Genomic DNA, 273,013 nt, shown 5'->3' with positions numbered 1-273,013 from the left:
GTTAGGCTCTGCCTTATTCTCCATTATTTCTGCAATGCCTGGAACAGGCCTGGTGCTGGGACGCCAGGCAGGAAGACATAACCCCCTGTCTCCCCTAGGTGGTCCCCTCAGCGCCCCCACTGCCCCCTCGCCTGGACCTGCCTCCTGAGCATCCCAGAAGTAAAGGCCAGCTGAAGGTGGTGAGTGAGGCACTGGTCGGAGGTGGGCAGCTGGGGTCTCCTTCAACCACAGGGTCCCTAGTCCAGCCAGGCCCTCAGGGGTGCCAGGCACTCACTCTCGGCCCCCGTTGACAAGGTGCTGTGTAATTTGGCATCCATCCCTCTAAGGCCTCTTCTCTTGTGCTCATCCTCCCTCGTCCCCCATCACCGGCTTCCTGGCTCTCCTTCCAGCATCCCGGGCAGGTCCTGCCCCAGGGCCTTTGCACAAGTGGTTCCTTCTGCCTGGATCTCCTATATCCAGGCTCACTTTCTCATCCTCTCCTTCTGTGCCCACCCTATTGACCACAGAGCCCCAGTCCTGCCAAGCCCCTGCCCGCTGCGTTCTCATACTGCTCCTCATCACCTGGCAGAGGGGACAGTTCCTGTTGTCTGTAACCATCAGCGGGTTATCACTCTCCTGAAGATGAGGACTTTGCCTTATTCTCCTGACACTGCCCGAGACTAGAACAGTGCCTGACACCTAGTAGGTGCTCAGTAAATAGATGTCGAGCCCGGCCGGTGTGGCGCAGTGGTTGAGCGTCAACCTATGAAACAGGCATTCCCAGTCAGAGCACAAGCCCAGGTTGCAGGCTTGATCCCTCGTAGGGGGCGTGCAGGAGGCAGCCGATCAGTGATTCTTATCATTGATGTTCCCCCTTCTCGTTCCCTCTCCCTTCCTCTCTGAAATCAATAGAAATGTATTTAATAAATAAATCAGTAGATGTTGAATGAGCAAGTGGAACTGAGTCTTCCCAACAGCCCTATGCCTTCGAGAATGTTCCTCTCCTCGCTCTTCAGGGGAACAAAGCCCAGAGAGGCGACTGCGGCTGCCCAAACCCACACGGCCCAGAAGATGAAAAGCCAGTGTCGGGGCCTTAAAATCACCCGCTTATCTTCCAAGGGAGCCCAGCCTCCCTTCTCCCCCTGACCCTGTACCTCCCACCCCAGGGTTTTCCGAGACCCTGGCCCACAGGAGAGGGGCAGGTCTCTGAGAGCATCTCAGGCTGAGTACACAGAGATTCAATCGATACCGGCTGACTTCAAACAAACAACTCAGGAAGTCCGGGAACATTATTCTACCACAGCAAACAAGAGAGCCAGCAGGAAGGGGGGGGCGGGGGGGGGCGAGGGAGTGTGACCAGCCAGGGAAGCTAAAAACAGATCCCAACCTGCAGCCAAAAGCAAATGGAAACATTAGGAGCCACTCAGCCGGCTCCCCGAGGACAGAGCCAGAACGGCAGGCTGAGGGGTACTGCTGGCCACATGGCCACATGGCCACCCCTTTGCCTAGGCTGTGCCCTCCGCCCGGCATGCCCTTTCCTCTTCTCCCCAAGCCCTGCCTGATTCCGAGGGCAGGCAACTCCTACTCCTTTCATTCTTCAAAACACGGCAGGCCAGGCGGCCCCGGTTTCCCAGCAAGGTGACTGTCATAGTGAGAACAGTTCATGTGTGACTCCCTTTTCCCGAACAATGACTGGCACTGCTTTGTGAAAAAATATTTCTAATTAGAGTTGGCATTACAACATAGTGGTTCAAGTCTAGTAACCATCTGTCACTGTGCAAACTTATTACACTATTATTTTTTAAATATATTTTTATTGATTTCAGAGAGGAAGGGATAGGGAGAGAGAGATAGAAACATCGATGATAAGAGAGAATCATTGATCAGCCGTCTCCTGCACGCCCCACTCTGGGGATCGAGCCGGCAACCCGAGCATGTGCCACGACCGGGTTAATTGAACCGTGACCTCTTGGTTCACAGGTCGACGCTCAGCCGCTGAGCCACACCAGCCGGGCACGGTATTATTGACCCTATTCCCTGAGGGGCACCTGGCACTGCTGTTTCATGTATTCACTTAATTGTCCTGGAAACTCAATGAGATGGGTACTGTTATGATCCCTATTGTGCAGGGGCAACACTGACGCTCAGAGGGCTCAAGGTCACCCCACTCGAAGGTGACGGTCAGGACTGAAACCAAGGCCCCTGACTCTAGATTCCAGAGCCCATCCTCTTCTGTGAGCCTCAGTTCCCTTGTCTGTAAAATGGGTGTGATGCCAGTTCCCGCCCGCCCGCCCCACGGCTGCGGGCCCTGGGTGTGTGGAGCTGTGTTAACCCTTTGTACGCCATAAGCGTCTATAGATGCTTTAAAATCTTTTTTTGTGTGTGAGAATTTTCAACTGAAAATATTCAAGAGCACCCAAATTGTGAGTAATATTTATTTATTTTTATTGATTTCAGAGAGGAAGGGACAGGGAGAGAGAGACAGAAACATCAATGATGAGAGAGTCTCATTGATCCGCTGCCTCCTGCACACCCCGCACTGGGGATTGAGCCCGCAACCTGCGCATGTGCCCTTGACTGAAATCGAACCCGGGACCCTTGAGTCCGCAGGTTGATGCTCTATCCACTGAGCCAAACCGGCTAGGGCATAATATGTTTATTTTTATAATATTCATTGCAGCCCTAGCCAGTTTGGCTCAGTGGATAGAGCGTCGACCTGCGGACTGAGGGGTCCCAGGTTCGATTCCAGTCAAGGGCAGGTACCTGGGTTGCAGGCTCAATCCCCAGCCACAGTTTGAATGGATGGGTGTGTGGGTGGGTGGATGGATGGGTAGGTGGGTGTGTGTGTTTGGGGCGGGGGGAGTAGATGGATGGACAAACAAAGTAAAACTTCTTCCTACTCAAGCCAGAGGTCTTAGGGGGAAAACAGCATGTTCTGGGAACAAGGCCCTATCCCCACCCCCAGCTCCCCTCCACCACTGTTACCCTGTCCCGCCTGTGACATGAAGCACAGAGCAGCTCAGCTGTAAAATTTCTTCATCTCCTTCCCTCCAGGGGCCTCCGGCCTTCCCCAAACTTCGGGCCCCTCTTATTTTGCCAAAAATTAGGACCTCGGCCTCAGCCTCAGCCCCACGGGACATCACCTCCAGGCCCCGGGCCAGGGAGGGAGCCGCAAAGTAAGTGAAGAGGGTAGCCGGGGTCCCCAACTCCCGGGTCTGAGGGAAGAGGGTGTGGGAGCGGAAGGGAAATGTTGGTTCTAAAAAATCAACAGCCCCCCTCAAACTCCCCACTACAGAAACTCTTAAAGGGAAGGTCACCCCTCCAGCTGCTCCTGTGGGGCCCATGATCGCTGCCCAGGCCTGGAGGCCAGGTGAGCCCCCCACCCTGCCCCGGTGCCCTCCCATGGCCCTCCCACCCCACTCCACCGGGATATGATATTATTTCTCTAAGTCACCTCTCTCTCCGCCTCACAGGGCACAAGATCTGCTGCTAAAGGGGCCCCGGTGGCTTCCCGGCTGGAGGGGTTTATGTTTATGAAGCGGAAATAAACTGCCACTGCCCAGCCTGGTCTGTCCTCCGGTGTGTGGAGAGCGCGCAGCGGCCACTAGGGGGCAGCTTGGCATCGGGAACGCGTGGGCCCTGAGCCCTGAGCCCCACCTGGTTACCCCAGGGCTCTGAGATCAGAAAGCCCCAAATGGGGGACCCAGCTCCTCCTCCCCGCTGGCCAGGAGTCCAGGCTCCCAGCCCCTCCTCCCTCAGACCCAGGAATCTGCACCTCCCTAGCCTCCTCCCTCAGACCCAGGAGTCCAGGCCCCCAGCCCCTCCTCCCTCAGACCCAGGAATCTGCACCTCCCTAGCCTCCTCCCTCAGACCTGGGAGTCCAGGCCTCCAGCCCCTCCTCCCTCAGACCCAGGAGTCCAGGCCCCCAGCCCCTCCTCCCTCAGACCCAGGAATCTGCACCTCCCTAGCCTCCTCCCTCAGACCCAGGAGTCCAGGCTCCCAGCCCTCCTCCCTCAGACCCAGGAATTCAAACTCCCAAGTTCTCAGAGAGAGAGCCTACCCCCTTTCCCCGTCATGGCAAAAAATCCCCGAAGTCAGACCCAGGCACCCAAGTTCTAAGTCCCTTCGTCAAAAAGAGCACACATTCCCCTTAGAGCTATGTCCCCAGTCTTGCCACATCTGTTCTCATCTCTCTCTGTTTTGTTTTGTTAATCCTCACCTGAGGATGTTTTTCCCGTTGCTTTTTAGATAGAGGGAGACAGAGAGAGAAACGTCCATGTGTCATCGAATAATTGCCTCCCGCATGTCCCCCAAGATCAAGCCTGCAACCAAGGCATGTGCCCTTGACTGGGATCGAACCCAGGACCCTTCAGTACGAGGGCCGACGGTCTGTCCAATGAACCAAACAGGCTAGGGCTCATCCCTCTCTCTTTATTCCTCTCTGGGAGCCTTCTCCCAGAGTAACAGTGACTTCTGGTCTAAATCAAGCTGAGCAAGTTTAAGGCAGGCCCCTACCCTGAGCCCGTACCCTGAGCCCAGCCCTGGCTGGACAACGCTGAGCATGAAGCAGTAATCACTGCCCCCTGGGCTTTCAATCCAATGGGAGAGACAGACCCATCCCTGACAGTGGGGATCCAGAGTGGGCAGGGCTAGGATGGGGGAGCCCAGAGTGGGCAGCTGACCCAGCCTTGGAGGTCAAGGAGGGCTTCCAGGAGGAAGGGATGTCCAAGCTGAAACTGAAGGGATGAGCAGAAGGTATTCCAGCGTAAATGGAGCTGGAACTGTGCACCACAGATTTCGTTTCAAAGCAACAGAAGCCGCCTCTGGGGCAGAAAGGAAATTGATTGAGAGGAGTTGAGATCGATCGCTCACAGAATCCTGGAAGTGATTAGAGAACCCGAATTGGAAAGTGAGCAGCAACACCGGCCGCTGGCCTCAAACCATAGCCACAGTCACGCCACAGAACCGGTCTGATGAGGATATACTGGTGACTACTAGACACTTGTCACCTCACCTCTGCTGCCCCAGAAGCAGGCTGTGTCTGCTAGTTGTTGCTCAGAAAAAATGACACCAAAATTTATTGGCAAACAATAACCATTATTACCTCTCACTAGAGGCCCAGTGCACAAAAATCTGTGCACTCGGGGGGTCCCTCAGCCCGGCCTGTGCCCTCTCTCAGTCTGGGAACCCTCAGGGGGTGTCCACCTGCTGGCTTATGCCCGCTCCCTGGGGATCGGGCCTAAGCTGGCAGTCAGACATCCCTCTGGCAGCCCGGGAGCCCTTGGGGGATGTCCACTTGCCAGCGGGGAGCGGGCCTAAGCTGCAGTCCGACAGCCTTACCACTGCTGAGGAGGCGGGAGAGGCTCCCACCACCACTGCTGTACTGGCAGCCATCAGCCTGGCTTGTGGCTGAGCAGAGCTCCCCCTGTGGGAGCGCACTGACCACCAGGGGGCAGCTCCTGCATTGAGCATCTGCCTCCTGGTGGTCAGTGTGTGTCATAGTGACCAGTCATTCCCAGTCATTCTGCTGTTAGGGTCAATTTGCATATTATCCTTTTATTATATAGGGTAGAGGCCTGGTGCATGGGTAGGGGCCGGCTGGTTTGCCCTGAAGGGTGTCCTGGATCAGGGTGGGGGTCCCGCTGGGGTGCCTGGTGAGCCTGGGTGAGGGGCTGAGGGCTGTTTTCAGGCTGGCCAAGCCCCCCAGCGGGGACCTTCACCCCATGGGGGTGTGGCCAGCCTGGGTGAGGGGCTGAGGGCCGTTTTCAGGTTTTCCAAGCCCCCCCCTCCCCGCAACCTAAGCTCCCAGCCTCTCCTTTTTTTCTTTTTTTCTTTTTTCTGGGATTTATTTATCTTCTATAATTGAAACTTTGTAGCCTTGAGTGGAGCCCAGGTCTGGCCAGGGCAGGCGGGAAGCTTGGCTTCCTCCATCACCGGGGGCAACCCAAGCCTCCTTCCGCTCCAGCTCCATGGCCAAGCCATCTTAGTTGGGTTAGTTTGCATACTTGCTCCTAATTGGCTTGTGGGCATGGCTTGAGCATAGCAGAGGGATGGTTAATTTGCATGTTTCTCTTTTATTAGATAGGATGGGTGCTGTGGGCCAGGGTTTGAGTGGTTCTGGCTCAGGATGCAATCAAGTGGCGCTTGGGGCAGGGCAGTGGGGGGCTGCACAGGCCTCCCTCTGCGGTCTCAGACCTTTCCATGTGCTCTCACACTTGCTAGCTTGGGCTTCCCCACAACATGGCTGCCTCCAGGTAGTCAGACTGCTCATACGGTGGCTGAAGGCGTCTTGGACAGTATTTCAGTGATGTTGACTACATGGCTTTTCTACCTAATCTTGGGAGTCCTGTAGTGTGGTTTCTGCCATATTCTATTGATTACATGTGAGTCACACAACTGCACAAATGTAAGAGGAGGGGACATAGACCCCACTTCTTGGTGGGAAGAGCATCAAGGTCAGATGTTGGAAGAGCAGGTAGGGTGAGCGATGTTGTCGCAGCCATCTTTGGAAAATGGAATGTGTCCCAGCTGCCCTGGTGAGAGTAGAGTTCCCCAGTCCCTACTTCTTTGATGTGATTAGCTCCCGATTCCCAAGCAGAGTCGGGTTTGTCAAGGTCACCTGCACGCCAACAGACACAGAAAGGCAAACGTGTCCTTGTCGGCTTCAACAGAGGGCAACTGGCTCTCCGGCAGCAGACAATTTTTCTCACTGTGGAAAGAGGGTGCAGAGGCTAGCTAGGTAACCCCCAAGTCCTCCACAGTCCACCCCTTGGAACACTCACTCTCGATATGTACCCTTTGCTCTGTACTTCCGTTCTATTATCTAAACTCCCCGCACAGCTAACTCTTGTCCAACCAAAAATGCATTCACACTGCCTCCCCCCAGACAACGCACATTCTCAGTAGTTACCTTTTCCAGGTGCCAGTCTGGAATCATTGGGGAACAGCGCTTGTCCTTGAAATGTGTCTTCACCCCGTATTCCACGAGCTGTGAGCTCATTTTAAAGTTAACTGTCGTGCCCGGCTGACGTGGCTCAGTGGCTGAGTGTCAACCTATGAACCAGGAAGTCACGGTTGAATATCCTCAGTCAGGGCACATGATCCCCAGTGGGGGGCATGCAGGAGAAGCCGATCAATGATTCTCATCATTGGTGTTTCTATCTCTGCCTCTCCCTTCCTCTCAGAAATCAATAAAAATATTTATTTTTTAAAAAGTTAACCATCGCCCTAGCTGGTTTGACTCAGTGGATAGAGTGTCCGCCTGCGGACTGAAGGGTCCCAGGTTTGATTCCTGTCAAGGGCATATGCCTGTGTTGCAGGCTCAATCCCCAGTAGGGGGCGTGCAGGAGGCAGCGGATCAATGAGACTCTCTCATCATTGATGTTTCTATCTCTCCCTCTCCCTTTCTCTCTAAAATCAATTTAAAAATATTTTTTTAAAAAGAAAGTTAAGTCCTGGCTGCTTTGGCTGAGTGGATAGAGTGTTGGCCTAAGGACTAAAGGGTCCCAGGTTCAATTCTGGTCAAGGGCACATGCCTGGGTTGCAGGGTGCGCAGGCAGCCGATCAATGTTTCTCATCATTGATGTTTCAATCTCTCCCTCTCCCTTCTTCTCTGAAATCAATAAAAATATATTTTAAAAAAAAAAGTTTAACCGTCGTCACACATTGCATGTAAAAGAATGGATAAAGGTGGAGAAAAGATAAGGCTTGATCATTAAAATATATATGTGTGTGCACATGAAAGCACGGATGGAATTGGAAAATTAATTCACTGAATTTTTACTCAGCTTCTCACGCCAAGCACGTCCTGGGTGCTGTAAAAACTGAATAAAACCACTTACATAGATATGTGTCCGTGATACGTGGTCCAGAGATAAGAGAAATGAGGCTGGGAAGGCAGGAATGGCTATTTTAGGGAGGAGGGTCAGGGAAGCTCTGTGACTAGAGATCTGAAGCAAGTATGTGGGGAAAGAATGTCCCAGCGGCGGGGAAAGCATGTGCCAAGGCCCTGGGGCTGGAACGTGCCCGGTAGTGTGATCTGCGTCCAAGCCAAGAGAACAATACAGACGGTCCTCGGGTTACGTCGGACTCCACGTATGTCGTTCCGTGGTTATGTCACCATCTCCCATTTATTTATAAAAAGGGAAAAAAAAGTTCCGTCATTTCGACGTACGTACTTTATGTTTTTTATTATTTATTTACTGCAAGTAAAGGTCAGGAACTGTTATCTTTCTTTAAAAAATTTTTTTTATTGTTTCACTTCATTGCTGCTGTGTATATGCTCCATGTGAGTGACATATGTAGGTGCTTATGTAGGTAGGTTCCGACTTACGGAGAAAATCGCGTTATGTAGCGCCGTGGGAACAGATTTCCAATGTAACCCGAGGGCCTACTGTATGGCAAAAGCAGCGCTACTAGTAGCGATGGAAAAGAGAGAGGAGGAGTGAGTCAGGGAGGTAACAAGGACCTGTGAGCCAAGGAGTCAGCTCCTGCTTTTACTCAGTGAAAGGAGCCAGGGGAGGGTTCTGAGCTCGACTTACGTAAGTTGACTCACGTTTTAATGGCTGTTTTGTGGGAATAAATTGTAGGGGACAAGGACAGATGAGGTTATAGTACTAGTTTCTGCAAGTCTGTGGCTGGTATCATAAGTAACTTTGCTCCTTCAAACACAACCCATAGGAGCCCTTCCTCACCTAGGAACTCAGCTGGCTGGGCTCTTGAGGAAAGTGGAAGGGGGTGGCTGATGAGAGGCGCCTACCAGGGCCCAGCCCAAGCAGCAGGTGCCGGAGCCAGGGGGAGGAGCCGGGGAGGGGGTGCCTGGGGTCACACGGTGTGAGCTTGTCTGGGAGTGCGCCTGCGTTTGTCCATGAGCGCATTTGTAATGTCCGGCCTGGGTGGGGTCTGCACGTGAGCCTGTGTGCTCTGGAGTGTAAGCCTTGCAAACCTTCCCTGAGCGTCTGTTGTGCTTCTGGCCTTGTGTTGGGGACACAAAAGTGCCCACACAGCTCCGGGTCTTACTCTCATGGACTCATAGTCCAGTGGGGGAGACAGGCCTGTCCCAGACAGGGGCGACCCAGAGTGTGCAGGACTGCAGTTGGGGAGGCCCGGGGTGGGGGGGTGAGGGAGCTCAGAGGGGGGCCCTGACCCAGCGGGGTGGGGGGAGGAGGCAGGGAGGGCCTCCTGGAGGAGGGAATGGTGCGGCTGATACTGAAAGGTCACCTCTCCTGGTTTAACAATTGCTCTCCTGTATCGCGGATGGATAAAGGAGCTTTGCCCAGTCTGACTCCCAGGTGGACCTGTAACCTGAGCCTTCCCTCTGTGCCAGATGGGCAAAACCCAGTCTTCCTAGTGACCCCCCATTCTGACCAGTATCCAGGGCTCCATTTCTCCCTGGTAACCAGTGACCTCTCCTGACCGCTGACCCCTCAGCCAGCAGTCTGACCGGGCCCCGGGGGGAGCCTGGGCCCTCTGATCTGTGATCCTCAGTGTGACCTGTGACCCTTCCCTGGACCCATGGACATACTCCTCCCCCACCCTGCAGGTGCCCTGTCCTCCTCCCCTCTCCCACTCACCTGCTGCTGCCAGCCCGCTTCTCCTCCCCTCCCCCCTAGGTAGGGAGTGAAGGGAAGCAGGAGGCAGGAAGGGGGGTGGCATTCCTGGGATTCCCTGGATGGGGGAAGAGAGAGACGGCCCTACCGGGTTAGCTTAAGAGAGAGCACCTCACACACACACCCTGGGCAGACCTGCAGCTTGGAGACCATTAGTATGAGATTAAACTGAAAGGTTCCAGACCAGTGGGCAGACAGGAAAGCAGCCCAGAGCGCCGGCTCCAGGAGGGGCCTCCCAGGGCAAACTGGGAGAAGCAGTTCTAGGCCACTGGTCAGGCTGGGCGCCGCTGGTTGTGCTGAAAGCGGCCAGGGAGGGCCCCTGGTTGTGCTGGGTGACATGCACAGGCCCCTGGTCGGAGGGGGAGAGGGTCCGCGCTTGTGTGCGAAGGTCCCAGCACCGGCTGGACTGGTCTGGCAAGCCGCCCGCCGCGGGTCTGGGCTGCTGGTCCGCGTGAGCCGCAGCCTGGGGCTAGAGACAGAGGGAGCACCGCTCTGGGCAGAGCGCTGGGAGGTCCTCCCGGGGCAGTGGGAGGTCCTGGCCTGGCGCCCAGGTTTGGGGGGAACAGGGGGGCCGGGAGGGCGTGGCGTGGCTTGGGGCGGGGCCTCCTCCTCCCAGCCCGGCGGCGCCCGCCGCAGCTGGGGCTTAATCGCTGCTGCCTCCGCTGTGGACATGGAGCCCCCGGACGCCTGGGCCGAGATGCGCGGGGCCCCGCGGCTGCTGGTGCTCGCGCTCCTGCTGGGGGCGCACCCAGGTAGGCTGGGGCTGGGGCTGGTGGCAGGGTGCGATGGGGGCCCCCGGGGACTGAAGGGGAAAGGGACTTTTACCCACCCCAGGAAGCCAAACCTGGGGACCCCAGGAAGGAGGGGTATGGAGCATGGGGGGCGTCCGAGCAATGAGAGATCTGGGGGCAGCCGGGCAGAGGAGCTGGGGACCCCACAGCCCTGGTCAGAGACCACCCGGGAAGTCAGAGCCCCTCCCACTCCACCGCAGGAGCTGGGACCCCCCCCCCCCCCCCGCCCGCTGCGCCTGGATCTGGGTCCCGGGCCCCCTGCTCCCTCAGACCCAGGGGTCCAGCCCCTGGTGGCTGGCATGGCTTCCTCCCAGGGCCCAGGAGACCACAGCCCGGGGCGCCCCTCCTGAGCGTCTCAAGTTTTGAGAGGAGCGGAGTCCCATAGCTAGAGCCCAGGGATCAGGGCATCGGAGGGGTTCAGAGCCCAGACTCTGAAGAGCCCGCCTCCCTCGGGGAAGGGCCGGAGGCCAGCCCTGGACAGTGACAGTGAGCAAAGTGTTTCCTAGTGGCACTGCCCCTTCCTGGGCCCCAGTTTAGTCCGCACACCTGTGGGGAAGTGGGAGGGGAGCGGGCCCGCGGCTGGCAGCAGCGGGAGAGGAACTGGGGAAGAGAGGCGGTCCTGCCTTCCGCCCTCGCTCTCCGCTGCTCAGCCCCAGCCCAGGCAGCAGGCTGGCCCCGTGCCCCCTCCCCTGGGACAGGCCTGGGCCAGAGGTGGGTGCCTGGGAATCCAGGCCCCTGGCACAAGCATAGCAAAATAGTGGGTCTCCAGGGGCAGGGATGGGCCAGGCTGGGGGGGGGGGGGAAGTTCTAAGAAATGAGAGCTGATGCCAGGATGCCAGCCCAGAGGGTGAGAGAGCGTGGTTTCCTGATGAGAGCAGCTCTATCTGCCAGGATCTTGGGACAAGAGTCCAGGCCCAGCCACCTCCTCCCCTCAGACCCAGGAGTCCAGGCCCCCAGCCACCTCCTCCCCTCAGACCCAGGAGTCCAGGCCCCCAGCCCTCCTCCCTCAGACCCAGGAGTCCAGGCCCCCAGCCCCTCCTCCCTCAGACCCAGGAGTCCAGCCCCCCAGCCCCTCCCTCCTCCTGCAGGCCCCGAGATGTGGGGCCTCAATCCTATCCTGTTGTGAGGTGATGCACCTTACCCCTTCCCTGCTCTACCAAAGAGGCAGGGGGGCCACGGGCGAGTAGGGGGCTCTGGCGCCAGGCCGGGCATGTCTGAGCCAGCCTGTCCCTCCCACATTCCTGAAACCTGCCCAGCCCTGTCCCCCCCTCACCACCCCCACACACCCATCCGCCTCAGCTCCAGGCCCAGCCACAGCCCACACCCCACCTCAGCCCCCCACTTGGGAGGGAGAGGCCCCGAGGCTGAGAGAGACAGAGGCAGGGACGGCGGAACCAAGAGATGGAGCCCCAGGAGGAGAGACACAACACAGGCAGAGATGGAGACACTCCGCTCCCGTCACCGCGAGCCAGGCCCTGCGCAGGCTGTGCAGGCAACGGGATGAGCTGGCCCTGCCCTGGCCCTGCCCTGGCCCTGGCCCTGCCCTGGAAGGGTGTTTCGTGTAGAGCAGTGGCTCTCAACCTTCCTAATGCCACGACCCTTTAATACAGTTCCTCATGTTGTGGTGACCCCCAACCATAACATTATTTTCGTTGCTACTTCATAACTGTAATTTTGCTACTGTTATGAATCGTCATGTAAATATCTGATAGGCAGGATGTATTTTCACTGTTACAAAGTGAACATAATGAAAGCATAGTGATTAATCACAAAAACAATATGTAATTATATACGTGTTTTCCGATGGTCTTAGGCGACCCCTGTGAAAGGGTCGTTCGAGCCCCAAAGGGGCCGCGGCCCACAGGTTGAGAACCGCTGGCATGGTGGTAAAAGCAGGGACAGGTGCAGCGACACCCCAGGAGGACTGAATGGAGGCCACGGAGGCCTGTGTGGCCAGGGGAGGAGCCCTTAGCTCTGCAAGTGAAGGGAGAGCTGGAGGGAAATGCTGATGGGGTCTGAGCTCAGAGACACAGAGATGAGAGATGGAGGGAGGCTGGAGCAGCTGATCCTGGGGGGGAAGGGGGGGAGGGCTCTGTCCAGAGGGCTCTCCCGTCAGTGGCGGTGGCCAGAGCCCAGTCGCTGTCCCGCAGGCGTCCAGGCGGGAATGCAGGTGTCCGTGGCCCCGCTGGTGGAGGTGATGCGGGGGGAGACAGTCACCCTGGACTGCACCCCTTTGGGGGACCATAACCCATTCCTGCTGAAGTGGTTCCTGGTGAGTGCCTGGGGCTGGGGGCCGTGGGGGCCGTGGACGGGGACCTGAAAGTCAGCCCAGGGGGCTGCACCCATTCCTTCCTTCATCGGAATCCGAAGGGCCCTAAGAACACCACCTCGCTGCCTTTCCATTCGACCGCTGGGGAAACTGAGGCCCAGCAAGGAAAGGCATTCTTCAGGTTCAGCTGGTGCCGGGGCCCAGCTGAGACCAGTCCCCCCTTCAAAGTGCTGGCAAGAGAGAGAGAGAGAGAGAGAGAGAGAATCCAGAGACTGACACCAAGCACGCAGGACTGGGGGTGGGACTAACGAGAGAGAAAGAGGAGAGAAAATAAAAAGCAGGCAGAGGGTGGTAGCGGGAGAGAAGTGGGAACAGAGTGAGACGGAGAAAGAGAGAGGAAAAGGTGACAACAGATAGAGAACAGGGGCGGGAGGGCTGGAGAGAGAGAGAGAGGGACCGAGAGAGGTAACAACAGGAGGAGAGCCACCGAGCAGCAGAGAGGAAGGGACCTGGAGAGAGACAGACGCGGAAACGGGCAGCGGGCAGCCCTGAGCGGAGGCCCTCCCTGCCCACAGGTCGAACGCTCCGGGGCCCGCCACCTCCTCGCCGAGGCCCAGGTGCAGGGCCCCGAGGTGAAGCCCAGGGTGCACACCTCCCGGGGCCGCAGTCCCCAGTACCAGCTGCAAGGCCAGGGCCACCTGGTGCTGGTGGAGGCCCAGGTGACAGACGAGCATGACTACGTGTGCGTGGTGACGGCGGCAGCGGGCACTGCCGAGGCCACCTCCAAGCTCCAGGTGTTTGGTGAGTGTCTGTGGGCACTGGGCGGGGCAGGGTGTGGGGCAGGGGAGGGCCCGGGAAGGGGTTTCTGACAGTAACATCTCCCCCACAGTCAAGCCAGAGACCACCAAAGTCTTCCCCAACAAAGGGATACTGTCTGTGATGGACGACTCTGCCCAGGAGGTACCGTGGGGCGGCTTTGATTCCAGGGTCCTAGGGGAAGGCAGGCTGGGGGCGCCTAGAATCCTGGGTCGCAAGGTTGGAGGGGCGGGGCTGCCAGACCCCTGCATCCTGGGGGCGGGGGGTTGGAGGGGGAATGGGGGCCCAGAACCCTGGATCCGAGGGGGGAGAACTTCTAAGGGAACAGGGGACCCAGCGATCTGAGTCCTGGCTCAGACCCCGGGCCATGCCTGTGTCCGCCTCAGATCGCCACCTGCCACAGCCAAAATGGGAACCCGGCCCCCCAGATCAAGTGGTACCGGAACGGGCAGCCCCTGCAGGTGCCCATGGAGAGGAACTCAAGTGAGCGGGGCAGGAGCCTGGCTGGTGGTGGGTGGGTGGGTGGGTGGGTGGGGTGGGACCGGGGCTGGCTGACGCCCCTCCCTCCCTCCCTCCCTCCCTCCCACCCAGATAGCTACATGACCACCCGCACCGTGCGCGAGGCCTCCAACCTGCAGTCTCTCACCAGCACCCTGTACCTGCGGGTCCACAAGGAGGACCGGGAGGCTAGCTTCCACTGCTCCGCGTACTACAGCCTGCCCCGGGCCCAGCACGGCCACCTGGACAGCCCGCCCTTCAGCCTCACCCTGCACTGTGAGTCCACCCTGGCCCACCTCCCCGACCTTGGACTCCACACCTCACGGAGGCCGGACCCTCCAGCCAACCTTGACCGACACTCTGGCCCCCCCATTCCCCACCTTAGGCTGCAATACGACCTCAAGGAGTCACACGAGCTCCACCTGACCTCTGACCCCCACCCCATAGCACTCTGAACCCCTGGGAGTTTAACGACTAAACTCTGTACTGCATCCCCCTTTACCGAACTGGGGCCCCAAGTCTCATACTGACCTGTCCGCCCTGCCTTCCCCTCAGACCCCACGGAGCACGTGCAGTTCTGGGTGAGCCCGTCCACCACGGAGGGCTGGGTCCGCGAGGGCGACTCCGTCCAGCTGATCTGCCAGGGGGACGGCAACCCCACGCCCGAGTACATGTTCTATCGCCTGCAGGTGACTGACCCCGTTGCTCCTTTGGACCCTGACCTCTGTGACATACTGACCCGCACCGATTTCTAACCTTTCACCGGGTGGCCCTGGCGTAGCCAGGAGCCTGGCCAGTGACCCAAGAGCTAACCCGACCTCTGCCCCCTGACTTGAGGGGCTCTGACCTAACATGACCCTCACCTGGAGACCCGACCTACCGGGATGCCTGGCTCTGGCCTGGGGGACCCCTGACGTCGCAGGACCCCGCGGCACCGGGTGGCTCCTGAGCCGGTTCCTCATCCCTTGTCACCCAGGACAGGGAGGAGAAAGTGCTGAACACGAATCTTCACGGGAACTTTACCCTGGAGAGCGTGCAGCGGAACCAGAACGGGATCTACGGCTGCCGGGTGTTAGACTATGACGCTGCTGATGAGGCTGAGCTCTCCAAGACGCTGGAGCTGCGCGTGGCCTGTGAGAGCCCTGGAAGAACCTGGGGGGCGGTGGGGGGGGCCCTGGCACTGGCAGCCTCCTCCCCTTCACACCCCAGACCTGCCTCCAAACGCCTCCCTGCTTTGAGCCCAAACGCCTCCCTCCTCCCGGGGACCCAGCCCCAGTCCCCTCCAAACTCCCACACCGTCAGGCAGAGAGCCCTTTCCAAAGCACACACCTGGCCTGCCCCTGCTCCAGAACCTGCCATGGCTCCCCAGTGCCCTCTGGGAAAGCCCAGGTGTCTCACCGGGTCTTCAAGGCCCACCTGCTTGGTTTCACCTGTGGCCGACCCTTCTCCCCACCAAGGCATTTTCCTCCTCATACCCAAGCGTCTCTCATGCCCATGGTCACTCCTCATGCTTCTACCACCCATTTCTGACCCGTCTCTTGGGTCCGTCTTCTAAGAAGCCTCCTCAGACCCCTTGCCCCCCAGCCCTGTGCAAAGGCGCTGTTCCTCCTGGGCACTCCTTATGTCTCCTTTTCTGGAGCTAGACCCTGGGCCAGATGTTGGTGACACATCTGTGAACAAGTCCGCCCAGTCCCCACCTTCACAGAGCTCCTGGCCCAATAGGGGAGACGCAGGGCAAATGCTAAATAAGACGTTTTGGGGTAGCAATCCTACATCTGCAGGGACTCGCGCAGAATGATGGGGTAAGGAATTGGCTGGGCGAGCAAGGCATAGTTTGGGGGTGGGTGTTGGCAGGCTGCATCCCCAGGAAGCAGATTTTGCCGTGGAGATCTGAAGGCAGGAAGTTTATGAGGAGCGCCTTGGCACCCACGTCTACGAGGGGCGGGGAGGGGAAGGAAGCAGGACTGGGCAGAGGGAAAAGTTGGGCTGAAGTCTAAGAAGGCCTTGGTTGGCCCCACAGGGCACTTGGAAGCGGGGATGTTCCAAGTTGGGGCGAAGGGGCCTGGCTTTTGTACCCCCACATCAACTAGCCATTGACTATCGGGCTGCCTGAGGAAGGGGCATGACCTTGAGCAAGGGGCTCCGTGCAGCTGAGGCAGTTCCCGGAAAGGGCTGACAGCTGAGGGCTGACAGCTGACGTCCCTCTCAACAGCTGAAGGAGAGAGTGGAGTGGCCACACCAGGGGCTTCCAGCAGCCTCTCTGAGAAGGGGACGTTTGAGTAAGAAACCAGAGAGTGGAATCAGAAATGCCTGGAGGCCGAGGACGAGCACTCCAGGGAGAGGGAGCAGCAAGTGCAAAGGTCCTGAGGCCGGACCCAGCTTGGTGTGCTGGAGCAAAACAGGAAGAGAGCAGGGTAGCTGGCGCTGGGGGGGGGGGGGGGGGGCCAAGAAAGGAGGGTGGGAAATGAGGTCAAAGACGAGGGCAGGGGCCACACCGGGCGGACTTTCTGGCTTTGTCAGGGAACTTGGCCTCTAGGTCAAGGGTCCGGGGGAACCACTGCGGGATTTTAAGCAGAGGGAAGGGCTGGCCGGTGTGTTTTGAAAAGATCCTTCTAGCTGCTCAGGGGCCCAGAGTCCAGCCCAGCAGGGAGGCCAGTGAGGAGGTGACTGCAGTGGTCAAGGCAGTTGGACCTGGAGTTCAGAGATGCACAGAAGTAGGAAGATCCATTTCGGGGGGCAGAGCAGAGAAAGACTTGGTGAATGAACGGGCAGTGGGGAGGGGAAGGCAAGGGTTTGGGCGGAAAGTCAGAGAAGAAACACCTTGCGAGGTTGTCCGTTCTCCTTGGGCCCAAACGTCCGCTCTAGGGAAAGGGGCCCAGGTTAGACTCCTAGATTTGGGCTCGGGGTTTGGCCTGATGGCGGAGTGGAGAGTTCACAGAGATGGGGGATCAACGAGGAGCGCTTGGCATTCTCAGCTGACTATTGTGCATTCACGTCTGTACCCACAAAAGCCCTTGAGCGCCCCTAACCAACTTGGTGAGGGTCCCGGAAGGTGACCGTCTATACCCCCTCCAGACCTGGACCCCATTGAGCTCAGCCAGGAGGAGGAGCTTTCCTTACCGCTGGACAGCAACGTAGACATTACCTGCTCCGTGCAAGGCCTGCCCACCCCTGCTCTACGCTGGACCAAGGTGAGAGGGAAAGGAGACCCCAACTGTGGGACCCCCTCCCTCCCAACACCGCCTCCCCTTCTCTCACGGTCCACTGGCCTCTTCTCCCTCCCCCACCCTACAGGACGCAGTCCGCCTGGTGGATGGCCCCACGCTCTCACTCAGCTCCATCACCTTCAATTCTGCTGGCACCTACATATGCGAGGCCTATACGCCCACGGTCCCCCTCCTGAGTCGCACCCGGGTCCTCAAGCTGCTGGTTGAAGGTTTGGGGGTAGGGGCAGGCTGGGATGGGGACGATGGGGGTGCGCGGCCAGGACCACTGGGAAGGGACCATGGCTGGTCCTCTGTCTTCTACTCTATTCCTCTCCCCTCTCCCCTTCTCTCACTCGCTCTCCTCTTTCTCCACGGTGCCTCCTGCTCACGCCCTTCCTCCCCACCACCCACAGGGCAACCCGAGCTACAGCCGGAGGAGATTTCCCCCCAGGCAGAGGGCAGCAGGAGAGAAGGAGAAGAAGTCAGGCTGACCTGCTCTGCCCGCGGCTACCCAGAGCCCAAACTCACGTGGAGCGAAAAGGGCGACAGTGTAAGGGACCCTCGTCTCCACCCTCCGGGCCACAGGCACCCTCCCCAAGTTCCCAGGGGACACTGATGCAAGCATTATGTCCCCTCTCCTACTTCCTGAGGGACTGGACATCACCTCTGCCCTCACCCCAGCCCTGACCCAAGTCTCCACAGTCCACAGAGCCAGTCCCCGGCAGGCAGGGCTGGGTGAGCAGCTCCCTGACCCTGAAGTTGACCAACACCATGAGCCAACACGGCGTCTCCTGTGAGGCCTCCAACCCGCTTGGGAGCACCCGGCATGTCTTCCACTTCGGCCCTCGTGAGTGACCGCGGGGGTGGGACAGGACATGGGGCAGGCGGAGAGCTGCTGGCCGAACGCCCCTCTGTCTTGCCCCCCAGTGGCCCCCCAGACCTCGCAGGCCGGAGTCGCTGTCATGGCGGTGGCTGTCAGCGTAGGCCTCCTGCTCCTCGTCGTCGCTGCCTTCTATTGCATGAGACGCAAGGGGCGCCCCGGCTGCTGCCGAAAGGGGGAAAAGGCGGCTCCGTGAGTGACCTCGCAACCTCAGAACTGACCTCTGTAACCCAACCCCATCCCCAGGTCTAACTCTGACCTCAGCCCCAAACCCCACCCATACCCAACCTTAATAGCATCCTATCCTCAACTCCAAACCCAAATACAATGCCATCCCATCTCTAACCTCAAACCTCCTCCCTAGCCATCCCCTCCCCCATCTTCATCCCCAGCTACAACAGCCTCACCCAACCCACCATCATCCTCAAGGCCACCCTCAAGCCCCACTTAACACCGTCCCTAATCTCTCCAACCCCAAGCTCATCCCCACCTCCAATTCCAACCCGAATATAACCATCACCAAACCCAACGTAACCCCATGTGAATCCCAGTCTCCTCTCCAATCCTGATCTCATCCTCATCCCCACATCCAACCCCACCTCCTGTCCCAATCCCCCCTCATCCCCAAACCCATCCCATCTAACCTCCTCTCCAACCCCGACTATATCCCCATCTTCAACCTCAACATAACCATCCCATCTCCAACCTCCATCCCAACCACACCCCTAACTCCCTGAACTCTGTGAGCTCCGACTTCTTCCCCAATCCCAACCACATCCCAGCTCCAACCCACAACCAGCCCCAAACCCAGCTTCAACCACATCCCCATCCCCAAGGCCCCTCCACCCCACCTCATTCCCATTCCTAACACCAAACCCATCCCTGCTTCACCTCCTCTCCAACCCCAATCACATGGCCACCCTCAACTCCAATCCATAGCCATCCCCGAGCCTGCCCCAGGGCTGACCCCAACTACAACACCATCTCCACCCCCAGCAGCATCTTTGACCCTCGCCCCAACTCATCCCTCACCCCAATGCATTATCATCCCCAACCCATTCCCACCCACCCTCCGAGTCCTTCTCCATCCAATACAACCCCATCCCCACTGCCTTCCCAGCTGGGACGACCTCCAACATGTTGCCTCTTCTCCCCAGGCCGCCTGGGGAGCCAGAGCTGAGCCGTTCAGGGTCCCAGCGGCCTGAGCAGACAGGCCTTCTCATGGGAGGTGCCTCTGGAGGAGCCAGGCGTGTCAGTGGGGGCTTTGGAGATGAGGTGGGTGAGGGCCTGGGCACCCTGGTGAGGAGGGACCGGCTGGGGGTGGGGCAGCCTCCCTGGGCACCGGCTGACCTTTCCACTTTCTCCCCAGTGCTAAGCCTGAGGGCCTCCGAGAGGCAGTCATCGGACACAACCTGGAGTTGCAGGCATCAGAGAACCAGCCCTGCTCACGCTCTGCCCTCCCCCGCCTTCCCGGCCTGCCCTCTTCCCTCTCCGGCCCTCCCTTCCTTCCTCTGCAGGCTGGGCAGGGACCTACAGACACTGCTGGGAGGGAGGGAGGGTGCGCTCGCTCGCTCTCTCTCGTGGGTGGGAGGGGACCTTCCTCCAGGGAGTATGACTCTCCCAGGCCCCAGAATAGCTTCTGGACCCAAGCCCGGGGCCCGGCCTGGGACGAGGCTCCGAGGGTCGGCTAGCTGAGGCTATTTTTACCTCCTGCCTCCATTGCTCGTCCCCCACCTGACGTCCTGCTGTATAGTCTGACACTGGATCCCCACCCCTGCTCCGCCCCCTCATCATGGACACTGGAGTCTGGAATAAATGCTGTCTGTCACCTCGACACCATCCTGTGGCCAGAGCCTGCTCTGGGGGATGAGAGGGGAAGGGGCGCAGGTGATGCTCCCCTCCCCATGGCCCCGCAGCCCCCTCGCAAGACCTGGGAGAGATCTGACGTCATGGAGAAAGAAATGAGAGAGAGAGAGAGAGAGAGAGAGAGAGAGAGAGAGAGAGCAGAGGGTGACTCAGCTGGCCGAGGATGGAAGAAAGAGATGCCGGGGGTCTAGAGGGCACTGAGCTTGGCCCCTGAGGACCCGTGCCTGCTTGGCGGGTGGGGCGCTGTCCCCTTAATAAAAGTTCCCAGACTCTCTTGCCAGCGCCCCCGGAGGGAATTAAAGCTGGGAGAGGAAAACCTCTCTGAGCTGTAGACTGGATGGAATTCGAGATGGAACTGCCTCCTCTGGGTATGGCATCATTCCTGCAGCTGCAGGAGGAGGGGTGGCTTGGAGGGACCCAGACCGAGGGGCCTGGGGCAGAGAGAAGACACAGCAGGAGCAGAGAGGTTGAAGCCGGCTAGAGAGACTTACTGAGGAAGAGGGATTTGAAAGAGGGGTGGAAAGACCTGGGGGTGTGGGGGGGCGCAAAGGAGGGACAGGCTGGGGCAGCTCAGAGATGAGAGCCCTAGAGTCAGACAGATAGATTTCAGGAGAGGGAGGCAGAGACAGTCAAGTAGAGACAAAGAGAAACACAGAATGGGCTCTGGGGCCCAGCGAGGGCTGCCATGAGGAGGGGGCGTGGCCACCCCTGTGCGGCACATGCACAGAGGAATCCGCACTCAGAAGCCTCTCATCTCAGCAAGGGACTCCCCCTCGCTGTCCTCAGTTTGCTCAGCCACAAAATGGACAAAATGGGATCTCGTGGCCGTGGCCGTGGCCGTGGCCGTGGCCGTGGCCGTGGGACCGTCACGGGAGGCTATGGAAACCTGGCGGGTGATGGAGCAGCCCGAGCCGAGGAGCTCACCTGTCTGACTCAGGCGCTCCAGTTCCATGGTTGGTTGAATCCCTTTAAAACAAACGCAAGGAACAAAAAGAGATGGGCCAGGTTAACACACTTAGTTCGGGGCACGAGCGATCAGAGGTCCCCGACACCTGCATTCTGGGGTGCGCCTGGCTCCGTGCCCATGCGCGCCAGGTGTGATTTCAACCCCCAGTGGCAGGTAAGCCAGAGGGCTCTGCGCCTGGGAGGTGCCAGGGTCACGCATGACTTGGGCGCAGGACTCATGGAACAGAGCCGGAGTCGCCAACGGGGAGGCGCCTCAGGACGCGTGGAACTTGGAGCTACTGGGTCCTTACACCCCCCCCCCACCCGTGTTCAGCTCACATTCTTAACACGTCTCACAGGCCTCATGAGTTGCTTCTTAACATCCGACCTTCGTTTCGTCTGTCTCCTTATCCGTGTGGCTTTATTGTTTTCTCTATAACAGAATTGAATATTTAAAAAAAAATACAGCAGACACACGCACACACACAGGGTCACCGTGTGATTGGGAGACGTTGATGAGACAACAGTGGGAAGTGTTTAGTGCAAAGCCTGGCACAGAGGATGTGCTCAGGACATGGTGACTAAATAGTATTCTTATCCAAGGGAAATGGAGGAATGGAGAGAAAAGCGAAATGCAGTCCATTGTCCCAGGGAAGGAAGGAACCAGGTGGAGAGAGATCCCATTCTAAGAGCAGACATTGGTGAGAGGAGATTTGAGGAGCTTGGGGGGCGGGGGGGGGGGGGCGGGTAGTGAGCAGATGTCTGGAGAAAGGGGAGAAAGGAGACTCCAGGGAGGAAGGGGTTCTCCCACCAACACCTGGTCCCCAAGTTAATGAGGGGAACGTCCTGGCCCACCTCCCAGGAGGGCATACATTTGCATAGGATCCCTCATCTGCATAGCATCCCAGCAACTTTGCATGCAGATGGCAGCCTGAGCCCTCCTCAGTCTGACCCCTCCTCCCACTTTGGCTGAGGGCCTGGGGGGAGGGGGGAGGGGGGAGGTAAACTACAGGATCTGGGGCTCCAGGAAGTGAAGGCAAGTTTAGAGTAGACTCCCCTTGCTCATCTGCCTTCTGTGGCTCCCTATTGCTCTCAGGAGCATGCGCCACCCTTCACCTGACATCCAGGACCCTCACACCAATCCATTACTCGCTCTCACAGGTGTCCCCACCTCCTGCCTTTGTGACTTTACTATTCCCCTCACCTGGAAGGTCCCCCACTCTGACAAAGCTTGCACATCTTGAAGGATTCAGAAAAGTGCTCACTCCCTTCCCCTGCCCTTGGGACTCTGCAAGAATCTGTGCCTCTTCTGAACCTGTATAGACTTTATTAGTAAGGGTATGTTTGGTTGCAAATGACCCCAAACAATGTGTAAGTGAAAAGGAAAAGTTATTCCCTCATAAGATCAAAGGCTGACTACCTTCAGGCATAGCTGGACCCAGGGGCTCACACAGTCTTCATCAGAAAGCTGCCCTTTTCCATTTCTCAGTTCTGCTGTCCTCCGTGCCCAGGCAGCGTCTTTTGTCTCCAGTGCCGGGCATTACCGGATTTCTGCCCGACCAACTTAGCACCTCTCCCCTACCCCGCCCCCCCCCATTCCTACTAGTTCTAGCAAAAGCCTCAGGGCTAATTCTCATTGATCAGGAATGGGTCCCCACACCCTCATCCCTGAACCAGCCAAATGATCTAATTGGCCAGACTGGATCAGGCTCACTCTGAACCATTAAGGATTCAGTAGGGATTTCCCATAAGAAAACGGGTGGGCCCTAGCTGGTTTGGCTCAATGGATAGAGCATCAGCCTGTGGACTGAAGGGTCCCAGGTTTGATTCCTGTCAAGGGCACATGCCTGCGTTGTGGGCTCGATCCCCAGTGGGGGGCCTGGGGAAGGCAGCCGATCATTGATTCTCTCTCATCATCGATGTTTCTATCTCTCCCTCTCCCTTCCTCTCTGAAATCAATAAGAAATGTATTTTTAAAAGAAAGAAAACTGGGGTGGGGTGTGGTGGGGTGGGGTGTGGTGGGGGAGAAGGGAGCTAAAGGAGGGAAAGAGGCTGCTGGGCAGGTAAAAGACAACCTGAGGTTATGGGCGCTGACTCCTGCGCAGCAGGAAATCTGCAATATTTACAACTTGGCACCAACCCCACGGCTCCTTCAAGACGCCTTTGGCCCCGGGCCCTACCTCCTCCTGGTTATGACTCTTCAGCAAGAAGTGCCATCTCTGGGACTTGTTGACACTGGAAGTTGGCTCCCCAGGCATGGGACCCACCTAGTCCTTTGTCAATAAAACCGCAGTGCTCAGCCTTACACGTGCTACTGGGGGTGGGGGGAGGTGAAACTCCAGCCTATACCCCTGGGGTTTGCCTCCTGGGCTCACCTGTGCCCATAAAGAACAGCATGGAGAGCTGAGCCTGGAGGAGAGCTGTACGCAGGAGCCTCCCAGGAAGAAATCTCCTGGAGACTAGTTATTTTGCTCGAGGGAGAAATGGGGGCCCGGAGTTTTACAAAGCAAGTTAGTAGCAAAGCGGCCGATAAAACTCAGAGATCCTGTGGTAGGCAGTTAGACAGACGTGAGCAGGAGCAGGGCAAGGCCAGATATGGAAGGTCACCAGGGCGGAGAGCCCCAGACCCCTGCAGGGGAAACAAGGACCTCGCCTGCCCTCAGGATAACCTTGCCTCCCCTTCCATATCACTGGTCATTCGGTTTGGACCCCCTGACTTTCCTCCCTGTTGTAGTAAAATATAGAAATGTTTTAAAAAGTTTAAAAATGTCTAAAAAATGTTAAAAAGATTTTAAAATGTTTGAGTTAACTTTCCTGCAACTTAAAGTGTGATATTAAGGACACATTCCCCACTGCCCTGAAGCTTGTGTACCCCATAGATGAGGATTTGAACTTCAATTACCGACTCAGAGTGACTTGCTAAGATAATCATATGTGTGAGTGATGTATTCTCCCTAGATAACCACAGGTAGCCCCTCGCCCTGTTTATGGTTAACATGTGTGCATTGATGTAATTCACTGATAGCCGCCTGAACTGCTGCGGGTACCAAACAGGCTTTAAAAATGGGTCCTGACCAGCCAACAGTGCTCGCCTGTGAAGACCGCCACAAAGGCACGTCCTTTTGCTAGTCCGGCAAGCGACACCGCTCCACGCTCCTCTCTCTGACGACAGAAAAACGGCTAGTACCTCTCGATCGATCGAGATGCGACGGAGCTCTGGGGTGAGGAACACCGGCCCCCTGCATCCGGACTGGACCAGCCCAGCTGCCGGACCCCAGAGGACAGCACCACTGGGGATCCCGTTAAGCCTGTACCCACAGCATTAGGAACTTCTGTGAGTAATAAAGTGCTGTGTGATTTGCAATTGCATATGTTTCATGTGGTGTAATTCCTCCGGCAGTTAATTGAATTATTTTGTGTACGCTTAAAACTGACATTAAAGTTTCTGGTCTTTTTGGCCCTTGGTCCTGCTTGCCTCGAGCAGCCTCTTTGCTAGCAACTACTTGAATGTCCCAACACCTGCCCGGTTAAAGTTTTTTTCAAGGGAGACACCTTAGATACCCCCACCCCCCAGATCCTTTCCCAGGATCTACTTGGGACTCTCCCAAAAGACAACATCTAGGCCTCAGTTGTATTTCAGCTCCAGGCTCAGAAAAGAAGCAACACCAGACAAGCAAGGGCTGCCTCAGGATGGGCTGCATTGACTAATGACCCTTACCCTGGCACCCACCCATCAGGGGAGACCAGGACCCGGAAGAGCACACCTGGAAAACTGATGCATATTCTGCTGACACCCTCTCTGAGACCTATCCCAAGATTCCCACCTGCAAGAGAGAAATAACAACTCTCAAGACAAAAGCTCCAGCAGTTTCTCTCCCTCTGGGGAGCATACCCCCCGGCCATTCCCTTCCCCTCTTCTTCCTCAGCAGGTACCTGTCTTCTAAACTCTAAGAGACCCCGTGAGTCTTGCAACCAGGGGAGCAATGGGCAGCGGCAGCTGGTCCCGGGCTTACCCCAGGGACCTGTCTCCAAGACCCCCTTCCCTCTGGCTTCCCAGTGAGCCCAACAGCCCCACCAACGAGGCCCTCCTGCTGCCGCTTCTATGCTAAGCCCTTCCCGGTGTCACTGAACTGCGTGTGCTTTTGCTGCGGCCAATACATTCTTGCTTGCTTTGCTGCACTTGGTCTCTGACTGGATTTTTTCCTGCATGCAGACAAGAACCGAGGCCTCACAGCCTTGCCGGTAACAGCGCCGGCCCTCTGGTCTGGCCCCAGATTGGGGAGGACACAAAGATCTAGAGCACATTTATTATGCACTTACTTGCCCAGCCAACCTCATTCCAGGCGGTGCCAAGCCTGAGGTACACATCATCTAGAGGCCGCCGCCTGCACTTCCTTGCTGGGGAGCCTGGAGAAATCTACTCAGCGCTCAGTGTCCTTTTCAGCGAAACGGGGATCGTGAGAGTGTCCCCTCCGTGGGGTTCTGATGAGAAATGAACTAAGAGAAGGCAGTCAGTCCTGGATCTGCCAGCTGGTAACTCTGTGACTTTGGATCAAGTCCCTTGGTTTCTCTGTGCGGCGAATTTCTTATCGCTTAGGGTGCTGTGTGGGTTATACCCGACAATAGCGCACACAAGCCTGTGGCTGGCACATAGTAAGTGCCAAATACATTTATTGACAGTATTATTACCAAGACATGAATGCCGCTCAGTACCAGTCTCCACTACCTGAGCTTCCGGGAGGAAAGTTCAGGGGCATGGCGGAGGGGGCGGGAGGGAAGTCTAAGGGGTCCTCCTTGCTGGGAAGCCCCCAAGCAACTGCCCCCAGCTGATCAGCTCAGCGCCTCCTTGCCTTAGAGGCCCTGGAACGGAGGGATTACAGGCTCATGGCATCCCCTCCCTCGGCCTCCTGGCTTCCCGCCCTCACCCAGACGAGCTAGGCGGCCTCGCCAGCTCCCCCGGGGCAGCCCAAGGAATGTGAAGAGGTAGGTGGGGTTGGGGAGGAGCGGGAGCCGCGAGGGAGAGACAAGGGGGCAGAGTCAGAGCGAGAGACGCGAAAAGGCGCGGAGAGACGCGAGGAGGCTGGGAAGATAGGGAAGTGGGACAAGGACACGGGGAGTGGCGGGCGGCGCCGGAGGCCCGACCCTAGCTCAGCCCCGCGCTCAGAAAGCGGAGCGCGGGGGTCGGTCTGTGCTGCCCCCTGGCGGCGGGCGCGGGAAGGAGGCGGCGCGGACCAGACGGAGGAGGCCGTGGGGATGCACCAGGAACAGAAGACAGAGACCAGGGCAGAGACATCGAGAGAAACACAGAGAGAAGACACTGAAAGAGAGACACACAGAGAGACAGGGGCAGGGGCAGACACAGAAAGAGACAGACATAGAGACAGAGGTAGAGGCACAGAGTCGAAGGGATAGAGACACACAGGACCAAGTGAAGCATCAACAGTGACAGGAAGACAGAGAGTCCAGAAACACATTAGAAATGAAAGACTCAAGCCGAACCGGTTTGGCTCAGTGGATAGAGCGTCGGCCTGCAGACTGAAGGGTCCCAGGTTCGATTCCGGTCAAGCGCATGTACCTTGGTTGCGGGCACATCCCCAGTAGGGGGCGTGCAGGAGGCAGCTGATCGATCTCTCTCATCGATGTTTCTAGCTCTCTATCCCTCTCCCTTCTTCTCTGTAAAAAATCAGTAAAATATATTTTAAAAAAAGATGGTTATGATCACAAAGTAGGATTTTTTAAAAAAAGAAATGAAAGACTCAAGAGATGGAGAAATACAGAGACGCAAAGATAGTGAGAGACACAAAGACGGAGGCACTAAGAAAAACAGAGACATCTAGAAGGAAACGATGCAGCGACTCCCGGAGTCCGAGGGAGAGGGAGACATTAGGGAGAGAAGAGGCTACTCTGAGAAGCTTCCCCAAACGCGAGACAGACACACAGCGAGGGGCGAGAGCAGAAGTCGAAAGGCGGGGACGGGGATGGGGGTCCTGGCGCCAGGGCGGGGCTCCAGGGGGGGCGAGCCTATGAGAGCCCGCCAGCCTCCCGCAGGTGTGGCAGGAGGGCCAGGACCTTCGCTGGGTGCGCGGGGTTCGGGGCTAAGACCAGGCATCGGGCTCTGGGGAAGGAGAAGCTACAACCCAGAGAGAGGAGGGGCGGGGCCTTACGCGGCGGAGGCGGGGCCTCACGGAGGGGGGCGGGGCCTCACGGAGGGGGGCGGGGCGGAGACGGCCGGGAGCTCCGATTGGCTGGACTCCCCCCCAGTGGACGGAGAGTGAAGCTCCTGGGGAGGAGGGGCGTGGTTGGAACACTAGGGGCGAGGTTCGAGCACCCGAAAGCGTTAGAGAATTCGGGGGGTGGGCCGATCATCGACTCCGGGAGGGGCGACCGTGGAATCCCGAGGGGCGGCAGGTGTGGAATCGTGGGCGGGGCCGGTGCAGAATGCGGGGCGGGAAGTGTAGGATTATGGGAAGCGGAGGGTCAGTGAACTAGGGGGCGGGGCGCCCATCCCGGAGAGGGACTATTTGGAATCCCAGGCGGGGGCGGAGCCGGAGCCGAAGCTTGGCCCGGCTGGGCTGGGCAGGGAAGGGGGTGGGTCCTGTGACGTCAGCGAGCTCTAAGCCAGAAAGAAGCTAGCGGCCGGGGGGCACGGAGCCGGGAGAGCCGGGACCGCGATCGAAGCCGGGAGACGGGAACGCAGCGGGAACCGGCCGGGAGCCGGAGCCCCCCAGGCACCTGCCCGTCCGCCCAGGCGATTGGTGCGCGCACAGCGGTCCGCAGGCCCCCGCCGGTCCCCAGCCCCTCCCCGGGCCCCCCATGGCCCGGGCCGCAGCCCTCCGGCCGTCGAGACCGTCCCCTGCTCTGCCGCTGCTGCCGCTGCTGCTGCTGCTGCTCCGAGAAGCCGGTGAGCGACCGTAGACGCGCCCCTCCCGCGCGGACCCAGCCCCTCCCCACCTTCCGAGGGGGGAGCCTGAGCACCTCCCCACCCCTCCCCCAATTCACCGAGCCCCCGTCTGCGCGCCCCTTTCCGGACCGGCCCCACCGACTCAGACCGCACCCCCCACCCCACCCCCCCGCGTCTGAGTGAACCTCCGACCCGACCCTCTCTGCCTCCCTCTCATCTGAATCCCAGCTCCCCAACCTCCGCCGGACTCCGCGTCCCCCCGACCCCTTCCTGGGGCTCCGAGGCCGAAAGGGTTAAACCCGAGGCCTCTCGCCCCCTCCCCACCCCGCGCCGTTCCGTTCCCCTGGATCTGGGCATCCGTCTCCGCTTCCTCCCTCAGGAATGTCTCCCACTCCCCCCGAGACGAGGCGCGATCAGCCCCCCTGTTTTCTGTTTTCCCGGGGTTGGGCCTCCGAGGCCCTGGGAGGGTTGAGGGCACGGGCCTCGGGAGGGGCGGGGAGCTGGACTTTCGGCCCCTTGGAGAGACGGGGCTGGGAGTTGGGGCGACCTGGGGTGGGGTGGGGGCATCAGGGAGCTGAAGCGTGACTCATGGGCTCGGGGGCAGTTAGGGGCTGGGAGCTGCCCTCTGGGCCCCAGGCAGAATGAAGGCTGGGGGCTCTGCCTCCTGGGGTTCCGGCAGAATTGTGGGCAGGGGCCTCTGCCCCTGGGTCCTCGGTCGAATGGGGGGGCGTGCCAGAGGCCCCCGTCTTGGGCTTCAGGTTTCCTTGTGGGCTTTAGAGAGTCTCCTGGGGTCCAAAGGCGAGTGTGGCCGGTCCCTGCCATTTGGGTTCTGCATGGAATCGGGGGCCCGGGGGCTCGGTCGGGAGGCGGGACGGGGACTGGGCGGTGGAGGAGGAGGCGAGTCCCGTCTGGAAACTTCCCTGGCCCTCGCCGGCGGCAGGGACATCCCTGGGGAAGTTTTTCCCGTTTCACTTTCATTTCACCTAAGCCCGAGCCGATACCGGCGGGCGCTGTCCGGGCTCCCGGTTCCGGACTCCCGAGTTTCGGGACTTGATCGGCCTCCAGCCGCGCCTTTGTCCTCGGAGCCGCCGCGGGAGGTGGAAGCCGGGAGACGCCGCCCTAATCCCCCGCCCCTCCCTCTGCGGAGCCTGGAAGCCCCTCCGGGTTCCCACCCCCAGCCCGGGGGGAGGGGCGCGGGCCCCGGGGAGGGAGGGGCTGCGAGAAAACAGGTGAAACTGGCTGGGGCCCCGCCCCTTGCAGGTGACCTGGCTTTTCGCTCCCAGCCGGAAGCTCAGGACCCTGGCTTCCCGAGGGTTTTCGCCCGAGGGGATCTGGAGGGAACCGGGGGCCACCTCCCTGGTTTCCCCAGCTTTTCCCCGGCCTGTCTCTGAGAGCCCCCCAGCCTCGACCCAGAGCGGAGCCCTGCCTTGTCCGCCCCCGGCCTCTCCTTCCCGGCAATGCTCGGACTTCACCCCCCTTTGAGCCAGGCCTGGGCTTGGTGCTGGAGCTCGCGGGATGCTCTAGGTGGGCCCAGGAGACAGGTCTTGTTCCCGTTCCCATGTTGCGGACGGGGAGACAGGCTCGGAAAGGGCCAGCGCTCGCCCAGGATCAGCCTGGGAAGCCAGACTTCAGACATGACCGCAGACCTCTCTCGGCCCTGCTCTCGGGGGTGGGCTCCAGGAAGCCCCTCCATGCCTGCATTTCCTCCTTCCTCGAAGGGTTCCCAGCCCCTTCCTGGCAGGGCCACTGGGAGGACTCGGAAGCCCTGCTGAGCCCATGTGAAAGCTCTTAGCGCCCGGGAGGGAGCCTTCCCCCTCTTGACCCTTTATCCTTGTGCCTTTGCTCTCTGCTGTCTCTCTCTCTCTTTGCCTTTCCCTCCCTCCCCTTCTCTCTCTCTGTCTCTCTCCTTCCTTCCTTCCTTCTCCCTCGTTCCCTCACTTTCTCTCCCCCTCTTCCTGTCTTCATTTCTCTCTCCTTATCTGTCCCTCATTTCTCCATCTCTGAGCTCTTTCTCTCTTCCCTTCTCTCCATCTCTCTCTCTCTCTCTCTCTCTCTCTCTCTCTCTCTCTCTCTCTCTCTCTCTCTCTCTCCTCTCCCCCTTTCTTCCATATCTGTTTGCCTGTCTCTCCACTTCCTTCTCCTTGGCCTGACTAATGAGGGTGCACCACCAGCGCCTCCCCAGCTTTCACTGCCCACCCATGTCAGCCAGGCCTCCCCATGGTAGCGGAGGGGGGTGGGAGCAGAGGGGAGTACAGGCCTGCTGTCTCTTCTCATTAGGGAAGGGTTCCTGGCCAAGGGGTGCGTCTGCTCACATACTGGGGAGAGGCGAGGGGGAGGGGATGATACATGGAAAGGAGAGAGATAGAGGGATGGGGACAGGAGCCAATAGAGGGAAGGCAACAGACGCAGATTTAAGGATGGGGTTAGAGACACAGGAGTGGAGCCAAGAGATTAGGGAAAAGATGGCACAGAAAAACACTGGTTGGGACCCAGACCCCAGGATAAAGGAAATAGCCCACGGAGAGAGACTTCGGAGTTCGGTGACAGGCAGGGAGGAGCCCAACAGAACCCCTTGGTGACGGGTAGAGACGTTAGGACACGGGGAGGTCAGGGCACAGGCTCCTCGAGGCCAGCATTGTGTGTGAGCCACAGGGAGTGGGCGACATGGGAGGGACAGGGAGCTGGGCACGCCGGCCAGCTCCCCCGCCCCGCCCGAGACGCTGTTACATTTTTAATGTCCCCGAGATACAGAGACATGAAGCAGGGGGAGGAGAAAAAGGGACCCAGTGAGGTGGCCCCGGCAGAGAGAAAGTATGTCAGGGATGAGGAGAGACACAGGGGGACGCAGGAGGCAGAGAGACAGACCCTGAGAGATGTGGACCAGGAAACCCTGTGATTACAGACCCAGGGAATCCATTCAGAGAGCCGGATTCCAGGGACTGGAAGACAGGACCCAGAAACACCAAGACCACAGACGGCAGAGGTGCAGAGGAGAGAGTAGGGGACAGCTAAGGCATGTGGGTACCTTCCTGGGCTAGTGAAACTGTCCTGAAGTTGGTGGTGCCGATGGATGCACAAATCGATGAACATACTAAAACTGGACACTTTCAATGGGCAAATTGTACCGCCTGGGAATATATCTCACTAAAGCTGTTAGAGAATATGAGAGACACGGTGCAGAGACAGGCAGAGACCAGAGACACAGGAGGCAAAGTCAGACCCTAAAAACCAGATGCAGAGCGAGAAACAAGATCAGAGAAACAGAAACATGTACAGCAGCGTCTGAGGGGTTCTCTCTGAGGGGCTCAGCCGGGAAGAGCAGCCTAGATAGAGGTTCACCCCCAGCAATGGGAGGCCCCAGAGGGGAGGCCTTGGGGGTACCAGGCCCCTGCGGAAAGGGAAGGCAGGTGCAGAATCCAGGCCAAGGCAGGCAGTCTCATATCCTCCCAGACTGCCTCCCGGATGTCCGCTGTGAGGGTGGGCACTGTGATTAATGCAATTAATTAATTAACGAGGTGGCTGAGGCAGCAGCTGAGGCCAGCGCCGGGAGCACACTGGCCTTCAAGGGCCTGTGGAGTCTGGCCGCACCCTGTGGGAGAGGGCGGGTCACACTGGGGCTTTATAGGTTTTGAGTGGGTGAGCCAAGCCCTGAGGAGCCAGCCAGGTGGAGCCCAGTCTCAGACCCTGAAGGCCAGACCCTAGCCCCTCCCTCCTCCAGGGTTTCCATAAGGCACTGTGTCCCCTCATCTCTGCCTGGACGCCCCCTCCCCTGGGCTTACACGATGTGCACCACTCTGCCACCACAGGAAGCCTGCAGGCCCGGGCCACAGGGAAAGGAAGCGTGTCTGAGGACCCAGCTGACACCTCATGAAGCTGTCACCAGTCTGACCTCCTGAGGGAAGCCGGTGTTCCCAAGGCCACTCTCCCCCATTGTGGGCCTGGCCGTGTCCCGGCCAAGGTCAGAGCGTGGGCACCCACCCAGCAGCATGCTGGGTCCTAGGGCCCTAACTCCAGGCTAGCCATCTTCCTGGCTTTATTCCCCCCCTACTCTACCCGAAACTCAAAACATCAGGGCATCGGCCCACACCCCACCCCCCTCACTCCCACAGCCTGTCAGCACCCCTGTCTTCCTAACCATTCTAACACCCGAATGTGTTCCAGTCCAGTTTGTCCTCCATCTCCATCACTCCTACCCAGGTCCAGGTGCCTTTTCCCCTGGGTCGCAGCCCCACTCCATTCTGAGGGCTTTTTTGTAAAGCACAAACCTAACCCTGTCTCCTCCCCCCCCCCGCCCCCCCCCCTTCTATAACGCTCTATGGCTCCCCAGTGCCCTCAGGAAAAAGTCCAAGCTTGTACTCAACCTCAGCCTGTGTGATCCAGTATACTGTTGATTTCCCATCCTCATCTCATTCATTCAACACATTTATGAAACTCCTACAGTGTGCCAGGCACTGTGCTAGGCTCTGGGGATGTGGCAGGAAACTAGACACAGAGGACGAAAATCCCTGCCCCTCCCATCTCCCCCTCCCCCGCTCTGATAGTCTAGTGGAGAAGATACATCAGGAGCTAGAGGGAAAAGATTAGGGTGGGAAAGACCTGAGGGAAGCGAGGGAGGGAGCTGTGGAGACACATCCAGAGTCAGGGAACAGCGAGTGCAGAGACCCTAAGGTGGGACTTTCCTGGCATGTTTGAGGAGCAGTGAGGCCAGTGTGGCTGGAACAGGGTGAGCCAGGGGGAAAGGGTGGGAGACAGGTCAGAAAGAGGACGAGCACAGACCATGCGGGACCTGTGACCTTGGTAAAGACTGGAGCTCTTTTCTGAGTGAAGAGAGAGCCGTGGGAGAACTCAGAGCAGGGAAGAGGGGTTGGATCTGCCATAGCTTCTAACACGACCCCTCTGGCTGCTTGTGGCAGCAGACTGAGAGGCAACTGCCATCCTCCATGGGGAATGACCCAGGAGGTAGGTGACAGTTGCTTGTAGATTTTTTTTTTCTAAGGGAGAGACTTTTAATTGATTTTAGAAAGGAAGGAAGAGGGAGAGATAGAAACATCGATGATGAGAGAGTCTCATTGATTGGCTGCCTCTTGCACACCCCCTCCTGGGGATCGAGCCCACAACCTGGGCATGTGCCCTTGACCGGAACCGAACCCAGGACCCTTCAGTCCGCAGGCCGATGCTCTATCCACTGAGCCAAACCGGCCAGGGCTGTAGATGTAGATGTGTTTTGACAGGTTTCCTGATGGACTGCATATGGGGTGAGAAAGAGGGGGGACTCAGGGGTGACTCCAAACCTTTTACTGAAGTGGAAATGCCTAAAAAACGGGCTATCAATGCACAGGGACAGAGCCATCCTGGTCATTCATTCAGAATTAGAAACGTAGAATGGGAGCCTTACAGCTGCAGGATCTTAGAACCTAGTCAGAGCGTGTAGCCATCTGGGCCAGGGTGCCGGGGATGAAAATGACCTGAGGAGTTTGCAGCAACCGAAGCTCAAAGTGGATTGGTTTGTTTTTTAATGTGAAGCCAACTGCCGAGACACCACCCTAGATGTGCAAGGGCAGCCTCCCTTAGAAGAGAGATGGAAGCGTCTCGCAATCACAAGGACCCAGAGAGGGGTGTGGGGCTCTGTGGGCCTGGAGCTCAGTTTCCCTTGGAAAGGAATCAGGTCTTTTCCTCCAGGAAGCCCTCCCAGCTTCCCTCAGATGGGTTAGCTCCTGCTCTGGGTTCTTCCCCACTCCCACCCCTTCAGTCTTAACCACATCCTTGGTTTTGACTGTGCAATATTTGTCTTCCCACTGGAATGCCAACTCCTGGAGGACAAGTGCCTGATTTGTCCTGGCACTTCTGTGGCACCGGCCCTGCTCACGGTCAACAGTATTTATTGAGCACCTGCTACTTGGGGGCCCCTGGTGTAGGCTGTGGGGATACAGGAGGGAACCAGACAGACACGCCCCTGTCCTCAGGGCCTGACTCTAACACCCAGGGCCTGTTTGTTGAGCCACTATTTGGGTTTGCACAGAAGGGGAAAGAATGGCCGGAGAGAAGATTCTTCCAGGCCGGGTCCTCTCTCCTTCACTCAATCCCTTCAAGTTCTGCACCAAGTCTCAGGCTTAACTTCTGGGTCTTTTTATCCAGCCCTTTCCGAGGCCCTTTTACTATCTGATGATCCATTTCCGTCCAGCTCCCCCCCAAACCAAGCCATTCTCCAATGGAGGGACCCTCAGCGCCTCCCACTTGCCTCAAGGAGAAAGCCCACCTCTTGGTCCCACCTACTTTGCTCTCTGTAGCTCACTGGCCTGGGTGTTTTTTCCTGACCCAGCTAGAAAGGGGCGGAGCCTTTGGGGCCCCCTGTCCCATATCCTGCCTTTGGGGGCCAGGTGGGTGAAGGGTCCTGGCACCTGAGGGAATGTCCTGAGGGAAGGGGCGGTCCCACCTTAGCTCCACCCAGCTGTCCTCCCACCACGTCCGTTTTAGTCCGGATTTTGTCCGGATTTTGACGTTTAATCTCCTGACCCATTGTGCTGAGAGTGCAGTTGGAAACAGTGCTGTGAGGGCCGCGGGAGTGGCAGCTGACCGCCTGTGCTTGGCTCAGCCGCGCCCGGCCCTGCGAAGACTTAGGGGAGAAAATCATTTCGTGGAACTTCACAGGGGGCCCTGCAGGGCAGCTTACCCCCCGCCCCCCATTTTATAGATGGAGGAACTTAGGCTCAGGAACAAGGTCACCCGCCGGGAAGCAGCCAGAGGGAAGCCCCAGTGATCTGCTGGAGTCCCACGCGCCTGGGTCTATAGTGCTGCCCCTTGGAGGGGAGCACCCCCGCCCCCCCCAAGGTGGCACCCTTGGGTGTGAGTTCTGGATGTGTGTGTCTCACACAGTGGCCTTCACTGATGGAGGGCTTCTTTCCAAAAGTCCCTGGGACGCCCCACCCACAGGCTGCCTTTTGCTGGGCACCCTCTCATTAGGGTCACCTGTTCCTGTGCTTGGTGTGTTGAGGTCAAGGCTGGTCAGGGAGAGCTGGGCGGCAGTTGCCCCTTGAGAGCTGGGCGTGTGCCCTTGGCTGGCTTTGCCTGGAGGCTGAGTGTCAAGGGCCTCTTGAAAGTATACTGAGCTGGCTGCGTTTATTTAACAAGCAGTGGTGGTGTATTTCCTGCGGCCTCGCGCGAGTGCTCCACAAATATTCCTTAAAGTTTATAACAGCCCCTAGGAAGTGGACGCGGTTATTATCCTTGTTTGACAGCTGAGGAGACTGAGGCACAGAGAGGTTCAATGACTTGCCCAAGGTCACACAGCCAGCAAGTAGGTAGTCTTTACCCTCAGTTGCCATAGAAACATTCAACGTTTCTCTCCTCCTTTTCTCTCTCTCTCAAATAAATTTAAAAAAAATATTTTTTTTTAAGTGAGAAAACTTCCTGGCCAGGGTGGCTCAGTGGTTGAGTGTCGACCCATGAACTAAGAGGTCACCGGTTAGATTCCCAGTCAGGGCACATGCCCGGGTTGCAGGCTCAATCCCCAGCAGGGGGCGTGCAGGAGGCAGCTGATCAATGTTTCTATCTATCCCTTCCCGCCCTCTCTAAAATCAATCAAAATATTTTCTTTCTTTTTTTAAATATATTTTTATTGATTTCAGGGAGGAAGGGCGAGGGAGAGAGAGATAGAAACCTCAATGATGAGAGAGAATCATTGATCGGCTGCCTCCTGCACACCTCCTACTGGAGATTGAGCCCACAACCCAGGCATGTGCCCTTGACTGGAATCGAACCCGGGACCTCTCAGTCCACAGGCCGACGCTCTATCCACTGAGCCAAACCAGTTAGGGCTCAAAATATTTTCTAAGTGAGAAAACAAAAATAAGCTGAGAAATAAAAAACATACATTCACACAAAAACTTGTACTCAAATGTTCAGAGCAGCTTTGATCATAACTGCCCCAAAGTGGAAACAACACAGATGTCCATCAACTGAACAGATAAACAAAATGCAGTCTCTCCAAACCATAGTATTTGGCCATGAAAAAGGAAGCAAGTACTGACCACCGGTACTACAGTGGATGAGCCTTGAAAACATTATTCTGGGTGAAATAAGCCAGTCACAGAAGGCTGTATATTCACATGAAATGTGCAGAATAGGGCAATCTATGGAGACAGAAAGTACATTAGTGATTGCTCGGGGTTGAGGGCAGGGGTGAAACAGGGAGTGACTGTTTAGTGGCTCCAGCAGTTTCTTTGGGGGATTATAAAAATGTCCCAGCCCTGGCTAGTGCACCAGTGGTTCGAGCGAAGGCCTGAAATCAATTCCCAGTCACAGGCACATGCCTGGGTTGCAGGTTCAGTCCCCAAGCCTAGCCAGAGTACATGCGGGAGGCAACCAATCGAAGTGTCTCTCTCACATCAATGTCCCTCTCCCTCCCTCCTTCCCCCTTCTCTTCCTACTCTCTCTAAAAATCAATGGAAAAAATGTTCTTGGGTGAGGATCAACAACAAAAAGTCCTAAATTGATTATAGTGATGGATCCACAACTCTTGTGAAGACAGGAAACACCATTGAATTGTACGCTTTTAACGGATAGATAGGAATTACATCTCAATAAGCCTAGGTTAAGAAATAAGATAAGTTGCCTGGCTAAGTGGTTGAGTGTCCACCTATGAACCAGGAAGTCACGGTTCCATTCTCAGTCAGGGCACCTGCCCAGGTTTTGGGGTCAATCCCCAGAGGGTAGCATGCAGGCGGCAGCCGATCAATGATTCTGTCTCATCATTGATGTTTCTATCTCTCTCACCCTCTCCCTTCCTCTCTGAAATCAATAAAAATATATTAAAGAAAAATAAGATAGGCAGAGAGAGCTGTAGGTTTTATAGAAAGGCGAAGGAAAGTACATTACTGTGCAGAAAAAGGTGATGACAGTCCTCGCACTTCAATTTATTTACTTATTTTTAATCCTCACCCAAGGATATTTTCCTTTTCTTTTTAAAATATTTGTATTGATTTCAGAGAGGAAGGGAGAGGGAGAGAGAGATGGAAACATCAATGAAAAGAGAGTCTCATTGACCGGTTGCCTCCTGCACGCCCCCTACTGGAGATCGAGCCCACAACCCGGGCATGTGCCCTTGACCGGAATCAAACCCGGGACCCTTCAGTCAGCAGGCCAACGCTCTATCCACTGAGCCAGACCAGCCAGGGCCCAAGGATATTTTTCCATTGGTTTTTAGAGAGAGTGGAAGGGAGGGGAGGAGACAAAGAGGGAGAAACATCGATGTGAGAGAGACACATTGATTGGTCGCCTCCCACACAGGCCTAACTGGGGCCGGGGGTGGAGCCCCGAGGTGTGTGCCCTTGACCGGAATCGAAGAACCTGAGATCCTTCGGTCTGAGGGCCTACGCTCTTCACTGAGCCAAACTGGCTAGGGCTCAAAACTTGTTTTTGTTTCTTTATTTTTTCTTGTTTTTTTTGGGGGGGGAGGGGGAGTGAGGGGGTGCTCAAAGTTTTTTAGAAATTTATTTTGGAGCCCGGCCGGTGTGGCTCAGTGGTTGAGCATCAACCTATGAACCTGGAGGTCACGGGTTCAATTCCTGGTCGGGGCATATGCCTGGGTTGCAGGCTCTATCCCCAGTATGGGGTGTGCAGGAGGCAGCCAATCAATCATTCTCTCTCATCATTGATGTTTCTATCTCTCTCTCCCTCTCCCTTCCTCTCTGAAATAAATAAACTCAAAAATATTTTTAAAAATTTATTTTGGAATAGGCTATTTTTTTAAAATCAGTTTTGTTTCAGAGGATTTTTTTAAAAATATATTTTATTGATTTTTTTACAGAGAGGAAGGGAGAGAGATAGAGAGTTAGAAACATCGATGAGAGAGAAACATCGATCAGCTGTCTCCTGCACATCTCCTACTGGGGATGTGCCCGCAACCCAGGTACATGCCCTTGACCGGAATCGAACCTGGGACCCTTCAGTCCGCAGGCCGACGCTCCATCCACTGAGCCAAACCGGTTTCGGCGTTTCAGAGGATTTTTTTCCCCCCCACATTTGATACTGGAAAATTTCAAACATACATGTATGAGTTGGAAGAACAGCCCCTCCCACTACACCTGACAGTATGTAACATTTTACCACATTTGTTTCACCACTTTTTTTTTTTTTAATATATATTTTATTGATTTTTACAGAGAGGAAGGGAGAGGGATAGACAGTTAGAAACATCAATCAGCTGCCTCCTGCACACCTCCTACTGGGGATGTGCCCGCAACCAAGGTACATGCCCTTGACCGGAATCGAACCTGGGACCTTTCAGTCCACAGGCTGACGCTCTATCCTCTGAGCCAAACCGGTGCTGGCCGTTTCACCACTTTTTATGGTTTTTGCTGAAAAAACATTTGAGAGTATATTGCAGACATGACATTTAATCCTATATTTTCTAAGAAAAAGGAATACCATATAACCCTCATTTGTTCAAACCATCTAAGAATATTAACAGTAACTCCATAATAATATGTCATATAGTCCGGACTCAGATGTTCCTTGTTTTTCACAAAACGTCTCTGGCTGGCCTTTTTGGAATCGTAACTTCCAGAAAGCTGAGCATGGTGTTTTCCCATGCGGCCCCCTCCGTGCTGGCCCCGCCCTGCCTGGAGGTCTGGGTGCTCCCCCCACCCACTTCTCTCTCTGCTCTCTCCCTAGGAGCCCAGAATGGGCGAGTTAGCATGCCGCCCGAGGTGCGGGGCCTCCTGGGGGACACAGTGGAGCTGCCGTGCCACCTGCTGTCGCCAGGGCCTAAAGGCAACGTCTCACAGGTGACATGGCAACGTCTGGACCCGTTCGGAAACCCTCAGAGTGTGGCCGCCTTCCACCCTTCCCACGGTCTCAGCTTCCCCAGCCCGCAGTTTGGCAAGGACCGGCTGTCCTTCCGCACCATGGGGCAGAGCCCTGGTGCCCGGCAAGGCTCCGAGATGCGGGACGCCACGCTGGTCCTCCAGGGCCTGAGAGTGGAGGATGAGGGCAACTTCTCCTGCGAGTTTGCTACCTTCCCCCTGGGCACCAGTCGTGGAGTGACCTGGCTCAGAACCATAGGTGAGCAGGGGCGGGGATGGGGGGGATTGGGGGAGCAGGGAAGTGGGAGAGCCCCTTGTTGGTCTATTTCTGTCTGCTTTCTCTGCGGTCTTCAGTCAGTTGGCAAGTGTTAAGCAAGTACTGTTTGCAGATGCTGTTCTGCAATTTGGGAATATAGCAGCCAACAAGGCATTCAACAAACATAGTATATTGAATACCTACTGTGTGCCGGGCGCTATTCTAGGCTCTAGGGATAAAGTCCTCCTGGAGCTTATACTCCAGTAAAGGGGTGCCAGAGGGTAAGAAGAAGAAGAGTGAGTCAGGTGGCTGTAGGTGCTGTAGAGGTTGGGGGGGTGGGGGGAGGTTACGAGTTTAGGGAGGTCTGGCAATATTTGAACAAAAACTGGAATGAGGTGACGGAGCCGTGTAGGTCTATGTAAGGGAAGAGAGTTCAGGCGGGGGGAGTAAGTGCAAAGGCCCTGAGGTAGGGTGCACCTGGAATATCTAAGGAAGAGCAAAGAAGTCTGTGTGGCTGGAGATGCATGAATGGGGGAAAGTAGGCAGGGACAAGGTCAAGAAGGTAATGGGTCATAGACGGCCTTGTAGACAACATGAAGACTCTGCCTTTTGATCTAGGAGAACAAGAGCTATGGAAAGTCTGAGCAGGGAAAGGTGTGACCTGACTTGGGTTTTCACAGGCTTCTTCCCGCTGCATGTGGGAGGCGAAAGTGGAAGCTGGGAGACCTCAGAGGAGGTGACTGCATAAGTCTGGGTAGGAAGTGATGGCGACTAAACCAAGGGCGAGGCAGTGGAGGGGGTGGGAAGTATTTTATTTATTTTTTTAAAATATATTTTATTGAATTACAGAGAGGAAGGGAGAGGGATAGAGAGTTAGAAACATCAATGAGAGAGAAACATTGATCAGCTGCCTCCTGCACACCCCCTACTGGGGATGTGCCCCCAACCAAGGTACAGGCCCTTGACTGGGATCAAACCTGGGACCCTTCAGTCCGCAGGCCGATGCTCTATCCACTGAGTCAAACCAGTTAGGGCGGTGGGAAGTATTTTAGAGGTAGTCAGTGGATAATCAACTAGTGAACAAGAGAAACGCCAGAATGTTGTAATACTCACTCGGCGTAAGAGATCCAGTGGCCTTATTTAGAGAGAACAGCCAGGGAACGCTGAAGGCTGCCCATGGGCTGCAGCCGCAAGCAGAGGAACGGAGGCACAAGCAGAGGGAACAGCATATGCAAAAGCTGGGGCGTGAGAGCGAGCTTGACATGTTCCAGGAACAGAAAGAAGGCTGATGGCAAGGGCTTGAGTGACCCTCAAGGCAGGAAAACCAACAGGACCAGACTGCGTGGGCCTCACAGGCCGCGGCGGCCAGGAGGCTGGAGCCGTCGGAGGGGGTTAGACCACAAAAGCACCCTGATCAGATGGTTAAAGTTATGAAAAGATAAAACGGGGGGAGGGGACATTAAAGGCGGAGACAAAGGCAGGAGACCAGACGGGAGAAGCATTGGCTTCGAAGAGGAGGAAGCGGTGACGCGGGTGGAGAGAAGTGGGTGGAATGTGGGTACTTTTCGGAGGTGGTAGGTGCTTGTCCCTGAATTGGAGGAGGACCGGGAAGGACTCCCGGCCTCTGGCTCCAGCAGGAGGGCGACTGGCCCCGCCCCTCAGTGAGCGGAATGGGCAGAATCAGGGAGGGCACTTTTTCCCCAAAGGATGCTATTTCTTGCTAAATCTTGGCATTCCCCTGGAATCTCACCTTTTCCCAGCAGCTTCCCAGAAGCCATGTCACCCTGGCCGTGTATTTTCCCCTCCCAGCCCCACAGCGTTCCGGAGGACTCCGCCGTACAGTCCCGAGTGTTTACTTCTCTTTTTAAGGAGCTGAAACCAGTCGTTTCACTCAACTCAAAGCACAGCTCTCCTCTCCCCGCCCTTCCCAAAGGTCTCTCTTGTGCAATCATTTGTTCTGTTCGAGAGACACACTGAGGGCACCTGCTGCGGGAGGAGCGCGGGACAGCCCCGCTGTGCTTCCTTGGAGGGAGCAGGTGGCGTGAGTGAGCCTCACTATCGAGAGTCAGATGTCAGGAAAGCTCCGTGAGGAAGTGAGGCTGGGAGCTGGAGGAGGAGGAAGAGCAAGCCAAGGAGAAGGGAGGCCAGACCCCCACGGTGGGAAGGAGCAGGGGCGGGCGTTCCTCGAGCGGTCAGAGGACAGATGTGGGGGTGACCAGGGAAGATGTGGGGAGGCCCATCGGAGGCTGTGCTGGTCAGGGAGAAGGGGAAGAGGAGGAACGGAGAGGAGGACTGTCCCGCATTCAGAAGCTCAGGGGACACCCCGATGAGGTCCCGAAGGCAGCGAGCGCTGTGAGTCAGAACTCGGGGGCCAGTTCTGATTATGGACACGCATCCAGACCTACGGGTTGGCATTGTTCCTCCTGGAGGTTTTATTCCTCCAAATGTTTTCCAAGAGGATGGGTGAAAAGGGCAAAAAAAAAAAAAATGATGAGCTTTGGGTTTCTTCACTGCCTTTATCCCACTTCTGCCACCACAATTATGGTGATTATCGGAGAAGAAGTCGGCCTTCAGCTGGACCTCTGGGCCACGTTGTTCTGCGCTGGCTTTTCTTTTTAAATCCCAGGCTCTTGGACACTCCGCTTGTCTAGCAGAGCAGGGAGCGGACAGTGGCTGCAGGACATAATGGCTAGCGCTTAGGTTGAGCCGTGCATGCCAGGCACCCGTCAGTGTATTTGGGTATCCATGTATTTAGTCCACACAACCATCCTATGGAGTGGGTGCTTTTATTGTCCCCACTTTACAGAAGAGGGAACCGAGGTACCGAGCTGGGAAATCACTTGTGTCCAAAGCCGCGCAGCTGCTAAGCAGCAGGGCCGGGGTTTGAACACGGGCGTCGGGGCTGCACTGCTCGGCTCCGTTGTGACCACCACCCCCTTCGTTCTTCTCCCAGCCCGGCCCCAGAACCGCGCTGAGGCCCAGGAGGTCACCCTCCGCTCGGAGCCGGTGCCCGTGGCCCTCTGTGTCTCCTCGGGGGGCCGCCCACCCGCCAAAATCTCCTGGCTCTCGCCCCTGCGTGGGGAGCCCAAGGAGAGCGAGACGGCAGGGCCCCTGGCCGGCACAGTCACCGTCACCAGCCGCTACGCCGTGGTGCCCTCAAGCCAAGTAGATGGTGTCCAGATCACCTGCAAGGTGGAGCACGAGGCCCTGGAGGAGCCGGCCCTGCTGCCCGTGATCCTCTCTGTGCGCTGTGAGTGCATCGCCCGTGACCGCACCTCTCCTGCTGTCTACGCTGGCTTCCCCGGGCACTGTCTACACTGCCCCTCAGTGTTGTCCACCTTGGCTCTGGGCCACGTTCTGCCCTGCCTACCTTCCTCAGACCCAGGAGTCCAGGCCTCCTCCCTCAGACCCAGGAGTCCATTCTGCCCTTCGCCTGTACTTCCCCCCCGGCTCCCCGACCACATCCACACACTGTCCCTGTGTCGTCTACCTGGCTCCACGCGGCCACCGTCAGTGTAAACACTGCCCCCACTGTCTGTATCAACCACTCCGTGTCTGCACTGCCTGCACCAACACTGTCTACACACACACGCTCATCCACCCCACTGGGCCCTGACAGTACTGACCCCTTCCAGGATGTTCTATGCTAGCTCTTCCCAACACTGCGCACACGCACAGCCCCTCATACGGCCCGAGAGGCTCCCCTGGCACTGTGCCCACCAGCCCTGTCCTTCAGTCACCCACAGCAACATGCTCACACTCCTCCCAACAATGCCTTCCTAATGCCGCGACCCTTTAATACAGTTCCTCATGTTGTGGTGACCCCCAATTTCATTGTTACAAATTGAACACAATTAAAGCATAGTGATTCATCACAAAAACAGTATGTAATTATATATGTGTTTTCCGATGGTCTTAGGCGACCCCTGTGAAAGGGTCATTTGACTCCCAAAGGGGACGCGACCCCCAGGTTGAGAACCGCTGGCTTAGACCAAGGATCAGCCAGATTCCCTTATCTACACTGTGGAGAAAATAGCACAGTCGGTAGCAGCCCCCAGGGTACTGCCTGCGCTGAGAAAAACTTCCCCCAAGTGGTGGAAGCGGGGTCCCTGTACTGGCCTCCGCAGACACACCAGAGGGATTCGCCCCTGACGGTTCCCACGGTTCACCTCCTGCCAACCTATTCCATTTCTATAGGATTCCGTCTGTCTGCCTGCCTGTCATCCCCTTTGGGATTCTCCCCTCTCTGAGCCAATCCCCCCATTTCCTCCAGACCCCCCCGAGGTCTCCATCTCTGGCTATGACGACAACTGGTACCTCGGCCGTAGTGAGGCCACTCTGAACTGTGATGTCCGCAGCAACCCAGAGCCCACAGGCTATGTCTGGACCACGTGAGTCCTGGGTGGGCCTGGACCCCTGGGTCTGAGGGAGGAGGGCTGGGGCCTGGACTCCTGGTTCTGAGGGAGGAGGGGCTGGGGGCCTGGACTCCTGGGTCTGAGGGAGGAGGGGCTGGGGGCCTGGACTCCTGGGTCTGAGGGAGGAGGGGCTGGGGGCCTGGACTCCTGGGTCTGAGGGAGGAGGGGCTGGGGGCCTGGACTCCTGGGTCTGAGGGAGGAGGGGCTGGGAGCCTGGACTCCTGGGTGTGAGGGAGGAGGGGCTGGGGGCCTGGACCCCTGGGTCTGAGGGAGGAGGGGCTGGGGGCTGGACCCCTGGGTCTGAGGGAGGAGGGGCTGGGGCCTGGACCCCTGGGTCTGAGGGAGGAGGGGCTGGGGCCTGGACCCCTGGGTCTGAGGGAGGAGGGGCTGTGGCCTGAACTGGGAATCCTCCAAAAGGAGGGAGCGGACAGCGCAGGGTCCCTGGAGCCTGGCTCCTGAGGGCTGTGTCATCAAGGATCTGCCCTGTGCTCTGTGGACCCTGCTGTCCCCCTCATGTGACCTCCACATTCTCCAGGACCTCAGGCTCCTTACCAGCCTCAGCAAAAGAACAGGGCCCCCAGCTGATGGTCCACCTGGTGGATAGGCTGGTCAACACCACCTTCATCTGCACCGTCAGCAACGCCGAGGGCACGGGCCGGGCCGAGCAGGTGGTCCTCGTTCGAGGTGAGCGGGTCTCGGGGGCGGCGTTTGATGACTGGGCCTGTCCCCACGCTCCTCTCTCTTGGTTCTGGGCTGCGCTGGGGAGGCTGTGCCGCCGGCTGGGGAGGGGTCCTGACCCGCCTGGCTGATGGGAGAGGAGGGTGCTGTGGTTTTTCTCTCTTGCCCCCAGGGGGGACCTGGGTTGGGCTGATAGAGGGTAGGTGTTGGCACAGGAGTTTTGGAGGTGGAGGCCTGTGCTGGGCGCTTCCTGGAGGGGAGAAACGGGCAGGGTCTTCAGGAAGAGACCAGTGACCTTGCCTGGGATCCAGCCAGTGAGACGCCCACCGACTCACACCACTAACCCATGGAGAGACACAAATGAGGCAGACAGGCGGAAACAAACCTGAATTTCTTTTCTTTTTTTAAAAATATTTTTATTGATATCAGAGAGGAAGGGAAAGGGAGAGAGAGATAGAAACATCAGTGATGAGAGAGAATCATTGATCGGCTGCCTCCTGCACGCCCCCTACTGGGGATCAAGCCTGCAACCCAGGCATGTGCCCTTGGCCGGAATCGAACCCGGGACCCTTCAGTCCACAGGCCGACGCTCTATCCACTGAGCCAAACCAGCTAGGGCCAGACCCGAATTTCTTAAGGTGAATACTGATCGTTTCCGTCTGGAGCCACTGGCAGTGCATGTCGGGGCGTTTGTGTTTCTGGAGTTGATACTTTGGAAACGGTGACTGATGATGAAATGGGCCTGTGGGTGGAAAGCTCTCCCAGTCCCCTTGATGCGAACTCAGAAACACAGGCCCCAAGACACACAGCCAGAGAGGAAAAGAGCGAAGGCAGACTCAGCCTGTGCAGTGGGGTTGGGATCTCAGCCATGCACGCACACACCCGGGGCGAGGCAGGGACTGTCACAGGGCTGTGCACCCCGACACTCAGACACAGACGGACCCCATGGCTGGGAGAGTCCTCTTCATGTCAGAGCCACAGCCAGCAGGACCGGTGTCTACAGACACACCCTGTGCTTGGAGATGCATTGGAATCAAAACAACCTCGCCCATAATGTAGCCCACACACTGTTGTCACCACGACACCCCCCCCGCAAGCGGGCAGGGGTACAGCCAAGACACTGAACAAAACCAGATAACAGCCAGCCGGAGCCCGAGAAACACCCCACGTACTGGGATGAGCCATTCTGGAAACTCCCTCCAGCGTGGCTCTCTGTGACACATACCTGTGTGGACACACGACACGGGAACAATGGCCTGGCCCCCTCCCAAGCACGACCACAGACCGGTGTGAAGATAGACACAAAAGACGGCTGGAGGCAGACCCCCCCAGACTATCTGACATCACACGCATCTAGAAAGACACCTGATGACAACAGACCTCTCTTGGGGAACGCAGACACTCGCCAGGAGATATGATGGGCCCCCTCAGAAACACGGTCACAGACAACACACTCAGCTGGCCAGCTCTCCACCTGATGTCCCGCTCGGACACACACACACACACACATACACACACACACACCTGAAGGGGGACACGGCCACCGATGTGCTGGGGGAGGGGAAAGGGTCACGGGAATCTGCAGTTCACATGCCGTTACATCACCGCTCATATCAATGTGGAGAAACTCCACGGCAGACTCGGGGTGCACACCCTCAGAAACTCCCAAAACCCGTTAGAGAGGGTCTCTTTCAACCAATTGTCATCTGACGAATACTAGTCGAGGTTTCCTCTTGGCCAGGCTTTCTCCTTGATGCTTTCTCCTTTGCCAACAAGTAGCCTCGCCCCGGAAGAAACTCCCCGCTCCTGGCAGGAGGGTTCAGGGAACACAGTAGTGAATGAGACACACCCAGAGAAGTCGGCTCCACCCACCCAGCAAGGCACCCAACGGGAACCTCTACCCCAGAAACACCTGAGAAACGGGTTCCCACCCACTCAGAAGGCACCTCCAAGGGCTGCAGCCTGCAGAACACAGACGCAGGCACACTTAAGGGCCATCGGAGGAATACACAGCCATGAACACATCCCGCCCCCCCCCCCCCCCCACACACACACACGCAGAAACCCCAGGGTTCGTCCACTGCTGGGCGCACACCAGCTCCAGAGTTCAGCCCTTTGGCCGTGTCCGCCCAGTGAACGTACCCCCAGGCCTGTCGGGGACCGGGGACCAGGGATGCACACAGAATCACAGCCCCGGAAAGACCGAGCCGTAAGGAAAGACGGCCCCACCCCTGGACTATCCAGAGGTAGCCACAGACCGAGGGGCAGTCAAAAACACCGTAAAGCCACACCCACAGGTAGATGCCAACAGAAACACGGACAGAAATCCTGACCCTGGCAGTGAGTTTGCCAAGTAGCCTCGCCCCAGAAGAAACGCCCCGCTCCTGGCAGGAGGGTTCAGGACACACCACATTCCCCCACGCACCCAGACCCAGACATGCTGTCATCGCCTCGTGTGGGGTTCACGCCGGTGCAGACGTGGGTACACAGGCCACACCACAGGCTAGACGTCCCTTCGGGGAGACTTGGGGGAACTTTCAGCCCCGGGCCCATGAACACGCGCTGCTGGCTCAGTGCCGCTCCAGGAGCAGGCATCCCTCCGCACTGCAGCCTGTTCCAGACCCACCTAGTGCTCAGGGAGAGACATATATTTTCCCCAAAAAAGGTTCACAAAGTAGTACTTACCCTTCATACTTGAGGCACATTCCTGCTCTTTTTTTACTGCTGCTTGCGAGTCACTAACTGCTTTGATAGCCCTTTTTTAAAACACCCATCAAGTCGCCCTCAGGGCCCTGTGCGCAGAAGCTGGGGAGGGGAGGGTCTGTGTAAGTGGGCCCCTCCTGGTCTCCCCCTGCACAGGGAGTGGGGGAAGAGCACGTGTGATCAGGTTCCCATTGTATCATGTCTGTCCCTGGTGTGGAGCCCAGCCCTCCCTGGCTTCCTTGTCACCTCTCTCCTCCTCCAACAGGCCTCCCCCTGCAGTTCAGCCAGTGCAGGGGGCACTAGAGGGCAAGGGACAGTGGGCTTCATGAGCCCCATTTTCTGCACTGGGGATGGGTGGCCCAGGCAGGAGGCAGGTGGCCCAGGCAGGAGGCAGGTGGCCCAGGCAGGAGGCAGGTGGCACTGGGGATGGGTGGCCCAGGCAGGAGGCAGGTGGCCCAGGCAAGAGGCGGGTGGCCCAGGCAGGAGGCAGGTGGCCCAGGCAGGAGGCAGGTGGCACTGGGGATGGGTGGCCCAGGCAGGAGGGAGGTGGCACTGGGGATGGGTGGCCCAGGCAGGAGGCAGGTGGCCCAGGCAGGAGACGGGTGGCCCAGGCAGGAGGCAGGTGGCTCAGGCAGGAGGGAGGTGGCCCAGGCAGGAGGCGGGTGGCACAGGCAGGAGGGAGGTGGCCCAGGCAGGAGTGAGGTGGCCCAGGCAGGAGGCAGGTGGCTCAGGCAGGAGGGAGGTGGCCCAGGCAGGAGGGGGGTGGCCCAGGCAGGAGGGAGGTGGCTCAGGCAGGAGGGAGGTAGGCAGGAGGCAGGTGGCCCAGGCAGGAGGCAGGTGGCTCAGGCAGGAGGGAGGTAGGCAGGAGGGAGGCGGCCCAGGCAGGAGGCGGGTGGCCCAGGCAGGAGGGAGGCGGCCCAGGCAGGAGGGAGGCGGCCCAGGCAGGAGGCGCGTGGCTCAGGCAGGAGGCAAGTGGCACTGGGGATGGGTTGTTCAGGCAGTAGGCGGGTGGCTCAGGCAGGAGGCAGGAGGCAGGTGGCTCAGGCAGGAGGGAGGTGGCACTGGGGATGGGTGGCCCAGGCAGGAGGCGGGTGGCTCAGGCAGGAGGCAGGTGGCCCAGGCAGGAGGCAAGTGGCACTGGGGATGGGTTGTCCAGGCAGGAGGTAGGCCATTCGGCCCAGACCAGGCGCTCCCAGCGCTTCAAGGGAGGAATTCTCAGAAGGTCCCTTCTCTCAAGTACAAAGAGGTTTGGAGTCAGACAGCCTCCCGCTCAAATCCACCTCTCCCTCTTCCTGGCTGGATCCACCCCAAGATTTTGTGACCGTGACCTCAGCTCGTCCTCAAGGGGTCACATGCCTCCTGGGTCCTGGGGTGTGACCTGGTGGCCGGGTGTGGAACTCTGTTCCCTGCCCAGTCACAGCCTTCACTCCGCTACAGCCCATCACCAGGTGGAGGGCATGAGACTGATGTTGCCAGATCTGACCCCCACCCCAAATGGAATTTTCAGTGAAATCACCTGGTTTCTGAAACGTTGGCTAGAAAGTTTAATAATACTGTGCGGGTATACGGATATCTGAGGCCACCCGCTGGCAACCCCTCCGCATACAGAGCACTCAGCCTGTAGCAAAGAGTGAATGGGCTCCCCCCCCCCCCCCATTTTGCCCAGTCAGAGTCACCTCCCTGTTCCTGTCACTCCCCTGCCGTGTCCTCCCCAGATGTATCCTCTTGACCTTGTGTCTCCCTTTCTCTCTCTCACCCCTCCTTCTCTCTCCTCAGACGGCCCCCGGGCCTCTTCCCGAGACGAGGGTCCAATGGTGTGGGGGGCCGTGGGGGGGACACTGCTGGTGCTGCTGCTTCTGGCTGGGGGGGCCTTGGCCTTCATCCTGCTGAGGGTGAGGAGGAGGAGGAAGAGCCCTGGAGCAGCAGGAGGAGGACCAGAGAGCGGCCAGGGATCCTATGATCCGAAAACTCAAGTGTTTGAGAACGGAGGCCCCGTCTTCTGGACCACCACGGCCCCTGGTCCCCCGAGGCCGGACGGCAAGGACACGGAGGAGGACTACGAGGAAGAGGAGGAGAAGGCAGAGAAAGGCCTCATGCTGCCTCCATCCCCGGCACTCGAGGATGACATGGAGTCCCAGCTGGACGGCTCCCTCATCTCCCGGCGGGCGGTTTACGTGTGACCCCCAGACAGGAGACAGAGACGGGCCTGCGGGGGCCGCGGGTGACAGACTGGTTGGACTCGTTTGTCTGGATGACACTGGAGCGCAAATGCTACCTCCCACTTTCCTGGGATTCAGAGGGAGGTGGAATATCACACACTGGACTTACAGCTCCAGGGCTGCATGGGGAGGGGAAGGGGGACCCACAGCGGACCCCCCCCAGAGACTTGGTTTTGGCTCTGGCCTGCCCCAGCCCTGCCCTGTGACACTCAGGAGTTAATAAACTTGGAGGAAAAATCGGGGGTGTCTTGTAATACACTGGATCCCCTCCTTGGGGTGTCGGAAAGCTGAACTGGGCTCCATGGAGTGGGAGGCTGGGGGTCCTTGAAGGACACCTTGGGCGCTGAGACCCCGAGCCAGTGGGATGGGATCTGGGCGTAGAGACTGGAGGGCTTGGACTTGAAGGTTCCAGCACTGAGGCTGCCTTCCCCGAGGCCAAGGGATCCCGGACCCCTGGGCGCTTGCAGAGGGTGCTATGGTCAGATTATCCGGGAGCAGCACAGACCCAACGCCCCAAGGTTGCTGAGACCTGGGGAGGGAGTGCTGCCCCGACGGGGCCCCCAGGAGGCAAGGCAGGCGTGGGTACTGAGAAACCAGGAAAGTCCCCCCCTCTCCACCCCGAGTGGCCTTTCCCAGCTTCCTTCCTCTTCCTTTTCCCCTGGGGCCCAGCTAGAGGGAATTTTCAGTGATTCAGAGGTAGGGGCTGCGTCCCGCCTAATTCCCCTCAACCAGAACCTCTCCCAACCCCAGGCTGGGGACTGAGGTGGGGGAATGGGAGGGGCAGGGGTAAATCCCGCCACCTCCGCTCCCTGGCCCCAGGGCCACTGCCACGGCCTTGTCTCTGCTCCCGAGACTGTCACTGGACTCTACTCAGTAGGCTCAGCTCCTCCGCCCAGTGGGGCTGGGGGCCGGGAAGGGCTTGGTGAGTTTACTTCTACCAGTTTTGACTTCCACTTAATTGCTGGGGATGAAGCCGTGACGCGGGCAGACCTCACACGCAGTCAGGACGCCTGGAATAACAGTGATTTGAGGGTGGCTGGTGTGGACTGAGCAGCAATTACTCTGTTATCCTCCCACACGCAAGCCCTCCTGAGAAAGCCCAGCTGTGGAACAGGCTGTGGAAAAAGGCAGTCCTGGTTCCTCTGGGGGCTGGATCTCCTCATCTGTGGAGTGGGCTTCCTGGAAGGGGTGGGGCTTTTGCATTCTGGTTGCTTATCGTCTAACACCCCCTTCCAACCCCCCCTTCCCACCTAGAGGGCAGGGGCGGGGATTTTGTCAGTCTGGCTATAGTAGGTCCCGAGCGCCCATGCCCACCCACCCTTACACATCTCGCAAGACCAGCCCGTCCCTCGGAACTCACAGCCTAGGGTAGAACTTGGCAATCACACAAGCAATTACTCCAATAACAGCTTTAGGAAGTGTGAAGCGTGTTGCACAGGAAAGGCCCATGAGGCCATGAGTTTCTCTCTCGGCATTTCCTGTGGGGTCGGAGGAGCTCTGATCCTCGGACCGGGATGACTGCATTCCCTGTAATGACTGGTTGTGATCCTAACCCCAGGATCCCCCAGTTCTCTGCCTTGTAGCTCTACTTCCCTTCCCACCAGGTCCCTTCCCTCATCTCCCCGTGCACCCCCTCCTTCACTCTGCTCCTTGCTGTTCCTTAAAAACAGCACAAAGCTTCCTGCTCAGGGCCTTTGCACTGGCTGCCATTTCTGCCAGGATGTTCTCACCCCTCCCCCCCGCATCACTCACCCCACTACAGCTCCTTCAGATCTTTGCTCAAGTGTCACCTTGCAGTACGACTCTCTCTGACTACCTGCTCTATCACTTCCCATCACCTTCCCCACTTTGCAGTTTTGTTTGTTTGTTTTTTAAAGATTCTTTATTTCTTTTTAGAGAGAGGAACAGGGAGAGAGAGAAATATTGATATAAAAACCAAACATTGGCCCTACCCGGTTTGGCTCAGTGGATAGAGCATCCGCCTGCGGACTGAAGGGTCCCGGGTTCCATTCCAGTCAAGGGCACATGCCCAGGCTGTGGGCTCGATCCCCAGTAGGGGGCATGCAGGAGGCAGCTGATCAACGATTCTCTCTAATCATTGATGTTTCTATCTCTCCCTTTCCCACTCTGAAATCAATAAAAATATGTATTTTTTTTAATGTGAAGCTTTTCCAAAAACAAAACATTGATCGGCTGCCTCCTGCAGGGCCCCTATTGGAGGGTTGAGCCCACAACATTTTGGTACATGGGACTATGCCCAACCAACTGAGCCATACCAGCCAGACCCACTATAGTTTTATCCTACATCACTTACGGGCATATTGTAGTTGTTTCTGTACCGTTGGTCTCCCTGCCCAACTGGAACATAAATTCTCTCGGGGTGGGGGCTTTTGTATGTTTTATTCACCACTTTCCACAAAAATTGCTTGGTAAGGATAAGTTGAATGAAAGAATGTCCCCTGCCTTTGAGCTAGGCAGGTGAGTGATGACTTGGGCTGGGAGTAAGGAGCTGTGGCTTCCTCCTGGAGACCCCCTTACGCTGTCCCTCTTCTTGCAGAGTCCCCCAACACAGCAGGTGCAGGAGCCACCGGTGGCATCATTGGGGGCATCATCGCTGCCATCATTGCTACCGCTGTGGTCGCCACAGGCATCCTCATCTGCCGGCAGCAGCGGAAGGAACAGAGGCTGCAGGTGGCAGAGGAGGAAGACGAGTAAGTGACACATCCTAAGCAGCGGATGAGGGAAGGGTCCCAGAACTGGGGATCCTGAGGTGGGGGTAAAGGTGGGAGAAAACCATCCGTAATGGCTCTGTGCAACAAAGACACCCCAAATAACTATAACTTAAGTAGGATAGAGAGGAGAGCTAGCTTCTGTCTCATAAATCATAGATATGACAGCTCTGCTATGTGAAGTCATCAGAGCCCAGGCTCCTGCTAGCTTGTTGCTCCACCTTTCTTCACATTTCAAAGGCTCCCCACTCTTCTGTCATTATCTACATTCTTCACAACCAGACATGGCTATCCTGGCCTCAAAGCCCCCGTTCCTGCCAGTGGGGAAAGGAAACGTAAATACAGGGTATTCAAGCCTGACGGGCATGGCTCAGTTGTTGAGTGTCAACCTATGAACCAGGAGGTCACCGTTTGATTCCCGGTCAGGCCACATGCCTGGGTTTCGGGCTCGATCCCCAGTGGAGGGTGTGCAGGAGGCAGTCGATCAATGCCCTGTAACACACAGCATCGATGTTTCTATCTCTCCTTCTCCCTTCCTCTCTAAAATCAATAAAAATATATTGTTTTTAAAAAGGAAAGAAATACAGGGTATTTAGTCACCCTTTAAGGAAACGCATCACTTCTCACTTCCATTGACCTGAACCTGTCACATGGCTGTCCCCAGCAGCAGGGCAAGCTAGGAAATGTAGTCTTTATTCTGGGTTGCCCCGACCCGCGGGACAACAACGGGGGAACGAAGAGACACCCTAGGAGAATGAAACAAACAAGGGACACGAAAGAATGGAGGCAAGACAAGTCAGTCCTGATCAAGCCTCCAACTTTTTTTTTTTTTTTTAATATATTTTATTGATTTTTTACAGAGAGGAAGGGAGAGAGATAGAGAGTCAGAAATATCGATGAGAGAGAAACATCGATCAGCTGCCTCCTGCACATCTCCTACCGGGGATATGCCCGCAACCTAGGTACATGCCCTTGACCGGAATCGAACCCAGGACCCCTCAGTCCGCAGGCCGACGCTCTATCCACTGAGCCAAACCGGTTTCGGCAAAGCCTCCAACTTTATTCTCACCGCGGCAGAATATATACTGTTTTAGGGAAGCGGGGTGGGTAAAGGGGTCTATGGGCAGTAACCTATTACTAGAGATTTATTAGGCTCCTGATGGCTGTGCTTATCAGCGGAGATGTGTGATTTAGCAGGCTCTGGATGGCTGTGTGTTTATCAGTGGGGATGTGTGATGTAGCGGCTGTGTGAGGGTAGTTTATCTTTAACTGCTGGCCAATTTGCAAGACACAGGTGGTTTCTGGTAATTAGGAGTTTCTGGAGGAACCAGAAACTTATAGTTTTTAAGATGGCTTTGTCTAAGCCAATATTTCTAATGGCTCCCAACACTGGGTGGCCATGTGCCCAGCTAAAATCCTTATTAGTATGAGAAAGAAGGAGCCTGGATATTGGGGAAAACTAGCCACACTTCTCTGTGTAGAGCCCTTGTATGTGCCAGGCTTGACGAGATGTATTTGACATATGTAACCTCGACAAAGTCTCACATCCATGCATCGATTCAACCAATATTCAAAAAGTAGCCACCCAGGACCAGGCCCTGGAGGGAAGAATGCAATGAAGAGACAAACATTTAAAAAGTGTCCATACGTGGCTCAGTGGTTGAGGGTCGACCTGTGAACCTGGGTTGCAGGCTCGATGCCCAGGAGTGGGTGTGCAGGAGGCTTCCAGTCAGTGATTCTCTCTCATTATGAATGTTTCTATCTCTCTCTCCCTTTCCCTTCCTCTCTCTGAAATCAATAAAAACATTTAAAAAAAATAAAATCAATAAAAATAAAGTGTCCACACACATACATATATCATGGGAACATAAATTACGAAATAACACGACTCAGTGGGGGAGCGGCATGGGAACACTTGGTAAAAATGCATATTTCTGGGCTTATACCAAACCTACTACATCAGAACTTTCACAAGAAGGGTTCAGACTCTGTATAACAAGCTCCCTAAGTTATTCTGATGCACAAGATAGTGTGTGAACCACTGTCTCAATCATCTAGTCAAAGCAAAACAACACCTTGCAGTTCGTACCTCCTGCGCCCAGCCCAGCGCTGAGACCCAGTGGTGCCTGAGATGGCCCTGGCCCTGCCTCCTGGGGTTCAGGGTCTGGAGGAGACAGACCGGCCCCAGGCAGTGATGGTGCAGCATGGCCAGGGATGAGCTAGGGAACCTAAGGGAGCTGAGAGAAGCCAGAAGGTCATGGAAGGCCTCCTGGAGGAGGGGATATCTGAGTTAGTGTTTTTTGTGTTGGTTTATTTTTTTGTAATATTTGTATTGATTTTTAGAGAGAGAAGAAGGGAGAGAAAGAGAGAGAAAGGTTGATGTAAGAGTGAAACATCAGCCGTAGCCAATTTGGCTCAGTGGATAGAGCGTTGGCCTGCGGACTGAAGGGTCCCAGGTTCGATTCCGGTCGAGGGCATGTAGCTTGGTTGCGGGCACATCCCCAGTGGGGAGTGTGCAGGAGGCAGCTGATCGATGTTTCTCTCTCATCGATGTTTCTAACTATCCCTCTCCCTTCCTCTCTGTAAAAAATCAATAAAAATATATATTTTTAAAAAAGAGTGAAACATTAATCAGCTGCCTCCCGCAACCCAGGCATGTGCCCTGACCAGGAATCGAACCAACACCAGCCAGAGCTGAGTTGGGTATTGAAGGCACAATAAGTGCCCATTATTATTATGTATACAGGATGCTCTGATCCGTGGGTATGTAGAATGAGGGAACTTGACATAGTTTGGAGCAGCAGTCGCCAACTGGTGGTTCATGGCGACCACTGGTTTAGAGGATAGGAAAGCATTTCAATCCTTTATTCATTCTCTAAACAAATATTTACTGAATTCTCATAGTGGGTTTGGGAACACCATGTTGATCAAAGATCTCATTTTCTCCCTCACATTGCTCATGGCTGGGTATAGTCATTGAGTGAAATAAGAAATAACATTTCAGCCCTGGCCAGTGTTGCTCAGTGGTTAAAGGGTCACTGGTTTGATTCCTGGGCAAGGGCATGTACCTGGGTTGTGGGTTCACTCCCCACCCCCAGGTGGCTCCCCCTACATCGGGTCAGGTGTATGCAGGAGACAACCAGTCGCTGTGTCTCTCATATCGATGTTTCTCTCTCTCTCCCCCTCCCTCCCTTCCAATCAAGGAAAAAAAAATAACACTTCAAATACAAACTCAGTTAAGTGCCCTAAGAGGGAGGTGTACAACCAGATGTGACCACATCACAGGAGATTGTGATCCTCCTGGAGAGTCAGGGAGGCCTCCTGGAAGAAGATTCATGGGATGAGTAGGAGTTAGCTGGGCAAGGGGAATGGGGGAGGAGGGAGAAAGGGATATCAGGCAGAAGGAGGAGCTTGTGCAATGGCTCTAGGGTCGGGGGGCTTCTTAGGTCTAAGCCTCCACCTGTCTACCTCCTACCCCACAGCCTGGAGGGGCCTCCATCATACAAGCCACCAGCCCCAAAGACAAAGCTGGAGGAGCCAGAGATGGTAAGCACTTTGCCTGGAACCCAGGCCGCCCCCACCTTTCCCCAGTAAGGCCATGGTGGGGAAGAGGGAGTTGGGGAAAAGAGGTGGGCTGGGCGGGGGGTCCTGACCTATCCCACCCCCTCCCACTGCAGCCCTCCCAGCTCTTCACTCTTGGGGCCTCAGAGCACAGCCCACTCAAGACCCCCTATTTTGATGCTGGCGTCTCAGGTGCTGAGCAGGTAGGATCTCAGGTGAGGATGAGGCTGGGTACAGTCGCTGACATAGAGGTTAAGGATTAAAGGTCACAGCCCAAGTTCAGAGCTGTGTTTCTGGTCAGAGCTTATGGCATCGAGCTGTGTTTACAATTCAGTGGGGGAGGTCATGACTGAAAAATTCTGAGGACATGAGGTTAGAGTTTAAAGTCAGTCAATGAAGATTGGTTGAACATCCACATTGGCTAGATACTGCAAGACAAGACATAGAGACCCATTAGCCATCTACTGGAAGTCAGGGGTCAGGTTAAGGAGCTGAGGTCAAGATTAAAGTCAAAGGTTCATGGGGAAAGACTTAGGTCAGAAACCAAAAGACAAAGTAGAGACCCAGGGTTGACAGGGTGAGTCCATGCTCGGGGCTTTGAATTAGGGACAAGCCATATGATTGACCCAGTGACAGGGGTAAGGTTGGGCCTGGTTGGCGTGGGGAGATGGTCGGGATTTTGGAGTCAAGGGGCAGATTGGGATTCTATGTCAAGCTCAGGAAGTGACCTTGAGCTCCTATTCCCTCCCTGCCCCCAGGAAATGCCTCGGTACCATGAGCTGCCCACCTTGGAAGAGCGGTCGGGGCCCCTGCTCCTGGGAGCCATGAGTCTGGGGTCCCCCATCCTCGTGCCTCCAGGGCCGCCTGTTGTGGAGCGGGTGCCCCTGGATCTGGAGGACATGGATGACGATGAGGAAGACTACCTGGACAAGATCAACCCCATCTATGACGCCCTCTCCTACGCTAGTCCCTCTGATTCCTACCCAGGCAAAGGCTTTGTCATGTCCCGGGCCATGTATGTGTGAGCCGCCATGGCCCTGGCTCTTACCTCTCTTTTTGATCCCTCAAGTCGCTGCCAGGAATCTTGTGCTGCTTGACCTCTGTCCAGGCCACTGTCAGTGAACACACGCATCTCATCTGTGACTTTGACGTTGGTGGATCCATGGTGACCTCTAAGCCGATAGCTCTGACCTAGAGAAACCGGCCGTGACAATGGAAACCTGGCAACCTTATCTCATGAGTTGAGGGAGGGGAAATATGTTTCTGCACAATCCGACCCAAGGACTCCTAAAACTGACCTTAATTGACGCCTCACATTCTGCAGTCTCCTCCGAAATTCCAAAGAAGACCCCAGACCTCTACTGTGTCCTTAGGTAGTCAACTCCCAACAGCTCTGCTGGGTTGGATGTTGGGGGGCAGGCACCTTGCTGCTCAGACCTGAGCCCTCCAGGCAGCAGAGCCCCACTTGCCCCCTCCCCACGCTGTCTGTTCCCCAATGGTGGGAAGGAGGGGAGTCCCCAGCCCAAGGCATAGCTTCCCCATCTCCCTCCTCCTGCAGGCAGGAGTCACAGGGTCCGGATCCTTCCCAGAGTCCCCACTTGCCCAAATCCTGTCTTCAGGGAATTAAGCCCAGTCAAGGACTAGATAGGGTGAGTGTCATGCAGAGTGTGCCTTGCTGACCCCAGCCTTGAGAGAATAATTTGTGTGTTACTTTGAAGACTACTAAGTCCTTTTACTGCTGCCCAGTGAAATGGGACCCAAATATCTCCCTGGGGGGAGGGGGGGGATGGTCACCTGGATTGGGGTAAGGGATCTGATATTGTTTTGTAAATAGGGCATTTCCTACCAATATGAATTTGTACTTTGACCAGGTCTCAACTTGTGTATTCTGTGGGATGTGAAGGGGGGGGGGAGGGTGGAACATGATGATGGGTAATAAATAGGGGGCCCAGGACTTAAGGCAATCAGTAGACGAAGTCAAGATGGGTTACAGACAAAAATAAAAAAAGCCAAAGACATGACAAAAATAATCGAAGGGATAATGGCTAAATATGCATAAGCAAAAAAAATGTAATGATGGGTAATAGAAGGAGAGGGGGAGGAATCCAGGGCTTGCGGTTAATGAAAAGGAAGCAGTGAACAGCAGTCTAATCGACAGAAATAAACGGAACAGATATAAATGGTAGTAATCAAGTACGAGGGACTCGGGTTTAATGGATAAATGGCAAGTAAGAATAGACCAAAGTCAAAATTATGAATAATGTAATAAGAGCTCAGGACATGATGGGTAATAGATCTGGATGAATGAGCCAGAGGCAGACAGGTGAATAAATGGAGAAATAGGGGCCGCAGGCATGCTAGATAATAGACCCAAAACATGATGGTTATTTAAGAAGGGCTAGAAGAACGATGGAAGTGCACGGGCAGAAATGTGCTGAAGGTAGTACAGGCGGTGGAACTGAAATGAATGGGACGGGGGCATGCTGGGTAATGGGACAGAAATGAATGGGCCAAAGATAGAAGCCGCAGTGACGCAGGTCCGGGGTGGGGGAGCGGGGGACCGAAGGCATGATGGGTAACGAGAGAGGGAGGTGGGTCTATGCATGGCAACTGTCGCGTTAAACGGGGAAAGGGCATTGTGGGTAACAAGAAGCCGGCGAAGGTTCACACAACCGGTTAGAATTCTCCCGACGCACTGTGGGAAAGGCCAGAACTTCCGGTTCTCGGTCGCTGACTCTGGACTGGGGACTGCCCCTCTGCCGCGGTGCCTGGTGGGACGCGAGGCCTGACCTTGCTGCCTAGCAGCCTCTGCCGCGCAACCCACCTTTACCAGTGTCCCTCGACCCTGCACGTTAGCCAATGAACGCACCAATCTGATTATGTCACGAGGGTGGAGAACCTGTACCTGCCGAGCCAATCATAATGCTATAAGGACCAAAGCCGGCCAATTATCATGGCAACTTCTCCGCGGGGCAAAGTCGAAAGAGGCGTGCCTTCTGAAGAGGGGCGGAGGCGACGAGTCCGTGGGCGTTGCAAAGCGCTCAGCACAAACCAATGGTAAAGGAGCGCTGGAACCCGCGGCGTGGCAAACCAATAGGCACGGGTTCCACAAGTCAATGGGCAGGGCGGGCAGGTGTGCTTTGACCTGCTTGAGAGTGGGAGCCAATAAAAAAGGGCGTTCCGAAGAAATGGGTGGGGTTCTCATCCATGGCTCCAATAGCAGGGCCAGGCCCTGAAGCTGGTGGGCGGAACCTAGGGCATGTCGAACCAATAGGCTAGGGGGGGCGGGGCGACGGTGGTGGCGGCGGCGGTAGTGGGTTCGGTTGCGCGTGGCGCACGGGGTGGGAGCGGAGCCCAGGCCGGGAACAGGCGCTGCCGCCAGTGAGAACCGGGGGCCTGAGCCGCGCGGGGGTTGGCTGGGGACTGGGCCCCGGGCGGCAGGCCCTGACCTCCGCCCTCTGACCTTTTCCCTTGCAGGCAACCATGGGGAACGTGTTGGCCGCTAGCTCGCCGCCCGCAGGGCCACCGCCGCCGCCCGCGCCCGCCCTCGTGGGTCTGCCGCCTCCACCCTCTCCTCCGGGCTTCACGCTGCCGCCGCTTGGGGGCGGCCTGGGTGCTGGGGCCGGCGCGGGTCGAGGTTCAGAACGGACCCCCGGGACTGCAGGGACCGCGGACGATGGGGCCTGCGGCTGCCTCCCCAACCCGGGCACGTTCGAGGAGTGCCACCGGAAGTGCAAGGGTGAGGGGCGCGGGACCTGGCGGGTGTGCGATGGCCCGCATCTCGGGGGAAGGGGGAGCACATGGAGGCAACCTTGGGCATTGGCACCGACTTTTGGAGTTAACTGAACGGAGCGTTGGGAGCCGACGTTGGGATCGGGTGGTGGAACGTTGCACTGGGGGCTTAGAACGATGGGATCAGACGGTGGAGCCTCGGGATGGAATGGCACCCGAGTGGAGAGAAGCCTCAGGGGCCCCCGGGATCCGCCCCGCCGGCCTCCTCCTGTGACCCGCCAAGAAACTGAGGCCCAAGGTCACGGTGTCAGCCAGGGTCTAGGGGGGATGGGACCCCCAAAGCTGCTGGGTTCTGGCTGGGAATAATCGCGGTGGCAGAAGTGATGGACGTGTACTGAGCCCTGCGCTGGCGCTCAGTGCGTGTTACCTTGCTGAGTCTTTGCAGTGTTCCCACGTGGTGAGTGTCATCTTGCAGATGACAAGTTTGACATAGAGAAAGCAACTTGCCAAAGGCACACAGCAGCGGGCAGAGGCCCTGGTCGTGGCCCCATCCATCAGGCTAACCCGCCGTTTTACTGGTTGGATACTTTGTGGGACGTTCTGCTGTGGTTCCTTGGAGATGGGAGAGCTGAGATGAGAGGTGGGGGTGGGGGTGGGGTGTGGGTGACAGTATTTCTCTTCTTCAGAGCTGTTTCCTATTCAGATGGAAGGTGTCAAGCTCACAGTCAACAAAGGGCTGAGTAACCATTTCCAGGTGAGCCTTCCTGCCTCCAGAGGGCATCCCAGCCACCCCCCCTGCACCTCTGCATACCACCCCTTTATTCCCCCCAAAAGGGCTGGGCCCCTTGCTCCTTGAAAAGACTCAGAGACCGAGCCAGGCTGACTTCTCAGTGGGGGTGTTTAGGGACCCAGAATTCAGAGATACCCCTTCCCCCAAAACATCCAGGTAGAAGTGAAATGCCAGGTATGTAGTGTTGCCGTCCCCCCCGCCAGCACATTCTTTCTCTAAATCTCTAATCTAGCCAAGCCACACCTCGGACTCCCGGCCCCCAGCCAAGAGATGCCTGCCTTTTCCTCCTGGATAGGGAAGCCCAGGCTGGAGGGGAGCTGTGCTGGAGGTGGGCTCAGCTGGGATTACTGGGGGCAGCCTGCGGCTTCGTCCCCACAGCCCTCCCTCTTCTCTCAGGTGAACCACACAGTAGCCCTCAGCACAATCGGGGAGTCCAACTACCATTTCGGGGTCACGTACGTGGGGACAAAGCAGCTGAGTCCCACGGAGGTGAGGTTCTCGTCATTTCATTCATTGTATCATCCTTCTGACAAGTGTGTAGCCAAACACCAGAAGGCTTTGTCGGACAGAAGCCAGAGCTGCTGGGGGTGCTGGGGGGGGGGGGGGGGGGACACTGTGTCTCTCCCAGGTGCATTGTAATACCGGTGGTTCCTTCATCCTGGGCCCCTGCCTCTGCCCAGTCCTGTGTTGCATGGGGCTTTGAATGCCAAACCAGGCATTGGGACTTTCTCTAGGGGGCACTGGAGAGCCATGAAGATCTGAACGAGGGAAGGTCATGGTCAGGTTTATGCTTTAGAAATGTCTCGGATGCCGTGCAGAGGCTAGGTGAGGGGAGTGGGGGCAGAACTGGACGCCTGGAAGGAGACGGGCAGGATACGGGAGGAGTTAAGAGCCCGAATTCGTTAACTGGTTCCATTCAGTAAATTCACTTATTCAACAAACCTTCATTGAACCTCCGTTCTGTGTCCAGCTCTCTGCAGGGGACATAGCAGTGACTGAACAGCTGTGGGGCTCACAGTCTAGTGGCGAGAGGGGACAGTCTGTTCCCAGGGAGCAACAGTGCAAGGTGGGCAGGACTGAAATGGAACCCAAAGGCCAGGGGAGCCTAATTCAGCCTAGGTGGTCAGGGAGAACTTCCGGGAAGGGAGGCCTTCAAACTGAATTTTTCTGATTCTAAGCCTTTCACCTGGGCCCATCACTTACGTACTTCCATAATGCTAGGCCTCTGACCTTTAACCTCTCACCTTACCTCACTCTCTGCCTCACAGGCATTCCCCGTGTTGGTGGGTGACATGGACAATAGTGGCAGCCTCAATGCTCAGGTCATTCACCAGCTGGGCCCCGGCCTCAGGTCCAAGATGGCCATCCAGGTGAGTGGGCGTCGAGTCACCTGCTCCCCCAGCCATCCTGAGCTCCAGGCTGCCCTCACACGTCCCCTCCTTCCCCACAGACCCAGCAGTCAAAGTTTGTGAACTGGCAGGTGGACGGGGAGTACCGGGGTTCTGACTTCACAGCAGCCGTCACCCTTGGGAACCCAGACGTCCTGGTGGGTTCAGGTAAGAGGCGCAGGGCTTGCGGGGGCCGGGGGGTCATAGTCTAGCCCAGGGGTGGGCAAACTTTTTGACTCGAGGGCCACAATGGGTTCTTAAACTGGACCGGAGGGCCGGAACCAAAGCATGGATGGAGTGTTTGTGTGAACTAATATAAATTCAAAGTAAACATCATTACATAAAAGGGTACGGTCTTTTTTTTTTTTTTTTTTTTTAGTTTTATTCATTTCAAACGGGCCGTAGTTTGCCCACGGCTGGTCTAGTCCTAGGTTTACCAGCAAGTCCATCCCCTCTGTGCCTCCTTTCTACCATCTGAAAGATGGGCACAGGCAGGAGGGTTTTGAAACATCAGGCAGCAGAGCATCGTGGGTGAGAAAGCAGGTTCAAACCCCAGCTCTGCCGCTGGCTTAAATGCAACTGTAGGCAGCTTCCAGCACCTCTGTGGGCCTCTGCTGTCTCGCCTGTAAGATTGGGCTGCCTCACAGCGCCATTGAGTAGGTCGTGTAAGTTTGTGTGTGTGAAATGCTTCAAAGGGGGTCAGGCATGTGATAATGGGTCCCAAGGAAATGAGCTCCTGTTATTAACTTGTGGGGCCCTAGTGGTGTTGGAGGGCACAGAGCAGCGCCCGGGGCGGCAGGTTCCCCCTGCAGTTGGAAAGGAGATGTAGTCTGAGATGTGGGGACTGACGGGGAAATTCCTGTTTGGGTTGGCAGGGGGCAGGAACCACTGGGCTCTGTCTCCACTTCTAGTTTCTCCGTTGTTTTGTTTGTGTGTTTTCTGTTGTTAAACCGAGGGTATTTTTTCATTGATTTTTAGAGAGGGGGAGAGTTAGGGAGGGCAGGGGGAGAAAGAGAGCAAGAAACATCAGTGTGAGAGGGACACATTGATTGGTTGCCAGCAAGGCCGGGGATGGAACCTGCAACTCAGGTATATGCTCTTGACTGGGAATAGAGCCCTTCAATCCGGGGGCTGGCATTTATTTAGTGAGCATTTATTGATCGTGTACGTGTGTATTCTAGGCACAGAGGATAAGGTGCTGAACAAAGGAGTTAAATCTGCCTTGGGGAGCTCCCATTTTAGTGGAGGCAGGCCAGGCAAAGCCGTACATAAAGAAATGATGGCAGGTGGTGGGGCTGTACAGAAAGATTGGGGTCTCAGGAAGGTTGGATGGAGTCCTCAGAGAAGGCCTCATTACATAGATGGTATTTGAACAAAGACTGAGGGTTCCAAGCAGATATGCGGGAAAGGAGCTTTCAACCGGAGGGAACAGCAAGTGCAAAAGCGCTGAGGCAGGACCCTTTACTGGAACAGAGAGGAGGGGAGGGGCTGTGATGGATGAAGGAGGAGGGTGAGTGTGGGGGATAGGAGTCGGGACCAAATCACACAAGGCTTTGTGGAAGTTGGTCTTTACTCTGAATGTGTCGGGGGCCACGGGAGGCATTTGATAAGGACAGGCCGTGACTTGGCTTCTAACGGGGTCCCTTGTGCTGACATGTGAAGGACAGATAGAAAGGGACCCACTGCAGGGGGGTGAGAAAAGGCCGAGTCCGGGTGTACTTTAATGGAGCCGACGGAGTTTTTAGTGGATTGGATCTGGGAGGTAGAAGAGAGGATCCAGAGGACTCCTGAGTTTGGGGCTTGAACAGCTGGGAGGATGGAGTTGGTGATCCCGCCTTTGATCGGTCGTGAGAGTGGGCTCCTGGGCAGGGAGTCCTGAGGGCCTTTGGGAAGGCAGGACGCCAGCAGCCCTGGGAGGGCCCGGGAGAGCTCCTGGCCCTGCCTGCCAGAGGCTAAGGAGCCTCTCAGAGGAGGCATCACCTTTGAGCTTCCAAAGGAAGAGGGGGAGCTACCCCAGCAGGAGATGGCGAGCAGCTGGGAAGGGGAGAGGGGGAAAGGCCATGTCATAAGGTGCCGGCGCTGGGGAAGCTGGGCGTGAGAGGCCCTCGGTGAAGCTTCAGCCGTGGGGGGAATGCGGGGCCTTGGGCAGAAAGAACATTTCCTGTCCCCTCTGACCTCTGATGGCATCGCCCCTCTGCTCACACACCCACTGCAGTTGGGCCACGTGAGGTTTTCTGACGCTTCCTGGAATCGCTGTGTTCTTACACATGCGCACACTCAGGCAAGGAGAGAGAGAAGCATCAGTGATGAGAGAGTCATTGATTGGCTGCCTCCTGCACGTCCCCTACTGGGAATTGAGCCCACAACCCGGGCATGTGCCCTGACTGAGAATCGAACCGTGACCTCCTGGTTTATAGGTCGACACTCAACCACCGAGCCGCACCGGCCGGGGCTCTTCTCTGGCTTTGACGTGGCTGAGTAAGTCTCTGGGCACACGTCAGCCTCACGAACAGACCTTCTGTGACTACAGTGTCTGTAGTATCGCCTCACCCGTCCCGGAGTCTTTATGGCACTTCCCTCTGAAGTTGCCTCACTCTTTATTACCTGTCTGTCTCCTACGCTAGGGTGTCAGCTCTTTCAGGCCGGGAACTTGCTGCTGTATGCCAGCGCCGGGAACCGTGCTGGGGCCTGAATAGGGGCCAGGAAACGCTGAGCAAAGGAGTGAGCAGTGTGATGGCAGGTCCCATCCTTTCCCTCAGCCTTTGTCAAGCCCTGAGCATGTCGTGTGCATCCTCTCCTTCATTCAGTTCCAGATGCTGGGAATACAGCAGTAAGGAAATCGCTCCTGGGTCCTCTGAGCAGCCCTGTGGGGCAGGTGCTGCCATTGTCCCCATCTCACTGAGGCCCAGAGAGGGGACGCGATTCCCAAAGGACGCAGCAAGTCAGACTCCACAGTCCATTCTCTTCTCTCGGGTACCGGCACCCCCTTCCCCCGCACACACTCCCGCATCAACCTCTTGTGCTCCCCGCACTGGCCTCCCAGCCCCTCTTCCTCCTCCTCAGACTGATAAAAACAGGGCCTGCTGGTCCAGGTCATTGCTGAGCACAGAGTAACTTACCGACAGCTGGGACTGAGCCTCAGTGTCCTCCTGTCACAAGGGCACAATAGCAGTGACCACCCCACTGGAGGAGTCAGCACATCTTCAGCGCTGAGCTCCAGGCCAGGTGTGTGGGTAGGGCTCGCTGTGTGTCTCAGTGCCACCCCACAGTGGGCAGAGGTGTCTGTTTTTGTTTTGTTTTTTGAGGTGTCTGTTTTCATGGCCCCCATTTCACAGATGAGAAAATGGGCCCGAGTGGAATCGAGTCGCCTAGACTCCGAGGAGCTGGGATCTGAATCGCGGCCTAATTCAAGGGCCCGAGCTCTTACCTGGTTCCCTTCCCGTGGCCTCGGCTCCTCGGGAGCTTCTGTGTCATTCTAAGCACCTAGTGTGTGCGCCCCGGGCAGGGCGGTGCTGGGACACAGCAGGGCTGAGACAGCCCCTCCTGCCCTCAGGCCTCCTGGGCCAGAGGGAGACATCTGCCTGTGAGCAAATGATCACACAGTAACCTCCCTGCTATTGGGAGAAACCCTACTCAGGAAAGCTCAGGTCGCCCTGAGACTTAGAACAGGCGGGCAGCTGTCTCACCTGGAGTGACAGGGACCGCTCCCTGAATGGCCCTGTCTGTCCGCACGAGGGCGGGTGAAGGGGGGTAGCGCCCAGGAGCGGGCACTGCACATGGGGGGGGCGGGTGCAGAAAGAAGTCCTGTCTGGCTGGGACTGAGAGCCACCTTCCCGCCAGGTTCTGCCCTGGGCACCTGCCACTCCTGCCCCAGGTGGCATCCCCAAGGAATCCTGGTGTGGCCCCAGCCGAGCAGGGGAAAGGTCGGGGGGTGGGAGCCTAAACCTGCCCCTGCCCGGCAGGTTTGGGAGGTGGATCCGGAGACGGGACTTCTTCCCCAGGTTGGCAGCTCTGCCCCTTGCCTGAGGCCTGCTCTTTGGTCTCACAGACCTGACCCACTTTCTCCCCTCGTGGGGTTTAAACTCACTGGGCTCTTCGTGGCTGCTGTAGAGCTTGCAGAATGAATAGCGTCCAGGTGAGCTGCTGGTCGCAGCAAAGCCCTGGCTCGGGGAGCTGCCTGCCATGGGGAGCTGGGTCTGGCAGAGTGGGGAAGGAGGTAGGGATGGGGACGGAGTGAGATGGTCAAGAAAAACGAGGCGAATCCTGCGCAGGAGGAAGAGCCCCCCCGGCCACAGGCCAGAGGCCCAGGATATGTGCCTGGGGAGCAGAGAAGGGAGGGCGGCGTGGCAATAGCCAGATTCCACCGGGTACGTGGGGACTGGGAGCGAGACTTCAGTAGCGAAGACCACAGGATTTGTGTTCCCGTGGATTCCTGTGTTCTCAGTGATGGCAGGAGTGGTGGAAGCGGGGGACCAGAGCGGGTGAGTGCCAGATCCCCTGGGGGTGATGGCAGCCTAGGGGCACGTGTGGCCGGCTGTGTTAGGGAAGGGAGGGGGCTCTCTTGGGAAGGTGGCGCCAAGCCACATGGGGCCTTGCGGCTGTGCTGTGAGGAGCCAGGATCTGGGCACAGAAGCCACACAGGTTCTGAGCAGAGGGAGGACGGGGTTGAGTTTGTGCTTTAGCAGGATCCCTCTGTAAGTTGCTGGGAGAAGGTGGAGGTGGGGGCCAGGGGGCAAGGCAGGCCCAGGAGATGAGAGGAGGCACAGCTGGAGAGATGGTCAGGGGTCACACGCCCTCAGTCCCAGCAGTTGGCAGACCTGAGAGGCCAGTGAGTTTTAAGTCCCTGTGTGACTCTGGGCCACGGGTGGGGGATGTCCAGCTCGTGGGCCATATAAGGCCCAAGAAATCATTTGGTCTGGCCCTGCCAAGGCTTTAGGGGTGAGTTAATTAAATGTTTGACCAAATATAGCAGGCTAGTTGTTCTTAAATGTATTTTTATTGATTTCAGAGAGGGAGGGAGAGAAACATCAATGATGAGAGAAAATCATTGATCGACTGCCTCCTGCACACCCTCTCTCAGGATTAAGGCCCCAAATTGGTCATGTGCCCTGACCAGGAATCAAACCGTGACCTCCTGATTTATAGGTCAACCCTCAACCACTGAGCCCCTCTGGCTGGGCACCAGGCTAATTTTTAAGTTGATAATTTTTAAAAAATATATTTTATTGATTTTTTACAGAGGAAGGGAGAGGGATAGAGAGAGAATAATCGATCAGCTGCCTCCTGCACACCTCCTACTGGGGATGTGCCCGCAACCAAGGTACATGCTCTTGACCGGAATCGAACCTGGGACTCTTCAGTCCGCAGACCGACGCTCTATCCACTGAGCCGAACCGGTCAGGGCAAGTTGATAATTTTATGTGGCCTTCGAATGATGTTATAAATATCCAAATGGCCCTTGGCACAAAAAGGTTCTCCACCCTGATCTAATCAGTCACTTCGTTCTGTGGGCCTCAGTTTCCCTCAGTTGAATGCGGTGCTCCTGGCCAGAGGTGTGCTGGTAATGGTTTAATGCCGGCCGGGAGGCTGATTGTATCATCTGCTTGTGAAGAAGTGCACACAGTGGCTCCTGTGAGCCCACCTGTGACCCCTGCCTCCCCAGAAGCCCCCTCCCAGGTGTGCCCACTCACTGATGTGTGCCCCCCTCCCCCATTTCTGCCCTGCTCCCACGGCCAGTCCGAGTCTGTGCATCTGATTGTCTTTGAGAAGCAGCATCTTGCTCTATCCTGTCCCTGCTTGCCCCTGCCCTCCCCTTACGGGGTCTCCCTGTTTCCTGTTGGGCTACATGACCTCACAGCCTCTCAGCTCAGTCTTGGTGGGTTTCTCTGCAGAGACTTCCATTCCTCCTTGCCCTCTGCTTCTGATTCCACTTCCCTGTCTCTCTGAAGGTGTCTTATCTGTTTCCCTGTCACTCCCTCTGTCTCCCCCGTTCTTCCCCTCCTAGAAGATCACGTGTGAGGGTTGCTCGGCTCTGAAGATGGGCATGAATGAGTCTCAGCCCGTGGCTTCAGGAATGCAGCCCAGCGATGGCGAGCCATCTGTTAGCAAACACTCGCGGGGGCCTCCAGGGTCCCGGCTCCGAGGGGCAGGGGGCAGTCCTGGTGAGCCCTGGGCGAGCTCTACGCTGTGCCCACATCCACTCCTTGAGGCCCCTTTACTGAGAAGTGACACTGTGGCCGGCAGCTACAGCCGAGTGGTGGGCCGCAGTGCCATTAGCGCCCTGAGGTGTGCGCTCACTGACCCTGCCCTCCTGCCAGCCCCAGCGGCAGGGCTCTCACATTTTGTGACCGTGGGTGAGGGACTTAACTCCCTCAGCCTCTTCTATAAGTGATGGCGATTGAGTGCCAGCTACACAGGGTTGTGCAGACCAGATGGGGTCCCACCCTGTGAGCTCCATGGAGCGCGGTGTGGGAGGCCTGAGGGCGGGCCCTGAGCTCCGGCAGGGGCCTGCCTTCCCGGCCACCCGGAGCAGGAGTCTGGCCCAGCGCCCTGGCCGGGCGGACACTGCCCACCTCGCCCAGGTAACAGCTGCCCTCTCACCCGCAGGAATCCTCGTGGCCCACTACCTCCAGAGCATCACGCCATGTCTGGCACTGGGCGGAGAGCTGGTCTACCACCGGCGGCCTGGGGAGGAGGGCACTGTCATGTCTCTAGCTGGGAAATACACATGTGAGTCTGCGGCCCGAGGGTAGGAGTGGGGCTGGGCCTCGGGCTCCTGGGTCTGAGGGAGGGGACCCGGGTCCTCAAGTCCCCTTGGTAACCTACCCCCACCCCACACTGCTCTCTTACAGTGAACAACTGGTTGGCGACAGTAACGTTGGGCCAGGCGGGCATGCACGCGACATACTACCACAAAGCCAGCGACCAGGTGAGCTGGTCCAGAGACCGGCCGCGAGCGCGCACTTCCAGGCATGGGTTGCCAGGGGCTTGTGTGCCCGGGGGTCCAGTCTGGGATGCTGACTCTGTTGCCCTGGCCCCTCCAGCTGCAGGTAGGCGTGGAGTTTGAGGCCAGCACAAGGATGCAAGACACGAGCGTCTCCTTCGGGTACCAGCTGGACTTGCCCAAGGCCAACCTCCTCTTCAAAGGTACAGGCCTCAGTTTCCCCGCATGGAAAACAAGACGAGAGGTGGCTCAGCTCTGAGTGGGTGTAGGCCAAGGAGATGGTGAAGGGCATCGGGCCGGGACTCTTGAGGGCCTCCGAGTCACCCGGGAGCGCTTGCTGAGAAGGTGGGGCCTGGGCCTAAGCTTCGTCCCTGCTGCATTCCTCCCCACCCCGGCCAGCAGCCCCCTCCCATCTCTGCACTCGGCCCTCGTTTTTCTTTTCCCATAAGTGGACGGCAACTTCGAGCACACCCAGCCACCCCACTCAGGTCACAGTGGAAACAGGGCTCCTGGAGGTTGCGGTCACTACCAGACCCTCCTCCAGCTGCCTGCCTCCCGACCTGGTGTCTGTCTGTAAGTCTGTCTTCTTGGGCCTCAGTGGTTCTGGGGTTTGGAGGGTCTGAAGACCACCCCTAAGGCCGCATCCGTCAGCAGGGCTGCTGCCGGCGGCGATGAGGCCCCGGCGTTTCTTCGCCTCTAGCCTCTCAGCCCTTGCTCTGGCAGAGGCTGGGTTGGGGTTCCAGCTCTGCCCCCATGAAGTGAGTGAGCCTCCCTCCCACGTGGGGGGAACACCGGCAGGTGCACATCGCCAGGCTCTAGCGAATGAGGACAGTTCGGTCTTCCATTCAGCAGACACCGAGCGCCCGCGGTGCCCAGAGTTGTGCTGAGGGTGCTGGACGGCCCGTCCTCACAGGGGTCACTCAAGGAAGCACAGGCCCATCCTCAAAAGCGAGGACCTGGTGTGGACAGGACTGAATGGGGGAGCCCACGGGGTGGCGGAGGGCTTCCCGGAGGGGAGGGCTCACTGAGCTGAGGGAAAGGAGCCGGTTGCTTCGAGGGCTGAAGTACTTGGGGTGCAGGAAGAGGTTTCTGGGAACAGCGTGGTCACGGGTCTGGAAGCCCGCAGTCTGGCGGTGTCTGACGTGGCCTGGAGCACGGCTCCACAGACAGTGGGAAGCCGGCACATGGCTCTCAGCGCAGCTGTCTGCCCACAGGCTCCGTGGACAGCAACTGGATCGTGGGCGCCACGCTGGAGAAGAAGCTCCCGCCCCTGCCCCTGACGCTGGCCCTCGGCGCCTTCCTGAATCACCGAAAGAACAAGTTCCAGTGTGGCTTTGGCCTCACCATCGGCTGAGCCCCCCTGGCTCCTGCCTCCCACTCCCTCCCTCCTTGAGATTCCCCTGCTCCTCCCCCGACAGAGGGGAGACCTACGCGCCCCTCCCTCTCCCTTCCCTCCCTCCTTGGTGGTCAGGGGGGCAGCGGAAAGGAGGGGGCCATCACCCCAACAGCTGAGGGGGGAATTCTAGAACCACGGGCGCTTCAGGATTCGGAGCACCGGGGGCTGTGTGCCCAGTGGACCTGGGGCCCAGAAGGGGTTCTGGAATCGAGGGGCACGCCAGATTCTGAGCACCAGGGGCAGAGGCTGCCAGACAACCTCAGGGAGGTGTTGGGGCATCGCCACCCCCCCCCAAAGATCTTGGGGCCCCGCCCCAAGGGGGCAGCAAGAAGAGGAGCTTCCCCATCCCAGGTCTGCCCTCCACCCACTTTCCCATCCACTCCTCGGTATAAATCATGTTTATAAGTTATGGAAGAACTGGGACATTTTACAGAAAAAAACAAAAAATATACATGAAAAAAAAAAACATGAAATGGGAGGCCTGGTTCTCCTACCTGTCTGCCCCTCTGTTCATTCCATCCAGCCTGATCTTCCCATGGTGGCCACAGGGGGGTGCCACAGGGCTGGGGTATGGAAGGATGATCCAGAAAGGGAGTCAATCCTGGCTGCTAACAGGAGCCCAACTTAGGGAAGGGCCTGGCCCAGGATCACAGCCTCCCTGGGACATCACAGGCCTCTCCAGGAGGGTGTGGTCTTGTGGTCGCTGGCTCCAGCTTGGTCTGGCCAGAGAGGCTGCAGGGGACTTTGTGCCTTTGGAGGTGAAGCAACAGGAATGGTACTGTCAGTGCAGAGGTGGGGGGCTGTGAGCTGAGACTCGGGGCTTTCCAGTTTCCAAAAAGGGCAGGGGATGTTAGGATTTCTTTCTGCTAGGGAGGGCAGAGGTTTCCTGGAGAATACAGGCACCTGGAAACAATTCAGAACCACTATCTGACAAAGAACAAAAGATAAATTACTTAAAAATTGTAAAACCGTTCATGCTTTAAAGGACGCCACTGAGAAAGACAAGCCATACAACGGGAGAAATGTTTGCAAATATATAAGGATGGTGACGGAAAAAATAAAGTTAACTGGGAGAAAGGCATGAGTTTAGGATTCGGGGGGGGGGGGGGGGCTTGGGTCACCTTTGTCTCAGGTGTCTGGTGCTGGGGAGGAGAGATCAGTTGGCCTGCTTAGGGCTCAGGTAATCACCCCCGACTCCCTAAGGAACTGAAAACACTATCTGCCACCCATACATACCCAGGGCTTGGGAGGGAGGCTGCTGAGCAGAAATGAACTCTTACTGCCTGGAAAGCCACAATACCCGTTCCCTATCCACACCTGGCCTGACACTGAGGCCCCCTTCCTGGGACCGGGGGTTTGGCCTCCCCTGACCCCATGGGATCCAATTCCAATCCTCCCTGTGTGGCCTCACCATCTGTCTTAACCTCGTGAAATGACAGCTGCTAGGAGGTTCGTGTTGGAGCTGAGATAAGACCCACTGTGTGTGAGGGTCTCAGTACTTCACACAGTACAGCAGATTCTCAGCGTTTTGGTCCTTTCCTTACATTGATGAGATGCTGTAGGAGCTTAACTCATTTATATCCCTTAGCCCCTTGGAAAGATTGCTTCGTTAAACGCAGTTCCAAGGACCGGCTATTGATGAGGTTACTTGAGGACTTACGTAGCTTCTTGCATCACTGAACGATGGTGTAAGTGCAGTCATTCCCCCCGTTACGTGGACCAGAAACTGGATGTTCAGACAGGCTTGGTCATTTGCCCAAGGTCACACAGCTGGCAAGGGACAGCCCAGTTCAGGCTGGGCATTGGGTTCCAGAGTCTCCAGTCCTAACTGGGCAGCATGAAAGCTCCAGGCCTGTGGAGGCACGACGTTTGGGCAGCTGGAATCCACAGTGCTGGTGCTGGACTGAATTTCCTCATCTGTGCCCAAGGTCACAGCCAGCGAGGGAGTGAGGACTAAGACCCAGGTTCCATTCTCAAAGCCTAGGCTTTCAGCAGAGCCATCACACTGTCCCCTACCCTCCCGTCTCATTTCTGCCACCAGTTCTCTTCTCCCTCGGACCCAGGGATCCAAGCCCCCGGCCCCCTCCTTTCTCTGACCTAGGATTTCCTGCCCCCAGCCCCCTCCCCAAATTTGATTCATCAGTGGCTGCCTGCTCCTTCCCCTTCCATGCCCAGCCCCACAGAATTGAGGAGGGCGCCTGAGTTTCTGGGTGAGACGTCACCTCCCCTCCTGGGGGCTGGGGGCATCACAGAGCCTCCAAGCCCCACCTCCTTCCCCCTCGCTGTGTGAAGGGGGAGAACAGCCCACCTCGTGACCAGGGGCTGGCCCAGCTGCCCTAGCCCTGGAGGAGTGGGCGGGGCAGGGGAGCCCTATAATTGGAGGAGTCCGGGATCCCTGAGTCCTACTCAGCCAGAGCGGAGGCGAAAGACCGGTTGCTCGGGAGTCGGTGAGAAGCAGAATTGGGGGCACAGAGACCAGCTCAGGGCCTCTGGGGGCGGGGGGGGGGGCAAGCTGGGGAGGAGGAGGTGACTGTCCTATGTCTGAGTCAGAAAAAGCAGAATCTGGGGATAATCTGGAGGCGGGGGCCGGGGTGGGGGGAGCTGGACTTTGGGGGGGGGGGCACAGGGGCCTCCCAAATCAGCCAAAAGGGCTAGACTAGAAGGTGGGGTGGGGGGAGCATCGACCTGTGGAAAACCAGATGAGCCATTGAAAGAGCCCACAAAGTCCTGGCCGGTTTGGCTCAGTGGATAGAGGTTGGCCTGCGGACCAAAGGGTCCCGGGTTCGATTCTGGTCAAGGGCACATGCCCGGGTTGCCGGCTCAGACCCAGTGAGGAGCGTGCAGCAGGAGGCAGCCGATCCATGATTCTCTCATCAAGGATGTTTCTGTCTCTCTCTCTCCCTTCCCCTTCCTCTCTGAAATAAAGACAAATATTTTAAAAAAAAAAAAACCACAAATTTATTGAGCACCTATGGGTGTCCCCTTCATCCTCAGACTTCCACTCAGGGTGGTGGCAGAGTAGCTAGAGCATTGACCGAAGGAGACTTTTAAATGATTAAGTTAGCTAATATGTGGAAGAATGGCGCTTAGGTTGAAGATGGAGCTTAGAATGTGAAGGTAGAGCCAGGAATGCAAGACTGGAATTTAGAATGCCCAGTTGGGCTCACAGAGAGCTCGGGGAGGAGGGGTGGATGGAATTTGAACCCTGGGGGAGGAGGATGGAATTTTGGCCGGAGTCGACCTGGGGGATGAGGAGATAGAAGACAATGAGGAGGTTAGACAATAGTACGCGGCGTTTGTGATGGGATTAGGAAGATGCAGGTCTGGGGCTAAGTGAGGCCTTAAAGTCCAAGACCCAGTGGGTGGGGCTCTAAGTGGGAGGAGCCCCCACTGGCTATTGATTGACAGTTTCTCCCTCCCCCAGACTGACCGGCGCTGAAGATGAAGGTTCTGTGGGCTGCGTTGGTGGTCACACTCCTGGCAGGTAAGGGCGGTGGGTGCTTGCTCAGGTCCCCTGCCCCCGCCCCCGCCCATCCTCACCTGTTCCCCCTGACCCCTTCTATCCCTGTGCCCCTTCTGCTGGTCTCTCTCTTGAGAGGAGGCCCAAATCTGAGCCCGCTTCTGACATTCGCTGGCTCTGAGCAGCTGTGACTCTCTCAGGACCTCACTGTTCCCACTCTTACGATGGGAGTTCAAACAGTTTCCAGTGCATTGTTGTCAGGCAGATGGTGAGGGCTACACAAATGTCCGCTGTAATTATCTTTACTCTCCATCACCCCCGCATGGAGCACACACCACAGACACTCGGTGAATGCCTGTCCAGTGAGGAAACAGACTGGCCATCCTTCCCCCCCTCCCTGCCCATCAGTGCTCTAAAAAGCACAAGAGCATTTGTGAAGCACCTACTGTGTGCTTGAAGGGGGCAGGGGACCTTGACTCGTTTTGTTCCATGCAGGATGCCAGGCCCATGTGGAGGAGGAGGTGAAGCTGGCACCGGAGCCAGAATGGTGGCAGGTCAGCCAGCCCTGGGAGCAGGCGCTGGGCCGCTTCTGGGATTACCTGCAGTGGGTGCAGACGATGTCTAACAAGGTGCAGGAGGAACTGCTCAGCACCCAGGTCACCGAGGAACTGTCGTGAGTGTCCGGCCCTGGCCCCTGGCCCTCCTGGCGGGCAGTTCCTGTCGGGAACTCTTCAGGGGTCTGTTCGTTTCTTGCTTCCTCTTGCCGTTTTGAATCCTTGGCTTGACCTCTGATTCCTCCTCAGCTCTTCCTGTCCCTGGCAAGTTCCGTTCTTTCTAGCCCATCTGCTCAGCTCTGCTCCCGGCTGTCTGGGTCCCCTCCTCTCGCCTCTCCCTCTTTCGGGTCTCTCTGTCCCTGTCCCCGTCCCCTTCTTGCCCCCTCCACCCCCATCTTTCCCCTTTTTCTCCCCCCACACACCTCCTCCCGCCCCCTCCGCCCTCAGGAAGCTGATGGAGGAGACCATGGGGGAGGTGAAGGCCTACAGGAAGGAGCTGGAGACGCAGCTGGGCCCCATGACCCAGGAAACGCATAACCGCCTGACCAAGGAGCTGCAGGCAGCGCAGGCCCGACTGCGGTTGGACATGGAAGACGCGCGCACCCGCCTGACCCAGTACCGCAGCGATGTGCAGACCATGATGGGCCAGAACTCCGAGGACGTGCGGGCCCGCCTGGCCTCCCAGCTGCGCAAGCTGCGCAAACGGCTGCTCCGCGACGCCGACGACCTGCAGAAGCGCCTGGCTCTCTACCGAGTCGGGGCCCGCGAGGGCGCGGAGCGCGGGGTCGGCGTCTTCCGCGAGCACCTCTTGCCGCTGGTGGAGCAGGGCCGCAAGCACGCCATCACCGCCAGCCAGCCGCTGCGGGAGCGGGCGGAGGCCTGGAGCGAGCAGATGCGCGGAAAGCTGGAGTCGATGGGCAGCCGGGCCCGCGACCGCCTGGATGACGTGCGCAACCAGATGGAGGAGCTGCAGACCAAGATGGAGGAGCAGGCCGACCAGGTGCGCCTGCAGGCGGAGGCCTTCCAGGCCCGCCTCAAGGGCTGGTTCGTGCCCCTGGTGCAAGACATGCAACGCCAGTGGGCCGGGCTGGTGGAGAAGATGCAGTTGGCCTTGGGCGCCAGCCCCACCTCCACCCCGGTGCCCAGCGAGAATCAATGAGTGCTGGCCACGCCTGGTGGACCCCACTGCGGCCACCTCCGTGCCCCTCCCCTCTGCCAGCCTGCAGGGCCCTGTCCCTGCCCCACGGCCCCCTGGGGGCCCTGGCTTAATAAAGGTTCAGCAAACTTCACAGCAGCTGCAGGGCGTCTGAGTGGTTTCTTACAGCCCAGCCTGTTTCTCCTTCCCCACACGGTCCTGTCCCCTCTGAATGCGTGTCCGTCTCTTTGTCTCCTCGTCTCCTCTCTTGACTCTGTCTCTGCTTCCTCCGGCCCCTCTCTGGGGTGTTCACCTTTCAGGCTCTGCCGCCCCCTCTCTCCTGCCTCTTCCCATTCTGTCCCTGAGACACGGTTCTGGAACAAACCGTCCCCTGGGGTACATCCTGCAGTCACTGCCAGGGGCGGAAGCAGCCTCTGAGCCTGGGTGGCCCAGCTTCGTCACACCCGCTTGTAGCGCTGTCGGACCCAGAAGGCCTGAAACCACCCACGATTTCGCCATTTTACTCCCTCATTCTCCCCTTTCTCCACCCAGTTTATCTGGGCCTGAGTCCTGGCCCCTCCTGGCCTCTGAGTGCTGAGAGCCTTCATTTTCCGGCTTCCTGTTCCCCCCTCCCCTCTTTCCTCTCCCTACCTCCAGTTTCTCTTGCCCAGGCCAGCTTCCCCCACACACACCCTCCCCCCCTTCACTCTGAGCTGTGCTTCTTGTCCCCAGCCCTCACTCATTCCTTCCCTCCGGGTCGCTGGGTCGCTGCTGGGGAGAGAAGGGAGAGGAGCCCCCGGGGAGGGAGTGCTCTCCTGTCCACCCTCGGAGCAGAGCTCCCACCACAAGGCCCAGGCCAGGGCTTGAGCTTGTGTTCACAGGGGGACCTGCATGTCACTCACCCAGGGCTGATCGAGGAGGGGAAGGGTCAGTGGGCCTCCTCCCAGCCAAGCCTGGAGCTGGGCCAAAACCTCTCAGAGCCTCAATTTCCCCAGATGGCAGTGAGGGAGGACACATCAGTCTCCCATCTGCGGAGACCAATTCTGAGTTCTCATGCATGAAGACACCTGAGCAGGGAGGGGTCCCGACTCACTGCAGCCCCAGGCAGTTCTAAGAGGTGCGAGAGCCCAGCTGGTGTGGTTCAGTGAGTGTCCACCCAGGAACCGAGAGGTCGTGAATCAATTCCTGATCAGGGCGGGCTCCATCGCTGGTGGGGGGCGGCCAGTATATTTCTGTCTCTATCCCTCTCCCTTCCTCTCTCTTTAAGATCAATAAAAACAGCCCTAGCCGGTTTGGCTCAGTGGATAGAGCATCGGCCTGCGGACTGAAGGGTCCCGGGTTCGATTCCTGTCAACGGCATATGCCTAGGTTGTGGGCTCAATCCCCAGTAAGGGGTGTGCAGGAGGCAGCCAATCAATGATTCTCATTGATGTTTCTTTCTCTCCCTTCCTCTCTGAAATCAATAAAAAATATATATTTTTTAAAAAAATCAATGAGCCAAAACCGGTTTGGCTCAGTGGATAGAGCGTCGGCCTGTGGACTGAAAGGTCCCGGGTTCGATTCCGGTCAAGGGCATGTACCTGGGTTGCGGGCACATCCTCAGTGGGAGATGTGCAGGAGGCAGCTGATCGATGTTTCTCTCTCATCGATGTTTCTAACTCTCTATCTCTCTCCCTTCCTCTCTGTAAAAAATCAATAAAATATATTTTTAAAAAAATCAATGAAAACATATTTTTTAAAAAAGAGGTGGGACAAGGGCTGGGAAGGAGCTTTGGGGAGCAAGGCTGGCAGGGGTGCTGCGGGCACTGTGGGCAGAGGCTGACCCCAGCAGGGATCTGGAGAGACAGCCTGGAGTTGGGAAGGGGGGAGACGAGCACCCCCACATTTGCCCCTCACTGCGTCTTTGAATGTTCTTGGCTGGTCCTCCGTTTCCCCACCTGTAACCGAATGTCCCTATAGTTGAGGTGGGGATGAGACTGAACATGCAAAGTTGTTCTACTCTCGTGGGTCCGGACACGGAGGGAGCAGGCCTTTGGGTGGGCGTCTGGGGAACGCTGGCTCACGAGGAAAGCAGGTGCCTGGGAAGACAGCTCGGCTCAGGGCTGACAGAGGCTGGAAGCTGCTGAGCTGGCTGGAGGGGTGTTGCAATCTTGCCAGGATCCGGTCTCTGTGTCCCTTTCACAACCAGCCCCCTCACCCCCAGGCTGACACGTGGTTGTGGGGGCACAAGGCCAGCCAACCTAGAGTCTGGGGCCCGGGGCCACCCTCCCCTGAGCTGCCAGGGGTCACTGACGGTCAGAGGCAGCTGAGAAGAAGGGAAGAAGCACTGGACTTCAGCCCTGGGGGACAGATGTAGAGCTGGAGGGGCGGAGGGGGGGGACGACGGGGCGTGGTGCCAGGAGGGGCCTGTGAGGCTGAAGAGAGCAGTGGAGTGTTTCCAGGGGCCCCTGGAGGCCTGGAGGTGGTGTGGCAATGCAAGGGCGTGGCGCCTGGCGGGATGATGGGGGCCCTGGGAGCCTTGCAGAGGGGGCTGCGTGGTTTAGACAGGTTTAAAAGACCCGGCCCCCAAAGGGGGGTTGGGGACTGTGAAGTTAAGACCCCAGGGAGGCCCTAGCCCAGGGGTGGGCAAACTTTTTGACTCGAGGGCCACAATGGGTTCTTAAACTGGACCGGAGGGCCGGAACAAAAGCATGGATGGAGTGTTCGTGTGAACTAATATAAATTCAAAGTAAAAATCATTACATAAAAGGGTACGGTCTTTTTTTTCAATAGTTTTATTCATTTCAAAGGGGCCGGATCCAGCCCGCGGGCCGTAGTTTGCCCACGGCTGCCCTAGCCTGTTCGGCTCAGTGGACAGAGCGTCAGCCTGCGGGCTGCAGGGTCCCAGGTTCGATTTCAGTCAAGGGCACATGCCTGGGTTGTGGGCTCGATCCCCAGTGTGGGGCATGCAGGAGGCAGCCAATCCATGATTCTCTCTCATCATTGATATTTCTCTCTCCCTCTCCCTCTCCCTTCCTCTCTGAAATCAATTAAAAAAAAAAAGACCCTGAAATATGTCAGATGCGAAGCTTGAAGGGCTAGAGCAGTGGTTCCCAATGTGGGGCACGGGCCCCACACGGGGCAATTTGATTTTTAAGGGAGGCAATTCGAGAATGAGTTATTAACAGTGAATTTTTTGCATTTCTTATGGTTCTAGGAGCCTCATATACAGTATATAAGTATGTATTGTGACATATTTATGCATTTCAGTTCTCTATGTTTTGAAACTTTATTTGCTATTTTTTCATCTCCCTTCATATTATTATTATTATTATTTAAAACAATTTCTTAGTGATTTCTTCCTCAGCCCTTCAACTGTCCTTTCGTCCTTTTATTTTTCTCTTTCATGGATGTCACGTTCTTTGGAAGCTTGTTTAGACCAAGTTACTGGCCTTTTAGGCTTCCTCCACGTGACTAGGAGCTCACTTTTTGAATAATAAGAATTATATGTCATGTTGGGGGAGTGGAAATCAGGATTTTAGAGATGCTTTCGTGGGGCATGGCCAAAGAAAGGTTGGGAACCACCGGGCTAGTGTGAATGGAGGGGGCATGGGTGGACCCCACAGACATAGAGCAAGAGTTGTTAGAGCCCTAGCTAGTTTGGCTCAATGGATAGAGCGTCGGCCTGCAGATTGAAGGGTCCCAGGTTCGATTCTAGCCAAGGGCACATGCCTGGGTTGCAGGCTTGATCCCCAGTAGGGGGCGTGTTTCTATCTCTTTCTCCCTCTCTTTTCCTCTCTAAAATCAATAAAATATATATTTTTTAAAAAGTTGTTAGAGCCGAAACCGGTTTGGCTCAGTGGATAGAGCGTCGGCTTGCGGACTGAAAGGTCCCAGGTTCGATTCCGGTCAAGGGCATGTACCTGGGTTGCGGGCACATCCCCAGTGGGAGATGTGCAGGAGGCAGCTGATCGATGTTTCTAACTCTCTATCTCTCTCCCTTCCTCTCTTTAAAAGAATCAATAAAATATATTTAAAAAAAAAAAAAAGTTGTTAGAGCTAAAGAGGCTAAGAAGAGGGAGGGGATGGGAGAAGTGGCCTGGGACACCATGGGAGTGGGGTGACTAAGTAACCGTTCCTGAGAGACCCCCAGACGCTGGGAGACTGTGTGAAGCAGGAGGGGAGGGGCAGGAAGCCCGCGGAGGCCCCCCGCACTCAGGAGATTTGGAGGGAAAGGTAATGAACAGCGGGAGGCTTCGGGAAAAGGGACTTGCCTGTGTCCCACCTGTCGCCCATCCCCACCAGCCCGGGATGTAAGAGGGAAAGGTGTTTGGTACAGAGAGGCAGGCACCAGGGGAGGCGCAGGGGGAGGGGACCTGCCCCGCCCCCTCCCGGGACCATAAAGGCCAGGCCAGCCTGCGACCTGCTACCCCTGCTGTCCAGCAACTGATTCAGGTTGGTGCTCGGTGCCCCAGAGGGACCCTCCACACACCAAGAGCACAAGCAAAAGGTTTCAGGGAACCTCGGGCGAGGGGGAGGGGCGCCACGGATCACCCCACCCCGCCTCTCCCTCCAGGGTGCCCTCCTGCCCAGCCATGAAGCTCATCCTGTCGCTCTCAGTCTTGGCGGTGGCTCTGTTGATGGTTTTGGAAGGTAAAAGTGGGTGGGATGGGAGAATCTGGGGCTCGGGATTGGGGAGCATGAAGCTGCCCTGGGCCTGGGATCCCGGCGAAGAGGACCTTTGAGAGCTCGGGGGCCCCTTCTGGGCCCTGGTTCCCCTATTGCCCACTGGTCACCCCCACTACCACCCGGCCAGGTGGGTTCTGGGGGGGGGGTCCTCTCAGTAGGCGGCAATCCTCCGCAGCTTGAACACCACCTGGTCCCTCCAGGACCCTCCCCTCCCATCCTAACACCATGATCCCAAGGGTCTCCTTTCCCACCCCGGGAAGCTCACCCGAAGGGCGCCCAGTACTGAAGTTGCGCTCCTGCTCCTCTTCTGGGCAGGCCCAGCTCCGGCCCAGGCCAAGCCAGACATCCTGGACAACGTGCTGAAACTTGGGAGCGATATGGCGAAGAAGGTCGGGGACACCTTTGGAAGCATCGGCAAGGACTGGAACTGGTTCGGACCCTTCCCAGGGCGTGGGAGGACGGGGCGGGGCGGGGAGGATGGGGGGTATGGATCAACAGACTGAGAAAACCGACGAAATCCCTGTGGTCACACAGCTGGATCTCAGGGCGCTCAGACTTGGGGGACGGGCTCCCTGTCTCTCCCATCCAGCCACACTGGAGAGATGGTGCTGGGTGGCAGTGAAGGATCCAAACTTGGGGGTTGGACAGATCTGGGGCCACAGGCTGGCAAGGACGCGCTACTCCCTGTGTGAGCATGAGCCCCAGTTTCCTCATCTGCAAAATGGCTGGTTCTGAGAGGACCCTTGCATACCGCCTGGCACATTGTAAATGCTCAACACAGCGTTGAACCAGCATTGCTCCTTTTGGTGAGAATCATTTATTCATGAGCAAATATTCATTGAGCATCTGCTGAGTGCCAGGAACTCGTCCAGTGGGGGGAATAATAGCTCCCAGCCCACAGAGCTCTGACCTTCTGGGGGCAGGGTGAGGGTTGGAGAACGAAGGAAACCAGTGAATTCCCAGAATCCGCGCAGACAAAGCCGAGCATTGAGACATAAGCCGGGTGTGTGTAAACAATCAAGGACTGGGGAGGGGATTTTGCAGACTTGGTGACGGGGTCTTTTCTGAAGAGATAACACTTTAAATTGAGGTCTAGCCCTGGTTGGGTAGCTCAGTTGGTAGAATGTCCCCCGGGTATGCCACGGTTGGGGGTTCGGTCCTGGGTCAAGACACACACAAGAATCAAGAGATGGCAGGCCGTGAAAGCCAGGCCACGGCAAAATGTTCTGACTTTAAGGAGCTCTGGTGCATCTGGGAAACTGAGGCACAGAAATTGGGCCACTCAGCCCACGGCTCTTCCCCATCCCACAGGGGCTGGGGCGGGGGACCCCTCGGCAGGATTTGGGCATCTCAGGAGAGGCAAGACACAGTGACACTCCCCCTCTCCCACCCTCCTCCATCCCCCACCCCACCCCGTCTCTCCCTACAGGGAACGGATTTCGGCTGCATTCAGTAAAGCAACGAAGTCAATAAAAAATCCATTCTCCTGAACACCAGGAGGACTGCCCCTTTCTTGTGTGGCTGCGCCCCTGGAGGGGGCCCCCTGTGCGGAGGACTTCCTCCATTATGCCCCACATTCCCTCCCACCACCACCACCAATAAAAATCCTATAGAGAAATCTGAGTGTTTCTTTCCTCTGGGGCAGGGCTTTGGGGCAGGGAGGGGGTTGCGCCTTTGAAAAAGAGAACTGAAATGTATGGCACATTCCCTGTGCCGAGGGCTTGGGACTTTGTGATCTCAAGAGAATCTGCACACGAACCTTGGGAGCTGGGCCCTATGGCTCCCAGGAGGACTCTGAAGTCCCAAGAGGTGAAGTCCCTTGTGCAAGGTCACACAGCCAGGAAGTGGAGACCTGGACAGCACCCCAGCCTGGGGCATACAGCTCTTCCCGGGTGGGCTGCCCAAGATAAGGACCTGGGTGGGTCGTCCCCATGCACACAGTAGGTGTTTATTACACTTTCCATGGGTAATGAAGGGGGGCCTGGAAAAGAGCAAGGTTAGGACCTGGGCTAGGGCCCTGAAAGAGACCCACCCCATCTCCACCCTCCAAGTCTCGGGGTTGATGTCCCCTCCTCCAGGAAGTCCTCCTTCATCCCTTGGCTGAGTCAAACCCCTATATCCCAACCCTGCCCAGTCTGGTTGTCACCGTCTGGTGATGGCCGTCTCCCCCACTGGACTGTGAGCCCCCGGAGGACAGGGCCAAGGCTGCTCGTCACCACCATGCCCCAGGACAGGGCATAGTGCAGGGGCTCCATAATATTTGGTGAGTGGGGATAAGGACACATATGTAATAACTTGATCAATAAAAAATTTTAAAAAATAAATAATAATAATATTTGGTGAAACAAATGTGCTAAATCTGGAAAAACAAAAACACGAAGCATTAAATTTTTACAAAACCCCTCTAGGTAGACTCTTGCCGACCCCGTCATACAGAAGAAGAAGCCGAGCGAGACACCGTCGGTTAAAGTCACCGCCACAGCCCAGGTGGGGGTCCCAGGGCCACATTCTCCCTCAGTCCACCTCCCTCTTCCCCGAGTCACCCTGCCTCGTCCCTCATTAGATAACAACCGGGTGAGGCATTGCGCTATGGTTGGCCAGTGGGTTTAAGAGTACGTTCTGAACAACATAAACTGATGAACAAAAACAAATCCAGAGAAGCATCGAACAGACCGTCCAACCTCAGAGGGAAGGCAGGGGAGGGTGGGAGGGCGGGTAAGAGATCAACCAAAGGACTTGTGTGCGTGCACATAGACCTAACCCACAGACACAGACCGTAGAGAGTGAGGGCATGTGCTGGGGGGTGGGGGTGGCTGGGGAGAGGTCAGTGGGGGGAAAATACTTTAAACAATAAAGAATTTAAATTTTTTTTTTTAAAAAAAAGAGTATATTTTGTACCCCTTTAATTGAACAAGCACTAATTTTTACTTGGCCATTTCTCTAGCAGTTTAGAGCCAATCAATTTCTTTTCTTCTTCTTTTTTAAAAATCCTCACCCAAGGACAAGCTTAGAGAGAGAGAAGAGAGAGAGAGAGAGGAGAGAGAGAGAGAGAGAGAGAGAGAGAGAGAGAGAGAGAAAGAGAGAGAGAGAGAGAGAGAGAGAGAGAGAGAGATGTGGGAGAGAAATATCAATCTGTTGCCTCCCACACATACCCTGACAGAGGATCGAACCTGCAACCTTTTGGTGTATGGGTACATGGGGACAACACATCAACCAACTGAGCCACACGGGCCAGGGCTCACGGCTTTTGAATAGAGCCTCAAACTTGGGGCCGACACACACACTGGGGTCTGCAGGCCTGCCGACCGCTTGCAAATCACAACCCCACACCTTCCTCAGGACCTCTCTGCCCCCAACACGCCCCCCTCCTGCGCCCTTGTTTTCGAGCTGCCTCTGAGGTCCACCCTGAAGGACGTTCAGCCTGTTCCTGGCCCCGAGGTGGGCAAACATTGCAAGAAGCAAACAGCAAACAGTCCAGCCGCCCTTGGAGCTGGGGCAGGGGTCAGCGACCTCCTGGCAGGCCCACCCCCAGCCTGCTCCAACCTCCCTCTTGGCCTCTGGGGTTCAGGCGGGGAGGTGGGGCAGCGGGTGCTCTGGCTTGGCGAGGTAGCGTGAGGTGTCCGGGTGAGGAGCTGTGCGTGGGTAAGTGGCCTTCCCCGCACTCCCACCCCGGCAGCCTCCGTTTCCCCATCTGCGAAATGGGAATGATACAGAGGCCCACTTCCTAGGGCCGCTGTGAGTTACGTCAGCGAGTTAATGCGCTAAAGCCCTGCCCAAGCGCCTGGTGCTCCCGGAAACACAAGCTTCGTAAACAACAGCTGACAGGGCCCCAGCATCTCTGCGACGTACCTGGCACGGACCTGGCACGGCCCTCGGCGCTGTGCGTGAACAGTCTCCCTGGGTGGGTGGTCCATGACCCCCTGTGCGGGTGTTCAGGCTGGGCCCCAGCTGGGGTTGCCAGATTTCCTCCTACAAATGCAGGACGCCCCGTGAGACCTGAATTTCAGATAAACAACAGATCATTTTTAGTATAATTCCCAAATGCTGAATGGGACATACCTACACTGGAAGTAAAATGCGTCCCCACATCACCGGGAGTCCTGCATTTTATCTGGCAACCCTAGACCGAGGACTTCTTTTAAAAAATAATTTTCTTATATATGTGTGTGTGTATATATATATATATATATATATATATATATATATATATATATATGCATAATCCATCGACACAGACAATAGGGTGGTGAAGGCCTGGGGGAGAGGATGGGGGCGGGCTAGAGGGGTCAACGGGGAGGGGGGCATATGTAATACTTTCAACAATAAAGATTTTGAAAAAATAAAAGAAAAAATAAAATAATTTTCTGTTTTATGTTGTCTTTGTTTTGAGAGAGAGAGAGAGAGAGAGAAACATCAATATGTTGTTCGACTTATTTATATTCATTGGTTGATTCTTGTATGTGCCCTGACCTGGGATCGAACCCACAACCTTGGAGTATCAGTATGACACGCTAATCAACTGAGCTACCCGGCCAGGGCAAAATAGGCTCATTTTCTTTCTGTCTAGCGTTGGGCACCAACCTGATGCCAACAACCTCCTACTACACGCATCTGGAGCCTTCCCTCCCGGGCCTCACCCAGCCTTCACACGGACTCTGCATGGCAGGTGCTTATTGCCACCCCCATTTTACAGATGAAAACACTGAGGCCCAGAAGGGGGTGTATTTGCCCAGGCCACGTGGTGAGGGTGTGTCTGGCCCTATAGCCAAGAGATGTTAGAGAAGAAAGAAAGAATCGTACACAGCTATGATCTATGACCACATTCATGGCCAGGCTCTGTGTTAGCACCTTTCCTTGTATCATCTCCTTGAGTTAATGTCCTGCCTGAAGCATGGATTGTGGGCCCATTTTACAGAGCAGGAAACTGAGGCCAGAACTGGTGACTGGCCCATGAAGTCACATAAGGGTGGAGCCAGGGTTTGAACCTGGTTCAGCACCGGAGGCCAACGAATGTTCTGCCTTCCCCTCTCTTGCCAGGAGCTGGGAAGGCAGGCAGGAGGGAGGCCAGCGGGGGCGGGCGTAGCCTCTGATTGTCACGGCCATGTAGGTCCCTCTCTCTGAAGTCCCTGCCAAGGGGCGTGGGAGGCCGGGGGAGGGCTGTGCGCGGTGCAGCCTCCCCTCCCCCAGCCTGGATCGCTGAGCACAGAGAGACAGAGCCCCCAGAAATGCTGCTCCCTGGACTCAGGCCCCGGGCCCTAGCCGCCCTCGGCCTCTGCGCTGTGGTCCTGGCCTGTGTTGTGGGTGAGAAGTTGTGGGTGGGGGGCTGTGGGGACCCCGCAGCGGCGGGGGATGAGTGTGACTGTGACGTGCAGTGCAGTTTGTAGACATGCGTGCTCTTGGCGAGTGTGTGTCAGCGGCAGTTGTGTGTGAAGTGTGTGTGTGGGGTTGGAACACATGCCAGTGGTCATGCATGTGTGTGTAAGCATGAATGTGCAGTCCTGGTGAACATGCGCGTCTCTGTGAGCATGCGTGTGTATGCCTACGCGTGCACGTGTGCCTTTGTGGGGTCTTCATGCAAAAGCTTTGAGTGTATCCACGTGTGAGGGCGTGTGTGAGCACCGGAGCGAGTCCACCTGGGTGTGCTCGTGCGTGTAAAGCTTTAACACGTAGACAGCGCCTCAGTGTGCAAGGCGCCGGTGCGAGTGCCTGACACGAGTTCGTTCTGAATCCCACGGTAACCCGTGAGGTGGGTCCTGTCATCAGCCCATGCCACAGAAAGGGAAACTGAGTCTGGAAGAGGGTCAGTCACTGGCCGAGGGCACACCGCCCGTCACATGGGTGCCTCTGTACACGCGTGTACACGTGCAGCTGTGTGGTGGCTGCTCTGTGGGTGCGGCTTTGCCAGGGGCCAGGGAGGGCAGCGCCCACCAGGACAGCACAGCCCTGCCCGCTCCATCCCCGGGCACCAGCCTCCTGTGCCCTGGAGGGAGTTCGGTGTGGGGGTCACGGGAGAACGGAGGGGCAGCAAGATCCGTGGTGAAGGAGGCACCAGGACAGACACCGGGGTCGGAGAGGAGGGGGGACGGGCGAGGGGGAGAGCCACAGGCAGACAGAGGGGTGACAGGAGGGGCCGCGGGCACAGGGGGAGGGAGATGACCAATGGCTGCAGGAGGGCAGCGGCGAGAGAGCGGGACATATAAGGGGGTGAAGGCCAGCGGACCTGGCGAAGGGCTGCCCCTGGGCCACCAGGAGTGACAGCGACAGTGGGCAGGGCGGGAGCAGGGTTCTGGGATCCCAGCCTACCCAAGGCGCCCCTGTCACCCCCAGAATGCCAGGGAGGAGTGCATGCAGGCACCCCGAGCCCCCCGACCCCGCCGCCCAGCCTGGCAAGTAGTTCCTGGAACCTGGTGCGCGAGAAGGTGAAGGGGCTGGTGGGGCCGCTGGTGACAAAGACCAGAGACACGTGGCAGTGGTTCCAGTGAGTAAACACAAGAGGGGCTGGGGGCTGGACCCCTGGGTCTGAGGGAGGAGGGCTGGGGCCTGGACCCTTGGGTGTGAGGGAGGAGGGGCTGGGGGCCTGGACCCCTGGGTGTGAGGGAGGAGGGGCTGGATCCCTGGGTCTGAGGGAGGAGGGTTGGGGGCCTGGACTCCTGGGTGTGAGGGAGGAGGTGGTGAATGAGGCAATGTGTTGGGGGTAGCTGGGGTCTCAACTGTGACATCCCCTCTCCCACAGGGTCCCCCCAGCCGTCCAGGGCTTTGTGCAGACCTACTATGAGGACCACCTAAAGGACCTGGGTCCCCGCGCCCAGGCCTGGCTCCGAAGCTCCAAGGACAACCTCCTGAACAAGGCCCACAACCTGTGCCCCCAACTTCTCTGTGGGGAGAGGGACCGGCGTTAAAGCGTTCACAGCCTCCACAATAAAGACATTCTTGTCTGTGTCCCTGTCCCAGTCTGTTCTCCATGAGGCCAGAGATGAGCCCACTCCAAGCACCCCCCCCCCCGCAGTTAATGAGGAAGTGACCCCCCCCAAAAAGGGAGGGGTAGTCAGTGTGTGCGCGGGGGCGGGGGGAGGAGTGGCCTAGGGGAAGGAGTCAGGGGGGTGCCCGCCCTCAGTCCTCAGACCCGCTTCGGGCTTGTGTGGGGTGGAGATTTCCGGGCTCCTCCGTTTGGGGTATAGGGTGGAAGCTGGAGAGGAGGTGGGTTCGCAGGTCCCCACAGACACCCCTCATTCAGAGCTCTGCCTCCACGTCCCACGCGATGAAGACCCCAGATCCCACTCCTGGGGGGGGGCGCCCAAGGCCCCCAACCCCTCCACAGCCCCCACGCACCTGGCCTGTCACTCTCAGGGGTAGAGTTTTCAGAGGGGGCTTGACCTCAGGGGATGTGGCTGCCCTTGTGGCCCGACCCCACCCCCTCGGTGGCTCTGTTGGCCTGGACTTTGGCCTAGGCAGCCGGGCGGAGGGGAGGTGGATCCCAGGAGCTATAAAGTCTTTCTCTGCCCTTGGGAGCTGGTGAGGACCTCCCGCCGGAATCTGGTAAGAGAGGGACCGAGATGGGGGAGGTGGTCAGCGGGGAGGGAGCAAAGATTGTTCAAAAGTCAGGAGGGCCCTACCAGTCTGGCTCACTGGATAGAGCGTCCGTCCTCCGACTGAAGGGTCCCGGGTTCGATTCCAGTCAAGGGCACGTACCCCGGTTGCAGGCTGGATCCCTGGCCCTGGTCGGGGCGCATGCAGGAGGCAACCCATCGATGTGTCTCTCTCACATCGATGTTTCTCTCTCTCTGTGTCTCTCCCCCTCCCTTCCATTCTCTCTAAAAATGAATGGAGCCGAAACCGGTTTGGCTCAGTGGATAGAGCGTCAGCCTGCGGACTGAAGGGTCCCGGGTTCGATTCCGGTCGGGGGCATGTACCTGGGTTGCGGGCACATCCCCAGTGGGAGATGTGCAGGAGGCAGCTGATCGATGTTTCTCTCCCATCAATGTTTCTAACTCTCTATCTCTCTCCCTTCCTCTCTGTAAAAAATCAATAAAAAAAAATATTTAAAAAAAAAATCAATGGAAAAATGTCCACTGGTGAGGATTAACCAAAAAAAATAAAGTCAGGGTGTTAGATTCCTGGGTTAGAAACACGGGATTTAGGATTGTGGACGTTGTTCCAGGCGGCCCCGCTCCCGGCCAGCTCTCCACCTCTTCACAGCGACACAGGCTGAGGGAGCGAAGGGGGAGAGCAGGGTGGCAGACAAAGCTCAGCCAAACGGTGGTCCTTAGCTGAGCCGCGGCCCAAGGCCCTGCATGGCTGGGTCAGCGGAGGCGTCCCCAGGCTCCAGCGCAGCCTTCCCCCCAGAGCAGGTGTCTCCAGGGAACACACGGTATTTCCTCATTTGATACCTGCTCATTGCATTCTCTCTCCTGTCCGCCTCCTAAGGGCTGGTCCTCCTCGCTGTGCTCGCGGCCAGGTCCGGAGCTGTGCCTGACACGTGATAGATGCTCAAGAAATGCTTCTTGAGTGAATGAATGGGTGTGAGAATTACGATGTTAAAATCAGGAGTAGAGTCACAGGATGTTAGACAGGGAGGCGCAAACCAACCCATGAGGAGCTTGACTTGGGTGTGAAGGGGGGGGGGGCGGGGAAGGGAGAGGGAGCTCAGCCCCCCTTGGAGGGCGGGGACCCCAGGAATAGATGCTTCCAGTGGCTTGCCCCACCCTCTCCTCAGCGTTCCAGCTCTCCTGACGCCATGGGCACCCGATACCTCCTGGCTCTGTTTCTCATCCTCCTGGTATTGGGATTTGGTGAGTGTGGTCCACAGGGGAGGCGGGTCTGTGGGAGGGGGATGTGCCCTAAGCATCTTCCCATCACAGTTCTAGTCTGGCCTTGGCCCTGCCCCCCCTTCCCTGCCCGCTCCCCTCTGCTGCAGGCCCATCAGCTCTCCAACCCACTCTCCCCTGCAGAGGTCCAGGGGGCCCCTACGCCCCAGCAAGTTGAGGCCGCCAGCACCACGCTGTTCTCCCAGATGCAGGAATCACTTCTTGGTTACTGGGATACAGCCAAAACCACCGCCCAGGACCTGTACAGGAAGACCTACCTGCCCTCCATGGATAAGAAGATCAGGTAACCCCCCCCCCACACCTCCCCCGCCCAGACACCAGGAGTCCCAGTCCCTCCTCCCTCAGACTCAGGGGTCTAGTTCAAACCTAGGCTCTTTCAAGGCCCAAGTATCTCAGTCCCCAGCCCCCAACCATCAGAACCTGAGAGTCTGAGAACCCAGCCCTGTCCTACCTAGGATTCCAGGAGCTTGGGTTGCAGCCACCTTTACCTGAAGGACATGTGATTCTGGCCCCCAGTCCCTCCTCCCTCAGACCCAGGAGTCCAGGCCCCCAGCCCCTCCTCCCTCAGACCCAGGAGTCCAGGCCCCCAGCCCTCCTCCCTCAGACCCAGGAGTCCAGGCCCCCTCCTCCCTCAGACCCAGGAGTCCAGGCCCCCAGCCCCTCCTCCCTCAGACCCAGGAGTCCAGGCCCCCAGCCCTCCTCCCTCAGACCCAGGCGTCCAGGCCCCCAGCCCTCCTCCCTCAGACCCAGGCGTCCAGGCCCCCACCCCTCCTCCCTCAGACCCAGGCGTCCAGGCCCCCAGCCCCTCCTCCCTCAGACCCAGGAGTCCAGGCCCCCAGCCCCTCCTCCCTCAGACCCAGGCGTCCAGGCCCCCTCCTCCCTCAGACCCAGGAGTCCAGGCCCCCAGCCCCTCCTCCCTCAGACCCAGGAGTCCAGGCCCCCAGCCCCTCCTCCCTCAGACCCAGGCGTCCAGGCCCCCACCCCTCCTCCCTCAGACCCAGGCGTCCAGGCCCCCACCCCTCCTCCCTCAGACCCAGGCGTCCAGGCCCCCAGCCCCTCCTCCCTCAGACCCAGGAGTCCAGGCCCCCAGCCCCTCCTCCCTCAGACCCAGGAGTCCAGGCCCCCAGCCCTCCTCCCTCAGACCCAGGCGTCCAGGCCCCCAGCCCTCCTCCCTCAGACCCAGGCGTCCAGGCCCCCAGCCCCTCCTCCCTCAGACCCAGGCGTCCAGGCCCCCAGCCCTCCTCCCTCAGACCCAGGCGTCCAGGCCCCCACCCCTCCTCCCTCAGACCCAGGCGTCCAGGCCCCCAGCCCCTCCTCCCTCAGACCCAGGAGTCCAGGCCCCCAGCCCCTCCTCCCTCAGACCCAGGCGTCCAGGCCCCCTCCTCCCTCAGACCCAGGAGTCCAGGCCCCCAGCCCCTCCTCCCTCAGACCCAGGAGTCCAGGCCCCCAGCCCCTCCTCCCTCAGACCCAGGCGTCCAGGCCCCCTCCTCCTTCAGACCCAGGCGTCCAGGCCCCCTCCTCCCTCAGACCCAGGAGTCCAGGCCCCCAACCCTCCTCCCTCAGACCCAGGAGTCCAGGCCCCCAGCCCTCCTCCCTCAGACCCAGGAGTCCAGGCCCCCAGCCCTCCTCCCTCAGACCCAGGAATCCAGACCCCCAGCCCTCCTCCCTCAGACCCAGGAGTCCAGGCCCCCAGCCCTCCTCCCTCAGACCCAGGAGTCCAGGCCCCCAGCCCCTCCTCCCTCAGACCCAGGCGTCCAGGCCCCCTCCTCCCTCAGACCCAGGAGTCCAGGCCCCCAGCCCCTCCTCCCTCAGACCCAGGCGTCCAGGCCCCCAGCCCCTCCTCCCTCAGACCCAGGAGTCCAGGCCCCCAGCCCTCCTCCCTCAGACCCAGGCGTCCAAGCCCCCAGCCCCATCCCTTCTCAGACTCTCTGTCCTTTCTCCACAGGGACGTGTACAGCGAAAGCACAGCAGCTATGACCACTTATGCAGGGATTTTTACTGACCAGGTCTTTTATATGCTGAAGGGAGAAGAGTAACAGCTGGGCCCCCATCACAGGAAAGGGCGTCCTCCAGACCCCAGCAACCCCTCGGCTCCCTGACCACCCCCACCCTCCCACTTCCTAGCAGCTCTCAGCATCCTGCTCTCAACTTTCGCCTGATTTCTTATCAATAAAAAGAAAAAAGCCAAGTGTATTCTCTTTGATGTGGTTGCTTTTCTGAGACCTCAGGGACCAAGATGAAGGGACTCTTTCAGTGCAGCCCACACTTACGGAGTGCCTGTGATACACAGGCAGCCCTAACCGGGTTAGAGGGAATAAAGAGGTAAATAATAACAAGAAACGATCAGAACAACAGACTTAGAGACTGTCCTTCACTGAGGCCCTTCTCTCTCATCTGTAAAATGACAAGCCATGGACACAGGGGACCAGCAGCGGCCTCTAGCAGTGTCCTGGTTGTGGGCTGACACTTTAAATGTGCCATCCATCATCGTGTGGAGCTGGCCAATGCGCGTGTGGCAGAGGGGAGGCTGGTGCCCACAGGTCACTGCTGTCCACAGGAAGTCAGTGCCCAGGTTGGCTGGGACCCGCGAGGACAGACCTGCCCTGTGATAATTGCTATACCTTCCTCTCACATGCATTTTTTGAGACGCTACTAGGCCCTGGGGACACAGCAGGGAAAGACATATAGACAGTCCTGTCTGCATGTGGCCCCTCCAAGAGCTGTGGATTGGGTCCTGGCCCAATTCCACACAGTTTTAGTGATTAAAGATTTGTGTTATGTTTTGTTGGTTCTTTTTAAAAATTATTTTAAAATATTTATTATTGATTTTTTTTTTTTTTTTAGAGAAAGAAAGGAAAAGAGAGAGAGAGAGGCATTGATATGAAAAACAAACATCACCTTTACCAGAAGGACATGTGATTCTGGCCCCCAGTCCCTCCTCCCTCAGACCAGGAATCCAGACCCCCTCCTCCCTCAGACCCAGGAGTCCAGACCCCCTCCTCCCTCAGACCCTGGAGTCCAGGCCCCCAGCCCCTCCTCCCTCAGACCCAGGAGTCCAGGCCCCCAGCCCCTCCTCCCTCAGACCCAGGAGTCCAGGCCCCCAGCTCCTCCTCCCTCAGACCCAGGAGTCCAGGCCCCCAGCTCCTCCTCCCTCAGACCCAGGAGTCCAGGCCCCCAGCCCCTCCTCCCTCAGACCCAGGAGTCCAGGCCCCCAGCCCCTCCTCCCTCAGACCCAGGAGTCCAGGCCCCCAGCCCTTTCTCCCTCAGATCCAGGAGTCCAGGCCCCCAGCCCCTCCTCCCTCAGACCCAGGAGTCCAGGCCTCCAGCCCCTCCTCCCTCAGACCCTGGAGTCCAGGCCCCCAGCCCCCCATAAGCACCCTGGAGACCCAACCCAGGACTTGGGCATGTGCCCTGACCAGGAATAGAACTGACAACCTTTTGGTGCACAGGACGAGGCTCATTCAACTAAGCCACACTAGCCAGGGATTAACTTAAAAATATATATATTTTTTTATTTCAGAGTAAAAGGGAGCGGGAAAGATAGAAACATCAGTGATGAGAATCATTGATTGGCTGCCTCCTGCACGCCCTCTACTGCCTGCAACCCAGGCATGTGCCCTTGACTGGAATCAAACCCGGGACCCTTCAGTTCGCAGGCCGACGCTCTTTCCACTGAGCCAAACCAGCTAGGGTTTAACTTTTTTATTTATTGATTTGAGAGAGAGAGAGAGAGAGAGAGAGAGAGAGAGAGAGAGAGAGAGAGAGAAAGGGTTGAGGGGAGAGAGAGAGAAACATTGCTCTGTTGTTCCACTTCTTTATGCATTCATCGGTTGCTTCTTGTGTGTACCCTAACTGGGATTAAGCCGGAAACCTTAGCCTATCAGGTCGACACTCCAACCAACTGAGCTACACGGCCAAGGTGTTCTCTTCTTTTTCTTTTTCTTTTTTTTTAAAAAAATATATTTTATTGATTTTTTTACATAGAGGAAGGGAGAGGGATAGAGAGTTAGAAACATCGATGAGAGAGAGACATTGATCAGCTGCCTCCTGCACACTCCCCACTGGGGATGTGCCCGCAACCCAGGTACATGCCCTTGACCGGAATCGAACCCGGGACCCTTGAGTCCAGAGGCTGACGCTCTATCCACTGAGCCAAACCGGTTAGGGCTCTTCTTTTTTTAAAAATTAATTTCAGCGAGGAAGAGAAAGGGAGAGAGAGAGAAACATCAATGATGAGAGAGAATGATGGATCGGCTGCCTCCTGCACGCCCCCTACTGGGGATCAAGCCGGCAACCCCAGGCATGTGCCCTGATCGGGAACTGAATGAACTGTGACCTCCTGGTTCGTAGGTCAACAGTCAACCACAGAGCCACACCAACCAGGCAAGTTGTTCTCTTCTTATTGGCAACAGTCATAACATTTCCTGAATTTCTACTCGGGGCCAGTAGCTCCGTTCCGTCCTGAGGCCACAAACAGAGGCTGGGGGGAAGCAGTGGGCCGAGGATGAGCAAGCCAACCAGGGGCGAAGATAGCTTCAGCCGGCAATATAGCAAGAGGAAAAGGCGAGAAAGGGAGGGTATCAGGCCTGGGGGTGGCCACCTGGGATCAGTAGTGAATTCCGAGCAGGGTGGGCCTCCTGGGGGGGTCACAGGGTTATGCATCATCCCTGCAGCGTGGGTGGAGCTGTGGTGCTGGAGAGTGGGGGAGGGAGGGGGGGCAGTCCCTTGGCCCCCAGGTCTGGGTGGGGTGGTTGGTGACTGGAGAGGGTCTCTGGGCAGTGGGGAGAGCCGGCCGGAAGCACAGGGTGTGCAGATAAGAACAGAGGCTCTGCAGGCTGAGAGAGGGCAGTGCCAGAGCCTGTGGGTAGAGGGCTGGGCACCTGGACTCCTGGATTCTGAGGGAGCAGGGGGTAGTCCTGGGCCCCCAAACCGAGGGGATGGGACTGTTGGCCTCTGAGGACACAGGGCTTGTATTTCTCCTCATCTGCCCGGCATTAACCTCGGCCAGCCTTTCGGCACGGTTGGGGCCGTTTTCCCAGGTCCTGAGGCTGGGCAGCTGTGAGCCTAGTGGAAAGCAGGGGCCTTGGGAGGGGTGGTGGGAAACGTCCCTACGTCCCCAGGGCCTGGGAAGAGCTGAGGCTGCCAAATCTAGGGGGGTGCTGGGGAGGGGGGACCCTGGAGGAACAATCCCTGCTCTGTCCACTTCTTTCTCACGGACTCACGCCAAACCAAACCTCTGCCCGGGCCAGTTCTGCTTCCAACCAATCCTGGTGCACTTTCCAGACCCCTCCTTCCTTTCTCAGGCTCCTACCCCAGTCCTGCTCCCCCCAGGACCCCAGAGTCCAGGCCCCCAGACTCCTCCTCCCTGAGAACTCAAGAGTCGGGGACCCCAGATTTCTCCCTCAGACTCAGGAGTCCAGACCCCCCAACCTCTTCTGAGGAAATCAGAAGTTCAGGGACCCAGGCTCCTTCTCCCTTAGAACTTGAAATCACAGCTTCTGGTTGGTGTTGGGCGTCCCCTAGTGGAGGGCAGAGAGGATCTGGCCTGTGATTTATTTACCAGTTAGAAGGAATGAAAGAATTGATTTGGTCACTCAGCCAGCATGGTGGGAGGGCTCTGCAGGGCTCCCACCTAAGGTCACAGTACAGCTGAGAGCCTCTAAGTGCAGCGGTTCTCAACCTGTGGGTCGCGACCCCTTTGGCGGTCGAACGATCCTTTCACAGGGGTCGCCTAAGACCATCCTGCATATCAGATATTTACAGGACAATTCATAACAGTAGCAACATGACAGTGATGAAGTAGCAGCGAAAATAATTTTATGGTTGGGTCACAACATGAGGAGCTGTATTTAAAGGGCCAGAAGGTTGAGAATCACTGCTCTAGTGCATGCTTCCACGGGTCAGGACTGAGCTGTATGTGAGAGAGGGAAAACAGCCCCGGGCATTTTGTTATCTAGAGCTGAGAGCAGAGATGGGGTTACAGTGAAACTGAAGAAGATTAAGTTTCAAAGCCCCTCTCTTGCCTGGGCTTTCTCTGGTCCTCAATTTCAATTTGTTTCTATAACTTTTTGTACTTCTAAAAGAGAGGCCTGCCTGCCCGCTGTGGCTCAGTTGGTTGAGCATCGTACTGTGCGCTGCGTTTGCCAGTACGATTCCCGGTCAGGGCACGTGCCTGGATTGTGGGTTCGATCCCCCACAGGGGTCATGCAGGAGGCAGCCCATGGATGTTTCACTTTCACAGCGATGTTTCTCTCTACCTCTTCCTTCCACTCTCTCTAAAAATCAATAAAAATATTTTTTGAAAAAGAGGCCCAAAAAATCTCAGTCTGCCCCCAGTCTGGGGGACATAATCAGTATGTTCATTGGTCCCTGGATCTATAATATCACAGAATCATTATTACTACTATAATCTGTAAGAGGGAGAACTGGGCACCTTAGTTTTCTAAGGTTCCTTCCTGCCTTTGTGTTGATCCTCAAAGGTAAGTCATTCACCTTCTGCACCCAGAGCTTCATCCTTTCACTCAGCAATCACCCCCTGGAGGAAACGGCAATGACCAGGACAGCCCTGGGCTTGTTTGCTGGGGCCAGGCACACCACACCCATTTCTGACATTGATAACCCAAAGTGAGCAGGTAATGGGGTGAGGGAGTCCATGGATCTTGGGAGGAATGAAAGGCGGTGCCCCGCCCAGCCTGGGGGGTCAGGGAGGGTTTCCTGGAGGAGGTGATATTGTTACTGAGCTGAGAGCTACAGGAAAGTGGAGGAAGAAGATAGTAAAATAATTAGAATATCCCAGTAACGTGTAAGGTTTGCAGTTACAGCACATGATGCTGATCACTTTCTAATCGTAAGGCAGGGGGCCAGGTGTTTACATTGGAGATCACACTGGGTCTTCGCAAAAGCCCCACAGGGCAAAAGGGAAAGAGGAGTAGCTGGTGCTGGTATAACGCATAGTTTATTTATTTTTAAACATTTTTATTTATTTATTTTATTAATTTTTAAATATATTTTATTGATTTTTTATAGAGAAGATGGAGGAGGGATAGAGAGTTAGAAACATCGATGAGAGAGAAACATCGACCAGCTGCCTCCTGCACACCCCCTACTGGGGATGTGCCCGCAACCAAGGTACATGCCCTTGACCGGAATCAAACCTGGGACCCTTCAGTCCACAGGCCGATGCTCTATCCACTGAGCCAAACCGGTTAGGGCTATTATTATTTTTGATCCCCACCTGAGGATATGTTTTTCCATTGACTTTTTAGAAAGAGTGGAGAGAGGGAAAGACAGAGAGAAACATAGATTGGTTGCCTCCAGCACCTCCCTGACCAAGGCCAGGCTGGGGAGGAGCCTGCAACCGAGGAGGTAAGTGCCCTTGGCCAGAATCCAACCGAGACCCTTTGGTCCGCAGGTCGACACTCTATCCACTGAGCCAGACCGGCTAGGGTTATAATGCCTAGTTTATAAGAGAGGAGGAAACGGAGGCTTAAAGAGATGTGTCACTTGTTTGGAATCACTTAGCCCAGTGGTTCTCTCAACCTTCTGGCTCTTTAAATACAGTTCCTCATGTTGTGACCCAATCATAAAATTATTTTCGTTGCTACTTCATAACTGTAATGTTGCTGTTATGAAGCGTCATGTAAATATCTGATATGCAGGATGGTCTTAGGCGACCCCTGTGAAAGGATCGTTTGACCGCCAAAGGGGTCGCGACCCACAGATTGAGAACCGCTGACTTAGCCGATCAGTAGTACAACCAGAATGTAAACCCAGGTCAGACCTCCACCCAATTCACTGGTGAAGGTTTAACAGCCGCTGATAATCTTCTGTCCTCTGGGTGGGCTTTCACAACACTCTCCCCAAGCCAGGAGTCTCTGAACAAGTGTAGAAAGATGCATACATAGCTAAGAAAACATGCAGCTCACACAGCCCTGGAAGCCCAGTCCCCAAGCCTAGTCACCGAGAACACGCATGCGCGCTGAAGTGGCGGCCCGAAACCTAGGGAAGGGGCTGACAGGATCCAACGTGGATGTGTGGCAGCCGTGAGAACCCTGAAACGGTACTCTGAATGCACAGGAAAAATATAACCTCCAGGGGATTTACCGAGGAGAAAGGACGTTAGGAAAAGAGGTGAGAGCGGGAGGACACTGGGCAGAAGCCCTGCTCTCTGGACCTGGATCCGGTGTCCAGGAAGTTCCTTTAACGCAGGAAGGGCATGGCCCAAGCAAAACCTTTAGAAGCGTTACGGTGGCCGGGACAGCTCAAGAAACATGGAACGGCCTGAACTCGAAGTCTCGGCGGAGTGAAGCGGGCGGACGGCCTAGAAAGCTCACATAACCGGGAGAGGCTGGCTTACTGGAGAGGGCAGAAGGAATGGAGCCTGTGCATAGCGCACGTGTTAGCTGAGGAAGTCCTGGGAGTTCGGAGCAGGCAGCGTGTCCACCAGGTGAAAACATGGGCTAGTAGGCGGGGGAAGTTCTGTGGCAGGATTGGTTCCTTCAAAGCCGGAAGCCGCTCTCCCGGGCCGGAAGCCGCTCTCCCGGGAGGCGTGGTCGAGGCGCTCTTGCCCGGTACGGTGGCCCGCAGGTCGGGGTGGGGGGGGGGGGAAAGGGTGAAATCTCGCGCGATCGCGCTGCTGCCGTCGGGGACGGGGCGGGGCTGGCGGCGGGGGCGGGGACCCGGAGCGGGAAGATGGCGGCGGCGCAGGAGACGGACGGGGCCGGCAGCGCCGTGGTGGCGGCCGGAGGAGGCGGCTCCGGTCAGGTACGGAGGCCGAGAGGGGCCTGAGGGGTTCTTCTCCAGCCGGGGGGCCTCCCACGGGGCGTGTCCTGCCCCTTTTCGTGGAATCCCGTGCATCGGGGGCTCCTTGCCCAGAGGGACCTTGAATACCGGGCCCAGGCGGGGCCGGGTGGCCCGGGCGGCCGGACGGTGCGGGGAGCAGGGCCCTGTTGCGCGCCGGGCCCCCTGCATGCTCCCGCCGAGCGGCCACCAAGCTCATTGCTTGAGCTGGAGACAGTGGCGCGGCGGGACGTAGTCTTGTACCCTGGCTCCCTCGGCTCTCGACTCCTGATTCCAGGCTCCACGTCCGTTCGCAGAGTGGTCTGGCACCCGGGGTCTCCCTTCCAGTGCCTGACCTGTGGACGGTGACCGGTTAACTGGGAGTTTTGTATCTCTGGGGGGAGTCAGGTAGTCGTCCTGAGTCAGGGCACAGGCTGTGGAGGCTGACAGACCCATTTCACAGGTGGGAACCCAAGGAACAGCGAGAGCGAGGCGCCTGCAGAATGTCAGCCGGGCTGGGCTGGGCTTCATCCCATGGAGCAGTTAGGCAGCCGCTGCTAACCCAGCGTGGTCAGCACCGGAGTGGCTGTGCTTTGATCACAAACTAACGCCGTGGGGGAATTAGCCCAGGGGCGGGTGGTTTCTGACCCTCACCGCACAACGCAGCCGGGGCTGCAGAACCTGCTGAGTTCAGGCAGCCACCCTGCAGGCGTTTAGGGAACCCACTCCCACCCACCCGGATGTCACCGAGTGGGAGCAGCACACGGGAGAGGAGCTCAGGTTGGGAGGGGAGAGTGAAGCCGAGTTTCTCCGTGACCTTGTGCTAGTTCCTCTCTCTTTGGGCCCTCATTTCTGCAGTGGTAAATGGAAGGGTTAGGTAGGAGGGCCAGCCGTGTGATGGGCCACAAAGGTGGCCACACCTGTGCCCCTGCCGTCGGTGGAGCGGGAGAGAAGACTGACGTGTAAAGAATTATAACACTGGGTGACGAGGGTAACGATAGAAGTCTATGCCAGGGACTGAGGGAGCCAAGAGGAGGGGCAAATAATATCACCTGGAACGCCAGATGAGATTCGTGGGCTAGAGCAAGACAAGACGCACCTTGTTTAGCATCTTCAACCAGGCCCTGGCCCGGGGGGTGGCCTCAGGAAATGTTTGCTGAATTAGCTCTGGAAGGAAGACGGGGTTGCTCAGTCTTGCTGGAAGGTCTTTCTCCCTTGGAGTTTCTGTTGATTACTGAGTGTGTGTGTGTTGGGGGGGGGGCGGTGATGGGAGAGACTAGGGCTGGGGGGGGGGGGGCGGTGATGGGAGAGACTAGGGCTCAGGGTGCCCTGACTGCTGCGAGTTTCCACAGACCCCCACACACCCTAGTCTTCTCTTGTCCTACCTCTGCTTAAACCTCTCCAGGCATTCCTTTGCTTTCAGGATAAAGGACAAGTTCTCTAGCAGATCAAGCGCTGCACGATCATGACTCCCTTCAGGCTGAGGATGGCTCAACCGCAGCACTTCCTGACATTTTGGGTTGGAGAATTCTTCACAGTGGGGGACTGTCCTGTGCGCAGTAGGATATTTAGCAGCATCTTTGGCCTCTACACACTAGGTATCAGTAGCGTATACATCACTCCCCAGTTGTGAGACCCAAAAATGCCTGCAGACATTGCTAAATGTCCCTGGCGGGGAGGGGCATCAGCCAGCTGAGCTCTTGTATTTCGGGCGGGTGCCAGCTATTCCCCCTCATAGCCTGTGCATAGGTTTCTCCCTTCTTACCTGGTTGATCCTTACGAGTCCTGTACATCTCAGACATTCTCTCCCCTAGGAAGCCCTCTCTGACCCTCAGACTGGGTCAGGGCTCCCACAGCCCCCTGGGTTCCCCTGTCCCCAGCACTGCCCACACTGGGTTGTCACTGTCCATCTGTCTCCTCCGCTGACAGGAGCTGCAGGAGGACAGAACTGGGACTGTCTTGGTCATCACTGTGTCCCCAGCACCACCCAGCTGAGGACTTGGCACAGGTCAGGTGCTCAGTGTTGGTGGAATGAATGGATCTTGAGGCAGAGGCTAAGCTGAGGTGGAATGCCCACGGTGGATCCAGGTGTTCGGTGAGGATGTGCCGGGAAGCCTCTGGCCCAGCCTCATGGTTTTAGCTGCTTCCTGGGCCCCTTGGTGCGTGTTCCTGGAGATCGTGTGTGAGATTGGACATGTGGATCCAAGAGGGGGAACTGTGCTGTGTCCGCAGCCACCCTCTCCTGGTCTGTGGGGTCTAGACAGGCCTTGGCAGTCTCATGCTCCAGCCAGCCTGCTCCCCCTTCAGGCGGGGGCTGAGGCACAGGACCCACAGACCCAGCATTCATCCCTTCCGTTAATGTGTATTTTGTCCCCACTGCAGGCTCTGATCCATGCTAATGCTGGAGACACAGCTGCGAACAGAACAGAGGCCCTGCCCTCTTGGAGCTCATGTTCTATTTGAGGGCCTCAGGGTGGGGGTAGAAGAACAGACGGGACTGTTCTAAGATAAATAGGAAAATGTATAGTGGATCAGATGTAATAAGTGCCATGGACAGAAATAAAGCTGGGAGGGGGATAGGAAGTGAGAGGGGTGGGTAGGGGGGTTGTCATTTAAGCAGGGAAGGCCTTGCTAGAAGGTGACATTTGAACAGACTTGAAGAAGGGAGGCATGTAGATACATGGGGGGAAAGCCTTCCAGGTAAAGGGAGCAGCCGGTGCAAAGGCCCTGGGCGGGGAGGTGCCTGGTGTGAGGGGGGGACAGTGAGGAGACTGGTGTGGCTGGAGCTGGTGAGTGAGGGGAGCTAGGGGAGAGCAGAGAGCAGGGAGGGAGCCAGAGCAGGCCCTTGGGGACCGTGGTGAGGACTTTGCCTTCACTCTGAGGGAAGTGGAAGCCACTGGAGAGTTACCTCTTTTTTTTTTCCTTTTTTTTTTATTGCTTTTTGGAGAGAGGAAGGTGGAGAGAGAGAGCCCAGAATCTGGGTATCTGGGTATGTGCCTTGACTGGGAATCGAACCTGCCACCTTTTGGTGTAGGGGAAGATGCTCCAGCCAAATGAGCCACACTGACCAGGGCAAGAGTTACCTTTCTATTGAGGTATAATTTAGATACTGTACCGTTCACCTGCTGTCAGTATAGACTTCGGTGGCTTTTAGTACATGCGTGCAGTTGTGAGGTACAAGCATCGTCACAGTCCAGTCTGAGAACACTTGTATCCCCTCAGAACGTGCTCCTTTTGCAGTCACTCTCTGCCCCTAGCAGTGTTCCTTTTTGTTGCCGAGTACTATTCCATTGTGCAAATACATCCGTTCCATTCATTGCAGGACGTTTGGGTAACTTCTAGCTATTATGAATAATGCTGCTATGGACATTTGCGTATAAGCTTTCTCGTGGACCTACGCTCTCATTTCTCTTGGGTAGAGACCCAGGAGTGGGATCGCTGGCTTGTTTGCAGGTACAATGTTCACTTTTTAAGCATCGACCTTGTTTTTCCAAGCAGCAGTGTCATTTTTCCCACCACCAGTGTCCAGCGTTCCGATGCCTCCACACCCTCACCTGCACTGTGGCTGGCCCTCTCTTTGATGCTGGCCATCCTAGTGCACAGACATCTCATTGCGGTTTTCATTTGCATTTCCATGGGAAGGTGTCCAGCCCACTTGTCCACTATTGCGGGTAGGAGAACAGACCTGGCAGCCAGCCAGATGTGGGTTCAAGTTCTGGCCTGGCCTCAAGCTTCCGTTTCTTGACCCAGAATCAGCTCAGACCTGCTGGAAGCCCTTACTTGGCCCCCCAGTGCTCCTGAACGAGGGCTGTGCCCGTCTAATCTCCCTGTCTCCTGGCCAACCCCTTCGCTGAACCTTTCCCTCTCCCCAGCACACCCTTCCCCCAAATGTCAAAGACAGCTCCTCGGGGAGGCCTCCCTGACCCCCCAATCCAGGGGTTATCTTCATCTCCTGTTATTTCCTCCAGAGCACTTTTCCTGTTTGCCATTTTTAATTCTCCTGTTTACTGTTCTGTAGGTGTGTTTCCATCTAGATCAGTGGTTCTCAACCCTTTGGGGGTCGAACGGCCCTTTCACAGGGGTCGCCTAAGACCATCGGAAAACACATATATAATTACATATTGTTTTTGTGATTAATCACTGTGCTTTAATTATGTTCAATTTGTAACAATAAAATTGGGGGTCACCACAACATGAGGAACTGTATTAAAGGGTCACGGCATTAGGAAGGTGGAGAACCACTGCTCTAGATCCTGAACTCTGGGAAAGCAGGACCAGAGCTGTGTGGCCACCACCAGTCCCACCGCCTAGCACAGGGCCTGGCGCACAGTGAGTGCTCAGGACATATTTTTTCCAACACACGAAGGAAATCTTTTCTGAACAAAATACACCTGCGTTTTCACAATCTGGCCCTTGGGTCAGAGATGGGAAGGGTCAGAGAAGGGAAGTGATGTGTCCAAGATCTCACGGCCGGGAATGGTGGGGCAAGGCCTGCAGCCTGGGTGTGTGACCACCTATCACCATGGTGCGTCCTGCACGTTGGGAGACAACAGAGAAAAGCACTTGCTGGTAAAGGGACAGGGAGTGACAAATGACACCTTTAACAAACACTGGCCTCAGCTCCCTGGCAGCCCCATCTGGCCAGGGGGCCTCTGTCTCTGCTCCCCGGGGCTTTCGGGGCTGAGAGAAGAAGGCATTGCAGAGGAGTGGGCTTGGGGCTGTGGGAGGGGGAGGGCTGGGCAGTGGGGGCCCCGGAGGGGGTGGATTTGGGTGGCCTGGGTGCCGGGGGGGGGGGGGGAAGCCTTTCAGGGAGCATTTGTTGACTCCACAGGTATTTATTGAGCCCCTGCTCTGCTGGCCGGGGGCTGGGTAATGCTTCCACCTGACGGTGACCTTGACAGTCCTAGTCCTACCTCTTGAAGGCTGGGGGCTGAGGGGGCGGAGCCAGGAGGAAGGAAGAGGGCAGGACTGGGAAGTGGCAGGTTCCAGGACAGGCCTGGGAAGAATTTCTCCATCTTGGGCCTTTCCAAAGCTGACATGAAATTCTCTGCTTCTGAGCTTCTCTTTCGGAGGGAAGATTCTCCCTTTGGGAAGCCCTGCCCGACTCGCTGGCCTGCCCACCCTCCCTCCTCCTGCTGCCGTCCTGCCTGGGACACCGACAAGTGCTCAGCCTCCCCAAGCGCCCATTCGCCCGCATGGAGATGTTTGAGGTTCTAGCCCGCAGGCTGGTGTGCACTGTGTTTGTTGCACTCACCTTTGTTGTGGCTCACAGCAGTGTGGCTCATGCCCTGGTTGTTTTTTTCTGTCTGTCTGTCCTGCTGTTTCCGGAGCTCCTGAAGGGATGGGCCCTGTACAGGGCCAGCCACAGCGGAGACCCCAGGAACTGTTTGCTCAGGGAAGGACCGTTCAGATAAACCCAGGACTTGCATCGGCCAGTGACCCCTTCTGCATTGTTCCCCATAGTCACCTCCGCATCCTTGCTACCTGGGCCCCGGCCCCAGGGAGCGATGGACAGTCATCAGAGTCAGACTATGTGTCACACCACCTTTGTTTCTGTACCTGCTGCTTCCCTCATTGCCTCCTCTGCACAGGCCACTTGTATTTTAGATCTCAGCGCTGATGTCCCCCCTTCCAGGAAGCTCTCCCTGACGCCTGGATCAGGTGCCCCCTCTGTGTTCAGCCCTGAGCCAGGTTGCATTTTCCCTCCTTATCCTGGTCTCTGTCTCCGCAGGTGACCAGCAATGGCAGCATCGGGAGGGACCTGCCAGCGGAGACCCAGCCCCAGAACCCACCCCAGCCAGCACCCAACGCCTGGCAGGTCATCAAAGGTGTCCTATTCAGGTAAGCAGATGCCAGTTTGCTTTTTTATCTTCTAATATGTTTTTATTGCTTTTAGAGAGAGGAAAGGAGAGGGAGATTGAAACATCGATGAGAGAGAAGCATCAGCATCCATTGGCTGCCTCCTGCATGCCTCCTGATCGGGATCGAGCCCGAAACCCCAGCAGTCGAACCAGCTACCTTCTGGTAGATGGGTCAGTGCTCAGGCACTGAGCTACACCGGCCGGGCATGGTTTGCTTTTGTTCATGGAAAAAAGTGCAAATGAAAGGAAAGAATCCTTGAGGATGGCCGTCATTTCTATATTGGTGGGAGCTGTATTTTTTTTTCTTAATGATAGAATTTTTTTAATGTGGTAAAATATACCACATTATTAATATTCTCGGGCTGCTCTAATAAATAGCACTAACTGGGTGACTTAAACAACAGAAATGAATTTCTCACAGCTCTGGAGGCCAGAAGTCTGAGACCAAGGGCATGTCTGGTTTCTCCTGAAGCGTCTCTTCTTGGCTTGTCGATGTCTGCCTTGTGGGGTCTTCACATGGTCTTTCTTCTTTGGGTGCCTATGTCCTAATCTCCTCTTCCTTTTTGTTTTTCTTTTTTTACTTTGTTCTTATTCTTTTTCTAATCTCCTCTTCTTATAAGGACACCAGTCCTATTGGATTAGGGCCCACCCTATGATCTCACTTAGCCTTAATCACCTCTTTAGAGTCCCTATCTGCAAATACAGTCACTGAGGTACTGAGGGTTAGGACTTGACATATGATTTGGGGGACACAATTCAGACACAACATACACGTTACATGTAATTTACCATTTTAACTATTTCTAAATGTAACATTCAGTGGCATTAATTATATTGACATTGTTTTTTTGTTTCGTTTTTTTAAATAGATTTTATTGATTTTTTACAGAGAGGAAGGGAGAAGGGATAGAGAGCTAGAAACATCAATGAGAGAGAAACATCGATCAGCTGCCTCCTGCACACTCCCCACTGGGGTTGTGCCCGCAACCAAGGTACATGCCCTTGACCGGAATCGAACCCGGGACCCTTGAGTCTGCAGGCTGACGCTCTATCCACTGAGCCAAACCGGTCAGGGCTATATTGACATTGTTGTACAACCATCACTACCATTCATCTCCACAATTTTTTCCTCTTCCCAAACTGAAACTCTGTTCCCCTTAAACACTAACTCCTCAGTTTCCCTTCCCGCCAACCCTTAGCATCCACCTTCCTACTTTCTGTCTCTGAGCTTCTACCTCAGAGAGGAATCCGACAGCTCACAGGTCATCAAAAGAATTCCAAGAGATCCCTCGCTGGTGGGGCTCAATTGGCATCATCCTGTGCACTGAAAGGTTGCTGGTTTGATTCCAGGTCAGGGCTCATGCCCAGCTTGTGCGCCCCATCCTTGGTGGGGGGCATGCAGGAGACAGCAGATTGATGTTCTGCTATGATCTATGTTCCACTCTCACATTGATGAGTTTCTCTCCCTCTCCCTCTTTCTCTAAAAAGCAATAAAAATGTCTTAAAAAGAAAAGAATTCCATGAAAACCCATGTCAGCTGGGGGCATAAGAGCTGGCACATGCTCAGTCAAAGTTGGCCATGATTGCTTTTGTTTACTGTTTATAAAACCTTAGAACATATAAAGAGAAACAGTTGAAAGATAGTCCACAGCCTCGATGCAGTCACAGATCACCTGCTGGTGGGGGACAGACCTGCCTGCCTCAGAGTGTCACACGGGACAGCGAGAAGCTGTTCAGGAGAGAAACTGCACTCTTCAGCCAGGACACTCACATGTCCTTCCCGACCTGTACCCCAAGCTTCTTCAACTGTCCCTCCTCTTCCCTGTTCCTCTCCTCCCCCCATGTCCAACGAGGACTTAGCATTTTCTTATATATCAGTTTCTTTCATGCTTCAAGCAGCTATGAATAGAGATTATTCTTATCTTTCCCTTCATTTTTACACGAGGCAGCCTATTTTATACAGTTCTGCACCTTGATTTTTTTCATTAGCAATGCATCTCAGAAATCTTTCCACATCAGTGCATAAAGGAACTTCCTTCAGATACGCATTTTTCATCCAGCCACAGTGTAGGCTAATTTCCTTTCTTAGAACCAGGCAGCCCCAAACATCGGCTCAGAGTCTCTCCTGGAGTTTTAAAGTGGAATCGGGCTTTGTTTTGAGGGGTCTGTGAGCTCCCTGAAGCTTCCAGCAGATTGCATTGAAATGGCCTCTTTTGAGGATAGTCTCCGTGCTTCTTAGCACATCCTCAAATCACACCAGTGCTTACCCGGAGCTGGGAGCGGGGTGGATAAATGAATGGGGTGGGAAGGAGAGTTTTCACTATATGTCTTTCCATAAGTACAGTTTTTTCTGAACCTGTGGAAGTCATATCTATTTAGGGGGGAGAGAGTTAAAGGCTCCTTTATTTGCTCCCTCTGGGAAGGTGAGGCTGGTCCCTGTGGGCCTGGGGTCCTCTGGCGGGGCTTCATGGCCTGGGATGCTGGGGGGGGGGCAGTGTCCCCAAGGCCTCTGAGTGGGCCCCAAACTGGGTACACGAGTACACAGATGTTCTTGTGTCCTTCAGGGCGCAGGGGATCTGGAATCCTAAAAGGTCTGGTCTGGCCTCCCTCGTTTTACAGGGGACCCAGAAGACCAGAGGGGTTGGGATTCCCCCCACAGGCCACACATTAAGCCGGTGGACGTCCCTGCTCCACACTCTCCTTGGCCGTATTCACTCAAATGGGAGCCTCTCCTGGGGGCAGAGGGGACCCCAGAGATTGTCGGTGCTAGACCTTCCCTCCCCCAGCCATGTGCATCAGGGACTTCTTGGGGAGGCAGCAGATGGCTCAGCTGGGCCATGGCTCCTGAGACCCCAGACCCCAGGGCTCCATGGCTTCTACAGGCAGAGACGAGTTCTGTGCCTGATCCTGCCCTTGGGTGTGGTTTGGGGCTCAGCAGGGAGGCACCCTACCCACATCAGAATTCCCTTGTAGTGTTTTCCATTCCAAAGTTTATTGTATGACTCTTTCCTGTGATGCAGATAACAACAATAATAGCTAACACTTGTACTACTCAGTATGTGCCTGTCTTCATTCTGAATGATGTCATTGCATATGTATATATCGGTGTATTTAATGCTTACAAACAACCCTACAAGGTAGGCAGTGTTAGCCCCACGTTAATAGTGGAGGAAACAGGCCAAGAATCTTGTTCGAGGTCACACAGTCAGTAAGAGGCAGAGCTGGGCTTCAGATCCAGGTATTGAAGCTTAGAGGCTGAGCATGTAACCCCTCTGCTGTATAGCTTCTTGCTTTTTAAAAAAATGTTTTTATTAATTCCATAGAGGAAGGGAGAGGAAGAGCGAGAGAGATAGAAACATCAATGATGAGAGAAAATAGTTGATCAGCTGCCTGCTGCACACCCATTACTGGGGATGGAGCCCACAACCTGGGCATGTGCCCCAACCAGGAATGAAACTGCGACCTCCTGCTCATAGGTGCTCATAGGCTAACACTCAACCACTGAGCCACACCAACTGGGCTGCTCTGTGGGTCTTTATACCTGTGATTCGTAAATACTTGTCTCATTATTAATTACACAGCGGCTGTATCTGAGAGACCTGAATTAATGCAATGGATATTTATTTCTCACACACATACCAGTGTGGACTTAGCAGACCAGAATTTTGCAGACTTCTGCGACCCAGACTCCTCCTTGATTTTTTAAAAAAAATATATATTTTAGCCCTGACCGGTTTGGTTCAGTGGATAGAGCATCGGCCTGCGGACTGAAGGGTCCCAGGTTCGATTCTGGTGAAGGGCATGTACCTTGGTTGCGGGCACATCCCCAGTGTGGAGTGTGCAGGAGGCAGCTGATCGATGTTTCTCTCTCATCGATGTTTCAGACTCTCTATCCCTCTCCCTTCCTCTCTGTAAAAAAATCAATAAAAATATATTTTTAAAAATATATTAATTGTGGATCCAAGCTTAATTTTTTACAGAGAGGAAGGGAGAGGGAGAGAGAATCAGAAACATTGATGAGAGAGAAACATCGATCAGCTGCCTCCTGCACACTCCTGTGTCCGCAACCAAGGTACATGCCCTTGACCGGAATCGAACCTGGGACTCTTGAGTCTGCAGGCTGACACGCTATCCACTGAGCCAAACCAGTTAGGGCTCCTCCCTGATTTTTGATCCACCATTGCTAGGTTTTGCCCCTCTGCTATATAGGGCCTAAGATAGCTGCTGAAAATTCAGTCACCACATCCCATGTTCCAGCGAGGAGATGAAATCAAGGAGAGATGTTCTTTCTCTTTAAGGACACTTTCCAAAAACTCAACATAGCACATTGTTTTTTCATTTTATTGACCAGAGCTTTACCTTGTATCTTTACCCAGCTGTAAGTAAGGCTAGAATTTACTCTTTTCTGGGTGGCCAAGGGGTCCCACTAAAATTTAGTTTACTTACCAAGGAAGAAGGGGAAGATGGATATTGGGAAACAACTATCAATCTGGTGTAGTTTTGTTTCAGGGCTTTTATTTTGTTCATTAGAAAAAAATTCAAAAAGAAAAGCATAAAAAAATCTCCTAAGATCACCGTCATCATCATTACTGTATTGACACAATCCTTTCACACACTGATTCATATTGATGCTCACCCGAGGATATTTTTCCATTGATTTTTAGAGAGAGTGGAAGAGAGAGGGAGAGACAGAGAGAAATATCGATGTGAGAGCGACACATCGATTGGTTGCCTCACACACATGCCCTGACCAGAATCAAACCTGGGACCCTTCAGTCTGTGGGCCAATGCTCTAACCACTGAGCCAAACCAGCTAGGGCTGTGTATTCATTCTTATCAAGCTTTTCCTAATTGTTTCCAGTAGGAGAGTTGGTCTGAATAAACTAGTCTATTGCTACTAAAATTCAGGACTGCCCTGGCAGGAGTGTCAAACCACCCCTGGTCGGGGTAGGTGCAGGAGGCAACCAGTCGATGTGTCTCTCTCATATCTCTATATCTATATCTATATCTATATATATATCTCTATATATAGGTAGATATCTTTATATCTATATATATATCTATATATCTACCTATATATATATCTATATCTACATATATATGTGTGTGTATATATATATATTTTTTAATGTAGTTGCAGGAACTCCTGGTCACATTACTTTAAGTATAGGCAACTCATTCTCAGGATCAGTGATTCTTTTTAAAAAAAAAAATATTTTTATTGATTTCAGAGAGGAAAGGACAGGGAGAGAGAGAAACATCAATGATGAGAGAGAATCATTGATCGGCTGCCTCCTGCACGCCCCCTACTGGGGATCAAGCCTGCACCCCATGCATGTGCCCTTGACCAGAGAACCTTCAGTCCGCAGGCCAACGCTCTATCCACTGAGCCAAACCAGCCAGGGCTCTCATATCTATGTTTTTCTCTCTCTCTTCCTTCGTCGCTCCCTTCCACTCTCTCTAAAAAGAAATGGAAAAAATATCCTCTGTTGAGGATTAACAACAACAACAAAATCAGAACTAACTTATTACTTACTATCTGCCTCTCCAGTTTTCAGGTGAGGTTTCTGAAATGTTGCTTATGTTGCTTTCTAAGGTTCTGTGCTTGTAAAACACTGGGCTAGCACAGGTTCTTTGGGTTGTCTCACTTTGGGATGTCTCACAGTGGACTGGGACATGAATGTTTTCTAGGTCTGAGGTTTCAAGGGTCCAAGCTCCTGTGTCCTGTGGTCACCAGGAGCTTCTGGAGGACTTGGTGAGGGGGCTCTACATGGAGCCCAGGGCAGTGCCAGGCCCCTCACCCTAGCAGACAGTGGCACCTGGGGTCTCTCCCCAGACGTGGCTTTTGAGGGCATCTTATCTCTCACCAGCCCTGTGACTGCCTTCTCAGGGACCCTCCATCCTTGGCCACCAGCCCCAGGTCAGGCCGCAGCAGGTGCGAGTCAGAAGGTCAGGAGGACCCACGTCGGAAGGAAAAGGCTTGGGGACTCATCACCTGCCCTCTTCCCTCCTCAGGATCTTCATCATCTGGGCCATCAGCAGCTGGTTCCGCCGAGGGCAGGCCCCTCAGGACCAAGTGGGCCCCGGAGGAGCCCCGCGCGTCGCCAGCCGCAACCTGTTCCCCAAAGACACTTTAATGGTAACTGCCGGCTGGGAGGCCAGACAAGGGAGATAAGAGCACCAGGGAGGGTGTTGGGGAGTGACATGGGCCGCGATCTGGTTTCTGGTAACTGTCAGGTCTATGAATGGGTTCAGAGCTGAGGACCTCTGGGTCTATCCACAACATGTAAAACCTGTCACTCAAGCGACACCAGTAAGGGAAAAGTAAATTCTTTTGGTTTTGTGGGGGTTCCTCTGGGGAAGAGGAACATCCAAGGAGTCACTCGGTTGTTTAAAAACTATCTTGGCAGAGTCCTTAATGTATTTTGGTCAGGCTTTAAAAGTTGCAAAGGGAGCCCTAGCCGGTTTGGCTCAGTGGATAGAGTGTCAGCCTGCAGATTGAAGGGTCCTGGGTTCGATTCTGGTCAAGGGCATGTACCTCAGTTGTAGGCTCAATCCCCGTCCTGGTCGGGGCCCATGTCTCTCTCACATCGATGTTTTCAGTTTCCCAGAATTCTTGTCAGCGGGGTGACCACTGCTCAGCTGTTCTTGGTCAGTGGGCCTTCAGGGCTCTGGACAAAGACGGCCACGGGACTTGAGAAAGGAGGGAGCTGTTGGAGGAATGGCTTCCCCATGTTCTCGGTAGAGGCTGGAGTTCCTGCAGATCTTGACTGTGCTTTATCCGTAAGCCTGCAGGCTCTGACCAGGAACGCCATAAGAGGCCGAGAAGGAAGAACATAATTCAGGAAGGTCTTGATCCTGTCTAACCCTAAATTTTGATTGCTAGGCTGGCCATTCTCTTTTTTCTTTTCTTTTTTTTAAAAAATATATTTTACTGATTTTTTACAGAGAGGAAGGGAGAGGGATAGAGAGTTAGAAACATTAATGAGAGAAACATCGATCAGCTGCCTCCTGCACACTCCCTACGGGGGATGTGCCTGTAACCAAGGTACATGCCCTTGACCGGAATCGAACCTGGGACCCTTGAGTCCGCAGGCTGATGCTCTATCCCCTGAGCCAAACTGGTTAGGGCCTCTTTTTTCTTTTAATATATTTTTATTGATTTCAGAGAGGAAGGGAGAGGGAGTGAGAGGGAGAAATATCAATCAATCGGCTGCCTCCTACACACCCCACACTGGGGATGGAGCCCGCAACCCAGGCATGTGCCCTGACTGGGAATGGAACCGTGACCTCCTGGTTCATAGGTCAACGCTCAGCCACTGCCCTACTCCAGCCGGGCGAGGCTGGCTGTTCTTTAATTGTTTTTTTGCTCACAGACATCACAGACTCAGACCAGGACAGATGTGGTGGGGTATGAGAAAAGAGAACATTTATTCTACCAGCTGCTACTCTTCTCTCCACTAACTCCCCTTTTCCTTCACCCAACAAACTTATTCATATTAGTAGACTGACCACTGCCACAGTTCATCTGTCAACCTCAGAGGCTCTTAATGAGGAACCCTAAGCTCCCCACTTCTCCTCCCAACAGAACCTGCACGTGTACATCTCAGAGCACGAGCACTTTACAGACTTCAACGCCACGTCAGCACTCTTCTGGGAGCAGCACGACCTTGTGTATGGCGACTGGACTAGCGGCGAGAACTCAGATGGCTGCTATGAGCACTTTGCTGAGCTCGACATTCCACAGGTGGGGACGGCTCCTGATCTCTGGCCCCAGGCTGCTCACCTTGCGTGGAAGGGCCTTTCCTTGAACCAACTGCCATCTGAAGATTAGGCTCTATGCCTGGCTGTACCCTCAGTTCACATGCTTCCTGGCCACAGGCAGGTCCCTGAAGTCTCTGGGCCATGGCCTCCCACATCTCCATGTGGATGGAGTTGGAATTGGCCTAGGATTATGTATTTCTGTGGTTTTAACCAGTGAAAGATTAGTAATTGTCCCTGGGGGTGTCCAGTCATCACTAGTTTGTCAGGCAGCCCAATCCTTCCTATATAATAATCCTATATAATAAAAGGGTAATATGCAAATTGACCGACCGGCAGAACGACCTGTTGCCATGACGTGCACTGACCACCAGAGGGCAGATGCTCAACACAGGAGCTGCCCTCTAGTGGTCAGTGTGCTCCACAGGGGGGAGTACTCCTCAGCCACAGGCTCGGCTGACACTTGTGAGTGTGGCAGCGCTAAGGATGTCCAACAGTGTCTTAGGCCTACTCCCCTCAGGGACATCCCCCGAGGGCTCCCGGACTGCAGACTGTGGACTGCGAGAGGACACAGGCCAGACTGAGGGACGTGCACGCCCTCCCCCCCCCCCCCCACCCCCAGTGCATGAATTCATGCACTGGGCCTCTACTTTGAAAATGACAGTTAACATTGATTAAGCACTTACTCTGTGCAGGGCACCAAGCTAGACCAACTGGTGTAAACCTCCCAGTAACCCTATAAAGTGGGAACTATTCTCTCCAGCGATGAGGACATTGAGGTGCAGAGAGCTTAAGTGACTTACCTAAGGTCACACAGCTAGTGAGAGATTTGAACTCAGGGTATCTGGCTCTGGACTTGGACAGCCCCATGTTCAAATCCTGCCTCCCCTAAGAAACCCTTCCTGACTCTCAGGCTCTGGCAGCTGCCCTCTCTGGGGGTTGTCACTTCCTGGACATGGGTCTCTCCCTCCTCATCATGGGACTGTGAGCCCTAAGAGGGTAAGGCTGGGACTGTCTTGCCAACCACTGTGCCCCAGCTCTCTTCAGCATGGGGCTGGGTGCAGAATGTTGAACAATCAATGAATTTGCTGCATTAATGATGTTGACATCTCCTTGGGCTGCACACTCATTCATTTCTCTTTAGCAGGTCTCCTTGGCCTCCTGAGGGGGAAGGGGGGGTGTCTGTTCTGTCTCTGTCTTGGTCTGTGGGGGTGGCTGGACACAGGGTGTGGACACAGTCTTTCTGAGGCCGATAGGCTAACCTGTGCTGAGGGATGGCTTCCACCAGACTCTTGCCCAGGATCCAAGCCCCTCCCTCCCTGAGGTCCCCGCTAGCCTGAGGGGCAGCAAGCTGGGCAGCAAGCTGGGCAGCAAAAGCCACCCCCAAGGACTTGGATCTGACCAGGTTTGAGGTGGGAGGGTATCTCAGTTGCTCCTGATTTTAATTTATGGCGCTGACTGAGTGATGACACGGAGAGGCCAGTGCCATTGAAAGAAGAATTAATTACGTTTCCCGAGGGGGGGGGGGGGGGCACCATGTAACACTGGGCCACATGGGGAAGCACCGAGTTTGTGCAGGAGCAGAAAGAGCGAGAGGGGAAGCCTAGGCCAGAGTGTTCACTGGGGTTTCCTCCGGAAAGACTAGGCAGGGTAGGGAAGCAGCTAGAAGGGCTGGGTGGGGCTGTGGATTTGGGATTGGTTGGTTTGCATATAAAAGGCCTGTTCCTGGGCAGGGGAGTTGTTTATTATCTGTAGGCATCAGCTAGTCCTATTGCGGCAGTCTCTACCCAGCTAGCTAAGTCCTCCAAGATGTTAAAACAGTATAAAAGACAAAGAAGCATGATGAACACGGAGGTGGACTTCAAAGGCAGGGAAGCAAGGACGATGCAGTGTGGCCAAGTGACTCCAGCTCTGCACGAACATCAGAGAGGGCTCAGGTGTGCCCTAGCAGGCGGCACCCCTCTTCAGTGTTCTCCTCTGCTGTGGTGGGAGTGAGCATAATGCTCCCGCCTGAGAGCTGGAAGGAGAAAGGTATGGGCAGAGACGTGGGACGCAGATGGTGAAAGGCAGAGCCGCACAGGAGCCCACAGACGGTTCGGATCCATTCACTGCACATTATGTAAGCTCTCTGTGTGAGCCCTAGTTGGCTCTTCTGGAAAATGGGTATAATAACACGGCCACTGCAATAGGTCTTTGTGTGTTGCAGGAATGGGAACCCGTGGATTAGGCAGTTACCATTTGGAGTACCCAGAGCAGGGTCTGGTGCTCCCCCTCCTACCCCCCTCCCGGGTTTTACTGTTGAATGACTTAAGGTCATTTATTGAGCTCCTACTTCGTGCCTGAGTGACATGCTAGGTGCTCTGGGATAATCCCGACTGCACTGCTGTGCCCTCAGCTCTCAGGACCTGCGGTGGGCACAGAGGCTCAGTGTGGGGAAGTGCAAGAGCCGGGATTTGAATCCGAGTCTCTCTGGCTCCAGTGTTTTGCTCTTAGCCACTTAGCTACACTGCTTGCCTGGCCGGAGAACTGGGGAGTGGGGAAGCTGTTGGGGGCATCTGTCGTGAGGGGCTTCAGCATTTCCTTCTTTCTGTTGGCCCACCTTGCAGAGCGTTCAGCAGAATGGCTCCATCTACATCCACGTCTACTTCACCAAGAGTGGCTTCCACCCAGACCCCCGGCAGAAGGCCCTGTACCGCCGGCTCGCCACGGTCCACATGTCTCGGAGTAAGTCAGTCTTCACAGCTCAGATCCACAGTCCAGGCAGCTGGCAGCCTGGGTGCCCCAAGCCAGTGCAGGACCTCAAATCCCAGGCCCACAAGGACTGGCAGGAACCCTGCGCCCAGGGAGTCTGGGATTGGAGGCCCATCCTTTGTGCCTCTGTAGACACCCCTCAGGCAGACAAGAGAGCAGTGGGCTTAGAAAGAGCAGGTGGGTCTCGCTGTTGTGCTCAGTGGTTGAGCGTTGACCTATGAACCAGGAAGTCATGGTTCGATTCCCAGTCAGGGCACATGCCCAGGTTGCGGGCTCGATCCCCAGAAGGGGGCGTGCAGGAAGCAGCCAATTGATAATTATCTCTCCTCATTGATGTTTTTCTCTCTCTCCCTCTCCGTCTCTCTGAAATCAATAAAAACATACACATAAAAATGTGTAATAAAAAATTTACACATTTTTTTTTTTTTAAAGAAAGAAAGAACAGGTAGACAAGGGGACTTTTGAAGGGGAGGTGATGGGCCAGCTCCTGTGTAGCACCTGGCTTGGTAGAAGTCGCTGCTTAAGAATAGCCTGTGAATGGACAGTGGGTTGATTTAATGAGCACAGGGAGACGGGAGGCCCCTTGAAATTTGTTTCATTCAGTGTGACCTCTAATCACATCTGTGTCAACCCAGTCTGCGTGAATGGGCACTGCACACACGTGTCACCCCTGAGATGTCTCATGGGACAGTGTCGTGTCCCAGGTGACCTGTTCAGATGGTCCTGTGTGGCTTTGCTGTGAGCCCTCTGTTCTCAGACACACGCCTCTGAGCAGTGCCCTTTATTTTCGAAGGCAAGATGCTGAGGGCCCTGGAACTGGATAAGGTCCCCTATTCTCATTCTTGCTGGGTGCCCACCAGGTGAATCCCCATCGGATGGGACTGAGTCACCACTGAGAAGCCCTGGGTCAGGGGTGGCTGTTTGTGGCTATGACACAGCCTAATATTGAAATGTTTTCTCTGCCCAGGCATCTCCTTAAATTATTTTCTTTTCTCTTGTTAGAAGTACACTTGACCTTTGAATAACACAGGGATTAGGGGTGCCAGTCCTCTGCACAGCTGAAAATGTGTGTGTAAATTTTCCCCCCATTTTTTATTTTGTATAATTTTTTTACTCCCCAAAACTTAATTGTCCCTTAGTATGTTTGGGGGACTAGGTCCAGCACCCCAGCAGGTACCAAAATCTGAGGCTGCTCAAGTCCTTTATATAAGATGGCATAGATCAGTGCATACAGTTAGCTCTTCACATCCATGGACTCCCAACCGCAGTTCAAAAACAATACAGTTATTTCTTTTTAAAAATCTGCATAGAAGTTGACCTGTGCAGTTAACTTCCATGTTATTCAAGGGTCAACTGTATATGGTTTAAATATACTTTTTATTGATTTCAGAGAAAAAGGGAGAGGGAGAGAGAGACAGAAACATCAGTGATGAGAGAGAATCACCAATCGGCTGCCTCCCGCACACGCCTACACTGAGGATGGAGCCCACAACCCAGCCATGTGCCCTAACTGGGAATCGAACCGTGACCTCCTGGTTCATAGGTTAACACTCAAACACTGAGCCACGCCGGCCAGGCTGTATATGGTTTAAAATTCAAATAATAAACGGAACAGTGAGATTCATCAGTCCCCTGTTCCCTCTTCCCCTTTTCCCCAGTTCCTACCCCCCACAGGCAACTGCTTTCAAATTCATTTAGCTGTTTCTTCTGTTCCTTAATCTCCAAGGCTCTCAATAACAAGTTGGTACCTCAGTTTCTTGGCTTTTCAGTTTTAGATATTATCTCCTGACCTCTTACTCTGGAAGAGGAAGTCCTAGCACATTAACATAATTTTGACTAGATTAACATTTAGTATTCAAATGATTGAGTGTGTGATTCTTTTTTTTTTTTTAATTAAATCTTTATTGTTCAGATTATTACATTTGTTCCTCTTTTTTTTTCCCCCCATAACTCCCCTCCTCCCAGTTCCCGCCCCACCCTCCGCCCTCACTCCCCACCCACTGTCCTCATCCATAGGTGCACGATTTTTGTCCAGTCTCTTCCCACATCTCCCACACCCCTTTCCCCCCCAAGAATAGTCAGTCCATTCCCTTTCTATGTCCCTGATTCTATTATAATCAACAGTTCATTCTGTTCATCAGATTATTTATTCACTTGATTCTTAGATTCACTTGTTGATAGATGCATATTTGTTGTTCATAATTTGTATCTTTACCTTTTTCTTCCTCTTCCTCTTCTTAAAGGATACCTTTCAGCATTTCATATAATCCTGGTTTGGTGGTGATGAACTCCTTTAGCTTTTCCTTATCTGTGAAGCTCTTTATCTGACCTTCAATTCTGAATGATAGCTTTGCTGGATAAAGTAATCTTGGTTGTAGGTTCTTGGTATTCATCACTTTGAATATTTCTTGCCACTCCCTTCTGGCCTGCATAGTTTCTGTTGAGAAATCAGCTGACAGTCGTATGGGTATTCCCTTGTAGGTAACTGAGTTTCTTTCTCTTGCTGTTTTTAAGATTCTTTCTTTATCTTTTGCTCTTGGCATTTTAATTATGATGTGTCTTGGTGTGGTCCTCTTTGGATTCCTTTTGTTTGGGGTTCTCCGCGCTTCTTGGACCTGTAAGTCCATTTCTTTCACCAGGTGGGGGAAGTTTTCTGTCATTATTTCTTCAAATAGGTTTTCAATATCTTGCTCTCTCTCATCTTCTGGCACCCCTATAATTCTGATGTTGGTACGCTTGAAGCTGTCCCAGAGGCTCCTTACACTGTCCTCGCATTTTTGGATTCTTTTTTCATTTTGCTTTTCCGGTTGGATGTTTTTTGCTTCCTCGCATTTCAAATCATTGACTTGATTCTTGCGCTCCTCTGGTCTGCTGTCGGGCGTCTGTATAATATTCGTTATTTCAGTCCGTGTATGCTTAATTTCTAGTTGGTTCCCCAATATAAGATCGAGGGTCTTATTAGTTTTCGTGTAGATCTCATTAAGTTTATCGGCAGCTTCTAAACAGTTCTTGAGAGACCTTAAAAGTGTGGTTCTGAACTCTATATCTTCCTTTGACAATTTTGTCCTGTTTCTTTGTCTTCGCATTTTGTTATGCTTCCTTGGTGCACCCCCTAGTGGTCTTTGTTCGCAGTCTTATAGTTAAATCTTGATTGTTGTAGCTAATTCCAGGGAGGGTTTGACCTCCAGGCCAAGTGGCTATGAGAATCAGCTGTGTCAGCAGTGAGAGAACTTCTGTCCTCTAGGGAGGTGCTAATCTAGCCTTTGCCTGAGGCTATCCGGCAAATGCCTCTGTGCAGGGCTTGGGCGGGGCGGGTCGCACAGGATCAACAGGGTGGGCCGGAGAGAGCAGTTATGGCGGCTCTCAGTCCTGTCCCCAGGGGCTCTGCCTCTCTGAGTCCCAGCACCCGCTGCAAAGCTGGGAGAGAAAGCTGCACTCGCTCTGACCGAAGCCAGACAGTCCCGCTTCTCCTGTTTGAGTCTGGGTCCCTAAAGACTTGCCCGGATCTGGTGCTCAGAGTCTGCGACTCCCTCCCGATTGAAAACAACAACTGCGCCCTCCGCCGCCAGCCCGCTCCGCGCACTCCGCACCTCAGAATTTGACTTCAGCACTGCGCCTCCTCTGAGTGTCCGTGTGCATTTCTCTTTCCTCCTAGTTGTAGGACTTCCACTCAGCCAGCGTTCCTGTGGTTCTGGGTGATGTCCCTTCCGTTTTTTGGTTTCACTTTTGAAGTAGTTGTTCAAAGCAGCAAACTCCGGCGTTAACCTATGCCGCCATCTTGGTTTCCGATTCTTTTTTTTAAATACATTTTTATGAGAGAGAATCATTGATCGGCTGCCTCCTGCACGCCCCCTACTGGGGATAGAGCCTGCAACCCCAGGTATGTACCCTGACCGGCAATCGAACCGTGACCTCTTGGTTCATAGGCCCACGCTCAACCACGGAGCCACTCCAGCCGGATGAGTGTGTGATTCTTATTTACATCTGAACCACACAGTGAACATGTTTATCTTTTCTTTCCTGTCCAGTTTTTCCTTTTCTGTGAGGTTAGTGAGTGTTGGCATTTTTTCATTCACTCTTTGTGTCTCTGTCCCGGAGTCCACTGTCCCCTAATTGGCTGTCATAGGAATCTCTCTCTGTACTTGAGTTTCACCAGCAAATTTTGTTAGCTCCATCTCAAGTTCATTTTTTGCGCCTGTGAATTTGGTGCTGATCTAGCCAGCTGTTTTGTGTGTGGTGTGGTAACAGACACACTTCTATTCTTGTGGTTAGGTCTTTCTTATTTTGATACAAAAATAGCCCAGTCTCTGCGGCTGGGACCCTGGACTGGCGATCTCTGGAGGGATGGTACGGTGGTGCCAGGTCTAAGTGTTGTATTTTGTGAAAAGTGCTGAAATAACGGGAATTCATTCGGGACCATTTCTGTGCCACAAGAAATAAAAGCATCGTGGCTGTGGAAAGAGACAGAAACACAACATCCGGATTGGCTGATGTCACAAATCGGGTGGTACTGGCTGTTCCTTAAGAACATGTCTAACCCTGAGTCGGTGGTGCAGTTGGTTGGAGCACTGTCCCGGACACCAAGATTGTGGGCTCGATCTCCAGTCAGCACATCCTAAGTGGCAGGTTCAGTCCCCCATTGGGCAAGTAGGGGACACAACCGAACAACGTTTCTCTGTCACATCAGTGTTTCTCTCTATATCCCTCACAATCAATAAAAGCATATCCTGGGGTGAGGATTCAAAAGAAAAATATGTGGAGCTTGGGTGGAGATGGACAAAGGTGGGGGAGAAATGGGGACATCTGTAATCCTATCAACAATAAAAATAAAGTTCAGAAGAAAAATAAGAATATGTCAAGCTTGGAGATCAGCTCCTCCTGCTTAGTCAGCAGATGAAATGGCCATCATCCTGCCATTAGAGGAGGGTAGTGCTGTGGAGCCCCTTGAGAAAGATATGAAGTTGAAGAGAAACCTAAAGGTATAATAACTCTCACTGCTGAGGAACTTCCAGTAGATGAGTCTCCAGTTACAACTTCTCCACTCTGTGGTGCAGTACCCCTCATTGTAGGGACCACGAGAAAGAACTTTGAAGGGAAAAGAGCTTAGAACAGTGGTTCCCAACGTGGGGGGCATGCCCACAGGGGGCAGTTTGATTTTTCTTTAAAGATATATTTTATTGACTTCAGGGGTGGGGGAGAAATTAATGATGAGAATCATTAGTCGCTGCCTCCTGTATGCCCCACACTGGGGATTGAGCCAACAACCCAGACATGTGCCCAGACCAGGAGTTGAACCCTGACCTCCTGGTTCATAGGTCGACGCTCACCACAGAGCCACGCCAGCCGGGCCAATTTGATTTTTTTTTTTTTTTTTTTTGTAAATATAGTTTTATTGATTTTAGAGAGGAAGGGAGAGGGAGAGAGATAGAAACATCGTTGATGAGAGAGAATCATGGATCGGCCGCCTTTTGCATGCCCCCTAGTGGGGATTGAGTCTGCGACCAGGGCATGTGCCCTTGATCGGAATCGAACCCGGGACCCTTCAGTTTGCAGGCCAACGCTCTATCCACTGAGCCAAACCAGCCAGGGCCCAATTTGATTTTTAAGGGGGCAATTCGAGAATGAGCTATTAACAGTGAATTTTATGCATTTCTTATGGTTCTAGGGGCCTCATATACAAACTATACTAATAAAAGGGTAATATGCTAATTAGATCAGGCGTCTTCTGGACGACCATCTGGATGTCCTTCCTGACAAAGCTGGGCCTGGGTGAAGCCGCCCGCCGGCGGTCCTGGGTGCTAGTGCCTGCGGCTGGCTGGGGCCTGGGAGATGGAGAAGCTGCCCACCCCGCAGTCCCGGGCACCAGCGCCTGTGGCCCAGGAGATGGAGAAGCCACCCGCCCTGTGGTCCCAGGCTACTGCCAGCCGGAGAAGCCGCCGCCTCCCACCCCCCGCCAATATCCCGGGCGCCTGCGCCTGTGGCCCGGGTGAAGCCACCTGCCCACTGTCCCCTGTGGCTGCAGCTGGCCCGGGTCCTGGGTGCCTGTGGCTGGCTGCAACAGGGAATCCTGGGTCCTGGGAGTGGGGCTGAGGCAGAGGTGGCTAGGGGCGATCAGGCCAGCAGGGGAGCAGTTAGGGATGATCTGGCCAGCAGGGGAGCAGTTAGGGCAATCAGGCTGGCAGGCAGAGGTGGTTAATTGTGATCAGGCAGGCAGAGGTGGTTAGGGGTGATCAGGCAGGCAGGCGAACAATTAGGAGCCAGTGGTCCTGGATTGTGAGAGGCTTGTCCCCTGTGGGGGTCCCGGATTGGAGAGGGTGCAGGCCAAGCTGAGGGACCGCACTCCCCTGCACAAATTTCGTGCACTGGGCCTCTAGTATATAAATACGTATTGTGACATATTTATGCATTCCAGTTCTCTATTATGTTTTGAAACTTTATTTGCTATTTTTTATATCACTTTTTTTTTTTTTTTTTTTTTTTTTAGCAATTTCTTAGTGATTTCTTCCTCAGTCCTTCAACTGTCCTTTTGTTTTTTTATTTTTCTCTTTCATGGATGTCACGTTCTTTGGAAGCTTGTTTAGACCAAGTTAATGGCCTTGTAGGCTTCCTCCACGTGAGTAGGATTCATTTTTTGAATAATAAGAATTATATGTCACGGGGGCATCAGGATTTTAGAGATGCTTAGGGGGGGCATGGCCAAAACAAGGTTGGAAGCCACTGCTGTGTGCTCAGCCCATGGGGCTGCATGCCTCACAGCTGTGAGCTAGGCCACTGATACTCTAAAAGCCAGCGTGCCCATGTGGAAAAGGGAAACGTATGAAGAATCATCATCACATTTGAAAAGAAACAAAGAATGCTTTGAGGCAACCAGTGATTAAATCACTTACGTTCCTGGAGTGCGGAGGTTTAAATTGGAGAGCTTGTCTTTGAGCACATTTTGATTTTTCTTGAGAAGTTAAGAAGTTTAGGATGAGGTGTTACACTGGAACTAGAAATAGAGGAAAGCCTTAGGGGGAAATAGAAGGATAATTCAAACATGAGGAAAAATGTCAGGGGTAGACAGACTATTCCCTGCCTAAGCTGTAAGTGTGACTGGACTCACTGAGGTGTGGCCCTTCTCATGGACTTTGTCTCAGAGCCCATCCCCTCCCCCACCTCCACATCCAGAGATGTCATTGTCATCAGGGAAGTGTTAGGGGCATGCTGGCAGACCCGGAAGTGATTGGACAGTTTTGATATGTTTTTAGAATTTATATATTTAAAAAACAAGCCCAATAAAACATGATTTAAAAAGCCTACCTTGCCAAAACCGGTTTGGCTCAGTGGCTAGAGCATCGGCCTGTGGACTGAAAGGTCCCAGGTTCGATCCCGGTCAAGGGCATGTACCTGGGTTGCGGGCACATCCCCAGTAGGAGATGTGCAGGAGGCGACTGATCGATGTTTCTAACTCTCTATCTCTCTCCCTTCTCTGTAAAAAAATCAATAAAATATATTAAAAAAATAAATTGTTAAAAAGCTTACCTACACTGGATTGAACAAAAAGTTGGTGCCCCAAGTGTACCGAGCGCTGTGAAGTGAGCGGGTCTGGAATGTGCGCTGTGGACGTTGAGCCCACTGCTTTCCGCATAGTGGGACCTGCGAAGATGTGGGCGAAGGTGCGCTGAGGAGGTGTGGCCTGCAGGGGCTGTCCTGGAGAACATGTCCCCAAAAGTGGGGCTCGGCAGGGGCCTGGGGTGGATGTGCCTGACGCCTCGAGGTTGCTTGAATGAGACCCAGTCGGGTGGCTGCTGGCTTGCATGTCATTTACCCTCATTGATGCCATATTTTTGTGGGTTTGCCTTTGGTAAATGAGATCCTTGTCGCTGTGTGGTGAGGTGGTGTCACAGACACTGTGACGGGTGTCTGCAGCTGGTGGACCTGGAAGGCCCACCAGGATCACCCAGGCTTGCCCCACAGCTGGGACCCCTTGGAGCTGGCCACCCAATTCCAGGGCAGAGAATGAGAGTGTGGGAGCAGAACAGTTCCCCTCCCCCCACAGGGCCAGCACTCAGTCCTCCAGAGCAGCTCTGTCCCCTAGAGATGTAGTGCCAGCCACTAAGTCATTTTAAGTTTTCTAGTGGCCACATAAAAAACACACACACGCCCTGACCGGTTTGGCTCAGTGGATAGAGCGTCAGCCTTCGGACTGAAGGGTCCTGGGTTCGATTCCGGTCAAGGGCATGTACCTTGGTTGCAGGGACATCTCCTCCAGCGTGGGGGGGGGGGCGCTGATCGATGTTTCTCTCTCATTGATGTTTCTAACTCTCTATCCCTCTCCCTTCCTCTCTGTGAAAAATCAATAAAATATATTTTAAACACACACACACACACACACACACACACACACACACACCCCTAAAACTATAAAATTAACATTAGTAGTAATTTTATTGAGGTCAACATATTGTCATTTCAACATGCAGTTAGTATAAAAAATCACTGAGATTACCTTACATTCTTTTCTTCCTCTGCACTGAGTTTCAGAACCTGGTGTGTTTTGCACTCATAGCACACCCGCTTGGCCACACTGCCGGTGCTCAGCAGCCTCATGTGGCCAGTGACCACCATGCTGGCTGCTGCACTTCTAGAAGCTTCAACTCCGAGGAAAGGTGGCTCTTTCCTCCCACAGAAGCCAGGTCCGTCTTGTATTATAATCCGTGTGGGTGCTGCCAAGTTGTAGAATGTTCTCCCCGGAGCCAAAGCCTCTCTCCTGTGCCGCCTCCAGGCCTCTGGAGCCCGGCTGGGCCCGGCTCCTCCCTTCCCGCGTCAGCCTCTCTCAGGAATGCAACAGTAGCGGAGTGTGTCCCCCGGAATTCATTCTTCAGGATGCCCACCCTTGGGTGTTTACTGCTCCCCCTGGACGTGGGGCAAGGTCTCACCTGTGTTGGTAGAAGTGCTGGGCTGGTATTTGTGCTGCAGTCAGAGCAGCAGGCCCTGGGCTGAAAGCCTACGTCCCGTCCGGAAATGTATTTGAACGTGAGCTTGTGTGTGGAATTCAGAAGCCTCTAGCCCTGGTTCTGAGTGGATGCAAGGGATCCGGGCCCGGTGGTTTGGGTATCTGTGACGTGCAGAGACATTCTGGCTGGGCTCTAGTGCAGAGCCACTTCACAATGGCCCTGCATTCTCCAGAGGAGGGACCGAGGCCCAGGAAGTGACAACGCTTTCCAACGTCCCTTAGCTCGTGTGAGAGTAGGGCTCCCGCTCTTGACCAGCTCCCTTCCCGTTTCCCCATCTCTCCCTGCCCCTCTGGGACAAGATGGGGAAGTCACAGGAGGGGCAAGCTGCATTTTGTCCAGGGATAGGGAGTGCTGAAAAGTACCCAAGCAGGGTGGAGCTGAGCAAGCACCAGCCCCTTCCTCCTGGCAAGTCTTGGCATGGTTCAAAGCAGGGAGGCAGAGAGCCTGTGGCCAGCCTGGCCTCTGTAAGTGGAAGTGAAGGCTGCTCTTGGCTGGGGTTCACAGCCCCAAAGGATTTCTCACACCGGTGGTTCCGGGCCTTCTGAACTGCCCGCAGCTCGCCTGTTTACTTTGGTGTATTCCAGGGTCGTCACTGGGCCCAGAACCGTGTGGGGATATGTCAGTGTCCAAGTGGGCCCACCCCCTCCTGGGGCTCACAGGTTGTGGGGAGAGACAGCAAACAAACCGATGGGCAGTTGAACTGGAGGCAGGGAATGTTGTGAAGGGAATACACGATGCAAGGAGCCCGACTGGAGGCCTCCTTGAGTGGGGTGCGCGGGGAAGCCCTAGGAAGAGGGACATTTAACCAGGGACTTGAGGGTGAGAAGAGCCACCAGGAAGTTCCCAGCCATAGTGCGTACGGGTCAGGTTGGCGCATGTGAGGAGAGGGGAGTGAGGAGGTCGAGGGTGGGAGGGGTAAGGGCTGAGAGGTCGGTGGGGCTTGCGAGCATGGGGCATGAAGGTGCGCTGCTGGGGCCGCAGGAGCTGCCTGGGGTTCGGAAGTAGCAGAGATACTTGGTTTAAAGTAGGGTCAGATACTTGGTTTAAAAGGAGTGCTGGCTGCCCGGCAGAGAGAAGGTCATAGGAGGCAAGGACGGCCCCAGGAGGCCAGTGAGGAGGTGGCTATAGTCATCCAGGAGGGGACGCCAGGGCTGGCTCACCATGGGGCCTGGAGGTGGACGTTGTGGTTGGATTGGAGGACGGGCCGGATGGGACCCACGCAGCAGGCTCCGGAGCAGAAAGACTCCGTGATTCTGCCGCGAGTCATTTGGTGGCTGTTGGTGTCACTGTAAAAATGGGGAAAGTGGGACTGAGGTTTGAGAGGGCAGGCAGCTCCGGCCTGCCGGTCAGCGTTATCGCCGCTTGGCATGTGGGGTAGCGGGAGCCGGGAGACCAGTGAGCAGCTCTTGGTAGGCAGGGGGGTCTGGATCCCCCAGTGCCAGCAGGTCTCATATCCACCCCTTCTCCCCGCCCCCCTCCACAGTGATCAACAAGTACAAGCGCCGGCGGTTTCAGAAAACCAAGAACCTGTTGACAGGAGAGACAGAAGCCGATCCAGAAATGATCAAGGTACATGAGCAGAGTTCTTGGGTCCTGGGGGCAGGCTGTTCCCGGCCCAGCAGCCATGCGGGCTCTCAGCTGGCACCACCACCAAGCTGCTGTGGGGGCTTGGTCAAGTCTCCTTGCCTCTCTGACCCTCAGTTTCCCTCTGGAAAAGGGGCTAGGAAGCTGAGCTGCCTCTCAGGAAGGGGGAGGATTCGGGGTGAGGGGGGTCCCATTACCATTCCCCTTTTCAGTGGGAAGACTTGCCCACAGTGTCAGAGCCAGGAAATGCAGGGCGGGATTCACACCCAAGCAGTCAGACCCCGAGCCCAGCCGGACAGAGTAGCACGTAGCACCCCCATTCTTCCAGGTGGGCTGGGGGCGCCAGGGTGTTAACCTGTGCTGGTGCCAGGAATCCTCCTCTCTGTGCGGTGGTCCCGGCAGGCGCTCCGTGAGTGTGGAGCTGCACGCGGGGCTGTCTGCAGCCTGGCATATGGTCCCATCCAGGTCTGCAGGCTGGGTTTCCCCCCTGTCAGGTGGCTGGGGGTCCAGGGTGTGGGGTCTGGAAGGCTGGCCTGTGGCAGGCCAATGGTCACTGTAGTGGCTGCTCTTCTGCTGTCACGATTGTCACGGGAGCCTTCAGGTGCAGGTGCCTCTGAGCCCCATGACCCCCCTGTCTCCCCTCAGAGGGCCGAGGACTATGGGCCTGTAGAAGTGATCTCCCACTGGCACCCCAACATCACCATCAACATTGTGGACGACCACACACCGTGGGTGAAGGGCAGCGTGCCTCCGCCCCTGGACCAGTGTGAGACCCCCGGCCCCTCTGGCTCTCCTTGTCTCCATCTACCCAAGCCCTCCCCCTGCCCCACCCCTGCCTGAAGACTCCCCTTTCTTCCCTGCCCCTGTCCTCCAGTGTCTGTCAGGGGGCCCATCTGAATAGCCCACCTTTGTTCTGGAGGCCTAAGGGGTCTCCCCACCCTTACGGGTGCCCGTGGCTCCAGCCCAGGCTGAGCAGTGCCCCTGCCCCACTTGCCTGCAGACGTGAAATTCGACGCCGTGAGCGGTGACTACTACCCCATCATCTACTTCAACGATTACTGGAACCTGCAGAAGGACTACTACCCCATCAACGAGAGCCTGGCCAGCCTGCCGCTCCGCGTCTCCTTCTGCCCCCTCTCTCTCTGGCGCTGGCAGCTCTACGCCGCCCAGAGCACCAAGTCGCCCTGGAACTTCCTGGGGGATGAGCTGTACGAGCAGTCAGACGAGGAGCAGGACTCGGTGAAGGTGAGGTGGGGGCGGGGGCTTCCCAGCACCCTCCTGGGCTGCAGGAGGGGAAGGGGAAGTGGGCCAGGCTGGCGGCCTGGGGACCTCCGGCCAGTGCTCCCTGACCAGTTTCACAACCTCCCAGGTGCCCTCCCTCCTGCAGCCCTCGCTGGCTCTGGGATCCCATCCCTGAGGCATCTGTGGTCCTCCTGTCTCAGCTTTTCTGTCTCTTTGGCCAGGCCTTCTGAGTCCCTTCCGGACCGCCCCTTCCTGATCTTGTTCCATAGCCCGTTTCCCCCAAACTTTGGGCTCTGACTTGATGTCTCTGCTCTCTGTCACTGTGTCCTTGAATACTCCTGGTGTCCCCATCTTTCTCTGCTTATGTCTGTGCCATTGAGACTCGGCTGTGCTTGCCTGGGGTTGTCTTTCCTGTTGGGTTTCCGTTCCTCACTCCGACTGTCTCTTCATCTATCTCTGTCACTCTGCCTCTCTCCTCTCTTCTGTTTCTTTCTCTCTCCATCACTTGCCTGCCTCTCCATGTCCATCTGTCCATCTCTGCCTGTCATGCGCACTCCCTCTTTGGGTAGTCCTGGGGGTCAGGTCTGTGAGCAGGTTCTTCTGGGAGTCCAGGAGGAGAGAGGTCGGCCCCCCAGCAAGGGCATGGCAGCGCTCACAGGCATCTCCCCCCACCCCCCACCTCTAGGTTGCCCTCCTAGAGACCAACCCCTACCTGCTGGCTCTCACCATCATCGTGTCCATCGTCCACAGTGTCTTTGAGTTCCTGGCCTTCAAGAACGGTAGGGGTGGGACCCTGGGGCCTGTGAGAGGCCATGGGGGGCTGGGGATGGGAGGGTACCAGAGGAGGCTGGCCCCTCTCTCTCTCCCTCCTCGCCCATAGGTCTTCTCCCTACCTGGGGGTCTCTCAGCCCCACTTTCCAAAGGCCTAGTGAACTGGCCAGGATGATGGCCCCAAAACTCCCAGTCCAGAAACTTCCATCTACTGGGTGTGGTGCTGCAGGAGGGGCTGGGCTGGGGAACTCCAAGGCCCAGCGCAGGGAAGCCCCAGAGCTGCTCCCATCAGCCTGCCCAGCAGGTTGCCTGCTGGGAAAGGCCCCTCAGGGTGGAATGGGTGGGGCCCACCCGAATGGGAAGGTGACAGCTCAGTCCCCAGAAGGTCCCTACGTCCCAAAGGCCAACAGTGGCAATGGCCAGGGTCTGAGGGGGCTGGCCATGGGGCAGGCACTGTTCTGAGTGCCCTCATTAGTTAGCTCATTGAGTCCTCACAGCCACAGCCCCATGAGGAAGCCTGTTGTTACCTCTGTGCTTACGATGAAGCAGAGGCTCAGGGAGGTTAGGTAATTTGCCTGCAGTCACACAGCTCCCAATTGGCAGAGCCAGGATTTGGACCCAGGTAGCCGGCTCCAGCACCCACTTTCATCCCCTAGGCCCTGCGGCCACTTCTTCCTTTCCTAGAGACCCACAATCTGAAGGAGGCCCGCTATGGAAGGGGCAATAGTAATAAATATTACTATTATTAAGACAATATTCCAAGATTAAGAGTTACTTTTTAAAAAATATATATATATTTTATTGATTTTTTACAGAGAGGAAGGGAGAGGGATAGAGAGTTAGAAACATCGATGAGAGAGAAACATCGATCAGCTGCCTCCTGCACACTCCCTACTGGGGATGTGCCCGCAACCAAGGTACATGCCCTTGACCGGAATCGAACCTGGGATCCTTGAGTCCGCAGGCTGATGCTCTATCCACTGAGCCAAACCGGCTAGGGCAAGAGTTACATTTTGAAGATTGTAACATCAGAACTGAGCAGTAAGTGCCAACCCCTGGTAGGGGGGCTCGGCCGTAGCCTGTGGAATATTCCTGAGCCTGGGCAGGTGCCGCTCACCAACATTCCTGCTCACTGGGAGCTGGGTCACTGGGGTCCCTCTTCCTGGTGAGAAACGAAGGCTCAGAGTGGGTGGTCACTCGCCCAAGGTCACACGGCAGGAGTGGGCCCTGGGTGAGCCCAGCTTTACAGCCATGTTTGTTGCCTCCCTGGGCTGGGACAGGACTTGGATCCCTTCACCCCCACCAGAACCCCGTCTCCAGACCCATTCTCCCTGGTGGGGATTGGGGGATTTCTGTGAATTTCCCTTTTAAATCTCAGGGTCTGATGGGGGATGGAGGAGCCTGCCGAGTGTGTTGGAGCTCCAGAATCAGAACCAGAGCAGGTGGATGGCCAGGGCTCAGGGCAAAGCCGGCCCTGTGTGACCACGGCTGGCTCCTCTGTAAAGCGGGCATTGTGGCGGCCTCCTGTGGCTGCGGGTCTTAAACGCTCAACACAGGCGGGATCCACCAGTGTTGTTGTCCCTGCTCAGCTGCGGGGAGGCCAGGCTCAGAGAGGCTGACCTGGGCCCTGCGGGCTGGGTCCAGGATTAGCATCAGAAGGAGCTGATTGGAGACCTGAGCACGGGGCCCAGGGGGCTGTGGGCCGCTTCCCTCGCCGTTTCAGGGCAGTGGGCTGGAGGAGATGGCTTTGAAGCGCGTGTCCCAGGTCTTCCCAACCAGGGGAGGCGCCTGGCACCAGGGTGGACAGCCCAGGTCTGGTGTCACAAAGACCCAGCTTCCGGCCAGATGCTGCCAGGCCAGGCTGTGAGGCCACAGGGAAGTGGCTTCTCTGACCAGCCCTTAGCACCTGGAGGTGGTGAGCTCTTGGGACCTGGCAGCAGTCACTGTCACCAGTCGAGGGACTGCGTTCTGGGGGCCGGTGTCAGCTGTGAGGGCTGCAGAGGTCCTGCCTGTCCAGTGCTCAGGTGGCACCTGAGAAGCAGAGGCTCTTTATGGGAGGGGGTCCTGTGCACCCCTCCCCCTTGGTGACCCAGCACCTCCCCTGGGGTCTGAGGAGAGTGGGGCCTGAGGGAGCTGCGGGAAGGACTCAGCTCAACTTCCTGGCTTCCCCCTAACTCCCATGCACAGATATCCAGTTCTGGAACAGCCGGCAGTCCCTGGAGGGCCTGTCCGTGCGCTCCGTCTTCTTTGGAGTTTTCCAGTCTTTCGTGGTCCTCCTCTATATCCTGGACAATGAGACCAACTTCGTGGTCCAGGTCAGCGTCTTCATCGGGGTCCTCATTGACCTCTGGAAGATCACCAAGGTCATGGATGTCCGGGTAAGGCTGGGCGGCCATGCTGTTTTGGGGGCTGCCAGGGGTTGGGAGGGGGACTGTTCGGTCAGCCAGACCCTGGAGCTGGCCCCGGGTGTTTCCCAGTGCCGGCTGCACTCCCAGGACCAAGGGGATTTTCGCACCAGGGGATTTTTCAGGTCACATGTGGGGCAGGGGAACTGGGAACAGTGGGGAAGGGCAGGGACTAGAGCTGGCAGGGGGAACGGCAGCTGACCACGGCCTCCCTCCCTGCCTGAAGCTGGACCGGGAGCACAAGGTGGCAGGACTCTTCCCCCGCCCAACCTTCAAAGACAAGTCCACGTACATCGAGTCCTCGACGAAAGTGTACGATGATGTGAGTATCCTCTAGGGTTTCCAAGCACCACACGCTCCTGGGGGCCCGGGGGATGGGCAGTTGTCGGGGTGGCGGAGGGAGAGAAGGCATCTGCGCCCTAACTGACGGGTCTACACTTCATGGCCTGTGTCACACCCTCTAGCGTCCACCTGCCATGTATACTTCCTGTCTGAATCCAAAGTTCCCAGAGCAACCTGGAAATTCCCCTAGGCTGGCTGGCCAGACCAGGTGTGGGTGGGTGAGGCAGGGGTGCCAGGTGGGGCCCGAGAAGTGGGGTTCCAACCCCACCCTGTGCCCCACAGATGGCATTTCGGTACCTGTCGTGGATCCTCTTCCCACTCCTGGGCTGCTACGCGGTCTACAGCCTTCTGTACCTGGAGCACAAGGGCTGGTACTCCTGGGTGCTCAGCATGCTCTACGGCTTCCTGCTGACCTTCGGTGAGCAGGCCTGTGTGGGAGGCACACTCATCCCCAGACAGGGACAACCCAGGGTGGGCAGGGGTGGCATATGGGGAGCCTCGAAGGGAAGCCTGGCCGGGTCTGGGGTCAGGGAGGCTTCCTGGAGGTCAGGTGCATTTAGGTCCTCATCCTCAGGGGAACCCACACAGTAAACAAGTGGACAGGCGACTCAGCACGTGATGGGTACTGGGGACGGTCAAGGTGAGGGTGCACATTAGATGGTGGTCAGGGAGACCTCTCTCAGGAGATGAAAGATGCCAAAGGAGGGAGCCGTCCAAGGGCCCTAAAGTAGCCTGTGCCTGGGGGACTGGAAGCAGCAAGCAGGCCATTGTGGCCGGAGTAGAGTAAGTGACGGGAAGGAGGCCGGAAGTGAGGTCAGAGAGGTCCAGGATTAGGATGCCCCGTCCTCTGCTCACGGGTGTCCCCTTACCACCACCATAGGCTTTATCACCATGACACCCCAGCTCTTCATCAACTACAAGCTCAAGTCTGTGGCCCACCTGCCCTGGCGCATGCTCACCTACAAGGCCCTCAACACCTTCATCGATGACCTGTTCGCCTTTGTGATCAAGATGCCTGTTATGTACCGGATCGGCTGCCTGCGGGACGGTGAGCCTGGTTGGGTGGGCAGGCTGGTGGGCTGGCTGGAGGCTCCCACTGCAGCTCGGGAGGCACAAGCAGGACTTGGGGCCTGGGCTAAGGGATGTGCCCTGTTCCCGGCCTGGGGGCTTAATCTGAGGCCCAATCTTTGCAGGACCCCCCAACCCCCGACAGTAGGCCAGTTGGGCCCCTTCCCCTCACACTGCCCCCCTCACCCCACCTCTAGATGTGGTCTTCTTCATCTACCTCTACCAACGGTGGATCTACCGCGTCGACCCCACACGGGTGAATGAGTTTGGCATGAGTGGTGAGGCACCGACAGCAACTGCCCCCACGGCCGAGGCCCCAACAGCCACAGGGGCCCTCTCATCCCCACCCACTCCTGACCCTGCCACAATCACCACCGCCGCCGGGGAGGAGGCCTCTACGCCCATGCCTGCCAAGCCCACCCAGGGGGCCAGCTCCACCACCGAGCCCCAGGAAGTCCCTCTAAAACCGGCAGAGGACAAGAAAAGGGATTAACTGTTCCTGGTCATCGTCGTCTGCTCCGGCTCCTGGTGACACCGCCCCTGCCGACCCAGGCCCCTCGCCTCCCCTCCCCATTGCCCTTTCCCTGGACAGATTGGGCCGGGGCGGCAGGAGACCCCTTTTGGGCCAGGGCCCAGTGCATGGTGGGGGCTGGGGCAGGCCAGGGCACGTGGTTTGTGGAGGCGCCGTCTGTCTGTCTGTTCCTGTGTTTTAGCCATCTTGCCCCGCCAGCCCAGCACCATTGGGAATCATGGTGAAGCTGATGCGGCACTGCTGAGGGGGTGGGCCAGGCAGGGGAGAGGCCAGGGCCCCTCTGTGGGATGCCCGCGGCCATTCATCATCTTGTCCCTCGTCCCCTGACCAGCCCCCTCCTCCCAGACCGCCACCCTTTAACACAGTCTGAATTTAATAAATTCATGTGGGTGTTTAACTTAAACTCAACAACCCCCCCTTGTGCCTTCCTTCCTCTGTCACGGCAGAGAGCAGGTATGGGTGGCTCTCCCAGGTCTGGGAAGGAGACCCTGCAGGTTAAAAAACTCGGTAAAATGGGGATAGTGGCCCTCTGGGCCAGGCCCCTTTCTCACCCTCCTCCTCCTCTCAGCAGTCCTCTGATGGGGCTTCCATAACTCCCATGTCACAGATGGGGAAGCTGCTTGCTGTGGCCTCGCTGCACCTATGTTCTTACCCATGAGGCCCAGCGCCTTGCCTGTGCCCGCTTACTGTTTTCGGGCCTCAGGCCTGCCTCATGAGCAAACACTCACTGCCTGATCCATTTTCACCAGCTTCCGCATTCAGCAGTCCTGGGCCCTGGACACGTGACCTCCCCTCTCTGGACTTACGAGCTTGCCTCCCCAGGTCGCAGCAGGGGTATGGGGTGAACCCTCACTCAGGTGGTGCCCAGTTATAGAGCTTGGAGTTGTTAGGGTGTCTCCAGTGTCCCCAGAGCTGCCAGCACAAGGACCCAACCAAGCTCTTAGTGCAGTGGTCGGCAAACTGCGGCTTGCGAGCCACATGCGGCTCTTTGGCCCCTTGAGTGTGGCCACAAAGTTTCAATCGCACTGTACGTGCACACCCACATGTGGTATTTTGTGGAAGAGCCATACTCAAGGAGCCGCAGTTTGCCAACCACTGTCTCAGTGCATGGCTCATGGGCCTTCCCAGCAACGGGTACTGGGGCTGTGTACCCACTTCATAGGTGAGGAGACAGGCCTCTGGGCCTCCCTGCACTCAGAGGGATTAGAACCCACATTCCCAGATTTGCAAATCAGGGGCGGGGTCTCATCAACACTGCAGGGAGAGGAGGCCTGGGGCTGAGGGTCTTCCCTGAGGCCTCACCTCCACTCCCCCCTGCAGAGCCAGACAGGGAATCCACCATGTCTGGGGAGATGCTGGTGTGCTCAGACCCCCATGTGTACACATGTGCACGCAGGTGTGCACACATGCACGCAAGACTGCAGGTTTTTCCACCCTCAGGCAGCCACGGCCCACTCCACTCCCTTTCGTACTCTGCACACCATTCCATGGCTCCCCGTGTCCTAGGAGAAAGCTTAGGACCCCAGGGGGTGTGGCCACCTGGACTCCCTGGCCTCATCTTCCCTGACCCTCCTCCCACAGCCGCACACTCCAGCCTTTGGCAGAGACCATCAGCTTTATCCCACAATCAGGAGTCACCAGTTCCACTGACACCACCTGGTTCAGAATCCTTCTCGCCCCTTGGGTTCTCACCCAGCCTTCTCCCTGATGTCCTGCCCTTCCCATTCACCACCATCCAGTAGCCAGAGAACTTTTTCTTTTTCAATCCTCACCCAGGGATATTTTTTCCATTGATCTTTAGAGAGAGAGTGGAAGGGAGGGAGGAGGGATAGAGAGAGAGAAACATCAATGTGAGAGACACATTGACTGGTTGCCTCCTGCAGACACCCTGACTGGGGCCAAGGATGAACCAGCAACCAAGGTACATGCATGCCCTTGACCAGGAATCAAACCGGCGACCCTTTGGTCCGTGGGCCGATGCTCTAACCAGTGAACAACCAGCCAGGGCACCAGAGAACTTAACTAAAGCACAAATCTGACCCTGCCCATCCCCTGCTTAGAACCTACATGGCTCCCTAGTATCCTTGGGAGAAGTGCCCAGGGTCCTAACTGGCGAGCCAGACTCGGGGCGGGGTGGGGTGGGGGGACTTCTTAACCCCTGTAGTTTCATCTTTCTTGCTTTAACTTGCCATGATCTCCTGGCTGTAGCGAATGCTCTTCCCTTACCTGGGAAACTTTTCCAGGCACAACGCTCTTTACCTTACCCTGTGCATCCTCCAGGTTGCAGCTCCAATGTCTCCTCTAGGAAGCCCTCCCTGACCACTTCCTCTAAGCGCCGCCCCCTCTCCCCCCAGCTCCCCGGGGTCCCACATTCCAGCCCTATCCACTGTGTGGCATCACGGGACAAGTTGTTCTCCACTGAGCTGAGCCCTGTGAGGACAGCTAGGGCTGTCCTGGTCACGGCCATGTCCTTGGCGCAGAGGAGGCGCTGCAGGAGTTTGCTGAATGCGTGTTTGCCAGTCCCGACTCACAGACAAGCACATATCCAGGAGTGTGGACCCTAAAGGGCCCACATTGACACTGATGGAGAGACTGACAACCAGTCAACAAATGCTCCCTGAGCCCCTCCCCTGGACACTGTCCTGAGCCGAGGGGTCTGTGTACACAGCGGGGACCAAGACACCCCAGGTCTGCCCTTAAGGGGCTTGGGGTTTCTGACATGTCCTTTCACTTATCCAACACACAGTTGTGAAACTTGACATTTGCAAGGGGCAGAGGCTAATCAGGTGGGCTCCTGGAAGCCACTGCTCCACGTCCCTTATGAGCCAAGCTCTAGTCTAAGAGCTGTATGTGGTTTATTTCATTCAGTTTAATATTGATGTCCCCATCACCTTACAGACCATTGCTGTACTCTCCACTACTTCCCCAGTGGTCTCCACTCCAGAATCCTTGCTATTACTGGAATGTGCCATGCATGTTCCCACCTCATGGATGGGATATTCAAGTAATAGCAAGGAGACCGGAATGGAGTGGATCCTTCACAGTTTCAGCTCTTTGCTCGAACGTCATCCCAGAACCTCCCTCAACTTCCTAACCCAAATAGTACCCTCTAACCTCAATCCATATATCCTGCTTTATTCTGTAACACTGCCATCACCACCAGACATGTATTTGCTTATCTCTTTCCATTGGTCTCCCTCACTTGGATTTCAGTGCCGTGATGGGAGGGGCTTTTGTCTTTTGTGTCCTTTGCTGTGTCCCCAGCTTTTGGAACACTGCCTGGCACCATTACACTGTAATAATTAAGTCAGATGCTCACAAGAGCAGATGAGAAAACCCAGAGAAACTGAGAAATTTGTCCAAGGTTTCAGGACACAAAGTGTTAGGACAGTGCCCAGCACAATTAAGAGCTGTATACAAGTGCCATTCTTAGCATTTTTATTTATTGATTTGAGAGAGACATCGATTTGTTTTTCCACTTATTTATGCATTCATTGATTCTTGTATATGTTCTGACTGGGGTTCGAACCCACAACCTTGGCGTATCGGGATGGCACTCTAACCAACTGAACTACCTGGCCAGTGCTATTAGTATCATATAATCCTCACAACCATCCTGTTATTAGGCCCATTTTACAGATCGGGCTGAGAGTGATGAAGTCAATTGCCCAAGGTCACACAGCTGGTAGGTGGAAGACCTAGGATTTGAACCCAGGCACTCTGATTCTGGACCCTCAATCATAACCTCCCTTGCAATGCCCTTGTTGTATGCAGACTATAGCTTACAGGCCAAATGCAGACTTTTCCAGTTTTTGTGTAATTTTTAAATAGTTAAAAAAGCTCAAGAAGAATATTTTGTTTCACATGAAAATTATACGAAATTCAAATTTCAGTAGCCATAATGTTTTATTGGAACACAGCCATCTCATTGTACTGTCTGGGTGCTTTTGCGTTATGGCAGAGTTGACTGTTGAGACCTGTCTGGCCCTCAGAGCCTAAAGTGAAACATAGTTGCTCTCTGGCCCTTGGCAATTTTTAAAAGTTTGCTCAATATTTTGCTGTCTAGCAGTAGTGCTCCAACTTGAGCCCGAAGGGCTTGTGGTCACACTTTGAGAACTGCTGCTGCCTCCCACAAGAGGCACCAGGCCTGGCTTGGTGAGTGCTGTGTCCCCAATGACCAGTGCAGGCCCTGACATACAGCAGATGCTCAATAACTGTATGTCCAATGAATTTATTTTATGTTATATTATTTTTTAATCCTTAACTCGATATTTTTCCATTGCTTTTTAGAGAGCAAGGGGAAGACAGAAATATTGATGTGAGAGAAACATACCGATTGGTTGCCTCCTGCATGCACCCCGACCAGGGCTCGGGCCAGGGAGGACCCTGCAACAGAGGTACGTGCCCTTGACCAGAATCAAATCTGGGACCCTTTGGTCCACAGTCCGACGCTCTATCCACTAAGCCAAACTGGCCAGGGCTTTTAATTTTTTTACATTGTATGTCTAATAATCATCTGTGGACGACAAAGATAAGAGAAACACTCAGATTTTACACAAGCAGATATAGCATTCTGTGGTCAGGGTGCCCGGCATCCATGTTGGAACCTATGGTCACCTAGTCATTCTGAAGAACGGGAGGCTTTGGGACTATGATCTAACCAAATGGCTGCCCCTCCTTGAGCCTCAGTCTCCCCTCTGCAAGAATCCTGGTTCTATCACATGCCTCTGATGCGACTGTGAGGTATGAAGCATCTGTGAGGCCCCCAGGTAAGCACTTTGCTCAAGGGTCAGGTACACAGCTCAGGATGTACACTGGGGCTACACTGACATCATTCCCGGACTGATTTACTGAGCCTTGAAGCTGTAAGTGCTCTGGGAAACTTTGGCATTGTGGGGAGGAATAAAACATCCATCCAATCATTCAATAACCATTTATTGGGTACCTACTGTGTTCCAGGCGCTGTTTTTGGTGCTAGGGATACAGCAAGGAACAAAACAGGCAAATCCTAGAGCTGACATTCTAGATTTAAACGTTAAAATATCTTCACTCTCAATTTGCAGAAAATGAGTAGAGAAACCATGGAAGTTTCCTAAAGCTCACTATCAACGAAAGCTGTAGAGCTCTCCTGATCCCAAAGCTTCCCTTCCATCCAGAAAAACAACAGGTTCAAGTTCGCTGGCAGATTTGGGGGGGAGGGGAGTGCCTCAGTTTCCCCAACTTGCTCCTTGGGCAGGGCGGGAATGGCTCTAAGCAGGCCTCAATTGGTTCGGCCAGAGCGATGGCCAGCAGCGCTGGCCCCTCCCAAACGCCCAACCTCCTCTTCCCGGCCGGCCCCGCCCCCTAGGCCACGTGACGCGCGGGGGTTTTCCCGTTCCCCTTGTGAAACGTCACGGCGGGGCGAGGGCCAATGGACGCGCAGGCCGGCAGCGCCGGGGAATTCCGCCGCCCCGCCCCCGCCCGCCGCTTGCCCGGCCCGGCCCGCCGCCCCCCGCAACCCCGGGCGCCGCGCGTCCTGCCCGGCCTGCGGCCCCAGCCCTTTTGCTGTTCGCCCGACCCGCGATCGTCCGCTGGACCCGGCCGCCCGGCCGCCCGGCCTGCCCGCTGTGTGTTTTAGTCTGGGCCGGCCTCCGGGCCGTCGGTCCCCACTGGTCGGGCCATGCCGAGTCGCCGCGTCGCCAGACCGTCCGCTGCGCCTGAGCTGGGGGCCTTGGGTAAGCGGGGCCGGGATTCAGCAGAGGAGTCGGGCGGGATTGGTGATGCGAGGGTTCTGGGGGTTCCTACAGAAGTCTAGGGGTTTTGTGGGGAGAGTGTGAGGGTTCGGGGGACACTGTATTAGAGGGAAGGAAGGAGGCAGAGGATGGTGACAGAGTCTGGCCCAAGGTAAGAGAGAGGCGTCCCACTACAGAGTGAGGAGGGGGCGGGGCCTGAGCCTGAGGCAAAGAAGGGGGCGGGGCCCGACTCCAAGGGGAGGGGCGGGGCCAACTCGGAGAAGGAAGAGCGGGACCAGTTCCTGAGGGGCGGGGCGGGGCCAGAATCCGTGAGCGTGAGAAGGGGGCGTGGCCACACTCTGAGATGGCCAAAAAGGAGGGGCCTGGCTCACAGAAGGGGCGGGGCCTAACGAAGAAGGAAGCAGGGTCCTACTCAGAGTAAGGGGCGGGACCTGGGGGAAAAGGGGGACGAAGGCGGACTCCGAGGGGGCGAAGGTAGGGGCTGGAGGACTCTAGTAGAGAGAAAAGTGGGGGCTGATTCAGAGAAGAAAGAATGAGGAGTGCTTGCCTCGGAGAGTAGTGGCAGGGTCTGAGAAGGAAGAAGGGGACTGGCTTGACATGGACAAGGTGAAGGGTTAGGGTCTGACCCCGAGAGAAGGAAGGGAACGGTAGCTTTCCTAACCGAGGTTGAGGACTCCTAGAGACCCGACCTTAAGGGAGAGAAGAAGCGGGGCCTGAATGTGATGAAAGGGTGGGGTGACATGACAGAAACGAAGGAACCTGCTCCCGAGTTAGGGAAGGGGGCAAGGCCAGACTGGGCGAGGGGTGAGAAAAGGGAGGGGCCAGGAGAGGAAGAGGGTGGAGCTTGACAGGTTTCTGAGGGATCTCCATCACCTCCTGAGACTTGCCTCCCTCCTGCAGGGGCCCCGGACCTCTCCTCGCTCTCGCTGGCCGTTTCCAGGACCACGGGTGAGCCCTCCACAGTTCCTGCCCACCCGCACACTCAGGACAGGGGAGGGGGGAACCCATTGGGCACAGCTTTCCTTGGTGGTGTCCTTCCCTGCTCGTCTAGATGGGGGTTCCAGATGCCCCTACCTCCCAGGTGATTAGGAGCTGGACAGGTAAAACTAAGCACCTGTTCACACTGTAAGAGGAGTCCTCTGTAGAGATTCACATGGCAGTGCAGAGCGTAATGATCTCACCAGCGCTTTGGGGCTGCAAGTCACTTCCCCTCTCTGGGCCTCAGTGTTCCTCATCTGTAATGTGGACATAATATCAGTGTCTTCCCCTTTTAGGAGGATTGACAGGATTCAATGAGCTGATTCAGGTAAACTTCCAAAGCAGTGACTGGCGTACAGTAAACGCTCAATACATGTTAACTGTTAGTGGTGTGATAATAATAATTATTATTGTTAGACAATCTATAACAGTGATTCTTAAACCTTTATTCGCGTTAGAGTCACCCTGAGCGCTTGTTAAAACAGATTGTTGGGCCCCAACTCCAGAGTTTCTGATTCAGTAACTCTAGGATGGCTTCTGAGAGTATATTTCTAGCAAGTTTCCGAAATGCTGAGAACCACTGGTCTGTAAAGTCCCTCAGCTCGTGCCACCCAACATTCAGTGCCGCCCAAGGAAATGCAGAATCATAGCCAAATGAAGCATCTCTCTTACTACTATGCTAAGATTTGGAGTGAAGGGACGAGTCCTGTCACCATGGAAACTCAGTGGTCCCATGGGCTGAGTCTGAGCTTCTCTCTGGAGGTAGAGTCTTGGGATGGACACAGAAATGCTGGCCTGGCCGAGGAGGAGGACCTGGGGCTCTCTAACAGATCTGTGAGTTTGGGTGGTAGTGAGTGGTTGGCAATGACATTGGGGACAGGTACCGCCCAAACACTGGTTCTGGGCAGGAACAAGGCTAAGACTTTTCTTTCCTGAGACCTAGATCTTTGGTTTCAGTTGAGACTAATTTCTGATGTCATCTATTCAATAAATATTTATTGAGTTCCTGTTCGGTACCTGGCTCTGTGCTGGGCCATGCTGGGGACTCAGCAGTGACTGAAACAGCCTGGGCTCCGCCCTCATGGGATTCCCTACCTCGACGTGGAGGCAGACACGTAAACAATAAATTAAACAAGGGATTATAAAGTGTGATAAAGGCTATGAAGAAATCTTGGGGTCAGTAATATCTCAGAGAAGGCTGAGGATGGGAGAACTGAGATAGAGTGGGAGGGAAAATTTCCTTCATTTTGATGGGACAGACACATGCAGTGTCCTGGGTACAAGCAGTGGCGATGGGGCAGACATGTTCCTTACTCCCAGACATATGAGTCACTGTAACATAAGGTCATGTCAGATTCTAACGTAAATTATAAAACAAAGGCACCTACCTGTAAGTGACTATAGTGGGGGTCCTAAGGACTATCTTGGATATAGGTCAGGGAAGACCTATCTAGGAGACGACATTTGCAGAGAAGGAGGCCATGCAAAGAACTGGAGGAAGAGAATCCTGGCACAGACCAGCCTGTGCAAAGGCCCAGAGGCAGGGAAGACAACTGGCTTTCTGCTCTCAAATCTGCTCAAGTGTGGCCCGTCCTGGCTGCCCCTGGATGGTAGCGAGTCTATATGGGAGGTTGGGGGGCAGTGTGGGGTGTTATTTTTTTTTATTTTTTATTTTTTTTTGTGGGGTGTTATTTTAGCTGAACCCAGTATTTCCTGGCTGAAAAGGGATTTTAGATAACAATAATATTAGCTAAGTTTTATGGAGGGCCTCAAATGGTCAGATCCTGTGTTAAGCCATTTCTCTGTGTGATCCTGAATCCTCATGTTAATGGCTGAGACAGGAGCTCAAATCTCATTTTATAGGGAAGGAGGCTCAGAGAGGTTAAGCAACTTGCCCCAGGCCACACAGCCAGTGAGTGACAGCTGGGATTCAAACCAATATCTGTGTGACCCCACACTGCATGCTCTGAAAGCATGTCTTCCTAACAGCCCCATTTTATAAGCATACAACTGAGGCCTAGAGGTGGGATGTGGTTTACCCAGTCTATAAAACATCTCCCAACACCTTGTTTAATAGCAGCCAGCATTTATTTTATTTGTTATTATTATTTTTAAAATATATTTTATTGATTTCAGAGAGGAAGGGAGAGGGAAAGAGATAGAAACATCAATGATGCGAGAGAATCACCAATTGGCTGCCTCTTGCATGCCCCCCCCTGGGGATTGAGCCTGCAACCCAGGCATGTGCCCCTGACCAGAACTAAACTGGGAACCCTTCAGTCCGCAGGCCGATGCTCTATCCAGCATTTATATAGCACCTACTATTGTGGCAGTTCCAAGTGCTTCCCATATAGTATTAGCTGATTTCATGTTCACAACAGCCCAATGAGGCAGACGTTATTGTGTCCATTTTATAGATGAGGAAACCAAGGCACAAACGGATTAAGTAAGGAGTGTAAGGCCACATAGCAAGCAAGTAGCAGAGCCAGAATTTGAACTGAGGCAGTCCGGAGCTCTGGTCATTGTTGCCCGGGGCCTCAGTTTCCCCCTGCAGCATAGGAGCTCCTTAAGGGCTCAGACAAAGTCTAACTCAGCGGTTCTCAACCTGTGGGTCGCGACCCCTTTGGGGGTCGAAGGACCCTTTCACAGGGGTCGCCTAAGACCATCGGAAAACACATAATTACATATTGTTTTTGTGATTAATCACTATGCTTTCATTATGTTCAATTTGTAACAATGAAATCGGGGGTCACCACAACATGAGGAACTGTATTAAAGGGTCGCGGCATTAGGAAGGTTGAGAACCACTAGTCTAACTCATCTTCGGGTCCCCAGGTCATTCAGTATAGATGTCTAAGGTTTTTCCCAGCTCAAGTGGCTTGAGGTTGTCCTGCCAGTGATCGGCAGCAGGCCCCTTTCTCTCTCCCAGCTTCCGTGTTCCCATCTGCCAAGTGAGGGTGTCTTCGCCACCCTGCTGACTTCACAGATTACATGAGATAAAGGGTGCAGGAATACTGCTTTCCAAGGAGCAAAGGTCTGGCTGCCAGGAGCCACTCCCCGAGAGTTGAGGAGGAGGACAGCTCTGGCATCGGGCTGGTCGGTGTCTGAGGCCAGTGGCCAGCACAGGCAACCCTGGGTGGGGCGTCGGGCCCGGCCTGCCCTTGCTTGCTGTGTGACTCCAGGCTCACTTACTCCCTGTGGAGTTCCCCTTGTCCTGTCTATGGAATAAAGGGAGGTTGGTTTCGGTTTCTCCATGGCCCCTTCTAGGGCTGAGGTGATAAGGGGTTCCTAGCGTTACTGTCCCTCCTCCCTCAGGAAGTGGGGGTGAATCCAGGATGGCGGGTGGGCACTGCTGGGGGACTAGCCTATGATGCAGAGTGGGTGGCTGCCTGGAGGAGGAGGATCGGCCTCCTGGGATCTTCAGACACCAGCCAGTGACCTTTGGGGGCCTAGGGTGCACTGTAGGGAGAGAACACCCCCACCTTTTGTTTAGAATCTTCAGTGTTCATTTTTCTCCTGGTTATAAGACCCTCGGCTTTTCCTCCAATTCCCAACAACACTTCATAATCCCTGGCCTAAATGTTTTTGGGGAGACATGTGAGGGGACCCTGACCCTGGGACCCCCAACATTGGGAGCTAAATAGAAGGTAGCCAGGAGGAGGTTTAGCATCCCTGGGAGTCAGAGCCCAGTTTCCCAGGAGGGGAGAGGTGGGTACCAGGAAAGGATGGGGTGGGGAGTCTGTCTTAAAAATGAAAGTTTGACCACTTACCTGGCCCTCACCTTTCTCTTTTTCTCTTCCTCTTTCTCCCGCAGATGAACTGGGTGAGTATCTCAGGGCAAGTCTGAGGGAGGCTGAGGAGTCCAGTGCTCACAGCAGAGAGCTTGGTCTTCCTTGTGGGGGTGTTGAGGGGAGGGTCACAGTGTGACTTCGGGGCCTGTTGGGACAGCTGAACAGTCGTGTTTCCAGGTACCAGCGGTGGGTGACACCCGGCAAAGGCTGTCATGTCAGCTGCCGTCCGTGTCACTGTTCATTCCTCCAGTGAGTTGTACTGAGCACCTGCCACTTGCTGAGCACGTGCCAGGCTGCTCCAGGCCCCGGGGATTCAGTCGCGGACCAAAGGCCCTCTGCGGCTGACACTCTAGCGGGGGGGACAGTAGCAAAAGGAGTAAATGAATAAGATAAGGTCAGACTGGGCAAAGGGCTGTGAAGGAAATCAAACAGGTAGAGGGAGAGAGGGCATTAGATGGGGCCTTTCTGGAGTGGTGGCATTTGAGCTAAGACCAGAGGACGAGGAGCCAGTAGGGGTTGGATGAGGGGGAGCGTGGAACAGGCAGATGGAGGAGCAAGTACACTGCCCTGAAAAGGGCCAGGCTCGGTGGGTGCAAGCAAGAGAAAAAAGACTGGATGGGTGCCAGGGGCGGGGGGAGGAGGGGGAGGGGGGCGGCGGAGGGCCCAGGACAGCAGGGGCCAGGCCGCAGCAAGGCTCTATGCCAGCACCAGAGGCGTGGGGTTCTGTTTTAGTTTTGCTTTTCCGAGATGAATGGGGTTTGGAGAAGGTTTTATATGGGGCGGTGTTGACTTTGTCTTTAAGGGAGATGGAAGCACGGGAGGCTTCTGTCAGGGTGTAACATGAGATCTCCCTGGCTGTGTGTGGAGGACAGATTGGGGCAGCGGTTCTCAACCTGTGGGTCTCGACCCCTTTGGCGGTCAAACGACCCTTTCACAGGGGTCGCCTAAGACCATCCTGCATATCAGATATTTGCATGACGATTCATCACAGTAGCAACATGACAGTGATGAAGTAGCAGCGAAAATAATGTTATGGTTGGGTCACAACATGAGGAACTGTATTTAAAGGGCCAGAAGGTTGAGAACCACTGGAATGGGGGAACAGGAGTGGTGGTTCAGATGGAAGACATGGAGGGTGGGCCAGGACCGAGGCGGTGCGGGTGGAGAGAACTGAGGAAGAGGCAGAAGTTCATGCATGGGACTTGCAGATCATGAGCAACTAGCACAGATGTGCACCCTGCCAGCTTGAGCACGTGGTGGGGGGGGGGTGCTCTTAGGGAGGGCAGTGGACAGGCAGGCGCAGGGGAAGGAGAAACCAGACTGCCCCCTCTTACCCCCCGGGTCTCTGGCTTCAAGAACTGGGGCGCGCGGGGAGGCTGTTGGCGAGGACAGCAGGGGCTTTGTGTGTTTTGGGTTTGTGGCCCCGCATTCGGCCCACAAGAAATGAATGGATTAGGAGAGGCGGGGGAGGCACGGATGCGGGGAGGGGGCTCAGCAAACCTTTTCTTTTTATAACCGGCTTTTGCTTCTCCCGCAGAGATCATCGATGAGTACATCAAGGAGAACGGCTTCGGCCTGGAGGTGGCGCCGCCGGGCCCGGGAGAGGGGCTGACGCGCCTGGTGTCTCGCGGGGCCACCTCCCTGAGCACCGTCACCCTGGGCCCCGCCGCGCCCCCGGCCACGCCGCCGCCCTGGGGCTGCCCCGTGAGCCGGCTCGGGCCCTCGGCCCCGCGGCCGCACCTGGTCATCATCGAGCAGCCCAAGCAGCGCGGCATGCGCTTCCGCTACGAGTGCGAGGGCCGCTCCGCCGGCAGCATCCTCGGGGAGAGCAGCACCGAGGCCAGCAAGACGCTGCCCGCCATCGAGGTGGGGCCCGGGGCGGGTGGGGCTCGCGCTTCCCCGGCCCAGGATTCGCCTCGCGTGTCCTGAGCCACGTGTTTGATGGTGGTTGTTAGTGTCGCCGGTGCTATTGTTGGAGCCGGTACTGCTGTCACGTGGCCCCACATGCAAAAGGGCCTTCAGAGCGGCTCTTCCCGACCCTTTGACGCAAACTGCCGTGGCTGCGGAGGCAGGGGAGCCTGTCAGAGCGAGGCCTGGCGCAGCAGAGTGGCTGGGTTGGAATCCCGTGCAGCCATTTGCTAGCTGTGCAGCCTGGGCAGGTTGCTCAGCCCCGCTGTGTCTCAGTTTCCTCCTCTAGGAAATGGGATGGTAATAATAACCAGCCAGCTGGGGTTGCTGGGAGGAGTGAATGGTTCATGTACATGCTCAGGACCTCCAGCTGGTCAGCGCTCAATAGAGTTGAGCTGCTGGTACTATTATTATCATCAGAGGCCTGGTCCTTACAGCCCCCCTCAGGCCCTACCCACCGGACCCCAGCAGCAAGCTAACCTACCGGTGGAAGCCCCCTGTGGTCAGTGTGTGTTATGGCTACCTGCTGAAGGGTTGCTTAGGCTTTTATATATATAGACCATCATTGCTCTTAGGCCTGGCCATTCCACGCTCAGGAATTTGTAGTGTAGCTGTGTCTGTGTCTGGGCGCACAGAGGGATGTACAAGGTTATCCACTGCAGCCTTGTTCGCGTGAGAAGGAGGGCATTTCAATGTGCATCAGTCCGGGAGGGACTGGTAAATGAGTCAGCAAACAGCTACACATCAGGAATTCTGTGCAGTTGTAACACATATATCTGTGTATGTGTGCAGGTAAATATAAATACCTACGGTTAATACAGAAAAAATTTTAAATGAAGATTCCATTAGGTACTGATGTGGAAGTATTTCCAAGATGTATTAATAATCCCTCCCCCAAAATGGAGGAGAGTAGGGCATGATACTGGCTTTTGTGTTAAGAGAGGGAAAATAAGATTTTAATTTTGTATTTGCGAGTATGCGCATAAAGAAACTCTGGAAGGAAAAACAAAAATTAGTAGAGGTGATTACTTTTGGGAAGGAGTGCTCAATGGATAAGGTACAGGTAAGGTGTGTGGGGTTTTTTTTTAACTATATACATCTTCATTTTGTTTTAAATATTTGAGTCGTATGATATGGTTCAAAAATGTTTGAAAATGTAAAGATTTATATTAACAGAATTTAAGTTAAAATGAACAGAAGACACTCCCCCCACCCCCAGAGGTAACCATTGTTATCAGTATCTCATGTGTCCTTCCAGAAGGATTTTTTAAAAAATATATTTTATTGATTTTTTACAGAGAAGAAGGGAGAGGGATAGAGAGTTAGAAACATCGATCAGCTGCCTCCTGCACACCCCCTACTGGGGATGTGCCCACAACCAAGGTACATGCCCTTGACCGGAATCGAACCTGGGACCCTTCAGTCCGCAGGCTGACACTCTACCCACTGAGCTAAACCAGTTAGGGCCAGAAGGATTTTGATTATACAGGTAAATATATACATGCATAAATACCATCCCCCTTTTGGTACATAGAGGGGAGCATGATATATATATGCACACACATACAGATGATCCCGGACTTACCAGATGGTTTGACTTACAATATTTTGACTTTGCGATGGGGTAACATTTGATATACACATAAAAAATTGCATGAGATATTGCACACTTTATTATAAAACTAGAGGCCTGATGCACAAATTTGTGCAAGGGGCTGGGCCCTCGCAGCCCCGGCTTTGTCTGGAAGGTCGCTTGGCTGTCCAGTCTAATTAGCATATTATGCTTTTATGATTCTAGACTAGAGGCCCAGCACGCAGGAAATCATGCACGAGTAGCTCGCTTCCGCTCGCCTCAGCTGGCCGCCCTGCCCAGAGCCGCTTGTAGCTCTCTGTTGCTAGTAGCTCATGCCCACCCTCCACCGCTTGTAGCTCTCCACCACTAGTAGCTCACGCCCACCTCCCCACCTCGAGAGCCGCTGCTCCTGGGGTTGGAGGTGGGGGGACCGAGAGGTGCTCAGTGCACCTCCTGGTGACCAGTCATTACAGCGTTACGGCGCTAGGGCCATGGGCCTTTTATAATATAGGTAGACTTTGTGTTAGATGATTTTGCCCAACTGTAGGCTAATGTAAGTGTTCTGAGCACATTTAGGGTAAGCCGGGCTAAGCTGTGATGTTCTGTATGTGCACTGAATGCATTTTTGACCTGATGTTTTCACCCTACCCTGGGACATTTATCGGTACGTAACCCCATCATAAGTTCATCGTAAGTCGAGGAGCATCTGTATAGTATATGTGTATTGTTCTGTGCTTTGCTTTTTTTTTTAACTTAAGAATATATCTTGGCCCTGTCCAGGTAGCTCGGTTGGTTGGAGCATTATCCTGTACAGCAAAAGGTTGTGGGTTCGATTCCTGGTCAGAGAACATACCTCATTGTGGGTTTGATCCCTTGTCAGGGCCCGTGTGGGAGACAACCAATCGATGTTCCTTTCTCACATCGATGTTTCTCTCTCTCTCTCTCCCCCGCTTCCTCTCTCTAAAAATCAATAAACATATCTTCAGGTGAGAAAAAAAAAAGAATATATCTTGGAGCTTGGCTCACACTAGCATGTATGAAGCTGCCCGATGCTCTTTTCCACGGTGTCCGTAGTGTGGGTGTGTGGTAATTTCTGGTGCGGTGACTTATTGGCGGGCAGTTATGTTGTTTCCATCTCCTGCTATTTATTGTAAGCGGGGCTGTAGAGAATGACATGGTTCGTCTATTATTTCCTTCATTTGTGTCGCTCACATAACTCCTTGAAGTGGAATTGCTGGCCAAAGTAACTTGATGGATATGGCCCAATTGTCCGCCCTGGGGATCGTATCCATGACTGTTTTTCCCAGTGATGTCTGAGGCCTGGTTCCTTGCTCTTTCCCAATACGGAGCCTTCATGGGCTTCTGGATCTTTGCCCAAACGTTTATTGAACCCCAATTGTGTACTAACCATTCCACCCGCCCCAGCTTCTCCCTGGCCTCCAGCTTCCTGCCCAGTCACCAGCTGTCAGTCTCCTCCAAACCCCCCCCCCCCCCCCCCGCACAAGGCAGTCAGAAGAGTCCGGTTAAATTGCACATCTGCTCCTCGCCCTGCTCAGAACCCTCCCTTGGCTCCTCAGTGCGCTCCTCCAAGCCCCTTCCTGGGCCCCCAAGACCTCTCGTCGTCTGGCCCATTTCCATCCATCCCCTCCTCACTCGCCACCTTCCAGCACCAGGCCTTTGCACATGCTGTTCCTTCTACCTGGAGTGTGGTCCTCCTGCAGCCTGGTCACCCCCTACTCACCCCTGAGGCCACAGCCCACCTCAGGGCTGGAGTTCCCTGGGGTGAGGTCTCCTGCCTCTCTGCCTCTCCCTCTCCCTCAGTGGGATTTGTACTCGTGGGTTTATTTGGGTGACTAGCAGAGCAGCCCTGACCTTCCCCACAAGTTGGGATCTTAGGGTCAAAAAGACTTGGGTTTGAGTCCTGCCTCTGCCACTTACCAGCTATGTGAATCGAGACAAACCCAGGACTCTTCTTGGCCTCAGTTTTCTCATCTGTGAAATGGAGATAAAGCTCCTGCCCATTGGATGCTATGAGGACGCCAGGGAGGTGGTCTGGCACTGACGGGCTGCCCCCTCTGCACAGCTAGATGGTTATAGTTGTAATTTGATTTGGCTCCAGGCATCATGGCCTAAAGCAGCCTGCAGTCAGCCAGACATTCTGGTTAAAAGGATGATTTCCTTTGAAATATATATTCCCAGTCACTAGATTTTTAGGAAGGAGGTTAATGTGGTGCACTGATGGGCATTCATAGTCCCTTATTTATCTTTAAGCATTTTGTCTGTTTATTTAATTTGATAGGGGATTCTTTTCAACTTTCAACTCTGTCTCAACTTTTTCTTTTGAAAAATGTTAAACCTATATAAAATAGACAATAGCTCAATGAATACCCATCCACCTTTTACATTTGTTTTATGTTTCTCTCTCTCTTTATTTTTTTAAAATATATTTTATTGATTTTTTACAGAGAGGAAGGGAGAGGGATAGAGAGTCAGAAACATCCATGAGAGAGAAACATCGATCAGCTGCCTCTTGCACACCCCCCACTGGGGATGTGCCCGCAACCAAGGCACACGCCCCGGACCAGAATTGAGCCTGGGACCCTTCAGTCCGCAGGCCTACGCTCCATCCACCGAGCCAAACCGGTCAGGGCCTCTCTCTCTTTATATAGACACTAGTGGCCTGGTGCACAATTCTTGCACAAGGGGAGGGGGTGTCCCTCAGCCCAGCCTGCACCCTCTCCAATCTGGAACCCCTTGGACATCCCTCTTGCAATCTGGGACCGCTGGCTCCTAACCTCTCACCTGCCTGCCTGCCCGATCACCCCTAATCACTCTGCCTGCTGGCCTGCTCACCCCCAACTGCCTCCCTCTGCCTGCCTGATCGCCCCCAACTGCCCTCCCCTGCCGGCCTCATTGCCCCTAACAGACTCTGCCTTGGCCCTGCCACCATGGTTTTGTCCGGAAGGTCTCCTGGTCTAATTAGCATATTACCCTTTTATTAGTATAGATTTATGCATTTATAAAACTTATTGATTTTTTGAAAGAAACAGGAAGGGGGGGGAAGAGAGAGAAAAACATCGATTTGTAGTTCCACTTATTTCTCCTTTCAGTGGTTGTTTCTTGTATGTGCCCTGACCAGATGTCTAACCCGAAACCCTGGTGTATCAGGACGACGCTCTAACCAGTAGAGCTACCAGGCCGGGGCCCAAAACATTCTGTATCGCTCTTGTTTTGTTGTTTGCTTATTTCATAACCAGTCTGGGGTCACATGCTGCACTTATGAGGTCTTGCTAAGGTCTGAATGTTTGTGTCCCCCAAATTCATATGTTGCAATCCTAACCTCCAAGGTGATGATATTAGGAGGTGGGGGGCCTTTGGGGTGATTCAAAAAGAGGCCCCAGCCCTGATTGGGAAACTCAGTTGGTTAGAGTGTCATCCCGATACACCAAGGTTACGGGTTCGATCCCTGGTCAGGGTGCATACAAGAATCCACTGAATGCATGAATGAGTGGAACAGCAAATCAATGTCTCTCTCTCTCTCTCTCTCTCCTTTTCCTCCTGCCTTCCCTCCCTTCCTCTCTCTCTAAAATCAATAAATAGAAAAAATTTTTTGAATGCATCTTTAAAAAAAAAGAAAGAAGGAAAGGAAGAAACGAGGCCCCAGAGAGCTCGCTTTCCCCTCGTACCATGTGAGGAAGACAGCGAGAGTCTCGGCGGTCTGCAGTCTGGAGGAGGGTCCTCACTAGAACCTCACCATGTTGGCACCTTGACCCTGGACTTCCAGCCTCCAGAACTGTGAGGAAAATCTATTGCTTATCAGCCGCCCAGTTCATGACACTTCGTTAGGCAGGATTGGACTAAGGCAGGTGTCTTTTGACCTCCGTGTGTCTTTGGGTTTTGGGATGAGGTCCTCTGTGGAGGAGCGGACAGGTGTTCTGTGCAATGTCCCCCATTCTGGGCTGTTGGCTGTCTTCAGGTTAGATCAGGTGATTTGTTTTGGAGGGAATACCACAGCTCGGTGGCTGTCTCGGTGTCTCCCATCAAAGGACATGGGGTGGCAGTTAGTCCCAGTTCGGTGACGCTGAGCCGGATCCTGTGGTTAAGGTGATGCGTGAGTCTGCTCAGGTGGCCGTAACAAAATGCCACCGGCTGGGTGGCTTGAACAACAGAAACTTACTTCTCACAGTTCTGGAGGCTGCAAGTCGAAGACTGAGGTGCTGGCGGGTTGGTTTCCTCTGAGGCCCCTCTCCCTGGCTTGCAGACAGCCCCTCTCACTGTGTCCTCAAATGGTCTTTCCCCTGGGTCACACTCGTCTGGTGTCTGTGTGTTCAAATGGCCTCTTTATTATTATTATTATTATTATTAAATTCTCACCTGAGGATACGTTTTTATTGATTTTAGAGAGGAAGGGGGGGGGAGAGAGAGAGAGAGAGAGAGAGAGAGAGAGAAGGAGGAACGTTGATGTGAGAGAGAAATATCGATCAGTTGCCTCCTGCATGCACCCCAGCCTTAGTATGTGCCCTGACTGAGAACTGAGCCCGCCACCTTTTGGTGTACAGGGCGATGCTCCAACCAACTGAGCCACCTGCCAGGCAAGTGACCTCTTCTTATAGGAGACCAGGCAAACTGGAGCAGGGCCTACCCTCAGGGCTCTTTAACTTAGCTCTTTAAACACTCCATCTCCAAATACAGTCACATTCGGAGGGAGTCGGGGTGGGGATTGAAATATGAATTCAGGGGGACACAACGCAGCCCGCCACAGGTGGCGACTGCCAGGTCTCTCCTTTGTAACGGAGCAGCTCTCCCTTTGTAATGCTACGTTACCTGTGGGATGCTACTTGCAGGCTGTGTTTTCCCTGCTTTTAATTTCTAAGTCTTTGCAGGCAATTATTTGGGCTCGGTGTTGGTTTTGAGCTCAGAGAGTTAGAACAGTAAATGCCCAGCAATAGGGGATGACCTGTTTCTGACTCTGGATTTGGGATTTTTCTTATCCCCATTTTTCAGAAGTGGAAACTGAGGCTCAGAGACGGTCAGTTACTTGCTTAGGGGCACACAGCACTTTTACTCTAGGAATTACTGGCGTGTGCTAAGTGCTCCTGTGTGCCAGGTACTTAATGATACCTATCTTACGTAAGGACAGTAATGCCAGAGAGGTCTAGCATGCAGTCTGCCAGTGGTAGAGCCTGTTTGGTACCAGGTCAGACTCACTCCGAGGCCTCACGCCTTATCCACAATCTTGCGTGACATCTCAAAGATGAACAGCCTTCAGCCCTGCGACCTTCCTGAATCCTCACACCAACCCTGATCTCTTCAGAATCTCCTAACATTGTAGCAGGAAGCTGGTTAAGAATGGTTTTAATCCTATCTGACCCAATGAAATGTATTAATAATATTACTTACCTCTACTCATAACCATGACTAGAATCCATAATGCCCTAACATTAGAAAGAAGGAGAAATGAAAGGAAACGAGTGGAGCATATGTCAGCACATTTTATTTCAGTATTAAATTCTCGGCCACAGTCCCAGGGAAGCATAATGAAGGTGGCAGTTGCTTTTGACCTCATTAATGCAGTGGCCACGGATGCAGCCTGAACCAGCCTGGCAGACTCGGTGACTTAAAAAAATTCAGTTTATTTTAAAATTAAGGGAAAAATACAGCACTAGGTTCTGGGCTCTGATGATTTTTAAAAATATATATATATTTTTTATTGATTTCAGAGAGGAAGGGAGAGGGAGATAGAAACATCAGTGATGAGAGAGAGTCATTAATCAGCTGCCTCCTGCACGCCCCCTACTGGGAATAGAGCCTGCAACCTGGGAATATGCCCTTGGCCGGATTCAAACCTGAGACCCTTCAGTCCACAGGCTGATGCTCTATCCACTGAGCCAAACCGGCTGGGGCTGGGCTCTGGTGATTTCAAACAGGTTTTGCACTGACATGCAATGGTGGTGGGAGGTTCAGAAGTCTTGCAGGACTTGTGTGGGATGCCCTTGGTTTGTAGGCTGTGTAGCATCTCTGGGCCTGTCTACTGCCTGCCGAGGGTGCGCATCAGTGTCACCAAAATCACCCCAATGTCTCGAATGTCCGCTAGAGGGCAGTATTACCCCACTGAACCTCGCCGGCTTATTATATTTTTTTTTAAAATGTGTTTTTTTGTTTGTTTGTTTGTTTGTTTGTTTTTCTTGATTTCAGCGAGGAAGGGAGAGGGAGAGAGAGATAGAAACATCAATGATGGCCCCAGCTGGTTCGGCTCAGTGGAGAGTCAGCCTGCAGACTGAAGGGTCCTGGGTTCAATTCCAGTCAAGGGCACATGCCCAGGTTGTGGGCTCGATCCCCAGGAGGGGGCGTTCAGGAGGCAGCCAATCAATGATTGTCTCACCATTGGTGTTTCTATCTCTCCCTCCCTCTCTGAAATCAATAAAAACATATTTTTAAATAAATTAAAAAGAGGCTGAAACCGGTTTGGCTCAGTGGATAGAGCGTCGGCTTGCGGACTGAAAGGTCCCAGGTTCGATTCTGGTCAAGGGCATGTACCTTGGTTGTGGGCACATCCCCAGTAGGGGGTGTGCAGGAGGCAGCTGATCGATGTTTCTCTCTCATCGATGTTTCTAACTATCTCTCTCCCTTCCTCTCTGTAAAAAATCAATAAAATATTTAAAAAAATTAAAAAGAGAAACATCAATGATGAGAACAATATCACTAATTGGCTACCTCTGGCACACACACACCCCTCCCCCCCCCGCTGGGGATCAAGCCCTGACCTCCTGGTTCATAGGTTGACACAACCACTGAGGAAGTCAGCTGGGCAGTTTTATTGTATTTTACAGGCTCCAGCTTTAGTAGTTCAGAGCAGGGCCTAGCAAGTAACTTAACAAAGCTTCATCGGTCTGGGCCCATGGCTTAAAGGGTTGTGTTTTTTTTGTTTTTATATGGTGTTTTTTTTTTTTTAAATGTATTTTTTTAGGGAGAGGGAGAGAGAGAAAGAGAGAGAAATCGATGAGAAACATCAATTGGCTGCCTCCTGCACGCCCCTAAGTGGGGATTGAGCATGCAACCCGGGCACGTGCCCTGACCGGGAATCAAATGGTAGACGTCTTGGTGAGCAGGAGGGAGCTCAGCCAACTGAGCCACACCATCAGGACTAAACGAGTTGCTTTTTATCCACTGATGCCTTTGGTTGCCGAGCAGAAATTCAGCCCATTTGCCAAAACTTCCTTTTTTAAAAAGAGAATCTGGCCCAGCTGGCGTGGCTCAGTGGTTGAGCATCGACTCATGAACTAGGAGGACACTGGTTCCATTCCCAGTCAGGACACATGCCCAGGTTGCGGGTTCGATCCCCAGCATGGGACGTGTAAGAGGCAGCGAATCGATGATTCTCTCTCATTATTGATGTTTCTGTCTCTCTCCCTTCCTCTCTGAAATCAATAAAAAATACATATATATTTTTTAAATATGTTTTTATTGATTTTAAAGAGAGAGGAAGGGAGAGGGAGAGATAGAAACATCAACGTCCGTCAGCTGCCTCCTGCACACTCCCTGCTGGGGGTCAGGCCTGCAACTCGGGCATGTGCCCTGACCAGGAATCGAATCTTGACCTCCTGGTTCACAGGTCAACACTCAATCACTGAGCCACACCGGCTGGGAAATAAAAAAATATATATTTTAAAAAACCCGAGAGTCTGGAAATCTGGAATGACATGATGTCTCATCAGTTTTCAATGTAGGCTCCAAATTTTCCCAACTTTTTATCTTAAAAAATGTTTTAAATCTTTTAAAAAAATTTTAACAAAGTTTTATTGAGGTATAATTGATGTACAAAAAGTTGCACTCATTTAATGTGTACAATTGATGAGTTTTGAGGTAAATTTAATCTACAGAAAAATTAAAAGAACAGGAACCTGTGTATTCTTCACCCATACGCACCAGCTGGCATTTGCCACGTTTGCTGTACTGGTTGCTCGCTCTACACACACACACACACACACACACACACACACACACACTGTTTGTTTTTCTTTTGCTGAACTACTTGCAAATGAGTTGTAGTGGTCATGTTAATGTCATACTTCAGCTTTCAAAGTGCATCTCCTAAGAATAAGCTCCTACACAGCTACAGCACGTTTACTACCGTAGGAAAATAAACAGTGCTCCATAACATCATCTCATAGAGTCCATACTTGAATTGCCCAGTTGTCCCAAAATGCGTTTTATGGTTGTTTCTTCCCCCTCAATCCACGATCCAAGCAGGGATCACATGTTGTGTTTGGTGGTTGTGTCTCTTTAGTCTCTCTCCTTTTTATTTTATTTTTAAAAATATATTTTTATTGATTTCAGAGAGGAAGGGAGAGGGGGAGAGAGATAGAAATGTCAATGATGAGAGAGAATATTGATCAGCTGCCTCCTGCACGCCCCCTGCTGGGAATCGAGCCCATGACCCGGGCATGTACCCGGACTGGGAATTGAACCATGACTTCCTGCTCAACCACTGAGCCACATCGGATGGGCTAGTGACTCTCTGCTTTTTAAAAAATTGAGTTATATTTTAAGTTACATTTTATCTTAAAATGTTAATGTAATAATTACAATTTTAAATGTAGTTTTAAATATCAAATTAACAATTAACTTAGTCAAATTAACCTTGAATATGAAGTTAACATTAAATTTAATATAATAAACTGATATATTATTATATTTTATCTTCACATATTTGTTAAGATCAACTCTTAAGTATACAGCTTGATAAATTTTTATTTATTTATCTTTATTGTTGAGAGTATTATAGATGTCCTCCGTTTTTCCTCCATTGCCCCTTCCACCAGTTCCCGTCCACCCAAGGCATTCACCATGCTATTGTCTCTATCCATAGGCAATGCATATATGCATATAAATTCTGTGGTTAATCTCTTCCTGCCCCTCCTCTTCCCCTTGAGATCCAGCAGTCTGTGCCATGATTCCACGCCTCTAAACCTATCTGTTTATTAGTTACTTATGTACACACTATGGAACTACCAGCCAGGTCAAAATACGTGTTTATTTTCCTTTCATCCAAAATATGACACCCATCTTTTTATTGTTGTTAATCCTCACCCGAAGATATTTTTTCCATTGATTTTTTTATTTATTATTTTAAAAAATATATTTTATTGATTTTTTTACAGAGAGGAAGGGAGAGGGACAGAGAGTTAGAAACATCGATGAGAGAGAAACATTGACCAGCTGCCTCTTGCACACCTTCCACTGGGGATGTGCCCGCAACCAAGGTACATGCCCTTGACCAGAATCGAACCTGGGACCTTTCAGTCCGCAGGCCAACTCTCTATCCACTGAACCAAACCAGTCAGGGCTCCATTAATTTTTCAGAGACAGTGGAATGGAGGAAGGGAGGGAGACAGGGAGGGAAAGAGAGAGACATTGACTGGTTGCCTCCCACACATGCCCTGAAGTGGAACCTGCACCCCAGGTTCCTGTCCTTGACCAGGAATCGAATCACAACCCTTCAGTGTGTGGGCCGACACTCTAACCACTGAGCAACACCAGCTAGGGCAACACCCATCTTTTTATTATCTTTCATGACACGGATATTTTTGACCTGGTGACCTGCAGTTTGAGTTTGTCTGGTGCTTCCTCACGGTTAGGTTCAGGTGATGCGCTTCGGAGGGGCTGTCGCAGCCGTGACGCTGTGTCCTCCCGGCGTTGGGCGTGCCTGGGTCACTGGGCCCGGTACCGGTGAAGCTGACCTTGCTCACCCGGTTAAGGTGGTGGGCACCGTAAGGGTGCCTTTCTCTCCTGTCACGAGGATGTTATCTGCGGGCTGTGCTTAGAGGCCTGGGAGGCACCCAATGTTTAAAAGCCTGAGTGGCCAGAGGAAGCACATCTGGGGGCAGCTGACGTGTTACAAGGCCCTCAGGGCAGCAGCTGGAAGTCGCAGGGTTAGGATCTCGGGGGGTCTTAAGCAAACACCCCACCCGTCCATCACTCTAGGGGGAAGTGGAGGGGGTGGGGACCTACCCAGGGAGTCCCCAGGGAGTTTGGATAGATGCGGGTATCGACGATGGGACCCCCAAAAGTGCACCTGTCTTCCTGCAGCTCCGGGACTGCGGAGGGCTGCGGGAGGTGGAGGTGACCGCATGCCTGGTGTGGAAGGACTGGCCTCACCGCGTGCACCCCCACAGCCTCGTGGGGAAAGACTGCACCGACGGCGTCTGCAGGGTGCGGCTCCGGCCTCACGTCAGCCCCCGGCACAGGTACCCAACCCCCGCCCCAGACCCTCCGCTCTTGGTCATGGAGAGTCTGAGGGGCTAAGAATCACCCAGGGAGACCTCAGGGCAAGGCCCAGCTCAGCCAGACTCTCCCGACAGCATTTCCCAGACGAGCAGTGGGCGAGCGGCCTGTGGGGGTGGAGGGATCTCCTCAGGCCTGGAGCCCTGCGCCCCACACACATTCACACCGTTCTATTTATCTCCATACTGTAGAGGAGGAGACTGAGGCCTCTGAGAGGTTGCAGGGCTACAGAGAGCCAATGGCAGAGCTGGGATCTGACCCAAGACCCAACTTATCTGCAAGGCCCGTCCTTTCACTTTATAATTTATATGTTTTTAATAAATAAAAAATGAAAAGGTTCAGAAAGAGTGTGCAGTGAAAAATGAATTTCCTTCCTCCTTTGGTCTTCCAGATACTAGTGTCCCTTCCGGGAGGCAGTTAAAAATATGTTCTGCATAGATAGATCTTTTTCTCTCCTTATAAATAATAGCAGACACTCGAACCTCATTTTTGTGTTCCAGTACATCTTGGAGATCGTGCCTTTCAGAACAGTTGGAGCTGCCCTATCCTTTTTACTGGCTGCATAATATTCCAACGTGTGGACGCACACAGCAACTTGATATCAATGTTTATTATTGATATCAGAGAGGAAGGGAGAGGGAGAAAGAAACATTAGTGATGAGAGAGAATCATTGATCGGCTGCCTCCTGCATGCCCCCCAGCTGGGGATAGAGCCCACAACCCAAGCATGTGCCCTGACCGGGAATTGAACTATGACCTCTTGGTTCATAGGCTGACGCTCAACCGATGAGCCACACCAGCCTACCACCTCCTCTATTAATGGGCACCTACGCTGGTTTCAGTCCCTTGTGCTTCTATGATAAACTGAGTCGCAGTGAATTGCTTTATGTATAGATCATTTCTTCTCTGGGATAAATTCCTAGAAATGAAATTGCCAGCTCCAAGTAGGTACCTGTATACTCTTAGTGATCTATACATTTAGTAGGAGCAGGGATTTTTGTCTCTCTTGTTCCCTGCTATATCCCCCGGCGCATAGCACTTGCCTGGCACACAGTAGGTGCTCAGAAAATATTTGTGGAATGAATGAGTATGGACAGATCGCCCTCCAGTGTGAATTGCTGGAGCATTTCCAGCCCCACAGCAGCAGGCGAGAGTGGCTGACTCCCCACCACCTCACCCGCAGGCGGTGCTAGCACATGCTTTGATCTTTGCTGTCCGGATGCGTTTGTGAAAATTGGCATTGCGTTGGTGTTTCATTTGAGTTTTCTTATCAGTGAGGTTGGCCAGTGTTGACACCCTGGAGGGTTTGAACCCCGGACCCCTTCAAAGCTGGGACCGCTGGGCCCAGGGCAGGTAGCATCTGCTGGAGTCCTCCTGGGGTTAGAGCTACCCCTGCCCCCTGGTGATGACCTCCCTCCCGCCTGCCCCCCACGCAGCTTTAACAACCTGGGCATCCAGTGTGTGAGGAAGAAGGAGATCGAGGCTGCCATAGAGCGGAAAATCCAGCTGGGCATCGACCCGTATAACGGTGAGCCCAGACCCCAACCCTCTGCGCCCCCCCCCCCCCGCCGCCTTCTCTGGGCCCCACCATCGCCTCCAGCCCTCCCCTCTCCCCCACCCTCAGCTTTCCACGCCTCTCTCGCAGCTGGGTCCCTGAAGAACCATCAGGAGGTGGACATGAACGTCGTGAGGATCTGCTTCCAGGCCTCTTACAGGGACCAGCAGGGACAGATGTGCCAGATGGAGCCCGTGCTGTCCGAGCCTGTCTATGACAAGAGTGAGTCGAGGGTGCTGTGTCCATAGGACTGTCTTTGGCTGCAGGTACCCAAAGCCCCACATACAAAGGCACGGACCAACAGGGAGTTCTTTCTTTCTCTCTTTCTTTCTTTCTTTCTTTCTTTCTTTCTTTCTTTCTTTCTTTCTTTCTTTCTTTCTTTCTTTCTTCCTTCCTTCCTTCCTTCCTTCCTTCCTTCCTTCCTTCCTTCCTCCCCTCCCCTCCCCTCCCCTTCCCTTCCCTCCCCTCCCTTCTTTCTTTCTTTCTTTCTTTCTTTCTTTCTTTCTTTCTTTCTTTCTTTCTTTCTTTCTTCTTTCTTTCTTTCTTTCTTTCTTTCTTTCTTTCTTTCTTTCTTTCTTTCTTTCTTTCTTTCTTTCTTTCTTCCTTTTTTTCATTAATCTTCACCGAGGATATTTTTTTTAGAGAGTGGAAGGGAGGGGGAGAGACAGAGAGAGACACATCGATTGGTTGCTTCCCTCACATGCCCCACACAGGGCTGGGGATAGAGCCTGCAACTGAGGTATGTGCCCTTGACCGGAATCCAACCCAAGACCCTTCAGTCCTCAGGCTGACACGCTAACCACTGAGGAAAACTGGCTAGGTGGGCGTTCTCTATGTGTATGTGTCTCAGTTTTGAAGCCTGGTCCCGTGGATTCAGCGGCTCAGCAGTATTGGGGAACTGGTTCAGCAGCTCGGTGATTCTCTTTGCTTTCCCCTCGTGGTTATGAGCTGGCTGCTGCAGCTCCAGGCATCCTGTCTGTACTCGAGGCGTGATGGGCAGTGCCACCCTGTGTGGCGAGCGAGCTGTCCACTGACAGTGCCAGGGGTCGGCATTTCCTATGTGGCCTGTGGAAGCGGGACCTTCAAGTATTGTAGGGCGTACGGCCTGTACACCTGTACTAGGCTATCCTAGTAATACTGTTTCTGTCTTTGATAGAGAAAATAATATATTCCCCAGAAACCCCCTGGTAGATTGCCTTTTTCCCCCCCCTTTTTTATTTTATTTTATTTATTTATTTATTTATTTATTTTTAAATATATTTTTTATTGATTTTTTACAGAGAGGAAGGGAGAGAGATAGAGAGTTAGAAACATCGATGAGAGAGAAACATTGATCAGCTGCCTCCTGCACATCTCCTACTGGGGATGTGCCCGCAACCCAGGTACACGCCCTTGACCGGAATCGAACCTGGGACCTTTCAGTCCGCAGGCCGACGCTCTATCCACTGAGCCAAACCGGTTTCGGTTCCCCCCTTTTTTAAAAAAACAACATGTTTTTATGGATTTTTAGAGAGAGAAGGAGAGGGATAGAGAGATAGAAACATCAATGAAAGAGAAACATCATCATAGGCTGCCTCCTGCACTCCCCCTACCTGGGGGTCCAGCCTGCAACCTGGGCTTGTGCCCTGACTGGGAATCGAACAGGGACCACTTGGTTCATGGTTCAGTGCTCAACCACTGAGTCACATCAGCTGGGTTTCCCCCTCCCCTTTTTAAATTGACTTTATTGAGATGACATTGGTTAATAAAAATCACATAGTTTCAGGCATACAATTCTATAATACATCATCTGTATGTTGTGCTGTGTGTGCACCACCCAAGTTCGACTTCTGCTTATGTCCCATTGGCCAGGCTTGGTCCCATGGTTGCAAGGGAGTCTGGGAAAGAAAGTATTTAGGTTTTCATCCTCAATAGAGGGGTACAGGCATGGAAGAGGGGGTTGGGAATGGCTGCTAGGTTTTAGCCAGCTTACAGTGACTGCCATAAGCATTAAAATGGGGAAGGCTATTACTTCAATCAGGGCCTTTATGGATGCAAGTGATAGAATCCGAACTCGAATGGGCAGAAGGAGAAAAAAAATGAATTTGTTCCATTAACTAAAAAAAATCTAGAGGTAGCACAGTGCTTCAGGTCTTCCTCAGAGACGTCATTAGGGTCTGCGTCCTCTCTAGCTATGCTTCCTCCGTGTTAGAGTCATTCTTGGCAATGCCATCCCACCTGGGAGCAAGGTGATTGTGTGCAGCCCTAGGCTTATATCCTTCCAGGATGGCACCTCTCCCGGTCTCCTAATAGTTTTGCTCTAAGTCTCAGGGCTGTCTCTCATTGGCCTGAGGTTGGTCATGTGTCCTCTCTGACCAATCAGCTGTGGCCAGGAGGAGGTGATGTTCTGATTGGCCAGGTCTGGGGCACATGCTCACTGCTGAGCTAGGGAGTGGACTCAGTCTTACCCGACCCCCATCACTGAGATGTGGGGTGGTCCCTCCAAAGAAAGTTGGGGGGCAGTTAGCAGAAGGGCCAGGACTGGTAGAAGTCAAACAACAGGTGTCCTACCGGTTTCAGGACATTAACCCTCATCTAAGAATTGGCTCTGATGCCTGACCCTGCCAACTCCCCCTGAATTCGAGGGTCTCTCCTTTAGCCAGACACTCACCCGACCTCGGCACGGAGGACTTGTGATTGTCCATTAGCCCCCGCTTGTCTGAGCGGCTTCTTTCTCCACCCCGACCCTGGGTTCCAGGAGGGACAGGTGCCCTGGCTTCTCTATCTCCCACCTCTCCCTGGCCCAGGGTGGGCGCCCACAGGGTACCTGGTAAGGATGTGATGACTGAATTCCTGTTTTTTCTCATGTACCTCTTCCTCATGCTCCTTCCCAGAGTCCACAAACACGTCCGAGCTGCGGATCTGCCGGATCAACAAGGAGAGCGGGCCGTGCACAGGGGGCGAGGAGCTCTACCTGTTGTGTGACAAGGTGCAGAAAGGTGAGGGGCCTGGGGCAGCCGGTCCCGGGGGTCTGGCGGCTCGTGGGGTAGCCCAGGAGGAGCTGGAGCACCGGCTGTGGGGCGGAAGGATCCAGAACTCTGGTTTTGGAGTCAGACACAGACGATTGGTTCATTCACTTACTGAGTCACTCACTCATTCACGTACAGAGGAGGGCCATGCAGGCCTCGCCACCAGGAGCTCACGTCTGGGAGGCTGCTACAAAAATCGTGGAGTTGCACAAATAAATGCTTTATGATGGTTGTGATAAGGGCTAAGGCGGAAGAAAGCAGGACAACAGGGGCGGGGAGGAGCACCTCTCCATGTCACTCGTGTCTGTTCACATGTCCCTTCTTCAAATAGGGTTTCTCCCAAAACCCTCCACTATGTTCCCGTCTGTCTCTCTGTCGCTGTGTCTCTCTGTGTCCCTCTGCCTGTTTCCCTTTTTCTCCTTTTCTCTCTCTGATTCTCTGTCTTATCTCTTGCTGTATCTGTCCCTCTGTCTTTGTTTCTCTCACACATACACATCCTGTCCCTTCTCTGTCGGTGGAGACCCCTGACTCACACACTCCTAAAAAAAAAAAAAAAAAAAAAAAAAAAAAGCCTGGCTGGTTTAGCTCAGTGGATAGAGCATTGGCCTGCGTGCTGAAGGGTCCTGGGTTCGATTCCAGTCAAGGGCACGTGCCTGGGTTGCGGGCTTGATCCTCAGTAGGGGGCATGCCCCAGGCAGCCCATCAATGATTCTTATCATTGATGTTTCTCTCTCTCCCTCCCTCTCCTTTCCTCTCTGAAATAAAAATATATTAAATAAAATAAAATTTAAAAACCTCCACCCGGGACTGCCTGTCTGCAAGACAGCAGGAGGGAGCCTTCCCTTTTATTGTATATATAGGGTGTCCCCCCAAAAATGTATACACATACTTTGAATAATTATAAAGGCAGTGCTTATTGAAATACATTTCACTTTCAAGACTGAGCAGCTATCAGCTCTGAACGTGTAAATGCATTTTGGAGGGACACCCTGCATCTCTTCTGCATCCTTTGCATTTCTGTCATGTGACTCTATTATACATAACATCACCGCCAGCAGTAACAAAGCAGAGCTGAGACACCTTGCTCTGTTGTAAGTGCTTTGCACGCATCACTCATTAGATCACCTGGCTGCCTGATATTCTATGAGGCAGAGCCTATTATTATAATTTCCATTTGCTGATGAGGAAACTGAGCCACAAAAAGGTGAAGTAACTGGCTGAAGGTCACACAGCTAGGCAGGTAGCGACAGGATTTGAATCCAGGCGCACTGCTGTGCATCATTTCCTCTGGGAGGAAACATAATAGAGTTGAAAACAATTCAGGGAGATGTGAAAAGGTAGTATTTGGAGAAAAACGATACTGAGAAAGGGGATGGAGAAGAATGGCTGGAGGGGTGGTGGGGCACAATTTTACTAGGGGGCCATGAAGGGTCTGTGTGGCCGCACGGGGAAGAGTGTTCCAGCGCAAGGAACAGCAACTGCCAAGGCCCTGAGGCAGAAGCAGGTGTGATTGTTGGAAGAACAGGGAGGCTGATGGGGTAAGAGGAAGCGAGAGGGGAGGAGAGTGGGAGAGCCTGCCACAGCCACAAGGACCCCCCATCCTTTCTCAGGTTGTGGGATTGTATAGTTAATGTCTGTCTTCCCCACTGAGTCAAGCGGGCAGGACCTGCCACTGTCTTAGTGAGCAACCGTGTCCCCAGAATCACCCAGTCCAGGGCCAAGCACACATGAGGTTACCAGGAAAAAACTTGTTTTACTTTCTTTTTAGCTACAAGGTTCACTTAAAAATTTTTTTAAATATATTTTATTGATTTTTTACAGAGAGGAAGGGAGAGGGATAGAGAGTTAGAAACATTGATGAGAGAGAAACACCGATCAGCTGCCTCCTGCACACCCCCTACTGGGGATGTGCCCGCAACCAAGGTACATGCCCTTGACCGGAATCGAACCTGGGACCTTTGAGTCCGCAGGCCGATGCTCTATCCACTGAGCCAAACTGGTTAGGGCCACTTAAAATTTTTTAAAGCATTTTAAACATACAGTTCAGTGGCATTTCATATATTCACAAGGTTGTGCCACCACCACTATCTAGTTCCAGAACAATTTCATACCTCAGAAGGAAACCCTATCCACATTCTAGACACACACACACACACACACACACACACCAAAAAAAAAAAAAAGGAAGAAAGAACCCCATACCCATTAGCAGTCACTCCCTATTCCCTCCTCCTCCAGCCTCTGGCAACCACGAAGAATCTGTTTTCTCTCTATGGATTTGCCTATTCATGTACGTGGAATTCTATAATACGTGACCTTGTATGTGTGGCTTCCTTCACTTGGCATAATGTTTTCAAGGTTTATCTCTGTTGTGATGTGTCTGTGCTTCATTTCTTCTTATGGCTGAACAATATTGCATTGTATGGATCTACCACATTTATTTACCCATTCATCTGTGGATGGGCATTTGGGCCGTTTCCACCTTTTGGCCATTCTGAATAGTGCTGCCGTGAATATTCATGTACAGGTTTTTGTATGAACACCTGTCTTCCGTTCTTTGGATATAGACCCAGCAGTGGGAGAGTCTTAATGAAGTTTTGAATGAATGAGCAGATGGTTATTGGGTGGCTCCTCTGTGGTGGGCCCTGTGCTGGGCAGTGCTGGACACAGCGATGGCAGAGACAGGCCCAGGCCCAGGCCCGGTCCTCACAGGGCTCTAGGTTCAGTGGGGAGGAGGGAAAGAAATGCAAATGACCAATGTGCGTGATGCTGAGAGGGAAGGAGACAAAGTGCTAAGGCTGAACAATAAGACCAGACATGATCTAGGCATCTGGGAAGGCTTCCCAGAGGAGGTGACATTTGAGCTGAGATCTGAGGAAGGCCAAGGGGATTGTTAGCGGCCCGGCAGCTGGGACGAGGGCAGGGAAACATTCCAGGTATGGGTGAATCATTAGAGGCAGGTATGAGTCCTGTTCCATCATTTATTCACTGGCTGATCTCAGGGAGGTGCCTCCCCCACCTGAGCCTCCATGTCCTCATCCCTGAAATGAGTAATTGGTAGGATGATGAGGGATCCCAACTGCCCAACAGGTGCACTGTAAAGAGTTAGCATTTACTGAGGATTTTCTCTGTACCCGGCCTGGAGTTAGTCCTTTGCACAATGCTAATAGGATCACTCATACTTAACATGGACTGAGCACTTATTATATCCTAAACCTTCATCTAAGCCCCTTACATTGAGTGGTTTGTTTAATCGTCTTAGAACCCTATGAGGTAGGTGCTATGATTTTTCCTCTGTTAGGGAGGAAACTAGTCCTAGAGATATCAGACAGCTTCCCCCGGCCACAGCAGACCGCACTGGTGGGGAAGAGCTCTACCCGCCTGGTTCCCACCTTGGCGCTACCACGTGCTGGCTGCGTGTCCTGGGACAAGTGACTTTACCTCTCTGTGCCGTTGCTTCCTCCTCTATGCAATGGGCTCCCTTCTTCATAGGGTTTCTGTGAGTTAGAGGCCATGTGTGTGCCTGACACATAGAAAGCCCCAGAAGGTGGTGTTAGTGTGATGAGAGAGGCAATGCAATGAGACAAGAAAAAGACTAGCAGGCCGAGTAGCATACTGAATCCTGACTACTCCCTCCTGGCTGTGTGACCTGGGGCAAAGTTTCTTTTTCTTTTCTTTTTTTTAAATATATTTTATTGATTTTTTACAGAGAGGAAGGGAGAGAGATAGAGAGCTAGAAACATTGATGAGAGAGAAACATCGATCAGCTGCCTCCTACACATCTCCTACTGGGGATGTGCCCGCAACCCAGGTACATGCCCTTGACCGGAATCGAACCTGGGACCTTTCAGTCCACAGGCCGACGCTCTATCCACTGAGCCAAACCGGTTTCGGCTGGGGCAAGTTTCTTAACCTCTCCAAGCCTCAGTTTCTCCATCGTTAAAGCAGGTGTGTCTTCCTGGCTGAGTAACTCACTTGGTTAGAGCGTCAGCCCGATATGCCAAGGTGGTGGGTTCGATCCCCAGTCCGAGCACCATACAAGAATCAACCAGTGAATGCATAAATAAGCGGAACAACAAATTGATGTCTCTCTCTCTCTCCCTTTATTTCTCTCTAAAAGTCAATAAACAAAAATTAAAATCAATATATTTTTAAGTGGGGGTGGTGTAGAAAATAATGAACATAGCAGATCTGAGACCTTTATCCTTTGAAAGGCCTGCTTACAAGGTTGGCCCGTGGCTGGCTCCTGGGAACTTGTATTTTGCGAGTGTCCTCCCCATCCCCTGAGTGGTAAGAGTGGCTCATGTGCCTGCCCTGTTTGTATGAGCAGCGTGGTTTGTGTGGAACACCTGCTTTCCTTCGGGGAGCCTGGGATTTTGGTATGTGCCAGGCGCAGGGTGCTTAGGTGACCACCCCCAATAAAAGCCCTGGGCTCTGAGTCTCTAAGGAGCTTCCCTGTCAGACAGCATTTCTCAGTGTGTGTGCTCACATCTTGTTCCTGGGGGATTGCTATGTCCTGTGTGACTCCACCAGGAGGGGACTCTTGGAAGCTTGAGCCTGGTTTCCTCTGGACTCGCTCCAGGCACCGTTTCCCTTTCCCGAGGGCGCCTGGTATCTTTTTGCTGTGATACATCATAGCCGTGAATACAGACTATACGCTGAGTCCTGTGAGTCCCCTTTGTGAATCGCTGAATCTGATGGTGGTCTTGGGGACCCCTGACCCATTGGGAATATTAATTCTAGCTGCCTTTGGGGTTGTTAAAAGGATTAAATGAGATAATCCTATATAATAAAGAGGTAATATGCAAATTAACCCTCACACCCTCACAAGATGGCTGCCTATGACCAGGCCGGCAGAGGGGTTAGTGAGGGACAACCAAACAACTGAACATCAGGCTGCGTGGGGTGACCAGGCCAGTGGCGGGACCATGAGGGGTGACCAGGCCGGCAGGGGGGGCAGTAAGATGCAACCAGGCCAGCAGGGTGGGCAGTTAGGGGCAACCAGGTCAGCAGGGAGGGTGCAGTTGGGGGCGACCAGGCCAGCAGAGGGGGCAGTTAGGGGTGACCAGGCAGGCAGGCAGGTGAGTGATTAGGAGCCAGTGGTTCAGGATTGTGAGAGGGATGTCTGACTGCTGGTTTAGGCCCGATCCCAGGATTGGCAGTCGGACATCTCCCGAGGGGTCCCAGATTGGAGAGGGTGCAGGCTGGGCTGAGGGGACCCCCCTCCCCACACACTAATTTCGTGCACCGGGCCTCTAGTATATAATAACTGGTAGTGACTGTCGGTGTGTCACACTGTAGGTGCCCAACAGAAGGTCAGTTACCACATGATTAGTTTTGTTCTTAGGAATATTAATATTGATTTGGGGGGGACGGAGTGAGTTGGGGTCCCAGTGGGCCAGGGTCCTTGCTCAGCTGATGTCCTTACTCCCCACAGAGGATATATCGGTGGTGTTCAGCAGTGCCTCCTGGGAAGGCCGGGCTGACTTCTCCCAGGCCGACGTGCACCGCCAGATTGCCATCGTGTTCAAGACACCGCCCTACGAGGACCTGGAGATCGTCGAACCCGTGACAGTCAATGTCTTCCTGCAGCGGCTCACCGACGGGGTCTGCAGCGAGCCCCTGCCCTTCACATACCTGCCTCGGGACCACGGTAACCACAGCAACGCAGGGCGACCCCCACCCCCACCCCCACCCCGCCCCCGAGACCAGGCCTTTGGCCTTGCTTGGGCAACTCAGAGGGAAAGGGGAAGAGGCAGAAGTAGAATGCAGGCTCAGAGCTGGACAGACTGGGGTCTGAATCCCGGTTCTGCCACTTACTGGCTGTGTGATCTTGGCCCCTCAGTATCTCACTCTTCTGTGCAGAATGGAAATAATAATAGTATCCACCTCATGGCATTTGGGGGAGGATTTTTAAAAATATATTTTTATTGATTTCAGAGAGGAAGGGAGAGGAAGAGTGAGATAGAAACATCAATGATGAGAGAGAATCATTGATTAGCTGCCTCCTGCACGCCCCACACTGGGGATCAAGCCCGCAACCCGGGCATGTGCCCTTGACCGTACTCGAACCTGGGACCCTTCAGTCCATAGGCCGATGCTCTATCCACTGAGCCAAACAGGCTAGGGTTTGGGGGAGGATTTAATCATTGCTCTCCTCATCACGCTGCTCATGCCTGACCCTGTGTTGAGGAAATAGTGGTGACCAAATAGCCTCATAATTCTCAGACCTATGGAGGGCAGACCCATTCACATACAGTGGGCAGGCCCGGGAAGGAATTGCTCAGGGGACTCATTGCCCAGAGTGGGTACCTGACCCAGACTTAGGGGTCAAGAAGGGCTTCCTGGAGGAGGGGACAGCTGAGCTGAAGATGGGAGGATGAATAAGTAGTTCTCCAGGGAAGGGGTGGGAGTTGAGGAAGAGTGTTGCTTTTTTCTTAATCCTCACCCAAGGATAGTTTCCCCCCCCCTTTTTTTTTTAGAGAGAGTGGAAGGGAGGGAGGGAGAAAGGGGAGAGAGAAGCATCGATATGAGAGAGACACATCAATGGGTTGCTGTTCACTAGGCACCAGGGATCGGGCAGGGGACAGAACTTCCAACCTAGGTACATGCCCTTGACCGGGAATCAAACCTGAGACCCTTGGGTGCTTGGGCTGACCCTCTAACCACTGAGCACCACTGGCCAGGGTGAGGAAGAGTGTTTTAAGCAGCTAGAACAGCAAGTGCAAAGGCCCTGAGGCAGGATAGTGCCTGGGGTGTTCCAGGAACAACAAAGACCAGCTTGGTTAGGCGTGGATTTGCGTTGTATTCTGATTAAGATGTGGACATCTATTTGCATGGGTTGGTCAAGCTCAACAACTTTCTAAACGGTCTCTAAAATTAATTCTTAATTGTTGTTAATGATGGATTACTCTGTATGTCCCTGATATCTCCTGAACAGACAGCTACGGTGTGGACAAGAAGCGGAAACGGGGGATGCCCGACGTCCTGGGAGAGCTGAACAGTTCTGGTGTGTCCCCTTTGCCCCTTCCCACCCCATCTCCAGGTCCCCCCTGTCCGGCCCTGCCCCAGGCTGGGGAGGAGGGGCTGTGGGTCCAGGGGTCCTCACCTCTGCCTTCCCGCAGACCCCCATGGCATCGAGAGCAAGCGGCGGAGGAAAAAGCCAGCCTTCCTGGACCACTTCCTGCCCAGCCATGGCTCAGGTGGGTCCCAGCTCTGTGCCAGCCCCTCCGCCCGGGGGTGGGCTGAGGGTGAGCTGCAGCCCTGCTTTTCGGGCTTCTTCTGGTTCCCCCAAAGCTCCCACAAGGCCAGTGACACCCCACTTAGCCAGCAACATAAAGTGGGAAGAATAGCCATTCTGGACGCAGCCCGGAGGCTCTGGTCTCCACCGGACCATCTACTTGCTGTGTGACCTTGGCCAAGTTGCTGCACCTCTCAGAGCCTCAGCAGCATGCCTGCCAAGTCTCACCACATACTTCTCTCACTGGCCTTTTAACATTTCATGTCTTTATTTTACAGACACTGTATGACAGGCGCCTAAGTGCTTTTGTGTCTTTTCTCACTTGATCTGCACCATCGCCCGCAAGGTGGCTGCTATCATTCTCCGCAGCCCCTGCTTTCCTGGTGAAAAACACTGAAGCTCAGAGAGGAGAAGTCTCTTGTCCAAGGTCACAGTTAGTCCCGGTGGAGCAGGCAGTTGCATCTGAGCATCAGTATAGATCAGTGATGATGGGTGTGAAACGGGGAGCAGGGAGTAGAGGTGGACAACTGGGGGTGGCTGTCAGAGCCAGCCAACCTCAAGGTCAGAGCCTGTCTAGCCCAACCACCCTCTGGCCTCCTCTCCCCCTGCCTTCATCTCAACTCACATGCCAGTGTCCCGTCCTATCTGGCTGCCATCAGAGACCTCCCACCTGCTGACCACTAGCTCTTAGAACACTGTTCCCGACAGCCCGCTGCCCCAGGGCACCCAGCTCCCAGCCAGCCACCAACCACCCAGCCAGCCCCGCCTGGTCATCGCAGCCAGTCCCACCCTGGGTATTGCCAGTACCATTTGTTGTCCCTCCCGCCCCACTGCAACGGGTAACTAATGCCCAGCCTCTCCACCCCCATTTGTTATGAGCATGTTTAACTGTCTTCACAGCAAAACCCAACACGACAGAGGTTTCAATAGGACAGAATTTATTTGTCCTTTCACATACACACAGTCCAGAGGTAGGTGGTCCAGGCATGCTTTGGTGGCTGCATGATCACCAGAGTCCCAGGCTCCTGCCTTTTTCAACTCAGTTTCCATGTCATGGTCCAGATGTCTGCTGCAGCTCCAGGCATCGTGCCCACATTCCAGCCAGCAGAACTCAGGCAGGGCCCATGTCGAGCTGCAAGGGACGCTGGGAAATAAAATCCCAGCAGCCCTGTGTTTCTTTCTGAGATCAGCATAATCAGACTTTGCTGGTGAAGTGTGTCTTATCTCATAAACAGAGGCTCTCCTAGAACGACACTTGTCATTTTACCTTCCAGTCTGGGGACTGGCGACTTCTCCCCTGGTGTGGATATTTCACTTTTTTGGATTGTCTTTATATTTGGGGGAGGGGGGAGGGGGGCGCTTTTGAGCCCATTTTCCTTCCTCATTCGTAGGGAAAACTCCCCAGCATCGCAGTACTGTTTCAACCCTGGTTCTCCTTGGGATTAAAGAGGCCACACTGGTCACACATTGAGCCTGGGACTGGCCATTGGAGTTAGAACCTGGCCAGAAGTTGACCCTAAAGCCACCACGCTTCCTTCTCTCTCTTCTCATCCCTACAGGCCCGTTCCTTCCACCGTCCGCCCTGCTGCCCGATTCAGACTTCTTCCCCAGCCCCGTGTCCCTCCCTGGCCTGGAGCCCCCTGGTGGGCCAGACCTCCTGGACGATGGCTTTCCCTATGAAACCACGAACCCTGCACTCTTCACCGTGCTGGACATGCTGCCCCCGGCCCCGCCACTTGCCAGCGCTGTCTCAGGCAATGGGGTTGCAGGGGCCACGGTCGGGGAGCCGTCGGGCCCTGAGCCAATGACACTGGACTCATACCAGGCTCCAGTCCCCGGGGACGGGGGCACTGCCAGCCTTGTGGGCAGCAACATGTTCCCCAACCAGTACCGGGAGGCGGGCTTTGGGGGTGGCCTCCTGTCCCCCGGGCCTGAGGCCACGTAACCACCTCAGTGCCAGAGGAGAGGCGCTGGTGGGGAGGGAGGTGGACGGGGCCGTGGGAACCCAGCCAGGATGGGCAGTACCCCCCCTGGGGCCCCCCCTTGGTCAGGTCTCCCCACCTCATCCTTCTGAATCGGACGTTTTCTGCATCGGTGAGCAGCTCTGCAGCACGGGGTTTCCCCTGAGCCCATTTCACAAATGAGAAAACTGAGTCCAGAGAGGAACGGGACTTTGTTCCCATGCACTTAGTCCCCAGAGTTGGGGACACCTTCTCCTGGATGATTCTGACGAGTGTACATACGGAGGACGGTATTCCAGCCCCCTTCCCCAGGAAGGTCGGGGATAGGCTGTTGTCTTTCCAATAAAGATGAGTTTTGAGCCTTAGGGGTCTTGTCTTTTTGTTGTTATTACTAGTTCCTCCTCAATCTATTCTTATAATGTTTATCTGCCCATTCGGTTTTTATTCTTTTTTGTTTAATGTATTTACTTTTTATTTATTGTTGACACCGTTACAGATGTCCTCAATTTCCCCGCCTCCATCCCCCCCGCTACCCCTCCCCCCATCTTCCCTCCCCACGCCCTCCCGCTCCCGCCTTCACCACACGGTTAGGGCCTCACGGACCACCGGTAGGCGACCGCAGCTACAAAGGTTCCCTTAAACCAGCGGTCGCCAACCTTTCGGACCGTCCGCGGACCACCGGTTGGCCGCCGTAGCGTCCTAGGCCCGCAGACTCTGCCCGGGCAGGCCCCGCCCCTGCCGTAGCGGAAGCGCGCCTGCCCCGCCCCGTCCCCTTCCCTTCGCGCGGCCTCCCACTTCCGCTTCCGGTGCGGGCCGCGCGCGAGCGCAGCTGAGGCAGGCGGCGACGAGCCGGTGAGTGCAGGTGACCGGGCCGCCGTCCCGGCGTTTGGGCGGCGTCAGCCCAGCTTCCCCCTTGCCTCCGCCCCTCCCCGGGCTGCTGTGAACTTCTGCTCGGCCCCGGCCCCGAGGGCCTCACACCCGCACCTCCTCCGGCCTGCCGGGCCTCAGGCCGCGCCGCTGCCTCTGCCGTGGGCCGGAACTCCCCGCGGCCGACCCCGCCGCGGGCCCAGGTCCCGCCCCCTTGTCAAAGTAAGAAGAAAACAGCCCGAGCCCTCAGGGACTAGATGGGTAAATGGGGTCTTGGAGCCCTTTGCAAATCTTCGGGGTCCGCCCCTGCCCAGGAGCCTTGCCCCTAAACTGAACCCACTCCTTCCCGACTGCCTGCTCCGCCTCTACTCCCCTCCCCCGTCCCGATTCCCTTAGACCTCAGCCCTGCTGTAAGGAAAGATAGCACGCCCCCAAGTTCCTCCTCCTCCAAGCCTCGTCTTCCATCCGTGCCCTTCACCTGCCCTCGACCTCCACCTCCACCTCCTTACCAATGTCCTTTTCTTCCACCTGCCTTCATTTTCATCCCCCTGCAGCCCATACCCATCACGGATGGCTTCTGGTGGGAGCCATTTCCGCTCTAACCTTTCCCTTGAGCTCCCCTCCCAGCTGCTTGGTGTCTGCCTCCAGCTGGCTCCTTCCATTCCCAAACCGTTCATTCTTGAGTCCAGCTCCGGAGGTGGATGCTCACTCCAGAATCAGTTGGGGGTTTGCAGGATGTCCAAGCTGCTGGATCAGGGTGGTCAGGGATACGCCTGAGCACCTGCTACACGGCTCTGCAGCCTCGCTTCCTCTCCCTGAAGCCGGCATTTGGGATGAGCTCTGTCACCAACTTGTAGGTGACTTCCACTCAGCCCGCATGTTTCCTACAGCCCATCTGACCCCTCGCCTCATCCCCCAGGTTAAGGCCTCAGGCTTGGCCTCTCCACCATGTGGCACGAGGCGCGGAAGCATGAGCGGAAGCTGCGAGGCATGATGGTCGATTACAAGAAGAGGGCGGAGCGGCGGAGGGAGTACTATGAAAAGATTGTGAGTAAACTGACCTTTAATCCGGGGTGGGAGCTCCCTGCGAGGGTGGGGCCCTGGTCATCCTGGTAAAATTTGGGCTCCGTTTCCTCTTCAGCCATTTCTTCGGCAGAATCAGTGCTAAAACCCCGTGCGTGGCATTCTGTGTGTGAGCGCGTACTGTGGTGGTTGGGGTGGCCTCCGAGCACAGAGCTGGTGTTAGCAGGGAGAAGGAAGGTCTTTGTGACACTCGGCCCAGTCCAGATGTGAGACTGGCCACCTGCGGAATGTTGCTTGTCTTGCTTTCTGCTGTGTTCGCAGTGTCCGGGGCTCAGCCATTCTTGAGGTAGGCTTGGCACGCCACAGGTGTGCCATCAACATTCATTAGGTGAACTCTGACCACTTCCCTCCCCTGTTTGATGCGTTAATGCTTCACTTTTTTTTTTAAAGTATATTTTATTGATTTTTTTACAGAGAGAAGGATAGAGAGTTAGAAACATCAGTGGGAGAGAAACACGGATCAGCTGCCTCCTGCACACCCCCCACTGGGGATCGAGCCGGCAACCAAGGTTCATGCCCTTGACCAGAAGCGAACCTGAGATCCCTCAGTCCGCAGGGCGACGCTCCATCCACTGAGCCAAACCGGTTAGGGCAATGCTGCACTTTGGGAGAGAAAACCAAACACCATTCCATGACCTAAAAGGTTCTTCTGGTCTGTCCTCTGCCTGTCTCTCAGCTTCAGTTTTGGGTAGCTCCAATGTCCCTTTTTGCATCTCTGCTCCCACACATTGTGCCTGTATTGCCTCCCCTCACCTATTTAATGCCTACTTGTCATGGAGACTCCAGTTTAAAAAGGCACTTATGTCCTAGGGTTAGTGTTCCAGTTGTATGATGTTTATATAGACGTTTCTAGCACTATTGTATCACTGCCCAGCCCCCTCCTTGGTCTCCTGGCCTTTAGTCCTGCTCCATCCACCCACCCCCTTTAGAGCGTTCAGAGAGGTCTTTCTAAAGCACAAAGCTGACCCTGTCCCTCCCTTGCTCAGACTCCTTTGTGGCTTCCTAGTGCCCTTGAGAAAATCCAGGCTCCTCAACACAGCCTTCAGGGCCCTGCTGGTCTGGCTTTTGCCTCTCTTCAGACTCACACCACCTGTTCTGCCTCATTTCTTTGCTCAAGCCATCTGGCCTCCTCACTACCTAGGTGACCATCTCTAACACAAAAGATGTATAAAGAGTGTAAGTTGCCCTAGCTGGTTTGGTTCCATGGATAGAGCGTTGGCCTGCGGACTGAAGGGTCCCTGGTTCGATTCCTGTCAAGGGCACATGCCTGGATTGCAGGCTCGATTCCCAGTGTGGGGCGTGCAGGAGGCAGCCAATCAATGATTCTCTGTCATCATTGATGTTTCTATCTCTCTCTCCCTCTCCCTTCCTCTCTGAAATCAATAAAAATGTATTTTAAAAAAGAGTATAAGTTTACCTCCCAGAATTATATAGCCCTTTCCAGCCACAGGCCTTTCATGAACTCTTCCTATACCTGATTTACTCCTGCTCATCTGTCACATCTCAACCTGTAGGGCAGTCTTCCCTCATCCCCTCACTCAGTCAGATGTCCTGATAAGTGCTGTCACAGCTCCCTGTCCTCCCCCTTTGTGGAATTTAACACACATCCAGCTCTGTAAGATTGGGAACTAGGTGTATTTGGGTCATTTTTGCACCCCAAGCTTGGGTCCAGCAAATACGGTTTGAAAGAATAGATGAACTAAAACAATGTAACAATAGCATTTACCATTTTAATTGATCCTTCTCGGGCACTAGGCTATGTGAGAAGAGCTTTAGATACATGATTTTTTGAATCCCCAAAGTCACCGGTGAAGTAGAGTCTGTTACCCTAAGAGAGGAATCTCTGGGTGCTCCTCACTTGCCTTCTGTCACCCACAAATGCACCACCGGGCTGAAGGGAGCGTCCGTCTCTGGTGGTGTCAGAACTGTAGCGTGACCACAGGGCAGGGCCTGGCGTGTGTTGCTGAGTTGAGGCCCCAGCAGTGGCCCAGGAGCATAGCCAGTGCTCAAGAATGATGCCCGGCCGGCGTGGCTCAGTGGTTGAGCATCGACATGAACCAGGAGGTCACGGTTCGATTCCCGGTCGGGGCATATGTCTGGGTTTCAGGCTCAATCCCCAGTGTGGGGCCTGCAGGAGGCAGCCAATCAATGATTCTGTCTCATCATTGATGTTTCAGTCTTTCTCTCCATTTTTCTTCCTCTCTGGAATCAATAAAAATATAAAAAAATATTTTTATTGATTTAGACAAAAAGGGAGAAGAAAAGAGAGATAGCTTGGTTGCCTCTTCTACATGTGAAGTGATATAACATGTAGAATCAGGTTTGGCTGTGAATAATAGAGACCTAAAACATCAGTGGCTTAAACAAAAAAAATTATTTCCTTGTCCACATAGATGCCCAGTTGTACCCAGTTCTGCTCAGGGACCATTTTGTTGTTTAGTTGTACATGACTTCTCTTCCCAGTGTTGTGTCAAGGTCTAAGAGGGCTGCTCAAGCTCTGGCCATCATACATGTCTTCATTCCACCCACCAGGCTAAGAGGTATAGACTGTATTCTGGGTGGCCTTGCGCCAGATATATTAGGAGTCCTATTACTGTTGGAGAAGGGGGATGGATTGTTTGCCACTTAATGGTGTGCCACAAATGGTGGGGATAAGAGCAGTTCCCACACAGGGCGTTGGAGTATTTGGTGAGATTGAGCACATAGACCACTGAGCATGGGCTTGCTCAGGGCAGCTTGCTCAGTCAGTGCTAGCTCTTGTTACTGAACTTACTATTACCAGGTAGAGCTGGAATTTGCATCCAGGTTGATGGTGTAGACCCGTGGTCGGCAAACTGCGGCTCGCGAGCCACATGCGGCTCTTTGGCCCCTTGAGTGTGGCTCTTCCTAAGCCTTAGGAGTACCCTAATTAAGTTAATAACAATGTACCTACCTATATAGTTTAAGTTTAAAAAATTTGGCTCTCAAAAGAAATTTCAATCGTTGTACTGTTGATAATTTGGCTCTGTTGACTAATGAGTTTGCTGACCACTGGTGTAGACAAAAGAGGGCTGGAGTTGGGTCACTCTGAAGGCCTGGGACTGCAGGCTCTCCTTGTTAGCGGGAGCTCCCTCAGCTTTATTTTCCCCTTGGGACAGTGGTGATGACCAGCCCCTCTCACAGGGGTTGACTGGGAAAAGCATCAAGAACAAGAACAGTGACTGGGGTGCTTTGTGGTGCAGGCCTGTACAAGCTGTCACTGTCCCCGTACATGAACGTGATCAGCATTCCAATCCAAGGCACCAAGCTGTGGACTGTGGCAATGGCTGGGCAGTTGCTGATGGCTGCTTTGAGGAGGGGATGGGCTGCTTGCACAGTCTCTTATTCTTATGCTGAGAGAGGCGGTTGTGGGCGAGTTTTGAAGAAGCTGAGGTATATTGTGGCAGGCCAGAGATGTGTCCTGACAGAGGTGGCTTCTCTGCCTCTGATTTGTCCTTGGTGCATCCTCTCTCTCCCTAGCAGACATTGGTTCTGTTCTTGATCTTGTCCTTGTCAACTCTCTTCTTTAATCAGTGGTTTCCATAAAGGAACAATTCCCTGAAGATATGAAAGTGGGAAATAAACAAATCTCGACTCAGGTGTCTCCTCCAGAAAGCCCCTGGCTGAGTGAGGCATTCCCCCTGGACTCCCCACTCCAGGTCATCACTGTAGCATGGGTCTAGACTTGTGAGCTGTGAGGGCACCACAGGGTCTACACATAGTTGCTTGCTTAACAGTTGAATGAATGAATGAATGAATGAATGAATGAATGAAAAACTTCATGGACGAACTCTCTGATCCCATCTGATCCTGGCGGCAAAATAGTTGAGGGTTAATTGATTTTAGGTCTATATCTATATCTATATCTGTATTTTTTATCCTCTCCTGAGGATATATTTTTTTGATTTTTAGAGAGAGAGGAAGTGGGGGAGAAGTTGCCTCTATGCCCTGGCTGGTTTGGCTCAGTGGATATAGAGCGTTGGCCTGCAGACTGAAGGGCCCTGGGTTCGATTCTGGTCAAGGGACCGTGCCCCGGTTGTGGATTTGGTCCCCAGTAGGGGGACGTGCAGGAGGCAGCCGATCAATGATTCTCTCTCATCATTGATGTTTCTGTCTTTCTCTCCCTCTTCTTTCTTCTCTGAAATGAATAAAAATATATTTTTTTAAATCAGTTGGCTCGTGTATGTGCCCTGACCGGGAATCAAATCCACAGCCTGGGTATGTGCCCTCACTGTGAATCAATCCCGCAACCTTCTGGTGTACAGGATGATGTTCCAACTGAGCCACCTGGCCAGGGTGGATTTTAGGTTTAAAGAGATATTTGTACATCATGTTTATTGCAGTATTATTCACCATAGTCAAGATGTGGAAATAACCTCAATGTCCATCTGCTGATGAATGGATAAAGAAAATGTATATAAGTACAATGGAATATTATTCAGCCTTAAAAAGGAAGGAAGTCCTGTCACATGCTACAACATGGAGGAAACATGAGGACATTATGCCTAGTGAAATCAGCCAGTCACAAAAAGACAAATACTGCAAGATTCCACATATATGAGGTACCTAAAGTAGTCAAACCCTTAGAGCAAATAGAATGGTAGTTACCAGGGGCTGGGGGGACTGGAAATGGAGAGTTAGTCAGTGGGTATGGAGTGTCAGTTTTGCAGGATGAAAAAGTTGCGGAGATATGTTGCACAACAAGGTGTATATAGTTAATGCTGTTGTACTGTACACTTAGAAGTCCTTAAGACAGTAAATTTATGTCAACCCATTTGGGTTCAAATTCTAGTTAGCTTATTACTAATGTGATCTTAGGCAAGTGGGTTTTATTGTCTGAGCTTCAGTTTCCTAACCTGGAACATGGGGCCAAGAGTAGTACATTTCTCCCATGGCTGAGAACTTTGACTGAGAAAATGTACATAAAACACTTAGATAGATCAATGCCTGGCTTTTGGTATGGTTCGTTGATTTTTCCAGAATATTCCAACAGCCGGGCTCTGGACTCAGGTTTTACTCTTAGCCCAAAGCTTTTTCCTTACTGTGCCTTCACTGCCAGTGGTTTTCCTGTATCTGCCAAAGCCCATCCTGGAAACAATGTCCTATGAGTCTTGGCTGTTGGGAACTGGGCCTTTGGCCTGGGGCATGTGAGGGCTGTCTTGGCCTTAGACTTGGCCAAGGGCTGTCATGTGGCTGAGGAGCCTGAGGAGCCGTGTGGCTTGAGAGGAGAAACTGAAGGAGACAGGTGAGGGGCAAGTGAGGAGTTGAATTCTAACAGCACCACCTCTGACAGCCCCTGTGGTCTTGGGTGTATCACCCCTCAGCCTCTGGGTGTGAAATGAGGACAATAAGGGCCCAGCACCTGGGTCTCAGTAGGTGCAGGATAGATAGTGGCCTGATACCAGCTGTGGCTCCTCAGCTCCTTGTAGTGGAAGGTGTCCTGCTCATCTGCTGGCCGGGGTTCGGGTGGGAGATGGAGGCCGTGAGGGAGCGCAGGATCTTGGAAACTTGATGCTGATGGTTTTTCCTGGAGGGGCTTAGTCTCCTTACCTGTCAGTGAGGAGTGTTCCTGAGCCCCTGCTGTGGACCAGGCCTGTTGTAGCCACTGAGTATATGACTGAACAACACAGAGATCCCTGCCCGGGGGAAGTGATGTTTTAGTGCGAGAGACAGGTGATCAGTGAATGTGAGGTGCAAAATCGAGTGGTGGTAGGTGCTCTGAAGCAAACAGTGGGGTCAAGGAGATAGAGGAGATGAGGGGTTGTGAGGCGAGCTGTTTCGATAAAGTTGAGAGGGGGGCTTCTAGAAGCAAAGGGGTGTTATGCACAAGAACATGGCAGGTCGAGAGCAGAGCAAGCGCTGAGGTCCTGAGTGGAGCATGGGCAAGCCTGGATGTTCAGGAGTGGTGCGGGCCGGGCTGCCTGGAGCAGAGCTGGGGGAGAGCAGGCAGGGGCTCTAGGCAGAGGGACTAAGGTTTTCACAGAACCCCCTGGCCACTCTGTGGAGAATGGACTGCCGAGGGTGAGGGTGGCCACAGGGGGTCCTAGCGGGGCTGCTACCTGGTCCCAGCCAGAGGAGATGCTGGCTGGAGCAGGGAAGGAATGGTGATGGAGCTGTGGGCAGGGGTTGGGTGCTTGGGCAGCTCGGCAAGGATTTAGTGGCTCTCACAGCAGCCTTCCCAGGGCTCTCCTGGGGTCTTTGGTGTGGCATACAGCTGAGCGCAGCCGGGGCCCCTCACAGGGATGCGCAGTGGTGCAACTGCTGCTGCTAGACTTTCTCCTTTCCTGACAATTACGGTGCCTTGGAATTGTGATCCCCACACAAGCACTTGGGGGGCGTATGTAGCCTCAGGGATATTCTCCTCTATCTTTGTAACTTTTTTAAAAAAACAGCTTTTTGAAGATATAATTCACATACCACACAATTCACTCATTTCAAGTGAACATTTCAGTGGTTTTCAGTATATTCACATGGTTGTGCAACCATCACCACAATTAATTTTAGAAAATTTCATGACCTTGAAAAGAAACCCTGTACCCATTAGCAATCAGTCATCCCCCTTCCCCACCCCAAACTTCCCAGCCCTGGGTAACCATTAATCTGCTTTCTGTCTCTGGCTTTGCCTATTCTGGACAGTTCGCATAAACGGGATCATCCTTTTGTGCCTGACTTCTTTCCCCTACCATAGTGTCCTCAAGGTTCACCCTTGTTATAGTGTGGAACGCTGCTTCCTTCCTTTTTATAGCCAAACAATATTCCATTGTCTGGATGTACCCCGTTGCATCTGTACTGTCATCTCTCTCAGCCCGTCGTCTGTGGGTGGCCATTTGGATTGTTTCCACCTCCTGGCTATGGTGAATGGTGCTGTTATGAACATTTATATACAAGTATTTGAGTATCTGTTCTAGGTTCTTTGGGCTATCTACCTAGGAATGGAATTGTTGGGTCACACGGTCATTCTTTGTTTAACTATTTTTTTTTTTAAAATACATTTTATTGATTTTTTACAGAGAAGAAGGGAGAGAGATAGAGAGTTAGAAACATCGATGAGAGAGAAACATCCATCAGCTGCCTCCTGCACATCTCCTACCGGGGATGTGCCCGCAACCCAGGTACACGCCCCTGACCGGAATCGAACCCGGGACCTCTCAGTCCGCAGGCCAACGCTCTATCCACTGAGCCAAACCGGTTTCGGTTGTTTAACTATTTGAAGAACGTAATTTCTCCACATTCTTGCCAATACTTGTGTTGTCCGTCCTTTCCATTTTAGCCGTCCTAGTGAGTGTGGAGTGGTATCTTGTGGTTCTGATGAGTATTTCCCTGGTGACTAATGACATTGAGCATCTTTTCATGTGCCTGGTGTGAGCTGATCCAGGCCAAAGGGCTCATCCCTGGTTCTGAATGCCCCGGGTGGAGGTGAAGAGTTGGGGGGTAATACTTCAGGGAGGGAGGTCTTGGTACTGACCGTGCAGAAGATTGGGCTAGATGGAGCTCAGAGCCTCTTGACCCCACCTTGAGGGGAAACCCCTTGTTCCCCAGAGGTTGAGTGGCCCCTGCTGGTGCTGCCACCCCTGTACAGGTTAGTTCACCTCTGAGATACGGCCCGCTTGACAGAGGTGAGCTCGCTGCTGCACTTGTGTGGAGGGTAGCGAGGTTTGGAGCTCAGTTGGGAGATAACTTCTATCCTGTCTGTCCCTGCAGAAGAAGGACCCGGCCCAGTTCCTGCAGGTGCATGGCAGAGCTTGCAAGGTCCACCTGGATTCTGCAGTCGCCCTGGCCGCAGAGAGCCCCGTTAACATGTAAGACTGAGTTTAAGGGGCCAGGTAATATCTGTGACCAAGGGTCACGGGGGACCTGGGGTATGGACAGACCTTTGGGGACTCGGGCAAGTAAGGCTTGACCTGCATGGGAAGGTGTTAGTCACCAGCTAAGGAGAGCCAGTGAGTGAGGATGGAGGCCTAGGGTGTAGTGGTGGTTGAAGGACTTAGAGGGGAATTGGTGGGACCAGGGCTAGGATCAGAGGCTGAATTGAAGCAGGGAGTAGGTGGCCAGAGGAGATGTTTGGGTGACAGGCTTGGCAAGTGGCCCCTAGGATCTGGTTCAGGTTCTTCACACTTACTTGGTTCTGAGGAAAAGAGCCCGTTTCTATGGTGCTGTACTCAGGCCCCTATTCAGGCAGGTTTGTACCACAGGGCCTGCGAGGAGAGGGGATAGAGAAGACTGAGGGCCAGGCTCCCAGGCTTCAGGTGGCAGGGAATAGGTACATTGTGTCCGGGGCAGCGGGGACCCTAAGCTCCTTGCTCCCCTGCTTCCCACTTCAGGATGCCCTGGCAGGGGGACACCAACAACATGATTGACCGTTTTGATGTCCGTGCCCACCTGGACCACATCCCTGACTACACCCCCCCGCTGCTCACCACCATGTAAGCTCTCCCCAAGGGGGGGCCAGGCAGGGAGTCTGACCCAGCAGCACCTCTTCTTTCCCAAGTCCTTGCCTGCCTGCCCCCTTCCCGGTCCCCCAGCCTGAGCCAAGCCCCTCGTACCCCCTCTTGCTGGCTTGGGGTGGGATCTGCCTTCTCCCTCTGGTCTCAAAGCCTTGACTTCCGCCAAAGCTCCCCAGAACAGGAGTCGGATGAGCGGAAATGTAACTACGAGCGCTACCGTGGCCTGGTGCAGAACGACTTCGCTGGCAGTGAGTGACCTGGGTGTGGGGCGGTGGTTTGGGGGCCCCCGGAGACTGGAGGACCTAGACAAGCTTGGGAAGAAAGGTTCCTCCCCTAGTTTTGGTCCCAGCTCCGTCCCTCTCGGGGCCTCCTTCTTTTGACTCGGTACAGGTGTCTGCTGAGCTAGACGGTCCTGCCAAGGTCACTTCTACATCCCTGGCCCTCTGACTCTATGGTCTTTTTTCCTAAAAAAAATTTGGGGAAAGTTGCAGTAACACATTGTTTTCCTCTGTGTGTTTGTTTTCCCTGCCTACATGGGTCAGAATGTGAGCTCTAAAGAGGAAATGGCTCCTGTTTTGAACAATTATTTAGGCTGAGTATGCCAGTTTGCCAAGTGTTCATATATGTCCACTGTTGTTCTCCAAGCAATCACTGTTGCCTTCCAGAGAAAATGGAGGCTCAGGGAGACTTCCCGGCTCTTGGCTTGCCTAGGGAGGTCTGGACCCTGGCCAACTTGGGCTCTTTAAAAATCTCATCACACCTGCATACCCACCCAGCAAGGTGGTGGTGATGCCCCATTTTACAGACAAGGACCGTGTGGGTCAGGAGTTGTCCACGGAGCCGCAGTGCTCACCCTACCTGTAACCACCACAGCTTCCTGAGGGTCAGCTTTGAACTCTAGCTGGCCTCCTGCGGGTGAACGAGAGCCCTGATGGCTCTACACCAGGGGTGGGCAAACTTTTTGACTCGAGGGCCACAATGGGTTCTTAAACTGGACCGGAGGGCCGGAACAAAAGCATGGATGGAGTGTTTGTGTGAACTACTATAAATTCAAAGTAAACATCATTACATAAAAGGGTACGGTCTTTTTTTTTTTTTTTTTTTAGTTTTATTCATTTCAAACGGGCCGGATCTGGCCCGCGGGCCGTAGTTTGCCCACGGCTGCTCTAAACCATACTTCATTTTTTTGTTTTGTTAATCCTCACAGGAGAATATTTTTTCCATTGATTTTTAGAGTGAGTGGTAGGAAGGAAGGGAGGGAGGGGAAGAGAGAGAAATGTCGATGTGAGAGAGACACATCCATTGGTTGCCTCCTGCACGCACCCCAATCAGGGCCAGGGATTGAACCTGCAACCCAGGTACGAACCCTTGACAGGGAATGGAACCTGCAACCCTTTGGTGCATGAGATGACACTCTAAACATTGAGCAACACCATCCAGGCTAAACTTAATTTAAATTGAACACAGTGGAGAGGCCGTGAGGCCCCTGAGACATCCAGTATTCAGGATAAGTTTATAGTTCAGAAGGTTCCAGCCAGAGGCCTCCCTAACAGTGTTAAAGTAGCAGTGCCAGAGTACCAAGCACTCACTCTGCCGGTGGTCCCATTTTACAGAAAAGGAAACAGGCACAGAGCGGTGAAGTCCCTTGATTGGGGTCACAGGGTGAGTTAGTGGAATAGTCAGGGCCCCCCTGCAATTGCTGCGTCCCCAGCACACACAGTTTGTGATTATCTAGAAATCAGTGACTCTGGTCCTGGCCGGGTTGGGTTGTACCTGCCCGTCTTCCCCCACTGCATTTTGTGTCTGCTCCTGAAGTCCTCGTGTCCCCAGACCCAGTGACCCGCATGCCTTTTGCCTTGCTGCAGTCTCGGAGGAGCAGTGCCTGTACCAGATCTACATTGACGAGTTGTACGGAGGCCTCCAGAGACCCAGTGAGGATGAGAAGAAGAAGTGAGTGGGGTTGGGGCACCGAAGGGTTGGGGGAGGTAGGAGGACTGTGAACCCCTCCAGGGCACAGTCTCATCCATCCTTATCTCCCCAGTGCTGGGTACAGTGTTCACACAGTAGGTACTTGATAAATGTTCAGAGAAAGCAAAAGCAGCAGCTGGAGGGGAAAGGTTTTCTGCAAAACTTCTACAATATGTTTTCAGCTTGTGGAGTAGTGGGAGGTGCAGTTAGGAGAGCAGGCCCTATGGAGAGATTCGAATCCTGCCGGGGAGGACGTCCCTCTGGGGGTCCTGAGGTGCTCCTCTCTGAGGTGGGGCTAACGGGAGTCCCCTCTGCCTGGAGTGGCGAGGACTGCAAGAGATGGAGCTTGGAATGTGCTTGTCCTGTGCTGCTGTGCAGTAAGCTTGCAGTCAGCAGTTGATTGTCACTCCAGAGGGCCTTCTCAAGGCGGTGTCCCTTGAGGAGTGGCTGGGAGGCGGGGGGTACATTCTTACCCTGGAGCAGGGAGGTCCCCAGCTGCCGTCTTGGGAGAGCAGCAGTCGGGCAGTCTCACTTCTCTCTCCACCCTGGCCTGGCTGTGCTCGGTCTCCCTCTGCCTTTGCACACTGTTCTCCAGGGATAGCTGTCCCCTCCTCCAGGGCCCCTGCAGTCCCACTTGCTCCACAGCGGTCCTGACTCCTTCCCTCCTGCTGAGGCTTCCCCTTTGTGAGCCTAAGGCTTGCTGCTTCCCTTCACCTGAAGTGTTTTCACGGATGTGACTAATCCTATGCATGACCCCACTTTCAGGACGAGGCTGGTACTAGGAAGCGTCAGGGAATGTTGACTAAATTCAGCAGCAGACATACTCTAGGCCCCTGTTCTGCTCTGGGCAAAGGTGGGCCACATTGTTACCCAAAATAACTCGGCCCTGCCCTTTAAGGTCTCCTAGTCTGGTGGAGGGAGACTGGTCTGTCACTGACAGGAATGACCCAACGTGGGCCAGGCAGGGGCTTGACCCCACCTGGAGGAGGTCTTCCGGGAAGATGGGGCATTGGCCCTGGGCCTGGGTGGTGAGAGAGAAGCTGGTGGGAGGGGGGTGGAGAGGGTTTCAGGCTGTGGGAGGCATATGTGAGGGCCCGTGTGCAGAGAGCTCGGTGTGCTGCGTCCTCTCCCCTGGGTGCTGCCCTGGCTTACAGGCTCCCCCCTTCCAGGCTGGCGGAGAAGAAGGCATCCATTGGCTACACCTATGAGGACAGCACGGTGGCCGAGGTGGAGAAGGTGGCAGAGAAGCCAGAGGAGGAGGAGTCACCAGCTGAGGAGGAGAGCAACTCGGACGAAGATGAGGTCATCCCCGACATCGGTGGGGTCCCCTCTCTGCCCTCCCCCTCCCCGCAGTCCCTGGGCATCGTTTTTTTTGTGTGTGTCTTGTCCCTCACCCTCTGTGGGGCACCCTGTGCTCACAAGCCCCGTCTCTGCCAACCCTGCTCCAGGGCACTCTAGCCTCCTGCCGCCCTCGCTGTCTTCTGTGCTGTTCCCAGCTTCTCTCTCTGTAACCCCTTTCTCAATTTTAGGACACTGCTTTATGACACTGTCCCCACCTAGATTCTGGCTCCGTTCTCTTCTACTTGGGTCAGCTTCTGTCTCTCCCTCCCCTTCGTTTTCTCTCCTGGAAAACAAGTGGTCATCCAGTTACAGAGGCACCCCTCATGCCCACCCTGCCATTTCCCTACCTCAGCACCCATTGATCCACACCCAGCATCTTCCTCCTCCTCTCAGCTCTCACTCAGCCAGCTTACGGTGCACATGGGAAGTGTCCATCCCACTTCCACTTCTGTATCACCCACTGGCTCCTAATTGCCTGTGACCCACACCCGTCTCCATCCACCCTCAGGCGGTCCCTAGTCACGCCTCACTTTTCTCTCATTCCCTTCATAGGTCTTGCTCATCCATCCCACTGCTCATGTTCATGTGGGCTCCCATCCATTACATCACCTGCCCACCCCCACTCCACCCCCACCATTCATTGTGCCTGCCTCTGGCCAAGCCCTGTGCCGGCCTGGGGACACTGAGATGACCTGACTCGCTTCCTCCCTGCAGAGGCCTTAAGTCTGGTGGGCTCCCCTGTCCTCTGTTTTGGCTTTGGCCCCTGACAGCCTTTCTCTTGGTGCAGACGTGGAGGTGGACGTGGATGAACTGAACCAGGAACAGGTGGCAGATCTCAACAAACAGGCTACAACCTATGGCATGGCTGATGGTGACTTCGTCAGGTGAGGCCTGATGGCTGACACCCCTTCCTACTCTGGATGTGGTATTTCTGTTGTTCCTCCGATACTAATAGCCACCCCATTACTGAACATTTTGTATGCCTGGCCCTGCACTAACGGCTTTACACACAGGTTTCTGAGCTTGTGGGCTGGGCCCTTGTGACCCAGCTTTACCTGGGCAGAACTTAAGGCCAACCCCAACTCTATCGGACCTGTGGTGATCTGACCCCAGTGAAGCTCCCAGGGTTCCTGGGCCTGGTGGGCAGCACCCTCTAGTGGACTGTCTTTGTTCACTGGGTCATTCTCTAGTGCTTGGCTGGTTGAGCCTCTGCCCTGTGCCACACCCCATGCAGATTACAGAGAATGGTCCCAGCTAACCAGGGCAGTAAGTTGGAATCTGAATAATCCTAAATTTGAACACAACCCCTCTTACCCAGAACCCTCTATGGCTCCCACCTCACTCAGAAGCAACCGTTGCTCTCATCACTGCCACAAGGTCTCACCTGTCTGATCCTTTGCCGATCTACCCACACACTCCAACCCTGCCCAGCCTCCGTGGCCTCCTTACTCCTCAAGTGCCTGGGGCCCCATCTGCCCTTCAGGCCACTCTGTGCAGTTGGCTCTGCTGGTATTTGTGCAGCTTACCCCAGATTTCTCCTCAGCTGTCTTTTTGGTTTTTTTTGTTAATCCTCACCCGAGGACATTTTCCCATTGATTTTTAGAGAGAGTGAAGGGAGGAGGAGAGAGAGAGAGAGAGAGAGAGAGAGAGAGAGAGAGAGAGAGAGAGAGAGAACATCAATGTGAGAGAGAGACATCAATTGGTTGCTCCCTATATGCCCTGACCAGGGCCAGGGATTGAGCCTGCAACCGAGGAACGTGGCCTTGACTGGAAACGAACCTGGGACCCTTCATTCTGGGCCGAATCTCTATCCACTGAGCCAAACCGGCAAGGCCCTCAGCTGTCACTTCCTTTTTCTTTTTTTTTTAAATATATTCTACTGATCCTTCTACAGAGAGGAAGGGAGAGGGACAGAGAGCCAGAAACATTGATGAGAGAGAAACATCCATCAGCTGCCTCCCGCACCCCCCCCACTGGGGACGTGCCCGCAACCAAGGCACATGCCCCTGACCGGAATCGAACCTGGGACCCCTAAGTCCGCAGGCCGACGCTCCATCCACTGAGCCAAACCGGCTATGGCCAGCTGTCACTTTCTATGTGGCTTCCCTGACCCCCTGTTGGAAGCTTCTGCAGCTTCTACCTGCTCCTGGCACTTTCTTTCCCCTTTCATGATCTATTTTCCCATCAAGGTTTTCACCATCTAACCCAGGGGTGGGCAAACTTTTTGACTCGAGGGCCACAATGGGTTCTTAAACTGGACCGGAGGGCCGGAACAAAAGCATGGATGGAGTGTTTGTGTGAACTAATATAAATTCAAAGTAAACATCATTACATAAAAGGGTACGGTCTTTTTTTTTTTTAGTTTTATTCATTTCAAACGGGCTGGATTCGGCCCGCGGGCCGTAGTTTGCCCACGGCTGGTCTAGCCTGTCATATGATTTATTTCTGTGGGCCTTTTCCCAGCATGTAAGCCCATGAAGATGAGGATTTCTCTATTTCTCTTTTTTTAATACTGAATCCCCAGCACCTAAAACAGCACCTGGCACGCAGTAAGTGCTCAATAATAGTGCTGAATGAGTGAGACGCCCAGGATGGCATGGAGGCCCCCACCTCCTGCAATGACTCTGTGGCCTTCCCCCTCCTCCCTGGTGACCCTCATCCCTCTGTGCAGGATGCTCCGGAAAGACAAGGAGGAGGCAGAGGCCATCAAACATGCCAAGGCCCTTGAGGAGGAGAAGGCCATGTACTCGGTGAGGGCTGGGCCGGGTCGGGGCAGGAATGCGTCTCAGGGAGGGCGCACCCCTCACCATCCTGATACCCACCCTACTCCAGGGCCGTCGCTCCCGGCGCCAGCGGAGGGAGTTCCGGGAGAAGCGCCTGAGGGGCCGAAAGATCAGCCCACCTAGGTAGGTCGGGTTCTTTCCTGTGCCCCCACCCTGCCAGCATCAGTCTTTCCAGGTTCTAGGGAGAGGGCTGGGGCTCAGAAGACTCTTTGGGGGCAGGCTTGTGGCTTGTGGAGAGTCCTAGTGGGGCAGTGAATGGGGAGGATTAGAGATAGGAATGGCCTTGAGGGATATGTGGACCCCTGCCCTGCCAGCCATTCTCCTCACTCAGGGCCCCTGCCAGGATCTCGGAGCCAGTGGGAGGCAGCGAGGGATGGCTGGAAAAGGCGAGGGGCAGGGGCTGCTTGGTTGCTTCCTCACTGTCAGAGCTTGGGCAAGTGACTTCCTCTCACAAACTTAGTTTTCTCCTTTGGGAAACGGGTACTGTGACCTCCCAGGAGAGGGGCTGTGCCGGTGCCCACATTGTGGTCTTGAGCAGGTTTGGATGAGGCAGGCTGGTGGGTGGAGAGCCCTCCTGCCCCTGCCTCTTAGTCCTGGCAGCCCTGGGCAAGCCCGTACCTCCTTTTGCCACATGTCCTGTATTCAAGGAGTGTGATTGAGGGTTGCCATGAGGCTTAAACAACCCGTTGTGGGTTCAGGGTTTGTTATATGGTATGGAAAGTGTTCATTAGAGAGTCACACGGATTCTTTCCATCATTATCATCACTGTGGGGCAGGCGTGGGCCATATGGCCTGAGTTGGAATCCCAGCTTTCATTTATGAAATGTGTGACCCTGGGCAAGTGGCATTTAAGACTTGTTGTAGTTTTATCACCCTCATCATTAGTTAAGCCAGGACCCACTTAGCAGAACCCGGGCATGGAGTGGGAAGAGGGACACTTCCAGACTAGGTTCTGGAGGCCAAGCAGGACTGAAGTCCTTGTTAGTTCGGGTCAGGATGCATCTGGAACATTGTTTGGGGGGGTAGGGTCAAGGTTAAGGCTTTGGACAGATCTAGGGAGGGATAGACAAAGGGATCCAGGGCAGGGCCCATAACCTAGCCAACAGCTTCCTTCTCACTATGCCTGGTGTCTGGCCTTGGATGCCCGAGTCCAGGGTTTGGGCCCAATTCCATGCCAGCTCAGATCCCAAAACCCCCTTTTGTCCCACTTCATTCTTCTCTTCATAGCTATGCACGCCGAGACAGCCCCACCTACGACCCCTACAAACGGTGAGTTCCTGGGGACCCAGGGAACAGCAGCCAGCTAACACCCTAATGGAGGGGTAGGGTGAGGAGGGGTACGGGGTGCTGTTAGGGTCCCTGAGCTCACAGACTGGGCGTTGTGTTCTTGGCATTTTAGCACCTGATGTCAGCTGTGAGTCTGAATCTATTTTTATTTTTGTGTTACGTTATGTTATTTTATTTTAGATATACATATATTTTATTGATTTCAGAGAGGAAGGGAGAGGGAGAGATACAGAAATCAATGATGAGAGAGAAAATCATCAATCGGTTGCCTCCTGCACGCCCCCTACTGGGGATCGCTACCCAGGCATGTGCCCTTGACCGAAGTTGAACCTAGCACCCTTGAGGCCACAGGCTGACTCTGTATCCACTGAGCCAAACTGGCTAGGGCTTTATTTTATTTATTGATTTTAGAGAGAGGAACATAGATTTGTTGTTCCATTTATTTATGCATTCATTGGTTGCTTCTTGTAGGTGCTTTGACTGGGAATTAAACTCATAAAACTTGGTGTATAGGGACAGTGCTTCAACCAACTGAGCTACCTGGTCAGGGCTGAATCCCCGCCCCTTCCCATCCCCTCCCCAAATGTTAGCCTGCTTTCCCAATTGTTTTCTTTATATATGGACCCTCTTTTATTTTCTGATTTAATCACAATGGAGTCTTGTGTTAAAGATGACCAAAAATGGCAGGAAGGTATAACTTAAAAATCCAAAATGTCTTTAATTTGAAGGCCCAGAAATAAGGAGTGAGAACTAATAGGCATGTGTAGCCTATCTGTGCCCATGTGTCCTGGCTGTGGCACTGGTTGGGAAAGGGATTTGAGGGTGGACAGACTTCAGTCTGACCTAATTCCCTCATGAGAACGGGGTGGGTGGGACCTGTTCAAGGGGCTTTTGGGAGGATATGTGAGGCGAGGCACCTTTCGCTGAGAGGCCTGGCATTGTACCATACTTTAATGTCTTAGAACCGCCCCCCTCCTCCCCCACACACACTTAACATATATATTGGGAAATGGTTCCATGTTAAATATATAGATCTGCTCCTCCCTTTTCAAAGCCAGGCAAAATCAGTACAGTTCTCTGTCATTCCCTTTCCTGGCTCTTTTGAAAAGGCTACCTGGTTCTGAATCAGATCCTTACACAGCCCTTGTGGCTGTTGGTGGGCGCGGGTGTCAGGTCCCACGTTGTTCTCATTGCTGTCGCTCTGCAGTGCGAATCCTTCGCTGGCAGACAGGCTCGAGGGCCCTGATGACTGAGCACCTCCCCTCCTCTGTAGGTCGCCCTCGGAATCCAGCTCCGAGTCTCGCTCCCGCTCCCGCTCCCCGACTCCGGGCCGTGAGGAGAAGATCACCTTCATCACCAGTTTTGGGGGCAGCGATGAGGAGGCAGCGGCCGCAGCCGCAGCGGCAGCTGCATCAGGGGCTGCCACAGGGAAGCCTCCCGCACCCCCTCAGCCTGGCGGCCCTGCCCCGGGACGTAATGCCAACGCCCGGTCGGTAACGCTCACGCTGCTCGCCCTACGCCCTGGCCACAGTCCTGGCCACTGTGGGGGGACCTGGGGCAGGGGGCGCTAGGGCTCAGGCCAGTACTGACCTGCCCTCTGCCCTGCCTGCAGCCGCCGCTCCTCCTCCTCCTCCTCTTCCTCTTCTGCCTCGAGGACCTCCAGCTCCCGTTCCAGCTCTCGCTCCAGCTCCCGCTCCCGCCGTGGTGGGGGCTACTATCGCTCAGGCCGGCACGCGCGCTCCCGGTCCCGGTCCTGGTCTCGCTCCCGGTCCCGCTCCCGGCGGTATTCCCGGTCTCGCAGCCGTGGCCGGCGGCACTCAGGTGGAGGCTCCCGAGATGGACACCGCTACTCCCATTCACCACCCCGACGTGGTGGGTATGGGCCCCGCCGCAGAAGCAGGTACGTGGGGCCTGGTGTGCATGGGGGTGAGGGACCTGCTGGTGACCTGGGCCCTGAGGTCAGTGAGACCAGAAGCACTGGGTTTGTGGGAGGGAGGCCCACTCTGTGAGGCAGCTCCAAGCATGGCGACATGGCTGGGGCACCGCCACCTTGCTCAGGGATGCTGTGGGGACAAGACCGAGCTGCCCTTCTCACAGGGAGTTCCTAGGCCGAGAGGTGGAGAGGTACATGGACACTCCAGGGAGTCTTGTGGTTTGGAGCAGAATCTGGCCTTTAGAGCTGGGACAGCCCTTTGTGGGGAAGGCAGGGTTTGAGGCGAGTGCTGCAGATGACATAGGACAGAAAGCGTCTGGAGACTGGGGCATCTCTCTCTCACCCGGTGGGATCAGGGCTGCTTGTGGAAAGGCAGCTCAGCTCGATGGGTGAGAACATGGACCTTGGAGCGATTGCCTGGGTATAAATTCTGGCCCTGCTAGTGAACTTTCAGGCCGCCATTTCTTTGTCTGTGAATTAGAGATAGTATCCCCTTCGTTGTGAAAGTGTGACAAGTAAATCCATGTCACTGCTTAGTCCTTACACAATAGCCTCGGTCGGGAAGGACTGTTACTATTGCCAGCATTGTCACCTGTATTATTCCTGCATGCCCCTCAACGGTAGCTATCTACGGGGTCTGGCAAGCAAAATGGAGGGCCAGGTAGAGCACACGTCCCATCCGAAGGGGTCATTGGCTGCTCAGTGACAGGCCTGGTATTGCCCAGTCGCCTGGTTTCTCAAGAAAAGATGAGAGTGTGGATTTTTAAAGGGCAGCTCTTGTTTTTTCAGTATTGCCAACAAGTTTGAATTTTCTATTTTTTTTAAGGTTTCTTCTTTTAAAAACGTTTTTTAACATTTTTTTTTTTAAATAATATTTTACCGATTTTTCACAGAGGAAGGAAGAGAGATAGGAATTAGAAACATCAATCAGCTGCCTCCTGTGCATTCCCCCACTGGAGATGTGCCCGCAACCCAGGTACATGCCCTTGACTGGAATCGAACCCGGGACCCTTCGGTCCGCAGGCCGACGCTCTATCCACCGAGCCAAACCGGTTTCGGCATTTTTTTTTTTAATTTCAGAGAGGAAGGGAGTGAGGGAGAGAGATAGAAACATCAATGATGACAGAGAATCATTGACTGGCTGCCTCCTTCATGCCCCCTACTGGGGATTGAGCCCACAACCCAGGTATGTGCCTTTGACCAGAATTAAACCCGGGACCCTTCAGTCCGCAGGCCGACGTTCTGTTCACTGAGCCATACCAGCTAGGGCAAATTTGAACTTTCTAAAAACTCAGGACAGCCCCAGTGGAATCAGCGTGGGGCCTGGATTTGGCTTCCAGGTCATTCCCTGTAGGCTGACCCAGGGTGATAACAGGAGAAAGGCTGGGGGAGTGGGGACTGGTCACATGTCAGATGCCAGTCTGCCAGTGAGCCCTACCTGAGGAGTGCCAGTCCCAAGCAGAGAGGATGGGGCTGCTCACTCCCAAACCGGGTCTGGTAGGTGTGTGTTGCAGCCTGGTGGGGAGTGGGGCTAGGGCTTGGGCCCCACTGGTGTGAGACCCTTGGCAAGGTGAGAATGTGGTTCTTGGGTGCCCGGAGCTGGGCACACTATGTAAAAGGGGTGCTGACCAGCCAGGGCCCACCTTCCCAGAGGCCACCTCCCAGGGAGGTAGGGAAGTGGGTGTCTAGTGAGTTTGGGGTGGTTGTATCTAGAAGGTGGTCTCTATTTAAACTGAGTGAGGCCAGGGAGCAGCTAGGATTTCTGAGGGAAAGGAGCTGGAGAGAGGTAGTCACACCTGGACCAACCACAGGGCCACAGGGCCTTGTAGGAGGACTGTAGGTTAAGAGCTGGGGGTGGTGGTGGTGTGAATGGGGTCCCTGGAGCCTCATGGCCCCTCTCTTGCCCCACTGTGCCGTCAGGAGCCGCTCCCGCTCAGGGGACTGGTACAGGCGGGGCGGCCGGGGTCCCAGGCACCACAGCAGTAGCCGCAGCCGCAGCAGCTGGTCCCTCAGCCCATCCCGAAGCCGCAGTCTGACTCGGAGCCGCAGCCCCAGCCCCAGCCAGAGCCAGAGCCGCAGCCGCAGCCGCAGTTGTAGTCGAAGCCGTAGCCAGAGTCACTCGTCATCACCCCCAAGGGAGAAGCTGACCAGGCCGGCGTCGTCCCCTGCTGTGGGCGAGAAGCTGAAAAAGTGAGCAGGTGCAGGGCTGGGGGAGGAGGATTGTCAGCCTGAGATGGGATGAACTCGACTGTTTTCGTTTTGAACTTGCCTGTGTCTTGGGAGGTGTGAGGGAACATGGCCCTGACCTGGGAGGGTGGGTCTGAGGAGGCAGGGCCTTGCCTTGGATGATGGATCAGAGGGGTCAGATCCGAGAGGGACTGGGGTGCCTGAGACCCATGGCCTGGTCGCTGGTCAGGGCTGTGTGAGGCTGTGTGGGGTCAGAGATAGCAGGTGTTCTTTCCTCCTCCCAGGACTGAACCTGCCGCTGGTAAAGAGACAGGAGCTGCCAAAGTCAGTAAGAATTTGGAACTCGCCCGTCTAACTCCCGCAGCAGCAGTGCCCGAGTGCTGGGCCCGGTGGGCCTGCAGGGGGGCCGGGGGGGCCGGGGGACCCAGCCCCGGGGATTAAGGGGACCGGAAGGATTCTGTCCCCATGAAATCCATGTCCCCTTCTCCTCCCTGCTCCCCGGGGCTCCGTCTGTCCTGGACCTCCAGCCCTTCATGGCAGGTCCACAGCTTGCCCCTCCCCACATGCCCCCAAAAGTCCCAGGCTCTTGAATGAGGCGGGTTGTGGGAACTCCGGGACACCCACCCCCTCTCCCACCTCTTTTCCCCCCTCCCCAGCCCAAGCTGACGCCACAGGAGAAGCTGAAGCTGAGGATGCAGAAGGCACTGAACAGACAGTGTATGTCCCCCTTCTGTCCCCCAAGTCTCCTCGCTCCCCCTCCTTCCAGCCTGGCCTTGTAGGAGAGGCACTCTGGGGAGGAGTGGGTGTGCACGCTGCTTTGCTGCCATCGTGCTAAGGGCGTTGGTAGGCTGGCTGGCCCTCTGAGCTTGGAGGCCTACCAAGCCACTGCGTCCCTTCCTCCCCACAGTCAAGGCGGATAAGAAGGCCGCCCAGGAGAAGATGATACAACAGGAGCATGAACGGCAGGTAAGGGTGGAGTGAGAGGCGGGGCTCGGGCGGGTGCCAGCTGGGCCAGCCCTCACTGCCATCTCTGCCTCAGGAGCGGGAAGATGAGCTTCGCGCGATGGCCCGCAAGATCCGTATGAAGTAAGAGCCTTCTGCTCCCTGTATCAGCCGCAGCCACCTCCTTCTGGGAAGCCCCCCATTTCCTTCGTTCCCTGCCTTCCAGCTCTGAGCTATAGCCCTGCCAGAACCCTCCATTGGCCCTGTTTCCTCCCTGCATCCCCAGCTTATTCCAGCCACAATGACCCTGCTCCACCAGCTCCCAGCTCCCATTTCCTTTGCTGTTTCCCAGATCCTCACCTGGTTCCCTCCCTCAGTCCACTGGGCAATCTCCTCCCTGACCATCCTGTCCAGAGTAGCACCCCAAAACGCTCCCAGCTCCAACCCTGTTCTGTGTGCTTCATAACACTAACCCTCACCTGGCGTGCAGTCTGTTTGGTGTGCTTGCTTATTAGCAGTGTCTGCACTGAGATGCCGGGTCTGGCTGCTGTGTGTTCAGCCCCCAGAACACTGAGGCGGTGTTGTTTGTGGGAGGGCTGAACGCCAGCCAGCCCCATGGCTGGTCTGGCCCAGTGCGGGGAGACAGCTTCTCTCCTGTCCCCTCTGCTTCTCTTCTCGTTTTGTGTCTTCCACTGCAGTTGAGGGCCAGCTCTGTGTCTGTGTGGCCCTCACAGGCTAACTCAAGGATTAGTGCCCATAAGGCCTCAGGCCCTGCCCCTTCCCCCCCCGCCCCACACTGGAGGCCGTAGTGTTCCGTATTAGCAAGGAGGGACATCAGTCAGTGGCAGGACCTTGTTGCCTGTCAGTAGCTCTGGTTCCACTCTGTATTTGCTGTGGTCCTTGGACAAGTAACTTGACCCCCTCTGGGCCAGGACTCCTTCCTCTGAGACAGACGTGCCAATGCCCCTGCCTTGGTGCCTTGGCAGGGTCCTACTCTGAGGCTCCCAGTGTGGTGCCTGGCACATGGGAAGGCCCGATGCCCAATCCCACTGCAGTTCGTCGTCATCGTTAACATCACTGTTACACGCCCCTTCCCTTGTGGGTTGGGTTTTCGAGGCTGCTGTGTGCTTCCGTTAGGAGGCAGAATGCAGAAGGACTCAGCTTCATCCGTCAGACCTGGGTTCTGATCCTGCCTCGTCCACCAGCTATGGGCCTTTCTCTTGTTTGAGTCTTAATTTGCTCAGCTACTTAAATCGGGAGGGAATAGTTGTCCCACCTCAGCCAGGAGAAGGTGCCCGGTAAATGTCGCCCTTAGGTTTGCAAATCCCAGTCATTCTGTTGAAAACCAATTAAGCATTTAGCATGTAAGTCCCTGAGCTCTGTGACTGCGTGGAGTGGGACAGGACATGATTGAACGAGGCGGCCCTCCTTTCTGTTGGTTCAGCGAGCCTTTCATAGCAAGGCTGACTAGGGTGGGAGTCCAGGCTCTGCCTAGCAAGCATCCCCTCTGACTCTGTGTCCTCATCTTCCAAGAGGGGATGGTTGCTCTTCCACTGGGACTAGGATATGAAGCACTTGCCCTGAGTTCAGTGTTCTGGGCAGCATACTCACCCCGCCCTGGGTTGCCTCCCCTCCCCCCTGCAGGGAACGGGAACGCCGAGAGAAGGAGAGAGAAGAATGGGAACGCCAGTACAGTCGGCAGAGCCGCTCGCCTTCCCCCCGTTACAGTGAGTGTCCCATGGTCACTGGGCCGGGAGATCTGGGCTGCAGGCTCGGGGGCATTAAAAAGGAGCAGATTGTCTCAGCGGATAGAGCCTGCAGACCAAAGGGCCCCGGGTTTGATTCCGGGCACAGGCACGGTCACAGGCACGTTGCAGGCTCCTCCTTAGCCGGCCCTTGTCAGGGCTTATGCAGGAGGCAACCAGTTGATGTGTTTCTCTTACATCGATGCTTCTCTTGGTCTTTCCCTTTCTCTTCCACTCTCCCTAAAAATCAATGGAAAAATATCCTCAGATGAGGATTAACAAAAAGAACAAAAAGAAGTGGTCTGACCCAGATGGCTCAGCGGTTGAACGTCAACCTATGAACCAGGTGGTCACGGTTTGATTCCAGGTCAGGGCACATGCCTGGGTTGCGGGCTTGAGCCTCAGTGGGCAGCAAGCAGGGGCAGCCAGTAATGATTCTATCATCATTGATGTTTCTATCTCTCCCTTTCCTTCCTCTCTGAAATCAATAAAAAAATATTTTTAAAAAAAGAGAAGTGATGTCAAAACTGATTATAAAAAAACCACATTTCCACATGTTAAAACTCTTAAGATGCGTGTGTGTGTGCACACAGGCAGGCATGCAGTGTTGCTTCAGTCACAAGGGAATTGCAGGATGGGAAGAAATGCACATTGGTGTGGGTGGGCGGGCGGCACAGGTTGTAGTCCCAGCAGTGGACGTGCTGGTGTAGCATCAGCGGAAGGTGAGACCAGAAGTCCAGCCCTGGGGCCCGTTCCTGGGCATTTGCTTTGTCCTCACCTCCTCCTTCCTTTCTAGGTCGAGAGTACAGCTCTTCCCGAAGGTGAGTAAGCCGGACCAGCTCCCTGGGAAATCCCAGTTGTCCTGTGCGGGAGGTCTGGCTGGGTTGGATTCATCCCTTTCCACCCTGCACCCTCCAGTTGTAGGGCTGCCTCCCTCCTTTGCAGCCACTGAAGCCCAAGTGATCCCCAAGTGTGTTGGTGCGTGTATATACATGTACACACATGCACGGGCCTCCCCTGCTCTGCCTAGCCCTCATGGGCCCTCCCTCTTTCTTCCCAGGCGCTCAAGGTCCAGATCCCGCAGCCCCCATTACCGACATTAGGCAGAAGCGTGGGGGCTGAGGGGCTGGGATGGGTTAGGGCTCAGGCTGTGATGCTGCTGATTTTGTTCTCTAATGAAATAAACGTTATTTAATTGCCTTCACTTGGCCTCCGTGTCATCCGTGTGCTGGGTGCGGGCTCCCAAACTCCGTTGTCCACCAGCCAGCGGGGTGAGGGTGGGGGTGGGGGTGGAGACAGACTTGCTGGGAGTGAGGGGACAGGCGCGTGTTGCCTGTGTGGGAAGCCTGGCTGCATCTGTGCCTGCGGCCCAGTGAGGGCAGGGGCTCCATGCAGTAGGAGAAGGGCCCAGCACCCACGTGTGGAGGATGGGCCAGGACTTTGCCCAGGGCCTCTGGTGACAGGTCCAGGCCTCTCCCTGCCCTCGCCCACATCAGGAACCGGGAGCACGGCTTTCTGTGCCAGTCCTGCCGAGCCACAGGCACTGGGGGCTGGCCTTTCCCTCACCCCCTCATTCCAAACCGGTCTGTCCAGCCGTCCACCCCAAGGAGGGGAAGCCGCCTGCCCCACCTCAGATGCCCCGAGAAAGCGAAGTCCACACGTGTATAACGAGGGAGGGAGGGAGGATTTATTCACAGCAGGACATGATCAACAGATACATGAGCAGTGGTGGCAGGGGGGAAGGCATTCCTGCCACTCAGGCCTCCCCGCCTGCTTGGGGGTGCTTCTGCCGCAGGTGTTTGTCCAGGGTGGCCCGCAGGCCGAAGGGCACACGGCAGTGGGGGCACTCAAAGCGGGCCCCGCCGGGCCCCAGCCCGTGCATGCGGCGGTGGCGGTTCAGCTTGCTGCTCTGGGCACAGGCGTAGGGGCAGAGCTCGCAGGTATAGGGCCGCTCCCCGGTGTGTGAGCGCCGGTGCACAGTCAGGTTGCTGCTGTTGGTGAAACGTTTCCCACAGAACTCACAGCTGCCCCCGGGCCCGTGGCTCTTGCCCACTGTCTTTGGAGTCTTCTTAGGCAACTTCTCCGGGATCTGGGCAGAGTTGATTCTCCCTTCCTTGATGGCCACACCGCAACCGTCCCCACCAGGACCGGCCTGAGCTCCACCACCTGGAGCCCCCGGTTCCTGCACACCTGCTGTGTCGGCAGCTCCAGCCCCTTCACGGCTGCACAGGAGAGTCCGGGCTGGGGCAGCGGCGTGGGCGGCTGGCTCCGGAGGGGCAGCTGAGGCCTGTTCCTGACTGGCCTTGGCCGTGTCGGGGCTCTGAGGCTGCAGCTGCTGGTGGGTCTTCTTGTGGCGGTTGAGCTTGCTGCTCTGGGCACAGGCGTAAGAACACTGGTCACAGGCGTAGGGCCGCTCGCCCGTGTGCGAGCGCATGTGCACCTTGAGGTTGCTGAAGGAGCTGAGGGTCTTCATGCACACAGCGCAGGTGGGGCTCCGCCGGGGGAGGCTGTTCGCCTGGGAGCCCTTGGCCTCCACTTCCTGCCCCACCACTGCTGACATGGCTGCAGCCACCTCCGCCAGGCCCAGCAGCGGAGTCTCTGGGGCCTCGGATTCCGTCTGGTAGATGGACAGTCCATGGTCCCACTGGGCATGGCGCAGCAGTTTCCAGGCCTTGGTGAATTGTCGGCCACAGCGGAGGCAAGTCAAAGCCTTCAGGTCCTCAAGTTCTGCAGAGACAGGCTGGGTGTTAGTGTGATGGGTAAAAAGCATACAGTAGTGGTCACAGTTTGCCAGCTGGACACATTCTGTGGGAAAGCCTGTTCTAGGGCCCCAAAACGGCAAGAGGACAGGGAAAACCCCTGCCCTCAGGAAGCTGATGTTCAGGGAGGGCGGTAGATGGACAAGAAGCAAGGAAAGCCGGGAGTGGATGATGAGTATGCAAGGGTTCTTTCCGTGCTTGAAAATCAGAGATGCCCTCCTGGCCCAGTAGCTCAATTGGATAGAGCATCATCCCCATGTGCCAAGGTTGTGGGTTCAACCCCCAGTCAGAGCACATAGAAGAAGCAACCAATGAATGCATAAGTAAGTGGTACAAATCAACTTTAAAAGAAGAAAGGAAATCTTTGTGGAAAAGTGAATAAGTAAAAAAAAAAAAAAAGTGCAAAGTTAAAGCAGAGTGAGGGACAGGGAGTGCTATTTCATATTGGGTCAGGAAGGCCTTGCTCAAGGTGACCAAAACCAGTGTGCTAGCCCTAGCCGGTTTTGCTCAGTGGATAGCATCGGCCTACAGACCAAAGGGTCCCGGGTTCGATTCCAATCAAAGGTCAAAGGCACGTACTTGGTGGGGCACATGCAGGAGGCACATCGATGTTTCTCACCCCCCCCCCCTTCCACTCTCTCTCTCAGAATCAATGGAAAAATATCTCCAGGTGAAGATTAACAAAAAACACACACAAAAAATTAAAATCAATAAAAACGTATTTAAAAAGAACCCCCTCTTTGAACCTCAGTTTCCACACTTGCTAGAATATGGGGATCCTCTCCCTTTCGGGGTTGTTGTGACCTCAAATGGGGAACAACTGAGAGTTTGGGTCCATGTAATCTCTCAGTAAACCTTAGCTGGGCTGAGTCCGCAATCCTCCAAGAGTCTGTGTTTCGTTCCAATAATTCCATCACAGCCCCTCCCTGCTCGCACTCTAGCGGATTTGATCACAGCTCTTCCTTTCAATATAGGACCCTCCCTGTGGCCCAGCCCTTTTCGAAAAAATCCCAGGTTTATAGGCGCGGGACTGAAAATCCTGAGCCTAGTGCCACGGTAAGGGTTTAATTCCATTCCAAGAGAAGGAACCCAGGTGCCCAGACAGGAGGACGCGGCTCAAACCAGGGGCTTCCCAGCAAGCACGACTGGGAGATTCCAGGGGAGGGGGCAACACCACCCTTCCAGCTGGCCTCAGGCCGCCCCTCCCCCAGACCACCGCCCTCCCCAGGGTCCCCCTACTGCCACACTGGTCCAGCCACCTGGCCAGTTATTTCTGGCCAAGGGGAAGGAGAAGTGAAACCAGATTGGGGGGGCGTGTGTGGCAAGTCCCCAGACCAGTCTTCTGGGGCTGGCCACACCCAGTGGGCCATCCTCCTTCCCTGCCCAGCCCTGCCCCCACCCTTCGCACCACCACTAGTCCCAGCCCTAGGACAGGGCAGGCCCTGGCCACGCCTAGGCTACACCCGATGGGGAGCCAGAAAGGGGAAGTAGTGCTCACTGCCCCGCCTGTCCAGCTCAGCCCCTTCTCCCACAGGAAGCCGGGCCCTTGAACTTGAGAGGGGGTTGCATCCCAGCTCTACTCACCTGAGTCCGCGGAAGGGCTGGGGCCTCTCGAGGGCTGACAGCCCTGCTTCTTGTGGTCCATGAAAGCCGTGATGGCCTTCAGCGGGAAGGTCTGCAGGCAGAGGCCGCAGGTCAACGTATCTGGGTGTTTGTCAGTCCAGGGCTGGCGGTCTGCAGGGAGGAAGCGGGTGGTGAGCACGGGGTGGGGCCAGAACCGGCTGGGGGTTCCGAGGGAGAGGGGAAACCCGGAGGTGAGAAGGGAGCCAGGACCCAGCTACGGAAACACGGCCGGGGCAGGGGCAGGGGCCGCGGAGCGGTGCCGGAGGCCGGCGTCCCACCCGAGAGTGAAAGGGGAGGGTCGCGGGGCCCGGCACAGGGGGCTCTTACCGTGAGGATTAGGGACCAGAGAAGTCCACGGCGCCGGCTGGTTCTGCAAGCCGAGGGCGAGGAGGGTACCGACGGCGGGCGTCAGGCTAGGGCAGTAGCGGGGTGCGCCCTCGAGGCGGCCCGGCGCGGGCACTTCCTTTGGGGAACCCCGCTGCAGCCCTGCGGCCTGTAGGGGCCACGGATGCGGCTCGGGCTTCACGTCGATGACCAGGTCCCCCATCTCCGTCTCGTCGTCGGTGTGGGCGGCGGGCTCGGGGTCGACTCGGCGGGGCATGCAGCCGGCCTTGCGGCGGGACATGGGTCGCGGAGCGGACGACCCGGCGGGCTGGCGGGCCGGCGGGCGGAAGGCGCGCGAGGCGTGTGCGCTCGGGCCGAGACGCTCAGGTGAGTGACTGCGGCGACTGGCCGCGAACTTTTACACGTGCTGGCCCGGCCGTGGCTCCGCCCACCGGGGGCGGGGCCGGCGGGAGCCGAAGGGGCGGTGCGCGGGGGCCCGGCTGGAGGCCACGCTCAGGCTGAGCCGTGCCCACGGGGACCGGACCGGCGGAAGGCTACACCTAAGGGCATCCAGCTCACGCGGCCGGCATAGAAACGGCGACTGCAGATCCCGTTTTAGGGCTGGTGAAACTGAGGCACAGCACCCCCACAAGCACCCAGGAGGGAGAAAACGGTCGGGGCTACGTTCCTAACTGTGCCCGGTCCTAACCGTAGCTTGGACTTTTTCAGTAAATACATAATAAAAATCCACTGGGCAAACCTTTATCGCGAGCCCATGGTGCACCAGGTACTGTTCTAAGCACTGGGGACACTGCAGCGAACCCAACAGACAATAATCCCGGGGCCTCCCCGCCCCTCCCCCCGAGTTTACTGGTTCAGGGAGACTATGCTCAACAAGACAACTATTTAAAATAGAGTTCCTTCTTGGGTGACCAGTGTCACCTGGAGCCAAACAAAGCTAGGAAGGGTTATAAAGGGGCAGGGTGACATGTGTGTGGGGGCGGGGGGGCCTCAATTTTCTCCCCACACCAGGGAAAGGTATGGTGGAGTTGAGACCTGAGGGATGTGAGGGAGTCAGCGAGTCTCTGGTCAAGAATAACAAGGAGGAGGGACTCTTCCCCTCCCCACTTGGGAGTCTGTGCTGTGAGATTCTTTCCCCTTCCCCACGTGGGAGTCTGTAATATTTCTTCAATAAATTTCCACTTTCACTACACAAAATAATAATAATAATAATAATAATAATAATAATAATAAATAATGAGGGAGGAGACGGACAGGAGGGGGGTTGAGCTCTGAGAAAATGGAGTCAGCTGCGAGAGGGTCTTTTGACCACTTGAAAGTCTTGGTTTTTGGAGAGGTGAGTCTTGGGGGGTTTGAGCAGAAGAGGATTACGATCGTGTACACATCTACTCTGCTCCTACACCTGGAATAGCCGTGAAAGCCAAATGGCCACTGTCTTAGCTCTCTCCACTCGGCCTCCTTGAACTTCCCTCCTCAAAGCAGCTCTTTCAGATCACTGTTTGAAGTGGCATCAACACCCTGCCCCACCCTCCAACCCTTACAAGTTTTCTTTTCTTCCTGACACCAACCACATCGTAATACAGAACGGTTTCTTGGCTGTCCTCTCCCTTCCCCCACCCTATACAAGGCTCCTTAAGGTCAGGGCCACAGTCTGCCCTCCCCCAGACTCCCCAGCCCAGCACTCCAGCACTGAGTGGATTTCATGTACTAACCCGGCTGCCCCCCCCCCCCCAGTCCTGTTCCTGGACCCTCAGGGTCAGGGTTCCTCACATTGTTATGTTATTCAGATCTCCCTCAGGGGTGGCTGAATTGTCCTCCTGAGAGCCAAGGGCCACCTTGACCAAGGTACCGGTAGCCCCACCCTGCTTAAAGCCGCATAATTACACTCCATGACCTCCATCTGTCCCCAGTTCCCTCCTGGGCCTCGTTTCCCCAGAGTTGGTTTCTTCACTGCCACCTTCTGACCACCCAATTAAAGAGGCTCACCAGCCCTGCCACCCCACTATCCGCTACCTTTATTTTATTCCTTTTACATCACCCAACAAGGCCCAATGCATTTGCTGATGGATCTACCTTATTCTGTCCCTCCCAGCCACCCTAGAATGCAGTTATGAGAAAGCAGGCGTCCAGTCTGTCTTGTTCATAAACAGAGTCCCTATTCCTTCATAGTTCAGTCAACAAATACTTACTGAGCGCCTGCAATGCACATTCTTTCAATAGATATTGGTAGGGGGCCTCCCTGTGCCAGCCATTAAGCCTTGGGGAGTAGTGGGAAGCAGAGTCCATTAAGCCCACCAAGTCCCTGCCTTAGTGAAACCGCGTGGAAGAAGTGAACCGTCTGAGCCCAGAGCAGCGAGGTTCCTGAGTATCTGGAACTGCTGGTCTGCCTGCAGGGCCTCGGTTTCCTCTGTGAAATGGGACTGCAGGGAGGGCTGCGGGACAAAAAGGCCGCCTCGGGTGCTTCCAGCTGCTGCTCGCTCCCCAAGGCTGTTTCCTGGCGCTTGGCTGCTTGGAGCATAATCTCAAGGTTTCCAGTAGGGGAGGTGGGGTTGGGGCTGGAGGACAAGGTTAGGAGTGTGCACGTGTAGGGAGGTGGGGGAGGGGGCAGAGACTAAGTTCTGCCTTTAACCCCCTTTTGAACCTCAGTATCTTCTTCCATAAAATGGGCATCCGGTCACCCTCACCTCGCAGACGGTAGACGAGCTCCGAGCGCCCGACCGTGCCACCAGCGTCCGGCCGTGCAGGCGTCCCAGCCCGGGAGCCCGCCCGCCCGCCCGCGACCACGTGGGCCGGCGGCGTCCGCGGCGGAACGCACGCTGGGCGGCGCGGGGCCCGCCCGAGCCTCTGCCGTGGGGACGCCGGCGGAAGTGGGGGCGCCGGCACGCAGGCCTCGGTGAGTTCGGGGGTTGGTGGGGGCAGAGCATCTTCCCCCTCCCCCGTCCGGGCCCCGGACGCCCACCCGCGGGCAGGCCGGGAGTGGCGGGCAGAGGCGGGTCCGAGCGGCCGCACCGCGGAGTTGGGGCGGGTCGGGACGCACGGGCGGGGCTGGTCCCGCGCCGCCGCCGGGGCGCGGTGGGGAGCAGGGGGCGCGGGGGTGATAGCTCCGATGCCGGTAGCAGGAGTAACAGCAGCAGCCAGACCCCCACCCTTTCCCGGGCGGACTCGTTGGCTTCCTAAGAGCTGGGAGACGGGAAGCAGGTCCAGCCCTGGGCGGAGTGGGGAGTGGACGCCCGGGGGCCGGGAGGACCTACTTAGTATAAGAATAGGAGAGCGATGGGTGGTGGTCAGGGAGGAATTGAAAGAATACTGACCGGCCCAGGGGGTGGAGGGGAGGGAGGGTCTCTCCCCTTTGAACTAATACGCATCCAACGGGGCAGCCCGTGGGGTTTGTGGACGGACGGGTCACCTGCGTTAACTATGTCTGGGCGCCTCTTGTTAAGCTGGCACCTCAGCTGGTTCCCTCCCCTGGCAGTGGAGGACTTGGCTAAACGTTAGTCCGAAGATCTGACCCACTGCCATGGCCTCAGTGAAGACGGAGGCCCCAGGAGGGAGGTCCGTGAGTCTCCGGCCCCTGCCATTGACCTCAGGGATGGGATCTGGAGTCAAACGAATTCGTTTGTCAAGCAGTGGGGGATGGGTGTGGACGTGGTTCCTGGAACCTTCCAGCAGGAAATCCTTGGTCGGAGACCAGAAGGATAAAGGACGATGATCTGGTCATCTGGGAGGGTGGATTAATGCCTGCTTTTGTCTTCTTGGGCACGCCCTTTGTGACCTTTCTCCAACCAGTTTCTCCTCTTTTTTCCTCTCCATATAATGACTTTATTTTCCTTTTTTGGTTTTTTAACAATATATTTTTATTGATTTTTAGAGAGAGAGGAAGGAGAGGGATAGAGAGATAGAAACATCAATGAGAGAGAAACATCACTGATCCCCCATAGGGGATTGAGCCTGCCACCTGGGCATGTGCCTGACCAGGAGTCAAACCAGTGACCTCTTGGTTGCTGGGTCGATGCTCAACACCTGAGCTGCACCAGCTGGGCTGTTTCCCCTTTTTTTAAAATGTAGAGTTAGCCAAAGCCGGTTTGGCTTAGTGGATGGAGCGTCGGCCTGCGGACTGAAGGGTCCCGGGTTCGATTCCGGTCAAGGGCATGTGCCTGGGTTGCGGGCACATTCCCAGTGGGAGATGTGCAGGAGGCAGCTGATCAATGTTTCTCTCTCATCGATGTTTCTAACTCTCTATCTCTCTCCCTTCCTCTCTGTAAAAAATCAATAAAATATATTTTTTAAAAAAAATGTAGAGTTAAAGTCATCCAACATACAGATGTAGCTATGGCTCCTTGCATATTTTGTTCTATCTAAAGTTAGATATTTCAGCTCTGAGATGAAGACAATGATCCCATTAAAATGACAACCTTTCTGAAAAATGGGTTTCATATTTATTTGACGGGAAATAAACTCCCCACTACCCCCTGCCCCCCTCCCCCCCAAAAAAGAAAACAACAACAAAAATACCTCTAGTCCAGAGCTACCGGCAGACAGTTCACAACCATGGCTAACACATGGTGTCCATGCAGGGAGAGGGCCCTGAGACAAGCAATGTTGTTAAACTTTTTAAACCAGCTACTTTTCTATTGTTCAGAATAAGAAGAATACTGAAGAAAAGCATTTTCCTTTTAGCCCAAGCGGCTATGAATAGTAAAAACCAACTGATTTGAAGTCCCTGGAATGCATGCAACTTAGACTTTCCTAACGCACACAGCCAGGTCCCAGGCTCTGAGTCTGCCTTTTAGGGAGTCTGGTGCTCGCTGGGTCACCGGCTGTTTATCGTTCCTCGGGGGTTTTGAGTGGCTGCTGCTTTGGCATCTGGCTGCTGGGTTTCAGTTTTGGGATCTTTTCCATTTCCAGCACTTTTCCTACTCTTGTCTGCTGCCACGACGGCCCCCATGATTTCCATGATTTCCGGCGGTGGCTGGTCACTTCCCTGGAGCTGGGCCGGAGTTCATAAACCTGGACTTGACCTGGGACATCTCTTGCTTTCAATTTTTTTCCAGGATGGTCTGAACCTTGCTAACACCATCTTCCCTGGCCTGACGGACATCAGCTGGTCGTCCTTCAGGATCTACCCAATCCAGAGCCAGTAGCTCTTTGGTCCATTATCAGGTATTTTTTGTCCGTCTTCTTACCTTCAAAGTAATCCACAGTCTGCTCCAGGATGACTCCTACTCAGCACACCTGGATATTAGGGGGGTACTTCAGCCTCTCCTGGCTTTGGAGGTGTGGCTTCTGCCGAGGCAGGGCTGGGGGCTGCCCTCTCGTCTGCAGCCACATTCTTGGAGGACGATCAAATCAGTTTCTTCTCAGGTCACACCTTGGCCTCAAACCTCCCGGGGCGCCCCTGTGCTGGCTGAAAAAACTGCCCTCCGCACAGGGCCGGCCACCGGGGTTTTGCTCCCTTTCCTGCCACTCACTAGCGTGCACCTGGCAGATGATTTGCCATCTCCCAGCTCCAGTTTTCTTTTCAGGAGAATGGGGATTGCACTCCTATGACCAAATCTGTTACCGCGTCCCCCGCCCCCGATGGAGAGAACAAGGCCCTGCGCTGGCCCGCCCTGAATTTTGTTTATTTTTTCTGAATTTTGTTTTATCCAGGGATTTAATTTAGTGACCAAGTCCTTGGCCACTTGCTTAATTTCCCGTAACTCCTTTATTACGTAGGAATCCTGGAGACTAGGTATTTCTCTTAAACCACTCAGGTGTTAATCTAGGTTGGGGGATAGCCCGGGGGGCTGATGACCTATGACTAAGCTTGCGGTGCCCTGGACAAATAGATTAGAAAAAAATAGATTAGAAAATGTCTATCCCCGTTAATCCCATTTACTGTGGTCTTCCAGACCAGGCGAAACCCGGGAGCCTTCCGTGGCTCTGCTTTTTCTCTCAGTCCATCAGCAAATAGTGAGGGCTCTCAACTTTCAAAGCATACCCTAAGGTGACCACTTCTCGAACCCCCACTGTTACCACCCCACCCCAGGCACCACCATCATCCCCCCCGGACCACTGTGGTGCCTTCCCCACTGGGCTCCCCGCTTCTGCTCTGTCCCCCACTGTCCATTTTCTGTGCCGCAGGCAGAGGGATCCTGTGAAGGCCCTGTCCCTCCTCTACTCGGAACCTCCATGGCTCCCGTCTCACCAGAGTACAGGCCAAGTTCTCGCCGGGGTCCTCAGGGCCCTGAACTTCGCCTCTGCCCCCACCTCGGCCTCCACCTCTCCCGCGCTGGCCTCCTTGCTAATCCTGAGTCACCCTTCCTTGGTCTTTGTGTTTGCTTTTCCCGCTGACCAGAAGCCCCCCCCCCCCCCCCCCCCCCCGCATGGCTTGATTCCTATTTCATTGAGGCCTGTGCTCACAGGTGACCTCAGCAGAGAGATCGCCCCTGGGTGCCCTGCTCCCTGGAAACCACCGCTTGCCCCCTAGGCTGAGCCAGGTGTTCCCTCGGGGCTCTCGCCGCCCTAGGGCTCCCTCATTCCAGCCCTGCCCGTTCTGGGTCGTTGTCTGGATTAGAGACAAGTCTGTCACCATGAGGGCCGGGCCGGGCTGTTCCAGGCACAGCTGTGTCCCCACTACCACCCAGCATGGGCAGGGCACAGAGCAGGAACTGAGATAATGTGGATGGCGAATCTTTACGTTCCCTAAGTGAGTATTTACAGCCCTCCCCCTGTGCCAGGCCCCAAGAGGGGCTGGGGATGGAGTTGTGACGTAGTCGGAGGTGTCCATTCTCTCAAAGACTGTTCTGTGGCAGAACAGACAGCACAGAGGAAAGCAAATAAGTGCATTTGTCAGGAGGTGACGGGGCTGAGAAAAGAAGGAAAGAGAATGTGAGGGGAAAGGGCCGTTACTTTTCTCCCAGTGAAGGTGGCGTTTGCACAGTGAGTGACCTGAATGAAGCGAGGGAGGAGGGTGAACCATGACTAGAAATACATTATGTCTCCCATTTGGGACAGGGTTCTAGGCAGCAAGAACAGCATGTGCAAAGGGCCTGAGACAGGAATGTGCTTGAACTGTTATAGGACCAACAGTGAGCAAAGGGTGGAGCGGGGGGCGAGGAGGTCAGAGATGATGGGTCCTCCTATGTAGCCTCTATAAGAACTTCGGCTTTTGCTGTGGCTGAGGCAGGAGCAGATAAGAGCTCTTAGTAGAGGAGGGATTGTGATGAGACTTAGTTCTAACAGGATCTCTCTGACAGCTGAGTGGGGAAGAGACTGAGGGGTGAAGGTGGAGGCAGGGAGCCCAAAGGAAAGAGACTGACTGCAGTAGTCCAGGTGGGAGATGCTGGGGGCTGGGATGAAGAGGCAGAGTGGGGGAATGAGAGATTACCAGATTCTGGATTTGTGGGGTTTTTTTTGTTTTGTGGGTTTGTTTTGTTTTGTTTTGTTAATCTTCATCCGAGGATTTTTTCTATTGATTTTTAAAGAGAGTGGAAGGGAGGGAAAGAGAGAGAGAGAGAGAGAGAGAGAGAGAGAGAGATTGGTTGCTTCCTGCACGTCTCCCACACACATCCTATCTGGGACTGGGAATTGAACCTGCAACCCAGGCACTTGCCCTTGATTGGAATAGATACAGTGATGGCGAACCTATGACACGCGTGTCAGAGGTGACACGCGAACTCATTTTTTTGGTTGATTTTTCTTTGTTAAATGGCATTTAAATATATAAAATAAATATCAAAAATATAAGTCTTCGTTTTACTATGGTTGCAAATATCAAAAAATTTCTATATGTGACACGGCACCAGAGTTAAGTTAAGGTTTTTCAAAATGCTGGCACGCCAAGCTCAAAAGGTTCGCCATCACTGGAAGAGAACATTCGACTGACTCTTCAGTGCTCAGGTTGACACTCTAACCTCTGAGCCACACTGGCCAGGACCTGGATGCATTTTTGAAGTGGAGCTGACAGACTTTACTGATGGATTGATTGAATGTGGGTAGCAGAGAAATTGAGGAGTCCGGACACTGGGGTGTCCTTTATCTGTGTGATCACCACCTTCCCCCAGAGATTCTCCCTTCTCCTAACACTCTAACCCAGTGGTTCCCAACCTTCCTAATGCCGCGACCCTTTAATACAGTTCCTCTTGTTGTAGTGACCCCCAATTTCATTGTTACAAATTGAACATAATTAAAGCATAGTGATTAATCACAAAAACGATATGTAATTATACATGTGTTTTCCGATGGTTTTAGGTGACCCTGTGAAAGGGTCGTTCGACCCCCAAAGGGGTCGCGGCCCACAGGTTGAGAACCGCTGCTCTAGGAGGTCTTTTTTATGCTTCATTTCACAGATGAGGAACTGGAGCAGGGAGACTGCCCATAGAGTTGCAATGACCTGCCCAGATCCCTGGTAGTGAATCTGGGCTTAGGACCCACTGGTCTCTCCCAATTCACATCCTTTTTTTTTTTTTTTTTTTTTTTTTAAATATATGTTATTGATTTTTCTACAGAGAGGAAGGGAGAGGAATAGAGAGTTAGAAACATCGATCAGCTGCCTCCTGCACACCACGTACCAGGGATGTGCCCACAACCAAGGTACATGCCCTTGACCGGAATCGAACCTGGGACCCTTCAGTCTGCAGGCTGACGCTCTATCCACTGAGCCAAACCGGTCAGGGCCCCAATTCACATCCTTATCCTCCCTCCCGGATGAAAAGCTGTGACTCCAACTCCTTATTGCAAGGCCAACCTAAGAGCGGGTTTTACATTTTTAAGCGGTTGGAAAACGTTTTTAAAAATCATTTGTGGTGTGTGAAATTATATAAAATTCAAAATTCAGTGTACCAGTAAGTAAGGTTTTATTGGAGCACTAGATGCCCGTGCATAAATTTGTGCACCAATGGGGTCCCTCGGCCTGGCCTGTGGAATCATGTGAAACCAGCTCTCTGACATCCCCCAAGAAGTCCTGGATTGCGAGAGGGTGCAGGCCAGGCCGAGGGACCCCACTGGTGCGCGATCAGGGCCGGGGAGGGGGCGGGGGGGGGGGGGGGGGGATGCGGGAGGCTCCAGGGCGTGTCTGGCCCTTCTCGCTCAGTCCCAATCAGCTGGACCCCAGCAGCAAGCTAACCTACCAGTCTGCCCCCTGGTGGTCAGTGCACATCATAGCTAGAGGTTGAGCAACCTTAGCATATCATTAGCATATTACACTTTGATTGGTTGAACAGACAACCAGACACTTATTAGCATATTAGGCTTTTATTATATAGGATAGCCATGTTCATTGTTTATGTTTTATTTATGGCTTTCCTGCTACTATGGCAGAGTTGAGTAGTGTGATGGAGGCCCTATGACCCATGAAGCCCAAAATATTTACTATTGGGCCCTTTACAGAGGATATTACTGACTTCTGCTAATAAGGAATATATTGGGCTCCCAATGGGACTTGGCAGCTAGTTCCACAGGGGCCTGGGAAAGGGACAGAAAGGTTTGGGAGTGGGTGACTGTAAGGTTAGGAGAGGGAGTTCAGATTCCTAAGGGGGAATCTAACTTAAAAATATATATATATCCCTAGTCGATTTGGCTCAGTGGATAGAGCATCGGCCTGTGGACTGAAAGATCCCAGGTTCAATTCCAGTCAAGGGCACATGCCCAGATTTTGGGCTCAATTCCCAGTAAGGGCGTGCAGGAGGTAGCCAATCAATGTTTCTCTCTCCTTCCCTCCCTCTTCCTTCCTCTCTGAAATCAATAAAAATATATTTATTAAAAAATTACATATATATATATATCTATAATAATAAAAGCACAATATGCTAATTAGACCAGACAGCCGGACAACCTTCTGGACGAAGCCAGGGCTGCGAGGGCCAAACCCCTTGCACGAATTTTGTGCATCGGGCCTCTAGTGTGTGTGTGTGTGTGTGTGTGTATATATATATATATATATATATATATATATATATATATATATATACATATATATATATATATATATACATATATATATATAGCCCGGCTGGCATGGCTCAGTGGTTGAGTGTTGACCTCACTAAAAATGTTTTTATTATTTATTTTTTAAAATATTGATTTCAGAGAGGAAGGGAGAGGGAGAGAGAGATAAAAACATCAATAATGAAAGAGAATTATTGACCAGCTGCCTCCTACATGCCCCCTATTGGAGATGGATCCCACAACCCAGGCATGTGTCCTGACTGGGAATTGAACGGTGACTTCCTGGTTCATAAGTTGATGCTCAATCACTGAGCCACATCGGCCGCGTAAGGAATCTAACATTTTTTTTCCTAAGATTTTTTTTTAAGGGACATGGAAGCATTGCAACACATTCCTTTTTAAAATTAGAATTTAAAATTTATTTGAATAGGTTATTCAAATACATGGGACAGAATTCAAAGGGTACAAAAAGGCAGACAACTCCGGGCTCTTCATGGGCAGAAGGTCGGAATGCCTGGCGTTTGCAGTTTCCTGATTCTGTCCAGCTGCCCTCTCTGAGGCTGTCCTAATTGACACCGGGCCACAGGGATTTGAAGGTGTTCCTCCATAGCTGCACCCGCTCAGAGCTTTATCAGCCCCTTTATCTTCCCTGGTCTGGGAAGTGGAATCCTATAGCCTGGTAGCTTGAATTTGCATCTCTCAGGTTCTCAGTGAGGCTGTGTGAATATGTCACATACTCAGTAGCAGTCTCTATCCCCCCTCTTCCCACCTGATTGTCAGTGGTTCTCAACTAGAAATGATTTTTTTGTCCCCTAGAGACAGTTGGTGTGTGTGTGTGTGTATTTTAATGGCTTTACTGAATTGACATGTAATTCTCAGACCATGCTATTCCCTAATGGAGAGAGTTTTGGTTGTCACATCTCAGGCAGCTACTGGCACCTAGTGGGTAGAGGCCAAGGATGCTGCTAAACCCCGACACCCAGGCACAGGACACCCCCACAACACAACAAAGAATGATCCAGCCCAAGTCAGTAGCAGGGAGGGTGAGAAACCCTGGTCCACAGCCTGGACCCATTTCTCGTCCTTTCTTGCAAGGAGCTCACAGTTGAGCTACAGAAACAGGAAGAGCCTCACAGAAAAAGGACAATCTCGATCACTTCTGGACCATGAATGACCCCAAGACAGACACTGGGTGCCTCATATTTGTCAGTGACTTCAATTAACCATTTTATTTTTGTTTATTTTTAAAAATATATATTTTATTGATTTCGGAGAGGAAGGGAGAGGTAGAGAGAGATAGAAACATCAATGATGGGAATCACTGACCAGCTCCCTCCTGCATGCCCTCCACTGGGGATCAAGCCTGAAACCTGGGCATGTGCCCTGACTGGGAATTGAACCATGACCTCCTAGTTCATAGGTCACGCTCAACCACTGAACCGCACTGGCCAGGCCAATCACTTTATTTTTTATTTATTTTTAAAATATATTTTTATTGATTTCAGAGAGGAAGGAAGAGGGAGAGAGAGAGAGAGAAGCATCAATGATGAGAGAGAATCATTGACTGGCTGCCTCCTGGGATTGAGCCCGCAACCCAGGCATGTGCCCTTGACCGGAATCGATCCTGGGACCCTTCAGTCTGCAGGCTGATGCTCTATCCACTGAGCCAAATTGGCTAGGGCCACTTTATTTTTTTATACTAAGTATGTTATTTGTATGCTGTTGCCAGTGTATATAAAGTAATTATCCTTGTGAAATAGAAACTCATGAACATTCATAGAAGTAGATGCTAAGGACTGACAAAAGCAGAAGTTTGAATAATATGGCACATGTTACAGGGATAAGATTTTTGTACAGGCTTCAAATTCAGCTCTCTGAATCTTCATTGGTTCATGAAAAGTGGTTTAGAACACCTTCAAAGATTCATTTCCCTACAAAAAGGAACAAACTTTCTGGGATCTGAAGGGGTTGGTACTTGAAGATACTTCCATCAGCAGGGGGTCACGCTGAGCATTCTGCAGACAGAATTTTTCAAATCGGCAGCTGCCTGGTAAACCTTCACTCGGTTGAGCCAGGCCTCCAGCCTGAGCTGTTGAACCTCTTTCTCCATAGCGGCGATGCTGGAGGAGCCAGGCCTGATGCACAGGAGAGCCGTGTGAGGACGGGTCGGGGTGTGAAGGCGGGAGGATGTGGGGGAGCCAGTGAGGAGTTGACGTCAATAGTCCCGGCAGGAAGTGGTGGAAGTGATGGTGGTGGGTCCCCAGTTAATGAGAGCTTTAGGGAGGAGGGGACTGAGCTACAGAGTGGAGCAGCTGCCTGAACCAAATGTAGGCGCCCCTCTCTTCCTCCTCCAACCCCCAAAGCCAGCGTTTCCCCATATGCAATCCACGTCATAGCAGTGGTGCTTGCGATGTTGCAGGAGAATGCTAAACATTGTACATTAGGTCATTCAGTCCCCATGACAACCGTGGGAGGTAGGTCCTTTTATCATTCCTGTTTTACAGGTGGGGAAACCAAGGCACAGAGCAGCCAAGCAGTTCACCCCAGGTCAGACAACAGCACGAATAACAACTGTAACTCTTATGGAGAACCTGGTGTATATCCAGCCCCCTCCTGCAAAGCCTGTTGAATCCTGATAAACAGAGGTGGCAATTGGTGCTATTTCTCCATACGGTGAAGAGGAAAGTGCCTCTTGCTTGAGGTCACCCAGCTAAACAGGCCTGGGAGCTTCATCTCCACTCCTTTCATGGGACCAGAGCCTGGTCCCTGTGCCAGTCAGTGTTCCAGGAGCTGAGGACACGGGGGAGGAGGGGAAGCAGGGCTGTGGGGACGGAGCCATCTTGCAGGGAAGGACCATAGCAGAACAATAAATATACAAGATGTCTAGGAGGGGTCTGTGCTGCAGAGAATGATGAAGCTGATAGAGGGATGAGGGGCAGATAAAACTTTAAGATCAGGTGGTCAGGGAAGGGGAAAAGGAGATAGAGCAGAGGGAACCCCAATGCCCAGGCCTGAGAAGGGATTGCAGGCGTATTCAGGGACCAGCAGAGAGGCCAGAGTGGCTGGGGTTGGATGGTGTGCCAAGAGGGGGTCCAGAACATGGGGGCCCTGAGGGCAGTGATGAGGACTTTCCACCGGAAGGCTCTGAGTAGCGAGGAGATGTTATTTGACTCTGGTCCCTCTGGCTGTGTGTGAGGACAGGGATAGGGGTGTGAAGGCGGAAAGGTGTGGGGGAGCCAGTGAGGAGTTGACTTCAACAGTCCAGGCAGGGAGTGGTGGAAGTGATGGTGGTTGGACCAAGATGTTGACAGTTGAGAGAATAAGAAGTGGTAGTCTTTGAAAATAATATATATGTATATTTTTTTCCTCAGCTTTTTAAAACAATTTTTATTTTTAAGTATATTTTGATTGATTTCAGAGAGGAAGGGAGAGGGGGAGAGAGAGAGAAACATCAATGATGAGAGAGAATCATTGAACGGCTGCCTCCTGCATGCCCCCTACTGGGGATGAGTCCACAAACCGGGCATGTGCCCTTGGCCAGAATCGAACCTTCAGTCCGCTGGCTGACACTCTATCCACTGAGCCAAACTGGCTATGGCTACTTATTGATTTTAGAGAGAGAGAGAAGCATTGATTGGTTATTCCACTTATTTATGCATTCATTGGTTGCTTCTTGTATGTGCCCTGACCAGGGATTGGACCTGAAACCGTGGTGTATCGGGAGAACGCTCTAACCAACTGAGCTACCTGGCCAGGGCTTTCGCTCAGCTTTTCTTTTACAACCTTGATATTTTTGAAGAATCCAGACTAATTTTTTATTTTTTTAAGAAAAAGCTTTAACTGTGAGGTCGAATGGCAAGGAGACAAGAGGCAGAGCTGAAATCTGTCTCTCAGGCCCAGCCAGTGTGGTTCAGTGGTTGAGCGTTGACCTATGAACCAGGAGGTCATGGTTCAGTTCCCAGTCAGGACACATGCCCTGGTTGCAGGCTCCATCCGCCGTAGGGGTGTGCAGGAGGCAGCCGGTCATTGATTCTCTCTCATTGATGTTTCTATCTCTCCCTCTCCCTTCCTCTCGATAATGAATAAAAAATTTTTTTTAAAAAATTAAAATTGTTAAAAAAAAGGCTAATTTTTTGGTATAATGCTCTTTAAGTTGATTAGACACAATTGTCCCTTATGATTAGATTCAGGTAATCCACACACCTGTGTCCTGTCCTTTTTTTTTTTTTAATTTATTGATTTCTTACAGAGAGGAAGAGAAGGGGATAGAGAATTAGAAACATGGATGAGAGAGAAACATCCATCAGCCGCCTCCTGCCCAACCCCTACTGGGGATGTGCCCGCAACCAAGGTACATGCCCTTGACCAGAATCGAACCTGGGACCTTTCAGTCCTCAGGCCGAGGCTCTATCCACTGAGCCAAACCGGTTACGGCTGTCCTGTCCTTCTTAATACATCACATCAGGAGGTACATGGTGTCTGTCTGTCTCATTACTGCACATATCAGCTTTGATGCCTAAGTGCTGGTGTCCACCAGGTTTCCCCACCATAAAGTTACTCTTTACAGTGAATATCTTGTGAGGAGGCACTTTAAGACTGTAGATACCCTGGACCGCATCGATGTTCCTCCACAGGTTTTAGCATCTATTGATTTTAGCTGCCGTTCTAAGATAAGAAGGAAGTTTCCTTCTCCTTTGTTTGTTTTTAATTAGCATGGGCTCATGGATTTCTGTTTTATTCAGTGGTTATAATCTGCACTTGTCATATTTAAATGTTCAAATCATTCCAGATTTGTCCAGTGGGAACCTTTCTAGGCTGGCGTCTGCGGGATGGGATTTATTCGGAAGGTAGCATTTCCTGGTGGGTTAGATGGGCCATGTGTGAGAGAGGAGAGGAGACAGGGGTCTTTCAGCACATGTTTATGGCCAGGAACTGGGAGTAAAGCTGTGATAACATCAGGCAGAAGTCCCCACTCTGTGAACCTCGTGAATGGTGGCAGTTCTGGGAGTAGGGGACTGGTGGAGGGATGGTGCAGCTTTTAGGAGGGGGAATCAGGAGGTTGGTTTTGGACAGGCTGAGCTGAGATGTGGCAGAAAAGCCTCTGCTTCCAGTCCTCCCTCTTCCTGTCACCCCACCTCCCTGTGTAATGACTCCCGTTCTTCTTTACCCAGCAGCCCGGACAATGCAGACGCCACTGCCCAGTCCTGTGCCCGTGCTCCGGCTGCCCCGGGGCCCCGAGGGCTTGAGCAGAGGCTTTGCCCCCGATGGACGGAGGGCCCCCCTGAAGCCAGAGGTTCCTGGAACCCCGGAGTCTCCTGTAGTTGACGAATGTCAGGAATCCCAGGAACAGCGGGCCCGAGCCCTCCTCCGGGAACGCTACCTCCGCAGCCTGCTGGCCATGGTGGGTCGCCAGGTCAGCTTCACCCTGCATGAGGGTGTGCACGTGACCGCCCACTTCGGAGCCACTGACGTGGAGGTGGCCAACTTCTACGTGCTGCAGCTGCAGACGCCAATAGGCGTGCAGGCGGAGGCACTGCTCCGGTGCAGTGACATTATTGCATACACCTTCAAGCTGTAAAGACGTTGTGGGCCCAGCCAGATTCCCAGGCTTCCAGCAGTTCCAGATCTCTGGGCCTCATAGAGTTCGAATTCCCTTGGGGTTTGGGGCCAAGCTCCAAGCAACTGACTTCTTAGGTCTCCAGTGTCTCCAGTAAAATTCTGCAACCCCACAAGTTCTAGATCGCATTGAAAGGAATGCTCTACCTCACAGAACTTTACACTCGACAGAAATGTGGGTCTTGGGGCAGTTCCCGAAGACTGGAGGTGGGTGGGGCCGGGGAGGGGGCAGTGGGAATAAAGGAAGGCAAATTGCAGAGTGGGAAACTGTTTATTATAGAAGTTGCAAAGTTCAGTCACCCTGAAGAAATTCCCCAATACCACCCTCCTGCCAAAGAACAATTATTACAGGAAAATCCGCCTCCTGTTGTTGTTTTTTTTTAGTATATTTTTATTGATTTTAGAAAGGAGGGGAGAGAGAGAAACATCAAAGATAAGAAAATCATTGATCGGCTGCCTCCTGCAGGCCCCCTACTGGGGGTGGAGCCACAACTGGGCATGTGCCCTTGACCAGAATGGAACCGGGACTCTTCAGTCTGCAGACCCAACGCTCTATCCACTGAACCACACCAGCTAGCCCCCCCCCCCCATTTTTTTAATAAGTGTACCCAAACAGGGATGAAGCCAGATTTAGGGGGTGGGAGCCTCCAAGGACTTAATCCCATGGAGCTGGGCCAAGAAGAAGGGCACATCAGAAAGCTGGGAGAAACTTGGGATAAAGGTGCAGGGATTGGACTGCTCCTAGCCTCAGGGAACAGCTGGAGGGACCTGGATAACAGGCTTGGATGTTCTGGACTAAATTTCTTTATTGGGTGGGAGGGGATGTACATAGCAAGCGATGCGCTCCTGCGTGGCCTGGGTGGTGTGACCACCGCAGATTCGCTTCCCCCACCCCACCTGTGGAAAGGCTGGACTCTGCGCGGCGCCATTGAGAAAATGGCTGAGGATCAGGGATTAGAGTGAAGCTTCACCTCTCCATTTTGCTCCAGCTCTGTGGCATGGCCGTCCAAGTCACTTGCTTCACTTAGCCCGTCACTAGTAGTCTTTTGGCAGATTCGTTTTTGTTTTTTTTTAGTTTTTTTTTTTATTGCTTAAAGTATTACAAAGGGTATTACATATGTGTCCTTTCCCCCCCCCCCCCCGCCCTTGACAGTCCCCTAGCCTCCCCCAGATTCGTTTTAAAAAAGTAATTTCTGCCCCCTTTGTAATCCCATCAACTTAAAAATGCAGGTGGAGATCTATTAAGTATACATGAGATTTGCTTCGTTCCTGTTCAGTCACGAAAGTGCTGTGGCTAATGTCGGAGACAAGTGGAAAGTCTCAGCTTCCACATGTCCGTTCACAACGCCACCTCTGGTGAGTCCCTGGCCTAGCTCTCGAGTTGCCTTGGCAACGACGTCGCTCGCTCCTCCCCAAGGCCCCTTTTTGGGGTTTTAGCCCCGCCTTTACCCCCCCCCCCCCGCGGTTGCTGCGAGGGCTGGGGAAAGCTCAGCGAAAGTGCGGAGGCGAATATTAAGTGACTGAATTGTGTCGGGGCGCGGGAGGGTGGGGGCGTGGAAAGGCGGGCGGGGGCGTGGCTTGAGCTCGCGCCGGTTTCGCTTCGGGCTTAGTGATCTACCTGCTCCATCGCTCGGTATTTCGGTTGGCAGATTCCTCCTGCTTTTGGAATTCCTTCGCCCACCCGTCCCCCTTTTAAAATCAAGGCAATGAGCTCCCACATACTTTAGTTTATAAACTTAAATCGTGTCTTATACAACGCTATCCAGCTACAGAAAATCGTTGATGAAACTGCAGTCTGCAAATGAAAGGCTACAAACTAGCAAGGGGGTTACGAGCTCGGTCTCCAGGTAGAGGATCCCTCGGTCAGCACCCGTCACCAGTACTCACATTGCACACAGCTATCACCTTTCAAGTTCTCCACCCCTTCACCTCTCTCCTCCTCAGCTGGCCTCGCCCGGGCAAGCAGATGCTTTTTTATCTTCATCGACTCGCCTCCCTTATGCAGTGTCTGAGCTAGTGACGAAAGTGCGCGAGCTCGACCCACAGCTCTCGGGACGGAGGCGGGAAGGCGGGGGGCGGGCGGCCCGGGTTCGCGCGTGCGCGCTGCTCCGGGAGACGGCGTCCGCCTCGCCCCGCCCGTCGCGCTCTGCAGTTCCGGCTCTGCGGATTCCGCGCTCACGTTTCTTTCTCCCGTGGCTCCAGCTGCCTTTTGTTCTCCCACCTCAGCACCCCGCGAGGCGACTCTGCTTGCGGACAGCTCAGATAGATTTTCTGCTTTTCTTAGTACGCGGTGGGCTCACCCGGCCTTTAGCGAAAGTGCGGCTGCGAACAAGCAGGCGGACGCGGAGCTCGGGGGAGGCGCGCTCGGGCTCCCGGTGGCGGCGGCGACGACGACGACCAGGAAAGCGGACGGAGGCGGCGCCTGAAAGAGCGGCGGAGCCCATGCCCCGAGACGGCGGGCGGGCCCGGAGAGACAAGTCCGGGGCCCGGGGCATGTCCCCGGGGCCCCCGTGAGGAGGCGGCGGCGGCGGCGATGGAGAACCCGCCGCAGGAGGCGCCGCCCGGGCCGGGCGCGGACGGCGACGCCGAAGAGGCCCCCGCCGAGGCCCAGTCTCCCAGCCCCGCATCGTCCCCGACCGACGGGCGCCTCAAGGCTGCGGCCAAGCGCGTCACGTTCCCCTCCGACGAGGATATTGTGTCCGGAGCCGTGGAGCCCAAAGACCCCTGGAGACACGGTAACCACAACCGAGGAGAGGGGGCGGGCGCGGGGCCTCGGGAGCCGGTGCGACGCCCAGCACGCAGGTGCCGCTCAGTGAATTGCACCTAATGATGACTTCAGGCGGCCGTCGTCAGTAGAGATGGGATGGCTGTTGGGTCGGGAAGGTGAGACGTAGCCCGTTTATGCCCACCCCCACCTCCGCCCGATGGTTTTAGGAATTAAAACGATGAGCCATTAAAAGAAAGTTTGGTGGCCTGGGAGACCGGGAGGACTTAGCCTTTGAGCTCATAGTTCCCCCGGAGCAGGATCGAGGGCGCTACCCCGGGAGGAGGCGGCCAGCAGGGGCGCTGGAAGCGCAGTTGGAGAAGTCTGCTGGGCCCACGGGATGAAAGCGGTTCCGTTTCCTGGTCTGAAGCCTGGGGGAAGGCAGGGACTAAGCCTGGACTGTGGCTGCAGCGGAGGCGGTAAATCCTGGGGTCGGGGAGCGGGAGTCAAGGTAAACTCGCAGAAAAGGAGCAGAATGGTGCTCCATTGGGGGTGAGAGAGTCAGGTGTTAGCTCTTGGCGTGAAGGAGGAGGAAAGTCACTCCGTGCTTGGAAGCAGTACAGTGGGGCCTTGACTTACGAGTTTAATTCGTTCCGAGACCGAGCTCTTAAGGAGCTCGTTAACTCACATTACTCTATCAACTCAGTGCAAAAAATCGGCAGAGACAGCTGGTAGCTCAAAAAACTCGTTAGTCGGGACACTCGTAAGTCAAGGCCCCACTGTAGTTGGTAGTCGTTCAGGAGCAGAGGGACTTTGGGGCCTGGGTAGAGAAGGCTCTTCCCCCCCCCCCCCACCCGAGAAAGAATTGGGGAATTGGAGGTGCTGGTCGGTAGAAGGTGAGAACATGGGAGAAGTTGGGTGGGTGAGGTGTTGGGGGAGGAAGCAAGTCTGTGGACTGTAGGTCCCTGGAGGCGGCCAGGTCAGCGTTGGAGCTGAGAGGGCAGCTAGCTGGAGGAGTGCTTTACCCGCGGGCTGGGGAGGTGGACAGTCTCTCCTGTGATGGACGGCAGCCGTGAGGGTGAGTCCGTTCCTGTGCTGGGGCGGAGAGCCCACAGGGAGAGGGAGCAGGCTGGCCCTGGCTGGGTAGAAGCTGGTCTGTTGGCCCCCGGGAAAGAGGAGGGGCTGCTGCTGGTCGGTGGCAAAGGAGGACTTGGTGCCTTTGGTGTGAGAGTGAGAAACATGGTAACTGGAAACTGAACACACAGGGCGTCCGCCATCAATACCAGCGTGACTAGTTACTGCTAAAGAGACGGGCGGGGGTTAATTGAAGATTCTTATTTATTTATTTATTTTATTATATTTTTAAAAATATGTTTTGTTTTGTTTTTTACAGAGAGGAAGGGTGAGGGATAGAGAGTTAGAAACACAGATGAGAGAGAAACATCGATCAGCCGCCTCCTGCATACCCCCTACTGGGGATGTGCCTGCAACCCAGGTACATGCCCTTGACCGGAATCGAACCTGGGACCCTTCAGTCCACAGGCGGACGCTCTATCCACTGAACCAAACCAGTTAGGGCAGTCTTTTAAAAATATATATATTTTTAAAGCCAAAACCGGTTTGGCTCAGTGGATAGAGCGTCGGCTTGCGGACTGAAAGGTCCCAGGTTCGATTCCGGTCAAGGGCATGTACCTGGGTTGCAGGCACATCCCCAGTAGGAGATGTGCAGGAGGCGGCTGATCGATGTTCCTCTCTCATCGATGTTTCTAACTCTCTATCTCTCTCCCTTCCTCTCTGTAAAAAATCAATAAAATATATTTAAAAATATATATATATTTTTATTGATTTCAGAGAGGGAGAGGGAGAGAGATATTGAAACATCAATGATGAGAGAGACTCATTGATCCACTGCCTCCTGCACGCCCCCTACTCGGGATCAAGCCTGCAACCCGGGCTTGTGCCCTTGTCCGGAATCGAACCCGGGACCCTTCAGTCAGCAGGCCGACGCTCTATCCACTGAGCCAAGCTGGGTAGGGCATAATTTGAGATTCTTGACATTGGAAGCCAGCCAAGTTCTTGGGCTCTAGGCCCCAGGGATAGGTGGTCACTTTTGGGTTGGAGAACTTGGGGGGCTGGGGCTGGGGCTGGGGCTGAGGAAGGGAAGAGTGAGAGCGGGCCCTGGCTGTAGCATGGCATTCAGTGCAGAGAGCGCAGAGCAGGCAGGGGGAAGACCGGGGAGACAGCTGGGTGGTGAAGAGCAGAGGCTCCAGTTCAAGTCCTGACTCCATTTACCCACTTCGTGACCTCAGACTGGTAACCTAATTCCTCTGAGCCCCAGTTTCCTCATCTGTAAAGCGGGTGATAATACCCATGCCTTCCCGGCTGGTGTGGCTTTGACCTGTGAACCAGGAGATCATGGTTCGATTCGTGGTCTGGGCACATGCCCTAGTTGCGATCTTGATCCCCAGTCAGGGACGTGCTGGAGACAGCCAATCAATGATTCTCTCATCAATGTTGCTCTCTCCCTTCCGACATTCTTGGAAGTCAATAAAAATATATTAAAAACAACCACCACCATGCCACAGGGTTTAAGAGAGGAATAAATCAGATTGTGTGTGAAAAGTTATTGGCCAAAGTGAGCCTTCATGAAGTTGCAGTTGTTATTGGTCATTTTAGGGGTGACGTTAGTTGACATTGGTCATTTTAAGAGTCAGTCTAGAGGAGTTGGTTCCCAGGGTTGGGGCCTGGATGTGTCTGCTTCGCAAGCTTCCAGGAGAGGGGCAGAGATGGGACTCACTGGGCCTGGGCGAAGATGGTCAGTTTGTGAGCTAGAGGGTCGTGGGGGGCAGTTAGAGGGTTTGGCACAGGGTGGGGTAAAATTTTTGATCTGCAGGTTCTCAGAAGTGGGTAACCAACCAGCTGTCTGTCTGGCTTTGAGTAAGCCGTTCTTCTCTGAGCCTCTTGTTTCCCTAGGCAAATGGCGCTAATTGCTACCAGGAGGTAGTTGGGAGGATTAAATAAGATACTAGTCCTTGTACATTCCTGCTGTTCCCCAGGCAGAATCATTTTTGCTTGTTTGTGTGTTGTTGTTTTTTAAATATATTTTTATTGATTTCAGAGAGGAAGGAAGAGGGAGAGAGAGATAGAAACATCTATGATGAGAGAGAATCATGGATCGGCTGCCTCCTGCATGTCCCCCACTGGGGATCATGCCCACAACCCGGGCATGTGCACTTGACCAGAATGGAACCTGGAACCTTTCAGTTCGAAGCCGAAGCTCTATCCACTGAGCCAAACTGGCCGGGGCTGTTTGTGTTTTTTTGTTTGTTTTGGTGGGCAGTCTTGGAGAGGCAGTGAAGGAGTCTGAGGGAAGGAAGAATGTCAAGACTAGTCAGCGGGAGTCTGGTTGCCGATTGGTCTGTGCTACGTAAGCGGTGAGGATGCCTTGCAGGCTGGAGGAGTCTAGTTCCTGGAAGTTTAGAGGGAGCCTGCAGGGACTGGTCAGGACGCACACTTTGGAGGAGTCAGTGGGTCTTGGGTGGGAGGTGATGACATGGAGAAATGGGTCAGTGTATGGACTGGAAGAGTTGGTTTGTCTCGACTGAGGAGAGGGGTTAAGGAGTTGGTCTGGCAGTAAAGGAGTTGGATGATCTTGGGCCCCAGGCAGGGAAGGGGGTCATTGACAATGGGATTTACGGGACAGGACATTGGAGGTCTGTCAAAGCTGAGGAGCAGGTGGCTGGCTTCTGTGCTTGCGGGGGACAGTGGTGTTGTTGACTGACCTGGGACTGAGGGAGGTGGAGGCTGGCCAGGCTTTGGAAGAGGAAAGTTGGGCCAAGGGGCTACCTAGCTGAGAGGTCAAAGGGTCTTCGCTGGGCACTGCAGGGAGAGTGGGTTGGTCTTGGAAGAGGGGGCGGGGGATTTCTTGGAGTTGATCTGTAAGCCATGAGAAAGCACAGAGGGTGTCATCTGCGCTGTGGACCTAGTGGGAAGGGTGATGGAGGAGTAAGTCTGGGGCCTACTGTGCTGACATGATTCCAAGGCCAAGGGGGACGGAGGAGTTGGCGGGCCTGAACTGGGAGAGAGGTCATTCAGAAGCTGTTCTTCCATCCGAGATGGAGAAGTTGCCTGGGCCAGGAGGTGCAGAGCACCCCTGGGCTGGGGGAAGCAGCCTAGAGGAATCAGGGCCCAACACAGGGGCCCTGCTCAGCAGAGCCCTGCCCTGGCAGGAGGAGCTCTGGCCCCTGGCAGCCTCTGGCTGGGGTAGAGGAGGGCTGGGACGGGGACTAGAGTGGTGGCCTCACTGGGAGGGAGACCTGGAGGTGTCTGCCTGAGGGCAGGAGCCCCATCAGGCCCTGCCAAAGTTGGGGCTTTCTGGAGGTGAGGTGCTGTGGAGGAGGGAGATTGTGAGGGAGGGTCCCAGGCCTCCCAGAGCATAGAGAGTCCTTCCCTGGCTCCCATCTCACATAGTGTTCCCACCACCACAGTTCCGGGGGCCGGCTTGTTTTCTCCATGGCACATATGGCCATCTGATGTTACATGCCATGTTTGTTTTTGCGTGAGGGTCTCTCCCCCACCAGAATGGGAGAGCAGACCGTGTCTGTCCTCGGCCCCCGAAGAACATGCAGCAGTTGTGGTTGAATGAGAGCTAGTGCACATGTGTGCAGCCATTCTGAAAGGGTGAGGCCCGGCCACCCCTGGGACCCATCTCGCCAGAGTGTGCGTCCAGGCCTCCAGCAAGGCACTGGCTCCTGCTGAGCTTGTTAGTTTCCTCCTCTGTGAGAGTGACCCCTGCCCCGCTGACCACCCGGGTGTCTGAGCGGATGGGATGAACCTCCTCCGTGCATGGGGATGGGAAGTGAAGCTTGGGGCGGAGGTGGGGTGGAAACTGTGAGTGGCAGACGCTGCCTCAGTACTGCCAGGCTGGGCTTGTGTACACTCTGCTCTCAGGCGAGGGGGTGGGTGTGGAAGTGGGCACCAGCAGAGGAGGGGCAGGCTGGCTGCACCCCACCCTGAGGTGGCAGGCCTATGATTCCAGCTCTTCTGAGGGCCAAGGCCAGACTTGTACCAGGAAACCTTCCAGATCAAACTGCAAGAATGACCCAAGGCTCAGCTGTCCCAGCTGCACGCTGTGCGGGGAGGCGTGGGGCTTGCAAGGCATGCATTGGAGAGCATGTGACACTGGCCACAGTCTGGGAGGCTTGTCTTCTCTTCCCTCTAGTCCTACCAGTGACTCATTCACCACTCCCTGACCTCCAGCCCCGGAGAGTCAGTCCTGGAGTGTGGGAGGGGGGTATTGCCCACCAGGAAACTCCTGGTGTGGAGTGGAGGTGTCTGCAGGTTGAAGGGGCCCAAAGGTGCAGCCGCCTGAGCTTGGGAGGGGGTGGGTGGAGGCAGTGGCCATGGTGTTCTTAAATGGGGATCAAAGAGAGTGGAAGTGCCTTACTCTTTGTTCTTATTGAAACCTGGGCTGCAGATTTAGTCCTTGAAACTGGTTGGACAGGTAGAAATGAGCTGTTAGTGATAGAGAGAGGCCCTTGGTTAAAATTCAGCTCATTTGTGCCCTGGCTGGGTGGCTCAGTTGATTGGAGTGTCGTCCCGTACACCAAAAGGTTGCAGGTTCCATTCCCAGTCAGGGCACATGCCTGGGTTGTGGGTTCTGTTCCTGATTGGGGTGCAGGAGGCGACTGTTCAGTGTTTCTTTTTCTCTCCTTTCCTTTCTCTCTAAAAATCAATAAATTACAACAATAACATATCCTCAGCTGAGGATTAAAAAAAATTTTTCAGCTTGTTTGAGCATAAGTGGTGGTATTTCTGGGGAGTGGGGAAGTTGTTGTGGGGGGTGGCTTTGACGATTTTGCCCGGATTTCCATCTGGACCCAACCTCACCTACTGCAGGCGTTGGTACATTGACTGCCGTGTGACTTTGGGCAATCAACAGTGTAACTTTGGGTGTAATTTTTTGTCTATAAAATGCAGCTGACAACAGTACCTCATAGGGTGATGGTAAGGATTTAGTAAGATAACAGTCCATGGGTGAAAAGGTGAAGGGATTAAGCAAAGACACAACAAAAAACCTCATAGACAACAGTATGGTGATTACCAGACGAAAAGGAGGCTGGTGGGTTAAATGGTGATGGAAGGAGACTTGGCTTGGGATGGTGAACACACAATACGATGTACAGATGATGCATTATAGAATTGTACCCCTGAAATCTGTGTAACTTTATTAATCAATGTCACCCTAATAAATTCAATTTTTTAAAAAAGGTAATAGCCCATAGTGAATGCTCAGCAGAGTCTCCTTTGCATTTCTTGTCATTGCCAGTCCTCTGCCCCCTCCTAGAGTCTCTAACCCTTAGTGTGCTTCCTGCCCCATCAGATCCCTGCTGTCCCTGACCTACTCCTTTGAGATGAGTGCCCCAGCCATCCCTGACTGGGCATGGGAAAGATATCCAGGCCTGATCCTATCTCTTACAAGCTGGGTGACTGTGGGCAAGTTGCCCAACCTCTCTGAGCTGAAACTAAATCAGCATGCCTTGTACCATTAGCCTGAGAGAGGCTTCAAGGGCACCAAGATTCTAATCTGAAAGTGTTAGCCCCAGCCTCTCCAGGTACCAGCTGATGACAAGTTTCAGCTCCTCCCTGAGCCTTAATCCCCTCTGTAGAATGTCCCCTGCCCCCACTCCAGCCATCTGCCCTGTTGGGACATGACCTGGTTGATGGTACTATGATGTGAGTGCCTGCTCTGCCAGGCCAGGCCCTTTGCACACTCAAACTCAGGCAGGCTGCCCTCATTCCTTCCACCTCCAACGCTCTATTTGTGTCCGCATCGAATTTCCCTCTTCAAGGACAAAGACTGTGTGAGAGTCACCTCTGTGACCTCAGTCTGGCGCACAGGAGGGCTCAGATGCTGGACGAATGGCAGAGGAATGAGGTGTGTCCTTGTATCCATGGCGGTATTTGGGAGAAAGCTCTTTGGCGTAGTTAGTCCACTCTGTGCCAGGACAGGGACCCTTCCTCGGAGGTCTGCAGGCTGGCTTTGGCACCATCTGGAGTCCCAGAAAGAGCATGCAGATCTGGCGCACAGTAGGCACTCAGCAGATAGTCATTGAGTGAGGCAGTGGAAGTGTGTGCATGCGTGCATGCGTGCATATATGCGTTCTGGAAGTGAGGCATTGTGGCTACCATTAGTCTTTCACAGTCATTCATATTAAGAACCGTGTAGAGCCAGGTGCCTGGGCTGGACTGGCTATAAGAGGCAGTCTCTGGGTTTGGGGCAGGGGTGGGCAAACTTTTTGACTCAAGGGCCACAATGGGTTCTTAAACTGGACTCAGAAGAAGGAGCTGCGGCCGTGTTTCCCCACGTTGCCATGTTAACACTGCTGCTGGTGAAGGAGCGGAGGGGAGAGCAAGAGAACCCTCCGCTCTTTCGGCTCCGCGGGCCGGATAGAACAGCCGAACGGGCCGGATCCGGCCTGCGGGCCGTAGTTTGCCCACGGCTGGTTTGGGGTCTAGGAATCTGTTTCTGCAAAGCTCCCCAGATTTGACCGGCCTTGTGCTCAGCGGTTCCCTATTCAGCTCAGCTGTTCAACACTCAGTCCCAAGCCTGCTGCCTTTTAGACCCCAGTTCAGGGGTGGCTGGGGTTGACCTCACCGACTAGTCTTGGAGCAAATTGAAATGTCTGACTTGAGATAACTATAGAAATTCAAGTTGGGAAGGCAGCGTGCTGTGGTAGAGCGGAGAGGGGTCCAGGTGGAAATCCCTGCCCTCTGCATGACCTTAATTCTCACCACTCGTTGCCTTCCACGTGCCTGCCACCGGGCTAAGTGCTGTTCTTTCCAATTAGTAGATGAGGAAGTGGAGGTAGAGAGGTGAAGTAGCTTACCTGAGGTCACAGAGCCAGTAAGTGGTTGAGCTGGGATTCAAACGCAGGGAGTCTGGCTCCGGAGCCTGCACTCTTGGCCCCTGTGGACTGGCGCTCTGTGCTTTGGCTGCTGCATTCAGTCTGCGTATGGTGTAATGTTCTCTTCCATAACCCATAACCCTTTATAAAATGGAGGTGACAGTTCTGGCCCGGCGGGGCTGTGGCAGGGTTGAGAAACAGACCGAATCAAGGGCCTGGCCCAGTAGGCACTCAGGAGGAGGCTCACTGTGGTTCTTGGACAGGTGTCCTGGGAGGGCCCCACTGTGCCATTCCTGTGTCCTCAGCGTGGGGTTCTCGTTCTGACCCTTGGCCTGAGTTCTTACTGTGCTGCACAGTGCTGGTACGTGGTGGGTGTTCAGTACATCCTGGCTGAATGTGCAGTTCTGGCTCTGTAACCAACCATTCATTTAGCAAGGTGAGGCCATGCCAGGTGTGGGGCGGGGAAGACAGGCCGAGGCCCCGCTTCCATGGAGTGAAGGAGATACCCAGTAAACAATTCTAATAAAAAAAAAAAAAAAAATTCTAATAAATCTCGGTGCCCAGGCCTCTGATTAGGAAGAGCTCACAGGGTGTGTGCAGGCGGGCAGGGCAGGGGTAGCTTCCTGGAGGAAGGGCCATGGGGTCTAAAGAAATCACAGGAGCAGCCAGGTGAGGAGCAGTGGGAAGGATGTATAAAGTGCTGGAGGTAGAGAGAGCTAGCGAGGTGCTTCCAAGGAATAGAAAAAAGCCAGTCTTACTGGAGTGGGGAATCTAGAGGTGGAGGCGGGAGGGTCAGGGGTGAGGCTGGAGACGGTGGGAGACCACCTGCCAGGTGGCACCTCCTGGGCCTGAGGATGGTGGGAGACAACAGAGGGTTTTAAGAAAGGGCATACCTGGTGTTTTTAATAGAATCTTTGGGGGATGGCATAAGGGGGGTGAGACCGAGTCTGGGAGACCAGGGAGGTGGCCATGGGCCAGGAGCCTGTAGACTCTGGGCCGTGTGGCCCTGTGTTGGCTTGTAGCTAACATTTGACTTCATTGATTTATTCATTAGGTTTAGCTGAACCTCCTCTTCCCCCAGAAGGTTTTGCCATCACCAGTGTTTTCTGTAACACTTCTAAGGTGACAGTTTTCCCCCATCCATTCTCCCCTCCCCTGTCGGTTCATCCTGCCCTCTCCCTCGTGGGGGGGGGGGAGGGGGTGGATAGCACGTGATACACTACCTCCTCCATGTGACCTCAGCAAGTGGCTTTGCCTGTATCATCTCTTTAGATCCCACACTTGCCAGACCCAGAAAGCAATAAAAAACAGTCCCAGACCCTGCTGGGTCCTGGCATAATATAGTTATCCTGTCACTCTCGTAAAACCCAGGGAATTGTGAATTTCAGAATATACCTGGCCCCCGGTTTTGCAGTAGGCAGGTCCTTCCTGAATCTGAATTGGTAGAAATAGGATAGGCAGCTCAGGGTTCCTGCTTTGGAGCTTACTGGCCACTCAGCTTCACTGCCTCGGGGGCCTTGTTTGTGAGGGGATTGAGGGTTATTCCCTACGTGGAAGCAGCTGGAACACTCACTAGCTGTTGCAGGCACTCAGGAAGGCCCCTGCTGTGAGCCTACCCTGCTCCCTCCTCTAGAAGCAGTGGCAGCTCACCTCCCCGGGCTGGATGGGCTGGGAAAGCACTCTGCCTGGGTGGAATTCATCTGCATGAACGCGGGCATGTCCAGAAGCCTCCCGTGCCACATGGTCCTGTGTGTGAGGCCATTTGGACAGAGGACATGTCTATTTCAAAGCTTTCTGCCTCCTTGGGAGGAGCCAGGCCTTCTCAGCTGGGAGCACACCCAGCATCAGCCAGGTCTGGTGAGAATGCCCCAGGTCCTGCATGTCACTGCTCCCAGCCAGGCACGCCACTGCTCACCTGGCCTGATGCTGCCGGGCTAGGGTGGCCCACTGCATTTAGGCAGCTGGAGTAGAAGTGGGGCTGGGGCTCAGGAGGAGCTGCACTGGAAGCTGGGTCTGGTGTTTCCATTAGTGAGGGAGAAGGGGGTTCAGAGGCTGGGTGCCCACAGGAATGACAGGCATCATCACGCTTTGGTCCTTTCCCTGAATTTGGAAGGCAGTTCCATGAAGGCAGGCCATCCTGGTTTGGCTCCTTCTCAGTGTCCCCAGAATCTTGCAGTGCCCAGCACTCCACAGGCCCTCTCATTGGATGGATTGGTGGTGGATGGAGGTACACAGTAGGCACTCTAAAGTTAGCCTCATCCTCTTCCTTACTCTCTGTAGCTGGTTTGGAGCCAGTGCTTCAAGGTGGGGGTGTTGGTTTGGAAGTATCTGCTGACAGCCACTTGGCTCTGTGACTTGCCTGCCACCCTCTCCCTTTCTAGCAGAAGCCTGCGTTTGGAGTCCTGGTCGGGTAGGCAGGCCTCTGTTGGAACCCTTTGGGATCAGACTCGTGTGCCACCTTCACACCCACTCTTCCATCTCTCCACAGTCTTCTTGTCACACCAGCTGCCATCACCATGTAGTGGGAGAGCTGCTGGTGGTGTGTGCAGCCCTCCCCCTTGTGCAAAGCTAAGCACAACTGATCACACTGGGTTCCTCAGAGCAGCATGGCAGGAGGGGCTGCCAGAAGGTAAAGGCAGGCAGCAGGGGAGTGGCCCTGCGGAGGGGTCCTGCTTCCAGTCCACGATAATGATGGAGGTGGTGGTGGTGGTGGTGGAGCCACTGTTAGGAAGCTCTTACCAGACCCAGGCTCCTCACATGCATTCACTCATTTAATCTTCACAGCAGCCAGAAGGGACAAGCCAAGTCTCGGGGGTGCCAAGGCCACACAGACAGTAAGGGGAGGAGCTGTGGTTAAACCAGACGGAATGGTTTTCATCCTCTGTTCTGCTCCTTCATAACCACAGGAGAAGGTCCACACCCCTGAGGCAGGTGGGAGGCCCTTCCCACGCAGCTGTCCTTCCCATCCCACTCCAGACCCATAGAGGATGGTTCCCTCTGCCCAGTGTGCCCTTTGCCAGTCCCCTGCCTTTCCTGACCGACTCCTGCTCATCCTTCCGAGCTGGCTCACGTCACCTCTTCAGCGAGGCCCTCCCTAGTCCCAGAGTGCTGCTGCACTCTCCCAGGTTCCCACGGCACCTCTCACACTGTTGTTATTTGGTGGGTCCATCTCCCCCCACTGGACCAGAAGCCCCATGAGGGACTGCATCTTGTCCATCTGGCTCCCCGGAGGAGGCAAACCACTAAACACACCCAGGCACCTTGGTGACTCCCGGCAAAGCGGGTCTGCTAACGAGCACCCCAGGCTGGGTCCTCACAAGGGTTGGGTGCCCGGAAGAGAGCAGGAGGAGAGGTCATTCATTGGATCGTTTGTTTACACGTCCATTTCTTCATTCAGTCCTGACTGACACCCTGTTGGTCTCTACTTTGCCTGTGGCAGGTGGAGTCCTGGCTACTCTCCCTGCTTTGTGATGCTCCCTCTGCGTTCTTGAAAAAGCAGACCTCCTCTCTGTTTCAAATTACACTTTGTGACTCACTGGCCTTCACACCCAGTCCAAGGTCCCTGCACCAGCTTTGGTTGCCCCTGTCGCCCTCACTGACCATGGCTGGGATGACAGCAAGTCAACAGGAGTCCCTGTGAATTGCTGAGCTTTAGTTACTAGACAAGCCCTGCCCTCATGCAGCTCGGGTCCAGAAGAGAAGTGTGAACGGGGAGGGGAACAAGTCTGCTCTGCTGTCCCCTTGCCTGGTCTGGGAGACCCGGAGCTAATCAGCCTGGCAGATTGCAGGAGTATACGACTGGGACACAGACCTCTCTTTGCTCTTGACTTGCTGTGGGTCGTAGGCCAAGGCACTGCCCTCTCTGCAGCAAGGTGGTGTCTGAGGCCCCGGCCAGGTAGCTCAGTTGGAACAACATGATACGCCAAGGTTGCCGGTTCAGTCCCTGGCCAGGTGCATGCAAGAAACAACTAATGAATGCATGAATAGGTGGAACAACAAATTGATGTTTCTCTCTCTCAAATCAATAAATAAAATAAAGATGGTGTCTGAGGTCCTTTTGCACTGTGTGTGTTTCGCCATCTCTGCATAGGTCACACCCACAAGTTACGGAATTGAATGGGTCCCAGGACCTCCTCCCCATCATGGGGTGGGGCTGAGAGAGCCTTGGTTCTGATTACTAATCTGCCTTTCTACTTTGTGACAGGTGACCTAATTCCCTGTCCCCCCAACAGCAAGGTGTGTCACAGGAGGAGGTGGAAGATGTCAGTGGTGTCCAGCCACCCAGTTCAGGCTTCCATCCTCTCTCTTCTTCCTCTGTCTCATTCCTTGACCTGTAACTACCTCCTTTCCCAGGCTTGGGATCCTGGCTTCCTCTCCCATCTCTCCCCACTATGATCAAAAGACCAGAAAGTGCTGTGTTTCCCCTGGAAGCCTCTTCCTTGCTGGGCCTGGGCTCAGCCCTCGGGTTTTACAGTGCAAAGCTTTTCTGGGCTCCCCTGTCCCAGCCCTGCCTGGGGACTGAGCCCTGGGAGTGCAGGGCTGGGACTGTCTTGGTCACTGTTCTGTCCCAGCACAGCTCTAGACAGGGCACATGCTCAGTGAGTGTCCTTCCTTTAGGATGGGGGTGGGTGGATGGCTAAGGGTAGACCCCAGCGGCCATGCCCTCCGTGGAACCCTGCCTTGACTTCCCCTGTCTGGCAGCACCTGACCCTGTCTGGTCCTGGGGAAGACATCCTAGGCAGCTTGGCCCAGTGAGTGGAGCAGGCCCCATCTGACTTACTGAGCCAGCACCAGCTGTTGGGCCCAAATGCCTCTGCTCCCTGACCACCCAGCCAAGAGATTCTGGTTCTAGCAGGAGCCCTTCCCATCTCCAGAGCCTGGATTACCAGGGGTGGAGGGGTAACCTCCTTGTTTTACAGATGAGGCCAGGGAGGAATGGCCTGGCACTCAGGACAGGGCTCCTGCCCATCTCCTCAGCCACCTCTGGGGCTTTGAGGGGCAGAGTTCGAGTCCTGGAGGCGGGCAGGTGAGAGACCCGCCTTGTCCTGGCGGTGTGATGTTGTTGTTAGTAGAAATTCCATTTCCACCCGACACAAAGCGGAGGGAGTTTCCCTCTCCTCACCCCCTCATGGAGCTGGTGAGGGCAGCTGGGGAGAAGGGGGTCACCCTGGAAGCCCTTGAGGGTTGTGAATAAGGGAAGGATCACTACCTTGATTCTTTTCTGACTTTAAAAGTAAGGTCTGTTCATTTGAAAAAAAGAAATAGAAATTGGGAAGTCTAAAGAAGAAAATAAAAATCGCTTGCAATCTCACCCAGTGTTTTGTGTTTTTTCTTAAATCCAGCTCTATTGAGATGTAATTCATACACATTTCATCCTTTCAAAGTGTGCAAGTCTTTGGTTTTCAGTTTTGCAGAGTTGTACATCTAACATCACAATTTTAGAACATTTTCATTGCCCCCCCAAAGAAATCTTGAACTCCATTACCTCTAAGTCCTGCCCCTTCCACCTTTGACCTCAGCAGCCACTGATGTGTTCTCTGTTTCTTTAGCTTCTGGACATTTCATATAATGGAATCATGTGATATTTGGCCTTTCGTGTCTGGCTTCTTTCATTTGGCGTGATGTTTTCAGGGTTCATGCATTCATCTGTCCGCCATTCTTTGTTATTGCTGAACATATGTCCTGTTAGACGGATGCCCCCCATTTATCTATTCATCCGATGCATGTTTGGGTTGTTTCCACTCTGGTATTATGAATAATGATGCTGTGGGTATTAATGTACAAGTTTGTGTGTGGGTGTGTATTTTTATTTCTCTAGGAGTGGACGAGCTGGGTCATATGGTGACTGTTTAGCCATTTGAGTGATTGACTGCCAGCAGGTTTCCCAGCCTGCTGCCCCTCTTGATGTTCTCCTTCTCATCCTTGTTGCTGCCTGTCCCTTTACTTCTAGGGTAGGAAGTGGGATCTCACTGTGGCTGTGATTGGCTCTTCCCTGATGGCTGATGACTGAGCATCTTTTCATGGGCTTATTGGGTACCTCTATACCTTCTTTGGAGAGGGTCTATTCATATCCTTTGCCCATTTAAAAATTGGATTGTTTGCCTTTTTATTATTGAGTTGTGAGAGTTCTATATATAGTCTCGATGCAGGCTTTTATCAGAGAAGTGATTTGCACCACCTGGAATGTTTTCAACGTTAAATGCCAGAGCATTTCCTTCCCACCTCTTTTCTATGGCTAGTTACCCTGCCACAGACAGATAAAAATAAAACTGGGAGGGTACTTCGTTGAGTATCCTGTGTTTTCACTTCATTTTCGCATTTTGTACGAAGTATGATTAAAATATATCACTGGGCCATTGTAATTTGTTCCAGCCATTTCCGCATTGCTAAGCATTGAGGTCCTTTTCAGTTTCCAGTTGCATAAATAATGCAGTGACGTTCATCCTTGTCCATAAATCTTCATGTTTATCACGGAGCTTTCTCTGAAGAAATTCCTAGAAGGTGGTTTTACCAGGTCAGAGGTTAGGAAGGAACCTTTGAGGCCTCAGATTCCATCTGTGCCTGCCTAGGATCGTGAGCCTTGAGCCTGAGTCATGTCGCTCTTTAAAATGTTTTTATTACTGCTATATGCCAACAGCATGATTTTGAAGACTGTGGTTATCTTTAAAGAAGACACACACATACAATAGGATTGAATGTATATGGTGACAATTTCTCCCCAAAAAGGTGGATGTCAGGTTGGGGTGGAGCTGAAGTCAGGGAACCAGTATCTTATGCTGATAGTCATTGTAAGTTTTAAAAGAACACATTTGTCTAAGAACTGGAATAGACCAGGGACCTCTCGGTGCGTGGGAAGAGGCTCAACCAACTGAGCCACACCAGCTATGGCTTGATTTTTTAAAAAAGAAATGAGTGAATTGCTCAGCTAGCATGGCTCAGTGGTTGAGCATTGACCTATAAACCAGGAAGTCACGGTTCGATTCCCGGTCAGGGCACATGCCTAGGTTGTGGGCTGGATTCCCAGTGGGGGGCATGCAGGAAGCAGCTGATTAATGATTCTCATCATTGATGTTTCTATCTCTGTCTCTTCCTTCCTCTCTGAAATCAATAAAAATATATTTAAATAAATAAATGAGTGAATGATATTTGCATTTGGGTATCTTGATGCCAAGATGGTGTCTTGTTTTAATGAGCACTCGTTTGATTGGCAGTTAACCTGTATATTGTTATCACGTTATAATTTGGGAGGTTGTTTTTTCATATCTTTTGCTTATTTTTGTCTTGGGATCTTTTATAAGGACTCCTTTTAACACATTAATTCTTGGGATTTTATTGTGCAGATATAATTCCCTCATCATTTGCCGTGCTAGAAAGGTGGGGGAGGGGAGCAAGACACCTCTTTATTTCTTGAAACAGTCACTTTCTCCTTTGCTCTTTTACTGGGTCTCCATAGCAGGGTACCTGTCCCAGCCTGGGCCGCTGGGGTGGGGGTGGAGGAGCGCTGGGATCTACCTGGGCCTTGGTGGCAGTGCTGTGTAGGGGGAGGGCACTTTAGTGACGGCCAGTCCCAGGCAATGCGACAGCAGGTAACAGAGAGGGTCCCCTGTGAACACAGCTGCAGCCGCTGTTTGCTGAGCACCAGGCTGAACAAGCTGGTGAAGCTGATGGGACCCACGTTTTGTGACTCAGCCATCTATCACTTGCTGTGATTGTGCAGAATGTGGCTAGAGCCAGGGCAGTTCTGTCCAGGTCCCTGGACACATCACTCTGCCACAGCTGCAGGGGCTCAGTGAGTCCCTGGAGCCCAGACTCTAGCTCCTTTCACTGCAGGGCCCCACAACATCAGCACCCCACGTGGGAGGATCCCTTTTATCATGCCATCCTCCCCGTCCCCCCAGTAGCACCCTGATCCCTGTTATCTGTCCCTAAAGGCTGTGGCCTCACCTGTGGTCTCCTGCCTCATCTCAGGTGTCGCCCTCGATCTCTTGATTTTGCTCCAGCAGCCACATGCCAGGCCTCTTTCCTGTGCCTGGGAGGGTTTCCCCAACGTTTGTGTAGCTGATTGTTCACATTGACTTACTGTCTGGTGCCCTGACCCCTCCAGTGGAAGCAGCTTGGGAGTGGATGGCCGGCTGTTGGGTTCAGTGCTGTAGCCCTGGCATCTAGACTAGTGCCTGGCACTATAGAAGTGTTGGAATGAATTTCTGACTCTTAACCTTTTAGGTCTCAGCCTAAATGCTCCTCCTCTTGCAAGTTTTCCCTAACTACTGCTCCAACCTAAATTACATGCTTACTTTTCCCGTAAGAGTGTTTTCCTTATAATTTTACATTTGTTTTGTTTTGTTTTGTTTTTATCCTTACCTGAGGATATGCTTTTATTGATGAGAGAGAGAGAGAGAGAGAGAGAGAGAGAGAGAGAGAGAGAGAGAGAGAGAGAGAAAGAAAAGAGAAATATCGATGTGAGAAACATCAATCAGTTGCCTCCCACATGTGCCCCAAATGGGAATCGAGACCGGAACCTTTTGGTGTACGGGACGATGCTCCAACCAACTGAGCCACCCAGCCAGGGCTGACTTGACATTTGTATTTGTATACTTATTTGTCTGCCTTCTAGCAGTTACTCCCAAGTCTGTTTTGTTTTCCATTGTCTGCCCAGCCCAGGTTGTTTGGTAAAGAATGAATACACATATCCTTTAGTTCCCAAACAGTCCTTCTGAGGGTGAGTGGTGTTACTCACCTTTCACAGGTGAGGAAAAGTGAGGTTGGGCAGTGGGAAGTTCCAGGCACCAGGTTTCCATCCCTGGAGCCTTGGTTGGACCAGTAACTTGATTTTCACATTCCAAACTAGAGCTCCCCCAATGCCTCCAAGTGCCCCTGACCGGATGCCTGAGGCGGGCAGCCTGAAAGAGCCTGCCTGCTTCTGGCAAAGCGGGTTGTCCCCTGATGGGCACTGACTTTCTCAGAGACCCCCTTCCCTGAGCTTGGCCTGTTGCCTCCTGGAACTTTGGTGGATGGCAGTGATGGGAAGCACTGAGTGATGTGCAGACCTTTTTCAAGCACCTTGGTGCCCCTGACCCTGTGCTGTGTGGGTCTCTCGCCTGTTTGCTTCATTTGACCCTGATAGTGACCTTCAGTTTCCCAGAGGCACTGTCAGCTCTCTCTCAGCCTTTGCACACATGTTCCTTCTGTGGCAACACTCTTCTTCCTCCCTCTGTTTTTTAAATTATTGTTATTAAACTCTTCTTTTGGCATGTGAGCTATGTAAGTAACGGACATATAAGTTAAAGTGTAATGTAATGAGGACCTGTGAGCTTACCTCCCAATTGAGGGAGGGATAAGAACATTGCCACTAGCTCACCTTCACCTGTGGTGGGTGGGCAGCGCAGATCTCCCTGCCTGCTATTCTGAGTGTTGTGGTTGTCATGCCTTGGTGGTGGTGGTGGTGGTGGTGTGTGTATTTTTTTAAGTTTTTATAACCTGTGTGTGTGTGTGCTGAAAACTATGGTGTTTCGTTTTGCTTGTTTTTGAGTTTTATAAGAATGGCATTGTACTCCATTTATGGCCAAGCCTTAGATTGTCCATTGTGCTGTTGGTGGATGTTTGGGCCGTTTCCAGCTTTCATGATTATAAATTGGTGCAGCTATGAACCTTCTGGTACATGTCACCTGCGGCGTGAGCAAGATGTTCTCAGGGCTCAGACCTGGGACTGGGGTTGCTGCTTATAGTTGGTGAGTCTGTGCAGCTTTACCTGGCAATGCCAAACTCTCTCACTTGGTTCTCCCCTCCTTTACTTGGCTAACTTGTACTCGTTCTTTTACGCTCACCTGTGCACCTTTCTTGCCTTCAAAGATATCTGTGGAACACCTACCATATGTCAGGTGTAGTTATATTTCAGGGTGCAAAGGTAAATGAGACAGCCCTAGTGCTCACATGGCCACTCCTCCAGGAAGCCCTCCCTGACCCTCAGACTGAGTTAGGTGCTCTCCTTGGCTCCCCTGCCCCAGCCCAGCCTACTCTGTGTCATCACTGTGTAGAGATGGATCTATCTACCTCACTGGACAGGTGCCCTGTGTATACAGTGATCAGAGCTGTTTTGAATGCTGTATCCCCAGCATCACCCACACGGAGGTGATGGATTCAGTGAAGGGTTCGTGGTGAGCTAAGATGCTCACACTTGAGGCAGGTGGGATTAAGAAAAAGAAATGGAATCCAGTATTTAGTACTTGCTGGAGTTGAACCTGGGCCCCAGGCCCATCTGGCCCAGAGCCCAGCACTTCCTCAAATGGCTGAGCCCACAAGATGCCTGACCCTGTGCTCAGCCCTGTGACAGATGGAGGAGACACGGCCGCTGCCCTCGGCAGTTTGGAGAGGAGACGCTGCCCAGCTGCTCATTCCTCCCACAGTGTGCAGGGCTGATACAGTGGACGGGAGAAGTGAGAGGCCCACCCAGCCCTCTGGGAGCTAGGGAGTCAGCGTGGGTGTTCTTTTGAAGAGGGCAAGACCAGGAGGCTGTGGAAACCCTTGAAAAAAGTGGATGAGGTGAGAGTTGTGGGGTCCCATGGGAGCTGTTGGGATGTGCAGGACCGTTGTGAGCCGCAGGTCAGTGACAACAGAAACCACAAAACCTGGTATTTGCAGAGTACCCACTGTGCCAGGCCGAGTGCTAAGCTGGTTCTGCCTGCACTGTATCCCATGAGGTAGCTGGAGTTGTTGAGGGAGGACCCTGAGACTCAGAGGATGAAGTCCAGTTCACCTGGCTAGTTGGTGATCACCCCTAGGAGCCTGGCCCCTTCCACCCTGCGCTGCATCATGGCCACTAGCAGGCCTGCCCCAGGAGCTTTCCTCCTGCACATGTGACTGCACAGCAGAGCTGTGAGCTGGAGCGGCGTCTCTCCGTTGAAGATGGGTAGACTGAGGAACAGAGTGCATGGCCCCCAGTGCCACAACTGTGTGTGGAGGCACAGTCCTGAGCCGCGCTCCCAACCACAAAAGCTTCCCTCGAGGGCTCTTCTCTCCTACTGCTGTTGGTGCTCGTTTGTCCCCAAGTCTTCACTCTGCACCCTCAGCCCTGTGTAAATATTTGTCTGTGGGTGAACAGGGGCGTGTGTGACCAGTATTTCCCAGCCGGTGGCAGGGGACAGGTGGGGCAGCAGACGCCAGGTGAGCCTCCAGCTGGAGCCCATTGGTTTGAGACCTTTGCTCATCCAGCAGCCACTCTAGGGTGTTGCTGAGGTGTCAGGCCTGGCCCAGTGATGGCACTAGTTACCAGGCACCAGCCCCGTGGCAGGTGCTTTACACGCGTGATCTCAGTGCCTGCTTCTGGGCGTGCAGCTCAGCCTCATAAGCCCCATTTTCCAGAGGAGAAGACCCAACCATAAAGAGATTAGGGCCCTCTCCTGTGACGGTTGGGGTCTGTTTAAGGGTCAGGGCCAGAAGCCACAGGGGGCTGTGTGAGGTAAATGAGGGTGTTCATTGGGAGGGCACAGGGCCAGTTCCAGGGGTGGGGAGGTCCTGAATGCCAGCAGGAACCAGGGCCGGTGCCAGCTCTTCAGGCCACATGCACTCGTACTTTGTTTTTCTTTCTGTCTGGCCTTGAGCCAGACAAACCTAGCCATCCTGGTGGCCAGGACAGCACTTTACAGTCCAAGTCCTACTCCTTTCTGCCAAACGGGCTCACCTTGTGGATGGTGGGGGGCAGTTCTCAGAGAAGGGGGTGTCTGGCTCTCAGACACCCCAAATAGGCACCACCAGACACACGATCTGACCCTAGAGGCCACCCCTCAACCACTAGGCCACACCATTCCTGTGCTGAAAAGGTGGATTCATGTCACCAGGCAGAAAGCCACCAGCGTCCTCAGATGTACGCATCCCCTTGGAGGCCTCTTCCAGTGGGGACTCGGGGAGACCACAGAGGACTCCCCTCGCCGCCACCAGGCCCTTCCCAGTAGAAAGCCCTCGGTGAGAGGGACAGCCTTGGGCACGTGGTTGTGTGAGCGCCATTAGTCTCTGCTCACCACAGGCCGGATGTGCTTCTGGCCGTCAGTGAGCCAGTAGACACTGAGCTCCGCGCAGGCCTGTGCTGGAGACGCGGCAGTGGCCACGGCAAACCGGGTCCCGCCTCACAGACCCATTGTCCAGAAGGGGAGGTGAGACAGGCAGCCAGCAGCCAGCAGGACCACTGCAGACGGATACCAGGGTGTGGAAGGAAACGGGCCAAGGGCTGGGATAAATACTAAAGTGACCAGGCTGGCGGGTCGGTCCTTGGCTGAGATCAGAATATTGAACGCTATAAATTGCTCCACAGGGCAGGGCCACGCCCCACCCCCCCTGATGAATGGGGTTTTGAAGGAAGTCAGGCCTGCCTGCACTCTCCTCTCTGTCCGAGCTAGGTGTCCTTGGCAAGTGCTCCACCCCTTCTGGAAACAGTGGGGAGAGTGGTTGTGAACAGAAAGCTTGTCAAGTGTGATTAAGAGCAAGGACTGTGCCCCTAGCCGGGGTGGCTGTCCCATGCACCAAAAGGTTGCTGGTTCTATTCCCTGTCAGGGCGCATGACGGGTTGCAGGCTCAATCCCCAGTAGGGGCATGCAGGAGGCAGCCAGTAGATGTTTCTCTCTCCCCTTCTTCTTTCCTTTATCTCTAAAAATCAATAAAAACATACATTTTTTAAAAAGATCAAGGACTGTGCAGCCAGACCGGGCTAGAACTACCCAGCTCTTCCCTTTACTGGCTCTGTGACCTTGGGCAAGCTCCTTAATTCACCTTGCCTCAGTTTCCCTATTTGAAGAATGGGGATAATAAATCCTACCTCACAGGGTTATTGAAAGCAGTAAATGAGGTAATTTATGTAAAATGCTATGTAAGTGTTGGCTACTTTAGTAATAATAATAATTTAGAATTAAAGGTTGCCTATTAACACAGCCTTGGCCAGGTGGTTCAATTGGGTGGAATGTTGTCCTGTAAACCAATCCTGGTTCATTCCCAGTAGGGCACATACCTACCTAGGTTGCAGCTTAGATCCAGTCGGGGCACATATGGTAAGCGACTTATCAATATTTCTCTCTCACATCAATCTATCTCTTTCTCTCTCTCTGTCTTTGTCTGTCTCCCTTCCTCTTTCCCTTCTTCCCTCCCTTCCTCCCAATCTCTCTCTAAAAAAAAAAAGTTGCCTGTTACGCAGCTGGGACTCAGTGCTTAGTGCGCCCTGTGCGACTGGGGACCCAGGGATTAAGGCCTCGACCTTCCCCTTTATCCAAGAGCACCATTGGCCTCATCAGGCTCCCCCTGTGGTAAGTTGTATGTGGTCGGCTTCATTCCTTCTGCTGAGGAGACTTGGAAAGCCTCAGATGTCTTCTGACCACACGTGTTTCCGTAACAGGATCTTCAGTTGGGCAAACTTGGAAGGTCAGGATGAGGGGGAGGGGTGCGGAATAGGCCCCTGCATTTGCCATCTATGCCCTTCACTGGAGTGAGCAGGTCCTTCCTCATTCCCGCCTGGGGCCCATGATCTGGAGGCAGGATTCCTGGCTGGTTGCGTGAACCCAGCCACCCCCCTGCAGCTGGCCATCCTTCTGAGTCGTGATATTTCCCTCTCAGGAGGAGGCAGGGAGAAACTCTTCTCACCCAGGAAGCTACTGGTATCAGCAGGCCTGGGGAGGGACACAGAAGCCTGAGAGGAAAGGGCTGGCCATCCCAGCCTCTCCTGTGGGGTCTCCCATCCAGGGCTCCAGAGCCCAGCACTGTTCTCTCCCCTCCCTCCGTCATGCGGTTCCCTGGGGAGAAGGGAAGGGAGGCTGTTTAGTTCATAGAGCCGGTCATCTCATTCATTCATTCACAGCCATTTACTTGAGATACTGTAATGACACCCCTAGACCCAGGGAGCCCTTGGTGTAGGACAGAGAGTGAACAAGTAAACATACAGATTGGGGTGCATGCTGTGAGGGACAGAGACGCGGTGGAGAGCAATGGGTGTGTGCGTGAGCTGCTTCAAAAGGGCCCAGGAGTGCTGCTCAGAGGAGAGGACATTTGAGCTGAGACCTGAATGACAAGTTAGAAAGAGCTGTGAGGGAAGGGGTACAATTATTAGTTGCAGACCTGGAGGCAGGAACAAGCAAGGCCAGGGGGGGTTGGGGGAGCTGGGAAGCTGTATAAGCAGCGGGTGAGGTGAGCCCGATCCCCCATTGCAGTTAGGGAGGCCTGGTTCTAGGGCAGCCATGGGCAAACTACAGCCCGCGGGCCGGATCGGATCCGCCCGTTTGAAATGAATAAAGCTAAAAAAAAAAAAAAGACCGTACCCTTTTATGTAATGATGTTTACTTTGAATTTATATTAGTTCACACAATCACTCCATCCATGCTTTTGTTCCGGCCCTCCGGTCCAGTTTAAGAACCCATTGTGGCCCTCGAGTCAAAAAGTTTGCCCACCCCTGGTCTAGGGTGAGGGGGTCTCAGCTGTTCCTCGACCTGGTCACCAGAGGCTTAGAATGCACCTGTCTGTCTCTGAGGGCAGGGGTTGCAAAGGGGCGCGTTTTCCTTTCCCGAGGGATCTGCTCCGACTCTCCCTGCACATCCTCATCAGGTTTCCTGTGTATAGTGTGCCCTGGGTGCGCGCTTCCTGAGGCGGAAACCCAGAGGTGCCATCTGGGTCTCCTCAGCCCTCCCTCAGGGCAGGGACAGGCAGAGGGGCCCCCCAAGCAGAGGCTGGAGGGGGTGTGACAGACCCCTTCCCTTTGAGGGGAGCATGGGCGTGGCTCGGGAACAGGCTGCTCGGCATTGCCTTTGGCAACATCGTGGCAGTTGGATGGGCCCCTCTGCTGGGGAAGGTGCCCTTTCCTGAGCCCCTTGTGGTCTGTGCACTCCCTCCTCCCTCTGAGTTACTGAAAGGCTGGTGGGGCCGGTGGAAGTCTGAGTGGTGGGAAGAATCACTCATGACCAGGGTCCCTTCATTTTTCCTAAAGGGTCAGAGGCAGAGGTTTCTCTGAACATGCTGAGTGGTAAAATCCCTGCCTGGGCCTCCATCCACCTCCTGCCCGAGGCAGCTGCTCTCCTGCCCTCTGTCTGGGCTGTGTCACTGCCCTCATTCTGTGGCCAGGCTCCCTGGCACCCAGCCGCTGTCCCAGAGCCCTCCGTGGGAACGGGGTGTGCTGCTCTGTGCCAGGTCCCTGAGGAGCTCCCAGCCTGGCGGGAAAGGGTCCCGCGGCGGTGCTGGGCTGGGAGGCTCAGGGCCTCGTGCTGTAACTGATGTGGGCGAGGGTGGCCCAGGGCGCTTCCTCCTGGCAGGTGAGTGCTCCAGAGCTGACTTCGGAGTCTCCATTAGGAGGTCGAATCTAATGGCCGTAGTGGCTCAGCAGTGAACGAGGATGTCCCCTGGAGTGTGTGGGCATCAAGCCATGCTACCTGTCTAGACCTCCCTCCTTGTCTTAGGTTGAGGGTCCAGTCGTGTTCCCTTCCCAGGGTACTGCGAGACTTCAGTGAACTCAGGTACACGGGGGCCACCGAGGTGATCGCTCAGTAAATGTGAGCTCTCAGTGGGGTCCCCGCAGAATAGGGGACATTTGCCATCATCAGGCTTGTGGTGGGAGCCCCAGATTCTTGCCCCCTCGCTATGTGCCTCAGAATTCTCCTTTGATGACCCTCCTTCTAACTGTCCTGTCCCTTGGAGTGTGGGCAGAAAGCCCATGTTCTCCTTCCCCCCTTCCTTCCTTCCTTTCTTCCTTCCCACTCAGTTTTGCTGAGCACCTGCTGGGCCAGACCCTAGGGAGACACCCAGGCTGGGGTTGGCTGTGTCATTAGGTTGTTATTGAAGGCCAGCCTCGCCCTAACCCCAAGCTGACAGCCCCAGCGTGAGCCGGATTTCCCTCCCAGCCCAGACGTGGCCTCTGTGCCCCTTGTGAGCCACCAGCTCTGAGCAGCTGCTTTTTTTCCATGTAACTTTTTATTGTGGACATTTTCAGGCACACACACAAGTCGAGTAGAATGAACTGAAGAACCCACTTCCCACTTTCAGTCGTGATCAGTATGGGGCCAACCGTCACCCTCCATGCGGCCCCACCCCGTTCTTCTGCAGCTCGTCCTAGGTGTCTGTCATTTCACCTGTAGGTTTTTCTGCGTTGCTTCTGAAACAGTGGGGACACACAGCCCCAAGCCAGCCACCTTCTGTCCTCTGCTGTCCTCTCCCCAGGCCTAGGACGAGACCACCGGGAAGGTGGCCAGGTTGGGGCTGTGCTCTCTGTGTCCCGCACCTGGTGATGGGCTGTGTGCTGTGCCTGATAAAGAGCACAGCCTCTCCCTGGCACCCCCCCCCCCCCCAGGTGGCTTTGGGCTGCCAGGAAGCCCGGCAAAGCGCCTGGGGCCCTCTGTCCCTGCTTCCCCAGCCTTGCTCTGTGTTAGCTTGCTGTTTAACAAGCACACGATTTCCTTTCCCCCTTTATTTCATAACAGGTGGCACTCCCAAGCACCCTGCCCTGCACCTTGCTTTTTCCATGTAATGTATCTCGGCTTTTGTTCCCTGTTGGCCCAGCGAGAGTGTCCTCATTCTCTGTGGCTGCAGAGTTCCAGCGCCAGGGCAACTGGAGCTTACTCGCTGCTCCCCGCCCATGGGTATTGGTGTCGGTTCCAGTTCTGCATTTGCAAACAATGCTGCAGTGACTAATGTTATAGGTATATATTTGGCACCTTTGCAAGTCTATCTTAGGATGAAACTCTAGGAATAGAATGGCTGGAGCAAAGGGGATAGGTATGCATTTGTATTTTGGAACTTTGACTGGTATTGCCAAATAGCCTTCGAAGGGGGTTGTACTGATTGGCACGTATACCAGTTGCTCGAGGGTGTGCCAGCCTCGCAGTCTCACCAGCAGCCTGTGAGGATGGGATGTGGGCCTGCTTTCACTTAAGTTGCATTTCGCTTATTCTGAGAATCACTGAGGGTTTGAGAATTCTGAACCCCAGGTTTTTGCTTTGGGGAATGGACTTAAAGAGGCCCTCTTAGAGGGTTGGGATGGGCCCCGGTGAAGGGCCCTCCTGCTGGAGGAAGCAGTGGTGGAGAATCCAGGATGTGGGGAACGCTCTGCTTTCAGCTGGGAGAATATCCTTGGGAGGTCACTTCCCATATCCAAGCTGCCTCTAGAAAGCAAGTTGGTCATCCCTGCTTCTGAGGGCCGTGAGGGAAGTGGGAGTGTGGTCAGGTTTGTTAATCACTTAGTCTGGGGGTGGGCGCAGTGATGGCTCCGCAGAGCACCCAAGAGGCCCCTCAGCAGTGTCCCTTCCCCTCCCCTGCTGAGGGAGGGTTCTGGGGGTGGAGGGAGGCACGGCAAGGAGCAGTGTTTGGAAATGTAGGGCACTGGCGGAGGGATGGGGTCAGAGGCACAGACCTGGAATCAAACCACCCACTCTGGGTGAGGGCCTTTGCTCCTCGGGCCTCTGTCGCCCACGTGTGAGGCATATGACCTTGGTTGCAGGCCCAGAAACGGAGGCCTGAAGGATTTACAGCAGAGAAGGGTGTGGGGAGCGTGTCACCAGGCAAGTGAACTGGGCCTGGGATGGGCAGGAGCGGGCAGCTGGGCAGCATAAGGTAGGGAGTTCCCCAAATACAGGAAGGAGGCTAGAGCCTAGGAGTGCCTCCTCCACCCTGGGAAAACTGACGGGTGTCCCAGTGAAGACAGACCCCCCACTTCCCAGGGTTCTCCAGGCAAGAATCTGAGGGGCTTGGGGGTGACCAGGGAAAGAGGTGAACAGCTGGCATGGTGCTGGGTGCTGTGGCCCCTCTGTGGCTGCTCACCAGGATTGGTTGTGGAGACCTAAGCTGGAGGGAGTAGAGATACTCCCATGAGAAGCCTGGTCTCGGGAAACAGCTGGATTGGGCCTTATGTGGCCTCTGAGGCCCCTTCAGACTCAAGTTCTGTACCCGGAGCAGCCTGGAAAAAGGCTCGGAGGCGGGAATGAGGGAGATCTGCATGGGAGCAGCACAGCGTCTGCAGAGGTGGTGGGCGCTTGGTTCCACAGAATACTTTGGGGGTGTTCTCTGACTCCTCCCCATTTCAGGCCCTGTCCGTCTCCTGTCCCCAGTCCCCACCTATGGGGCAGCCCAGGCCATGGAGGTATGTGTGTGGGTGGCATTGTGGTGGTGCAGGAAGGATCCAGCACACGAGGGAGGTGCATGGAAGGCATTTGCTCGGGTGAGTGTGCCCAGCCATGACCTCGTCCTGTGCACATCCTCGGTCTGACTGCGGGGCACCCAGGAGAGAAGGAACCTGCCCTGAGTTCACCCAGCTGGCCCGGGTGGAGCTGAGGTCTCAGATGCCTGTCCTTCAGAGTCTACAGACCCATCCTTCACCCCTGTCCACTCATTCTGTTAGCTAATTGTGTATGAAGTACCTACTATGCGCCCAACATATACCCTTATAGGGATACTTCCTAGAAGAAAAGCACTAAAATCCCTCCCTCCCCTCCTTGTAGCATAAGCACACAGATACATTAAAAAGCTTCATGTTAGGTCATGAGAAGTGCCACACAGAGAATGAATGAAGTAGGGTGCAGGGATGGACAGTGACAAAGGGGGCTGTTTTATGGAGGGTGGCCGGGGAAGGCCTCTGAAGAGGGACATTGGAGCAGAGACCTACAGGCAGGGAGTCGGGGAGCAGTGGGGATCTGAGGTAGAAGAGCATTCTGGACAGAAGGGTGCGCAGGCCCTGAAGCTTTGTGAACAGACGAGGATAGACTGTTAGAGACCCTGAGCCAGGTCTGCCCCACACCCCCGGCACCTCTAGGACGATGTGCCCCGTCCTTGCTTGCCTCCCCTCAGCCACCTTGCTGGCCCCCTCCTCTGATGCCCCCGGACCCTCCCGATCGATGGTGCGCTCACTGCCCACATGCATGGTGCAGGCTTCACTCCTGTACTTTGTGCAAGAAGTTCCCTCTTTGCTGTCTCACTCGTCTAGAACTCTAGTCTCTCCCTTCCCAGCAGAAAATCCCAGCCAGCCCGCCCTCCCCTCCTGCGTGTCTCCGCTGTGGCCTTGTGTGCTGCGCTGCCACAGCTTCTGGTTTGTCTCCCTGGCCACGCAGAGGGCTCTGGACAGGGCCGGGGGTTAGGTGGCTGCTTATTGAAGGGCTTCGGATTTGGGGAGGGGCTGCTCCAAGGTGAGAGCACACCAGACTGACTGAACTGCACCTCTCCATCCCATGGGGTTCCTGGTCCTGTGGGGTCCTCTGGAGGGTGCCTCTGCCGAGGGCAGGACCAGCTCCCAGGTCCCGAAAACCCCAAGAAAAAGACAAATCCCTGCCCTGAGAGTAGAGAAGGCTGTGCTTCTAGGCCCCAAACCTAGCTGTCCACCCTCTGGCCAAGGGCCCGAGGACCTAAGGGTGGGGTGGGGACAGTCTTGGCATTGACGACTCCTCCCCCCCCCCCCCCCCCCAGCTGCGTGACTTTAGGAGTTAGTGTTGAGAGACTTCCCTCTGCACAGTGGGTAGTGAGCTGAGAGCTCTACTCTGCACGATTCTGATGAGGACTCAAGACTCAGCCACAGCCCAGCTGTGGTGGCTCAATGGATTGAGCGTCATCCCATGGACCAAGAGGTCCCGATTTTGATTCCCAGTCAGGGCACATCCCCGGTAGAGGGCGTGCAGGAGGCAGCCAATCAGTGATTCTCTCTCATCATTGATGTTTCTCTCTCTCCCTCTCTCTTCCTCTCTGAAGTCAATAAAATATTTTTTTTTAAAAAGACTCAGCAACAAAGTGCCTGGCAGAATGCCTGGCAGGGAATCAAGGTGAAATACAGAGCAGCTTTGTACTGGGAGCGCCCTGAATTTCAGCTCATGTTTCACAAAGTGAGTAGTTTCTGGCAGGGTCTGGGCCCTGAATCCGTCTTGCCTCCCTCCAGGTTTCCTCTCCCAGGTGGTCCTCGAGCCAAGGCTCCACTTGGGGCAGGCGAGACCCCTGGTCAGAGCGCCCTGTCTGCCTTCAAGGCCTCGTACAGTGGCCAGCTGTGAGCTCCACCATCTGTCTTTCACTCCCTCACCTGTCTGGTGCCTTCTGTGTGCCTGGCCCATACTGGGCAGCGCTGAGGACACAGCTGGGACCACAAACCCTAGGCTGTCTTCCCAGGGCTCCCAAGCCAGCAAGGAGACAGGTTGTCTCGGGACAGTGACAACTCAGAATGGGCAGGCTGAGGTGGGGGAGCCGAGAGGGCTGCCTAAAGGTCCCCTGAGCTGAGAGTGGAAAGGGGAGAGTATAATCCTAGGGGAGGAAGAGGGGAGGTACAGTGAAGCACTGGGCTGTTCTGGGAAAGGGCAGATTTGGGGTGTGGCTAGAACACAGCCCCGAGGGAGGGAAAAGTTCAACGACAAGGTTTGAGACCTGGCTCCCTCCTGACCTCTTGTCCTAGCTCAGTCTAGACTGCACAGCACCCTCTCAGGGCTTCCACGATGGTCCGCCTACCCCTCGCCCCAGATAAGAACCCTGGGGGGGCAGGGACCAGGCCAGGGCCACCCCGTCCCTCTGACGCTGACGCAGAGCTTGGCGTGCAGTATGCCGTGGCAGATGTTGACTGAATGAACAGCAAGATGGTACCTGCTGGCTTACAAGCCCACGTCAGAGGGGCTGAAGCAAAAGGGCATTTGTTGGCTGTGGACCTGAGGAGTCCTCAATAGTTGGGCTTCAGGCCTGGCTGCACCCAGGGTCTCAAACAATGTCATCGAGACGGTTTCCTTAACCTGGAAACCTGAGTCGGCCTCCTTCCGGGAGGTTCTCCTCCTGGTGGATGCCAGGATGGCCGGCAGCAGCTCCCAACATGGGAGGCCCCGTTAGCCACCCCGAGGGAAGAGAGCCCTTCTTCCCTGACACTCTGGCTGGGCCCTGGGGCTGCGCTGGTTCTACAGGGTCAGCTTCCTGTCCTCCGCCAGGCGCTGTGACCCCCACTCCTGGGGCCTTGGGGAAGATGGCAGGGAGTGGCGGTCACACAAATGGTCCCACCTGGGGTCCTGGGGTGGCACCAGTGCTGGTCAACCCAAGGTCGGTGGGAGGGGAAGTGGGCCAGTCGGTACTTTCACAGGCATCAGGGCCGAGGCAGCACTCACTCCTGGGGCAGGTTGTGTACTTGCCACGGAGTCAACCTGTGGGGCTGCCGAGGGTTTGCAGGCTGCGGCCTCCGGCTTCCCTGTGCCCTGAACACTGGCCTGGTCCTCTCTGAACCAGCCCTCTGCCCTGAGGGGGTGAGCCCATGAGGCCTGGGTAGGGGACGATGGTGTTCCACGGACCTCTAGTCCTGTAGGGAAGAGCCCCGAGAGCCAGGTTCTGTCCGGCCCGGAGACATGCCGTCCACAGGTACCAGGTCACCCACCTGCCACAGACTCGGTTCCCTGTCATTGCGGTGATGATGAGCGAGTGCCCTCATGGGGTGGGCAGCCAGGCCTGGGAGGTCAGGGCTCCATACTGCGAGGTAGTGGGGCTGGGATGGGAACCAGGTTCCCTAACTTGGGCCAGTCACACTCAACCCATCGGACCTGCTGCGGCCAGTGGTGATGTGTGTGAACGGGCACAGACGGCGCAGCGCAGACCTGGCTCACGGGCCTGAGGGTGCTGGGGACGCCACAGCAGGTGTGTACTTTCTCTGTTGAAATGTCAGTAATCCTTGAACCCATCCTCTCTGTCCGTTTGGCCTCCATCCGTTGTCCCCGTCCGTCCGTCTGTACTAGTGTTTCCCAGTCTTGAACCCAGACCCCCGTCCTGATGGGTGCCAAGTCCTCTGCCTGAATCCTCTGAAATCGGAGCCTCCTGTGTTAGTGCAGTCACCAGAGGTCGGGCTTTGAGGTCAGGTAGACCCGGCAGAGTAGGGTAGGGTTTGGGGAAGTTGATCTTTCTTTCTTTCTTTCTTTCTTTCTTTCTTTCTTTCTTTCTTTCTTTCTTTCTTTCTTTCTTTCTCCCTCTCTTTCTTTCTTTCTTTCTTTCTTTCTTTCTTTCTTTCTTTCTTTCTTTCTATATATATATAAATATATATTATTGATTTCAGAGAGGAAGGGGGAGGGAGAGAGAGAGATAGATATATCAATCAATGATGAGACTCATCAATTGGCTGCCTCCTGCACGGCCCCTACTGGGGATCGAGTTCCCAACGCAGGCATGTGCCCTTGACCGGAATTGAACCCAGGACCCTTCAGTCTGCAGGCTCTATCCACTCAGCCAAACCAGCTAGGGCAGGGAAGTTGATTTTTCTTAACTAAATGTAAGAATTTTTAAAAATATGTTTTTACTGATTTCAGGGAGAGGGAGAGAGAGATAGAAACATCAATGATGAGAGAATAATTGATGGGCTGCCTCCTGCACACCTCACACTGGGGATCGAGCCCACAACCTGGGCATGTGACCTGACCAGGAATCAAGCTGTGACCTCCTGGTTCATAGGTCAACACTCAGTCACTGAGCCATGCTGGCCGGGCTAGGTGTGTGAATTTTTGAGTAGGTAATACTTGCGTGTACCTCAGTATTCAAAGATATAAGAAGGCATGTAAAGAAAATGAACTTTGGGGGTAATGGGGTGAGAGGGGAGGTAGAGGGGATGAATGGTGATGGACAGAGACTTGGGTTGGGGTAGCGAACTCACAATACAGTGTAAGATAATGTGTAGAGGAATAGTGCACCTGAAACCTGTATCCTTTTTGTTAACCAGTGTCGCCCCAATAAAGTTCCATAAAAGGAAAAGAAAAGGAAGTCTCTCTCCCTTACCACTCTTAGCCCCCCGGCTAATCTTCCTAAAAGCAGCCACCCGTGTCTTGTGTCCTTCCAGAAATGTCTGCGGCAGCCCAGCGACTGCAGCGTGAGCTGCTAGCCTGCTTCTATGAGTAAAGTTTTATGTGAACGTGCCGGCTCCTTTAAATAAAGGCTGCTTTCCTGCTGTGACAGAGGGTGCGCCCTGAAAGCCGGAGCTGCTCACTGTCCGGCTGAAGTCAAGTCAGATCCGGGTATTTTAGTCTCACCCCTGGTCCCTCTGTGAGCCTCGCCTCTGAGTGGAGGATGACAAAGGATGGGCCTTGGCGGGCTGAGGGGCTTTGTGGGTACAGCCAGCAGGGCGCCAAGCAGGGGAATGCCGGGCTGTGGTGGCTGGTCAGTGGCTGTTTTCCAGTCCGGCTCCCAGCCTGTCAGCGGGCCTTTCTGTGTCCTGCCTCAGGGTGTCACCAGGATGGAAGGGCACTTACAGGGAACACGGGACTGTCGCTTCCGCTGTGCTGATCCCAGCAGCCTCCCTGAGAGGGAGCACAGTGGGCCCCCGCCCCCCCGGGCTCCAGAGGGGCCCCATTCCTACGGAATACAGCCCTCCCAGACCTTGAGCTGCTCCTGTCGCTGCTCTGCGCCCAGCCCCTTGGCTCCTGTCTCACGCAGAGGCCCACTGTGTCCCCCTCACCTCCATCGCACCCCTCGCAGCTACCCCCTCCAGGCGCCCCTTCCCCCGCCTCATCTGTGTCCCCCACTGGCCGTTGTAGGCCAGCGGTGAGGGCTGGCCCCCGTCCCTCTTTGTCCCCCTCTCCCCACCACCCCTAGTGTTGCTTCCTGGGTTTTGACTCCCACTTGGATGGATGACTGTGTCTGTCTCCCGCAGCTCCAGGCTGTCAGGGATGGCCTGACTCATCGCCGCCCCCTGGTGTCCAGCCTGTCCTTGCGGTTCGTGGGTGCCTCTGCACCTGTGTGCAAACGAGACAAACTTCTCTCCGCCTGTCACCTGATGCTCGGCATCCGGTTTCTCTGTCCCTTTGTGGGGCCTTAGCAGGGGGAGGGGAGGCAGGCTGTTTGCTCCCCAAGCCTTCTGGGAAACGGGTGCCAGCTGCTGGGCCGCAGAGGCTCAGCCCTGCCAAGGCCCTGCCTGCCGGCCGCCCCACACACGGCCCTCCCCAGAGCCCCGCCTTCCCCTGGAGCCTGCTCAGAGTCCAGGAGTCCCCTCAGTCGCCTCTGCCCCACCTCAGGCTGGTCAGGGCAGTGTGAGAATAAAGCCGTGCCCTGGTTACACAGCAAGTCCTCCTGGGTGTGTGTGCCAGGCCCGCCCGCCCGGCTCTGTGGCCTTGGGCAGTCAGCTTGTCCTCTCTGAGCTTGGCTCCCCAATATCATAGGACCGAGGAGCTGGCTGAGTGAAACCGCATGGGAAGTCCTGGCATTGACTGACCCAGAGTTGTCTCCTGCCGGTCGGTCCGGCTCTGTTCTGTGGGTGCCAGCTCCTTAATGGCGCCCATGTCCTTATCTCCAGAGACCCTGCAGGCGTCCCTTTCAGCCGGGGAAGAGGTCACGCCGATGGGTTATCGCAGCCTCACTAGGACGAGGGCTGGCACGCGGGTCGTCTCGCCTCGGCACCTCCCGTCCCCTCTCCCTCACACACCACTGAACTCCAGCCCCTGCTTAAGTCGGGTCCTCAGAGCCGAGGACTTGGGAGTGGAGCCAACACATTTGAACCTGAGACACAAATGAATGTCCACCTCACACACCCATGTGTCTGCCTGGCCTCACCAAGCGGCCCATCCCTGGATAGGTGCTTTGTGGGCTTGTCCGGGTCCCTGCCTCCCAGTGGGGGAGGAACACGGGGATGGCGGCATTTAGTGAGCGCGCCAGAGTGTGTGCCAGACCCGGTTCTGAGGGACAGACAGCCCGAGGTACACTCACCACCATTTTAGGGAGCAGGCGACGGAGGCCCAGAGGTTAAATCTGTTTTCTGTTTTGTAGAGAGAAACATAGATGTGAGAGAGACATCGATAGGTTGCCTCCCACATGCAGGAATCAGACCTGCAACCCAAGTACATGCCCTTAACCAGGAATCGAACCCACAACCCCCCGGTGCGCAAGCTGACGCTCTACTACGGAGCCCTGCCCTCCAGGGCCACAGCCTATGTTCTTAACCACTTTCTGAGACCCCGTGCCCAGGTGTGGGACCTGAGAGGCCCTGTCCGAGGTCGCAGTGCAGGAGGGAGGCAGCGAGGGTTCAGGCCCCGGTCACGGCAGGCGTTACCACTGCAGCCCCGCCTCGCAGCCTGGCCCTGGCGCTCCAGCCTGGGCCTCTCAGCCCCTTGCCTCAGGGCCTCTGCACTGCTGGTGGTTCCCTTGCATTGCGGTCCCCCGTACTGACCTTCCCGGTGTTTTCTGGTGACCGCTTCACATGACAGAGGAGAAGTGTGTGCAGGGCCGCCTGGCACAGCGCGAGTGCTGTGAAGATGCTGCGTGTTATTTCTCTGAAACACCTGCACTGCTGTTTTCTTGCCATTTCTTCTTAAATTGGTTCATTTTTTTTATTTGAATATTTTATCTCATTCCCAAAGGATAACATGTAGAATGCTGGGTTTGCTATGGTAGTTTGTTTTTCTTAATACATGCATGAAACACACATACATCATGATTACCTCATGCCCGAGCCACCCGACACTGTATGCCCCCACTGGTGACGTGGAAGCTTGGGGCGAGCTCGGGATGCTGTTCGGACGTCGAGGCAGGGCGGGGTGCACCCAGGCTGCCAACCCATTCTGCAGTAGACTGAGCCCACTTCTGTTCCTTCAGTGTCTTTTCCCAGCACTACCTCCACCTCCAAAGTGTGCCTTAAGTAATAAGGTGCAGTTCTCACTCCTGTCATCAGGGGGCACCAAGACCCTTCTCTGAGTGTGTCTACCTCTCCTGCCCGCTGCCCTCAGTTTCCCCTTCGGTAAATGGGTGGGCAGGGCTAGTCTCCTGAGTTCTGGCTGTAACCTTTTGTGAGGCTGTGCCTTCATCCAAACCCGTAGATGTCTGACTAAAGAGATAGTCGGATGGCAGCTGTGGGTGGTGAGGCAGCCAGGTTAGAGACCCTGGGTCTTTAGCTCACCCAGAGGCTCCTTGAGGACTTTGGGCAGCAGAGGGGAAACTTGGCTCAGTCTGGGAAGTCAGGGAGGACTTCCTGGAGGAAGGGATGTCAGAGCAAAACACCTCAAGGACCAGTCACAGTTTGAGGGTTGCTTAGGCATTACTGGTTCCCTGCAAACTGTCTGGGATGCTGAGAACTGCTAGTAATGACCCCACATATGCCCAGTCCCTACTCCTTCCCAGACGACCTGACCAGGCCAACCCAGCCTGGGGCCTTTATGGAGAGGTTTGTGCCCTTTGGCCATCTGATGATAAAGCCTGTGGATCCCTTCTTAGAGTGATGATTTTCAAAGGCAAAAAAATAAAATAGGATTGCAAAGGGTGCCCGTTAAAATAGTTAGCTACATTTTTTAAAATTATAACTTGGTATTTATGTTCTTCCTTATTGACCCAGGAAATAGCAAGAGTGATGAACATCCTAAAGTTGCAGTAATATATGAAAATATCGGGCACGTGTGTTGGTGACAGAGTCACAGGGTCTGCTAAACACCATCTTAATTGGGAAATGCTAATTTTCACTGTAGTGCAGTTATTGAAAATAAAGAGATCATTTTTCCCCACTCAAGTTCATAGACGCCCTGAGGGTCATGGACCTGCTTGGCTGGACTCGCAGAGGCAGCTGCTCAAGTCCCAAGGGCCGCCTTCCAGGTAGGGCCAGCTCCTGTTTTCCCAGAGCTGGGGCACCAAGCACCTGGCAGACAGCTCGCTCGCCGGGCCTGCGGGCGGACAGCTGGCCCCCGGGAGGCTGCTCGTGGGCGCAGCTCCCCGAGGAAGAAGTGAGGGGCAGAGGACAGGCCTGTCCCTCGGGTGGCTGGGTCTCTGTTGGCCTCTCACCTCCAACACAGGGTTCCAGCCTCTCCACCCCAGTGGGGAGAGCGTTCTGGAGCCAGGGCTCCCCCTTGTGCTGCCCTGGCTGCCTGGCTGTGGGAGGCAGCTTTTCTGTCCTGGACCTCGGCGTCCGGCCCCGGGAGACGGGGTGGTGGTCAGTGACAGCGGGTGCAGGGCCCCTGGACCTCGGCGTCCGGCCCCGAGAGACGGGGTGGGTGGTGGTCAGTGACAGCAGGTGCAGGGCCCCTGGACCTCGGCGTCCGGCCCCGAGAGACGGGGTGGGTGGTGGTCAGTGACAGCAGGTGCAGGGCCCCTGGACCTCGGCGTCCGGCCCCGGGAGACGGGGTGGTGGTCAGTGACAGCAGGTGCAGGGCCCCTGGACCTCGGCGTCCGGCCCCGGGAGACGGGGTGGTGGTCAGTGACAGCAGGTGCAGGGCCCCTGGACCTCGGCGTCCGGCCCCGGGAGACGGGGTGGTGGTCAGTGACAGCAGGTGCAGGGCCCCTGGACCTCGGCGTCCGGCCCCGGGAGACGGGGTGGTGGTCAGTGACGGCTGGTGCAGGGCCCCTGGACCTCGCTGTCCGGCCCCGGGAGATGGGGTGGGTGGTGGTCAGTGACAGCGGGTGCAGGGCCCCTGGACCTCGCTGTCCGGCCCCGGGAGACGGGGTGGTGGTCAGTGACAGCAGGTGCAGGGCCCCGGGCGAGTGCACTGCCTGGGGGAGAATTTGCTCTCTGTGCAGAGCCACTTTCCTGGAATCCCTGCAGGGCTCCTTCTGGCCCTTTGCCTGGCCAGGGTGGCACAGGGGTGAGGGAAGCCTGGAAGGCTGCAGAGGCCCTCTTTCTGTTCCCCACCCCCCTCTGTGCCATTCTGCTGGCCCCAAGAGCTCTTTCCTTAAAAAAAAAGGGGGGGGTATTGATTTGAGAGAGAGAGAGAAACATTAATCAGCTGCCTCCTCTGCACACGCCCCCTCCCCACAGGGGATTGAGCCTGCAACTCTGCCATGTGCCCTGACCAGGAATCAAACCAGTGACCTCTTGGTACATGGGAAGACACTCAACCAACTGAGCCACACTGGCCGGTGGCCTCAAGAGCTTTCTACACCAGCCTGACCCTTTCCCTCCCATGCTCAGAGCATTAACCTCCTGTCTTTCTGGTCACCTGGGGCAAAATCCAAGATCTAACAGCCTAAAACGGAAAACAATACAAATGTCTCACTACCTAGTGAATGGTACTCCCGACAGTTACTTTATCTGTATATATAAAAGGCTAATGTGCTAAGTGTCCGTCCCTCCGTCCGCTTAGCTAATATGCTAAGCCACGCCCACTTCCTCTCCCTAGCGACCAACCTCCTTGGAGTTTCTTCAGCCCAGGAACACAACTTGCTTTATAGCCAGGTGGAAACATTTCACACTGTAACCAAATGTCTGTGAAGTGTTTTCCCGTGCCTCATCTCATTTGATCCTCACAGAAGTCCTGGAGTAGGTAGATAGGAGACTTGGTGGAATCCTATTTTCTTTTCATTAGCCAGAAAACGGAGATTTAGAAAGCTTAGAAACTTGACCCGACTGAAAAGAGGTAAGAAATGGTGGACCTTGAAAATGACTTCAGGTTTTCTCACTGCGCAGAATATAGTCAAACACTGCTGCAGTTAAATATTTCACCCTTTATTCTCCCTGCGTGATCTACAATAATAACCTGCTCCACGTTGATATTTGCTGCTGTGTTGCTAACATTACCTGAAAGAGAAGTTGGGGTGCTTCACTGGGCTGGAAAAGGTTTAGCTACATCAGAAAGCAGGTCTAATTAAGCAAGTTTATTCTATATCTATGAAAGGCTAAGTTGACTCGCACATGTGTGATACATATAAAGCTCTCACTGGCACCAATAGCACACATGTGTTTCTTTAAAAAAAAAAAATTATTGATTTCAGAGTGGAAGGGAGAGGGAATGTTAGAATAATTGATGATGAGGGAGAATCCTTGATCGGCTGCCTCCCGAATGCGCGCGCCCCCGCCCCCCCCAGTGGGGATTGAGCCCACAACCCGGGCACGGGCCCTTGACAAGTCGACCAGGACCCTTTAGTCTGCAGACTGACGCTCTATCCCCTGAGCCAAACCAGCTAGGGTGCACGCGTGTGTTTCGATCTTTCATCCTCCATTGTGAATTTGGTTGACACTTCTATTATAGAGAAAGGGCGAATAGTGATATTAAAATATTTCTTCTAACTAATTTCCTTTCATTGTGCACGAATTCATGCACCAGCACTAGCTGTACTATAAAGGGGCCCAAACTCAAAATCCGCGTGAAAGAAGCCAGAAAGGCCTTCCCTGTGGTGGGGGGTCTGGGCTGTGCAGCTGCTGGGTTTGGGCTGCGTCCCTCTGCCCAGCCCCAGAGCCGTCGGGGAAGGTTTTGTGGTGAAGGTGTTTCAGGACTGGGGATTCTCAGAGTCCGCATGGCCTCGCCGTGAGCTGAGTTTGAAGCTTGGCCCTGTCACTGACCAGCTGTGTGACCGGCTGTGTGACGGGGGCGAGGTGCTTCACCTCTCTGAGCTCAGCTTCTTCACAGATTCGTTCTCTCCTGCAGAAAACAACCCATCAGACACCTGCTGTAGGCCTGGCCCTGGGCTGGACATGGGGAATGGTGGCAACCAAGACAGCCCAGCCCTGCCCTGCGGGGCCCTGAGTTTGGGGGGGGGGGGACAGCTGACAAGCAGAGCATTGAGTGGTACTAGCTGTGTATTGTTTGTGCGAAACTGCTCAGGGAGCCATGGGGAGGCGTGGAGGGTGGGGTGACTTGGTTTGGGGGCACTTTCCCAGGACAGTGTGGTAGCAGGGGCTCTCGACGACGGGAGAACAGAGCTCAGTGGGTTGTTGAGAGGGGAAGGGGCCGGCAGAGGCCTGGGGCTGGAGGGGAGAGGGTGTGAGGGACCCAGAATGTGGAGAGTCACAGGCTGGGCTCCTCTGTGCCCGCAGCCCAGAACGTGACTGTGGACGAGGTCATCGGCGCCTACAAGCAGGCCTGCCAGAAGCTGAACTGCAGACAGATCCCCAAGCTCCTCAGGCAGCTCCAGGTATGCAGGCAGGGGCGGGCTCCCCACCTCCCAGCAGCCTCCGGGCCTGTTGTCTGCTCTGGCGGAGAGGGCACCCGCGGCACTCCCACTGCCCGGCCTGCTCCCCGGCCACGGGCCTGCACTCAGGAGCCTCGGAAAGCCCTCCGTCAGCTGCAGGTGCAGTCAGGCTCCTCGTGAACATTCACACGATAGAGACTCACGTAAAGTAAGGGTTGTAAATATCCCTCCCTCCCTCCCCAGGAAAGCTCTGTTCCCCGGGCACAAAGCCACGTATACAATAGTTATTCTTAAAAGCCTGAATTACAAAAGTAATATATATTCTTTAATTAAAAAAACACTACAGACATAAAAAGCAAAATTCACTTCTTGTCCAAGTCCCATCCCCAGGAGTCCCTGCTGCTGACAGCTTGGGCTTTGTCCTCTGGCCTCTGCTGGGCATTTGTAGGACGGCGGTCACTCCAGGCGGGAGGACAGTCTGATTTCTGTGGCGAGGGTGTTACTGTGCCTGGACGTGCGCCCCTGCCCCAGCCACCTCCTGCGGGCGCCTTCCCGGGGCCCCGGCCTGGCTGGGGGTCCAGCGCTGCCGAAGGGCCTCCAGAATGTGCCCACGTCTCGTTTCTAGGGTTGTTGCTCCCTCGGACAGCGCGGCTGTGAGCGGTCATGCCGGCCACCCGTCCCTGCGCACCCGGGTTAGGGGCTCTGTGAGGATTCCAGAGGGTCTCATTGTCGGGTCCAGGGAAAGATGGCCACTCAGTGGGCCCTGGAGCCTGGTTCAGGCCAAGCCTGCCACTACCCCCTCGGCAGGGCTGGGCCTTGGCCTCTGTCTGCACACGGTTCGTCACCGCTCCTCTCTCGGGGTCGATGTGTGTGGAGCCCAGAGAATAGGGCCTGGCCCCTGTGGAGGGGGCTGGAGCGCAGCCAGGAGCCGGCAGGACGTCTGCCCAGGGCCTTCCCTCCTCACTGAGTGGACTGCATGCCAGGCTGGGCACCCCGCCTTCCCCCAGCCTCTTGGGCCTCACCTGTCAGCTTTCGCCTCAGCGCCTGCCTCACAGCCTTTGCTCTGGCTGTTCCTCTGCCTGAAATGCTTGTCCCCAAGACGCCCAGGGCCCACCCCCTCACTCCATTCAGCTGGGGCAGGGGGCTGCGTCCAGACCTGCCTCGCCCCAGGTCTAGGGGGGTGTTGCGGGGGGTTAAGGAGCTGCCACATTCTCCGAGCCGCTGTGCCCCTCCACACCCACCCCAAACACTGCCTCACCTCAGAAAGAGCAGAGCCAGATGAACTGCAGAGGTAAGGCGCTTCCTGCTTAACCACCATCCCTCCTGCCTTCCCAGGAGTTCACGGACCTCGGGCACCGGATTGACTGTCTGGACCTGAAAGGTGTGTCTGGGCAGAGGTGGGAGCCCTAAGGGGTGGGCAGGGCCAACCTTCCCTAGAGGTGGATCCGAGGGCAGGATGAGCCTGGGTTGCTGGGGTCAGTGGGTCCCCCCAGAAGAGCTTAGCCGGAGGGAGGTGGGGGTGAGAGCCCCTCCCTCGGGTGGCCTGGAGCCCCGGTTTGCACCCAGCCCCCCCCCACACAGACGTGAGCTCACACGGGCACGCACGCGCTCCGTCCCCTCCCAGGTGAGAAGCTCGACTACAAGGCCTGCGAGGCCCTGGAAGAGGTCTTCAAGAGGCTGCAGTTCAAGGTCGTGGATCTGGAGCAGACAAACCTGGACGAAGATGTGAGCATCTCTGCCACCACCCTTACTGCTTCCTGAGCTCCCTGGCTCTTAGAGGTTTGGGGGCTGGGGCACTGCAGGAGGAGGGGACCCCCTTGGACAAGGGCTGGGCAGGGCCTCTTGAAGGACAAAATAGGGAAATCCAGTGTGACCAGAGTGGATGGGAAGAATGGGGCTCCGGGCAGGGCCCAGAGAAGGGGTCTCTCAGACCCCCCAAAAGGCAGGGGCTTTGTAAGGAAGGGAGAGACTTGGGGAGCCAGGCCAGAGGGAGGCCTGTGGCCACCTGGAGCCTTTCCAGGAGTGTCCTGCCACCACCCCCCATCATAGTGTCTGCAGGGGAAGGGGTTTGAGAAACTTCCTTTTTTCTTTTTTTTATTGATTTCTAGAGAAGGGGGAAGGGAAAGAGAGAAACATCAATGTGAGAGAGATACATTGATCAGTTGCCTCTCACATGCACCCTGACCCAGGATCGAACCCGCGACCTTCCGGTACAAGGGATGATGCTCCAACCAACTGAGCCATACCAGCCAGGGCAGGTTTGAGATGTCTGAAAGCAGCCTCCCCACTAGGCCTAGGTCTCCCCTCCTCCCTCTGGAGACTTGGGGGTCACCAGGATCCCCGGAGCTTAGGCCCCAGGTCTAGAAGACACAGGAGAGCCAGGGGTCGGGATCCTGGAGAGCTGAGGCCTGTCCTGGTCACACAGCACGTCAGTCCTGGGGGCACGTCCAGGGCTTTTCCAGGAGATGGAAGGGCTGGTTCAGGACCCAGAGGTGCGGGAGCAGTGTCAGGACTCCGCTCCTACCTCCCGGTGTCCGCGGCCTCCGCCCGAGGCTGAGCCGTTGTCTCCACCCCAGGGCGCCTCAGCCCTCTTTGACATGATCGAGTACTACGAGTCGGCCACCCACCTCAACATCTCCTTCAACAAGCACATCGGCACCCGGGGCTGGCAGGCCGCCGCCCACATGATGCGCAAGGTGAGTGCCTCCCCCGCCACCTCTCCAAGTTTCCAGGGTGGGGGGAGCTCGGGCATAGAGGGGTCCAGGTGCTTTGTCAGGGCACCCAGCTCCTTAGGGGTGCCGGGCCCCACCCTCCAGCCCTGTGTGAAAGCTGTACTAAGAGATGCCGTGCCCCAGGCCCACCTGGCCCCTTCTCTCCTCCTCTCCTTCCCCTTAATGTATCCCTTGGAGGATCCATGGTCGCCACCCCCACGTTACTCCCACGGGAGTCGGGGAACTCGGCCGTCACCAGCCCCACCCCCGCCTCGCTCACCCGCAGGACCCCAGGCCAGGCCTTCCAGCACCAGCCCCGGCTGTAAAAGCAGATGGCCTTGCTGCTCACTGGGACTTGGGGTGCGAGGTCCCCTGGGGCAGGGAGGGCAGGGGCCAGCCTGACCCAGCCCTGCTGCTGCCCCAACAGACCAGCTGTCTGCAGTACCTGGACGCCCGCAACACGCCCCTGCTGGACCACTCCGCGCCCTTCGTGGCCCGTGCCCTGCGTATCCGCAGCAGCCTGGCCGTGCTGCACCTGGAGAACGCCAGCCTGTCGGGGCGGCCCCTCGTGCTGCTCGGTGAGCCCAGGGCCGGGAGGCTGGGTGGGGAGTGCAGCCCCTTGGGGGCTGGGACTGTTGGCTGGGTCCTGTGAGCCTGGCCAGTCTCGAGCCCTCCCCTCCTCCAGCCACAGCCCTGAAGATGAACATGAACCTTCGGGAGCTGTACCTGGCCGACAACAAGCTCAATGGCCTGCAGGACTCAGCCCAGCTGGGCAACCTGCTCAAGTTCAACTGCTCCCTGCAGATCCTGGACCTCCGTAACAACCACGTGCTGGACTCAGGTGTGTGAGAGGTCACCCGCCCTCCCGTCACCCAGCACCCACTGTGCCCAGTCAGGCGCTCCGTGTGCTGGGGACACGCAGTGGCCAAGACAATCCCAGCTCTGCCCTCGTGGGGCTCAGAGTTCACAGCGAACCCAGACCACCCCAGGCAGTGAGAATCAGACTGTGTGGGCCGGTGGTTACCACCCAGAGGGGGTTACCGCCCCGTCCAGGGGTCAGGGAGCGTGTCGTGGAGCAGGGGCAGCTCAGTGGAGACCTGTAGGATGAGGTGAGGTATTGAACAGATAATTAAAATAATTACAATCGCCCTGGCTGGTTTGGCTCAGTGGATAGAGCGTCGGCCTGGGGACTGAAAGGTCCCGGGTTCGATTCTGGTCAAGGGCACATGCCTGGGTTGCAGGCTCGATCCCCAGTGGGGGACGTGCAGGAGGCAGCCAATCGATGATTCTCTCTCATCATTGATGTTTCTCTCTCTCCCTCTCCCTTCCTCTCTGAAATCAATTTAAAAAAAAATAATAAAGAAATTACAATCTGGGAAAAGTGCCCTGAAACGAGGTTGTTAGGACAAAAGGTCAGCTGCAGGCTCTTTAAGTCGCAGGGAGGGGACCTCTAGGTGGCCACGTGGGGCTGAGAGCACAGCCCACTGGTCTGACAGCCTGGGGAGAATCCAGGCAGAGGACAGCTGGTTTGAGGCATGAGGTGGGAAAGCACTTAAACGTTGGAATGTGGGGGAAAGCTGTGGTGAGCCAGGAGGTGGAAGGGAAGAGAAGAGGAGCTACCAGCGGGAGGAATTCAGCTCCCTCCTGGGGAGGGCGGCTGGGTCTGGCTCACTATTGGGCAGAGTCCCTGGCCTCAGCGTGAAGAAAGGGGAGGAGGGGCAGGCAGAGTGGGACGGAAGCCAGTGCCTTCCCCGGGGCAGCCAGGCCCAGACCCATGTTTACTGACCACCTATCCCGACTAGGCGTGTCGCCTCGGGCTCCCAGCTGGGAGACCTCTGCCCTCGGGAAAGCGCAGCCAAGATAAATGAACGGGGAATGAGTGTCGGAGGTGACGTGCTGCGGGGTGGGGAGGAAGCAGCGGTGGGGGCTCAGCTGGTGGCAGAGGCTGCGGGAGAGGGTGATACTCGAGCAGAGCTCTAGGCAGACAGGGAGGATCGGGAGCTGGGTGTGTGCCTGCCAAGGCAGGGGTGTCGGTAGCAGCAGGAGGTGGCAGGGCCGGGCAGACCCAGGGGGTGGGTGGAGCCCACACCGCCGACGGGACTCACCCAGGGGCCTCCCCCAGGTCTGGCCTACATCTGCGAGGGCCTCAAGGAGCAGAGGAAGGGCCTGGTGACCCTGGTGCTGTGGAACAACCAGCTCACACACACGGGCATGGCTTTCCTGGGCATGACACTGGTGAGTCCACCAGAGGGTCCCCGCCGCCACCTCCCCCACCCCGCGCCCAGCACTGTCAGTGCCCCCGGTAGGTTCTGGACGTGTCCTCTCCTTCGGCCCCTGCGGCCTTTCCCTGAGGGAGTAGCCCTCCATCGCCGTCCGTTGGAGCCCAGCGCCAGAGCCAGCACAGAACTTGTGCACACGGTGAACGGTTTGGTTAAGATCTCTAGAAGCCTCAGTCGGGCTGAGACCTTTTCATTACGCAGAATTTAAAGCCAGCCCACCGGGGACAGCGGCTCCACCAGGTGCCGAGCTCCCCACCGCAGGGGAGTGGGCAGGGCGGCTGGCACTGGGGAGGCTTCTCGGCCTGAGGCAGGCGTGTGCTGGCACAGAGGCTGGCTGCACTGCTGAGCGGGGAGCGCCCGGGTCCGCCCCTTTCCCGGCCGGCCTGCAGGCCCCTTCTCCGTCCCGTGCTCCCTGCAGCCGCACACGCAGAGCCTGGAGACGCTGAACCTGGGCCACAACCCCATTGGGAACGAGGGCGTGCGCAACCTCAAGAACGGCCTCATCGGCAACCGCAGCGTGCTGCGCCTCGGCCTGGCCTCCACCAAGCTCACCTGCGAGGGTAGGGCGCGGGCCGGGGAGGGGCCGGCAGGCGGGGCGGTGGGCGGCCAGCCGGGCGTGGGCCCATGGCCAGCCCTGCGGTCCCCCTCCCAGGCGCGGTGGCGGTGGCGGAGTTCATCGCCGAGAGCCCCCGCCTCCTGAGACTGGACCTTCGGGAGAACGAGATCAAGACGGGCGGGCTCATGGCACTGTCCTTGGCCCTCAAGGTGAACCACTCCCTGCTGCGCCTGGACCTCGACCGAGAGCCCAAGAAGGAGGCGGTGAGCGGGCTCTCCTCTCGGCCGGGCTGCGGGCCGGCGGGGGCGGACTCGGCCGGGGCGACCGCAGGACACGCTGCGGGGACAGGCCCCCCCGAGCCCTAGCCAGGCCCGCTCTGCCCACAGGTGAAGAGCTTCATCGAGACGCAGAAGGCGCTGCTCGCCGAGATCCAGAACGGCTGCAAGCGCAACTTCGTGCAGGCGCGGGAGCGGGAGGAGAAGGAGCAGCGGCTGCAGCTGTCGGCCTCCATGCCCGAGATCACCGTCACCGAGCCCCAGCCCGACGAGGAGCCTGACGGGGAGCCTGGGGCTGAGCCTGCCCCCCAAGCTCAGGAGAACGGGGACCCGGCCCCGGGGCCCGGCCTGGACTCAGACTCAGACTCAGACTCCGAGGGGGAGGATGGGGAGGAGGAGGATGGGGAGAGGGCTGCGGCCCCCTGCCCCGCCCCACTGCCCCCCACGGACTCCCTGGGCCCTGGGGATAGGAGCCCCCCAGGCAGCCCTTCCTCCCCCACTGAGCAGCGAATCTCTGTGTCCAGCCCGGGCCGAGGCCACAAAGTGTTTGTGGTGACTCGAGTGGAGAGCCCCCCTGAGAGAGCAGAGCCCCCTGTGCCGCCCTCTCCTCGTCCTCCCTCCCCACCTGCCTTGCCTTCCCCGCCCCCCTCACCTGCCCTACCACCAGCTGAGGCCGTCAGCACTCGGGACCCAGGGTCGTCGGAACCTCAGCCACAGCCAGAGCCGCCGCAGGCAGGGCCACCCCTGCCCAACGGCCTGAAGCCTGAGTTTGCCCTCGCACTGCCCCCAGAGCCGCCCCCGGGGCCCGGGGCCAAGGCGGGCAGCTGTGCCCTGGAACACGGTGAGCGGGGCTCTGGGGCAGGCTGACCAGGGGCCCTGTGTGCTGTGTGCGACCCCTGCCCATTAGCGGCCTTGGTTTGCCCTGAAATGGCCCTTGTAGGGACAGGGCCGAGTAGGGCTTGGCCCTCGGGCCCCACCTGGCTTCCCGGGTCCTGGGGCTCTCCCTGGAGTCTGATCTCAGGGACCCTGGCCTGTGCTGCCCTGAGGGTCTGGGTTGGGCAGGGCTGGTGGGGACAGGCTGCCGCCCTCCACCCGCCTGACCCATTCCCCCCCCACCCCCCGCGCAGAACTGAGCTGCTCCAAGAACGAGAAGGAGCTCGAGGAGCTGCTTCTGGAAGCCAGTCAGGAATCCGGGCAGGAGACACTGTGACACTTTAGGTGAGATGAGGGCCAGGGGCCTGGGGAGCCAGCGAGAGAGGCCCTGGTTCTGACAGGCCCCCCCAATCTCTTCTCCCCAAGTTCCTTTTTTCCAGCCGGTCTTCTATGAGCTGAGGCCAGAGCCATGGGAACCTGCTCCCCTCACCCCCAGCCTTCCTGAGGCCCGGAGGCCAGGGGTGGGGCGCCTTTCTGGGGACCCCTACCTCCCACAGCAACACTACATGGGGTGCAGGAGCTACAGGGAGTGGCCCTCTCCATCCTGACTGGAGCACTCCTGTTTGTGTCCAGCCCCTACGCCTCTGGGCCAGAGGAGGGGGAGTCTCCAAGGTCATCAGCCCCAAATCCACTGACTTTTCCGGAAGGGCCTGTTAGGCCAGGCTTGCCTGGGAGGGCAGGAGTCCTGGGTGGTGGTGGGATGCCCCCCAACCCCCATGGCGCTGGGCACGACGAGGCAGGAGGATGGTGTGGGGCGGTGAGAGGTGGTGGTGGTTGGACTTTGTAGAGCAGCCCCGGACAGGGTGCGGGTGGGGGATGGGGGCAGAGGATCAGAGCTTTCTTAAGTGCAATAAATCTATCAGGGAGCTGGTGGGGGGCGGCCAGGGCTCTGGAGACCCTGCTGTCCAGGCCGCTGGAAGCTGCGCCCTGAGAGGCACTACGACCTGGGGAGGGTGGGGTGGAGTGGGCAGAGGGCTGGGGAGGGGCTCCTGTCGGTGCAACTCTGTCCACACCTTTTCTAATAAACCAGAGCTGGTTCACCTCTGCCTGTTCTCTGCTCGTGCTCTTCCCGGTGGGAGTTCTGGACATGGGAGGGGGAGGTGGGCAGACAGCTCTGGTCCGGAGCACCTGCTGGGCTGTGGCAGCGGCCCCCCAGGAAGCCCGGGGCTGCCCGTCCTGTACGGGTGTCCCCACTCGTATCTAACAGCTCCCACGGCCAGTCCACTCTGCTCATCTTTCTTCAGAGGAAAAAACCCCAAATATTCTCCAGCTTTAGGTCCAGGGGTCAGGATGTGGCGCTCAGGTTCAGAGGTCATTCCTGTGCCCCCCAGGCACCGAGGGCTCAAGGAGAAGCAGACACCAGCCTGTCCGTGCTGGCCCTGGACATTCCGGGGGCGGGGGCGGGGCACGAGTCAGCGACCTGGGGCCCCCTGGGCAGCCTGCTCCCCGCGGCCAGGACTTGGCAAGGGTGCGCCTGGGGCTGGAAGGCATTCCCGGGAAATCGGAACTTCACCTTCAGAAAACGAGAGCAGCATTCAAGGGGAGACCTTTGCACCTGCCCCTTTTCTCCCGCGTGGGACGCTGACTCGGGTGGGTAGAGGCGGAGGGAAGACCACAAGAACCCCAGTGTCACCGACTGGGAGCCCTGGTACCACTCGGCTCCTGCACGGGCCCAGGAATCTGTTCCCAGTGGCCACTGTCCGTTGACTTTTCGGTCATCGGCAGCTGTGTGTGCGCCATGTACATCGGCCACCGGCCCCTAGCACCTGCCCCACTCGCCCCACGGGCAGCTGGGGAGATAGGCCTGCACGGCCCTGGTTCTGAGCTGTGGGCAGCAGCGGCCTCCAGCTGGGGCCCCTGTGCTGGGTGTGCGGTGGAGGTGGGACGAACCCTCCAGGCTGTCCTGGCTTCGGCCCCCTTCTTGGTGAGACTGGGGAGTGTGAGGTTAGCCTCAGAGGCTGAGGAGCCACAGTCCTTTGGCAGGTTGGGTCTGTCAGAGCAGCCCCCCGCCCCCCCAAACTCAGTTGACCTGTGGTCAGTTCTAACTGCTCAGGAATCAACTCCCATGGGAGCCTTCAGCCCTTAGCGTGGTGACCTGTCTCCACCTCCAGGCTGGTGACCAACAGGCTGGGCTCCAGTGGGGGGTTGGTGGCCTCAGCGTACCTGTCTCATGTGATGCCTTTGAGGGGCGCCCCACAGCCTTGACCCTGCTCTTTCACTAAATTGAGCTCAGAGTGAGGGATTCGGTCTTTCCAACCATTCAGGGTTGAAATGTGTCCCAACCTCCCTCCACACAAAAACGTGAAGTCCTAACCCTTAGGACCTCAGAATGGGACCTTTGGAGACAGGTCTGCACAGAGGTAACCAAGTGAAAATGAGGCCATGGGTAAGGCCCTGACCCAGAATGCCTGGTGTCCTTACGAAAAGGGGAGCGTGGGACACAGGTGTGCACGGCAGGCAGAGGATGTGACGATGGAGGGCTGGAGGGATGGCGGCCCCAGCCAGGGGACCTCATCCCCCACAAAGAGCTCGAAGCTGGAAGAGGCCAGGAAGGGTTCCCCTGCGCTGGCTCTGCTGACCTCTTGATTTTGCACTTCGGGCCTCAACTGTGAGAGAATGAGTTTCTGTTGTTCTGAGCCACCCAGTTGGTGGGACTTTGTGACACAAGCCCCAGGAGACTAGCAAGCCAACTCCTCAGGGCTCCCGATCTCCCACCTTTTGGGAGTCCTGGATCACAGGGCAGGTTCCCTTTATCTTCAGCCACCCAGGCATCGCTATAGCTCGAGGACACAGGAGTCTTATGCTTGGCCAGACACTATCCAATCTCAAAGGTATCAATGCCCTAACCCAGGTGTTCGTTTTCACACACATGGGTGCTCAGGGTGGAGGCAGCTCTTCACAAAGCTGTGGGCCCAGGCCCCCTCTGTCTTGTGGCTCTGCTACTGGGGCCTCAGGGTTCCTGCATCCAACAGGCAGGCGGGGTAGGGGGAGGAGGAATGAAGGCAAACCTACTGCCTATCCTGTTGCCACAGCAGGAAAGGGACACACATCACCTCCTCTCCCCGTGGTCTGTGGGAACTAGCCCCCTGGCCTCGCCCGGGTGCAAGTTGCAGCAAAAGCTCCACACCTTAAAGGGGAGCGGGGTCCTGGTGGACAGCGAGCCAGCTCAGGCACACCCAGCCATCCCACTTCGGCCAAGTTCAGTTTTTTCATCGCCTCCCAAAACTCTATAGCTTTGGCAGGCACATGGTCAGAGTCTAAGATGAACGGGTACGAGTTTGACCACGGCTCGGAACCACACAACAGGTCCGAAGCTGCTTCCTGGGGCCGGAGGTCCTCAGTCCCACTCCCAACCGCCAGCCAAGGCTAGTCCTGCCTCCTGCAGCGCCCCTCTCCTGATCCCAATCTGTTTTCTGCCGGGACGCCTGGTGGTAAGAAATAGAAGCCCAATCATACTGGCTTAAGGAAGATGGAAGGGACGTATGCCCTGGCCGGTGTGGCCCGGCTGGGCTTCGTCCCGTGCACTGAGAGGTCACCAATTCAATTCCTGGTCAAGGCATATGCCCGGGTTGCTGGCTCGTGCAGAAGGTACCCGACTGATGTTTCTCTCTTCTCCCTCTCCCTCTCTCTCAAATCAATTTAAAAAAATTTTTTTAAGAAAGGGAAGGGACATATAGTGGCTCTGCTCAATATCAAGTCACAGCGACCCTGTGTCACAGGGACCCGTGTTTCTCTCCAAGGGGCTTCCTTCTCGGGCTGGCTCTCTCCTGCTGCTGGAAAACCTCTCCCAGCAGGTCCATGTTCTCCAGGCACCTCAGTCCTGGCATCGCCTGTGAAGTCACCGGCTGGCTCTGCCCTACGTCCACTTTAGCACCATCACTGGCCAGGGGCACTGGGGTGCTGTACCCAGCCTTGGAGATAAGGAATGATGTCAGTACCCGCACGAGGCTGCGTGGCATGCGGGTGGGTGCTCTGAGAGCTCTAGGCTCCTGGCCCTGTCTGCTCAGGGTCCTGGCTCAGTCACACCCTGTTGGTACTCCCTCCCCACCCTGGACCGGGCGGGGCACACCACAGGCCTGAGCGTGTGGCTATGTGACCAGTGAGGAACAGGAATCTGCCTGGGGAGTGACGCCCCATCCTGGGTCTCTCCCACTGGCAGGAGGGGAAGGTGTGCCAGACAGGCAGAGCCCAGCCTGAGGATAACCCTCCTTGACCCGGCTCTGGCTCCGACTGTGTCCTACACATGCCCCCAGCTTTGTGGCTCAAGGGGCCCTGAAATGACCCTAAGGCAGCCTCTGGACAGTTACTTGTCCGGGAAGGCAGTGCTGCCCACCCAGCTGGCTGAGCTGCCAGCGCTACCTAATCAACTCATGCTGGGGGCGGAGCCACACTGCCCTCAGAAATGCCAGCTCCTGCCCTGCCTGCAGAGGCGCAGGCTTGGGTATGGGGACTAGGACCTGGATCCCCCGAGGCCTGGGCGTTCTCTATCGCCTGAGTCAACGTGGCACATCTGTCCTTCATCTCCCTGCTTGGGCCTCGCCCACCACCCCCGCAGCCCCTCCTGCCCTCAGGATGCCAGCCATGCGGCTGACACTGCTGCTCCCTGGGGGGAATGGGCTTGGCAGAACCAGGCAGGCCTGGTCCCTAGTTCTTGCTAAGGGAGGGAGACCAGGGCCTCAAGACCAATCGAGGGCTCTCACGCCTTAATTTATTGCACTTGAACTCTGAGTCTTCAGCGGTCCTCCCGCAGCTTTGGGATACTGGCGCTATCGTCAGCTACTCTCAGAGATTTACGTGGGGAACGTGGCCACCACAGGCCTCATTCCCAACACTGGGCTCTGGGTCCCTGCACGTGTCCTCATCTGGGCAGAGGGGGCACTGTTGCCCTTGCTGCCCCAGAGTCCTTCATTCAAGGCACCGCCCCTGAATGAAAGCTGGATTCCCTGAAGCGCAGGACACTCAAGCCACGGGTCTGGGCTTATGCCTTTGCTTCATGTCTCGGGGGTGGGGGACCTCGCGGGCCTGGTTGGCTCTGGTGACAGCGCGGGCAGCCCGGGGGTCGTGGCTGGCTCCATGGCTGGCTCCGTGGGCGGTGGAGGCCGCCGAAGGGGTGTGGTTGGCTCCATTAGCAGCGTGGGGGGCGTCGCCGGCTGGGGACTTGGGCGGGCTGGGCGGCTTGAGCGCTTTGACCGCCAGGAGAAGGCCCATGCGGCGGCGGATGGAATGGTCCAGGTTGACGGTGCAGCGCAGCAGGTTCTGTGCCTCGGCCACGGTGAAGGGGAAGTCGGCGCTCAGGAAGCGCTGGAAGAGCTCGGGGTCGCCGTCCAGGTCCAGCACGTTATGCAGCTCCTTGGTCAGGGAGTGCAGCTCGCTGCTGTTGTCGCGGAACACGTCCCAGAGACGCGCGCGGGCCTCGTGCGCGCCCCCGGCCTGCTGCTGGTCCTCCAGGCATTGCAGCGCCCAGCTGAGGCGGCAGGGCCACTGGTTGGCGAGCACGACCCAGGCCACGGCCTGGCGCGGCGTGGGGCCCCCGAAGTCCCGCTGCTGCTGTTGCAGCAGGCGCAAGGTGATGGGCACGGTGTTGACGATGCGCCGCATGCACACCAGGTTGTCGGGCACGTACTCGTAGAGGCAGTCGCGCTCGTCGTGCAGGCAGAAGAGCGCCTCCTGGATGCGGCGCGTCGCCTCTGCGTCGATGAGGCTCTGCGCGCGCTCGGCCCCCGCCTGCGTGTCCCGGGCCAGCAGCTGCGCGCCCTCGTCACCGCCCGGGCTCAGTGGCCGCAGCTGGCGCGTCATCTCGCGGTACAACAGGTCGTCGCGGCTCTGCACGGCGTCGTGCAGGAACTGCAGCTTCGTGCGGTGGCCCATGATGGGCACGGAGAAGGGCAGCGTGACAGTGCGATTGAGGAAGACGTAGCCGTTGTCGGCCGTGCCCTTCATGGAGCCGGAGCTTTCGAGGCACGCGGCCAGGATGCTGGGGTCCACCACCAGGATGAAGATGAAGGGCGCGTGGCAGTCAGACAACAGCGTGTTGATGGCGTTGAGCACGCCCACCACGTGTTCAGAGTAGCACGTGTCCAGCCCGGTGATCTCGAGCACGACGCGCAGCCGGCGCCGCTGGTAGATCTCCAGGAAGCACAGGTAGTCGGTGAGCAGCTCCACCTCCTTCTTCACCTCGCACATGAAGCCGAGCTGGCTGCCGAATTTCTCCTGCGACACGAGCCGCTCGATCTTTTTGCGCTGGCTCACGAACAGGTGCTTGCCCACCGAGAACACGGCCATGAGCAGGCCCGAGCCCGAAAGCGTGGTGGCCGCGCCGCCGAACGCCCGCATCACGCTGCTGTGCGCGCTACTGTGGCTCTGCGCGTGGCCGCCCAGGGACAGGTAGAGCAGGGACACGCCGAGGCCCAGCGCCGCCACCACGGCCACCAACGCCAGGCACACGCGGCGCCGGCAGCGCCATTCGCGCTGGCAGAAGCCCGGCGCCGTGACCGGCTTGTTGCCCATCACCGAGTACACGCTGAAGGGCAGCGCGCCGTAGTGGTGGCGGATGCCCTCACACAGCGTGGTCACCAGGCCGGCCCACAGCTTGTCCGAGCCCTCGTACTGCCAGGCGCTGAAGCGGATGAAGAGGAACTTCACGTTCTTGCGCCGCAGGTGCACCTCGGAGATGATCGGCTGCAGGAACACCAGGTACCACAGCAGCTGCACGAAGCCCCAGCCGCGCACGGACCGCGGCCGCCACTGCACGCGCTGCAGCAGCTCGGCCTCCAGCTGCCTCGCGTCCTGCTGCATCAGCGCTGTGGGGACGGAGGGCGCCGGTCGGCCGGAGCTGCAGCGGCCACGCTCGGGCCGGGGGCGGGGCTCGGGCCTGGGCGGGGCTCAGCTGGGCGGGACTCGGGCAGGGGCGGGGCCTGGGTATTAGAATGGGCCGGGCGGGGAGAAAATGAGGAAGGAAAGACTTGGAGCCAGCTTGGACCGGGAAGGGTCTGAGGGCGAGGCCCGGGAGGGTCAGGGATGGACTTAAGTAGAGCCCCCAGATGAAGAGGAAGGGAGAGTGCAGGGAAGGCTTTAAGGAGTGATTACGAGGTTCTGATGAAGAGAAATGTTGGGCAGCAAGGGTACAGCCTTGATCTGATTTTCCTGCTCCTCTTCCTCCAGCTCTCAGCTCAGCTGTCTCCTCCTCCAGGAAGTCCTCCCTGATACCCAGACTGAATTAGATGCCCCCTGGCTCTCCCCCGCCCCACCTCCCTCCCAGTCGTCTCACCCACTTTGAGTTGTCACTGAGGACAGGTGTCTCTCTCTGGACTGTGAGCCCTTGAGGGCAGGGCCCTGGTTGTCTTGGTCACCAAGGAAGTGTTGGGGGAATGTGTGAAGGATGGGTCATGAGAGGGGCATCTGTCTGCATGAAGTTAGTGAATGAATGAATGGGAATGTGTCGAGCCACCTAGCACAGACGGTGCTCCAAATGCCATTCCCTTCTCCCTCTAGTCCAGTGGTTCTCAACCTTCTGGCCCTTTCAATACAGTTCCTCATGTTGTGACCCAACCATAGAATTATTTTCGCTGCTACTTCATCACTGTCATGTTGCTACTGTTTTGAATCGTAATGTAAACATCTGATATGCAGGATGGTCTTAGGTGACCTGTGAAAGAGTCGTTCGACCGCCAAAGGGGTCGCGACCCACAGGTTGAGAACCGCTGCTATAGTCAAATCTTTTCTCCTCCCAGGACAACACGGGGCAGGCGTGGGCTGGTTTATTAGGTGCTCGCCAGGCCTGGCACATGGAGGGGGAGTCACCTCCAGCCCTTCTGGCCACCACGGGGGCTGGGGGCTGAGCTCCAGCAGGGCTTGAACCAGGTCCAAGCTGCTGCAGATCCTGGCCAGGTTCAGCTCATGTCGGCAGTTAGCACCTATCTGTTAGGGCTCTTGTGGGCTCCAGGCCCTGGGCCAGAGCCAGGAGAAGGGATGGGTCCTGCAGCCTCAGTGAGGAACTGGGGCGTGTTCGGGAGCCATAGAAGGCGTCTGAGCAGGGGAATGACAGGGACAGATATGTATTCTAGAAAGTTCCTTGGAGAGGATTTGGAAGGGAGGGGGCTGAGACTGGACGCCAGGAGGTCAGAGAGGAAACTGGAGCAGGGATGGGGCAGGGATAAGGGGTAGGGATGGGGGGTAAGGATAGGGGCAAGGGTAGGGGCAGGTATAGGGGGCAGGGATGAGGGCAGGGGTGGGGCAAGGGTGGGGGCAGGGGTGGGGGAAGGTATAGGGGGCAGGGATGAGGGCAGGGGTGGGGGCAGGTATAGGGGGCAGGGATGAGGGCAAGGGTGGGGGCAGGCATGGGGGCAGGTATAGGGGGCAGGGATGAGGGCAGGGGTGGGGGCAGGGATGCGGGGCAGAGGCTGGGGCCTGGGAGGGAACCTGGTTAAAGGTAAGTTATGGCCACTGGACTGGGGCAGGCTGGCCTCAGGGGCGAGTGGATCGTGGGGAAGCCTGGGGCTGGGCAGGGAGCAGAGGCTCCATTTCCTGTGCCCTCACCCCCAACACACACAGAGCCTCACCCGTGATCTTGTCCAGCATCAGGTGCAGGCGGCAGCCAAAGGCGGCGTAGAAACCCACGGTCACGGGCACAGGCACGTGGCAGAGGGTCTTGGCCAGGCAGCTGCAGTAGACATCATCCTCTGTCAGGATATCTGGGGGCCAGGGTTGGGGAGGGGGTAGAGGTGGAGAAACAGTCAGTGAGGCTGGCCGGGCACCCCCTCCTCCCATCCGCCTGCCCCTCCAGAGCACCGCTCTCAGCCCCTCCCTGCACCAGCACCCCAGGCCCAGAGAAGACAGTGAAACCTCAGGTGGAGGCTTCTGTGGCCGAAGGCGGCCCCTTCCTCCAGGGCCAATGTGCCCCCCTGGCCGCCCAGGATGAGCTGACCCCGAATTCACCAGCCAAAGGCTGGGAGGCCAGACTCCCCTGGCCCCAGCCCGGAGACCTGTGCTAATTCGGCCACCCTGGCCCTCGGCCACCAGTCCACGGTTCCCCTGGGAAAATCCCACGGTCTTTTCTTGGGACTCCAGGCCCTTGGATGCTGAAGACATTGCTTCCCATGCTCGAGTGTCCACTCCTGCCTGCTCTGCTACCTGGCTTCAGCGTGCACTGGGTCCCTGTGACCACAGGCTCCTCTCAGTTCCCTGTCCAGCCCTGGCCCTGACCTCTTCCCTCTCCATGACCCCATGCCCACAGTCACTCATCCTGCCCTGAGCCCAGGCAGACCTGCCTTCTGGTCCTGGCCCTGTCACCTTTCTCTGGGTGACCCGAGCGGTGGTGCCTCTGGGAGTGGGTGGCAGAGACACTGGGGGCCTGGGAACCAAAGGATCTGGCCAGGGACAGGCCCTCAGACACTGCCGTGGTCTGGAATGGCCGTTAAGGGCGCACTTGGGGTTAGGGCCTGACACCCTATGAAAGCCCTGTGGTTGGGGCGCCAGAAAGGCAGGGCTCAGTCGCGGGTGGAGGGCGTCGCAGGGCCAGGCTTTCGGAGAGGCCTCCCCTCATTCATCCTCTGCTTGTCCGTGTGGGAACTGGGCTCCCGCGATAAGGGTGTTCCTGACCTGGAGCCCCAGTCCCTGCTCAGCTGTTGCTCTATTTTCTAACCAGAACTGGAAACCAGCTTCGTGACCCCACCTGTCTCCCAGGTTAGGCCGCCACACCTCTGGCCTGGACTCGTGCATCCGCCCTCGCCTCCCACAGTTCACTCTCCTGTTAGACCCGAGTCACCCCGTCCCATCCCCCCACCAGCCCTCTGCCCTCGCCCCCTGCGCTGCAGCCACACCGGCCTCCTTGCTGCCCCCGTCGGCCTTTGCGGATCCTGCCCCACTTACTCAAGAGAACTGCCCGTCTTTGCTCAGCTGCCGCCTTAATGATGACACTGTTTAAACCCTGATGCTCCCTCTCTGCTCTCCCGCTGTGTTCTTCTCCAGGGTGGCGATGGGCTTCTAAACTTTCCTATTTCTCATTTCCCGCACCCGCCCACCCCCCCCTCCGCTCCCCATAGAATGTGAGCTCCAGGAGGGCCTCGGTCTGTCCTGGCGTCGGTCTGTCTGCCCTGCTCCCTTTGCCCCCCAGAACAGAGCCTCACACCCGCTGCAGGCGTTTAATACCTGGTCAGCAAATGAGTGGGTGAATGAATGAATGAATGAATGGATCCCTCCCATCGCTGCCCTGCTCTCTCCATCCCCAGCCCACTCCCTACCTCTGGCTGCAGCTGCTCATTGACCACCTCCCGCAACCAGAGCTGGCCAGCAAGCTGGTGCTCACGGCCTGCCACACATCCTCTGTGGCCTGTCGGCCAGGGAGGGAGGGCCAGTGAGACAGAAAGCAGAGCAAGGGAGTCAGTGAGGGAGTCAGCCCCGGCCCCTGGCCAGCCGGGGATGGAGGCACCATGGACAGGCCCTGCCGGGAAGCTTTGGATCCCAACAGATGAAGCAGAATGGCCGCCCGAGACCCAGGGTCAGGGACAAGCACCCCCTCAGACAGGGACCAGAGGGCGGGTGAGGGCAGGCTCCAGGCCCAGGCGGGCAGCGAGGTGGCAGGGACAGCCCAGGGAGGCTGGGTGAGCACCGGAGCTGCAGGACCCGGCGTCAGTGGGCCTGTGGATGCTGGCTGCGGAGGGCAGGGCTGGGCCTCTGCTGGCCATGGTGGGTGCTGTGGTGGGTGCAGGGGGCAGCTGGGGGGCGCAGGCCGGTCCCTTGGGGGCAGTGGTGGCTGCAGGTGATCCCTTCTGGGCACCAGGAACAGGGCAGAGATGCTGCCGCAGGGGGCTAGAAGGTGCGGGGTGGGGCTGCCTCTGCTGCTGCAGGATAGGGGGCTGGGGGCCCCAGCGACAGCCCCCGACACACCCCTGGTGGCTGTGGTAGGCGAGCTGCCACCACACCTGGGGGGACAGCTGATAGGGCCTGTGGGCTGGCAGGGCCGCTGGGTCATGGCACCACTGCTGACAGCATCCTGGAAGGAAGGAAGTGGGGGTGACTGGGCCTGGGTCCCTGACTCCTGGGGCCACTGGCAGGAACCAGGTCGGGTTTCAGATGGAGCCTGGGGCTGACCCTCAGCTGTGGGTGTGGGCTCTGTGCCCCACCATGAGTCGGGGGAGTGGTGCAGGGCCCGGGCTTTAACTGGGTGAGGGGCTGGAGAGGGGATGACCCAGAGTCCCTGCCACCCCAAATTGCTTGGTCCCTGGTGGTCCCCCAGTGGGTGACAGAGGAATCCATGGGGAACTGGCCTGGCTGGTCCAGAGGAGGCCAGATGATGGGAGGTGGCCTTGGAAAGGGGACAGGGCAGGGATGGGGTGGAGGGGGTTGGCCTCCATCCAGGATCCAGCCTAGGCTGGTGGGAAGGGGCAGCCCGGGACTCTGACCCCCACCTCATTCACACACTCAGTCAGTGGCCGCTTTCCAGTCCTCTCTCCCTCCCTCCCACCCTCCCCCTCCCCCCTCCCCCCTCCCACCGCGCTGCTTGTCCAGGCTGAGGGCAGTCCCCACAGCCTGGAGCCTCTTCCCATACTGGGAAGGGCGGGCCAGGTGGGCCTCCTCTGCTGACATCCCAGCCCCAGCTCCCAGCTTTGGCCCCCGGGTCTGTGATCCCACTGCCCGCCCCCCCACCCCGTGGCCCCATCTCCGGGGAGTGTGGTGACTTCCCTTCTGGGGCCTGAGCTTCTGCCCCCCATCCACTTGGCAGCCCCCCACTCACACGCCTCCCTGCCAGGACCCCCCAAACTGTACCCCTACCTTTTTGGTGCCCCAACTCTGGGTCCAAGAAGTAGCTCTCGGTAGGGCTCCGGGGGTGCAGGGTGCCCTTGGCGAAGTGGACGGTGTAGTGCTGGTGCATGGCGGCCTCAGGCCCAGCCCCTGGGGCCAGCAGCAGGAGCCCACGTCCAGGAAGCCGCGAGACCTGCGACAGGAGAGACCCCAGCCCCGGTGTTGGCTCCCAGGTCCAGGAGGGGCAGGGGTGCTCCTCAGAGTGAGAGAGGCCAGGCCCAGGGGAGGGACGGCCAGGTCCAGGAGGGAGGTCGGGGTTGAGGGGGACCTGGGGCTAATACGGGGTGGCTGAGATTTTCAAGGGTCCAGTGATTGGGTGTTTGGCACCCATGGGAGTTTTCAGGAGGCCGGGACGACGGGGTGCTGAGCAGAGGTGGGCTGGGGAAGCGGGAGCTGGCGGGTGGCACTGGGCACGGGGGGCACGTGCTGTGGGAAGCCAGGCTGGCGCTGTTTGAAGGCCACGGGTGAACCCAGTGCGCTGGGGGCTGGGGCAGGGAGCATCCAATGGCCGGGTCTCAGGGCTGGGTCCATGTGGAGACTGAATGGGCAGCTGGAGGGGGGAGTTCTGGGAGAGAAGAAAGCAGGGGGTTCCATTTAGAGAGAGGCTCAGCAAGCCCGGGGTGAGATGGGTGCCCGGGGTTTAAAATGTGGGGCACCGAAAACAGAAGGGAGGGAGGGATATTGTTGGGGGGAGAGGGTGGCAGGACAGGTGAAGTGGTGAGAAATGGGAGTGGTGAGAGTTGGGGCTCAGTGAGGGTTGGGGGCCAGGCATGTGGCCCCTGCCCACTACCCCCCAGCTTGGGGTCTCCGTACCTGATTGCTGCCTTAGTCTTGAGGCCTCAGCTTCCCCGCCGCCGCCGCCGCCGCCGCCGCCAGGGCAGGCCCAACTGGTGAGAGGCCCGGGAGCCAGGAGCTGAGCTGCCTGACGGACCAGACCGGTTTGCCTGCCCAGTCCCCTCCCCTTTCCCTCAGCTTGCCAGGCGCCCTCTGCTCTCCAGGCCTGGGGGGCCTGCCCCTGCACAGTACCTGAGCTCCCGGATGAGGTGACTGGCCTCCGTGCTGCCAGGGTGGAACCTGCCAAAGGGTCTGTGGCGGCCAG

The 273,013-nt window shown here is 55.2% G+C and overlaps 14 protein-coding genes, 1 long non-coding RNA gene and 1 pseudogene across 32 annotated transcripts in view; 13 read left to right on the top strand and 3 right to left on the bottom strand.

The window, feature by feature from the left end:
• The window catches only part of CBLC (Cbl proto-oncogene C), a 16,174-nt gene extending 12,628 nt beyond the window's left edge, over positions 1–3,546 (top strand). The window contains exons 9-12 of one of the 3 annotated variants that reach the window (XM_059666214.1): positions 99–179; positions 3,034–3,155; positions 3,275–3,349; positions 3,453–3,546. In XM_059666214.1, the coding sequence (XP_059522197.1) occupies positions 99–179; positions 3,034–3,155; positions 3,275–3,284 (213 nt within the window). In that variant the 3' untranslated portion in view covers positions 3,285–3,349; positions 3,453–3,546. Of the gene's footprint in view, positions 1–98; positions 180–506; positions 722–3,033; positions 3,169–3,274; positions 3,350–3,452 lie in introns of those variants that run through there. The other 2 variants (XM_059666215.1, XM_059666216.1) reach the window with 2 other exon arrangements.
• A 6,637-nt stretch (positions 3,547–10,183) lies between these two features.
• Positions 10,184–19,881, top strand: BCAM (basal cell adhesion molecule (Lutheran blood group)). 2 transcript variants are annotated; one of them, XM_059666205.1, is made up of 15 exons: positions 10,184–10,339; positions 12,529–12,650; positions 13,223–13,448; positions 13,537–13,607; positions 13,850–13,946; positions 14,055–14,237; positions 14,517–14,650; positions 14,938–15,094; positions 17,037–17,152; positions 17,256–17,397; positions 17,581–17,717; positions 17,870–18,014; positions 18,095–18,239; positions 19,205–19,322; positions 19,417–19,881. In XM_059666205.1, the coding sequence occupies exons 1-15, from the start codon at positions 10,258–10,260 to the stop codon at positions 19,420–19,422; spliced, it is 1,881 nt and encodes a 626-aa protein (XP_059522188.1). In that variant the 5' UTR covers positions 10,184–10,257; the 3' UTR covers positions 19,423–19,881. The 2 variants fall into 2 exon arrangements, with proteins under 2 accessions (XP_059522188.1, XP_059522189.1); XM_059666206.1 differs by having other exon boundaries at positions 17,256–17,405; positions 17,592–17,717.
• A 7,581-nt stretch (positions 19,882–27,462) lies between these two features.
• Positions 27,463–56,989, top strand: NECTIN2 (nectin cell adhesion molecule 2). Of its 4 annotated transcripts, none has more exons than XM_059666199.1 (9): positions 27,463–27,759; positions 38,431–38,820; positions 41,771–42,067; positions 43,091–43,208; positions 43,768–43,916; positions 51,390–51,543; positions 55,044–55,107; positions 55,239–55,337; positions 55,881–56,989. In XM_059666199.1, exons 1-9 carry the CDS (start codon positions 27,672–27,674, stop codon positions 56,145–56,147), a joined length of 1,626 nt encoding a protein of 541 aa, XP_059522182.1. In that variant the 5' UTR covers positions 27,463–27,671; the 3' UTR covers positions 56,148–56,989. The 4 variants fall into 4 exon arrangements, with proteins under 4 accessions (XP_059522182.1, XP_059522183.1, XP_059522184.1 ...); XM_059666200.1 differs by having other exon boundaries at positions 27,464–27,759; positions 55,239–55,325; XM_059666201.1 differs by lacking the exon at positions 55,239–55,337 and having other exon boundaries at positions 27,464–27,759.
• On the top strand, positions 43,927–48,383 carry LOC132216754 (uncharacterized). The gene is made up of 3 exons (XR_009448791.1): positions 43,927–46,987; positions 47,028–47,195; positions 47,669–48,383. It is a non-coding gene; the product is annotated as an uncharacterized LOC132216754 (long non-coding RNA).
• Positions 56,990–58,382: 1,393 nt separating the features above from the next.
• TOMM40 (translocase of outer mitochondrial membrane 40) lies at positions 58,383–69,844 on the top strand. The gene is made up of 10 exons (XM_059666203.1): positions 58,383–58,503; positions 58,600–58,861; positions 59,541–59,608; positions 60,041–60,133; positions 60,913–61,014; positions 61,095–61,200; positions 67,639–67,761; positions 67,884–67,960; positions 68,076–68,178; positions 69,190–69,844. Exons 2-10 carry the CDS (start codon positions 58,606–58,608, stop codon positions 69,327–69,329), a joined length of 1,068 nt encoding a protein of 355 aa, XP_059522186.1. The 5' UTR covers positions 58,383–58,503; positions 58,600–58,605; the 3' UTR covers positions 69,330–69,844.
• Positions 69,845–71,722: 1,878 nt separating this feature from the next.
• APOE (apolipoprotein E) lies at positions 71,723–74,679 on the top strand. The gene is made up of 4 exons (XM_059666204.1): positions 71,723–71,818; positions 72,796–72,855; positions 73,327–73,504; positions 73,833–74,679. The coding sequence occupies exons 2-4, from the start codon at positions 72,813–72,815 to the stop codon at positions 74,542–74,544; spliced, it is 933 nt and encodes a 310-aa protein (XP_059522187.1). The 5' UTR covers positions 71,723–71,818; positions 72,796–72,812; the 3' UTR covers positions 74,545–74,679.
• A 9,651-nt stretch (positions 74,680–84,330) lies between these two features.
• Positions 84,331–86,127, top strand: APOC4 (apolipoprotein C4). The gene is made up of 3 exons (XM_059666198.1): positions 84,331–84,489; positions 85,516–85,666; positions 85,922–86,127. The coding sequence occupies exons 1-3, from the start codon at positions 84,414–84,416 to the stop codon at positions 86,085–86,087; spliced, it is 393 nt and encodes a 130-aa protein (XP_059522181.1). The 5' UTR covers positions 84,331–84,413; the 3' UTR covers positions 86,088–86,127.
• A 459-nt stretch (positions 86,128–86,586) lies between these two features.
• Positions 86,587–90,206, top strand: APOC2 (apolipoprotein C2). Its single transcript, XM_059665504.1, has 4 exons — positions 86,587–86,724; positions 87,902–87,977; positions 88,137–88,296; positions 89,959–90,206. Exons 2-4 carry the CDS (start codon positions 87,923–87,925, stop codon positions 90,047–90,049), a joined length of 306 nt encoding a protein of 101 aa, XP_059521487.1. The 5' UTR covers positions 86,587–86,724; positions 87,902–87,922; the 3' UTR covers positions 90,050–90,206.
• Positions 90,207–96,667: 6,461 nt separating this feature from the next.
• Positions 96,668–130,507, top strand: CLPTM1 (CLPTM1 regulator of GABA type A receptor forward trafficking). The gene is made up of 14 exons (XM_059666195.1): positions 96,668–96,776; positions 102,523–102,632; positions 108,668–108,791; positions 110,241–110,399; positions 113,020–113,137; positions 123,644–123,729; positions 124,390–124,510; positions 124,745–124,989; positions 125,672–125,765; positions 127,945–128,135; positions 128,389–128,484; positions 128,787–128,922; positions 129,385–129,552; positions 129,770–130,507. The coding sequence occupies exons 1-14, from the start codon at positions 96,705–96,707 to the stop codon at positions 130,063–130,065; spliced, it is 2,016 nt and encodes a 671-aa protein (XP_059522178.1). The 5' UTR covers positions 96,668–96,704; the 3' UTR covers positions 130,066–130,507.
• Positions 130,508–135,558: 5,051 nt separating this feature from the next.
• Positions 135,559–168,499, top strand: RELB (RELB proto-oncogene, NF-kB subunit). Of its 2 annotated transcripts, XM_059666196.1 has the most exons (12): positions 135,559–135,818; positions 136,737–136,784; positions 140,629–140,637; positions 142,143–142,471; positions 154,176–154,333; positions 155,807–155,898; positions 156,016–156,147; positions 158,799–158,903; positions 164,371–164,586; positions 165,874–165,942; positions 166,058–166,135; positions 167,733–168,499. In XM_059666196.1, the coding sequence occupies exons 1-12, from the start codon at positions 135,764–135,766 to the stop codon at positions 168,116–168,118; spliced, it is 1,677 nt and encodes a 558-aa protein (XP_059522179.1). In that variant the 5' UTR covers positions 135,559–135,763; the 3' UTR covers positions 168,119–168,499. The 2 variants fall into 2 exon arrangements, with proteins under 2 accessions (XP_059522179.1, XP_059522180.1); XM_059666197.1 differs by lacking the exon at positions 140,629–140,637.
• A 425-nt stretch (positions 168,500–168,924) lies between these two features.
• CLASRP (CLK4 associating serine/arginine rich protein) lies at positions 168,925–193,936 on the top strand. Of its 7 annotated transcripts, none has more exons than XM_059666191.1 (21): positions 168,925–168,986; positions 169,921–170,048; positions 177,804–177,901; positions 178,424–178,525; positions 178,715–178,794; positions 180,412–180,496; positions 181,684–181,832; positions 182,643–182,739; positions 184,527–184,605; positions 184,688–184,761; positions 185,866–185,907; positions 187,199–187,414; positions 187,538–187,825; positions 189,779–190,048; positions 190,330–190,369; positions 190,702–190,762; positions 190,953–191,011; positions 191,085–191,131; positions 192,632–192,714; positions 193,529–193,553; positions 193,793–193,936. In XM_059666191.1, exons 2-21 carry the CDS (start codon positions 169,950–169,952, stop codon positions 193,833–193,835), a joined length of 2,037 nt encoding a protein of 678 aa, XP_059522174.1. In that variant the 5' UTR covers positions 168,925–168,986; positions 169,921–169,949; the 3' UTR covers positions 193,836–193,936. The 7 variants fall into 7 exon arrangements, 6 of the variants coding, with proteins under 6 accessions (XP_059522174.1, XP_059522173.1, XP_059522172.1 ...); XM_059666190.1 differs by having other exon boundaries at positions 168,935–169,223; XM_059666189.1 differs by having other exon boundaries at positions 168,935–169,223; positions 169,892–170,048.
• Positions 193,937–194,390: 454 nt separating this feature from the next.
• Positions 194,391–197,929, bottom strand: ZNF296 (zinc finger protein 296). Its single transcript, XM_059666183.1, has 3 exons — positions 197,442–197,929; positions 197,076–197,225; positions 194,391–195,459 (listed from the first exon to the last, which is right to left on the bottom strand). The coding sequence occupies exons 1-3, from the start codon at positions 197,737–197,739 to the stop codon at positions 194,489–194,491; spliced, it is 1,419 nt and encodes a 472-aa protein (XP_059522166.1). The 5' UTR covers positions 197,740–197,929; the 3' UTR covers positions 194,391–194,488.
• A 2,158-nt stretch (positions 197,930–200,087) lies between these two features.
• Positions 200,088–214,064, top strand: GEMIN7 (gem nuclear organelle associated protein 7). Of its 4 annotated transcripts, none has more exons than XM_059666186.1 (3): positions 200,088–200,352; positions 202,511–202,591; positions 212,558–214,064. In XM_059666186.1, the coding sequence occupies exon 3, from the start codon at positions 212,569–212,571 to the stop codon at positions 212,962–212,964; it is 396 nt and encodes a 131-aa protein (XP_059522169.1). In that variant the 5' UTR covers positions 200,088–200,352; positions 202,511–202,591; positions 212,558–212,568; the 3' UTR covers positions 212,965–214,064. The 4 variants fall into 4 exon arrangements, with proteins under 4 accessions (XP_059522169.1, XP_059522170.1, XP_059522168.1 ...); XM_059666187.1 differs by having other exon boundaries at positions 200,089–200,352; positions 212,561–214,064; XM_059666185.1 differs by having other exon boundaries at positions 200,092–200,352; positions 202,511–202,619.
• LOC132217295 (guanine nucleotide-binding protein G(I)/G(S)/G(O) subunit gamma-5-like) lies at positions 209,318–211,860 on the bottom strand (annotated as a pseudogene).
• A 1,065-nt stretch (positions 214,065–215,129) lies between the features above and the next one.
• On the top strand, positions 215,130–261,155 carry PPP1R37 (protein phosphatase 1 regulatory subunit 37). Its single transcript, XM_059666182.1, has 13 exons — positions 215,130–215,737; positions 253,267–253,364; positions 254,697–254,742; positions 254,986–255,086; positions 255,938–256,057; positions 256,500–256,650; positions 256,758–256,913; positions 258,195–258,307; positions 258,770–258,911; positions 259,004–259,170; positions 259,294–260,023; positions 260,310–260,400; positions 260,482–261,155. The coding sequence occupies exons 1-12, from the start codon at positions 215,536–215,538 to the stop codon at positions 260,390–260,392; spliced, it is 2,109 nt and encodes a 702-aa protein (XP_059522165.1). The 5' UTR covers positions 215,130–215,535; the 3' UTR covers positions 260,393–260,400; positions 260,482–261,155.
• A 3,919-nt stretch (positions 261,156–265,074) lies between these two features.
• NKPD1 (NTPase KAP family P-loop domain containing 1) lies at positions 265,075–272,773 on the bottom strand. Of its 2 annotated transcripts, XM_059666180.1 has the most exons (5): positions 272,728–272,773; positions 271,885–272,047; positions 270,722–271,105; positions 268,674–268,805; positions 265,075–266,915 (listed from the first exon to the last, which is right to left on the bottom strand). In XM_059666180.1, the coding sequence occupies exons 2-5, from the start codon at positions 271,982–271,984 to the stop codon at positions 265,075–265,077; spliced, it is 2,457 nt and encodes an 818-aa protein (XP_059522163.1). In that variant the 5' UTR covers positions 271,985–272,047; positions 272,728–272,773. The 2 variants fall into 2 exon arrangements, with proteins under 2 accessions (XP_059522163.1, XP_059522164.1); XM_059666181.1 differs by lacking the exons at positions 270,722–271,105; positions 272,728–272,773 and having other exon boundaries at positions 271,885–272,552.
• Between the last annotated feature and the right edge of the window lie 240 nt (positions 272,774–273,013).

The sequence above is a fragment of the Myotis daubentonii genome, chromosome 15, assembly GCF_963259705.1.
Source record: "Myotis daubentonii chromosome 15, mMyoDau2.1, whole genome shotgun sequence".
NCBI classification, from domain to species: Eukaryota; Metazoa; Chordata; class Mammalia; order Chiroptera; family Vespertilionidae; genus Myotis; species Myotis daubentonii.
Note: the sequence above shows the minus strand (reverse complement) of the source record. Positions and strands in the feature narration are given on the sequence as shown.

Excerpts from the sequence above, each read along its gene's own strand:
- CLPTM1 (XM_059666195.1), top strand. The coding sequence starts at position 96,705 with ATGGCGGCGGCGCAGGAGACGGACGGGGCCGGCAGCGCCGTGGTGGCG. Across the intron at positions 125,766-127,944 it reads GTTCCTGGCCTTCAAGAACG|ATATCCAGTTCTGGAACAGC; the intron begins GTAGGGGTGGGA and ends TCCCATGCACAG. Across the intron at positions 128,485-128,786 it reads CGACGAAAGTGTACGATGAT|ATGGCATTTCGGTACCTGTC; the intron begins GTGAGTATCCTC and ends TGTGCCCCACAG.
- APOC2 (XM_059665504.1), top strand. The coding sequence starts at position 87,923 with ATGGGCACCCGATACCTCCTGGCTCTGTTTCTCATCCTCCTGGTATTG. Across the intron at positions 87,978-88,136 it reads CCTCCTGGTATTGGGATTTG|AGGTCCAGGGGGCCCCTACG; the intron begins GTGAGTGTGGTC and ends TCTCCCCTGCAG. Across the intron at positions 88,297-89,958 it reads TCCATGGATAAGAAGATCAG|GGACGTGTACAGCGAAAGCA; the intron begins GTAACCCCCCCC and ends CTTTCTCCACAG.
- NECTIN2 (XM_059666199.1), top strand. The coding sequence starts at position 27,672 with ATGGCCCGGGCCGCAGCCCTCCGGCCGTCGAGACCGTCCCCTGCTCTG. Across the intron at positions 43,917-51,389 it reads GCAGGTGGTCCTCGTTCGAG|AGTCCCCCAACACAGCAGGT; the intron begins GTGAGCGGGTCT and ends CTCTTCTTGCAG. Across the intron at positions 55,338-55,880 it reads CTGAGCAGGTAGGATCTCAG|GAAATGCCTCGGTACCATGA; the intron begins GTGAGGATGAGG and ends CCCTGCCCCCAG.
- CLASRP (XM_059666191.1), top strand. The coding sequence starts at position 169,950 with ATGTGGCACGAGGCGCGGAAGCATGAGCGGAAGCTGCGAGGCATGATG. Across the intron at positions 177,902-178,423 it reads GCAGAGAGCCCCGTTAACAT|GATGCCCTGGCAGGGGGACA; the intron begins GTAAGACTGAGT and ends TTCCCACTTCAG. Across the intron at positions 191,012-191,084 it reads AACAGGAGCATGAACGGCAG|GAGCGGGAAGATGAGCTTCG; the intron begins GTAAGGGTGGAG and ends TCTCTGCCTCAG.
- ZNF296 (XM_059666183.1), bottom strand. The coding sequence starts at position 197,739 with ATGTCCCGCCGCAAGGCCGGCTGCATGCCCCGCCGAGTCGACCCCGAG. Across the intron at positions 197,226-197,441 it reads TCTGGTCCCTAATCCTCACG|ACCGCCAGCCCTGGACTGAC; the intron begins GTAAGAGCCCCC and ends TCCTCCCTGCAG. Across the intron at positions 195,460-197,075 it reads CAGCCCTTCCGCGGACTCAG|AACTTGAGGACCTGAAGGCT; the intron begins GTGAGTAGAGCT and ends CTGTCTCTGCAG.
- GEMIN7 (XM_059666186.1), top strand. The coding sequence starts at position 212,569 with ATGCAGACGCCACTGCCCAGTCCTGTGCCCGTGCTCCGGCTGCCCCGG.
- PPP1R37 (XM_059666182.1), top strand. The coding sequence starts at position 215,536 with ATGGAGAACCCGCCGCAGGAGGCGCCGCCCGGGCCGGGCGCGGACGGC. Across the intron at positions 256,914-258,194 it reads CAACCACGTGCTGGACTCAG|GTCTGGCCTACATCTGCGAG; the intron begins GTGTGTGAGAGG and ends GGCCTCCCCCAG. Across the intron at positions 259,171-259,293 it reads GAGAGCCCAAGAAGGAGGCG|GTGAAGAGCTTCATCGAGAC; the intron begins GTGAGCGGGCTC and ends CTCTGCCCACAG.
- BCAM (XM_059666205.1), top strand. The coding sequence starts at position 10,258 with ATGGAGCCCCCGGACGCCTGGGCCGAGATGCGCGGGGCCCCGCGGCTG. Across the intron at positions 13,449-13,536 it reads CTCCAAGCTCCAGGTGTTTG|TCAAGCCAGAGACCACCAAA; the intron begins GTGAGTGTCTGT and ends TCTCCCCCACAG. Across the intron at positions 18,240-19,204 it reads AAGGGGGAAAAGGCGGCTCC|GCCGCCTGGGGAGCCAGAGC; the intron begins GTGAGTGACCTC and ends TCTTCTCCCCAG.
- APOE (XM_059666204.1), top strand. The coding sequence starts at position 72,813 with ATGAAGGTTCTGTGGGCTGCGTTGGTGGTCACACTCCTGGCAG. Across the intron at positions 72,856-73,326 it reads GGTGGTCACACTCCTGGCAG|GATGCCAGGCCCATGTGGAG; the intron begins GTAAGGGCGGTG and ends TGTTCCATGCAG. Across the intron at positions 73,505-73,832 it reads CAGGTCACCGAGGAACTGTC|GAAGCTGATGGAGGAGACCA; the intron begins GTGAGTGTCCGG and ends CTCCGCCCTCAG.
- RELB (XM_059666196.1), top strand. The coding sequence starts at position 135,764 with ATGCCGAGTCGCCGCGTCGCCAGACCGTCCGCTGCGCCTGAGCTGGGG. Across the intron at positions 155,899-156,015 it reads GGGCATCGACCCGTATAACG|CTGGGTCCCTGAAGAACCAT; the intron begins GTGAGCCCAGAC and ends CCTCTCTCGCAG. Across the intron at positions 165,943-166,057 it reads GGGAGAGCTGAACAGTTCTG|ACCCCCATGGCATCGAGAGC; the intron begins GTGTGTCCCCTT and ends GCCTTCCCGCAG.
- TOMM40 (XM_059666203.1), top strand. The coding sequence starts at position 58,606 with ATGGGGAACGTGTTGGCCGCTAGCTCGCCGCCCGCAGGGCCACCGCCG. Across the intron at positions 67,762-67,883 it reads TCTAGCTGGGAAATACACAT|TGAACAACTGGTTGGCGACA; the intron begins GTGAGTCTGCGG and ends GCTCTCTTACAG. Across the intron at positions 68,179-69,189 it reads GGCCAACCTCCTCTTCAAAG|GCTCCGTGGACAGCAACTGG; the intron begins GTACAGGCCTCA and ends GTCTGCCCACAG.
- APOC4 (XM_059666198.1), top strand. The coding sequence starts at position 84,414 with ATGCTGCTCCCTGGACTCAGGCCCCGGGCCCTAGCCGCCCTCGGCCTC. Across the intron at positions 84,490-85,515 it reads GGTCCTGGCCTGTGTTGTGG|AATGCCAGGGAGGAGTGCAT; the intron begins GTGAGAAGTTGT and ends TGTCACCCCCAG. Across the intron at positions 85,667-85,921 it reads GACACGTGGCAGTGGTTCCA|GGTCCCCCCAGCCGTCCAGG; the intron begins GTGAGTAAACAC and ends CCTCTCCCACAG.
- NKPD1 (XM_059666180.1), bottom strand. The coding sequence starts at position 271,984 with ATGCACCAGCACTACACCGTCCACTTCGCCAAGGGCACCCTGCACCCC. Across the intron at positions 271,106-271,884 it reads AGAGTTGGGGCACCAAAAAG|GATGCTGTCAGCAGTGGTGC; the intron begins GTAGGGGTACAG and ends CCTTCCTTCCAG. Across the intron at positions 266,916-268,673 it reads GATGCTGGACAAGATCACGG|CGCTGATGCAGCAGGACGCG; the intron begins GTGAGGCTCTGT and ends CCGTCCCCACAG.